Source organism: Zosterops lateralis (genome assembly GCF_965231275.1).
Source record: "Zosterops lateralis genome assembly, chromosome: 3".
Classification (NCBI taxonomy): Eukaryota; Metazoa; Chordata; class Aves; order Passeriformes; family Zosteropidae; genus Zosterops; species Zosterops lateralis.
This window is the reverse complement of record NC_139764.1, coordinates 18,953,129-19,241,486: the sequence shown is the minus strand read 5'-3', so window position 1 is coordinate 19,241,486 and position 288,358 is coordinate 18,953,129. Positions and strand designations below refer to the sequence as shown.

General features: G+C 36.5%; 2 protein-coding genes across 2 annotated transcripts; one reads left to right on the top strand and one right to left on the bottom strand.

The window, feature by feature from the left end:
* Nucleotides 1–72,642: 72,642 nt before the first annotated feature.
* SPATA17 (spermatogenesis associated 17) lies at nt 72,643–158,744 on the bottom strand (the record flags this gene model as incomplete). The annotated part of the gene is given in 11 exon segments (XM_083858256.1): nt 72,643–73,047; nt 92,641–92,779; nt 101,112–101,263; nt 107,013–107,216; nt 124,238–124,361; nt 141,337–141,440; nt 146,846–146,896; nt 152,730–152,811; nt 154,863–154,952; nt 158,638–158,726; nt 158,730–158,744. Coding segments are annotated over 11 exon segments (1,131 nt in total). The 3' UTR covers nt 72,643–72,966.
* Nucleotides 158,745–159,094: 350 nt separating this feature from the next.
* Nucleotides 159,095–278,322, top strand: GPATCH2 (G-patch domain containing 2). Its single transcript, XM_083857928.1, has 10 exons — nt 159,095–159,197; nt 168,316–169,029; nt 174,301–174,362; nt 182,208–182,390; nt 183,509–183,588; nt 243,381–243,445; nt 245,177–245,216; nt 248,055–248,125; nt 261,755–261,837; nt 273,755–278,322. Exons 1-10 carry the CDS (start codon nt 159,142–159,144, stop codon nt 273,922–273,924), a joined length of 1,524 nt encoding a protein of 507 aa, XP_083714054.1. The 5' UTR covers nt 159,095–159,141; the 3' UTR covers nt 273,925–278,322.
* Nucleotides 278,323–288,358: the final 10,036 nt, after the last annotated feature.

Genomic DNA, 288,358 nt, shown 5'->3' with positions numbered 1-288,358 from the left:
TTACTGCAATGCAGGGTACCTTTCAGAGAGTTCTTATGCAAACGGGATTAATAAATGGAATACCAAAACAATAGACATATTTTACCACATCACATAGATGCATAATGCAGGGTATTTTTTCATATATATTTTTTTTTCCTAATGACTTGACCACTTTGCTGAAGATTATAGGAAACAGCATAAAAAAATGTGAGGACTCCTAATTGCTCTACATTTTCAAGTTGCAGTGATAGAAGTAAATAACATTAAATACATAGGTAGGAAATCCCACCACTGCACATGGGCAGGAAGTGGAGGCTGATTTTTCTATGTAGAAATCACATCTAGGAGTACAAATTTCAGGCAAAAGTTAGTAATAACTTGTTAGTGAAATAGCAAGTGAGCAGTGAAAATCTTTGGACATAAATGGAGCTCCAAAGTGAGTCTCAGCCTTCAGTAGCCAAAAATAAACCAGTTCTTGGCTGAAAGACATAAGTGTTATTGTGAAATTGATATCCCTCCTTGGCTTATTCCCAGACAATATGTTGCCTTTCTGGGGGCTGATCAATGTGATTGATGTGATGTGTGAAATCCAGGAGGGAGCTCCCCTTTAATCAAACCCACTGTCCTCCACTGATAGGCAGCTGTGGACTAACATGTTCTTCTGCCTTGCTCTCTCTGGCTCCCCTCAGAAATTACCACAGGCACATCAAAAGGACAAGAGGGGAGAGACAAACGAACTGCAGCACAGGACGTGAGAGGGCAGCAATCGAGCAGTGGATTTAGTTCTTAAAAAACTGAAAGCCTGTGACTCTGCCAGGCAGCCCCTGGGACAGAGAGGACGGGTTTGCTGCCAGGACAGACCATGCCCCGGTGCTGGGTTACCCCCACATCCCTCCCCTGGCTTCCCCTCTCTGCTGGCATCGATCTGAGCGAGCTCTTTGTACTGCTTTGGGCTAGCACAAAGGTAAAATAATCAGGGTTAAAAATACCTTAAAAGGTTTTTGGGCATTGCTTTACTCATTTAGACATGATGTAAGTAGCTGTGCAAAGAATTTTAAATACTGACCCATTGTATTTTGCACATCACTGGCTTATAGCCCTCCACTTTTCTCCCTGTACAGTGAAAAATGTGTGTGTCCAAAGGTTTGCTGGTTTTGGACTCTTTTTAGCTAAACAGCAATTAAATTGTTAATACTTCCCTAGCATGTGGAATATATTAAATTGGTCTATCTTAAAAGGTTAATGTTACAGCATGATTTTTTACAATATGTTTTTAGAGACTTCTTTTCATAATTCTAAAGATTTCAGAGGTACAAATTTCATTTGGTTAACTTTTTTAAAATATTCTATATTATTGTAGTACTTGCATATCCACTCTTGATGCCAAACTGTCAAATAATTATGTCGTGGGCCACCAGCTAGGAAAGTCCATCCAGGTCTTCAATGGAAAATTTATATGGTTTTAAAGTTGAACCAATACAAAAGAACTTTTTTTCTTTCAGAAATGGAGTAAGTAAGGGAGTTTTGCAACTCAAACATGTTCTTGAATCCAAAGATGGAGTAGCCAGAGTTAATATATTTTGAATACCTGTAATAGGTGTGTAAATAAAAGTTGATCTAGCAAAGGATAGAAGTGCACATTAACTTTAAGTATTTGAACAACCTTGCAGAGTCTATGCCACCAGTCATAGACCGTGTGTTTAAATGTCTTACAAAAATGAATTTACAGAGAAAGACTGTTTTTTCCACTGAATTTGAGCACAGCACTCTGACACTGAAAGTGCAAAGGCTTTGTATGGTCCATACATCCCATAGCCAAAAGTTCTACCTGACTGTCAAGTTTTATAAGTTTGCCACTGCAGCTGGGAGTTGAAAGCCTGAATAAGCAATGCCAAACCCAGAGCATTAATCTGCTTTTTGTTTTTCCTGTCCCTTTGTGAGTAGCACCACATTGCTATTGGGGGGGACCCATGAACATGCAGACAGGCATCCCTGAAAGATCTACCTTGCTCCTGTACTCTTCTGAGTACCAAAAATATATTTTTATTTGCATCACCATAGACCTTTCCCTGTTAGAGTGCAGACAACAATCATTTACGTACAAATGCATCATAAGAGAATTGAAAACTTTATTTTCCTTTCCTTATTTCGAGTTGCACAAGTAAACCCATTTCTTTCAGATTCAGGCAAAGCTGCACAGCAGCCTTGCATTGAACAGGAATGAAAAAAACCCTCAACTAATGCTATGGGATAAATGTAAATATCGAGAAGGCAAATTTTTCCAAGTTACAGTCTTTTAAGCTGAAATATTTTAAATAGTACAATCATAAATGCGTTATCATCACAGACACACACTTAGAAAATTGCATATAGTGAATATGAAGAATACCTAGTTAGATCTTATTGATTCTAGTGCTGTGAAAATGTACAAATTTTCCAGATTTAGGCGCACAGTATTTGTATAAAATTCAAAGGTCATAGTTACACCAGTATTTTTCCAAATCCAAAGTATTTCAGGGTTTTTCTCAGGCCCAGAAAATAAATAACTATTTCATTGATTTTAAAAAATTAATTAATATTTTTATTTGAAATTATTTTCAGATCTTCTTTTGCACAGGGAAGACAAGACAGTATTCTTGGAGTTCTATTTCATGCAGTGAAAATTAAAGAATTGTCTGACTACCGAAATGCATCTGACAAAGCTTAGATCCTCATCTTGATTACTAAAAGTGTCCTTTTCATAGGCCAGACTCAATGAAACACTAAGAGGGATTAATGAGTGTAGCACTGCTTTACTGGATTCTCAGTCCTGCTCTAGCTCGCCATGTTGGTCCTTGCTTTGGAGTCTCTGTGTCAAGGGCCAGTTGTTATGGTGATGGGCATTGATTATCTTAGAGAAGGATAAGAAGCTGAAGGTGTCAAATGAGTCCTCAGTCACACCAGAGACAACTATCTGTAGGATGTCGTGTGAAAAATATTTACCTTGCAGCCAGCAGTTCCCATGGAAATTAACCCAGACTGGAATACTTCTGGTCTAAACCTCAAAAATTTTTTAAAGAAAACCAGAAGACAGAAAGACACATTTTTGTCTTCATTCCAAGTAAAAGCCAGTATTTGGAAGTGATAATTTCTATCAAAGATGCCTGAATATTGCCTCCAAATCATAATATTTTCTGTTCAAGAAAATTTATTTTGACATCAGTGAACTACACTGTGTTTAATACTTTACTTTTAATAGCACGCAACAAAGTAATAAGAGAAAGACATGCCACAGGTAGTAAATATTTCAAATGTGCATCAGCTCACTAAAGCCAGTATTTGTTGAATGCACGTTAGTAGCAATGCTCAAAGGCAGGCAAACACATTCTTTGGCTGTGTCTCCATAATGAGTATCCCTCCAAGTACATTTTCAGGGGAGTCACACTGCAAGATTGCAAGCACTGATCTCAGCTGGACCACTGCAGTGAGTCCTGCAGATAATGTCTAATGCACAAAGACCAAACAATGGGTAGACTGCCAAATTCTTATTTGTCCTTCACATGGAGACCATATTGACTGTTTCAAAAACTCTTTGTATGAGCCATTATTTTCAAATTGTTTCCCAACTTATACTGCAATTGAAAATTGGACAGCTCTTCAATTGCTCCAACATTTCAATTGATTACCAATACAGGTTTTCAGAATTAAGAATATTGCTCTATTCTTTTCCACAGCATCATGTTGACTTTGTGTTGTGGTCATTTAAATATTGCTGCACAGTTTGTGCCGGACTCTGGTGTTTAGATAACAGAAGGGAGAATCAATTAGATTTATTATCTCTAAGCTGTACAGTAAGTGACAAGACAACCCCTACACATAATGTAGCACCCATTTTCAAGGACTTGTGTTGTTGTAGTTTAGTAGTTTAGGTAACAGAGCAATTTACAGTGGCATATACAATGATGGAAAAGACTACTTAAATAGAATCAAAATTATCCCCAAGCAGGAAAATGAAGAAAGTAACTGAAAGCCCTCATTCATGAAGAAACTGACTATGACTGATTACCAAAGCTAAGGTTACAGCTCCAAGCCAAAAGCTAAACTAGAGAAGTCTTATTGGCTTTCTTGGCTTCTTTTTGTCCAGAAGTCCATTATTATTGTTTGTCCCTAGGTCAGGTTTAAAACTCTCCTTAAGCTTCATTTGCTCTTACTGTTTTTAGTAGGAGCTTTGGAGTAAAATTGACCAAAAGATGCTGTAAAAATGCATTTAAATGCTTTAGCTTTGCATCCTTTAACAAATGGTCTCCTGATTTTTTTTCCAAATTCAAGTGAAGACAAATTAAGTAATTTTCTGATATAATATATCAGAAAATATAAAATATAAAATTTATAAAATATATAAAATAAACTTTAATTCATAATCTGTGTGATTGTATTTATGGGCAAACAAATGTGATGTGAAAAATTTTTTGCTTCTCTGCTGAAAAGCAAAAACAGCACTTGTTTTTTCTCTACTCAACACTAGGGATTTCCCCTCGTTTGTTCCCAATGAGATATTCAAATTGATGGGATAGCATTAAGGAAAAGGTCACATACACAAAGGCTAAAGGGCTTGATCCATCCTCCAAAATCAATGAAAAGTTTCCTGTTGGTTTCAATGAGCGCAAGATTGGGCCCATAGTCCTTTGTTCATACTTCTTCAGAGTGAAGTGTTTTGCCTTCAATGACTTTGAAAAAAAAGGAAGTCCATCCCTCTGAATAAATTATTCAAAATCAACCTTGGAAATACCTCCCTGTATAAAATGCACTCGGTGTTCTTCTGTCTCAAGATAAGGAATAAGTTTCACATGAGCAATTTCCATGTCTACCAGCTTCCCCACTATGTTCCTCCATTAATTTTTCCACCATGATAAAACCTCACTTATTACTGGTTCAAGGTTTTCATGACTTTTGTGACACATGCAGTTCATTCAGAAGCCTATTGACTCATATTCTATTTGAACTGAATTTGTCAAATTGCCTTATACCTGGTACATATGAAGAGCCTGTAAGTATCCAGTTTGCCAAAGAAAGTTAAGGTTCCCTCTGGATATAACAGACCTATAGTTTCCTGAGTATTAAGTTCCCCAGTGAGTGTTCATCTGCTGTCCATTCATGGTACGTGTTGTCTAAATAACATGTAAGATTTATTCTACCCCTACAGATATGAGCAATGCAAACTGAGGAAACATGCCAGTTTTCTGAAGCTATAGCATCTCTGGATATTTTATTTGATTATATTTGGCAAGTTATGAATCTGAGAAGTTTAACACTTAGACGAGACACCTCTGCAAGAGTCCTAGGCTGACTCAGAAAATGGTCCCAGAAATTCAGATGCTGCTGCATATCCTCCATAGCTGTTACAATGATTAAAGGGAATGACACTGCAGCTGAGGACACCAGTTTTTCCTTTGGTGTTCATCAACCAAAGTCCTGATCTGCTTTAGCCCTTGAAGGCTCCAGAATGCTCTACAAGTGTTGGCCTTACCTGAATAGCTGCAGAGGTCTTCTTAAAGTCTGTTTATTATGTTCTTATAAATATTCTTATTATTCCTCCATTATAATCAGATTGTAGTATTTTTAATTTTCACTGCCTCTTCTGTTTTTCTCTGTTCTAAATGGGGACTTTAATTGATAGTTCACTAATACAGAAATTTCTGATCATATACCATTCCACAGAGCACCCCTTAATATCCCCAGAATCTATAGACATGCCTATTGCAATACAAACAGAAAGTGAAACTTTACTAAAATCTTACATTCTGATCAATTTTCCTATTTATGTCAAAAGGAAGTACTCTCCATTTTCCATATGTGGGTGATCAGGTCCTACAGGCACAGTCCCTTAACCACCATCTAGTTAGATATACATTTACCAGGGTTCAGGATTTTCACCACTCTTACTAAATTACAGGCTTAAAGGTGCTACATCCACTGTTTCTGCAATAGAGGGTAATCCATTATAAAATGTTGTGATGACGATGCTTATTAAAAATATTTTCAGTTGAAAAGAGATAAGAAAAGTTAGAATTATGGAGGTAGATTATCCAGTGTGGTTTATATCACAGCAAAATCTAGTATCAACATAGAGCTAAAAAACCCTCCCTCTTTAAAATATTTAGGCATATCATAGAAATGCTATATTTAAAAAAAAGTGTTGTTTGCACAAAAAATAAAAATGGAAAAGAAGTAAAATTCATGAGTTCATTTAGAAGTCTTATTCTATTCTGGGAAATGTCAGAAGTATATTAATATTGAATATTTCCATTGATAATTATTGAATTTTACAATATTTATATAGTCTTAGGATATGACAAGCCACCATACTTTCAGAACAGTCTGTGCTCAGAAAAGTAATTTGCTGTTCTGTGTGTTCATTCACAAATCAGGCTCCAACTTTAGAAGACAGAAAAGCTGTGCTGCCTGGCAACCCCATCTTTTCCTCCAGGGAGATGGCACCATCATCTTGCACACACAGGGAGGAACTGTCCCTGAAAGTAAGGCAGGCATGAGAAAGCAGGCAAGGGGTAGGGGTGGATGTGGAGGCAAAGAGCAGAAAATAACATTAGCTAAAGTAGCTGCCAGTGAGCTACTGCAAGATCTGCCAGAGCTGTAGCAAAAAATCTCTCTTTTAGCAGCTGAGATCACATCCACTTTCACCTAGTCCTGGGACTCCAAGGGGGTGTGTGAGTGGAGGCACAACTACTGCAAGTGAAAAGACAGCTTAACATTTAACAGGAACATCAAACCCAAGAACCTCTAGGACCTCAGTATCTACACAGATATTTTTGAAAAGTCAGTTTCAGATTTAGGTGCATAACACAGCAATGAAGTGGCAGACCAGAGTGATATCATTTTCCAATTTAACACTGGCAATCCTGTTGGCTGTAATGAGTCAGACAGTGAGATTATGCTGAATTCTTGGAGGTTAGTTCTGATGAGAAAGTATGACCAATAGTAGTGATATTTAACATCACAAACTAAGTTAATTTGGAACTCTTCAAGCACTGTGCTTTAAAAATATGTTTTTCAAAAGATTTTCAAACACTTTTTTGGAAATGTTGTACAATGACATTTTGCATTGTTGCTCTTATCCCTCTAGATTTAAATAGGCTAAACAGTAAACTGCATTTGCAATAGTTGAAAGTCAGTTGGATCAAGTCAGTTCTCAAGTGAATCGATGTATCCTGATTTATACCACAGTTGATCTGATTAGTCTCATAAGAGAGGCAGAAGCTCTAATAAAAGCCTCACTGGAAAAAGTAGTGTACCTACTCATTGCTAACTTTAATATTTTGTGAAAACTAGAAAGACTTGAAGGTAAGCAGCTTTAACGAGCCATTGGTTTTTCTTTTTTTTTTTTAATGTTAATGAACTGGCTAAAATAAGTGATTTCTTTAAAAAAAAAATACCAGATTTAAACAACATGCATGATGTTTTCTACATGATCCCAAGTGTTTATATATTAAAAACCAAATTAAAACTGATTAGTTGATAATGACTGCAGATGCTGACCTTTGGAAAGATTTATTAGTCCTGCAAACTGTGAACTGGGCTACCTGCTCATTCTGACCTTGATACAAGAACAGAAACAGCAAATGGTAGATTTAACCCTTGCTGATTCTAAAATAAATTCCTGATAAAAGAAACATCAGTTGTGGTTAAACAGCAGAACTTCAGCCTGTGAATAACAATGCTAGTCCTTCTTTTTATTTTTTTCTAATGATGCTATTAAGGGGAAATTAATTAATATCCTCTATCTCCCTGGTTGTTTACTAATAAGTATCTTTTTAGGCCATACAGAGGATTTAATGGAACATTTTATTATATAATCTGTACAGTCACACTTACTTTCCATTCAGCAGCAAAGCAGGTTGAATGTGTATCATACAAAAAGATTGTTATTGCCTCCTTTTGGTCTCATGATTGGTCTCATTCAATGTCCACTGCAGATAGCACAAATATTCCCCTTAACTTCAGTTTGTTCAAGTACAGACACAGATATGGAGAAAACTGTAACTTAAAGCAGGCATTTATCAAGGTAAAACATCAATAAGTCTTGTAAATATCTGAGAAAATTATTTAATTACAATTTGGGTTTAATGATGACGATAACTGGAAGTGCTTTAGCTTACTTTTTATTTATTAATTGTAACTTCTTTTCAGGAGCCTGTTGATGACTCTTTTAAGTTCACAATAAATGTCTATTGATTTTAATACAACCCATTGCAATACTGAGAGATCCTGCCTTCAGCAGCTGCTTTATATGTAACTAAATTAACAGCTAAACACCAGTTACTACTCCGCGCTTTTAAAAAGAAGCTGTGTCTGGACAGTCTGGTAAATGGATTGTGATCAGGGAAAACTAGTTACGTGGGTTAATACTAAAAAAATGGGGTGAGGGATAGGCAAAGGGGTAGAGGAGAAGGGGATTTTGGGTTGGGGTTTTGTGGGCTTTTTCTTTTCTTTTCTTTTTTTCCTTTTCTTTCTTTTTTTTTTTAGCCACCCCGTGATCCACACTGCAATCTGTTTTGTCCGTTGCTTCTGACAGTATCACAGGGAACCTCGCTTGGTGAGATTGATTGGTACCTCCAACTTAGCCATTTCCTTGCAGAATGGCTGCCTTTTTTTGCCTAATGATGTTACATTTGTCCTGCAGATGATGTAGAGCATGCTGCAGAGGATGAACAGCTCTGCTCTGATCACTCCTTACTTGGCAAGTACTCACGCTTCACACCAACACTCCTCAGCACCATTAATATTATATATAGATACCCTTGTCACAGATTTACATTCGGTGATCCGAAATCGGGACAGGAAGGGTGAAGTGTGCGGGGGGTGTGTGGGTGAGGAGGTGATCTGATTTATTGTGAGGAATGTTGGTGAATAAAAAGGAAGTGATCAAATTTATATTAATGTCTTGACCTATATTCTCAGCGCTGCTTTTTTCACTGCTCAACCCCGAAGCGTCTTTCCTTCTGCAACAGATTTCAAAAAGTCTTTAAAAACATGACGGTTCAGTGTCTCGATACGCATTTACTCGCAATAAATTCTTTGAAATCACAATGTTGTGCACTGGTGACAGCCCCTGGGGAGATTAATTAGTCATGAAGTAGAGGCCAGGTTCCCAGTCTCTAAAATGGTTCATGCATGATCTGCACGTCCACAACTGGATGCGCACAGGAAACCCAAGCTCTGAACACAGTAAAACACAGAGAATGTTACAGAGTTACACTGAATTTACATATTCACCTGCAGAGCCTATGTGTAAGACTTGCTTGGAAGTTCATTAGAGAAAAAGCAGACCTTTAATGTACGCCTTACACAGGAATTGCAATACCAAGCCATACAGAAATGTTGCACCAAGCTGGTGAATCAAAGAACTCAGAAAAACAGAAATAAGATTTCTTGCAACCTAACTTCAGCATCTTTTATTTAGGTCTTCTATTAATAAATTCTTTAGTGCAATAAAGTTTTCATCCAATTCCTTTCATGGGGAACCTGCTCTGAGGATGAATCAGAGTCACTAAGAAAAACTTTTCCTGTAAGAATGCCAGCTTTGTTTTTCATAAGAGATAGACCACAGAAGGTTTCCTGAGGTTTCTTGTGTGGAATTTGCTATGTTGCCTACATTTATATTCTGATTTTCAAGTAACTCCATTGAGGTTTGGAGGTCAGGGTGTTAAAGAGTGAAAAACCACATTTTTTGAATGCCTGTGCCTCTCCTCTGCTGAGCGAAGTGGAGATAATAAAGCCACCTTAGGAGTAATGTGACCTATATTGGAAGCACTATTGGTTTCTACATCTCTTAATATGACAGTTAGAACTGTGTAAATATCATTTTGTGTCATTTGCATAAATTATTTCTCAAAAATAATAACTGTGAATCAAAAAGTGGGAAATTGCCAACTTGTGATTAATAGGCCACATTATTTCTGACTGTTTTATTTTTTTTTTTTCAAAGAAAGTTCAAGTTTGTTCCTATATGAAACATTGCTTCAAACTGAACAGCTTCATACAGAAAGCATTGAAATAAAATTATGTGCTTTGAAACATCTGTTTCTGATATTGGACTACTTTGACTCTTCATTTTAAAGAGAGGTTTTTTATTAGTCCTTAGTTTTTAGCAGTAGCAACGGTCAGAAATTGGTAAAAATTGACTAAATGTTCCTGGCACCAAGAAGAGATGTTTTTCAGTATAGCAGATGTTCTGACTGTTGCTCTGCTCTACCTGAGCTTCCTTGGACCATGACAATCCTTGAGGAAAGGGTATATCCACAGAAGCAAATCAAGGGGTTCTTCTTGTTCTACAGCAGAAAAGACATGACTCAAGCACTATAATGGAACATGAAGCTGCAGTCAATGCAATATTGCAATGAAGCACTAAGGCAAAAAACACCATTATGAGAACTGCCCAGTGACCCAGCAAGTCAAGATCTCTCTCCTACTCAGCTCAGGTGGCTGGTCAGCAGTAAGTTAATGATATCTTTATACTTTTGAAAAGTATATGCAAATAGGTCATTTACAGTCCATTAAATACGTGCTCTTGGTGCTCGAAATGCACAGCTTTGTAATGACTTGAGATATACAATCTAAAATGTGTACAAAACTTTGTTCCACTTTCCTGCTTCTGCCAGATTGTCACTCCTCTGAAAGGATTTGGCAGGAACATCACCATGTTTTCTCAGTTTCAGTTAGTGAAGCCACAGTACTTAGCTATTGACCTTGATTAATTTGCTGCTGGCCTCTTTTGCCCGATTGCTAGCTCAGAAGGCCTATCAGTATTTGCAGAATTTAATTTTTCAGATTTTTAGTACATAGGAAAAAATATTTATGCCTTGAATATTATTTTTGTGTGCATTCGTTCACATTTAGATTTATTGGTGATATTCAGCCAACACATTAAGCATAAACTAATACCACAGCTGATTACCATCAATGCAACAAGGCATGAACTAATGCACCATAATGCCTCATTGCAGTTATAAAGTTTTCTTATAAAATGCTTTAAAATTACTTATGTTAATTTTGTTACAAGGCTAACATGTACTGAGCAGGAAATTATGTTGTATTAATTTCAGCGTTCACCTTTCTTATTAGCCAATCATATCACTCTTCTTCTTTCCATTTTATAATTATCATTAATTACCAGTTTATAATAAGTTTATTCAGTTAATTCAGTGCTGTTCATGCCCTGAAGCATAAACCAATACTGATATCATTTGAACTTGCAACTAATTAGAAAATTGTAGTACTATTAGGTAACTTGTTCTGTAAATTATTTCATCCTTTCAGGTAACCTAAGCCTTTTTTTTTTTTTTTTTTTTTTTTTTTTTTTTTAATTATGAACAGAAAAGACAGACATTCATGATTAATTCCTTTGAAGTTTGACACGTCAAGGTTTCTCATGGGCTTGTTTTGTTTTCACCAGCAATAAGAGAATAGATTCAGCTAAAATCATTGAATCATAGAATTGGTCAGGTTGGAAAAGACCTTTAAGATCATCAAGTGCAACCATTAACCTAACACTATCAAGTCTTCCATAAACCCTGTCTCCAAATTTCCCTTCAAGATGTCTTTTAAATGCCTCTAAATGATGGTGACTCTGCCTGACTCTGGGCAGCCTGTTCAAATGCATGACACCCTCTTGGTGAAGAACTCTTTCTCAACATCCAATCTAAACCCACCACACCTGAGGCGTTTTCTTCTTGTCTTTTCTTACTACTTGGAAGAAGAGATTGATCCCTCACTTGCCTGAAACCTCCTTTCAGGTAGCTGTAAAGAGCAATAACGTCCCCCCGACCCTCCTTTCTTCCAGGCTGAATTATTCCAACTTCCCCAAGACACTTTCCAAAAGACTTGTGCTCCAGGCCCTTCACCATTTCCACTGCTCTTCTCTGGACATGCTCCAGAGCCTTAATCTAAAATAACTGAAAGTAGAAAGTAAGACCCAAGTGTGTTACCTACAAATTTATAGTGTCTTATTCCATAGCAGAAAAAACCCAAAGACACAGAGATATCAGGTAAAATTTGGGAGTAGAGCTTTCAGGCAACTAAACAGAATGTTTTATTGAATAATCTTTTCTTGTACACTTTTAAATGGGACTAGACAATGTCATTGATCAAGTTCCATACAGGGTCATCTTGTACTGTACAGAAAAGATAGACTCTCTTCTGCCTGCAATTTCTTTATGGAATTTTTTTAAGAGATTCTTTAAGAATGATTTCTTACAGTAATTCTGCAATTTGAGCTGGAATTTTGATTATGATTTAACAGCTCAACCTTATAAAAGAATATTAACACAGTAATGCTACTAAATAATATCCTTTCTGCAGGAACAGTGGTTTAATTCCAGTGCACTTTAAATACAGTTGCAGGTTTTCATATAGATTAATTATACAGTACCTAACTAAAGAAGTAAGACCTGCAGTAGCAGTACTTATACATTTTTCAGGTGATGGAATGAAATACATTTTCCCTTTTATAAGGAATACTTGAGATCTATTACTCTCACCTTAGTTAATTCCACAACCATTCCTCACCAGGTTCACCTAAACATTGTGCCTTTAATACTCCAGATGCAAAGAGACCTTTTTCCAATGCTTTAATCCAAGACAGCAGGTTTTTGCACTGACTATCCCCAGTCTCAAAGCATCCTTGTAGCACCAAGTCTTAACGAGGAGACAGCTGGTCATTCTGTGATTTTCCCTGTGACACTCACAAGTGGTGCGCAGGGATTTAGATAGCCCAGATAGTCCCTTTTCTGTATTTTCTGCTCCTTTAAAAGAAGCAGAGGTCAAAACTCAGCTGCAGCTTTTGGCTCCCATAACCTTAGTTTAGGCACTCCTGTGGGGTTATGTCAGTCTACAGGGTTGCCCCACCAAATCTGCCATGTGACTCTTGATAATGGTGTCACAAATGTAGTTAGTGGGGCTTCCAAAAGAGTTGTTGCTGCTTTGCAAGTGGACATGGCACAGGTAGGAGCACTGAGAGCAACAAGGTGAGGTGTTCCTTCCTTCCTTCTCATCTTGATGATATTCTTCTAGCCAGTAGCTGTCAAACACTACCCACAGCACAAACCTGAAGTCACTAAGCCAGCCTTGCAGGACCTGTGGTTTAAGTCTGGGCCAAATCATTTGCCATTTCTTATGAAGCCAGCTTGTGCCAGCTCTGCTGCTGGTTAATCAAACTGCTGCTGGGGAAATTCCCTGGCAGAAGAACTATGTAAGGGGTGACAAACATCATCTTGGGCCTCATCAACTTTAGGTGGTATGCCACTATGTTCATACCATGGACAAAATGCATATGCAGAAGTGTATTTTAATCACAGCTTGAGTAACTGCAAATGGATTTTGCATGTGAAAGACCATGAGGCCAGAGCCTTGAACTGCATCAGAGAGTGACTGGTTCACAGCATACCTGTGATCTCTGAGATCTAACCCGATCCTCTCAGCTTTTCTGTTGTGTCTGATTCCTCCTTTCAGAGCTCTAGTCATGACAGGATGATCATTCTCTGTGTGCTCTTGACATCATAAAAAGAGCCACACTGATTGGGACCAGTAGTAATTCTAAGTCAATTTTCTCTGTTGCTAAGAAAAGACTTCAAAGAGAGTAGCAAAAAGGCTTCAGGTGTGCAATTATGGAATAACTGATACTTCACAGTGATTCTAGCTCTGAATGAGATTTAGATTTTATTTGCTAAATATTTCTTATGAAGTTGATTTTTCAATCTTGTTCTTCATATTGCTACAACCTGCGCAGAGTTATTAAAAATTCTGATCTCACATGGATGGTTACAAAGCCCAGTTTTGATTAACCAGAAAATTGTTTTAATCATTTGTTGCTTGGAATCATAAATTAATGCAGATGAAGTCCATACTGCTGTCTGTTGAAGTGTGAGTCTGATATCACAGACATTCCTAAAAAAATCAGAGGAACTACTTATCTAAGTAAGAAGATTCAGCTGTATGCTTGGTCTTGAAGTCCTTGCTGTTCTGTTTAGAGTATTTGAGATGGTTTTCAGTTGTATCTAACATTTAATTTCTTTTCATATTCATAAGCAAATATTAGGAATTAATGTGGCGAGCCATATTAATATTATTAGCTGGCATTTTGAATAATGGAGTCATGACAAAATTCTGCAGTGGAGAGGGACTCTGGACAAAGATAATCAATCGTCTACAAACTTTATTCCAATATATTGCAACTTTCTTAAATAATAACTCTGAAATAATTTTATAATTATTTGAGAATAATATGTTGGATGTCATCATGGCTAAGTTAGGCTGTGCTACTTCAAATACAAATATCAACAGAAAGCAGGATTTCACTGACATTGCACTTTTTTAGAAGAATCATTATGCACTAAATATTACTCATATGCTTACAAGACCATAAAACACGGAACCTTTATTTACTGCATACCTAATAAGGCAGAAGATAGGCTGAATACACAGAGAATACTCTTATCATGAGGGAAGGCTTTCAGGGGTGAAGAGGGTTTTGCAGTCAGCAGTAATGGTGGTGCTTGGTAAGTTTTGAGGTCTTAATTTGGTGTGATTTGAAGAGTGTCCAATTAATAATTTGATTTTGTCTGTGTTAAACATTTATTTTCTACAAATAGGAGAGCTAGGAAGTGAAGTTGTAGTAGTGACAGATCGTGACTTGCACTGAAAATTCTCTTAGGGTCACTTTACTTTTCAGATCAAACTGATTACTGACATATTACACCTATAACCTTTAGTCAGGTGAGCAGACCCTCCTCACACCAGTAGTCCTGTAGCTTCATGTGAATGCAAATGGCAAGCTTAGACCTACTCTTTAAATGTGTGTGGACTGTCATTTCTAATTAATGAGCCATTATTTCAATAATGCCAGTACCAATGGGTTCCTTCTTATTTAAAACCAATAGGTTTACATATGCACACACGCACACATAAATACACAAGCTCCCTTTCAAATAGAAAACAGATTTCTCAGTTACTCTCAGCACAGCTCTCTGCAGATGGACTTCAGTTCTTTGGAAAATGTGGTATATTGAAAAAAGGAAACATGTAACACATAGAGCTCTTATCTAGAAAAAGTCAACTGTCAATATATGAGTACAGGTCTCAGAAAACTAATACCAACTGTAGTCATATGTCATGTACCTTTATTCAGAGTTCTGCACTTCCTGTGATGGGTCAGCTCTGTAGAAAAAAATAGTCAGAAAATCAATAAGTAGAGTAAGAAATGAAATAAAAAGTAGACCTTTTTTAGGCAGGGTGTTTTCTGTCTTTGTCACTGACACATGTAAGCATTTTGTGACTTATACCTTTCTGTCTGCTGCTGAATATGTTTTCTGCATGTAGTGTGAAGATAACTGATCCAAGAAGAGGAAGCAGAGTACAGATTTAACTGCAAGGTTATTCTGATCCAATAATACTTCATAGAGGTTTTGTGTGCTTTTACATGTAAGATCTATCAGAACATGAGAATGATCTGCATAAAACTTGCACTTCCACATTACAGAGACTTGAGGGGTAGAGTGGCTCATGAATCTTCTATTAGCTTGTGACACAAACACTCTCTTTTTAACCATGTTCTGTAAAGCAATGCTCAGCTGAAATCCCCCCAAAGCAGAGAGGGGAAATCCACTGTCACGATTATTTCTGAAACTGTTACATGAATTCCACCCCTCTATTAGTTATGTCTTAGATGTTCTGCATCCCAGATGTCCTAATACAAGTGATGATAACCAGGGTGTGAAGCAGCACTCCAGCTACTTGGAGTGACTAGTCCAGCACAGCAGTTCACCAGTCCAGCTGGTGAACTCTGCTGAAGAGTCTCTCCCATACAAACGTGGAGCTTCAACCCACAGGATTATCTGCAGCCCTCCACTTTCAGTCTGTGCCTTTCTGTGGGCCCTCCTACCTAAGAGATCTCTGCGTGTGGAGGGATTTTTGGGGAGTAGTCTAAGGACCACACAGGATTTAAACTTCCATCTAACACTGAAGAAGAGATACCCTCTGGAAATAAAACTCCCTCAACAGCATTAGTATCTTTTCAAGTTCCAACACAAGCCCATTCATGCCTGAAAAATGTGCATGTAAACAAATGGTACTTTATCAGGAGAGTATAGATACAATTTATTGTGTGATTTGATTATTCTGAATTGATTGATAAACAGTTTAGATTTTTATGGGGAATTTTGTTGCAACTTCTCAAAGTCCTTTGCAAATAGCAGTGAGATGCTATTTGCGTCAGAAAAATGTTATTGTAAAGAAAAATTTTTAAAAGGGTGAAAGTAGGCTAAATTAGTAGGCTAAATAGGCTAAATTACTTAATAAAACAGAAATTCACAGCAGAATCAAGGCTTGATGCTACATCACTACACCTCTTTTCTGACGATAATGCTCCTTGATTTCACTTGAACATTTATTCTGTTCTGGCAAATTTCTGTCAGTTTAATTTCTCTCCATTGCTGGAATCTGAGATTCTTTCTGCACCTGAAGTTTGTCAGTGTGGCTGAGAAATTCAGGCATCTTGATGTATTCAGCAGTAGTTCGTGGGTCTCATAAACTTTTCCAGTTTTCCAAATTGTGGAAAAAGTGGTGCTAAAAACCATATTAATGTATGAGGCCAAAAGGAAGGGATTTTACTATTCCTATAATTTTTATTTTGTATCTGCCAATGTTAGTGTGATGAACTCTTATGTTGTGGATTAAAATAAAAAAAAATGTAGCTAAACCACAGATTTTGGTTCTGGGCCCAATATTTTACAAAGTATGTCAAATGTCAGAGAGATGTGTTTCATCACATCCATTTGAAAACCAGTACTATAAATTTTTTAAGACACAAAAATAATTAATTTCAGATTGTGGAAAATGGAGAAACATTAAGTGGCTTAGAATAAGCAGCAGGACAGTGATATCAATTTACTTTTTGTGGATCAAAAGAGAGAGGTGACCTCAATCCTAAGCAATGTATCAAGAACTGAGACACTGGAGATAATTTATGAGAGTACAATCAACCAAAAATAGCTAAATATTTTGATCTTTGATATCCTTCTATTAAAGTATGTTCATTTCCATGCACTATTTAGTTTACAAGTATTGATGGACTGAATGAGTTTTAAGAAACAGCAGGGGATTTATGGCCTTCTGATTTGTTATCTGGGTCATGAATATAAGAATTTCATTCTAATGTCCTGGAGCCATATCATGCCATTGATTTTTTTTTAAGCAGATTTTGCCATTGATTTAAATGGGGAGTTCTGCCTAAAAATCAATGGCACAATATGGCCCTGAGACATTAACACATTCAGAATATTGACGGAAAAGAAAAATAAAACCTTTTGTCAAAAGCTCTTTCTCTCAAAATATTATCCTTTCCCTAGAAGGTTTAGGCATTCTACTGGATATTATAAAATTAAGCATAAATGCTGTTGAATGCAAGTTAACAATTACAATTTTTTTTCCTAAAAAAAACATATGACTGGGATCCAATCTTTTAATCAAATAATTGACTAATCACTCACTATGGTATAGCTTCACAATCAACTCTTCCAACTAAACCCATCTCCCCTGACCCACTCCTCACCACTTTCCTCTGCACTTCACTTCAGAAAATGTTCAGTACAGCCCATTAAGGAACACTTTAATTCAAGAGGGTCTGGCTGATCAAGAAAAATTAAGCTCCTAATAACAGCAAAATCGAAAGAAATTTGGACAAAATGACTCTCCGCATCACAGATTTTGTTTACTAGTGGGTAATTAATTCTCCACATATGTTGGGAACATCTGTCGCAGTGACCTGCCATCGTATCTGTGAAATGACTGCTGTGCAGCTCCTCTGCAGATCATTAGCAACGCTCTGAAAGGAATCTTCCTCTCTCTGCCCCAAACGGGCATTGCTCTCTGGGGTGTCCACATCCCAGGAGCAGCCCAGGTCTCTGTGACCCTGCTCCTCCCCTGCTTCCAGCACCTATGGCTCCTTCTGAATGGTGCAATGCTCAGAGAAAGGCCTAGTGCCTGGTAGAAGGATGTGCAAGAGAGACATTACAAGAAAAATCAGATGGATTTTGTCATCTGCTGCATGGCTTGAATTTTGTCACAGTTGCATGAGTTAGCTGCCTTCTTAGCTAAGGAATCATCTTAATTCAGTGTTCTAGCAGCAAAACTGCCTATTCTGTTTCTACTTGGCCAAAGGGCTTTGATGAATAGAGAAGAGGAAGGGAGCTTTTTTCTCCTTCTGTGCAAAATTTCCTTTTCTGTCTGCATAGGGACATCAAGACAGAATGAGGATGTGCCAAAGGAAGTAAAACAGAGGCCAAGTTTTCAAGCTTCATCTTCAGTGTCTGTATTAAATTACTCTCTAGTATCTAAAGGATGAGCTGGCATAGGAAGTCTCCCTGATTAGAGAAGGGAGATATCAGTGAATACTGACACGTGTGCAAATCCCTATTTTACCATAAATAAAGCAAAAAGCATAACAAATAAACACAAACACTAAAGGAAAAGCCCAGTGCCTGCACTTGAAAACCACATTTAGGTCATATATTGGCCAAGTACTGCTCACATGCCAAGGCATAATCACATGCTTCAGAGCTTTACACATTATTTTCAAGGTCATGCAGAAAATATTTTTCTGGTGAGGCAAGTTCCCCTCCCGCCCTCCCCCATACCCATAGGGACTAGAATAAGCTGAGGAGGGTGAACACCTGCAGCTCTCCCAAGACACCTGTGTTTACAGTGAATGCCACAAACCCAACAAATCTTCTTTCACATGAGACAAAAAAGATGCAGACATCAAATAAAATTAATTTGAGATATCATTATACACAAAACAAAGCACCTACCGTAAGAATCATGTATCTCTCTCTCTCATATTTTATTATATATGGGATTTCAAATCCTGTCATTATCAGATTTCCTTTAATTTTTAAATACCTTTTCTAACCTTCCCTAAATGTGCATTGTATCCCAAATCTAGGATTAACCAATGCCTTTAGGTAATTTTCTAATTTTATTTTTCACAAGAGACACTACTACATTAGAATTCTGGATAGATCTAAACCAACGGTGTAGCTCCGCTAGTATATGAGCATCAATGTTTATTTACACCCACTGAGATTGGCTGAACCTCTCTGTTTATTAAAAAACAACAGCAAAGTCTTCTCACTCTATCAGATTAAAACGGTAAGGAGAAATCCATGTCTAAAAATTTCTGCTGAAATTTAGAAGCAATTTCTATCTTCAGCATAAAGGTTGATCATGTGTAGGCTGAAATAAAGTATGAAGAAGTCAGTCTGTAAATCATAAGACATATATATAAATATAACTGTCTTGCTATTGAACACAATTGGTTGTATTCATTTTTCAAGATGCACAGCTTGTTCTGTGAATGTACAGTTTGTTGGAGTGTACAAATCACTCCAAAGAAATTGTAGCTAGAGCACAGGACTGGGAATTGGGAGATGAGAACTGCTCCTGACTCGGCTGAAAACTACCTGTGTGACCTTGGCAAACATCTTAGGACTCATAGGACTGATGGCTGCTTAATGAGATAATCTGCTATGAAAAATGGGGGTAGGGGTATCAGGTAAGAACATATGTGTGCTCATGAGAAGAAGAGGAGGCTTCTGAGGCATATAATTTTTTAACTAGGCCAGTGTTTTCAAAGGTTTTGAGACATCTTACATACAAAGTCTGAAATTATCAAGATTGCAGGAACAAGAGCAAATGGAAGAAGTGCGTCACTAGACCTGCCTTATGGAAAGTGACAGGGTCAGGAGGCAGTTTGGAATGAAACCACATTTAATGCTGGGCTTGGTCTTGCACACATGAAGAGAAAAGGCTACCTGGACAGTATTGAAGTAGCTTTGACAGCAGGGGAGAAACTGAAGTTCAGTCATTGATCCTTTACAATATCAGAAACATTGAAACAATTTCATGAAGAGATGCAAACTTGTCGCTTTGGTTTTACCATGGGGATTGATTAAAGAGGAAATTTACTTTTGTTGCATTTCTAGCAAGAGTAAGATAATGTGCCTGGGTTCACCACAGGCCGCTGGGGCTCAAGGAGAGAAGGTGGAGAAACACTGAGGAACACAAAATCTATTAGCAATCTAAGAAATTGCAAGGCCTCCAAGAGACAGCATGTACATGTATATTCAAATGCATTCAGTTATCTCATGTGGTATTAGTGAGGGTTATACCAGACATGTTATCACAACATGGCAAGGTACAGAGTCCTATAAAGGCCTTCCTGCACTTCATGTCCAGAATATTTCCAGTAAGGTCTGTTCAGCAAATGCTTCAAAGCAGATCTTCTCCTTGTGGATCACAAAAATAACAATGAGAGGAAATTGCCTACCAGGATCAGCATGAGCAATTTTTAACCATTAAGTAATAGAGGTGAGTATCATCCCCATCTCCTTCCTTCAGTCTAGTTCCATAAATTCCAGAGGATCAGGGCAGAAGGGAGAGAGTATAATCTCCATCCTTATCTTTGAAGTTCACAACAATTCTACACACAAGCACTGCACCCTGTACTATCTTTAGTCTTCCTGTAATCCCTGACAGTGTAGCTTCTTCTGCATACTTTCAACCTAGAGAAAATTTAGAGAAAGTTGTCTGTGAAAAGTCAGAACAGCTTTGGAAATCAACAGTGCTCCAAAGATGCAGGGGTGTCAAAATGGCTGTGGCCACCCATAGACAACGTCTCCAGACAGCTTTTCAAATGTATTCCAAAACACTGATCAATTCTGCAAGAAGTCTCAGAAGTCAGATTTTCGTGAAGAGACCTTCTTCATCCCTGTATTGGCCTCCTTTCCACTCCTTACCATGCACACTTCCCCCTTCCTTCAAGCTGCAAGAAGTTGGAAGGAATTCTTCCACAGGATATTTTAAAGGGTTTATTTCTCACAAATTCCTCACATGTAGCATTCCCCCACCCACTTCATCCATGGCAGACTCTGCTCTGACCCAATATGATTCACTGTTCCTTCTGCAGGCTGTACTCTCCAGAGGAGATTCCCAGGGGAGCAAAACCAGCAGCCAAATATCAAATGACAGCTTTGCATGTGTAAATCCATAGCAACTCCATTGAAATCACTGGAATTAGTTTGGCTTGACACCAGTAAGAAGAAGAGCTGGATTTGACTCATTAGCACAATAAGGGAGAAATTAGTTAGATTACACTAAGGATTTCTTTGATAAAAAACATTTAGTTTTCATTTAACCAGTGCAAAGGTAACAGCATAATTCCCTTAAGGAATGTTCAGAAATAGTGGCCTATATACAAAGAAGGAAAACCCTTAAAGAGGAGTATGCTGTCAGGGAGAGTGATACTGATGCCCAGGAGAGCTGTATATAATTAGCTGTCATCATTTACATGGTTAGTTTCTTCACCACATACAAAATATACATAATTACAGTTCACTTACAAAGGATTCATTTGCTGTTTTCCATATCTTATGAATTTTTATGGCACGTAAGTCAGTTACCATTAAGTTAAAATCTAGGCCAAAATTTCTAGAAAACTTCCAAGCAACAATCTCTTGTAGATTGCAGGAGAATCAGCTATGACTGCTTGGTATTACAATTGCTAATCCTTCCAAAACATGGTGTTTAGTTATTTATAATCACATCAAATATTGAGATTGTTGCTCATTTGAGTTAGTTACAACTAAAATTTGACACTTTAATACATGCTTAAAGCTCAAAAAAAGCTTCAGAAAACCTTAGTCAAAATAATTCAGCTATTTCAATTCACACTAATAGGGAAAAATATCTTTTATATCTTGGAAATTATTTAAAACCATGTTACTGAGAAACTGTACTGAACTGGAATTTTTAAGGCCAGTCTTCTTGTCAGGAATGGGAACACACCCACCTTTAAGAGAGCTATGCACTTCAGCCAAATTTGGGTTTTTCTGTAATCTGCAGAGACTCTAGCAGGTGAATTGTCTGAGGACCAGAACACAATAAAAAACCTTCTCAGGAATCAGATATGGGGAAAAAAAGGTAAGAAAATATTCCCAGGTGTTACAACAGACCCAAATATTTCTGAGTCTGACCGTGCCTTTGTTGCTAACAAATTATTGTGATGTTCACTGGCCATTTGGAATTTTCATTTCCCCTCTTTTTATGGATTTGGAGTTGCTAGCAACTTATTATGTGCATGAGGCAATTTCATTTTTTTAAAAATAAAGCAGCGAACAAAGGAGCTGAACTAATTTCTATCTGTAACCTCCATGAGGAAGGGGAAGTACAATATTTTGATAAATAATGTTAGTCAAGGGCCTTGACTGTAGGGAGAAAACACCTTGTTAGCCTGTGTATCTCTACACTAATGAACATGAATTTCTAAAAAAAATCTGTAGGATAAGACTGACTCTAGAGTGATGGGCTACAAATCAAAACCTCATTGTTAGCATGGCATAAAGTTCTGGCTTAGTAGAAGTATTCCCTGTTGGCTCAAATTCATTTTTACAGCACTTCTGAGGGCTACTGTTGTCTTATCAAAAGCTATAGTGACTGTATGTATTCTGTTATCTCACTACCAGCACAAAAATAATTGTGCTTTATGAGTAATAATGTTCTCTCTTCCCATGTTTTTCAAATTCTTGATCTACAAGACTCTCTCCTTCCTCAAAACTTGGGTTATTGGAGAAGTTGATCTTACATGAAGGTTGAGAAAGGGCCCAATACTATAGTATCTCTCTGAAGAGAGGAAAAGGTGAAACCTAGGCAAAAGGTCCAAGAAAATAGAAGTAGGAGGAGCGTATCTAGAGTAAACAATTTTTACCATGTCTAGAGTAAACAATTCAAATTTATGAAATATATACACATGCATATATTTATGGACAAAGTATTTTCTGGGGCTTGATTTGAAGTCCATTTAAAAAGGCAGCTTAGAACAGCAGTCAAGAAACCAGGAACACTGAACGTGGATCTTTCTGAAAAAAATGTTTCCCAGCAATTTTCAGACAAAGGGAGAGGAAATAGTGCAAAACACACCAACCATCTCTGGAAATAATATTTAGGCTCAGCTTATAGTGGGTAAATGCCTCCAGGAAATGATTGAAGCTTCTAATATGTGTATGATGTAAAGGAAATGATCTAGAATATGCAATTGGAGCTTCTTTTAAAGGAATTAACAAATACAAAACCCTCTGTGTACTCATGCAGAAGAATAAGACTGCAGACTGCTTGTTTGCCCCAGAATTTGACACTGGCCTGAGGGCAATATTCAAATTCCACCCACTGTCATTTCTATGCTCAATGTCCTTCAAATTTCTCAAATCTCTTTCAACTTTGCCCTACACAGTAACTACACGGTGCCATTTCTGTAGATGTTTATATGTGAACTACAATATTACTGTTATTAGGAAGTAAGTATCACTAATTAATATAGATAAATGATTTTTTAAATTCTGTTAGTATCTGCATTGGATTGGCATTAGGATGCTGGTAACTATGGTCTACTGAGAGTAATTGAGAAACATTGCTTTAACTAGCTGCCTTTCTGCACCTTGGTTTGCTAAGCACCCTTGGCACATGTGGAGGCAGATCTCTGCCTTGGGAAAGACAGGAAAATAGAGGAACTGGAACTGTGAGTTAAGTATTTTAAAATCTTTAAATATTAGATTATTTTCTGAGGCTTGTAACATGTTTGGAAGGTTTATTCACAGGTTGCTACTACATTTCCCTGTGTGGTCAAACACTGAAGCTTTAGCAGAGCTCCAACTTCTTCAAGCAAATGTTGTGAGAAACTAACATCTGCTCAAAAAACGTGACTCACATGGCACTTTAATAATGCATTGAAATTGCTGAGGGACATGGTTGTGAAGACTTGCATGTACCACACCTTCCCACACACCGTGTGCAAGACTGCATTTAAAAATTTGCGAAGTCTAAGCAGATGCTGTTACCATGACAAATGACTTTTTAATCAGTCATAATTTTGCACTAAGTGCTGTATAAGTGCCCTTTGTTTCACTACTTAAACTGTCAATGGCTAACAATGGAAGTCACAGACTAGTGGCTGTCATTAAAAGCAATGGAAAAAAATCAATACAATTTTTAATTAAAGCTGCCCAATGACTTGAGCTTTTAAGAAAGAATTCTCCTTATCGATACATCTTGCCTTCAAGCCCTTTCTGGCACTTCAGAAGTTAACACACAGGAAAATTGTGGTATTTCCAACATGCTCCTGGAAACAAGGAGAGAAGAGAGTATGAGAGAAATTCAGGGAAAATACTTTTGATTTGATTGGTATTGGTAGGATAGGGATAAAGTACATGATGCCTGTGGAAACCCTAAAGCATGCTTTTTATTAGACCTTTGAAAAGATGGAATAATATATAAAGAGATACCCCTGACAGTAAAAGTTGCAATATAGATTTTTCTGTATAGGCTTGTGAAAAAGCAGCTTGAAAAATTTCCTATTGCTGTCATTATTATTGCAGTATTTGTGTTATTGACTGCCTTAAGCAACTTGTCTTTGTTTAGTCTTTTCTTACCCCTGAGTGCTCAGGTTTTTTCTTGTTGCATTTTTTCTGAGACCTTCTGTTTCTCTGTCATCTGCAAATGTGTTTCTGAAGAAGCAGATGTATTTTCCCTCATGGTAATAAAATCTTTATTAGTGTACTTTTAATGGCAACAACACAACTGTAGAATGGAACTCAATTTCTTAATTGAAGAGGAATTTGAAAGGAATAAATGAAAGAGCTAGGGCAAACCGATGATTTTGGGGTACTTGCTGGATTGATAAACTTCTAAATGAGAATACTTATTTTGAAATTAGGGAGAAATTTTTGTATTAGGTAAAATTTTATTGAAAGGCATAGAATACTATGGCAAGAGGCAAGAGGCACTTGATTACTATAGTATGTGTTCACTTATGTTACTAAATTATCAAGCATCAAGTAAAATTTTGCAGCATATGTGAACTTGGCATGACCTGTGAAAACTTGTCTTCCTTTTGCATTCTAGAGAAAGTTATCGTCTCAGTAAACAGAAATGATAAAGAGCATGACCTCCTTATTCATGTAAACAGCACTTTTAGATTTTTATAGATTTAGATTGTGATCCTTTTGTTCACAAACTGAAGACTGCTAGATTATGAACCATAAAATGGAGTATTAAAAATTCTCTATTTCTAGGACAAGTGGCTAGATGTTTTTGAATTTGACATTTGATTAAATATTGAAGAAATAAGAACAGAATCCAAGACTTCTGAAACACTTTCACCAAGTGTACAGCAGTATGAGTAAGCTGATCCTGTGAGCATTATTTGGTTGATAGTGCTTTTACTTCCTTACAAGGTGTTTTCATAAGCAACACCTAGTTTCTAACATAAGTTGTATTTCCACTTTATATTTCTGATTTAATCACCTGTGTCTCAATTTTGCTTTCCCCTTTTATTTCCCTTTCTGTGATATGTAGAGGGTAGACTTTTTGTCATAGGAGTAGCATTCAGCATGTAGCATTTCTTTTTCTTGCTTAAATTACAGAACTTCCATAAGGAGTAATGAAGAAGAAAATGGCAGTGAAAGAAAAAAACCCCACCAACTGTGCAGAAGATATATGCACAGTGCTAGAAAATGAAAAAGAATAAAAGTAATGCTTTGGGTTTTAACAGCCCATCCAACATCCTTGGATACAATCAGCATGGCCTACCTGCCCTGACTGAGATCCAGGGACTTCTTACTCTGCTTTCATCCAAGTCAGTCTTTCAAATTTGCTCTCTGATCAAAATTCAGATGTCTGGACTTCTTTAAAGAGAAGATAGAGATGTGTAGTAGAAGCTGCTGAACATCATCTTCCCTGTTCTCTGCTGACAACAGCAACAATCCACAGCAACTGTTCCCTCAGTGCAAATCAGGAGCATTTTAAAGTGTCTTGCTGAGGACATGGTACTTCTTGTGCCAAGGGGTTCTATTCAGCCTAATTTCCACTGCCATGCAAAGTGTGTTATGAGATGGGAGTCTGGGCTTCAATTTCATGACTGAAGGTACTACCTTTGGACCTTGATTATGTGGACTGTGTGGAAGTTACTGAGGGCAGCCAGTTAAGCTTCCTCTGTGGTCACTGTGTCCCGTCAGAACTGGTAAAGGAAGAGTGCTCCTGGAGGGTGTTGAACTGGACTAGGCTCTTACTGTTTTATGAGGCAAGTGGCACACGCTCCCTTGTGTTCCTCTCTCAAGTTATCCCTGATGAAGCAGAGAAATCAATCAAGCTGTTGATTCCTTCCAAGCTGAAAGGATGTCCAGAAAAAAAAGTGCCTATGGAAAAGATAATGATGACTGAAGCACTAGAGCACTGCAGGTAGAACCTTTCTGGCACTTAGAGTATCATCTCCCTCATGGCTCTTTGGGTGTCCACTTGCTTACACTTGAATAAGTCGCTTAGTTTCCATCATGTCTGTGTGCATTGGAATCTAGACTGGCCTTGCAAGCACTAAAAGTTCAAAGAAAAAAATTACTGCCCTTCCAAAATGTGTCTGGTATCTACCATGGGTCTGTGTCCTCCAACAGTGCACTTTTCCCATTCCTGTCTCAGACAATGAGCAGCAGCATTTCTGGGGAGTTTTTGCCTTTTGATCTCCTCTCTGATCTAATGCAATTGTCCACTGGCAGAAGCGCTGTGAGGTGCAGAATAAAGTAATGAAGCTAATCTGATTTCCAACCCCCAACCCCAGTATCTACATGCCCTTATTATATTAGATTCCTAATGAGATTCTCTGTCTGCACTCCAGAAACCAGGCTGGAAATGTATGTATATGTGGGAGGGGGGGGATGTTGTGGAAGGTTGCCTCCATTTACATCCCATCTTTAATGGATAAAATCTGCCTGTCCTTGAGTTGCAAGGAACCTGCCTCCAAGATTTCTTGAGGGAGAAGCTTCTGAAATTGCCAAGAAAAAAAAATATATATTTACCACGGATATGTCTTTGATATGGCAACAGATGTAAGCACAGGAGAAATGCAGGGAGGAATCTTCTTGTGAAGGTCTTGTGCACCTCCCTGATAAAGCTGGAAGATATCCTGAAGTGAGAGGAGAGTGAGTTGGAGGGATACACCCGAGCTGAAATTGCCAGGAAGAACCTAATAAAGTCTGTAAAGAACTCTGAAAAAACTAATTTTGTGTTGTTGAGCAGCAAACGTAAATTATTCCTTGTGAGTAACGAGCCTGTACACTTTTAAAGGTCCCATGGAGTGTGGTCATGCCAGTCATGCAATCCATAGTTAATCCATAGTTAAAAAATACAGTCTTTATCTTTCTCAGCTGCACAGAGGCATTTCCAAGCTTTTTTTAATAAAGAAGGAGAGACCTGCCAAATGCTACAGAGGTGGTCAGTAACAGGGCTGTCCCAGGCTAAAATTCACATACCAGAACCATATTTCTCCAGTTTGGTCGTAAATAAGCCCCTCCTGCTACATTGAATTCAATGCATCTTAGAAAACTTAGAAATCTTAGAGTATTGCTTAGAGAGTGTATGGTTATCATAGAAATTTTACTTTCCTTAAGCTTCAGTTATGTCACTGAAATGTACTTGCTGTAATGCAGTACACAGAATAACCATCACCTAACAGGAAAAAACCTCTGGCCTCCCCTCAGTGCAGTGAAAAGCACTGCTTCATGCTTGATGGGCCCGAACTTGGTCACTTTAAAATGGCGTTTGCCATTTTGTCCTGAGGCAGAATATTTTGTTAAAAAGGGCCCTCATGACTGCTGGGTGTTTATGGATAAAATGCCCTTAAAAGCAGTTTAACAGCCTTGTCTGGTTCTTTCATGGACAAAGGTCCATATCACAGAAGCACTATACATAATTCACCACAAGAGAGCCCCAGAACTAAGCAAGAAAGCTAAATTACCTGTCACTTCCAGAAGAAGTGTTCCCTTTGGGTCAAGGTTGAAATCATTGGTAAACCGATGTGAAGAAGATCACATTGGTCTCCGTATGGATTCCTTCCCTGTGTCAGGACTGCAGAGAAATAAGGCAGGCAGAATGAACGCCAGCTAAAACATCCAAGTTATTCTTAATTCTTATTCACAAACCAGCAAGCCTGTCCCTGATCAAAGTTTGAGAGATGAAGCAGCATTGATTCTTCCTCTAAAGCAAAACAAGGCCTGTGGCAGAGCAGGTATTCTGCTCACAGGGGTGTCCTGTCAGAGGTGTGGGGCACCACGGCTGTGTCTGAATACAAAAAATATCTCATTATTACCCAGGATGGGAAATGCTGCTAGTTACAGGAAACGAGTATGACTTCAGGAGTGCAGTTCATGAGAAGTAGATGCCATCTGGCTGTCATTAAGTGGCTGATTGTGGCTTTCTGTGATTGACTGGTGATTGATTGACAGGTGGTAGAGAGGAAAGGGATATAGCATGTCAGCCAGACCTGCCAGCCTTTTGTTTCACTCCTCTAATTTTTGTGGTGTGTGTAGCTATCAGGGGGGCAATTTTTCCTTCAGTCTTACTCGCATTGCAGCCTCCATGTCAAGTAGACTTGAAGTCTACAGAGAAGAACAGGAGACTGGGGAGAGTATTCCACCACTTAGACCCCTGCAAACCTTCACAGTTTCATTCTATGAAAACAGTGTGATTTAAAGAAGATATTTGGTTCTATCTTCCTTTTCCCACATGCTCACATTTCTAAACCCTGTAAGGAATAAATTTATGCTGTGTCAGATTAAGTTTATAACAACTTTAAACATTTTAACAGTTTAATGACACCTTTTCTATATATTAATTTGAAAAACCAAAGCTTAACTGATAGAACACAGAAAAATATAGGCAAATTAACTTTGCACTGGTCCACAGCAAAATATTTGGGACTGAAGTATTCGTTTCTCCCTGAAAATTAAAGTGACTTAGAACTATGTTGTTCTGAGCAATGTTTGCTTGTTTTAAATATGCATCGAGTAACTGGTTTCTGGGAGTGCAGGCAAAAGGCAAAGGGCTTATTCAGAGCTGGGTCATGAACAGTCTATGTGCAGTCTCTATGAGGAGTGTGTGCCACGGGAGTGGGTGGGAGCTGCTCTGCCTCTCTATAGCACTTGGGTGGACTATCACGGCAAAGCTCCAAATTGCTCAGGTTTATGGGATCTCTGCAAGAGACTGAGCTTGCAGTCTAGGCAGTGCCATCCTAAGGCTGGAAAGCATCCCAGGGGAGCTGGTGGTTCCAGTGGGGGCTGCTTTAAGCTGGGAGGGTGGAGCATTTTCTGAGGAAGACTGTCAATGAGTGAGTAGAGTAAGAAATCGGAATGCAGCTCAAGATGGTAAGCAGTATCTAGCTGACTGTTCCTCAATTTTCAGATATTAGCAATGTGTCTTTTCCTCTGCAGGGGGCTAAATTTAGCCTCAGTGAAGGTTTTGGGGATGGGGCAGTCCATGCTTGCAAAGGGACTTGCCCATGCCCAAGTTAGGCCTTATCACATCTGCTTCATTACCGTTTAAACATTAGTCTGATGTGTTTCCTGGGACAAAATCTTCTTTGCTTTCTGCACTAGGACTGTTGCTTCCAAATAAAGAATGAAAATAACTTATAAAACATCAACAAAGATATTGGAAATCAGAAAAACTGATTGATATTAATGTTGATATTAACGGGAATTTCTACTTAAAACGTGGAGTTGCACTTCCTCATTTATATACAGAGGTTTTACAGAGGTTTTAAGAGGATTCTTATATAGCTGAAAGAACTTTCAGATGAGACATCATTTTTAAAGCAAGTTTTAAAATATGCTTAGTAATTTTGAGAGAAAGTGAGTAAAAGAACTTCCTCTGTTCTGATTATCTGGAGTAGAAAATAATGTATGATCATTTAGGCTGGAATAGATTTTCATCTAAAGCTCATTTCTTGTAGAAATATATGAAACAAAATAATAATTAAAAATACAATGCTTTTCAGGTGCAAAAACATCTATAACACAATGTATAACATCTTTATATATTTAATAAGCAATTGACTACATACATGGGACATAACCAAATCCACACAAACAAGTTTTAATGGTTCCCATGGTAACTATATAGCATATAAGAATCACCTAAATAGATTAAAAAATGAATTCATATTTAGAAGCCTTGATTCCTAAAGACCTGTTACTTTACTAATACAACTAAATAGGATGAAAATTTTCACAGGAAAGAAAAGCATAAGATCTTTATTAGATTAAGGCTGAGTGAAAACATTTTGTGGGATTTTTTTTGCACTTGTTACACTTGTGTACTGCTTGAGCAGCTCTAGAACACAGTGCAATCCTTTCTACCAAAAAACCAAGCTTGCATTCCAGCACATATCAGCAAAGAGTGTGTTCTTACAAGAAGGAAAAATGAACTAGACAGGATTTTGCAAGTTCACGCACGCAAGTCAGTATTTTATTCTGGGAGTCAACAAGACTACTGCTGCTTTAAGAAAAGATGGTCTCCAAACGGTTTATGAAGTGATAGATCATATATAAATAGGTTGTTTGCTCTCAGTACAGATGCCATCATTACTAACTACTTTCAGGCTCTTTGAGAGCTAAATAATTTCGTAATGCATCATTGAACATTTAGTTGCTTCGATAGCAGATGGTTTCAGGGGTCCATCTGCTCACAGCAATGTTTTCAACAAGCCCCCTTCACCTTCACCAAAAGGTTCAGAAACATTAGAATATTCATTCCTCACCACAGGTGCCTTTCCCAGAGCCTCCCCATACACAGGCATAGTGGGTCGCTCGCTTGGAAAGACAGAGGTGGTTACTGAAATATGTGACTTAATCTATTGTGTGTAGATTACTTCTGTCAGCAAATGGAGACAGCAACAATATTGGGAAATACGAAGCATCAGGTTACCTGGAACACAGCTTTCGTTTGTCAGGAGTAGGTTTTTAATAGACTTGCATCTAAATATAAGGAGTTGAATAAATTTTAATAGTATTAATAATTTTAACTGTGCACACACAGTTAACTGTAACTGTCGCAGCATGTTCACAGAGTTATGAATGCTATTAAAATATATTCAACTCTTTACATTTAGATGCACTCACAGTTAAAAAAATCAGTGCACAGTATAAATATCCAGATACCAGCTGCTGAAGAGAGAAATCTGATGTAGTGCAATACAAATATGTCAAGTGTGTATTGCCTTGTAGTGCTTACAAGTGTCATAGCATGAGAATAAGTTACAGTAATCTTTTTTTGTAAATTGCCTGTCTTGTATTAACTCGTATACAAGAAATGCAATGAAGAAACTCAAGATCGATCTTTTAGCTCTTTGTTGCAAACAAAGAAAAAAATTACAGAGCTCACAGATTTATTTTGGAAGAGGAAATAAACAGATTTGATCTGTTGATTAATAGGAGATGCATTTCTCTATTATCTGTTTTCATAGTGGTTTTCTCAAGCCAGACAAGAGGCCTCTCCAAGAAGGAGAGCACTTCATACAGGCTGATCCATTGAACACCATTGGGACACAGGAATTAGAAGGGTCTTTGTATCTGAATTACTGCCTCTGTAATTTCCAGGAGAGCTATCTAGTGTTGCTTGATTTTATCCTCTCCAAAAGCATACATTCCTACATAGATTTCCAATCTCATAATGTGTTTAGAAATAGAAATAAATACTGAATTACCTGAAAATAGCTTTGAGCATTGAGCATCCTCCTAAGAGGAGCAAAAGGTGGGGTTTATGCAAGTGACAGAGTTTATTAATGGTCTGTAAGGAAGAAATAACCCTTCAGAGCTACATGGTGTACACTGGGATAGGGAATGGTTCAAATTCTGCACTTATATCAGGTTGCTAATATTCTTTTTGCATATAAATTGGGATACAAATATACAGTAGCCACTCAGATGTTTCCTGCCTCAAAAACATGTAGCGTGTTAGGTATACAAAGAACCCATCTCAGCAGTGTGCTCCACTTCAGCAGTAGCTTGAACCTGTTTTGATATCTCTCAGCTCCTTTACCTGCATAATCCTAAAAAAAATTCTCATTTTAAAGGAATATGGTAGGTTTGACGTACCAAAGCAGATAGTAAGGGTTAAATTACTGTTGGTGTGTCTGCCCCCTGCAGTTCCAAAGCTTCTGAAAATGTACATTGCTAGGTTAGTTCTGACCACTGAAGAGCTGTTTCATTATTTTATTCTGGCCCATGGCATAGACTCCTAATCCTGAATATGTATGTTGGTGGCAGTGGCTACACCAAAGCACCTGAGCTGAAAACTTCAATTGTCATTTATCCTCACTAATGTCACTCTGTGATGGAGAGCTGAACAGATACTCCCATCAGTATTTAAGACACCCACTGCCTTAAGAGCATTAGCAGCAGACCACCCCTAGAAAAACCTAAACAAAGGCAAGTCAGCTGTGTCTCCTTCATTGAACACAGACCCAGAGTTCACTCCCCTGAAAGATTAACTCTGAATTTTGCAAGTAGCAGGATCGTCTTGATGGCCTCATACAGGGGGCCCAGAAAGGTCTTTCCTCCACTTTTAAGTCAGTGAACCAATATAACAGGACTTTTTAACTTTATAGTCAGTGGGTTCCAGATAAATCTAGGACGAGTTCCTGTTTCTTTCTCACCAAAACCTGCTTATTTACACAGAAAACTTTCATATTTACCAGACAGGAACCACAAGGGCTCAGTCTGGGGTCAGAGTTCTGTCAGAGGGATGGGCTTCTGCAGCAATCTGGGGAAGAGAAGTGACTTGTGGTTTCCTTCTAATCATATGACCAGTGAGCCATACACCCATCACTACCTTTCCACATTTCTCAGTGGCCCATGTGGCTCTTTTATTTATCTAAACTCCTTCCATCCCTGCTGCTAAAACTCTACTGAGAGAACTGTTCCAACAGGTATTTATTTTGCCTATCCAGAGTTAGGATACAGAGTTGGATAAAATTAGATTTGAGGGGAATTGCTTATTTTTGGTTAGCTGGACAGTCAAGCTTTGGTCTCCCCATAACCAGCTTTCTGATAAAAGGACCCATATTACATGCGTTGAAATACCAGTTGAATCCCAACTGCATTTTGAGATATAAATGCTATTTTTCTGCATAAATATGCTGTTGCCTTTTTGAAAATATTTTTAGCATGTACAATAAATTACAGCTGTATACAGCACTTTTAATAAAATATTTGTCATGTAAAATTATTTTATGGAAGGAAAGGTTTTATTGCTCTGTGGTTAGGACTTAACATGTCAATAAAAAAAATTCTTTTCTTTAACTATAGCTAATAGACCAAATGTGCCAGAGTAGGTGTCACACCCCAAAAACTGGAATTTGTGGACAGATATTGGTAAAACTAAAAGTTCCAAACACTGAAAAAGCATTCAAGTTGAAAAATTAATACCTTAAAAATATAAAAGATCCTTCTGTAGAGCGGACTAGCAAAGATGCCATAGACAGTACATGCATATACATCCACAAAATAATAAAAGCAAACATTAATGTGTTCAAAAAGAAGATCAATGAGAAAGTCAGTTTTATTCTCAGAAGTAAGAGATTACATTTATACTGTGGCTGTCATTCCCATCTATACTGTCTACTTTGTTTTGTTATAGCATCACATTATTGCTTTAGATGGCTGTGTAAGTTTGTGATGCTGCAATCTTTCTCCAGTGAGTAGCATCACTGACATTTTATGGGACTGCTCATTTCATGAGACTGCTCTTTTTTGCAGCTGCAGAACCTCAGGCTTGATCGCAGATGATTATTTTTTGTCAGTTATCACATGCTCATCACAACAGGATTTCATGCTACGGTGGGCAAAAATCTGACAGTTACCAAATAATTAGCTCTAACTTCTCTATGCCCATTAAAAGTAAGAGGGTCAGGAGACCATGATCTAATCAAATATTTGCCCTTTACACCCTTAAAAGATCATGTCAAAAATCTGTTTCAAAAGTGCTCATTGTGCTTTTCCAAAACCATGGGGAGTTGTCAGCTCTCTCAAGTGTTTGTTCTGGTGCACAGTCCAAGCAAACTCAAAAGTCCCTGAGAAAAGCAAAGCCTACAGACAGGCTGTTACACTTTCTTTTATCTGTCACTGCATCTTACTCACCAACTACTTTAAATTCAAATTTAATTCTCTGTTCTGGAGTCCTTGAGGTGCCTTACATATATGTTATCTAAATTGTGTGGTTCTCACAAACAAACAGCCTAACTCGTGTGGATTTTTTGACACTGCAAGCCCAGAGGAACCTCTCTCTTTCCTCCTCTGTGATCTCTTCCAGGATTAAGCCACTCTCAGACCCTGACTCATCAATGCAAAACATTACTAGTATCATCTTACTGATACCTTTCTAGCAGTAGCCATGAGCACCAACCAAAGCAGGAGAAAAAAGGATTAAAGCCCCATAGTATAATAAAGTTGGTCTAAATATCACAGGGAGCAATTAAGAGGCATAAAGTTTAGTCTAAATATGCAAAATTGAAGTGGTGGAAATAATATATTAGGTCTTTTAAAACCATTTGGAGAAAGTGTTTTTAAGTTTGGTATTGTGATGGCAAAAGGATGGATTTCATAGATTTTTTTACTGCTCTTGAGTATCTCTTCACTTCTGTTTATTGAACTTACTGATTTATAATTCCACCACACTTGATTGAGATGCTGTTGGTCACCAGATGCAACTTGCTTTAGGAAGGAGTTTAGAACCTTGCAGTGGGAGTATGGAAGGGCTCTGAGAGAAAAGGTATTGATGTTTGAACCTGGAATTTCCCTAGAATTAGGAATTATTCACATTGAGGATCAGGTCAGATCATATTGGTTAGTATTGGCTTTATGAAAAATTTTCATGCAACATAGGATGAAGTATACCCACATTACTGTATTTACTGAGATTTACCAGTAATTTTCCTCTGGGCTGGAATTTTATAGCACCACTGAAACAATCTGGCTTCTTTTAGATCAGGAGAGAATAAATTGGGTTTTTTTCCTCTCTCTCAAAGGAATGATGGCCAAAGCATTGATGTGATTCCCGATCCTGTTCTGCAAGCCCAACTGCACTGAGTACTCCTAAACTTTTATTTTATCTTGCAGTGCAGAATGCTGGGCTAAGAGGGACATGGAAACCACAGTTAAAAATAAAATCAACTAAGATTTTTCAATTTTGACTCAAAACTGATTTGGCCTGTAGCTTGGATGATAACAAAACTCCTCATCACCCCCATGTTAATATGGTGTCAGGTTTATATGGTTATATGAGGACAGCTAGTGAACCTTAATTCCCATTCAAAACATGGGATAGTAAGTGGTATATTTCTCATTCTCTTTTAATTGCATCTCTCATTTTAAGGCTGGAACAAACCATTTGCAATTTAAAATACAGACATCAAAGGAAAATTTTTCTGGTGTTTTATAAAGACATTGCAGCTACTGAACAGCTGACACATGTTTTTAAAGTGTATAAATCATAATGTTTAAATCTAAGACAATTTAAGCATTTCTTTAAACATGAAGGTCCATTCTGGTATCCATGTGTATTTTCTATCCACAGCTTTCTTGCTTTCCTACTAGCAGTCATAGTAGTCATAATTTCCCTAGTTTAGACTTTCATAAAGATTTTTTTAGTGAACACTAAAATATCTCACATTACTAAATTACATTGATAAGTGTATATTTTCTTATATGAGATCTGTTAGATATATTGCTAAAATTTATACCAGAAATATAATTGGGTAAGGGTATGATATAAAAAAATAGTATAAAGTAACTGAAATCATCAAATCTGAGCAGGTAAAAGAGAAAGAGTGCCAGAGAATAGAAGGGAAATACAGTTATTTATACAAATAGTGATTTATATGCACATGCAACTCCATATATTCATACATATATATCCATACTTTTTTGAATTATTAGGCACCAAATTGATACATCTTCATTATAGAAACCTTACCATGAGGCTCTCCCCTGTGCTTCAGATACAGAGCAGTCTGTGTCATCTCTGCTCGAATTTTACACCTGCTGTACTTGTTTCCTGTTACTGGGTGTCCAATAAGCCTTGACCGATAGCTTTTCCCTTCTGTTGCCTTTGTAACACCTCTAACATTCTTTCACAAGGAATTTGAGCCATCTCCTTTCCTCACTGCTATGCCTCTCTTGCTATCCCTGCTTGTGCATCTAACAGAGCACAGGATTCTTCCTCTCTTTCTGGCCCCTGGGCTTTTCTTTAAAAGAAAAAGCTAACAAACATGCCAAGTTGGATAAAAAAGTGGAATGTCAGTGCTCTGGTGAAATAATGACATTCCATGACTGCAACCCCAATTTTTGAGGCAGTGTACAAGTTGGAAAACCACCAGTGGCAAGAGCAGTTGCCATTTTGAATTTCACTCTGACTCTCCCAGTAACGCTGTAGAAGAAACTATCAAGCTTTTAATTTCTGTTTACAAATGCAGGTAGACATGTGGTCTGTGTTGGAATGATACAAAATATGCCAAATCAATTACTATGTTAAGTTTGAGGCTGCACATCTTTTATCTATATAATGAAGGCTATAAGTCTACCAGATATCTTTAAAATGCTGTGAATAAAACCAGAAAAGATAGCAAATGACTGCAGAAAATATTTTGCCTTTTGTCAGTTTGTAAAGTTTTGAATTACAGGTGTTTAATTAAAAGTTTACATCAAGCATGTGTTTTGTGAAATAGATTCTTGATGATGCAGTATTTAAATTCACTCTTCAGTTTATCAATGTGCAGCTGCTTTTTTACTAAGGAACAGTAAATAATAAGAAGAAAATAATAGAAAACTAAGCTTCTCCATTACTTGAAGTACAAAGATTTTTCTTATACTGTTGTGTGGATGAACACTTCCCATAACTTCAGATTAGTAGATATTTAGTTTGTTTCATAAGACTGGGAATGATAATATCATATTTTAAGCTAATTAATCTTTATGCTTTTATTCATGTGCAGGGCAAACCAGTTGTACATATTTATCTAGTTAAAGTGCAAGTCCATTGTGGCACATTAATCTGCTCTGGCACATAAATATCTTCAGTCTCTGTTCCTGAATTTTAAAATTAAAATACTTAATCTAAAGTGACTTCTAAATGTAGTTACAAATCTGTATACAATTCTAAAAATAGAATATTAATGTTAAAATGAAGGTACATTTATGGGTCCGTAGGTACAGAATTAGAGGGTAATACCATTATTTCATTAGTAGGTCACTTATGGTTAAAAGATACCGAAACAGTCCATAAAAATAATTCATACAAATAGAGTAAGTTTTATTATTCTTACAGGAAATTTGTGGTGGCAGTAACTTCCAATGATGTTCCTTCTGGTTTGTTCAGGTGCTGAAATTCTGTTCTCGTTGACCATGGAGTTTTATTTATGTGGTGGAATGTATATCAACATTTAAAACCAAGCAAGCAAGCAAAACCTAAAGCCAACAATAGGTAATTATCTTAACTTGATTAATTTTTTAATTTCAACTTATAATTAGATTATGGCAGATTTATTTATTCAGGTCACCCCTGCAATAAGTGAATCTATATAATTGTTTTCATCTGAAGATTTGGCCATGTTATGCAAAGTTTATGTTCTGGGTAAAACTGAGATTCTTTGCATAGAATTAGGCACAAAGGGTGGGGTTTGGTTTGTTTTTTTCTTTTTTTTTTTTTTTTTTTTTTTTTTTCTTTTTTTTTTTTTTTAATGTCAGCAGGCTTTTCTGAATAATCATCAAGAAAATGTTTGATTTCTAAAATGCAAGATTACAGTGCAGTATATGAGAGTATTTACTCTTCCTGTTGTTATGAAAGCCGATATTCTGGGAAATAGTTTCCCTCCCTCTGATGTCCTTAAAACTTCTGTGCACATTAAATGGCTCTGGAGAGGAAAATATTATAATGTGCAAAAAATGCACCTTGCAGAACAGTGTAGTATACTTAAATCCCAGATGAAGATTTTGGACTGACCAGTGATTTAGCCCATATCCAGTTAATTATTTATAAGGACTATTATTTATGAAATCCTAAATGTGTCTTCCAGAGGTGTACACATTAATTTGATTTTTCATCTTTTCAATATAAACTTGCCTGCAGACTTTTTAGTTTACAGACAGCATTTATGTCCTGTTCAGAACACAGATTGTAATGTTTACAGTTTTCCAGAAGAAATGGAGACTTTTTTTGTTTCCTTCTTACCTGGGAAAGCCATCTTTGAGAAAGATCACAGTAGGCTGGAAGTGTCACAGCAACCCTGTAAACTCCATCTTTAATTGATGCAGTTTTCCTTGTTTGCATGTCTGATTATTTTCATCCTTTGGAGTTAAAAGGATTCCTAGTGTTAGCCATGTGAGAGCAAGCTTGGTGCTATATTTTAAGGAAAGCTGCTCAATTTCACCTAAAAACCCCTAAAATAACATCACATTATTCTAAGGGAGAGGAAGATGGAAGAAGGTGGCTGTTCAACAATTTAAACAAGTGCCCTGTGCTCATTTTGGAAAAAAACAGGGGCTCCATGCACCCATTTCTGCTCCAATTTAATGAAGTTGTTAAAGTAGCAAGACTGACAGGTTAATTATCCTTTATAAAAGGGGGACAAATTGAACTGTGTCTTTCCATCATTTTTTGATATATCAAGAAGCTCCTGAGGTGCTCAGGTGCCACTCTGGTGAATAGAACAACTAATCCACTCTGCTATTCTTTGCTGACCCTGGTCCCCCCATCGGGGCCTTGCAGTATATTGCAGTTGCTTTTTGTTTCACATTCAACAGATTCCACTTTATTATAAATTCAGAAGGATTTTTTTCCTCCATATGTTGGCTGACAGCTCCCCTGAAATAACTGATGGCTAAATTTAAACTCTGATGAAAATTAACCCGAGTGTTAAATGCAAACAGGAGCTGCTTGGAAAGAAAAGAGTTATCATGGTAAATGCCAAACAGTGGAAAATGTGTGTAAATTAATGGAGTCTCACTGGTGACAAGCTGTCAGGCATTTTGATGGCTCTCGCTAGTGCTTCAATCCCACTGAAGTTGGCCAGAGGGCAACATGGACAAGTCCTGCTTTTCAAAAAGACCGCGGGATGCTTGACAGTAACGCTAACTAGATCATCTAAAGTTCATGGTCAAATAAGATATTTTTTTTTTCCTTTTTGCAAAGCTTTGCACTAAACAGAGTTCTTGCACAGCTGGGCTATGAATGAGATATCAAATCACGGTTTCTGTGCAGTGGTCAAAACAGAATGAAGATTTTTAGAGATCAGAGCTGTGGTGAAAGAAATTCAGAGAAATTTAATTTCAAATAGATATCCATATTGTTTTGTTGCTGTATCTGCTGAATGCAGAGCAATGCTCGAGGGGGTTCTGGATGAAATCTTGTATTTCTAGATGTATTTAAATGGTTTTAAAAATTGATATTAATTTTAGTCTTTTATTGAATCCTTCAACTGGATCATCCTTGATCTCTAAAGAAAATTTGATACATATGGTAAGATATACCTTATCTCCAATTATTTATTCTTCTCTGTTATTTTTTTTTCAGCATTTCTATGCTGTACATTTGGGAAATTAATTAGTGGTCTGCTGCTTTCAGAAGAAGAATGGTCTTGTTATTTACTTGTATGGAAGTAATGTCTAATCCTTACAGCATCTAAATAGCCTCTTATAGTATGTTCTGGCAAAATTTTAACATGAGATAAAGTAATTTAGTGGAAATTAAACTGAAACCACTGTAATGTATCTGAACATTTACTAAGCTCTACAGACATAAAGGAGTCTGTTTCTGGCTGTGTTTTTGTCAAAAATGAGAAAGCACAATCTTGCTTAAAGGAGCAGTTTTAATATTCTGAAATTAATATTTTGAAGATACAGTCTTAGTCCGGTTAGAAAAACCATTACCTAAATCATCTGTATATTTGGCATAAAGTGTAAAATACAATAAAAAGTCACTCTAGTGGATAATTCATAATTGCCGCTATTTACATGAGATTAAAATAACAATATGCCCTATGGAAATACCTGTCCATACTGGTCAGGGGAATTTCTCCTAGGCTCATGCTCAAAAACACCACTCTTGAAATCTTAGCAAATGCCACACAATGTACAGAGGAATTATATTTGAATAAGACCTTGGAGAGAACAAAGGACAAAGTGCAGATCTACTCTCCATGATCCATCTAACTCAAGTGACCTCACCATTTCACCTCCTGTGACTGATGTCACCCCTCCATTCTCTCTTTTTCAGCATTTCAATGCCGTTATCGGTTCAAACAGCACCAGGTCCTCAAAGTTCTTTCCCCTGTGCAGACCATAGGCTTCCCTGTGAAAATAATCTCTGATGGGGGAGACAAAATTATGTCCAGAGTCAGTAACCTCTTTCCTCTGTAGGAAGGCATCTCTGTCTTGACTCTTGATGTACTATGACTCTGACAGGTGGATGAATTCAGTGTGTATGCCTTGATACACAAAGTTTGCATCTAACACTGGGAATTCTTAGTTGGGTTAGGTGACAACTAACTAATTTAACTTGTAAATTAAGATGCTTGTTTTTAATTATATTTTCCTTTCCTTGAGCCCCATGTATAAGGAAGGGTGATAACTGATCTCTCATTAAAACCAGGTATTAAAACACGGCATAGAACTGGTTTAATCAAATTCTGTGGGGTTTTTCATATAGCTGAAGTTAGTTCACTCTTTGCTAGATGGTACGTGCATTGCAGTGCACAGTTAGAGAAGAAGGAAACTTCAAATGGTCTGAATTCTCTGCTGCCTTCACTGGTTACTTGTACAGGTAGATGAGGAGTACACAGGAGTCTTGTGTAGGTAAGCCAATGCCACACTGCATAAGCCATTGCTCTGCATCACACCCTCCTTACAAAGCGGTTCAAAAGAAAAAAATTAAAATAGAAATTAATATGCAGTCTCTGCCTTAAATAAAAATATAAATGTCATGAAACTCAGAAGCAACCTAGCATTGGTTACTTTTTAAATTTCTCTCATGTGCCTGCACTCTTGGCTAAATGGGGAAGATTTTCTTCTCTTTAGCTGGAAGCAATACCAGAACCTATTCTTCTAGCTGCTACTTAATAACTAAGTATTTAAAGACCTTATTCTCTGTTTTTCATAAATATCCTGTGACAGATAACACTGTGTGGTGCTGCTTTACACTTTCATCATTCAGTTTCAAAATTTAAATTATTATATAGAACGTAACACTCTGGTCATTTTCATAACTGTGAGCACTTTAACTAGAAATCTTTTTTTCTGTGACCTATACAATTTAATCTGTGGACTTAATTTCAAGAAGTCTTTTGACTGCACACTACTATATCAGAGCCTGGAGTAATACTGATTTTATTTAAGAGAATGGGCTTTTTATTTCTACTTCACTGACTAGGAGATTTCATCTGCAAAGTTTCCCAGTGTATAAAGGTGTTGTGGTTTGAAAGCAAAACGAGTGAGAGGCTCCAAGTCAGAGATATAATTTAATGAGAAGAAAGGTAAAAAGGTAAAAATAAAATAAAATAAATGCAATAACACAAAGAATCACTGACAGGGTCAGAATACAACCTGAGCAGGATGGTGGAAGCAGTCCAGGTGAGGTGCTCTTCCTGAAGCAGTGATCCTGTAGAAAGGTCTGGGAGCTCTGGTCCTCTGGGAATCCAGTGGGTAAGTGCCACGTGCACTGTCCCAAATCCCAGCTTATATCCAGGTGAGAATGCCTGGCTCCTCCCCCTGGGTGGAGCATCTCACAATAGCATGAGAAGTGTGAAAATGGGTCCTTGATGGCCCATTAACAGAGCTAACCCCTGGAGGGAGTTACCTGTGACTTGTGGGCCATTAGCAGGAGACACCCCAGAAGTCATTAGCAGAAAACACCCCAAAGGTGTTAATGGGCCATTAGCAGAAAAGGCAGGGGGCTTGGGAAAACACTAGCCCACCTGGTTTCAACAGTTCATGAAGATGGTGATAGAATAAATACTTTGTGTACATCCTACACTGCAACCCAGGACAAAAGGCCAGAACTTTGAGCTAGACCTCACAGTGTATGTGTGGCTACAATAACACAGTGTTTTTTCTCCTGGTGTGCTTTCACCACTCTTCATATACCACTGGGCAGGCTGAGAACAAGCACCCTTACTCACCTCTGAATACCCCACAGTCTAACAAAGAAGGGAGTCATACGTGATGCAATAAATCCATTTCCTCCAGTTTCTGTCCAAGGGGCTGTGGCCATGGATGCATGGTGTATTTCCTTTCTTGTGCATCCCAAAGTGCAGACATAAATAAACACTGCCATTTGTGCATTTCTGCTGCACATAGGGTTTGCAGACTCTTCTCTGAAGGTGGGGCTTATTGACAAAATAAATCATGTTTAGAAATTGTTATGCTATCCTGATCTTTGAAGGTTCAGGTGATATTCAAGTCCATGAATTTGCTAACAAGAATTCTTGCCAACTGGAGTTGAGCCCAGGCTCAAGCAGGAGTGGCTGCTGCTGCTAACACCAGCAGATACACAATCAGCCTGTTCCCTTTTCCTATTTTATTGCATGTGCTCCTGCTCCAAAACAGCAAGGTTGCTGAACTTCTACCTCTGGGGCTTTGGCTACACACAGTGTCAAAGAAACCGAACCTTGGATTAGCTTGAAGGAGGAGAACTACCTTTCCAGAGCCTGTAGTTTCTACTGAAGCTCTGAGGAGAGGGAACAGGAGCTGATCTGTGTGTCAGTTCCTCTTTTTCTCTATCTCTTCAAGTCAAAATCTCTTTGTATGGTAAACAGCCTTTGTCATTGGTTGTAGATTGCTTAGAGCAGACATGGAGGGGAGAGACTGCAAGAAACCTGATTTGAAATCAATTGTCAACAGCTCTGTGATTCAAGAGAAGGGCCCTTTTCTATTTCACAGATGGCACCCTTTGTCAAAGACTCTGCCAGGATAGTTTGTTTCCTGACATAAAAACAGGTCTGTGAAATCAGAAGGCAAAATGAGAGTGGTGAAATCAGAAAGTAAAATGAGCAGCGCTGGAGTAACTGGAGGAGCCAGCTCAGGGCTGGGTGAAGATTTCAAGCGAGCCAAACACGCTACTGTGTAGCCAGTGTGGGATTCAAGTGAGTCAGGGCTTAGGCAGAAAGGATTCCCCTAGAAGGGACTAAAGCATGAAGTCCAGCAGCAGTAATGTGAAGCTGCTGCCCCTGCAGGTGTGCCTCTTCAGGGTGTTAAACTGGCAGCAGGTGAATATAAATAAGGTGCACAGACGGTGTGTGGAGGAAAAGGGGAAATTAATGAACAGTCTAACTGCTGAGCTCGGGAACACAGAATGAAAACATGTTGAACTTGACATGTCTGCACTGCTGTTTTTGTAAATGCTGATGGCTAAACAGAGTGTCTCTGTGACTAAAAAAAAAAAAAAAAAAAAAAAAGAAAAAAAAAAAAAGCCTCTATGTATCTTAGGAATGTTAACAGATAATATTTTTGTTCAATCAATAAAATCCTGGTTGATTATCAAGTGTGACTTTGAACCTATTCCTGAACAAGGACATTTAAAGAGAAAAATATTTTGTAGCTATGGATTCTTCTGTTGGAAAAAAAATAAAAATTCACAACTCCTTAGGGAGCTGTAATCTTCAGTGTCCAATATTATGCTACATCTTGCAATGCAGGGCTGTGCAGAGTCACAGCGAGTCTGTTAAGCTATCTCCAGAACAAGAAGCAGTGGAAATCTGTCAGCATGGTCCTGTGTGAGTGTTATTTGCACAGCTGGAAGTGTAGAGCAGATCAGATTAAAAAACTTTTAGTGCTCAGCTAATGTCTCTCGCACAGGGCTTCGCTGTGCTTTGCCCCAGCCTCAATGGGAGCTGGCAGAGAGATTGCTAATGCAGCTCCTTTCTGCTTGGAACTGACATGCCCCTGTGTCTACAAGTGGAGTTCCTGCAGTATTTATCACTCTGTTGATGCTCCTGCCCAAAACTGCTTCCAGTTTGGCAAGATTTAAACACGTCAGTAATTATGAATTAACTAAATCTTGCCAGATGTATTCCTTAGACTGTTCACTGGTCAGTCTTCCTGGTTTTTTAGTGAATGTGGAATTGAAATTCATAATTGCTCCTGGAAAATGGACTGAAAGATGGCCCTTATCTTTGAGATGGAAAGTCCCACTCCTTTTTCAGGCAGACTTTTAATTGTTTCCTGTTAAGGACTTGTCAGTAGGATGGTGGAGGGTGACCCACCCAAAAGACAAGGCTGATTCTAACATTTTACACAGTTTCCTTTGATCAACAATCATCAGCAAAATTGCTTATTTCTCTGAGTTCACCTTTTGGTGATTTTTACATTAGCATAGCTCATATGAGATCCTTTTACTTAGGAGCTGAGAATCTATTAATCCATGAAAGCACAGATTAAAACAGTCTTCTCCCAGTTTTTGCATCTCAGTCGCAACATAGGAAGCAGAGACAAAATGTGGATACAGACAAAACAAAATGGAAATACAGCTTGAGAAACAAAGCACTTTTAACCTATAGGAGACCTTATGGTGTACATACATCCAAAATCTATTGTGTTTCTGTTCTTGCTGCAAATGAGAAGTATATAGACAGTGAAATATGAGTGTGTAAGGAAAGATAGGAGTTCAGTCTGATCAGATGTGGAAATCAGCCTTCCACTTACCAGGAGATGATGGATAATTTGTGGAGAAATTCTGGAAGTGAGCATAAGTGATAAATCTGACACAATAGAGAAAATAATGTTGCAATAATCAGTATCTGAAGTGAGCAGATACCATCCAAGATGGTATCTTTATGTTTATATAGATTGATATGAAAATCTATACCATGGAGATGTTATGCAATAAATATCTCCAAGGCTTGGACACAGTCTTCCATCTATGCTGTGTAGAAGATAAAGCCAAAGCTATGCACTACAGCAACTGATAATAGCAGGTGGGAGACAGCAAGGAAGGCTGAGTAGGAAGTTATATGCCAGAAAACATAACAAAGTTTGTTTTATTCTGTCGTACTGGGCTATGGGCCCGTGCAACAAACCACTAGCAAATAGGGAAAGCATACGGAAAATTTATGTGGTGACTGAGAATCAGCCTAAATTTCTGCAAAAGTTAGGCAAGGATAAAGAGAACTCCCAAGCTCTACAGTAGTGGAGGTGAGAGGAGAATACACGTGCAAATGGGAGATGCTAAGACACAGCTGCTGTTCAGCTGACCCTCATCATGGATGCTGCAGTGTGAGAAGAAGAAAGATGGCAGAAGAGAGAAGGGTCTATCAGTCAGAATCAGAGGGAACTAAGGAGAGAAACTGAATGGAACATGCTGACAACAGACTTGGGAACTAAGAAGGTTTACTGCAGCCTTTTATGGAAAAAGAAAGGACACGGTGGAAAAGCTGGAGAGGAATAGCAAAAGCCTTTTACATTCATGGGACACAGCATCTAAGAGGAAAACAGTGTAGGCAGGGTCCTGGGGAGGAGCCCTTGTGTTTGTCAGCATTGTGGGCCAAAAGGTAAGAAAGCTGGAAAGGTATTGGATAACCTTGTAGAAAGAGACAAAAGAAGAAACTTGGAGGAGTGGAGGAGACGCATAGCCCTCAAGAATATTCACATGGGACAGATGGACAAGTAATACAAATTAGGTGTATGGAAATCTGGCTGGCTTTGTATGGATATCAGTGAGGGGTTGGGAACAGGGGGATGCTCCACAGCAACAGCCCTCAAGAGTCCTTTCCACCCTGTACAGAATGGGATTTAAAATTTGTGTTTACTTGGATATCTCTGAACTGATGGCTACAAGATTTACAGTAGCAGTTTAACTTCAGATCTGTATCTTAAAAGCACTGGGAACCAAGTCTCTTGAATCCTGTGTTATTAGTTGTGTTGGCAGACACCAGTTATTAGGTCTGTGAGGAGAAGATCAGTCATCTTCTCTGAAGTCTGTGAATCTGCTTCAGTGATAATACTGACCCTCTGCTTATTCACCTAATGAATCAGTGACTTGCTTTTATAATCAATCGGTATTTTATTACGATTTCTAGCCAGACCTGAGTAATTATTAAACAGAGAAATCTGAGAGAACTCTGTTACAGATGTAAAGGGGGTTTGTAGCTGGGGAGGTTTATGATAAAGGATACATGTGAAATCTTGGGAATTAATTTGTAAAAATGTTTCAGAGGAAAGATGTTTATATTTATGTTTATGTTTAAGAAATTAGTTTTCTTGCCTTTTCTAGCTCATTCAAAATGGTTGAAAATGCTGCTCATCAACTTAACCTCTTCAAATCTATTTATTCTTTTATTCTTTCATTGAAAAGATCGACCTATACCACCCAGAGAGAGAAAGAGAGAGGGAGAAATCTGCTCCCTGGAAAGCACTCACCTCTCCAATTCATGTATTAAAAAAGTCTACACTTGCTATTTGCCTGCAGGTATGTCAAATGAAAGCAGACTTCAGACCTCTCCAGAAACAACTTCACTAATAATAATAATAATAATAATATAAAATAGCAATATAAAAACTCCTACCAGCTAAGATGCCCCTGGTTACCTTTTTTAGGTGTCAGGGAACATTTCTGTGGAATGTGTTGGTACAAGCTGGGCTGAATTGCTGAGAAATGCTGGGCATTCTGTGCTGAGCTGCATTACTCTTGCAGACCTCTTGTATAGGTGCTTTATCAGACAATGTTCTGACAGATTTTTTTTATAGACATGATTTTGTTTTCCGTTCTTTCTTCCATGAATAATTGGAGGAATTGATTTAAAATATCTCCTTCTTGTGTATTGGGGAATATATTTTTTTCTCTAAGTCTTTGCCTACTCTTGAAAAGGGATTTAAAAAACAACCTCTGAACCTGCTGGATTTAGAGTTACAGCAATTTTGGAGGAGTTAGCAGTCCATCGGCCAGGGTTAGGGGCAGGCTGAGGTTCTTGCTGGTTTAAAGCAGACCCTAAAACATCCTGAATCTGAGGCTGCTGTGCAACCCCTGACCGATGACCACCTTTCCCATCCCCACCGAATTACAAACAGCTCGGCGGGGCGGGGGAGGCTGCGAGATGCCCAACTGTCCTGCGAGGCTGCCCCAGCCCACAGGTAGCTGACACTGCCTCTTCCTCCGCACGGCTCTGGCCCCTCTCGCTTCTCCATCTTCCCACCTTCCCTGCCATCTGTTCCCGCTGCTCCCGCAGCCTCCCCGCTCTCCTCCCGCCAGGGCCTGTCTGAGCAGACGGGTACAGAGCCTCTGATGAGGTAGGCCTCGGGCCCCTCCATCACTCCTCGCCACGAGGAGAGCACCAGCTGTCTGGCTTCATTTGCATTTTCTCTCCAAAATAATGAAATTAGCCATGAGTATCCTGAGGTGATGCGAGACGCGAATTTAGGCTGGATGTGTCAGCGTGCGCTGGGAAGGCAGAGGGAAGGTCACGGAGGATGCTGGCAGCATTGAAATGGAGGGCAAGGCATCTCCTGCCGCCTGCCAGGGCCCCTGACCCACAGCCCACACCAGCACCTCCTCACGGGGCCGAGACGTGCTGCCCGTGTCCCTGCAGACACCCAGGGAGGACACGAGTGTGGCTCAGCTCCCCAGGGCCAGCAGCCAGCTCAGGGTGCAGCCAGGAATGCTGCAGCGGACAGGAGCCGTGCCGTGGCCACCTCCAGCCTGGCCGCCCACAGCGCCTTGGCCGCGGCACATGGTTATTTTGGTGTTTGCCACAGTTCCTGGTTATTTCGGTGTTTGCTCAGCCAGGGCTGGCAGCAGGTGCTGCTCAGCAATCCCCATCTCTGCTCCGCGTTCCTGACCGCGTTTCAGAGCATTTGCTGAAGTGTTTCCCACAATACAGAGAACATCTGAACAGCCGGAGCTCTGGCCTCGCAAACTCTTGTTCTTCTCTTCTTCTTCTGTTTTTACTGTTCCTCATTCAGGTAAACAATTATTTGCTGCAAAATGTTTATATAGAATACAATTATTTCTAAAGCATACACAGAAGCTGGCTTTTCACACTCTACTGTTTCTTTGTCCTAATTATTCTCCAGCGATAAAGGGTCTTCTAGACACCTCTTTAAGACAACTCTAGAATAGCACTACCTAGATGAAGAGTTTAAATATTTAGGAAAAAAAAGGCATTTTGAAAAATAAAATTGAAAGAGATTTACTTTATTCATGCATATATTTTCTAAGTTAAGATTATGAATGACCTTGTGTATGTAATACACAATTTGTGTATTTGTACGTACACAAATTATGAAGCTGTAAACTACTTCTTTTGAGAGAATATTGTGGAATATTCTTGGAAAGTAGAATTTTTTTCCTAAAAATTTAGTGTTTTCATAACTGGACTCTATAACAGCCTTACACCAAAAATAATCAATGCACTCTGTTTTTGCTATCAAACGCTCACTTTAAACTCTTCACAAAGGATACGCTATGCAAAAAAAAAAGAAAAAAAAAAAAAAAAAAAAAAAAAAAAAAAAAAAAAAAAAAAAGTCCCAGCTGCCAAGACAGATTTGGTCACTCTTGATGTCTTCAGGGTAGGTGGTTGGTGAGCAGCCTGTGGAACTGCACTTCCTCTTGACCATATGGAAAGATCAAAAGTTTCCTCACAGGTTTTTTTGTCTTCTGTTTCATATACATAGCAACAGTCTAGGTTTTCTACAAAAGATTGGTTTACAGGTCATGGGGTCTTGAGCTGAGAGCCACCACGACAAGACAGAGTGTTCTCCACATGCTCTAACACATGCTGAGGTGTACCCATCAGGTAATAATTTCACAAGGAGCTGCCTGTGCTTTGTCAAGATACAGTTGCAACCTACAGACACATATAAGACCACAGATTTTATGGCAGCCCCATGTTATGTCCTATCAGGTTGCATGCTCATATTGTCCAAGAGGCAGTGGGAAGGTCTGGTCATACAATGGACCAGCTTGAAAAAGGGGGCATTTTTCTAGGTTCTAGGTTCTTGAGGATGATGGTCCTTTTTTCACTTCGTTCATATGTAAATCTTACTCGTACTCTGTAGGCAATGGAGATATGTGTTAGAGTGGGGAAAAGATACTCAATTACAGTTGATCAGATTAGGATTTTCTCTCATATGTTTAGAATTTAAACACAAAAATGTATTATGTGATTTGAGAATAGTTTCACTTGCTTTGTACTAAAACTCAGGTTTTGGTGATATCTTTGGCTTTAACTAAATCCTCACTTTCATCTTCAAGCATCTTGTATTGTGTTATCTGTTCTGTCCTATCACTTTCTCCACCTTTTGTTTACTCTTCAAGAGTAAACAAAAGCAGAACGAGCCAAGATGATCTTGTCTAGATTTTGTTGTCTTCCTTTTACTCTGATGTCAAAACCAATGCCATAAGACTGGGACAAGATATTTTCAAGTTTGTGGGAGTTTCCAGTGGTTAGAGCAAAGCAGGTTTTGCTTTTGAGGTACACCATAACTCTTGCCAAGAGTTCATCTACAGTGGTTCTCAGATATACCCAAGACATAATTTTTTTATTCATTCATCAGACAGAATGTTTTATGGGGCTGGTAAACAGACAGTGGGAAGTCTCTATTATGTCAGTCTTGTCCGAATCCAAGCAAAATTACCTTCCTTGATTTCTTTCTTTATTGCAGTCTGGTTCTCACCTCTTCTTTCTATCATAAGTTATTTTACCAAACACAGCAGTGGCTCAGATCTCTTCAGTGCTTACTCACCAGTTAGAATGATGCACTTTGCCTGACAGCTCTTCATGTCAGTCAAAAGTCTGGGTCAGTCACTTATCAATTGACCCTGTGTTAAAGGCAGGCCCTCATTTCAGCACTCGTCAATAGCAGCTTTTGATGCATTTTCAGCCGAGGCTGTTTCGGTGGAGCTATTTGTAAGTTAGCACATGTATGGACTTTAAAGAAAGGGAAACACTGATAAAACTCTGAAAGCAGTTTGGTGTCAGATTTGTTGGTATTTAATGCATGGATCTTCTTTTTGTCTTTGTCTGGAGGACAATTTTCATCACACCAATATCACTTGGAGATGTGCTGATAGCGAGAAATGCAGCAAGTCCTACCAATGTACACAGCTAAAGCCCTTGCTAATCTCACATCCCCTTTCTAATACAAATGAACACAAATAAAAGGCTGGTCTCTTGTACTTTGCTAATGTGGAAGGAGAACCTTTTGATTATTAGCTGCAGTTACCATGAGCTCCCAACCTGGGATGGTGTCTACGCTTCTCCTTCTGAGGTGTTAATCACAAATCTGCCAATCCTGTCCCACTTACAAGACAAGGAAAGAAATGTGAACATGTAAAAATTCACAGAGGGGCCCAGGAAAATTTCCCTGACACACTCCTGCTGTGACACCACAGCAATTGAAGAAGGCCTGTCATTTGGTTGTCAACCTTTGACCTCAGCCAGACATATTTTGAAATGATGTGAAAAGAATTGCTGTGCTGTACGGCTGGCTCCTTACAGCTTTGCATGTCTGTCCTTGATGTCAGTCAAAAGTAGTTAACTGGCACCCATGGAGTCTAAAAAAAAAAAGCTCCTTTAAAATATCAGTAATGACTTCTGTTAGCAAGACTAGCTCTTGTCAAGTAATGACTTTATGACATAAGGTATTGTTTATCTAGGCATCGTTCTCTTACTTGCATTTTAATGAGCCTAATTAATAATAAGTTAGAAGTCCTCAGCTATTTCTTCACAGCTGGACCATATGCACTAATTACACTGAGTGTGCAAACTTAGGCTAATCCCTTCGTCAAAAGAAATATTTTAATTTAAAAAACCTCAATGTACTTTTTTTTTCACCTGATTGCTATAGATGTAATCTTTTCATTCTGGCAAATTTGCACAGAATCAAAGTAAACTTGGGAGTGGGAGAATTCTATAATTTATAATTTTTCTAGTGGTAGACTTCATTCTTAAAATAATTGAGAAAGATCACTCAAGAGCAGAGAGGTGTCGGGTTCATTTCGGATGTGCGTTAGGTTCCATAAAAGTAAGGGATAATAATTTTTAAGTTGAAGGATAATCACCAGTCTCTATGAGGAGATCCTTCCTGAACAGCAGTATAAAGGATAAATATACTTTGGTGCAAACAATTTGGGAGTGTTTCTATTCTCAAAGTGCAGCAGAATACGTAATACCAGTCATTACAATTCCCCAAAAGTGATGAGACAGTTCCAGTCTAATAATAATAATGTAGTCAGTATTAGCTCAAGTGTTACTATTTGAAAATAGGCAAGGTAGATTTGCCATAAATGTGTACATTTGCAAACCAATTAAATACTTTTTTAAAAATAATAATTACTAGTTTTTTCTTATATGGCAACTTGCTTGACTGATATATTGGTGTTTGATTCTTTTTTCAACCAAAGAAAGACCATACAATACTTTTACAAACCTTGCATAAGAAATATATCTATATAGCTTTCCACAGATCATCAGGGTACATAAGGAGCTAGAATCAGAAAATATAGTTAACTTCAGACTGATTCAATCACTATGTGAGATCATAAAGTACCCTGATATCAAAATAGTAGTGATATTAGGGATCCAGTTATTAAGAAAGGGGTATTAAATAAAAATTTAGCATGAAAATCCTGTTGGCAGATATGAAAATGGCCAGTCATCAGATGTTTATGTCTTCCAGCTCCATACCAGTTCATAGTCATATTTGTCATCTTCACAGGGAAGCAGAAATCAAAGATCCACCTTGGATGGCAGCACTGTTACTCCCTTTTGACCTCTTTTTATGGTTTTTTTTCCAGTTCCAGGCTGTTGTTCAAATGGGGTTGGCCTGCTGACTGAAGAAAAATGCTGGTGGCTCTTCTGCCTCTTCTGCATTTTGTCCGTAAGGCTTCTCCTTGAATTGGGCAGTGACAAGTTTTCCTCAGCAGCTTCCATAGCTGTGTGTGTAGATATGTGAGCATTGGGAACACCTTGGGAACACGTCCTTAGTGTTAAATTCTGCTGATGGATCCAACAATTCTTAACCCCAGGAAAGTATTTCCCTATTTGCCAAAGGAATAAAACATTCCTCCACATGATCACAAATGAAGCAACCATAGAGCTGAAAAATCATCTCTTATGGTAGTATCCCTCCTCCTTCATGTCTTCAGCTCTTACCACCAGGCCAGGCCCAAAACAGTTTCCTTCATTTCTTTCAATCAGCTCCCCAATAACTGCAACCTCAGAATCCAGCTGAGTTCTTCCTTAGCAGTTACTCTGTGTGCCTGAGCCCAAATGTCTGTTCTTAAAAGGTTACACTGCTGTGCATGGCTAGCAGAACTATTAGCTGAGGTATCCACAGGTATCCTATTTATTGGCATATGGTTTTCAGTGCCAGAACTCAAATGAGTAAATTAGAATGAGCAAATGTTGCAGCAGAAGGCAAAAATGTTTGGTCATAAAGTACACTTACTATGTGTAGACATTGAAAAGGTCTTTTCTAAAGTTTGGTTATAAAGGAGTCCTACATTGACAAGACTTTTTTCTCACCAAATATGACATGAGGCAGTTACCTCAGCCTGGGTGCACATAAAGAATATGAGGCCTTTCAGGAAAGGAAAAATTGACCTGATGTCATGAAATTTGGTTTACCAGACAGAGACCCAATTTCAGACTGGAAACTCACTGATGTGGAACTAAAAGCAGTTCCACATTCCAGTTATTTGTGGAATTTCTGTCCCCATGGGCTGGTCAGGGCTGGGAACATTTGCATAATTCACATATTGTTCAGAGGTCTATGAAGGCATTTCAATTTTGGGGTTTTTTTCTGATGTGTAGACAGGCACAAAAACAATATAAATTTGGATTTTTTTTTTTTTTTTTCTTTTATCTTCTTGTTCTGTTCCTTCCACTTACATTTTGGGGCTTTCACTGCAGTGCATTGAAGTGATGTAAGCAGGTGACAGTAGGTTGACACCGTTTCCTCGGCACCAATCCTGACATTGCTCTTGCCACCATGGTCTATTCTATTGTGTGAAGGTTCATTTTAGCTATTTCAGAGAATTTCAGCAATTTCAGCATATCTCTTGGGAGGCTGTTTCACCATGTAACAGATTTTTCCAATAAGAATTTTTTCCTGATGTGCCCAGTCTAATTTTTTAATTTCTTATTTTCATTCCAGTAGTCCTTGCTGCACTTTACCGTACTTTTATATAAATCTTTATTCTTTCTGGTTTATCTGCCCTACAGACTATTGCAAACTGTTAACTCATCCTGCCTTACTTGCTGCTTAGCCAAGTTTTCATTTCGTATCTTCAGACCTTTCAACCTTCGTTTCAGTGAAGTGCTGATAACTTTTCAAATATTGACTTTGAAAATACAATAGTTCTTTCATAATGAGTTACTCCACGCATAGCAGTTTGCATGAAAATTTACTAATGGTGTTTTATCTTCTATTTAGAAAAGCAGTCACAGTCAAAGAATATTTTTTACCAAACTATAGCAAGCTATTTTATAATTTGGAATGGAGCAAAACTTTCCAGGAATACAATTAAATGAGTTTGAGGGTTTTATTCTATGTTGTTCCCTTGGAAATCTGAATGCTATTGATTACTTGTCTAATTTGTAGTATTTCTTGGTTCTTATCAGACAAACAGGGTTAGTACTCCAGACAGTTTTCCCTCTTAGAGTTCAGCACTTACAGTCTAATCCTCTGAGTCTGTCTCTCCATGCACAGAAAGCCTCTGCCTGCTGTAGGCAGCACCTTCCTCTATGAACAGACCTCACTGCCCTAACAGGCAACGTGCTGCTGGTATAGACATTTTTCAGAAAAGTTCTTCCTTCCTGTTTGGTATTGGCCTGTGTTCACCTTCTCTCTTGTGTAGATGCACATTTTTAAAGTTCCTACATCTAAGAGAAGTTCTTGGTGTCAGGGTGAGCTCTGGAGCCAGATGCTGTCAGCTCCACTGAACTCAATGAAACCTAGTGCTGAGCAGAGAGAAGTCAGAAATTACTCTGAGCTGGAGCTGAAGCTGAACTCAGGTGAAGTTCCTTTCTAAAGAACCTACAGTGTTCAGGGCCTGACCCAAAGCTTCTGGAAATCAGCCTGCTTTCCTTTTTGATGCTGTTATTATCTGTGGCAGCACGGGAACTCCAGTCCTGAACCAAGGCACAGGCAGAAAGAGACTAACTGAACCTAAATTACCTTCTCTGTACTTAATTTATGCTAATGCTAAAGTTTGTTCTCTCAGGACCGTCCAAATATAGACACAAACCTCTGTTTCCATTGAAAAGCTGAGAATGTCTCCCCTCCAGAAGGTTAGTGCTTGGGTTTATAACCTTGATATATTGTCTGATCCTAACCTTGTTATTTAATTAAGTCTGGGCTCTGGAGCGGTGCAATTCCGAGGTGCTAATACCGTGTTCAGTGAGGATGAGGACACTGCTCTGCTTTTTTCAAGGGAAAGGAGCAGCCTAAGGATGAGTGTTTGAACACAATGCTAATTATCAGCCACAGGAATTACTTTTAGTGTTATAAAGCCTTTTATTCTTCTTTGCTTCCTATTAAAAAAAAAAGATTCAGCTAATTTAGGTACCTACACAATTATTTTTAGCAGTGATTAATGGATTAATCTAACCATATAGAATTAGCGTATTAGTCTCAATATTGCATCAGATGTCAGATTATTTTTCTGGTTTAGGGCTTGGAGAGTTCACAGAACAGTTCTGGTGAGTAGGGAAGGGTTTTTTTCCCTTTTTTTTCCTCCTGTTTTTGTTGTCATTATTTTTGGTTTATGCTTTGGATTTTCTGTTTTAGTATAGAGTACTATTTTAGGTACACTAAAATACATGCTGCAAGCCTTACCTTTCCTCTCAGTCCCATCATACAGATTTTTCCAGGGACAATAAGACCCCTGTTAAGAGCTATGGGAAGGCCTTTTCATGTATTTTTCCACTGTTTTTTGCCATTTATGGCCCTTTAAAATGACATGAAATAGGTTAGCTGAAGGTTGCTGACATATCCAGCATTTACTATGGTTAGATAAACCTGCTTTATGTATAGCAGCAAGTTGTTTTGTGGGGTTTTTTTAAGGGAGTCATTTGATGTTGATCAGATCTTTTAAATGATAGAAGTGGTCCCGGTGGAGATGGATTAGCAAGCAGAGAGTAGATGAGGCAGTCAAAAGCACAAACTGCAATTTACCACATGGTCTGTGTAATTTATCACACAAACGTCTCTGACACATACATGGTGCGTGTGTATCCTACCAGTTTGATTGCATTGTGCTTATCTACTTACTTAAGATGTTAGCCAGCCTTCTCCCAGTCCTGGAAAAAAGACTAAGTTGCACTGGAAGTTTGCTACTATTTGGTCTTAAAAGCATTCTGTAATAATGAAAATATTTAAAGCAGAAATTCTTTGTGCTGAGGATCACCATGAAATTTAAATTAAGACAGATGCTGAAAATGAGCCTTACCCTCAGGTTAGATACGAATGCACAAGAAAGAAAAATATAACCTTAAGAACCTGACACAGGTTAATTTAATCAGAAAATACTCTCTGTATGTCTACACAATCTAAAGGCAGTACTGCACAGAGGTATCTGTGCTAGCTAATGCATAGAGATGTATTTTTCCTGGTCTGCAGATAACTGCATGGATACTAATGAGAGTCAGTCATTTGTGCTAGAGGCAACATTTCTCCTAGATCATTTTATTTGTTCCATATTGTTATCTAGTGCTGCATCAAAAGGGTTTAGTTTGCTGGAGTTTCCTCAAAAATTACATTGTGGAAACAGTGCAGGCATCATGCTGTGTGCACCTGATAATGTTCTGCACCATCAGTAATTCCTACAACACTTTGTCCTATTATGAAAACACTGAACCAGAATCAATTCTTCCATAGAAAGAGACAGTTGTTTTAAAAAATCACATATATATGGCTGTTTTTCTACTGGGACTATAGATCCTATATAGCTCCTTTGACAATGAGAATATTACCAGCAAATTGTGAATAGTGACTTTTTCTTGCTTATATTTTTTAAATGAAAATAAATTCCATACGCATTAAGACAACAGTGTTCACATGAAGAAAAACATGAGAATAAGATACACGTTTAAATATAGATTTTTAGTGATGACATAACTTAGAAAAGGATTAATAATATTTTGCTATTTGTTAACATTACTCAGTTATTGATTATAAATGTTTTTATGTGCAGCAAGGAGGAAATCCAAGTTCCAGGATGAAAAATATAAAAGATTTTTATTGTCTGAGGTTTGACTAAAGGGATAATACCCAAGACAGATCAAAATGAAATAACTTGGGAAATGCATGAATTATTACAATTCTTTAAATACTTAAAAGTACAGTAGCCAAACATGAGTATGACTCCCAAAACCTCGATGGAGGTAGACAACAGGATTTGTTACTCTTACCTTTGTGTATGTGAGCAATAAGTTATTTAGCATCCCAATTAAATTGCTGGGAAAAATCAATTAAACACTGCACCTTGTTCTATTTTGAATGAAGTATATTTCACATAATATTCATATCAGTGTCACAAACCATGGGAAAGCTGGATTTTAAGACAAATTTCAGAATTCAGATTAGTCTTGCTTTGTGGAATGTTACAAAAACGATGTATGCCAGTCACCATAACCAAACTCAACTTGAGGTTTCTGCATAAGCTAAAAGATACATTCCTTTATGAAAGTACTTTTTATTAATGGTAGTGCAGCTTGAGCTGGGTGCTTCTCCGGAGAGATCCCCAGAAAATAAAACCCTGGGAAATTCCACCTTTACAATCCAAGTTCCTTGCCTCCCATGCAATAATTTGGATGAATGGTAATATTAAAGGTCTGGTTGTATATTTATTTCCTGTTTCTTTACTAAGCCATTCTGGCTGGTTCTGTAGTCAGTTACCTATTCAGCTGCAGTGTGGTTGCTGATGAACTGGTACTTAAGAAACCTACTAGAGTTGCCAGAGGAAGCTTGTGACATGCTGTAAGTTTAATTATGTTCAATTCATTAACACAATTAGAGCTGTGAACAAATCTATCGACACAGCCAGAATCACTTAGAAACAGGTAGTAAGTCATAGATTACAGGGACTTGTTCTCCATCTCTGTATGTTGAGCATGATTCCCCGGCAAAATATATCAGTCAGTCATTTGGGAACATAGATTTGATGCCAGGGGTTTCCTCTTTTCCCTGGATTAGATTAGTCATGTTTCAGCAGAAAGGCCTAATAATGAAAAACTAACTCAAAGCAAAGTCCTTAATGTGCACTGACATCATGGAGTTGTGAGTGATTCCTTTGCTGGATTTACCTAATGATCTTCTTGTTGATAAGGGGGAGATGCATTTCCTGTACAGAACTTGACCAAAATCAGGATTCATGCATCTTTTGGAGCAGCCCCTCAGAGAGCTTTAGTTTTCTTCTGAGCATGTACTTGTTACAAAGTCAGTGAAGGGACTGACAGGGGATTCAAAGAGAAATGTATAGGAGAGATCTAAGGAGAAAAAAAAAACTTCCTGAAATTTCTGTTCTGTACATTTGCCACAGTACCAATCCACTCCCAAAACTCCCAAAACTTTTTGCAAGGTCAAAATACTCTTTGTGAAAGTCTTTTGATGCCATTGAAAACTTCAGCTACTTCCCAGCAATCTGACTGCACTTGGGCAGGATTGCTTATAAATCCCCTGGTCCTTTTCCCAGGCCCACTGTGATAAGTGAATCAAGCAGATGGAAGGAACTTACACAAAGTATTTTTGAACTGTCTTCCCCAGTCTGTAACTTCATTTCTCTGCTTTTCCTGCACCCCACAAGTTAGGAAATTTAAGGAAGTGAGCAAAGGTGGAAAGTGTATTTTCACTTTTGACTGTGAGAAGCTTGTATGAAAGGTCCCTTCCAATCTCATGTTTGGGAAATACATTCAGGTCAAGTCTGTGTAGTGACAAGTTATTCCTAAAGATTGTTGAATGGTCCCAGTTTTGTTACTTACAGATGAGGAAAGAATCGTGTTCTTATTGGTCTTTTATTTTCTTTAATATAGTTTTAAAAGCTCTTTCACTTGAGCTTCAGGACCTGAAATAGTCCAAGATAAAATAGTAAGTTTCACACAGGTTTGCTTTTATCAGGCAGCTAGGAACAGCCTAAAATTCATTGCCACTGGGAAATCTACTTACAGAGGTGTGTAGTGAGGCATTGCAGGTGTAAAAGTCATATAAACCTTTTGTAGGCACTTACAATACGCTAATTGCAGAGATATATATAATAATATAGTAGATCTGTCTGATCTACCTTAATTGCACTATTAAAAAACATATATACTGTACATACACTATTTCACCAGCAATCCACAGAGCATCTGAGGGCTTTTAATAGCTATCATAAAAATAATAATAAAATATGTAAAGGATAAGCTACCATGAAAATTGCAGAGGAAAATGATGACCTGTGTATTTTGAGATGAAGTATCCTACATGTATGTTATGGTGTTACTTACATTCACTGAACAGGATGCATTTGAGGGTTAGGTAACCTAGTGGGTTAATGCACAGGTTTTCACAAGACTAAAGCCAAATTTGATTTTGGCTATAAGTGATTTGGGTTTTGGTATGTTCCACTTCTTAATGAATCTTTAAAGCAGAAAAACTGAGCTGGAGTTTGGTATAATTCATCAGAATTAATCTTTCCTGCACAGGAGGAATCCAGGGTAAGTAGATCTGAGGCCATGAAAGAGGTGGCAATGGAAAAGCTGAACTGCAATCTGACCAATTATGCCTTTGATGTTATTAAACAAATAAAAAATAATTCACTGAATTGCTGCTATGAGCATTATTTCAGAGCTAGTAAAGTCCTGGTGATAACAGGCAGCCCTTTTTTAGCATTAACTGAGAGACTGGAGAATGTGATTATCTGTAATTACACACACATCTCACTGTGCAGTTCCAGGAAGAGGTCCCAAGCCAACCCCAGGCTAGTTACACCCAGCACCTTTAGGTACATATACTCTAGTGTAGGTTCATGTGTCCCATCTGGGAAGCAAAGCCATACTTTGTCCACGCCATCTCTGTTTGCCACTGCACTGCCCTGTGCTTTGTTGGACACACAAGCCTGGTTTGTTCATCTTCAAGAATTTCCTCTACAGTGTTGAAATGCATCAGCATAAATCAGTAGTGACTCCATAAACTGATTTACCCTGTTTCTTTAAAGACAAGAAAGCTAAAAATGCTTCACATTTTTAAACAAACCAAACTTTCAACTGTAATTATGCTTTTCACTGTCTTATCTCTAATATTTTTCTTCCCATTAGCTTTGTGCTTCAATCTGTCAGTGCACAGCAGCATAAAGTCACTGTGGATCTCCCATTGCCTTAGCTGTGGTATGAACCTTCCCTTTCATGATCAGGGATACAGTTCTGCCCCTGGATGCCCAAAGTCAGGCTAACCAGTCTCTTGCCTACAGCACAAGAACTGTGTCTGCTTGGAGTTTGCATCAGCAGCATGGCTGAGACCAACTCACATGCGCAGAAGCTGATTGATGAAGCATGATGCATCCCTTAATTAAGCAGAAGCTACTAATAAAAATGAACTTACTGGATGATTTGTGTGATTCTTGCAAGGCAGCCATATGTGCTGCACACTGGTAGTGGGAAAGGGTGGTATGCAGCTGATGCTGGGAAACTACAAAAGAGGAAACTTGTTAAGGAAGGCAGTTTGGGTGCTGTCACTATTCAGAGCAGTCCATAATTAATGCCCTCCTCGCTTATCCTTGTTCTTGTGATACGTTGTCCTTTCCTCTCTCTCTGCACCCTCTCAGCATTAGTCCTTGCCTTCGCTGCTGCTCCCACAACTGCATCTATTTTTACTTCTTCTTTAGCTGTGACTGCAGCATTTGGGGGGGATAAAATTCCTTGAATCTTCACATCTGTTCCCCTTTCTGTGAGCCATAAGCATGTGTGTGTTTGTCTCAGCAAACCTTCACAACAGTCAGGGTCCAGATGCCTCTACCTGTTTTTCTCTAAAATACTTCCCTACAGCATTTTCCAAGGGGGCTGGAATGGGAGCACACTTGATGTGGGGCATCAGGAGGAGGTTTCTGGAAGTCCTTTCTCTGTGCCATTGGCCACCTGCAGTTGCTTTTCCTAAGCATGGTGTTCACCTCTAAGATCCAAAGTGGTTTCAGTAAGATGGTACAACCTTGTAGGGTTGTACTGCCAACTAATCAACTAAGTAACAGCCTAGAGGTCAGGATGTTGTAAAAACATGGCAACACTTTCTTGGTTACTGTCCATGATCCGCAAGAATTCCTGCTGCACACCAGAGATACGAGCACAGAATTTAAAGGGAGAAGTGATGTGTGACGCTCATATCCTCAAGCTCCCCACTCCATATGTCTGAGAATTAAAATATTCCTTCCAGATGTGCGTTCCTATAACAGGCTGAAGAAAACTGACTCTTTCACCTCATTTGCTTGGGGGACATGATAACATCTTCATGTGAATAAATACTCTTTTTCTGCAATTGTCTGCAGTAAAAGACAGCAAAGATCTCTTCTTCAATATAGTCAATCAACTTTTATTAAGAGCAAGTTAGAAATTAGTGGTAAGAGCTGTGTAGGAAAAGAATGTGAATTTAGCACAAAACAAGAAATGCTGTCCTTAACATATGTGATAACAGGCCTTTCATTCTGCAGGGCACAGCTAAGAGTGCAGATGCAATGTTCAGTTTCCAATGCCATGTTTGAGAGAGATGTGGTCCTAACAAAGAGAAGCCAAATGGTCAGAAGTCAAAATGGCAGCAAAATGAAAAAACTGGAGTTTTTTTGTCTAAAAAAGAAAAAAGAAAAATAGTAGGGAAACAAAGGAGTCATCTTTCCATTTGTAAAAGACACCTGATTAAAAAAAGTAAAAATGAATAAACTTTACTCCATGTCCTTGGTCTATAGAACAAAAAAATAGCAAGATTAGACTGGAGCAGTGTTGATTCAGAGTTAAGCATTAGGAAAAACTTTCAAACAACAAGGATAGTTAAACACCAGAATAGATTGCCTAGGGATGTTTTGGAATCTCTGTGATTGGAGCTTTATAAGAACAGGTTAGACAAACATCTGTCAGGAATGATTTAGGTATAGTCGAACTTGCCTTGGGGTAGGGGGATGAACTAGATGACCTCTAAAGGTTCCTTTCAGCCCTCTTATGATTCTATAAAAAATACAGGAAATGATTGCATGTAGAATTGAATTTGGCACCTTTTAGTAAATCTCATTGTTTCTGCTTTTCTGTTGTTCGCTTTGCAGCTCAGCCTTGCTGAGGACTCCAGGTTCCAACAAGAATCTTAAAAGGCTGTTTGATGCCAAATACTGCTCTGGTTCTTTTACACTGTTACAATTAATTAGGGTTTCTAATTAATCTTCTCTGTGTATTACACTATATCCAGCCATCAATGTTAATAAAATCTTTGCTTAGTTTAAAGATTCTCTGAAAGTTTTCATTTGGAAAGTGAGACCATCTGGTCTCTCTACCTCACTAGGATTAGATTCTGGGTAAGGCGTGCTCCATCTGTTTCTGAGATTCATGTACATATTACACAGGAATGGGTGTTGGGGCGAGGCTAAGGAGGGATTTCATTGCAAAGATAACTAAGATACAGTCAGATCTGTCTAGAGAATCTCTTTGATATTCTTGATGCAAAAAATAAGCAAACTTCCTTTTCAAAATGTTCTCAACATCTCTTCAGAGAAGGGTTATTTATTGCTCCCCATTGTGTGAGGTGAAGTCCTCCACTGAGGATATACTTCAATCCTGAACATATGTAGCACAAAATATTGTAATGGTAAAGCCTGTTTGGTAATCACTGAGAGTCCCAGGAAAGATTCCTCAGCCTACCCTGGTGTCACTGAGGAGTCCCTGACATACTGGGAACTCTGGAACTGGCCAACAGTACAGCAGTGCAGAACAAGCCCATATATTTAAATAGAGTTTTTTGATCTAGGATGAGCCTGACCCCACCTCCTCCTTCACTCCTTCAGATCTTCTTAGCACCCACATATAGTGTCTGGCATTTTTAAATAGTCAAATCAAATGCCTTGGTTTACTAAACTAATCCTATATCTGATTTGGTATTGAACCACAGACTATACTTTGATATATAACAGGAATATCACTTTCTCAGGTCTTTTTTATTCAAATTGATTTGCCATATTCTATAGGCTATTTCTATTGTCAGAAAAAAGCCACATCCTGTTGGATTATCAACCTTCTTGACTGAAACCCACTGCGAGAGAAGCTTTTCAAAATAAAACCACTTCATTAAAAATTGCTCTGAGTATCTGGAATTTCTTCCTCTTTTTTTAGCGTGTCCTGGTTTTCTTCATGTTCAGTTTTCTGAAAAACACAGCCAAACAAGCAAACAAAAACTAAACAAGAAGCTGTAGAGTTGTGAAAGGGGAAAGTTACAACAATTTAGCTCCTGGATGCAAAGAACCATTAGCTGTAGCTTAGCTTCCTTAGCACAGCCATTTAGAACCTCAGCAGATAACAGTGACTTTCATTGATACTGGCAGATTTATGGGGCCATCATTAAAAAAGAGCAAAGTGGCCTTGATCAATGTTTTCAATGGATGAGGTACATACTTGCTTTCCATCAATATCAGACATGCATCACTACTTCTCCTTCCTGGGCTTTTTTTTGAGAAAAGATATAAATTGTGGCCAAGGGAAGACTAGATCTTTTCTTGAGGCTCCCTGCTGTAGTTTTTCAATGGAACAGAGAGAGATCCACACAAAAATTTGCTCTGCTCTGCATGTAACTCTTTTCTGATTGGTTCCACTTCTGGTCCCCAAGTAGAGATTTGGATTATTTGGGCATCAATAGTGGTATTTTATATTTTAGAAAAAAACCAGCATGATTATTATCTTTGATGCATAAAAACAGAGAATTATCTGTCTTAGAATCCATCACTGACTAACAAATACAAGCAAGCTTCATTATCAGAAGGGGGATCACTGGGATCTCAAGGATGAATAAAGTATTTTCAACTTCTGATTACAGTTGACATAACTGTAATAACTTTTCACTTTTTATAATATTGGGGTTTAGGTGTGCTTTTTTTAAAGTCAGTTCTGTCAAAAATTGCAAAGTGTTAAGAATATCCAATTTTGCAAACACTTTCAGCAACCCATGAAGGAGACCCATAAAACACACACCTGCTCCTCTGAGGTCTGAGGAGTGGTTCACAGCAAGGGGTGGCAAACAGTGTCTAGATAGCCCAGCAAACCAAGGCAACCACTGGATTGAGCCCACAGACAGGACCCTGACCAGGATTAGCCCCATCACTCTGACATCCCTTCTCAATTGGATTTTAAGTCTCTCTTGTAAAGCCATTTTTTTTCTACTTATAAAATTTTGAATATAATAAAAATAATTTTTGACCAAAATCTTTTTGCCATCTTTAACTACTTTCTCTTATTAGTGGATATTACTCCGTTGTTTCTAAGAATATTCATTTAAAAATTCTGCATAACAAGTGCCAAGACTGATCCCTCTAGTGCTTGCTTGTAACTCCTAGATAGCAATAAAATACTTAATATTTGAATTGATTTGCTAATTCTATGTGACAATCTGAGTAACAGATGTATCAGCTAAATGTGTTCTTGCTGTGAAGAGACAGTTTATCAACATATTTTGAGAAAACAGCATGGCCAGACTCCTTTTATCAGTGTAAAAACTGGGGCAGCCTACTAGTTCTCAAGCTCAGCAGAAGGTTAGTAGTGACTTGTTCAAGGTGAATCTTCTCTCCATCTATCTTTATGTACACATAATGAGGATAAAATCTGAATCTTCCAAATTTCAGCTGTTTATATGAGCTCTTCATATTTATAATAGAATCTGAGATTCCCCAGAAGAAAGAACTCTCAAGAATCATTGGCACAGACATTATTTTCTTCCCAAGTGGACATAAACCTACAATTATATTTAAAAAGTAAATTATTATTTCTGCCTAGCTGCTGGACTTTGAGAAAAATTTGTGAATAACAAAACTATATCAAACATTCACAAGACTGAAGCACAAGTTTCACTTTGTCCTAATTCCTTAAATCAGCACAACAATTCTTTTCACCCATTAATACAATTAGCTTTGTAAATAAATACTTGAACTTTCTTTGCTAATTCTGTATCTGCTCTCAAGAAAACCCTACAATGTAAGAACACATTTTTCCAGCTTGAATGCCCTCAACAACACTGGCTGTGAAATCTTTTGCATCTGACAACCTTTACAAGTTTGTCTATATCAGTCAGATTTCTGCAGAGCACAAGCAAAGATGAGTGAGAGGCAAGCAGGTACTGTCAAAATCTTTTGATATTTGGAGCTATCATTATTGAGGAAGAACTAAACAAGTGAAAGAAAAGTATAGGGGCCAGAAATAAAGATACTCAAAAGAGTCAGATTTTATATTTGTATTTGTGGGGATCCCGAGATGGTATCATGGGAGAGATTTTTAAAAATTGTAATACTGTCTGAATTCAAGGAAATTGTTAATATTCAAAACATATACCTGCCCTTACTCAGAGCTTCTAAAACCTCCCACAAAAGGGCTATGCTTGCACAATGTACTTCTTTGCATTTTTAGATAGTAAATAGGTAGATAAGTAAACCTGCCAGAAACATTTTCAGTCAGTGAGGACACTCTCCCAGTCCAGATGTGGTCAACTACCAGGCTGTTACTGAACATCTAATGAACTTCCACATGCTATTCCTAACAAAGCCATGAATTTTTAACTCCATGCATGTGGATCTATCGCAGCACTGCTAGTTCCCAGTTGGCCACAGATTTATAACTTTTTCTTTGCTATCATGATAGAGATGGAAATAAGTTGAATTTTGATGCAGCAAAAGCACCTTGTCCCTTTTGGTACAATTATACTGGAGAAGGAAGCATGCAGTTTCCACTGTAAAAATAAAATGTTGAACAAGAATACGCACAATTGGAAATCTTTCAAACATTTCAAAGATAATTATTAGACTGATTATTATTAGGGGATTTCACTTAAACACATAGGAGCTGTGAGAAATTAAATGAGCATATTGATAGTTTTTATGAGAAATTAAGTACACCATCACTGCTTTAACATTTCTAGAATGTGCTGGTGGTTAAACAGAAATAAAACTTCAGAGCAACAGGAGCAAGTATTCTTATTTTTTAACAAGAACCATAACTTGTTATTGTAAATGATCACATCTCACCGTTTGATGATGCATTTGTATAGAGTCATCAAAAACCTTTCCCGATTCTTGGTGTTCAGCAACAGCTGTGAGATATATGACCATGAATAGAAATGAATGAGAGCTAAATCATGTGTTAATCATTGCCAGAAGTAGGTCAGACATAAGCTCTCTCTCGATGCTAACAGACACAGCTGTCTGTCACGGTCATCCTCCTCAGCTGTCATTAGACTGCAAGTGACGAACTAACAAGTTGCAGGAGCTGTGGTACCAGGCAATGGAAAGTGGTCTCAGTCAGAATTCCTGCCTTCCCATGGGCAGCATGACTCTACAGTGAATTCCCTACCACAAAGATCTGGCTTTGAGTCGCTTGTGTATAGATTAAGAACTACTGCCATTACTGCCTTGCACCAAGCCCTCAGACTCATACCATTGCCCAGAACAGTCCTTTCTCTTCCGTTTTCCTGTTTAAAGCCGGGATTAAGAGTTCCCAATATTTCCAATAAACGTCGCCAGCTGGTCTACATGAGCAAGGTAGTTTCTACAGCTCTTCCAGTCACTACTTTCTCCTATGCAACAGCTCTCAAATTTCTACTCTCTTCCCTTTGAATTACTTTCCTTTTTCTTTTAATATCAGAAACAGGAGCAGCAAACAAAAGGCTCTACTCTGAATAAGACACATGAACGTTTGTGAAACTGTAGCAATGTCTATCCCTATAACAGACCCCTGCAAAAAATGTAATGGGCAGAGAGCTGGAAAAGAGTGTATGGATATAAATATATAAACACACATATGTAACACTGAGCCAAACCATAACCCTAGCCCTAACACCCAGTATATCCCAAGTGCTCTCAGCATGCTCATTCCCAGTTATTCCAGTTGTCCCAGCACAGTTCCTATTGCCCCCAGTATGATCTCTTTCACTCCCAGTATATCCCAATTGCCTCCAGCACACACCTGCCATTCCCAGTTGCTCCCAGTAGCCCCCAGTATGGCTCCAGTGATACAAAGGAGTGTTTGAGTTCACTTAAAGAATCAACAGTGAGGGGATCAGTAGAAACCTGATATAATATTAAGTGACAGCACGACAGAGTTCCTTGGCAAAGGTTCGCTCTGCTACTTATGAGATGGTTTGGGCACTCAGAGGGAAAAAAAGCAACAAAGAAAATCCAGCCAATCAAAACAGAAATAAACTGAGAACTGTGTGTGTGGGGGGGGGGGGGTGGTGTTTAGGTACGTGTAACGAAAGGATAGAAAGGGCAAGGACAAAAAGGAATACGGTCTAAAGGCTTAAACTCATTCAAAAGTAGTTAAACTTGACTTACAATTTAAATTTAACAGTTTAGCAAAGGAACAACACTTAAGAGCATTTAACTTAAATTAAAACTTTAACTTATTTACAGGCCTAACTTAATTAGATAACTAAGGTACTTGAAAAATGAAACTAATCATCTGGACTAAGTAGGATTTAGGATTATTTTAAACTTTAGAAAATATAACATACGCTGATATATTCTGAGTGGGATTAAGACATAAACTTAGTCAGACTAAGAGTTCCATAATGATTATGTTTATGGTACTGTCAAAGGTTTTTCAGGAGACAAGGAGAAGTCAGAAAGCCCCTTCTGTTTCAAAAAAATGTCCGGTTTTGTTTAAGAGCCACACAGACTGTTTCAGAATACTCCATTTGCTCTGCTGTCTAGAGCAAAAGATTGATGGCAAACCAATTCTCCTCTCATCTGCAGATGGCAACACTTGGTGGTGGAGGAGATACAGGATCTTAAGAGGGAGAGAAATATTGCGAACACAAATACTTTAAAGATTTGAGCTTTTTACTCACAATTGATCTTTAATTAATTTCAATAGAACATTTTTATGCCATTATTACCATATAGTAGAAGTAGCCTATGATACAAAGGAAATGGATCCAGTGTGAGGATAAAAGGAAAGCTCAAACAAAGAAAGAAAGCCACGGGGGTGAATGATTCCTAGCAGGTACACAGGAACCTCACCTATCTGACATGGATTTGAAAAAAAGGAAAAATTAAGCCAGCAAATGCCTTCTGAACAAAAGAAAGACCCGTGTTGGCAACGGTTTGGTCAGTGCCAAAACACAAGTGACTACTAGGCATGAGTGAGATTATTATTGCTGCAAAAACATAAAGTAAAAGAAGCTAATTTAATTTTTTTTACATGCTATGCCTATTTCCTCTTCTTACCAGTGATTCACTGGCCCAGATTTTGGTAAAATACCAATGAGAAAAACCAAGGACAATCCTTTTTAAGCAAGGGAAACTACATTAAGGGCACATTCAAAGGAAATTTAGCACCTGTTTTGCTTATGTATGAGTGATCACAATTCTTTCTTTCTTTCTTTCTTTCTTTCTTTCTTTCTTTCTTTCTTTCTTTCTTTCTTTCTTTCTTTCTTTCTTTCTTTCTTTCTTTCTTTCTCTCTTTCTCTCTCTCTCTCTCTCTCTTTTCTTACCACTGAGTAGCTCAGATTTTATAAGTCTGAAGAAAAGTTGATAAAAGTTGACAGTAGAAATTATCTGATGGAATCAAGTGAAGCATGAGGAATGAAGGATGAGGAATCACCACTATACCATGCTACTAACTTCGAATAAGTGAGAAGGTGACTAAACTTGGCCTTATCTTCTTCTCACAATAGTACACAAGTATCTCTCTCAAATTTAAAAGCACTGTCCCTTCCTAAAAACTAAGTCATTGTGAGCATGTCCAGACTGCCAGTGCCCCTTGTTTGTACCATGACCTGCAACATGTAAACGATTGGGGTTTTGAGATTGTTGAGTATCTCCAGCCAAAACAAGAACAACCTTAACTTTCATTATACAGCAAATATAAATTAGGAGTAAGAAAGAGGGTTCAGTTTGGGTTAATTCTTTTCTAGTTTGTACATGTTATTAGCTGTTAAAGTAATCTAAACTTGTGTTTGAGGATGTGACCATGTCACATGTACAATAGCACTAGTAAATGGGGGTTTTTAAACTAAATGTTATATACATAAAATCTCAACATTTTTCTTGAAGTGGCTGAGTGATTTATCTCAATGGTTTTCTGTACTTGGGATTTTCTTTACTCAAAGATGCTCAAAGGAAGCAGTTTAATGCAAACTCTCAATATGTCACATTTTGGCAGTGATTGCTTAATGCAGCAGTGCACAAATGAATTGCTCCACTGCATCCTCTGATCATGAATATGAATCGGAGTACTATAAACTGAACTCAATGTACTGATAAGTGACTGCATCTGATTGTGCCAGCAGCCAGATGATTTTCTCATTAATGAGCTGAACTATTAAAAGATGGAAGAATATGAAGTCAAGCCAGCATTGCCTGAGCCTTTTTGCTGACAATTTTCCAGGCCTACTAGAAAGCTTTGTCAACCAGTGAAAGAAAATTCATCCCAAAAAATCTTTTATGAATGAAGACAAATAAAAGCTTCAAGGCTCAAACTCTGTTTCATATTACATTGATGTGACTCCCTTGTAGTTGTAGTGTTTCTGTTTTAGTATGGGATAACTCAGCTTTTGATATTAAGGAATTATGCTCCTCCTTTGCTTTTCAGTCTCTGCTGTTCTGTGTATAGGAGAGCATGGCTGCCAGGAAAAGACAGAGAACCTCATTCAACTAAGCAGAACTTCTAAATTCATTAAACTGAGAGCCATGGATTTATGGAAGGCATGTGGGGAACACATCCTGTGCAATAACAATAAGCTGTTAGAAATATTTTGAATTTGGATATTTTCAGAGTATTATTCAATGCCAAGTGCTGGTGTGTAAAAATTCATTATTGTTTGTAAGCATCAGCATGTTGATTTGCAGTCTAAATATGGCCCCATCTCAGTAGGAAGCACCTACAGTACAAGTCCAGAATGAGGCATGTGGATCAGTTGCAGAGCCCATAATGGTTCTAGATCTCTGCTCCTATAGAAATGTGACATGTGGCTAAATTTACAAACAAACAAACAAACAAAAAATTATAATAATAAAAGAAGAAGAAAAACCCTCCAAACCTGTTTTTTGAAAGCTCCAGTACGAGACCAGAAAAGTGAAGAGCATATCTGCAGGCACCACCACTACTATGGAAAATCTGCCTCTAGAGGGCATTGCAAGCTAAATGTTTTCCCTGACAAGTGTTGGGAACATCTTGGATCAGCCCAAAAGTCAGTTCTTAACTTACCTAAATTAAGAGATTTTGCAATATTTACAACACCAGCTATGTAGTAGTCAAAAAAACTATTGGGCAGCAATACCGAAGGATCCTTACTCTGCTGAGCAACATCAGATAGTTTTGGTAAGAATAGATGTTAGCAGACATTTTCTAATATACCTGAAACCTCTCAGGATGAGACAGGTTGTGAGCCAATTTTTCCACATAGTTGTTCCCTTTTAATGACTTTGCCTGCATCTTTCTACGAGTGCTACCATCCCCACAGGTGGTTGAATCCAAGGATCATTGGTCATTAGCAAGGAGGTGCAAAGAGGCTTTGAATGCTTAGCACCTGGCAGATAGGCCAGTGCATCTGATACAAACCAAATAACATTTTTATTTGACTCTCCCAAGGTCTATGATCTATAAAAACTGCTCAGATATAAGTGCCATCAAAGTATTATGTTCCAGGCTTTTTTTAATGTAAGACAAAAATATCTAGGTGACACATCATGAGGTGCTCTGGTGAGCTGGTAGGACAGGCTCTTCCCAGTATGGGCTGGTTTCTAAAGGTCTTTTTAAGCCTCTGTAGACATGCGGTAGGAAAAATCCAAACAGTATTTTTTTTCTCCTCTGTGCACATGAACTAAATCAGTTCAAATTACAAAAACTACTTTTCTGCTGCTGAAAAGCAAGGAGCATTCTTGGGTTGCTATATGCTGAAGGCCACATTTTCTTACTGCGGAGAACAGCAGTCAAGTCCTTTGCTAGAGTTTGGCTATGGATGTTTTACTATTCACATTTGTTCAACTACAATTAACTGAAATATATTCAGTACATTCTTCTCTTTCTGAAGACTGATATTTCCCTATTTCCCTACCATCACAGTGATTCTTTTTGATTTTCAGGTACTGCTGTGAGAGTTCTGCTAAATGTCATAGCCAACTCCATTTCTAAGAGGCTACAAGTCTTGCAGACTCTTCAAGCTCCAGGACTCCCTTACAAAATTTCAGAGTGCTCAGGTAATTTCTTGGTGCCATCCTGTGTGTTAAGATTTTTGTACTGTGAGAATAGATTTTAATATCTCCTATAAGACAGAAATGTCTTTTCTGAAGTATACAGCACAGTATAAAGCAACAATTTTATTAATAAGAAAAACCCAGAGTATATAAAATGTTAAAAATACGATAGTCAAATATACTAGAAAAAGAAATTTAATAATTAAAACAGAAGTGTAAACTGTATCAGAAAGAAAGTATATATATATATGCAGAAGTATATATATATATAATACAGAAGCAAAGTAAAACCACTTACACAATCGGTATTTATACTGACAGTTGGTTACATAATGATATCATCAAAATTGTTCCTGTCTTGTTCATTATATTATGGCAGTGAATAGAAATATCAAAATTTCAGCCTTAACTGGCTTTAGTTAAAACTGTAAGTTTGCCACATATGCAAACATTTTGATTTAAGCAAGAGAGCAAAACAAAATTGTCCCTCTAGAATAATTATCAAATGGTTTGTGTTAATGTAAATGAGTAAGTGGTGAATGTATTTAATGGGAAATAAAAGGATTCTGGGATTATACTGTGGCCACACAAAATAGTTTGGGTGCTATATGCCCATGAATGACATAAATTATTTGAACTCCAGGTAAAGAAAATTGGCTTCCCTATGAAATATAATTTACAAAAGATGTCCAAAATCCAACCCCACAGGTAATATGTTTGCTACTTTATTATTTTGTGGATCTTTATTATCTAATATACTAAATAGACCTGGTTTTTGGGTAAGAATATTTCTGGTTATCTGCTTAGAAACAAAAAAGTTTTGGAGGTTGTTGGTAAGAGGAGGACAGGTGTGTGTGTATATCTAACAATTCCAACTGGAAGTGTTGGGTTTAAGCTCCCTCTGTGCTCAGGCCCCTCAGCCATGAGCATTCCCACCCTGCAGTACAGGCTGCAGGGGAGGCTTTGCTTTGTCCTGGGGTCAGAGATACTGAAAGGAAAAAAGAGAAAGAAAGATTAATCTGATAAAGGCATTGCCATTTCTAATCGGACTGATGGGAAACTGTGGTACGAAGTTAAAGAGGCAACACAGGGTGAATTACTGTGATGAACTACCTGAAAGCTGAAGCAATCAAATAGATAGCTCTCACATATAAAAATTACTGTCCCATCTTTATTCATCAACAGTTTTGCACAAGTGTCTCATGTTCAATCCCTTCCAGGAACACCAAAAGCACTCTGATACATTGGATCAGATTAAATCTTATCTGGGAAACTCAGCCACTGTGGTGGCTGCTTCCCGCTTGCCAGACTTAATTTCTCATAACAGAAATAAACTTTTTTAAGCTTGAAAATAACAAACTTCAAAAATTAATACCAGTACAGCCCAGGGCCTGCTCTTGTAGCTTGCTGGAATGGAACTGGAAGGGCTTTTACTCTGGTGTGCAGTAGCAGTAAAACTTTTCACATAGCCTGTGAGGTGAAAACCTATAGAAGAGAAATTTGTGACTCCCAGTTTACAGAATCAGAGAATGGTTAGGGTTGCAAGGCACCTTAAAGATCATCCAGTTCCAACATCCATGCCATGAGCGGGCACAGTTTCCACTAGACCAGGTTCAGAAAGTATTCCTACAAACTGAGATCAAGGTTTTCTTCACATTTATACGAGCCAGAAGAACCACATTAGAAAGCTACTAATAAAAAAGTCCACCACTGAGTAACAGATAAACAGATATATTTGATTCAAATATAGTCAAGTGATAAGAAAAGCAAATATGGTATCATAGAAAATGCAGCATAAAATTCCTGTAAAGATTCTCTACATGATTTTAAGAACGAGCTTATAATTTGATTTTTAGATGTGCTGAGGTCTTCCCATGATGCTCAATTCTTTGAGACTTTTGAAGTGGATGGGCTCTGGGGATACTCAGTATTTTGCAGGACTGGTTGCTAATGAACAGAGGAAACAGGCATCAGTTTTGTGTCATCAAATGTGTTCTTCCAACCAAGCATCATATGATTTTGTACTCACAGCATACGGAATAGGAGTAAATGCACAGGTAATGATAAAGAAAATTAAATGGAAATAGAAACAATAACCTAATAATAAGGTAAATACGTTTTCAGAATTTTTTTTTTTCAAAACTGAAGTTCTTTCACCCACAGAAATGCTAACAGGATTTTAAATAGTATCTTATCTTCCAGGTAAATGCCTATCCTACACTTCTGAAGTCACAGATTAGTCAAGGATACCTAACACTAAAGACGATGAACAGTGATGAACCAGATACATTTATAGTTGTGAAGAAGAAAAAGAAATATAAATTTTACACTTTTTTTCCTTTTTTAGTGTAACCTCACTTACAAATGTGTAATAAATAAATGTGATTCCGAGTATTTTACTTGATGACTCCAGTTTTGTATCCTAAATTATTTATACTAAATAAAATAGAGCATTTTCAGAAATAACTTCCTTAAGATAATACTTCAAAAATTTTTAATTTTTGATAAATCTTGTAAGCCATATTGCCTAAAGTTCAAGCAAAATCAATTAAAATTACTTCAGACAGAGTATACATCAAAAAAAAAAAAGAGTGCATTCAGTCAACATGCTGCTGTGTATTTTCTGAAATATATTTATTGACTACTTTTTATATGTCTTATGGTTTGTAGTTTCCAGAACAATTACACTACTTGCCCAGTGCTGGAGTAAGTTTTTCCAAACTTTTCGAAGAGAGCAATCGATGAAAACATTGTTTCAAAGTCCTAAAGAAAAGAGAGACAAAAAATTATTTTAAGCTTAAATGTTTTGGGGTTTTTTTATGGTATTTTAGAGTTCTAAATATTGTCTTCTAGTTACATTTCATTATATAAGATAGAATGCAAATTATGCAAAATAGTGAATATTAAATATACATTTTTATATTATATGAATGTTACCTTGAAGAGGAGCAAAAGAATGGATTTAATTGAAAGCAAATATGTACTTCAAACTCAGCAACTATAAGAACTGCAAAAATTTTCTGCTCTAGAAAAACTACATTTTATAGTCTTTAGCAAATCATGATATACAGAAGTTTATTCTCCTCCCTGGCAACCAGGCAGATTAAAGAAATCACAATAGCCTTGCTATATTTTAACTTTTTTACCTTGGTTAACATTGAAATATAGATATTAAAACAGCTCCATAAAAATGGTTTAAAAAATTAATATATATTAAATAAGTGCTAATGGCAACAAAGTGATTAGGAGAAGAAGGGTGATTCCTGAATACATTTTTTGTCAATTCAGCCAACAAACAAGAAAGTAAAACAAATGAAGTGTTCTAAACCATATTTTGAGTTGTCTACTTATTAATAAATACTCATGGCAAATGATTAGCAAGTCCATGGTATTTAAGATCAAGGTTTTAAAGCCTTCTTAATAAAACTGTTTTCTTTTGAACCTGAAGTACTGAGGATAGTATAACAATGGAAAATACTTGTTTTGTATTAAAATGGTTTTTACTTTTAGAGAGTAACATGCCACAGAAGAACTCTCAGCTCTCTAGAATCTGATGATTCATTTTTAAGAAGTTGGTCTGAATACTTTGTACTGCTTTCTATTGCCAACAAGTAGCTCTGTGAAAGTAGATGAAATTGAAACATCTTCATGGAATGTCTGAGGCTATGAGTGAAGGAAAGTGAAAAGTTTTATCTTTTCAACACATTTCCCAATTTGAAAGGTTTCATTTTTTCTTTAAAAGAGAATAAAAACTTTTTTTTTTTTTTTAATGACATGAAACAGAATTATCATTCCCTAGACAATTTGGATTTAGCTACTTCACAGACCACAGTTCAGCTGTATCTTTATCAACAGAGCACCTCTGACTTCTAGTAAGCTTCATGCCAACACTGGCTGGGCCCACCTGCATTTCATCTGCATTGCAGGTTGCCAAACTGAGGCCATATAATTTCTTACATCTCATATTTAAAATTGTTTACTATGATTCCTCCAAAATTATGGTGCATAAATCTTAAAATTGCAAGATAGGAATACATTCAAAATTAAATAATCCATGTGTGGTGGGAAAGTGAGTACTACCACATACGTAAAGGATTCACAAGATTTACTTTATAATGTTTTGCTATTTCTCTATTCTGGCCAATTTCTTATTCAACATAAACAGCCTACTTGCATATTTTCATATTAAACTTTTAGAATGGCACGATATTCTAATTTTCAGTGTCTGTTACCATCTTGTTACCATAGGAAAAGTTGTCCACATAATTATTATAATAAATATTATGGTATCTCCAACAACACAATTGCAAATGGTTTTCTCTCTGAAGTGAAGCTAGTTATATTTAATTCAGTAAATTAACCAGACTAATTCTGTTCATGGGATGGAAAAATCAACAAACCAGCTCTAGCTGCTGAGAAAGCAAGCAGATAATCCAGAAATAATTTAGGATTATGCAATAATTCAGAGCAGAACATGGTAAGCATTAGTTTCAAACAGAAAATATCTTATTAATGAACATGCAGGACAGTTACGTACAGCTTAACAAATTGTGACCAGTTTAATAAGTGGTGAACTTTAGGTGAGACAGGGAAACCAGTGAAACCTGTGTACCCCCCTGTCAGGATAAAATCAGGAATGGGAAGGCTGAGCATTGCAGAGATCTCCATTTGCTGGAGCAGACGGCTTTTGCTATTAGGATTCCTGGCCAAACAAAAACAATTGGCTGCCAAAATTAGCTCCTTGGGACGATTTAGGAGCCTTTGATGTGAACAGTGTTTTTGAGCTGGAACTAAGCCCAGGTCCAGCTTCAAACTCAAATCAAAATGACAAAGAGGAATTTTTTTGTGCCACACGCCCCCTCAGTGTAAGATTACTTTGGTTTGGCAGCTGTACTGTTTATCTTGTTATTTAAAACTATTCCACTAGATATTCACAACCGAGCACTTAAACAACTGGCTCTGATTATGACGACAGCAGTTATGTTTGACCACATTTAGGAAACATTACAGAGTCTGATGCATAAATAAAAACATGCTGGCTTTAGAGTTACATTAATTTAAAAAGTTTAGAATGCATATTAGGTAAAGCTTGCATAACATGCACATAAAATATAAATATCTTTTTGGGAAACAGATCTTTTTCTATTTTTTCTGCATTTGAAGATAAAGATTTCAATCAGATTTCAACGGAGAGATAAAGTAAGGCCTGAAAACACCACCTGGCCTTGAAAGATCTACCTCAGAGCATAAAGGGAAAGGATTTGGAAGCCAGGTTCTCACATCCATCTAATGTGATGGAGAAATGACCACTCAAAAGATGCAGGGAAGCACAGTGATGTACTTTGCTCATTGATTCTGATGGAAATTGAATTTAAGTGGCTTGCTGCATAGCATAGAAGTTATGAAATACATAAATAATCCTTTTGAAGAACATGGGTTGTGGGTAGGGAAAAGCAGGCTTCTTCAAAATTATTTTCATCATCAGTTCCTCTCTGTTGGTAGCTAGAATGAATAGACTTACAAATATGAATTCACACACATTGGTGAGCTTGACTCTATAGTTTTGCACTCTCAGGACCACAGGAGCATGGACCTGAGTTTTATGGAATTTTTCCACAAAGCATTCTTAAATCATGCCTTATAATTCTCAGCATCAGAGACCTGTAATTCTCAGCACTGAGACATACTTTGAAACTCCCAAACAAAGTTAATATAACACTTCCTTTTAAAACTTGTCCAGCTTTGACTCCTTTCACTCTAGTAAATTGTGACTCAAGTTCAACTGACAGAGCTTAAGAAGACCTATGGACCCTTTCAATATATTTGGCTACTTGAGCTTGTGAGCTCATCAGTTCAAAACAATGGAGTCAAAAAAGGTGGCATAAAGCCACCAAAGATTTGTCTCAATCAGCACTCTGATGTCATAGATTGGACTTGCCAAATGGTTACATAGTCTATATTTGGAATGTTATTAAAGCAAATTCCAAAGACATTTTTCATCTGACTATGCAGACTTACATAAATACAGATCACGTACAAACGCTGGCAAATGAACAAGACCTTGTAGACCTTCATATTGGTTTGGAGGCCTTTGAAAATGACTTCTGTGATATTCTAGAAACAAATTTGTACTAACAATGTTTCTTTCCAAGCAATTTTGAGAGTACTGTACAATATCCCATAATATAAAAATGCAGTTCGAAATGAGATAGGAATTACAATTGAGTATCTTGGAAATTTAATGAAGTAGAAAGTCAGCTGCCTCAGACCAAAGCAAGAACAGACAAACAGCAGTAGCATATCTACTCCCAGATTTTAAGGCCAGAGAGAACTATTATTACCATTTATTCTCAGCTCCTGCATACACATTTCAGAGTAATTTCATGTATCAAATGTCTCAAGTCTTTATTATGAACAGTTTCACAATAATTATGAAACTGTTAAGCATGCGATAAACTTGGAACAAAAAGCATACAATAAACTCATATTATCTGATTTACAGGATAGAATAGTCTTTCCTTTTTCTGTAATGACAAAACTTGAGTTTGCTGAATAAGTAGAGATTTGGTTGCATGAACTGAGAACAAATTCGTGTCAGATTGTACCAATACAAATTTCCTTCATGGGTTAGTAAAAGCAACATGTGCAGACGTTTCAAATGTAAATTGTATAATGAAAAGTATTCTCTGAAATGTAAGGCATTACATCAATAGCAAATATTCAGAGCAGTGAGTCCTCTTCTGAGTCAACCAAAAAATACTAAAGACAGTGCATAAATACATTACGTCAACCATGGTACCATGTGCTGTGTAAAAGGCAAACCAATCCATGAAAAGTTTGCATCTCAAAAAGACTCTTTTGTAGTGCTGGAATTGTATCTGTTTCTCCTATTAGGCCTCTTCTGTTCTTCTCTTTATAGAACACCTATTCTGAATATAAATTCTGTTAGGAATAGCTGCTTGGATCATAATTCTATCTTCATGCTACTGAGTAGTAAAATTAGGAAATAATACTTTGAAACCAATATCCACAGATACACACCAAGACCTTAGAAGATGCAGTGGGAAATTCTGCACAAATGTCCCTGCAGTAGGTATGTTCCTAGTGTAGGGTAAGCCACTGAGCAATTTTGCTTTCCCACAAAACCAGGAGACATCCCATTTGCACAGCTCCTTTGGAAACCAGGCAGTATTGCCAAGTGTCACTGTACAGCTCTAGTCCACAACTCCACCTGTTTAACACTACGTGATCATATTTAAGTGTTTCCTAAGATCCTAATGCTTGTAATAATAAAATTAAAGTTTTAAATTGAGCTGTCATAGTAAGGCTCCTGACCTGTTAATAGCCACAGAGGTCACTAACAAGGAAGCAAACCAGAAACCAGCAAGCTGTTAAACAAGTAAAATGTTGTTCCAGCTAACTTTTATTCTCAGCAAATTTATCAATACTGGTTAACAATACTTCCAACTAGTACAGGGCCTTCTGACATGACAAAATGAGTGTAACAACCCATTCTGTCAATACAACACAAATGTCATTTCAAGTGCTCAAAACCCACTAAGCTACCCTAAAAAAGATTGATTTATCTGCTCCAGTGTTTCTTTGGGGCAAACTTTTCTCACAACTGAAACCAATTAGTGGGCCTGGCACTTGTAGTGCAAAATGTAGGTCAGCATCAAGTAATAAAAAAGTATTGACTTTTCTCTGTCTGTAAGCAGCATGAAAGGGGTGCCATGGCCTTGTCGTATATGAAAAGAGCTCCATTAATTTCACTTATTTCAACCAGAGCTGTCAAATACTAATGCTTCTATTGCACTTTTCACACAAAGTACATTGACACCAATCCTGGCCCCAGTGTAACAAGTTTACAATATTTCAGTCAGTGAAAGGGGTACTATAATTTTTAATTCCCTGTTGTACATTTAGTCTCTTTAAGCAGCACTGCTCATAAGACTTACTAAGAGATATGAGCTGGGACATTAATAACGGCTTCACACTTCTTCCCATGGGCAAGAGAAGCTATTTCTTGGGCACAGCTTCAACAGCTAATTAGCCATAAAGTTCAGGACACAGTTGTTTGGCATAACTCTGTTTTTGTGGCTGGTGGGCACACACTGCCAATTTTACTTTCTGCCGTGGAGAAAAAACCCCAAAATCTAGGAAGAGGTTTTCCATGACTTAAGGCTATAAAATTGAAAAGCTAATGTGTTAACCAATTGGGTCAACCAGCCCCTTCACATAAGAGATAATAACAAAAGCTTGGATCGTGCCTTAGGGAATGGATCTTATTGTGTCAGCACAGAGGTATCGACTCCCAGGGAAAAGCATGCCTAATCAGAGTTCCCTGCCCCACAGCTGCCAAGTGACCACTGCTGTGATGAATGGGATAGAATTGCACCTTCCCCTATTCAGCTTACCAGCACCATACAGAGGAGGAGAAGAAGGAGCCAACATCTACCTCCTCCTTCCACTGTCTACTACTGCTACCAGTTTGAAAGCCTCTACATTTTGTTCTTTCTGGTAGAAGCGATAAAGTTTTCATGGAAGCACAGGATATTTTATGAGTTTCTCCATACTGTGGATAAACACAGCAGAGGTCAATTTGACTCAAAATGTTATGATCCTGTTTCCCTCTGTTCTCTGCAACTTGCCTTCTAAACTGACTTTTCTTTTTCCAAGTGAAGTTTATGGTTCTTGTTGACAAGCTTGAGGGCTCTGAGTGTGATGTCTAACTCATTCCCTAATTACCTCCTGCAAATGCAAACATCACCACCAACAATAAAACTCTTTGATTTAAAAAGACTGGGTGACTATGGTAGAAGGCAATTTTCTACTTGCTTTAATGACTTTGTAAGTCTTACCCTTTGAATCAACTTGCTATTAGATCTTAAAATAAAATGATATTGTATAGCCACCATAAAAAGCAACTTTATAACCTTCTGTGTTATGCTTACATCAGGCAAGTTTTTTTTCTATTTGTTAGTTTTAGTCTTTTATTGAATTATGATAATGTGTTGTAAAAAAGAATCAGGAAATTATGTTCACAGTAGGAAATTTAACAACATTATTTTAATATTCTATCTTCCAAACAGAAAGAGAAAAACATTAATTGCTACTTAATTTATGTAACAAATATTTCATTAATTTACACTTAATTTTTCATGGATATTTATAACCATCACTGACTCTTGCATGTTTTATCTTTTATGAATTAAAAATGAGGAAGCCAAACTCAAACAGTGCTTGCTAGAAATTATGAAAGATTCCTAATGATGGCTCATGAGTTTGAAAAACCACTGACTTGATAATCACATAGGTTTAGATACCTTCCCTGTGACATGTCAAATATGAGCAGCACAGCCATGTGTGCTCCCCTGGGACAGCCTAACATGGAAATTATAACTCCATTCTTCCCTTTCTAGAATATTTGGAGAAGGAAATGTTCTGCTACTCATCTGTGCTTACTGAAGTTTCCTTTCATAGCTCAGCATCTAAATTGTGCTAATTTGTGCTTTGGAGATATTTGGAGCAAACTGATAAAAATCAAGCTCTAAAACTTCTTGTCCTCATCTGTGCAAGGTAGGAGAGGCTGTGTTCTAGTCTTGAAAAGAGCCTATTTTATCTCCTGCATGGTTAGAAGCAGTTTGGACAAAGAACAAAAGTGTATCCTCTTTCATAGCTGCACAAATTAAGCTATGACATGACAGAAAATAATGGTGCCCTTGAGAATGCAATAGTTTCAGCCACTGTACAAGGAAAGCACAACTATTCCTAAACGACTAAGATATTCTGGGATAGCCATGTTCATTAAGGATTACAAATTTATTAACTCTTACTGTCCTTTCTCACAAGCAAAGGCTTTGATGAAAGTTTTCTGCAAGGAACAACAAAAGAAAAAAGGAGAAGGATTTGGTCCAGTAAATTATTTTTTCCTGTAACTATTGCCTCTGCAAAATTAACCTGGGATCTGAAACTAGGCTGTCCATTGTGTCATGTGTAATATAACCACCAATGAAGATTTGTGGTCCAAATTGGCATTTGTTACATTTACTTAGTACCCTACAGTTATTCCCAAGGGGAAGGAAGGGTGGAATTCCCAGCTTTACCCTCTACGTTCATTTGCTCCATTTATTAATGATCTGCAAGCCAAGGCACTGTCTGGTCCTTCCTCTCAAACATGGACTAACTTTACAATGCTTTAGAAAGAAATACCTTCTCCCTTATAAATAACTACTAGTTAACTAATTTCTTTATGTGTATAAAGCTAATCTACGGAAGAAGAAGAAGTCACCTTGATGAAGACACTTTTCAGGTACTTTTAGACCTGTGCAGAGTCAGTATCAATATTACAAGTATAGTCTGCTACACAAAGTTAGAATGCATGCTGTACCATATTTTAGGCAATGTTATGAAACAGCATCACCCAAATTCTTTTCTGAATGTCTGTGTATGAACCAAAATTGCCAAAGATAATACTTTATTTTTTCAACTACGTAGCCTTTTTTTACAAGTAAATTAAATTAAGAAACCAATGTGAATTTCCCTGCAAGCTATTTCATACTTGGATACCCTTGAACTTTACTGAATCTGGGCTAAAAAACAAATGTGTAGTTGAAATAGTTCAGTAAGTATTCAGAATCCCAAGAGGTGTTTATTTGCTATTGTCATGCAAGTATCTACCTCTTACAGTGTGTTTTAACAACATATTTTTGAAGATAGGAGTACAGGTTCATCTTAATCTATTTAAGATATATAAATAATATTGTCAAGAATGAAAACACTCTAATGAGAAATATATAACCCTTTAAAGATGTTATTAAATTTGAGGTGGAGCCTAACACTATACTCCTGTGTAAAAAAAATCACAGACTTAAAAAGCATCTGATGAAAAAAATAAAGGACATATTTTTATGACAGTACTTGTGTTTTTAAACCAGCTTCTTGTCCTGTCCATCACACACACTATGCTAGCAACTACTGCATGAGAAACTACTGCACTTAGGAATAAACATCTTGACTTAGCCATTTGTAAGCTGCTCCCTTCATTGTCTAATCAGTTCAACTACCACATTCTCTTTCCAGCTGAAAATAAGCCAGCGCCAAGTGCTCACTGCCAAGACAAACTCAGAACCACTTTTAACCTGCTAGACTAAAGACAGAAAATGTTTAACCTGCCAAGATCAAGTTGCAACTCTCTAACTTGCGAAAATCATCCCACTAGGAGTTAAGGAGGAAAAATTCTGAGGTGAAATCCTCAAGTGATTTTTTTAATTTTAATTTTATATTTTATTTTTAATTTTTAATTTTATTTTTTTTTTGGCTTCTGATATGCAGCAAAACCAGTACTCTAGTTAGAGTTCATCTGGTTTCACATGTTTCTGGATGACACTTTCTAACTTGATTGTTTTCTGTGATGAAATTACTAGATATGCAGATCAAAGGAGAACAGTGGATGATGCTGTCTTACTGAGCTTTAACAAGGCTTTCAACACAATCTCCCAGAGAATTCTTTTAACCAAGCTGGTAAATTATAGTCTAGATGTGCAGACTAGTAGATGTAATAGCTGCCTGGAGTCTGATGTTCAAAGGGTAGTAATGAATGGCTTTCTCCTAAACTGGAACCTGGGTACTAATGTATTTCCTCAGGTGCTGTCTTGGGGCCTGTCTTAATATCTTCCTCAGTAACCTGGAGGTGGAATGCATTCTCCTCAGGTTCCTGGATTACACCAATGTGTACCATGGAGACACTTGAGGGCTGTCACTCACAGTGATGCAGACAGGCTAAAGAAATGGCCTGACAGAACCTTACAAAACAAAGGATGGACAAATGCACCTGGCACAGGCTCACCCCAGAGCAAAGGCAGGTTGGAGGCTGACAGGCTGGGCAGCAGCTCTGCAGAAGACGACCTGGTGATCCTCGTGGGCCACTGGCTAAACATGAGTCAGCAATGTGTCCTAGCACTGATGAAAGCTAAAGAGAAAACCAACTTTCCTCTTCCAGAAATACTAGCTGCCTTCAGAAGAGATAGAAATGATAAAACATCGTCTCATTTTGCAGGCAGCTTACTTTGCAGATTGGCAAACACTGGAGAAACTACTCATCTCCCATCCAGTGTTCACAAATGCTCTCATTGATCAATAAAATGGGAACAAAAGCTTTTAGAGTATTACCTATTGTTATTTTTCTCTCTACTCATATATGATAACATATCTTCTTTATGTGTCATGTTTTAGTGTCATTTTTTCTTCTGTGTAAATCCACCAGTTCTTTGATACAGTTTGGGAATAGTATCAGCTACAGTGATTACTCACTCAGGTGCCACAGATTTGTTTGGCATAAAGTTATTTCTGACAAACCTGCTGATTAGAAGCTTTGGGAAGAAGAACAGCTGAGATTTATAGCCAAACATTGTTACAGATTCAACACTGTTCAGGAAAATGACATGGATTACACTTATTAGCACAAATTTTAAAAATAGATTGCTGAGCAATTCAAAAACAAAAACCATGCTGCATTGGTTCTGATATGAATATATGTTATGTATATATTAAATGCAACAACTTGTGCAGTGATATTCTACATTAGTGCATAAACAAAAGTTTATTCCATTTTCAGCTGGATAACTTCTGAACTAAATTCAACATTCCACTGGCCATGTTGAGGAAAGAATTTCCTCATGTCTGAGACTTTAACATCTATGCCTATAATGTCTATACAGAACTTTCAATGTATAGCTGAGTATGATTATATCTTATAAATGAAGAGGAACTGGGATTTTTTACAATGTTTTATATGCTAATTTATTCATTGACAGTGTTGTAGCTATATAAGTTATACTGTAAAGTTTCCCATACTTCTCTGAGGACTTCAAATTTGAACTAAAGTGTAGAAATTCTTTAAATAGCAACACATTTTGGTCCTCCTTTTGCCAAAGGCTTGTTCACCTGCAAAAACTACAAATCATGCCAAACTCTTTGAGTGATATATGGAGGACCACAATCCACTAGGAAATAAGCTAAGACGAAGTCATTCATTTCATTTAGGTCTTTCAGTGGGATTTGAACCATCCAGCCCACAAACCATGTCTCATGAGATTGCACTGTACATCCAGCCCACAGTAATAATGATTCATATACATATATGTGTATATGCTTTATTGCTACCTTTAGCTGGATTAAAAGCAATATATCAAATTTTATATTTCTGCTTCTTTTATTAGCTTTCTAGCACTTGATCAGCTGATAGAGGCAATAATGAAATGTTTTTTTATAAACTGGAGTTTTTAAGTCCTGTCCTGAGAATGTAATATTTCAAAAAATAGCCTAAGCTTTGGGGAAAAAACCAATTACAGAAACAGCATTAAAAATGCCAAGCACTGGGCAGAAGCAATTCTGGATCAGTTTAAAAAAGTGATTGATGAAACTCTAATCTGAGCTGAAGGAACAGTTTCACGACAAGCTGTGACCATTCCACACACTTCATTAGCTGCCATAATTAGCCTGGTGTTTCAATTTGTTAGAACTGGTGGGGACAATTTTACTCAGAATGCAAACATCAAAAAACAGGGTGCCTCAGACTTCAGAAGAGGCTGATGAGAAGCTTTTCTAGTCTCTGTTAACTAAAAGATTAATTACAGCTGATGGGAGGCTGTACTCTGATTGTCACTCTGTCTATGTGCATTACTTTTAGCATTAGAAGAAAGACATGGTTGACACTACACTGCTCAATCAAGCAGCTTTGCATTAGTGCACAAAGTCTGTTAATATGCAATGTTTTTATTGTTTCTCTTTTTTCCTTTCCACCCCCTACCCCAGGTTTGAGGCTCTCATACCTAACAAGTTACTCTTTAAAAGAGCAGGGTGTTTGGTTGGTAATGATAAGCACTTATCATACATGTTACCATTCCTTCACATGACTACAGGTGAGAAATCCTGACATGTCTCAAAACTACAAGCTGGGCATATTATTAGTTCCTATTATCCCAGTTAAAATGTATATTCCTTCTCATAGTCTCATTATGAGAAACAAAACCAATACAGTTGTAACACTAGTACTGTGTGCTTCAGTCTTTGTACCCTGCTCCTCTATGTCAGGTGTGATAATGCCTGTTTGGTGAGTTAGTGCTCTATACATTAACTCACCAAAGCTTGTAAGGTTATTTATATGGAAGTGAAGTTTGAATGTGAAGTGCAAAGGTTAGTCCTGAATAGTTCCATAACTTTCATTCCAGAACACTGACACATGGCAAATCACCTAGTCATAAAAACACTCCTTTTGTGGACATGCCTTTCCCTTTTCCTACAACTATTATGCTGAAATCAACAAAAGTTGTAAGAGAAGAAATAATATAGCTTATCATGGTGGAACACCCTTTTAACCCGAGTTTGTAAAGGGCGTGTTGAAACCAGCTCTTCACTGCACTAAATGAGTAAACACTCAAGTGTATTCCAAAGTGAATATCATACCTTGATTGAAATGGGGCAAATGAGTCCAGAATTTATTAATAATATAAATTTTGAAGAAAGAAGCAGTAGAAACTCACATCAAACAATTAAGACAACAAGCAGTCCGTACTACTGTCCATGTCTCATTCATTCCAACATAACTGCACAAAGTTTTTACCATGGTTTTTCTTATTCAAGGAATGTAGGTTACTCTAAAACCCATTTTTCTGCACTGAAGTCCTTCTGCTCCAGATTAATGTACTTTTTCTTTCTGGAGAGAGCATCAAAACAAACAAAATCCTGTAAACTCACAGCCTTTCTTTCAACTGGGGCTCATACCTGGCATAGTATCTTAGAAAAGCTACAGGCGTTATTAGTATTTAAATTATAAAACTATAAAATCATTATGAGTCAGTGTAGCAAAATCTCTAATTCAGACACTTTTTCAAGATGCCACAGTCTGTAGTCCTAAGTGAACCTGTTGCAAGAGAGTCATCAAAATATGTATCTCTCATCTTAGACCTCAATATTGCAAACTCACCAGGAATGTAGATTTAAAGATGAGATTTAAAAAGTCTGTTTTTCTGAGAAAATAGTTAATACCATTTTTCCTAGGACATTCTGTCTGCATGGCATGTATTTGCCTATTGATTATATTCATTATGAGCCAGATCCTTACCTGATGCCAATTAGCCCAGCTCCATGCATATATCTCAATTATGCTAGGGCTGAGGACCAGCTCTCAAACCAGCATTTTTCAACAGTTGTATGCCCATATAATTCTCAGAAGATGGTGAAAAGCTTTTGGTTACTTTAATTTCAACTCTATTTAACAAGCACAAACAAGGTCTCCGTGAGTATTATCAAATAATAAGTAGCTTGCTTTTGCCGATAAGTTCCATAAAGAATTTTAAGTGATTTCAATATATAGCCTTTTTAATTCAATATTGCAGCAAATTGAATTGAGTTGAAAATTATGTTTTGACATACATATGAAAAAATCTACTTAATTCCAAGAATACTGAACAGTCTATCCAAAACTGCTTTGAAAAGGCAAGGCCATGGATTTCCCAGTTTAGTGTATGGATTTTGAATTCCAACAAACAAAATCATATTCAAACAGTCAAAGTCTAAAACCAAGGTAAACAAATTAGGTGTAACTGCAGTATCTACTATTTCTAGATTAACTCTCTTTTTTTGCAATTTAAAGCTGTGCCACAAGTTACTGTAATGTACACTAAGCACGTATTGAAGGAATTGGGCAAGACACTCTATTTCTAAAGTGTTTCTGATTAAATAAGAGGCTTTAAAATGTTTAAGCTATGTGTATAAAGGGAATTATTTAGAAAGCTTAAACATACATACATCTCATGCACAGAAATACTGGTTAAAGTTATCTCTTACTAAAAAAAACGAGGTTTTCTTTTCTACCACTAAGATGCAAGTTACAATATTAAATGAGGAAGGTAGGCAAAGCAAGACATTTATCATCCAACAGACAAATGACAGAGGACTGCTAGTTAGACAGTATAATAAGTGCCATCTAATTTTCTCTTTCGAATCAATTTATTCTTCAAAGCCTTGGATCATCATCAAGGGACTGCATTTTCCCGCTGAGAAATTACAGAACTGAAAATCAGGTTTTATAAAATATTCAACTAGTTGCTCACAAACCCTTACAAATAACCACTAGAACGGATTCGATTAGACTAGTGGTGACAGTATCTCTTCTTATGCAAATAATTGAATGGTTTGACTCTTCTCAGACACTACTTTGTAGCATTACTCCAAAATCAGACCCTGTGACTCATCAGTAACCACTAACAAGTTTTTCAGCCTTCCAGTTAGCCACAGATTCTTTTCTGCATTTAGCTGAACATTAGACAAGGGTACACTTTGCATGTTTTAATTTTCTTCACAGTGTTTACCATCTTTCTATTGACCAAGAAAATTATTTGAAAGCTCAGTGATGGTTAATAATAATTAATAATTGTATATCAAGTGTAGCATTTTTTAAAAGCATCCCAACAGTGGTGACCTTAAGATTTTTCTCAAAGGAAGCAATCTACAGCTCAAGAACCTTTTCAGTGGGAGCATTGAAAGTGATCTTCATAACAAAATATAATTCTGTAAACAAGACACAGTCATAAGGAACTTGGAAAGATCATTATGTAAATTGTCAGAACTTGGAATTGTCATTTGCTGTCCCAGAAAATTAAATGGGTGCATCTTATTATAAGAGATATTTCATTCTAGTCCTGTGAATGAGAGGTAATGTCTGGTGTTCCCATGTTTTGACATGGCACACTCCTGCTTTCCTTAATACCTTTCCTCCTCAACATTACATTATGACACCAAAAAAAAAAAGAAAAAAAAAAAAAGAAAGAGATCAGAAGTAAAAGTTGCAAATGTGACTTTAAGACACGTTTTGTTACCCATTTTCAGAGGCTACCTACTTATTAAGTTGTTCTGTGCTATTAAATGGGGCAACACTGCTCTTTTTCTCTAGTATCTAATCAGGTAGCCAAACACCTGAGCTCTAAAGAGCTCACAGCTCTGCAGAGTAATGCTGTTGAGGGAATCAACATATGTGGAGGCAGGGAATCATCCAGGTTGATTTCATGTGAAGATACATCAGCATTCAGACTCCAAGTGGTTCTTCTGGGAGTAGAAAATATATGTTACAGTGTAGAACAGACAGAGTTTTCATTAATAGTACAGCATATATTGTTGTTGGACCAGATCCTTGGATTTAAATTACTTGGTTTGGTGCAGGACTCAGGATAGCAAAAAAAGTGAGAAAGCAGTGTTTTTTTAGAAGCAGATAGTTGATAACTCAAACTAAAGGTCCACTTGGAGCATCTGAATAGATACATCAAGTCATGCCAGCAGTAATAACCATACAGGAGCCATGTTGTGGGCCAGGGATAGCTGGAGCGCATCCCACTTTGGCAACAACCTTTATTATCCCTGACATGGCTCATGAGCAAACCAGGATTGGAACAAGCAAACTCTTACAGCCCATCTAATAATTCCCTTCTGGCTGCTATATTATGTAAGATCTGTATTGTCTAGGAAAACACACTGAGGTGGGATTGGGGAACTAGGAATCTGATATTCCAAATATGTGCCAGCACCACTCCTCAGGTACATTAGTAACTTCTGCCTGAAAGTAGGTATTACCAGGTTGCACACTGGTAAATATGGCCTTTGAAGTTTTAAAAGGTAATAAAGCTGACAGTTCAGATGCACATTCATTAGCCAGTATCACACCATACTAGAAAATGTTCTCTAGATAATATTTTTTCCTAATTAAAAGGAAAACAAGCAAATTCCTTTGATAAATATGAAGTCACAGTCTGAGCAAGAAAGAATTTAAAGCTTCACACAGGTCATATCTATGATCTGAAGTCAAATCACTGGAAGGTTAGAAAAATGGAGTTAAGGTAGAATTTAAGTAAATTTCAGTATAGTCAGATATGGGAAAGCACAAATAGTGTATCAAAAATTCTGCTTCATAACGACATCATCTTCTAGACATGACTGTTTTATGCGTTAGCCCTATAAGAGATAAAACTAATTTTCAAGCAGAAAAAAATCTCTTTCCCCCTCTACAAGATTTTTTTTCTGTTTTCTCTATTAACCCAGATTGAAAATCTGTCATTTCTTGGACAAAGAGCCAAATTTATGCCTAGTGCAAAGCAATGTAACTATACTTTTCATTATACTTATGTTGTAACATTCTTTATATAAATTCTGGCATGGAATATATACTCATACTCATTTTTATCTGTTATATATGTCATGATTTAATTAAATACTTCTGCAACTTCATGCAATCACAGTTGAAGGCAATCACTGTTCAACAAAATTGACTGAAGCTGTTGATTGCGCCTTTATCTACACGGGCTGAATCTGAGCCTGTAATTCTCTGCCTCTGGTGACAAAGATGGAAGTGATATAATTTATATATGGAACAACTATTGCCTGCTCTAATGGCTACACAGTACAGTGTGAAAATGCCAGTAGTATTGACCAAAGCCCTGCGTCCACTGCTCCACCAAAAGTAGAATTGTGTTGGTTGTGAATTACAAGGGCTATTTTTCCTAGCCCAGGCAAGGCCATCATAATCAGAATTATCTGAAGTTGATATTTGATTAAAGCTGGCATTACTCTGTAAGTGATTTCCACTAGACAACATCTAATTATTTAATTATTTCCATTATTAATGGAATGAAACAATTCAAAACAAACAGCTAGAATGTTTTTCAGGAAGCTCATAAACATCAATTCACACATGTAGAAATCTCACCAAAATTATATCAAGCTGGCCTGTTGAACTCGAAAGGCATATTTTATCCCAATCAATGCATAAAAGTAAAATTATCTATAACTAAGGCATGTTTCTCTGCTGTACAGTTCAGCTGTAATGATCCCCACACACTGCACTCACACATCAATTATGATAATCGTAATCACGGTCGTTAAGCTGCATGTTCATTATTATCAGGATGCTGGTGACAGCAGATTCAATCATCGGGTGCAATGGGCAGGCAGTCACAGTCCCACCCAAGTTTCTGCAGACAGCGTTGTGCCACATTAAATCTACGATGTGTTCCACATCCCACTCCATTCCAAAAGCTGTAGACGGTAAAGGTCAACTTTATGTTCTGTGCAATATGCTTAGGTTCTCTAAATTAATTCTTTGCAGTACTGGGTATTTTTATGCTTTGAAGATAATAAAATCCTGTTTAGGGCCAAAATGCCTGTGCAAATAATGAAACTGTGATTCAGTTGTACTGTAATTCACCTATAATAAGGCATCAGAGGGAAGAATCTATCAGAATGGAACATCTTAAACTATCACTTCCTGAATTTTACAAATAAGAAAACATTAAATACTGTCATTAAAGTCAGTTTTCTAAAATGCATATGCAAACTAATTCCAATACCGATTAAAGACTGTAAGCTATCATTTCTGCCTCAGCAAATAGGAACATATGTGAGTGTTTTGACAGCTGAAATACTATAGTTAGTGTATTTGATCCCTTGACTGTCCATCTACACTGGAACCTATCATTGTAGATTAAATTCCTAGTGACTAGTAAATTTTTATGTTGAAATTTCTAACATTAATTCTATCAAAGGTATTCCAATGTATTTAGATAATGTAATATTTAAAATATGTAAGCATTTTTATATTTTATACTGATACACTGAGTAAACTAACCAGATTCAGTTCTACTAAAGGTATAGTATTTCCATTCCTTGTTTATTTATCATGAAGAATTAGAAGAGAATGCTTTTTCCCTTAACTCAAACTTCTTTGAAATGTAAATGGAGTGAGATAAAAAATTTCAGATTATAACTAGATGAAAAAAAAGAACTACTAACTTTTCCTCACATAGATATGGTAATTATTATGTTTAGAGGAAGTCTATGCTAATACCCTTTCATTTTCCAGAAGAAATGTAACAAGGTAATATTTTTCATTGTTGTTCATTTTGCTTCGAAAGTAATTATATAATTTACATACTAATCTTTTTGTGACTTGAATTAAATTGCATAGTAATAAACACATGAAAACCTCAGGAAAATACAACTACGACATGCTCATGCACATGCACACCCAAGGAAACTTTTTGTATTTAATATTAAAAAAAGCCAGCTAGTATCAGCTAACATCAAATAATACCTCAGGAGCTCAGATGGGTCACTGATCCATTGACCACTGTCTTGACTCCTTGGAAGAACATACACACTTACCAGCAACAATACAAGAAACTTGTTTAGCATAAGACTGTCAAAAATGGAGTAGAGATCATGGCAGTGTCATCAGCTATTCAGGTTGTAATAGAGGTTGCAGCCACAAAAATATAACCTTGTGGTAAACTCAAAGGATGGTTGTGTTCAGCAGATAAACTATTAAGCAAAAATCCATTTTGTTTCTAGTATTTTTTAACATGCCCTTTGGTCTTGTGATTCATTAGAACAGATAATTTTGTTCATAGCATTGATATATTCAAAGTTTTCATAGAGTTTAGAAATAAGAAAGTGACACAGAGTTCTATCAAATTTAACAGTCAGGAAAGTATGACCTCACACCTGCCCATAGGCCTTTTTCCATTAAATTGCCATGAGGAGCTTGAGGTTTTGTGGGTCTTATTGGTTTTTTTCTGATAATAATGACCCATTAAAGCAGTAGGTATGTCATAAATAGCCCTTTTCTCCTCTTATCTCTCTGCTGGGGTAAGCGGCTCCTAATGGAAGCTTCATATTGATTTAGAATTGGGGTTGGAAGGCTCTGTGTCATGTTGGGTTAATGTATACAGCTATTCACCTCCAGAGATTTAGGCTGATATCTCTCCAAGATCAGAAGTAAAGTGAGTTTTGTTAGCTAAGCCCATAGTTTATATATGTGTGATATGATATACAGTATAAATATCTTTAAATTTTTGATATCATCATCTCAGCCTGAGCAAGAACAGATAACAACTGGAAAACCAAGTCTTTATGGGACAAGACAAGTATCAGAAAATAAGACATTTAGGTCCTTTTTATATATCATACTTGTGCTGTGAGACTTCAGCCAGTCATATCTTCCACTTCTTGCTTTCAAAAGAAAAATTCAGATCTTTTTGTTTGATTTTTGATACTTTATTTGCAAGGAGATATAATTAATGCATGTTGAAACACCAAAATTTTACTCTGAGCTCATTTTTAAACCTTAAAGTTTTGAGGAAAAATACTTAAGAAACGTTCCTTCTCAAACTAAGTTTCCTCAGAATTTGCTGTATATTTACAAAGGTTAAAGCACTTTCAAGGAAATAACTTATCATATCTTACAAAATCCCAGAATTGTTTAGGTAGGAAGAGACCTCTTGAGGTTACCCTCTACACCCCCCCTACTCAGCTAGAGCAGGTTGCCTAGACCATGAATATATCCAAGCATAAAGATTCTACAACCTCTTTGGACAACCTGTGCCAGTGCTCTGCCACCTCCACAGAAAAAAAAAAAAAAAAAAAAAAGGCATTTTCTTGTGTTCAGATGGAGATTCATACACTTCACTTGTGTTCATTGACTCTTGTCTTGTCATCGATCACTATGGAGCCTGAGAGAAGTTTGGGGTCCTGTTCTTCCTTTGCTCTTATCAGGTGCTCATGCACTTTATTAAGTTCTCCCTTGTGCCTTCTCTCTCCAGACTCAAGTGTTCCAGCTGTCTCAGCCTCTCCTCCTACAAAAGATGCTCCAGTCCCCTAACCACATTGGTAGAGTGCAGCACAGAGCCAAAGCCAATTGTCCTTTTTGTACTCAGAAATTTTAAATTGATTAAGGTACCTAGTACAAATAGAAGTATATGCAAACACTACACAAACTCATGTTCTGAGAAAAATACCTCTTGCAGCACTACAAAACCAGACATATAGGAGATGCTCCTGACAAAGCAGTGAGGTCTTCTTAAAATAAGAAAAGCAGCTATTCACTAGTTCTAAGATTTTTCTACAGAATGTAAGCAGTAAAATATTGTGTTGTTTTAATCAGGTTTTGCTATAATTTCCTGAAGGTTTATCTTAATGTGTAAGAGTAAATATACAACCTCTTTTAAATCAGAAAAGGCAATACAAAGAAAATAAAACTTAGCAAAATGCATATAACTGAAGCTTTACTTAATCAGGGCCTTAATCCTGATCTTGTAGGACCAACAGGTGCTGAATTTCCTGAAAACTGAATTTACCAAAGAGTCAAGGAAATCTCACATCTCATCACAGCTCCAACGATATGATTTTATAACATGCTAGAAAGAATCCCATTGGATTGCATGATCGCTGGATCATACTGAAATTCACTTAGTTCTAATAAAATAGCAATCAAAAAAAGTAAATAAATCCTTGATTTTCACAGTGACTTACCTTGTCTGCTATCCACTTCTCAGGATATACTTCTCTGAAATATTTAGTTCCATAAGCTTCTTGGCCATATTTGCCTGACTTACAAAGTGATGGCACATACTTCTCATAATTTTTATGATATGAAGAAAATGGCAGAAATCTGAAATTCAAGAATATTTTAAAATCAGTTATGCTCTCCTCTAGATGCCACAGGATTGATGTAAATCAATGCTGCAGGAGACGACATGGACAATTGTTCCTGACATTTTTCACCACCTTCTTAATGTTCCCCCTCAGTATTGTGAGAGGATTACTGCAATTTCTCCTGCAGTTTCTTTCAGGAAAGAGCAAAGAGATATTGAGTTTCAACAGGATAAAATGAAGACTTTGTGCACAAGGATCTAACTTGGATCACTTTCATTAGTAGATTATCACTTTGTTGGTATCTGCACTAACAACTGATGGGATATGCAGGATGATCAGGGCTCCCTTTGCCTGAAGGTCCCAGCTGGCAGTGCAGCCTGTGCCAGGTGCCAATGGCAGACACTCCCCATGCATGAGAACAGGGATCACCTCTGGAGATATGCATCCTTTGGTATGCCATATCCAAAGATAAAGAAACCATATTCTCATTTAACAGAAAAGAAACTTGTGCATATTGGTAAACCACAAAACAGAGAAATTGTTTCTTTAGAATTCACTAATGGACTATGGACTTTACTCTTAAGTTATAATTATGTCCTAATTAGCAATCTTTTTGAGCCAGGTTCTTTCATTTTCAGTCATGATGATGATGGACTTGCTGCTTACACAGTGCCAGGGAGCAGCGAAGCTCCAGCTACCTGCTGGAAAGGGCTTTCATATGGATGCCCCTAACTGTCCTGGACACCCACGGATTTTTTGGGTAGGTTCCATAGCAAACTGTGTGAAGGAACATGACAAACATCTTGTATATAGAAAATCTGCAGGACACCCTACAAACACATCTTAGGTCCATCGATTTCAGTTTGCAGGAGTCATGATGGCAAACAAGTACATTTTACTATAAAGTAAAACACTGGGAATTAAGTTTATCATTGCTGGTATTCTGAAAAAATCAACATGTGTTCTTAATTGTAGAAGTGCAGGAAAAAATATTACTCAATAAAATTAGAACAATGTGCTTCAGAAGTCTAAAACATCACTTTTAAATGCCATGACAAGAAGTGTAGTTAATTAGAGCCCTTCCTTAGCTGAAAGCTTTTCAGAGTAGAGTCCCTATAAGAGTTAGGCAAAAAAAAAAAATTATAAAAATGAGGACTAAAACACCCTTGTTTGTCTCTCAGCTGATACAGATGCAGAAAATTATTTATTTTTATTAACTGATTTATCAACAATTATTTAAGTGGGTTTTTTTTAATTATTCTTCTTTCTTTCCACCACAGAAAAATAAATGGGTTTATAATCTTTCCAGCTATATCAACTTCTTCTATCAGGTGCCACAAACAAATGTCATGCAAAGTTAGTAAAAGGAAAACCCTGAGTTAGCAGACTTTTAAATAATAAAAAGCTATAGTAGCATGTGTATACCCATGGGAAAGGACACCCTCACACAAGACAGATTAGGGTACTTGTAATGCTAATTTGCACATGGGATGGACATCACACACACACAAAAATTAATGTGGCCCCAGTGTCCCAGAGAATACATTGAAGGTGCTGTGAGCCGGCTGCTCCACTTGCAGTTTTTATCACTTCTGAATTGCATTTTAATAGTACATTTTTCTTTTGTTCAGACATGAAAGAAAATTGGCTTTCTCAGGGGATTGGATAGCTGGGAAGACAAGGCTTGCAGTTTTGGGATTTGTCCATATATGCGCAGAATTCAGTTGAGCCATAGCATTCATAATTTAATATGAATACCATATCTGTAAAGTTTATACACAAAATTATTTTAAAAATCTTGAGGAAAGTAGAAGTAAATTATTATAGTTTTCCTTAAAAAAAATTCTACGTAGATATTTTGATTTTACTGTGGATCAGTTAATCTTTGTCTTTTTGGCAAACAAATTCTCAGAGTAATTTAGGTTCTACTATGACTCCAAAAAAAACCCCAAATCAATACTTTGAGACACAACTAGCTGTATGTTCCTTTAAATGAAAAAAACCCCAAAAATATAATTGGGTATAAAGGTATCAAGTAGAAGCTTTTTCTTCTATTTACAATTCTGCTCTCAGAGTCAGGGGGTAGATCCTTAAAGTGGTGACACTCTTCCTACAAGAAACAATCACATGCTTATAAATTCAGTGTCTGCTCAAAGGAAGTGAGAATTTTCATTATGTGAATAAGGAATTAAAAGAATTACAACAATTTTTCATGTTAAGTAGGGTAAGCAAATTCATGGGATTAATACAAAAGTCATTATACCCCACCCAACCAATAATAATAACAAGAAGTAATAGCACTGCAAAACACTTCAGTTATGATATTATGTTCTGTAGCTCTTTGTATACACCTGACACAACTTTTCCCAAAATTAGTAACAGTATGTGCTCTGACAGGGACAGAAGAAAAAGTTAAATACAGACAATGGTAGGACACCAGTATCAACTCTACAAGTTTAGATTTCAAAACATTCACTCATTATTCCTACATCTAGCTTTCAGTTTTTCCTTGTGATTTAAGTGTAAATTCAGAAATTCTTAAAGGTTTTCAGTAAACATGACAGAGACAGAAGTTCCAATCAAAAAAGAATTAATTTTTGTATTGATGCTTTATTGTGCTATAAGACAGTCAGTATAAGCTGAGACTTCCCAAAAGATGATTTAATGGAAGGTGAACTTTCCCTAAATATATATATTAAAAAATGAAAAATTATTTAATATCAGCCTGAATGAGAGATATGCCAAAGAATACATTCAAAATGGGGTAAGGGTTGGAATCAAAAATGGGAAACTACAAATGGCAGTATTATTAATACATAACCTGAGAAGGACCAGGACCAAGGCTGGCTGTTACTGTCACTGGTGATGAAGGCCAGATGCACTGCTGCCAGGACCCTGCTGTATTAAACCTCATTAGCCTAAAAAGACCTAGAAGCCTTCACTTAGCAGCCAAACCAGGACCTGACAGCTGCTAGAGGTATTTAAACTTCAGACACCATAGATATTCGTTGCTAACAAAACTAAAAATTGTTTTATCCTGTTCTGGACCTTTGCTCTACTATTAATTTCATCTTTCTAATCCTTTTTTGCCTCACACGTTTACACTCCCCCTCCATGATTTTTGTTCCTGCATTCCTCACCTACCATCTCTTCCCTTTAGTCTGTCTCTTTTACTTCAATCTCTCTCAGTATTTTGATAGGAGATGGAAGAGGCCTTTTAGATGCTGAAGGTTTTCCAGTTGGGTTGACAGAGATGACAGAAGCATCAGCAGGAACTGGTTCCTGGTGTCTGTGGCAGTGTGAGAGGAGCACAGCAACAGAAGCAGGAAGGAGAATTTCCCAGGTCCATCACTGACTGCTGGGCAGCAGTGTCCCAATGCTATATGGGATAGGACGCAGGACAGAGGCAGTGACTTTTTATTGAAATTTAAATGACAACAAAAAACCAGACTGGTCCTTCAGCGTGTTCTCTGAACCTGCCCAAGAAGCAAAATCTCAGCAGTCAAGTGGAGCAAGTGGGTATAACTGATCCCAGAAATGCTTCAAAACATACCCAGGCTCCTGAGAAAAGACTGCCAGATCTACTACTGAACTGCCACATGCTGCACTGCCAGGGCACAGTAAGGAATATAAAACCCCAAGTACCGCTTACGTAGTTTTTCAAAATTTCATATTTGTATGTACTGTTCATTTTTGTAATTTAGGGAAAATGCCAGCAAAATATTAACTCTATGACATTGGTAAATTTTTATAAGTGTCTTTATAGAATATCAATTCAATTCATTGTTGTCTTGATTTAATTCCAATAAGACAATTTTATCTCACTTTGAAGAACTCCATGAACAATTAACTCAAAAAAGCCATGCTTCTCTATCAGGAATCTGTGAATATTTTATCTTCTTTTTTTTCTTTAATAAAACATGACATTAATTTTAAGCTTTCAAATTTGGATTATACCTGAAGTAATTTTTCATCAAATCCAATCTTTTCACTTGAGGAACAAAGAAGGAAGGATAATGGTTTTCCATAGCAAAACAACTGCAGCAGGGCAGGCATTAGTTTATAATGCATGTATATTAAAATCAAAGTGTTAGATACAAGAATAAAGATGGAATATTTTATTTAACATATCTAGTTACATTATCTTTAGTGCACTGTTTTTGCCATGAAAAGCCTAATTGGGGGCATCAGTACAAATATTGTTTCTGGTAATATACTAAATACACAATTTATTGAAAAAGTATCAATCACTTTGTAACATCAGAAAATCTAAAAATCCTCTGGCCATTTTTATTTAACCCCTGTCTGCGATAGTGTAAAGTGGCAAATAAAAGCACAGCCTAGTTCCTGTAGGAAGTAAAAGAGATCTCTTCTGCAGCAAATTCCGGAACTTCTTAATTATACACAGACTTATTATCTGCATCCCCAGTGTTATAAAGTACCAGAACTTCATTAGAAAAATTAAGATGGAAAAATGAAGGCACTACTTTGTAAATTTCCAGTGGAAATTAGCTGGAAGAAGCAGAGGAATACTGGATCAAAAGAGGGTAATCATGCTTAACTGTGCCCTAGAGCACCCGCATGTATAATACGATTTGCACAGTAACTACCTCTCCTATTACTGCTTGTTTGGAGTATTTTGTGTTAATGGGGTTAGCTAATTTAGTATTTTAACTTAAAAAGACTCAGCTGATTAATAAATGTTGCACACTGTGCTAGTAATTAAAATAAATGGAAGAGTTACAAATAGAAGTTGAATTGTTAAGAAAACATTATCTGAAAATATATGATAATCCCTGTTTATCATAATACAATAACAGTCCGGAAAATATGCAAATTGCTGAAGTTGCAAAGCATATGACAAACTAAGTATAATTTGAAAAAACTTTTCAGATGTGTTGTGTTTGTGTGACATAAAATGTACTAGCCATTTTCACTGCAGCTAAGCCAGAAATACAGTAAAAGATTTCATAACTCCAGAAATAAAAAGATTTTCTTAAAATTCTAAATCTTAAAGTGACTTGCATTTTAAGTTTTCTTACCATTAATACCAGGCAGCTCATAACATCGATACTCTCCAAGTACAGAGATTATTTAGGTCACTAATTTCTCTGCAAGTGGATGTGTCCTGCCCAGCACTGGGCAACACAGCAGCACCTCAGCTCTTCTAAAGAAAAGTGGAATCTTGCTGAAAATAAGCCCATGGGGAGCTGGACACTGCTGGATTCACACAAGATGTGCAAACACGGCTGCTCACGAGTGAACCAGTGTGGCCAGGACCAGGCTGGCATCTCCAGCACAGTACTGGCACAGACACAGCCAGAAGCTGAGATGATGTTTCTGATGTCACACCAGAAGACTACAATAAACTGGGAAATCTAATCCTTACACTATCACTATCACCACACTGCATCTCGTTCTGATGTTTGTTGACTTCATAAAGATGTTTAATAGCATACTTTGAAGTATGAGGCATATTATATGAGACAGATTTCATCAAAGTTAATGAAAATAATTTACATTTTTGTTCTCTGGAAAATCAGGCCAACATGCAGCTGCATGCAACTGAGGAAAGAACTTCTTATGCTTCATCTAAATCTGCTGGATACAGTATTTGGTGTCTCAAAGTAGACACTATATTAAGTGGCCATCCCAAAGGAATGAAATTGTCATTCCTATCCAAGTGGAGGGGGAAATCACTTCATTTGTATGAAAAATAGCACAATAAGGTAGTAACAGCTTCAATTACATGAGAAAAAGGAATTGTTCTTATTAGGCTGGATTACCCAGTTTCTTTTCCATTACAGAAGAGGAAATTCCAGCAATTGCTTTAAGTAAGCACAGTATATTCTCCTTTGGTTTGATTTGTTCTGCTTCTGCCTGCCTCAAACTCTCCTGCAGCTTTTCCAAATTTTTTCTGTATTTTATCAAATGCAAGAACTTTCTCTGAGCTTGCAACCCTCATCCTATCATCCTGTAAACAACTACTTTAAAGAACCCTGATAATTAGAGGTGTGTGAGAGCTATTAATTTTGCTGAAAATTTCAGGTACACGCCAACAATCTTTCTGTCTTAAGAGACTCCACACAATACTCACTTTGGAAATATACATATCAAGGATTCAGTCTGTTGTTTCATGCAAACACAAGCTTTCTCAACAAATGCCACATACTTCTGCTGCTCATTCTCTCCTTATTTTCTAACACAGAAGAATAATCAGCATAGGAAGCACTACCAGGAAGAAATAAAGTCCCAAAGTACACAATTACGTAGCAAGAAACAGAAATTTATCAATTCATAATAGACACTGCTGAGAAAAAAAACTACTCTGGATTCTGAGTAACCCTTTGCTGGCTCCTCCCTGGAGACCAACATCCCACACAGCAGCTGCAGCATTACTAGTGAGCATTAGTCCTGGTGATGACCTGCAGCTCTGTCATCACCTTTTCAAGGTTACAGATGTGACCCTTGCATGGTTGGTTGAATTAGAAGCACAAATGGAATGATCACAGCCTGAAAATGTATAATACACTTTGCATTTAGTGTGCACGAAGCTGAGAATCATTGATTGTTGGGACATTGCTTCTGTGCATTAAGGATGGTATTAAATGCTTCCTTACCCACAAGGTAAATAAAAACCCCACATCAAATAATATCTACCAAAGTTGGAGGCTCCAAATTTAAACTGTTCAAGACCAAATCTTCATAATTTCCTCACTGAAGAGTCAGTGAAACATTTATTGCAAGGTCTGACCTTCTGAAAGTGTTGACACAGTAATATCTGGGGTAAACTTCATCAAATAAAGACTGGGCAATGTAGTCATGCCTATAAATGAAGAACATCATCTATCCTCAGTTGGAATGCATCAATCACAACTAATTCAGTGAAGAAAACACTTTAAATGAAAGGTAGAATATTAATTACTACCTAGTGCTAGGGTTTCTTTTAAATTTCACCAGCAGAAATTAAGATATAAAAATTAAAAGAAAAAAAGCACAAATTTAAGCTGAGATGTGAAAATTAAGCTGTTTCCTCCTCACACCAATACATGAAAGGACACAGAGAAAAATAGAAAAAGGGAGTGTATTTGCACTTGTAACTGAACTCAGTTATGATTTTGGTATGAAATTAATAAAAGATGGTCTCTCACTAAAAAAAAAAAAAAAAAAAAAAAAAAAAAAAAAAGGACAAGAAAACTGTTGTCCAAAAGTGAAGAAGTAGTCTAAATAAAATATTTTTTAATTTCAAAACTGTTTTTGAATGCCATTTTCATTCAACGATACTATTAATATTAAATTATTAAATTGGGAGAAATGGCCCAACAATAAAAACATAGAAGCTAAACCATGTAAACACAATTGATTTTGGCACTCTTAGGTCCCAGTCCTGAAGCTGCCACATAGCAATATGGAGCTGATAAAAAAACATGAAACAGATCAAAGATAGCAAAACATCATGTGCCAGTGATCATAGGCTGCTCATGGGTAAAAGTGACTCACTTCTGTCCTGAATTCTGGTATTGAAGGGCCAAAGGATTGCCAAGAGCAGTGAATGCAAGGAAAAGGTTGGCAGAACATAATTCTTTTTCTAGTTAACTACAAAGCCAGAGAAGGTGACTTAGCAGGCTTTTATTATGATTGGACAAAACAGTGTTTAACAGTCCGTTGTGCTAAAAAAAAAAAAAATTAAAAAGGAAATATTTTGGCAATAGCCTTAAATCTTTTGGGACAGAAGCTTTAATCTTTTGGGATGGATTATGCCTGTATTTGAGATTTTATGGAAAAGAACTAGCCTGTCTGACACTACTACAGCTGCTATGGTTTAGGAAATCAAACTGCTTCAAAGATGATTCCAGTTTTTGTATCATGCTCTAATGTGCAACATATGCTCCCTTCCCTTCCAAGTGAGCTGTGGTACTCTTTTGGGAGAGAAAACAAGTCTCATTGGCACACAACACCATTTTTTCCTCCCATAACCAGTAAGCTCCTAGAATATGAAGACTGAAACTATTTTTTTCCCTTGGCAAGGTGCATGTGGCAAGACAGAATTTGCATTTGTTTTCTTATTTCCCATTAAAGCCATCTGTTGCATCAGATATTATTATTATTACAAGTATTTCTACAGATTCATAGATATAGATGGCACATGTCACACAATTACAAGATAGGGTCTCTGCCCTGAGCATTTTATAATCTAAGGACACAGAATTTAGAAGTATATACATAAAAATGTTTTCTAGTAAGCTGTCAGGTTTGACATTTCATTTTTTCAGGCATGAAAGGTTTCTGAAAGCAATGGAATAAAGAAAACATTCTCACAACAATATAAAAAAAACCAAAGAACTCACTCATTGTCATGTATGGAACTTCTCCATTCCTCCCTTTGTGTGGCCTCTCTGGCCTTGGCTGGTGCTGAGTACATTGATTCTCTCACTCGCAGAGTTGGCTCCAAAGGCTTATACCGCTGCCGCAACACTTCAGCGGGATCCCGGAACGGCCCCTGAAAGGTGCAAGATAATTGAAGTATTTTATTTTGGGGTGTCCTGGGTTGCAGTGTAGGATGTGCACAAAGTATTTATTCTATCACCATCTTCATGAACTGTTGAAACCAGGTGGGCTAGTGTTTTCCCAAGCCCCTGCCTCTTCTGCTAATGGCCTTTGGGGTGTCTTCTGCTAATGGCCCACTAATGCCTGGCCCATGACTCACAGGTAACTCCCTCCAGGGGTTATCTCTGTTTAATGGGCCATCAAGGACCCACTTCACACTCATCATCCCATTGTGAGATGCTCCACCCAGGGGGAGGAGCCAAGCATTCTCACCTGGATATAAGCTGGTATGTGGGACAGTGCAAGTGGCACTTACCCACTGGATTCCCAGAGGACCAGAGCTACCAGACCTTTTTACAGGATCACTGCTTCAGGAAGAGCACTTCACCTGGACTGCTTCCACCATCCTGCTCAGGTTGTATTCTGACTCTGTTAGTGATCCTTTGTGTTATTGCATTTATTTTATTTTATTTTTACCTTTTTACCTTTTTTCTTATTAGATTATATTTCTGACTTGGAGCCTCTCACTCATTTTGCTTTCAAACCACAACATGGGGTTACAGTTCTTTCCTTCCCCTCTGTTATTCATGGCTTATCGCTGGTGAAACACGACACATAATGTTTGGGAAGTGAAGCAAGACTTTCCTTCCAAAATAATTAAAGCCGTTCATTTTGGTAGAGACTTACATAAAAGTTGATAACATACTCCAAAGCTTCACAGAGAGTGAGAAATGTGCACTCTAAATTTATTTAACTACTAATAAATACTTGGTAGCTAAATAAATAAACAAATATATTGTTAGAACTGATTAGAAAAACTTTGTTTTTACATAGAAAAAAATACTGGTGAAATAAAAAACAAGCATTAACTATATCTAAATTCTGCTTAAGCAGAAAATGGAAGTATTTTACTTTGCATACAGCAAACTTTAAAGAACATGCTCTTTTCAATAAACCTACCTGGAAGGGAACTTAATGCATGGCTTAAGATAGAATTCTTCTAATAGAATTCAAATGCATGACTTCAGTACTATAGGCATATAGTCCATTTCTGAAAAGTCTAATTTTACATTGACTTTCTAATTCTTAAAAAACACGTGCTTTTTTCCAGAGTATATTGGTTAATAACTGATTGTATCAGTATCTACCATTTAACAGCATGGATAAATAGCAGCAGGAAGTCTTCTCCCATGCTGCTGAAGTGACATATCTTATATGTCTCACTTCTAGTATTAACCCTTAAGAACTTACCTGGATTATAATTAGTGCCCTGTGGCACTCAGGACAGTTTAATGGCAACCCTGGACCTAGAAGTATTACCAATTAATTTTTATTTTCATCATTGTTGATCTTGCAATGAACTAGTGAAACCTTTTGAAACTATGAACAGACAAAGAATCCTAATCACAGCCTTTATTCTTAAAGATATCCTTCTTTAAATAGGTTATCACTAACAAGTCACAGCTGGAGTTACTGCAAGCACTGAGTGAAGACTGTGGGGCTAATAAAAAGAAATGATTCACGCCTCATTTATGTTCACTTATGTTTTACATTAATAGAAACCAATAATAGGAACCAGTTACCATAAAAGTCATGGACCGTAAATAACACAAATGGCAAATAAGTATCATCTAGTACTTTTCACAGCTGGACAGGAGGATTGCTATATTTGAAAGTAGTTAATGGATTTTTATTGGAACTTTACTTTTTAAAGGCGCAGCACCAAGATTTGGAGATCTTAGTAAAGGTCCCAGTAAGAAAATTAGCATAGTATTTATACCTCTTGCAGGTATTTTCTTGTTTCTGTTTTCTAAGTCTGATTGAAAAATATGTCCATTTAAAATAAACACAAAAGTCTTTAAAAAACAGAGTGAAAAATGAGAGAATAATCAATATTAGAACAGGTCATTAAAACTAGTCAACAATGTTCTAGTGATACATAACCTGATGATCAAGTTATTAAAAAGTTGAAATTTATAATAAAAAATGAATCTTCTGTTACAAAATGTTTGCATTAAGTGGATATACGGAGGAAGGAAGAAAGAAAGGTGCTATTACCAAATAATACCAAGATAAATATGTTTGCTCTCAAAAGTAGTCTTTCAGAATATTATATTATTTCTTCACTGAAAAATATTGACTGAAATTCCTCCAGAATAAAGGCCAAGTCAGGTATCCAAGCAAGGGGTTTTCTCTGCCTTTAATTTCTGAGACCTAACTAGGAGTTAGATACATAAAAAGCCCCCAGTCTATAGTTTAAATAAAATTAAACAAAATTCTAATAGAAGGAGAGGGGACAATGATGTAAGTAAGCAAAGGACCCTCAAAACAAGTCTGTGTCATCAGTAATGAAAGCAGGGTATATATAATAATAATAAAAAATAATAAATAAAAACAATCCTAAATATTCCCTGAAGATTTTTCCGTTCCTCTGAATAATGTATTTGAAGAAATTTACTTAGTAACAGGGACCTCAGGAATGTATCTTAAACTAAGACGTCTAAAAAATCCATGTGTCTATTTCTGTTTCACAAGACTAAGATTTGTGGAAACTGTGGTAGAATGGTGCCTAAAAATGTTTTCAAATAGACAATGCTTGCAAGAATTTCAGGCATCCTGCTTCAAAATGGAAATCTTCCTGGGGAGTTCAGGCTGGGAAAGGAAGGAAGGAAGGGAAACAATTTTTACTCTGAAGGAAACTCACACAGCTCCAGCTCTTTGTTTGGAATTTGTACTGAGTTGCATAAATCTTGATACCAACTTTATTTGGTTTAGCCAAATAAAGGTTAGCAGATCAGCATTCTTGCTACTTCATCATACCATCAGAAACTCATGATAAAAAATACGATCTGCATGAAATTATGCATTCTTCACTGTCCCCATTCCACAACAGATAACAGCATGCAAAAAATCTAAATGGTAATGCGTATTCTGTTATTAATGCCTTTTAATGAACAAATTACTAATTTTAGCATTATCTGTGTTTCTATCAAACTATAATTCTAGTTAACTCAGTAATAAAAATGATAGATCTAATTGATGTAAAAGCATCATTAAAACCTTTCTTTTTAAATATTCTATCTTACACACACAGAGCTTACCTATTAAATGCTAAAAACCCATTTCCCTAAGAGAAAACTGAAAAATAGTTGGTTTTAATTCTTTTAAACATATATAATTGACATCCTGATATAAAATATCCAAACCTACGGGCAAATAAAACCTGAAAGAAGGTAACAAGTGGCTCACAGTGAACCAGACATATTGGAAAAAGACGCTTGGTTGCAAAAAAGTTTTACCACAAAGAACTAGGACACAAGTATATCTAGTAATTAAATTTCTTATTGTCACACCAGACAACTTTCAGGATGATGTGTTCTGATGGGTTTTCATTTCCAGCTGTTTCATCAGCTCAAACCAGTGTCCTTTTCTTAGACATACAACCCTAAATTGTCAAAGTGTTGTGCAGGGATTTAGCCGTGTGACTCCCATTAACATCAATAAGAGTTGGGCAGCTAAATCCACGCGCTGTGCTTTGAAAATTTACCCCACAGTGTAGATCCCAGGGTGCTGAAAGGATTAAAGTATTATATAGTAAATTCCCTCTTTGAGGTGCAGAAAATAAACAGAACTCTTCTGGTTTGTTCTAAAAGGCTATTTGTGCATGACTGCTGTGCGTGTGTCTGAACTGAGAAAGGTCTATAAAATATTCCAAAACCAAGAGAAGCTTGTAAGATACTTTGTGTACAGTAAAGCAGTTTTGCAAGAGCAGCTTAACAATGAAAGAACTGTGAGTTGCCTATTTATTTAAAAGCCTGAGTCCTGTACCATGTCCACAAGGCAAAATCTTTCCTCTTTCCTAAGAGACAATGCAACCAGTCACATCCTGCTCAAGGACTGTCATAGCCCCCTTGGTCCCAGAAGGTAAAGCTGTAATGTCGTGTTTATGTTAACTACAAACTCCCTGATCACCCAAACTGTTTGTTGGCTCACACTTTGTCTCAATTCTACTGTGAGTCAATGAGGTCATTCTATGAGGAAGATCAAGCAGTCAAGGTAGGGAGAACAGGAGGGAAGGAAGGACAAAAGGTGGAGAACAGTCCTGAAGTTGATTGTTACTGTTATAAGCAGTGGGCTCACCTCTGCTTCTCCAGAGGTATTCTCACAGGCCTGCACCTTACAATCATAGAATCATAAACGTTGGAAAAGACCTCCAAGATCACTGAGTCCAATCTTTGACCAAACACCACCTTGTCAACTAAACCATAGCACTGAGTGCCATGTGCACTCGTTTTTTGAACATTTCTGGGGATGGTGACTCCACTAGCCTTGGTCAGCCTGTTCTAATGCCTGACCACCCTTTCAGTGAAAAAATTCATCCTGATGTCCAGCCTGAACCTTCCCTGGCACAGTTTGATGTTACATCCTCTTGTCCTGTGACTGGTTGCCTGGGAAAAGAGACCAACCCCTACCCCTACCTGGCTTACAGCCTCCTTTCAGAGTTGTAGAGAACAATATTGATTCAGAGGAGTAAAACACCATTAAAAAGATATATATATATATATACATTGCTTATTGCTCAAGTTGTTACATTTCTGCAAATACGTGATAGTTTCACTGAAAGTTGCTAAGAAGGACTCATTTGAAAGCATTTTCTTTCTAAGCAAGATACAGATAAGGGAATTGAAATATAGAATGGAGTACAAAAAGGAAAAGTGCCAGATGTTCTGAAGATGTTATGTCACTCAAACTGAAACCAGCATGGAAAGTGTATGTGTGAACTAAACAGAAGATTCAGTACATTGGGCAAACTGAAAAATCCTTCAGAATAGAGGGAAAGACAGAATATTTCTGTCCCAAAAGTAATTGTATAAGGCACCTACTGACAAAAGCTACATGTCATCATATTGTCATTAGGTAGGAAAACAAAGGTCTCAAAAGTTTTTCTGCTGTATATATTGGCCACATTCCCAGCAGGTTTTGATAATAAGGTGACAAAAGCTGTTTTGCCATCCTGTGAGACATTCACTTTGATGTGTTATCTCACAGATGATCATTACTTCACAGAAAAGAAAAAAATCTACCTGCAAGATATGTGAGACATCGACTGAAGTTAAAATTGAGACCATGACAGTTAAGAATGGGAAACTTGGCTGTGATGGAGCACAATATGTAGAAATCTTTATTATTAAAGCTAACACACACCTAGTGGACACAAGAGAACAGGAACTATTCTGAACTGAGAGGATGCCTTAGTCTTCATATGGCAAACAATTGCAGACTGAGGACAAAGTCATCACAACTGCTTAAGTTTTCCTATCACCTTTCATTTCTCCTTTTTTTTTTTTTTTAATGATTTAAGACTGGAAATTAAGAAGTCTAGCTCTAATGAATTGTAATATTGATATTCAATTATATCAGGTCATACCTTTGAAATGTCATAAATTACACTTTTCTTCCCAAAGGATAAAAACAACATATAAAGAATATTTCCCTGTTCTTATGTTCTTAGATTTCTTTTTCTTTAAGTCAAATCTGTGTGAAAGATTTTATATCTTCAATACAAGCACTAGATTTATACTCTGAAAAAAAAATTCACAAAGAGGATTTTCAGACCTGGTGATAGAACTCAAGATATTGTGTGACAATCTATGATAAAATATGTGAGCAAAAGCTGCCTCAGAGTCACTGGAAGATGTTACCTGAGGTTTCTGTCTGTCAGCAGGTAGCACAGGCAGTGCTGTGACGAAAGCTGGAGGCTTTTTACAAGTTGGCCAGTCATAGAGCTCATCAGCAAGGGGACTCTTCACTTGCTGCTTTTTGTGGGTCAGTGGCTTTGACTTCCGTAGCAGCAGCTCCATTGGATCTGGGGATTTTCTGAATGGTGAATTGTAGATGCCTGGAATCTGAGCAGAAAATGGGATTATCTTTGACTTCAACTCATTTAAATTTCTACATACACTAGGAACAAAATCTGACAGTGGCACCTGCTGCACTTTAAAAAAGTAAAACAGTCATTGGTTTAGGAGAAATGGAAGAGAATTTATGGAATACCAAAACCCAATAATAGCTTTTTTCCCAACAAAATGGCCTCAATAAATTCCTGAATACTATTACAATGTATTCAATCTTAATAGCATAAAACATGTGAAAAACAAAAATTTAGCACAATGATTTTTAAATTGTGACTAAAACAAAAAGGTTCCTTCATCACTGAATTTGGTATTTCTTTTTTTTCTACATAACTAATTGTATGACTGGTGTGATATAACAATTACAATATAAAACACACATTTTAAATTCTGTTTTAGTAATCTACATCATTAACAATCTGAGAATATCTGGCAAGTCAAAATTATGTGACAGACTGTTCTCAAATTATACCTATGTATGTAGGAATTTTTTCAGTTGTATGTAAACAATTCCCAAATAGACATATGTGAGTTTACTGAATTAATTGCAAACTGTTAAATATGAGAATTCCTTTTCCATATTGCACAAAGCCATTAAGTTTACTATAATATAGATAACATGATCAAAATACATAAAAATAAATTTAAAGGTACCGAGTTGCTTTAGTTACTAAAACTTTTAAAGCAGACTTGCTCAGTTAAAATATATTGTTCTTTGCTTTTATCATAATTCTAATTACTAATAAGCCTTGAATAAGTAGTAGGAAAAGAAATTGGTTTCAAGATGCAAAGAAAGTTAAGGAAAAGTGTAAATGTTTAAAATTTTGTATTTCTGCTTTGGAACACTATTGAGGACCCAGGAGAAAACTGTAAGGCATCAGCTTCTTAATAAAGTATTAAACTCTCAGAGCTGAGAGGACAGAACTCTCCCAAATGAGCTCTAATGCACTTTTCATTAACATTTCCTACTGGGAAGTTCCAGTTTCTTGTGTCAAAACAATTAAATAAGGCACATATAAAACATAGTGTCTAATAGACAAAATTATTCAGAGAGGCTAGCTTATTCAAAATAGTATTGGGCTATTCAAAATTTTAAAGGCTACATTCTTCATCTCTAAGTTATTTGGGTCTAATGACAATTTATTTTAGTCCTCTTTTATTTCTTCCCCTCTTAGTGCAAAACCTACAAACTATTTCACAAATGGGCAAAATGTACAGTGGGAAAGAGGACATGAATAGAGATAAGTGGCAGAAACATATGTATGCCAAACAACCACTGATTGTTCCTTCAGCTCTTCAGGATGCCAAATTAGAATGGCAGGGATCCATGCTTCAAACAGCAGGCAAGCAGAATCACTGGAGTGAATGTGAAATTCCAGGTCCATCTCTATGATCTGTAAAGTCCAGCAGCAACTTAATCTTTTGTTCTGCAGGTCTGGCATATAAATATCAAGTTACAGATTCTCCTCATGCTGTTATTATTTTCTTAGTACTTCATCATTGTTATATTGTAATTTTCTTAACAGCCCAGTAGAGTTTTGCCTGTGAACGCTTGGTGACCTGTAAGTGCTACATAAAGACAAATTCCATGTGTTATCTTGGAATTTATTGCACTCTCCCACAATTACTGAATGCAGTTACACCAGATACCTTTTACACAAGTTCTCTGAAATATAAAATGCCACAGTCAATACAAATTCCATACAAATGGAATGCATTAGATTAATGCAAATTAGATCTCTTGCTGGAGATACACAAATCATCTCCATGCCATGGTCATTATAACTTTTCACTCATTAGTCCTACCACAGGCTTTGGATCTGCTTACATTAAGACCAATTCATTTTTTGCCTTCACTATGTTGATGACAGTCAATAGAAAAGTAATAGCCTGCAACTACCTTTTTTTACATATTTCACTGAACTGCTCATTGTGTTGTTGCTTCATTTTTGCACCCCTTCCTAGACCATCCATACTCAGCTGTGGAGATTGTGTTCTAGACATGCCACAAGCCTGCAGAGGTTCCCAGCTAGGGGGAGAGATACTGCCCTCATGGTATAACTGTGAAACACATATTTCATAGAAAGTGACAATGGCACCGAAAACTTAAATATTATCCAGAAGAGAAACATCTCCATGCTCATCACTGATAATCAGGGTGATCTGGAAGGAAACATTACAGCATAATAACAACTCTCTAAAGTTGGCAGGCATGGATTTGTTGATCAGAAGAAAACCCTGATAAGTAAGAAAATCTTGATAAAATTTACACCCCTTTTTAAGGCTTTTCTTTAAAAAAAATTTAAAAATTTTAAAAATGCTGAAAAGCAAATTGAGGAGGAATTTTTTTTTTTTTTTTTTTTTTTTTTTTTTTTTTTTTTTAATATTGAAAAAAAAAACCTTTAAAGTATTAGATTATTTCAATCTGCATGGCACAGGTTTGGGGTTTGGGTTTTGTTGCTCCAAAGTGTAAAAATACAATATCTGAAATAATTTAAATGTTCTTCTTCTGAAGAATTAAATGCAAGAATAACTTTAAATCAATGTTCTGTCTAGGCACTTCTTTTAGTCTCACTGAGAAATATTGTAAGTGTCTCCAGGAGTAAAATGGCTTTCTGAAACTGCATTTTGCAATCTCTGTTAAAATACCGTGTATATTCTATTTTGTGCTTCTTTGATTAAATGTTTGGCAGTAATAAAAAACTATAGTTCATAAAGGGTTCAAACACTGTGAAACACTACTGAATATCTCCAGGAGCACTAATAAAATTGGCTTTTAGCACTTTTAATGAAACTAAAATTAGTCATAATAAATGTGGAAATCCATTGATTCAGTGTCTTTGGAATTATTATTGCTGAAAAGGTGTCTTAACAAAGAGTCATCTTTTGTTGCTCTTTTTTTATATACTCTCAGGTTAAATGCATACAGATATTATATCAACTATGAAAATGGATTTGTAGTTTAGAGAGGCCAGCTGGTGTCTTTAGAAGTTTTTGCTTCTTCCACACATGAACCTCTTTGTATGATCTGGGTCAAAATTGATTACAAAGTACATATTTAAATAATGATTTTTCAAGCAATCCTTGTTAATTACTTTACATTTTAATTATATATGTTCAAGTACTCAACAAGACACATAACAGAGCAACAACAGAATTAGTATCTAGACAGATAAAATTAATACTAATTTACTCTAAATTCCCCAATGAATTTAATAACGTTAGGCCTAGATTTAAAATTGGTAAAGTTTGGTAGGAGGGACAAGAGGATGAATTTGATTCTACTTTCTAGTTTAGATCAAACACTGGAAAAATTGCTTCCATTACTTTGTAAAAATATCTCTGCAAGTTTTAGTCTTATTTTTGGAATTTCTTGCACTGTGAAACGTGGTGATGAATACCCATCCACTCTGTCCTCTGCAGAGAGCTGACAGTCTACAGAAATCTAAGAATTTAGGGGATCAAAGCCTTTGGTACTTAATACATTTGTATATCTTCTTGAGGCAAATACAATGTACTAAATTGATTATTTCAAATTTTTCTGTACTTTAATAAAATATTCTCTCAACTACAAAACCATTATACTTAATACTCTTTCTTCAGTGGTAGAAAAGTATGTGTCTTAGATATTACCCTATACAATGATTTCAATATTTTCCCCACCTTTAGTCCATAAGAAAATATGTAATGCTACAAAATATTACCATAGATTACAAAAATGTACCTCTGGTCTGTAGGGAGAATGACACATTTTTCTGTGCCCGTGCTCTTCAACACTAAGAAGGGACTCTGTCAAAGCCAGCTTTCAGGACCTCATTTGCAGGAACAATTTTCTAAAGTGACAAACACTATGGGGAAATCTGTGCTAACTGTTAAAAAACTTACAACTGAGTTATTTGCAGTACTGTCATGCTAACTTCCACCTCAATAAGACCAAAGAAATCTCAGGAGGGGACTCTGCTAATAGCTTCTTACTGACCTCCTTACATCAGGCCCTTCTGGTGAACAGTGGCCCAGTGGTGAATATGGCAAATGAGGTGTGAAAGCAGAGATATATTTTTTTAAGACTATGGTTCTGACTCTTCGGGGAAAAGAAAAAAGAAAAAAAAGAAAAAAAGTGAGAGAGAGAAATGAGTTATACAATAGATATATTTTCCTCTAGAATTCTCTGCCTCAGACCTTCCATCATGGAAACCCAAGCATGACCTGGAATATTAATTGTGTCAGGTCAAGCATACTAGCAAATGTACCATTTGTTACCCAGTCATCCTTAGCAATACATTAATATTTTGAATCATTTTGCATTTCTAGCACTCGATCATTTAGTTTCCTCCCAATCATTTTCTTATCTTTATAATTAATGGTCAAATATAAAGGAAGAAAAAATCATAAGGAAACAAATATTAATTTAGTAGGCATTAGTAAGGAAAATATTTGGGGATTTTATAGTCTGAATTCCTTCCACCACTAATGCTGTATTTACGCAATGCTAAAACATATCCATTTTTGTCTTTTCCTGTTTATTATTTCAATGCAGAGAGAATGAGTTACTTTCTTTCTGTCTAAAATGATTTTTTTTCCAGAATAAAGAAGAAAATTATTAAGGATTTGCCTTGAAAGCTAAGCTGTGAAGTAAGGTAGCAGCAAAAGAAATAGAAAGGAAGGAAGAAAGGAAGGAAAAAGGTGCTGGTAGAAAGGGAAAGACAAGGCTGGGCTGACTAAAATGGAGAGTTCCTCGGAAAAGATAGGTGATCCCAAGTGGTATAATAAATCGTGAGCAGTTAAGATTCTGCAATTTTTATTTACTAATTAATTATTTCTTAGTCTTCTTTCCTACTTCTTGGCTGAGTTTTTAAAGCCTATGTAAAAAATTGCAAACTAAATATGTTCTAAGATACAGCAAAGCTATTGTGCTGCAAATAATAACAGACATGGAAAATTAAAAATTGAAAAAGTTGAGCTGAAGATAAATTGCAAGCATTAAACCAATACAAAGTGTATTCTGATATATTTACATATTTTTATTGTAACTTAACTAAGCAATAATAAAGATATGTTCTATTTTAATTACTTTTTCTTGTGAACTCTGAAAGACTAAAATAATCAACATATATCATGAATATAAATGTTTTATTTAACAGTCATTTAATCTTGATAGAAACAGCTCTGAAGGAGGAAGCTTGTGCAAGTGGTTGTCATAGTAAGAACCTAAATATAGTGCTACTTTCTCACTCTGGTCTTTTAATGAGGAGTTAAATGAGAAAGAAAATACTTCAACAAAATAGAGACTTAACTTGAAAATCCTTTCCTGCTCCATTGTAATTTGTAAAAAAAACCTAAGCAAGCTGAGAGGAGAGGTAAGAGATCTTTAAAAGCTATAAAAGTAAAAGCATGAAGGAGAGCTGTGAATGAAATATTTGCTAGAGATGGGATTGCTGAATCAACACTGACCAGTGCACTTCATCATAATTATCAGGACATACTACTGCCAGGGGATTTATAAAAATCCCACTCAGCAAATAATTGCCCTGCTGTTAGGAGATAGTCGGAGTGTTAACACACTGTCACAGTCCAGCGTTTAGTAAGATATTCAACATTCAATTACTCTTGCTGAGAACTAAAAGGAAACATGATCATTTCTCAGCTACTGCAGTTATGCTTCCACATGAATTCCAGTGAACAATCCTGTTAATCCCCAGATATAGTTTCTCTACGAGGGAAAAGAAACACCTTTAAAACATTAATGATTCACAAGGAAATAAGTGTTTATATAATACTGCAAACATGTCTGTAAAAGAGAAGGAACTTTAAACTTCTAAATAACTAGCTTTTTACAGACCTTCAGAATGCTTTGTGTTTAGTGAAAATAAAAGGACAAGATTTAATATGCCATTTATTTTAGAAAGAACATGTATTAAAAAATCTGTAAATATTGTTCTAGCAACAAGTATGACTATGTCCATGAACTCAAATTCCAAACATCAAAATATTTAAGCTATAATAGAATGTATTGTACTAGTAACAATCCGCAATTTTTTTAATAATGTGAACAGAGTTTTGTGTTAACAATTAAGAAATGCATTGTAAATTTTATGCAGATGTTGAAAAAAAAAAATAGCATGGTTTAACATTCTGGTTTGAGATAAAACATTTACCATGCCTGACAATAGGAAAAACATCATCCTGCTTTATAAACGTAGGTTTAGTTCTCATTGAGCTGATGCTATTCCTCAGGCCTGATCCTCTAATCCCTGAAAAATATACTCTCAGGAATTTCATCTAAATAAGAACCAGAGGATCTAATCTGTTATTGCACCTAAGATATTTTACCTTTCTTTTCTACCTTATCCATAAAAGAGATACCGCTTTTATGGAGAGACTGAAGGACTCATTTATGAGTGATGAGTAGTGTATTTTCTTTCAACTGGGATTAATTACCTGTCTTCTGCTTAATATATATTCTGTTTAAACAGAGTAATAGAAACATTAATTATTGTTATTCTGCCTTCAGACTGCAAAGCTTGGTTCAGTCCTTTTCATCTGTGAAATGTTTGCTTGATATCAAAATAATAGTGCAATCACAGTTTAAATGCACTTGTATAAGTAAACCAAGCAGCAATTTTATGGACTATACAATGAGGTGTTAAGGAAATATTCAAGTCCAGTATCCTGGCCACAGACCATAAAACTAACCTCTAAATAGGCAAAGCACTAAGTTCAATAGTAAGAAACAACACTGTAATCGAGTGGCCAAAAAGGTACCATCTTCTTGGGCATTTAGGCACCAAGACAAAAGAGAAACATAATATTAGTTTACTGTATGAAACATTGTGGCACAATATCCAAAACACAGCAGCCCAGCAGATGCAGAGGCATTCCAAAAAATGCATCCACCTTTCATTGATTGTCTCTCTGACTGAGGCTTACTCTGTCAAATCTAATTCTAACACAGGCTCTTGATGACTTGACTAGATCAGGGATAATAACTTGAATGAGTGAGTGATGGCATGGGAAACAATACTCTTATGATGAAGACACAACATAGGGACAGCATATTCAAAGTTCTCTTAGTGTCTTCTCATTTGACTTCTGATTTCAAAACAAGAAGAAAAATACAACTTAATTGCTGAATGAGTTTATTTTAAAACTAGGAACAGCAAATTTCATTACTGCTATCATTTTCTCTTTAATAAGTGCTAGGCTGAATATGGGATAATATACAAATTATAAGAATCTCTGAAAAGAAGACTGCTTCTATAATCACCTTGAGTAAGTGGGAATTAAAGACCTTAGTCTGAAATTAATCTCTGAAGGTGAATTTATTCTTCTCTGTTTCAATAACTGCCTGTAAATACACAGACAGTATTTCCTTCCTTTATAGAGCTATTTTGAGGCTAAAACTTCTTATCTTGTGAGAAGTTTCCAGAGCATTAAAACACATACCTACATATGTGATATTACTTATATCTTTAAAATTAAAATTCCATCCATTGTCATTGTCATAATGGAAAACAATACTTTTGTACAAGAAATCTACTTGAGATTCACTTATTTTCTAACTGGATTGAGAAAAGTCCTTATAGTTATACCACTTAGAATCTTTGAATTTGTAACATCAGAAGTTATCTGCAACAACATATCAGAAGAGAGGAGAAGCTCTTTTTAACAGGTAGAGATGGAAATCAAAGTTTGGAGATTTCCTTTGTCAAGGATATAATTGCTACATAGAGAATTGTTTTACTCCTAAAAATTGCATAGGTGCAACCAAAACAATGTAACATTTCATTGCTTTTCCTTGTGCCTTATGTCTGTTGTTTTGTGCTTACACGTGAGTATTCCTTTACAGACATATGCTGACAGATTTATTAAACAATTGTAGTAAACCTATAGGATTAGATAATGAGTAAAAACTCAGAATGTGGCAGAATGCTTAACAAAGCAGTCTGCAATCAGACTAATAAACAATGAGGGGAAGGTTTAACGAACAGTCATAGTATTGTACAGGGAAAGAATAATGAGGGAACAGAACCATGCTAAGTCAGATTAGTATAGGTAGTCAGAAATTAGTAGAAAAGAGTGAGATAATCAGAAAAAAAAATCCCAAAGATGAAGATTTTACTAAAAGATTGTTGAAGTAGAAAAGCTGAAAGCAAAGCAAAAATAGATAGAGGGAGATGTAGAGTGTACAACATGTCCCTTGCAAGACAGACACAATTCCCAAATTAACAGTACATATTAGATACTGAACAAAAACATTGAATATTGAAAAAACCATGCAAGTTAATGGAAGAGCTTTACCATTATACTATTCTGTTGCCTAAGAGCTGAAAAACAACAGAACTGGTGTGTGCATCACTCATCTTGAAGTCTCATTAAAGCAAGGATACCATCAGTGCCACTTCTTAATCAACAGGAAGGTTTGCTGTTGAGACATGCATGGTATTTTATCTTCATGACTTCTCCCATGCCATTCCCAACCTCTCTCTTATGCAATTATCTCTTACTTAGCATGTACTTCTCCTAACATAACAGGAGAAAAAAAATTACCTGTGCAAGGCCATAGCTCACCAACTTGGTTAAATACCAGATGGACTACTATGCATCAACCAAATTTATAGCAGTAACTATTTCAAGAATGTCAGTAGAGTTCCACTGTTTCTGAATGTGGCTTTGTGAACTATTTAGCTCATGTTATGCTACATTGTGAGTTCCTTGCAGTATAGATTCTTTCTTAAATATTTTTACCATATCATACACACAGCCAGCATTCAATTTTTAACTCATTCTTACTGGTTTTCTGACCCTGCAGAAATCCAACCCATTTGCCACCCCAACTGACAGTAATACACAAAATGTGGTCATGTTTTTCTAAGATCTCAGCATGCACACCTTTTGATAGATCACACAGCTTGTCCTTTAAACTCTGCCATTAATCCTACCCACAGGAATTGAGCATGAAGTTTGTTGCCTAGAAAAAATCCACACAAATAGGGATTATGCAATTCAGATGGTGAAAAGGACAGTTTAAGTGCAGGGTCCTTCTAGCTAGTGGATTTTTAAATGACTAAGGCTGAAATGCTCAATGCTATAATACATGGTAGATACAGAGATGTCGCTATGCTATAATATCAAGCTTTGTGTGATATGGCTAGTAACAAGCTATTTAAAAGAAAGTCAGAGATATTGCCATGTCTACAAGGATATACCTTTAAAAACTAAGCTAGCATAAGATCAATCAGAAAATAGCACTCAGACATTACATTTTATTGTGTGTTAAGCTCTTTATAATGAGAGATGATTTTTTTCTGTAAACTCTGCTTTCTTTGAACAGTTAACCAGTTATCGAAAAACCTTGAAATTATTTTATAGCTGACAGCCTTTAGGAAAAATAGAGTTTACAATACTGTCACAGATAATGCTTAAAAGTTCATTCACTGACATTTAAGGAATAGGAAGTGAGTATCTTGTTTCCTAACAAGTGGGACAAAAGGAGAACTTACTGATTTCTGTTGGAAATACTTTCACTTACCATTTGTGCCAGGCTGAGACTCAAGAGAAGAGTGAATGGGAGGGAAGTACTGTTCCCTGGCACTGGGAAGAAATACACCTGAAATAGTTCACATCCATGCATTTTGCATAGGAAATAGGTTATGGTATCAGCAGATAGCACTTCCTCCATCCTCTAACCACAGTTACCCATTTCTGGGCATGAAGATCACTGTGCTCACAATCTTAGTTTTGGCTTTGACTGTACTTGTCCTCCCTAGGGAGATAACTACTATTTCCTAGAGAATAAAAATGTCTGATTGAAAAGAATATAAGCAAAACTGGAAAATCTATGTATATTTTGTTACTAAATTATTTTGGCAGTATGTGCACCAGATGGATTCTGGAGATATATTTTGGCTTTCAGTTCTTTCCCTCTTTTTTACATCACTATGATATTGTGTTGAGTAGCAGAATTATAGTTCTGTGTCCTAAAGGTTAGTTACCCCAAAAGGCAAGAGCTGGACTCAGATTCTAAGAAAACTAGAGATTTTTGATTGTGTGTGCAAATCACTTAAAGGTCATTTTTGGAATTTAGAGCTGGCATTCAGGTACAATGTCTTTTAGAATCACAAATAGCTCAGTTATGGGCTTCTTTCAGTTTACCTTACTTTGTCCTTCTTTCTGACAGGAACATTAAGCAACATGAACTGAAATTCCTTCCAAGTGAACTGAGATGGTGTGGACAGTGCCCCATGAGGCACAAGATTGGAATGATTTTCCTAGAGTGAATACCTGTGAATAGACATACATCTGTCTTCCAATGGGAAGTGAATACACGAGGAAAGCTTGCTGATCAAATATGCCTGTCACAAGTACGGTCAGAAGGCTGTAATGTAAATTGTGAACCCTTTCAAAATAATATTTTCTAATGTAAATTGTGAACCCTTTGGAAATAATATTTTCTAAAAACAGAACGCTGCAGCACGAAGCTTCACATAGAAGTGCAATTTAAATGTAGCTGCAGCCTGACTGAGAACTAAGAAAGCTCACTCTGTCCTCTTTAATTTAAATAGGATTTTTTACAGTACAAGCTTTGGAAAGTACTCAGAAACATCTGACTACTTGGCAGAGAAATGATGAGTGGACATTAAACACCCATGGATAGGTGGGGATGTTCGTTGATTGGGGCACCTAGAATATAAAAAAATTTGACTATTTTAGTTCATCTTCAGGAAGTATTAGTACTTACAATGAATGATAATTTCATTCCCTGAATGTTTTAGAGACAGGATAATAAAATTACTACAGTAAAGAGGGAGGAAATAAAATGTAAAAGGTAAGAGCTAATTCATTCTTCATGCTAGCTCAGTCCTTGGCCTTTCCTGAACAGACACTGCCAATAGCAACAAATTATGTATAATCATTTTGTGATGTGGACTGTTCACTCGGGACTAAGCTCAAATGACCAAACTTGCAGCCTTGTCTCTTAAACTGTGGATCTGAAGATCAAAGGCTAGGGCTTTATCCACTGAGTCTTCACCTTTATAAGAATAAAACTGCCAGCTGTCCAGAGACAGAGTGGATGTCAAACAGTGTCATTTTAGACCAATTGTTTTTCAAGTTCTTACAGGACAGCACATTAGGTTAGAAGCATATTAATCAGTTGTGTCTCCTGAATATTCATTAACCTACTCCAGGAAGGATTTTGTGGCCTTTTTTCTTTCTCACTTAGAACATTAGACATTTAGACCCGAATAAGTGCACTAACTTCAACAGAATTAACTCTTGATTTCCAGTAATGTAAAAAGGGGACAAAGGCAGTCAGTGTAATGTTTATAAATTGCCATCTCTGCTCTGTGGACAGGAAAAATTCAATTAAAGAATACTTTAGCATAGAATATAATTTGAATTTAAAATATTTTACTCTAGGTACTGACAAATACAAAATAAATATGGAAAAATGCTAAATAAATATGGAAACAATTTATAGAAGTGATATTTTGAGATCTACAATAAATACAGAAAATCAAAATGAAATTGTTCTTAGAAACAAAAGTGATTTTTACTTCCTTTATATTCAAAAGCCCTAATGTAGAATCCAGAGAAATTTGCTAAATGGTTCCTATTAACCTAAAATGGAATTGCTTATGGAGATACACAGAGATTAGAAATGGAAAAACTTTGTTCTTGTTGCTGCCAGAACTTTTCATTGTTACTCACTTGAGAGTAACTCATAGCAAATATATCCTTCCTCCTTACAGAGCATTATTCTTAAGGTGGGGGTTTTGGCCTTTTTAAAAATGTTTTCTATAGGGGTAATCTATTGAACGGTTACTTTCTCACATGTTTATGTCTCTCTGGAAAGGATTATCTCAGTCAAGACTACTTCCATTCAAAGTACTTTCTTATTTTATAGCTCCAGCTATAACATGTGGGCCAGTATCAGCCACATACCTAAGTGCATTAGCCTTGACTCAACAGAGATGGTGACACACTCAAGCAGGCACTGAAAACTTACCTGCTGTGATCCAAGAGAACTTGTGTCCTGCTACTAAAAGGAATATTATAGTTTCTAAAACTTCTACAATGGAAAGGGCCTATTACTACACATGGACTTTGTTCTTCCCTTGCAGTTCTAAATTACCAGGATCTTATGAGAAGTATCTGTTCACAAACTGTCCAAGGACATTAGGAAAAACTGTCCCTTGCAAAAGAGGGCTGAAAAGTGATGGGCTTCAGTGTTGCTTGGAGTGGCAGAGGCAATCCCCAGAACCAGATGAAATTGTGGAGAAAGAATAAGGCACTTTGCAGTTGCATCCTGTGACAGAATATCACAGACTGCAAAGCCATGAAATGAGCATGCATGAGCAAAACAACACTGCAAGGAGAATGAGTGAACCTGGTCTTGCAAGGGAGCACAAATTGAGAGCTAGTGTTAGTGCCAGATCTCTTAACTCACCCTTGTCCAGGTTATTCCTTCTCTGGGTATTAAGAAAGGTGGGAATTGAAGGAATATGTAGTCAAAAAATTAACATCTAAACATTACAAAAATAGAAAGTTGTACATCTAAGGACTACAAGTCCTTCAAGTTTGCTGGAAACTGAGAGAGTATTCTTGACAGTTATTACATTGCCCCATCGCTCCGTTTTATTCCTCTACCCTAGGCCATGCTGCTGGCCACTGTCAAATGCTTGGCAGAGGAGACTTCAGTCTGCCTCAGTCAGGTCTTCTAATTAGTCAGGGGCTAAGATGCCATAAGAAAGTCAAGAGTAGACATACACACATAACAGCATGATTAATTTTTCTAAGGTGTCAATAAATAAAGCATTCAGAGAGAACACAAGCTCCCATAGAACAGAGGAACAGTATTAGCTCATCTACTCTCACCATGATTTATCACAGAGCAGGAGGTCCAGGTTTAGAAATGAGGCTGTGACTCAGTCCACCAGCCACAGCAATGATAAGCTTAAGTGATGCATGTACAATATCCCACTAGTAACAATGTACAAGTATGTTCTGCAGTTGTGTGACAAAGCTCTCAAGACTTTGCAGATCAAAAGAAATTTGGCTTCCTGGACTAGTTGTACGTTTATTTTTTTCTGACAAAAATTATTGTGTTTATCAGTTTAGAAACACAAGAAATAGAGAAAAGAGAATTAAAATTCTCTTTTATCTCAGCCAGTACTGTTTGCTATACACTATAAAGGGGAAAAATCTGTTGCTCTGTTGATTCTCCAATCCTCTCCTCAGTGACAGGAGAAAGTGTAATAGCAGAAGGCCTTTTCAGCTGTGACACTTGGAACACTGTTTCCATAGGGCTCTTCTTCTGAACTCAGTATTTTACAGGACACCACTTCTCCTCTGTATTTCACCACTGGCTTCTTCTCCCCGTCTCACTGTGGACTTGCAGGTGCTGATGCACCTGCTCCTCCTCACAGAATCACCTCAGCATTGCTGCTTGCTTAGTCAGCAGATACTTAAAACAACACAGGTCTGCATTCTAGCTCAATACTGGATTTAGACTGTCATACTCCTGACTCTCATCACCATTGTACGACAAGACCAACTAAAAAATTTCTTGAAAGGCTGGAAATACCAATGACAGGAATCATGCAACCACATATTTCAACACAAGTGGGCTCTTCAGACATTGCATGGCCATTTCTGCAAAGTGCCATGAATGTATTCAGTGCTCTTCTCCGTCGTTGACTTTAAAGGTCATTTGTCAGCACTTGGCAAGGAATGACCCTTACTACAAATGTTGGCCTTGAAAATATGACAAGAGCAGAAGTAAGAACCTATTCAATTATAACGAAGGTTGTTAATACAGAAAGAGGAACTACAGGGATATAGAATAATAATCTGCATAGGTAAACATGTTTATAATGTAAAAAATATGGAAAACCACATTTAATAATTAGATTATTTGTTAATGACAATTTGGGGAAAAAAAATTATTACCACTGTAGTGGAAATAGTATACTGTGATCCTGGAGTAAGGAGAAAAGCTTAATTATTGTAAATTTCATGTCTCAATAAGAAATCACAATTCAGTTCATGATAAAACAGGTCAAATGGTGAAAACAAATAGTGTTACCAATAGGAAATTATAAGAAATATTCTTAACAAATAAAAAGACTTGTTAAACATATATTTTTTTTAATGTTCATCATAAAGTCAAAATTTATCAGCCTGATAAGGTAAAAAACACATAAGAAAGGATTGTGTTATATAAAAAATTTAAAACCTGAAATACAGACAATCCTATTTTTAAAATTGAATTTGGTTTGGAAGTCCCAAAGTTGCCACCTCATAGATTTATTTCTTGTTGCATTTTACATTGGAATCTCTTGCATGAAGAAACCAGAAAGTGGTCTTTTTTTATAAAGTAACAGTTCATGAAATAAATAAATGTTTGAATAGCAAGTTAATTCATGAAAAGGACAAAACACTAAATGAATCATAGGTCATGCTATTACATCCATACCAGACAACCCCGCACATTCCTGGTACTCACATTTTTCAGCTATACTTCTTGAAAGTAAAACAATGTTAGAATTAGGAATCAGCACACCTTGTATATAGATAAAGATATAGACATAGATAAAGACACAGATATAGATATAATGATATATAGACATACTTCTGAGATGTTGTTGTGGGCTTCAGCTCAGAAGAGAAAACGAAAATTGAAATGCCTTTCTTAACAAAAATTGAGGAGCAGCAACTCGTTAATTCTTTACTGTCAATAAGTCAACACCCTTTTCTCACCCTTTTTGCCTGTATTAAAACAAAAATATTTCGAACTATAGGATATATTTGAAACTATTATTGCAAATACAGATTTTTTTCAATGCTGTCCATATAATCTGTCTGAACACCTGCAGCCTTAATGCCGCCATAGCTGAACCTCACTGGATATGGCAGAAAGAGGAGGAGAACCAAACTTTGGCAGGTCATCTCTACAACTTACTGGGCCTTAGGTAATGCATGACTCTACAATAAATCCAGCTCATCAATGTCCTCTTTTCATTTGCTATGTGCCCTGCTTACAAATGATATGTTTTCTTAACTCACTCAAAAGTGTTGACTTTTGCTGCCTGTTTCTACTGAAAGATAAATGATCCTTGTTCAGTAATCCAATTAACTGTTCTTTGAAAACAGCAAGATGTAGCTGTAGTCAGATCAGAAGACCAGACATTTAGAGAGTAAAATGTCACACACAGAGCATCAAACCAGTAAATTCTTCATGGACATAATTTGTCCTGTATCTTAGCAAGATAGCAAATCCTATGACTGTGTCGAGTTGTGGAATACAGACTTTGCAGTAAGTAGTTAACTTCAAATATATCTTTGCTGGTTTTCAAGCTGTCTGTAGGGTTTGCATGGATTTACATTTATTTATGTTTTGAAATACTACCTGCAAGAGAAGACAGCTCTTGGAGCTCAGAAAAACTTTTGTGGGCTCAGTATTTGCCAACCATCTCAGCAGGCAAAACTAAGCTCTTTTTTTTTTTTTTTTTTTTTTTTTTCTGCTAGCTAAATTGTAGTTGTGTAAAATTAGTAACCCAAATTCAGCAGAACATAACAGTTACTGCTGCCCTCTACCAGCAGTCCTCCATGGCTGAAATGAGGAACTACTTGCCATTCCTTAAAAAGTGTTACAGCCTGCTAAGCCTGTATCATCAGAGGTGAACTGAGCTTACTAAAATCTTACTAGACCACAAGACACTCAATGTCTCCAACTGGACAATTTTTGTACTCCAGGTACGTATATTAATGTTTATGCATGTGTTTATATAAAATGCACTGTTCAAAAGGATTCCTAATTTTCTACAGTTTAAGAGAATATAAAATACCGTGCAGATTATTCTTAATATCCTAGATCTACACATGTAAAAATAAATTATAGTGAGCTAATTTCAGTCATTAACTAGCTTCCTTGTCAAATCGTTACTGAGAAAACTTTTTATGCCATTTTACTTACATTATACTATGTTTTAAAATAATTGCTTAAACATAATTAACACATCAAGTTTTCATAACTGATATCCAGTTAATCAATCTACATTTCTATCTACAGGATATATCACAAATAATTGCCAAACAGAAGGGAAGATTAAATATTTTGTGATTATGTGTAATGGTATTTTTCCTGCATTCTTTAGGATTAGCAGTTCTTAAACACAGATTATAATTGACAACTTACAAAAAGCAAGCATTTAGTTCATACTAATATTTCACAATAATTCCATATCTGTATAAAGAACAATCAGACACCAAACACTTATGGAGGCAAAATCCTCTTATTTTTTTATGAAAGTTTACGAGAGGGGACTAAAAAAAAAGCAAACCTATAAGCTTTACCAATCATATCAAATTCCTATAAGATATATCCACAGGCATATTTACCTGTCTTTTTAAAGCAGCTTGCATAAGAAGCTTGGAATATTATACAAGTAATATTGATACAAAACAAATTAATAATAAATATTTTAAATTTATGAGGCATTTTTTAGTGAAAACAATCATGCTAAATAAGCTGATTCAGGAAGTTCTAAGAAAAGCTTTAGCTGAAAACCCACATTTACAATCTGTCCTAAAAACAAGCAGAACACTGCACCAACCCAAGCATTAGCTCAATTAAAAAGGGGGGAAAAAAATGAAATCCCTTCTCAGCTTAATAACTTGTTAGTTCTTGACAAGTGCAGCAACACAACAATAAGCCAGTCAAAATGAGTTTTTAAAGCGAGGTTATGCCCTTCATGTTGTGTTATCACAGTGGCAGATCAAACTGCTGACTTGGACTCTTTCTGCCAGCAGTGCTGATGCTGCCTCTATGAGCTACTGTCACAGAATAGTCATGGTACCTGCTCTTGCCTATAGAAAAGCACTAAATTGAACTCGAAGTAGTGTCTTTGTGATATCTTTTCAACAAGTCATGTCCCATTCAGCCTGCTAGTTTATCTCTGTCAGGCTGGGGGCCCAAGTGGTTTGCATGAGCTGTCAGGGACAGGTCTACCAACCTGCTCAGTGCTAAGGAGGTAATGCATCTTTCGGGCTTCGTATCTCTTTTTCTTTTCTTTCTTTTCTAGGTCTTTCATTTTCTCTTCATTTTCCCTCATTTCTGCATACTCTTGAAGTTCACACCTGTAATAAAATAAGGCTGCTAACTATATTATAACAAAAAAAAAAGTGCTAGTGTTCTATTTTACTTTAACCCTTTCACAGCTTCCCAGTGTTTTGTTCTTGTATATTAGCAGTATACTGACAGCACTGGAATGTAACATTACTGTTCTTTCCGCTCCACAGCTGCAGGTTACTATATGGATATAACTATGAAGAAACAGGACTAAAGTGATAAAAAGTAGGACCAGTATATAGGTTCATATTGCTAACAGCTTGACATAATACTATTCATGTAAGTCCTTTTATTTGCCTTTAAGTGTCATTTTCTTTTGAATTTCTCTAACTGGAAGCTTTTACAATATAAATAAAGGTTGTTCACTTATGTTTCAGCTACTACCTTGTAACACCTCCTGACCTGCAGACAGAGGAGATTTTATGGAATGAGAGAGGATAACAGACATGGGATAAGAGATGATGTTCACTCCTGGATCTTTGAGTCCTTTGTAGGGTTGAGAAAGTAGGCACAGAGGAAAACTGGATGGGAATCTTTCATGCACATATTGTCCTTAGGAGGAGCATCTGTGGCATTGGACTTCTTGCACAGGTCATTTCTGCTCTGGTTTGATGAGAGCTGTAGAGGCCACCACAAGGACCACGAATTGAACTGCTTCATGAAGCACTGCACTGCACAATAGAGGTGTGCAAACACACAGAGAGTCATCTAAATGTGTGAGTCTGTGCAGAAAACCTTTTCATCATAAAAGAAATATGGAACAATATCTAATACCAGATTTCAAAGAATGGAAAAAACCTCATTATTTCAACTGAATGTTTAGAGGAAAATATGAACAGAAAATGGGCATAGATTTCCTCCTCAATTTTTTTTTTTCACAGAGCCAGGCTTCCCATAAATTATGCGAACAGTAGAGTGAATTAATGTTCTATAAGAAACAAAATTCTGTGCTATTGTGCACAGTGCACGTGTATAGAATTTTTAGACCCAGGTAAAAAAGGTTAGTTTGATTAACATTTGTTATTTTTGTTATTACAAAATGGCTAGTTCAAATTAACCTGTGTGCCAAAGACACCAAGCATATTCAGTCAAGCATTGAGATTGTTAAAAAGTTAATTAGGTGAGTAAATTCTAGTCTTTATGGTTTTTATTATGTGTATATATGATAAAATAAAAAGAAAAAATATCATTCCCATATCTGGATGATTCAAATATTCCTGCAAAACAGATTATTTAGAGAGGTCCACATTATAGTCTCAGTTGTTTCAATGAGTACCAAATAAGACACTGTGAGGACATGGGTCAAATTGTGTCAAGATATGCACATGGGTAAGTTTGCTGATATGAATAATCCCATGGAAAAGTCATATTGCTCCCAACAGTGTTTTTTAAGACTGTGACTCAGACTTACTCTTAATATTTTAATTATCATTAAATTAGTTCATCAAAACATATGAAAGAGCAATAATTGCTTTATAAATATGAACATTATGATATCACATTCTTAAATACAAGTTGCAGTGTAGAACTTTTATTTGATTCATGCTATCTTTCAAGATTTTATCAATAAAAATAAGTAAAGTATTAAGTAATTAAACATTTTATTTTAACTGTAAAAGAAAAATAGAATTAAAAAGAAACACAGATCAGAAAAAATGCATAGGTATTTTTGAACCTCAGAAAATAGTTTTCATTGCAGTTTACTGTTAAAGGCTGCTAATACAATATTTCATACAAGGTTACTTATGAAGCACACTGACGTTTAAAAATCACCATGCTATGCTTTTGCAGCAGTGTAATTTTTTTCCAACATAAGATTAAATTGCAAAATAAATGAATTACTTAGAGTGGCATGGCCCCCATTTTGCCACCCTTCTCTTGAAAATTGCTTATTAATATGAAAAAAGAAGTTGGAAAATAGCCTGTTTTACTTTATGCATAGCATTCTGGGGCCTCAAAGCCTGCAGAGCCGGAGCAGCGGCACATTTTAGATTGTGTTGGCAAGCGGGGACGATGACCTTTCTGACCTGCATCTCAAGGCTATTATTAATCGCTAAGTAACCTGGTAAAGCCAAACAAATTTGTTTCCATTGAAAGGATCTCTATCTGTGTCTGAGAATTTGTGCTGTACCAAACAAACCTCATTAACTGTGTCCATTTTTGACAAAGAACTAGGAGTTGGAGAGATTGGTGACCTTTCTTTGTCCTCAAGGTACAGATTTCAGAGTCACTACATGTAGGTACATAAGCATTTTTTAGTAGGAAATTCTTTGTTCTCTACCCATCAATCACAAATGAATAAATAGACAATACATATAGTATCAACTTTGTTATTTTATTTTATGCCTCTTTACCTTCAATATCAGAGTGTATGATCTGTGATTTACATATTTAATACTATTCCTTTTTGATTACAGAGCACTCTATTCAGCTTTAGGATCCCTATCTACAACTGAGGAAATAATAATCAACTTATTACTACAGTCTATTCATGTTCTTATATACTGAGGTACTTCTTCCCAACAGTGAATCTGGAAGCTTTTTGATTTAGAAAACAAATGGTGATAAAAATCCACAAATAATGTCAAAAACATAGACTTGTATTCCAGAAATAATTACAATGGGATGCAAAACGTTTCCCATTGTCATCAATGGGAATTTATCAGATTGCTTTGAATGAATGATTAATATCATTATCCCCTGAAATTAAATGAAGTCTAAAATACTTTTTGAAGTTCAATGTAATTCATTATCTTTTTAGACCATGCTATCATCATGATCATTCCTGATTATCACATACCCTCAGTAATATTCGTACCATAATCCATGTAAAAGTTTGAGATTTTTTAAGCAGTTACACATAATGCTCAGCATAGTTTTGCAGCCAACACATTTTGTCAGTTGTTGTAAAATATCTCTATCAGACATTATATTGCCCTATAGTGTTGTACAGAACATGCAGACAATTCTGTCACAGGGATAATAGCTCCCAGGATGATTATCTCTTGAGAGGCAGCACAAAATTAGTGGTATGTAGCAAGTCCAAACATTGCTTGACTGGAAACATAGATGTTTTAGCATAAATATAGATTTATTTTAAAAGTATTTGAACCTGAAGCTTTCATCTCCTGTACCATACTTCTAAGCATTTGAAAAGGAGCAACAAAAGCAGAGAATGTAAAGTAGTTAGATATGAATATACTATTTCACACATTAGCAGATTAATACAAACATGTCATGCACTGTGCAGGGCTTTCACTGTTACCATACAGAATAATGTAGAAGGATAAGTGATACTAACAACATAAACTTAACCTTCCAAATGCAGCTAGAGTTCCACATAGCTTACATGAAAATGTGTTCACTGGGAAGTTTCATACTTGGGACCTTCTACATGTATGCCTTCCCAGAGAAAATAAATCCAAATTCCATTAAAGTCAACAGAAAATCAGCTGAAATTAAATGATTTTTGGATTAAATCAGTACACCTCCTGCCAGTCTTCTCTTTGTTCACAAATATGATGGGTTCATTGAGCAATCTTTTCTTAGGATATATGGGTATCATCTCTGTGACATTATGAATACTAGCTGGGATACATGATGCTCTGTGGATTCTGGACCAATTTTGCTTCAGGACGAACTTTTCCTGGTTCAGTGTGAAGTGAGAGAAGGCAAATTGCCCTGCTGTTTTAAAGCTTCAATAAATTTTGCAGGGGAAAAAGAGTTCTGTAAATGAAAAACATGTTGTAAGTTATTTGATAATCTCATTCTATTTTTGTAAGTGATCTGTCTGTTGCATGGTTCATAGCTGGAAAAGTACTGCTTATTAAAATGTTATAACTCAAAAATTGGGTAATTATTTTAGCACATAATCTTTTCTTTATCTTAAAGCCTATCTCAATATATTAACAGCATCTATTGCATCTTCCTAAAAACCTGGCTTCCCATATAAATTTAATCCAATCAGACTTTCTCCCTCACACATTTTTATGAAACAGCTTTGTAGGGGAATTCTTTGGATATTTTATCAAATGTAATGTCTTATAGTGATCTGAAAATTATCAAACAAATTAGAAGAATATCAGTGTTAACTACGGCAAGTTTAGGATGCATTTTTTTTTACTAAAAACATGAATATACTGGCTAACACAAAGTCTGTCGTCCTTGTCATAGGGAATGTTTCATGCATTTGAAAATAGGCATAGAATTATCAACATATGCGCTCAAACCTCACAATTAAAAATGATCTCGTGTAACAAATCTGTTAAGTAGCTACTGAATTGTTAATGATAAAATTAGTTGCTCTATATAGTTCGAAAATAAAAAAAAATTCATCTGACAAGGTAACTTATTGTTATTCTGATTCTTCATTATGCAGTAGGCAATGGTGTTGGTTCCTGCTATGAGATGCAAATTCAGTTGACAGTGCTCCTGCTGTCTGTATAAAGGTTAAAAATACACATATAATATTGTTCCTGGCACTTTTGGAAAGGTCTGCAAGTGATCATTTCAGTAATATACAGATTTTAATAATTCTGCATAGAACTTCATCATTTTACAAATTCACACTGACCTATGTTTATTAAGTTTATCAAACTATTGCATTCTGTTTGCATTTCCACTGGCATTCTGTGGTCCTTTGGCCAAATAATATTGCAAAATTATTACATTAACAAAGGAAACGGCATCCAATAAAAACCAATAATTAGTATAGTTGCCTAGAGTATCCAGAAAAAGTATTAAGTTATTGTGATTTTGAACAGTTCAGACACCAAATCATAAAATTCCTGCAACAGAAGCAGTAGGCAACCTTAGCATACAAGGAGATAACCTAAATCTATTTAATCTTCCTGACTATATATCATTCTTCCTGCTCAAATACAGAATATGGAAGGTAAAATAAAATTAGTGAGACAATAATTTTTCATATACCACGGCATGCCACTTGATTTTACATCACATTGGTGTAGGTGAGAATGGAATATAACCTGCCATGATAATAATGTTTGACTCAATCGATTAAATTTGGGAAAACAATGAAATATATCTATAGACCAGCCTAGGATGTAAAAATAGTTTAGAGAACTCTGTACTTTGAAGGCAAAGTTTTAACAGAACACACATACTACATAATCAAGTTAGCTATGTGCCATCAGACAGCTTGCTCATCCTCAAAAATTTTCTCATTTTTTTGAATGAACCTCTTAAGATTTAGTACACAATACAGGGCAGCTATGTAACTCTCTTTTCCTCTCTACCATGATGTATAGTCTTGTATGTATCCTGACAGAATTCCTTGACCAAAATATTTGATCTTACTGTCTGTGAGTTCAACCACAAATAGATTTCCAAAATTCTTACTAATTTTAAATGTCAACGTTTACATGAATCCATTAAATAAATTAATCATAATTCTCTTCAAGATGTGGAGGAATATTACTGCTCTGGATATCACTGTAGGGCAGTGAAGAGGAAATATGAAAATTTTGTGGTTTTCATATCATTAATGTGAAAAAATTAAAATAAACAAAGACAATGTGTAGGCATATGAAAACACCCTGTATCTTTTATTATTATTAAGTTTACAGAACAAAATTCATAACACCTTAAAATTCCATTATAATTTGTGCATAATAGCACATAGTCTGTCCATCTCCCCTTAATCACATAGTGTGCCGTGCCAATGGAATTAAGTGACACACCAGTTCCACTGTCAAGGGCCACAGTGTGATCAATACACGAGTTGGAAACGTGATGAACATGGTGGTGAAGGGCACACAGTGAATGAATACCACTTGCAGATCAGGAGATCAGGGCACAGCATGTACCAGATGATAGGGAAGAACAGACGGATGCATCCTTCTTATCCTTTCAATTTCCACTGCTGCACATTTAATCAAGAGAGTGCAACAGCCTTTCAAGCTACTGATTTCAGAGGTAGCTTGGAAATAAAACCAGAGTATTTTCCTAATCCATTATGCAGAATCTTCCAATTAAGGTTTCAGTAACAACTAATACAGAATTTTTCCTCACATATACTAAAAACCTAAATTTCTTCATATATAGTCTCTTAAGATTATTCTATTTTCTCAAAACATGCAAACTTCTTGGTCCAAATGTTTTTCCCTTGTGTGTATATATCCTTAAGGCAAATATACTTTATCCTCATTGGCAGCAGAAAATGCTGTGAAGTTTAAAACAATTTTTGTAAAAGGTCCAATCTAAACAATGATTTTCCAGCTTAATTATTTTGATTTAATTTAACTGCAAACCCCACCTATTAAGGTTATGGCATAAGAGCAATGCAACACCGAAGCTTCTGTTGGCAGAGGAACCAGATCCAAGTATACTGGTCCAGCTTTAGTTATGCCCAGGTCTATACTGAAAAACCTAACCATGGGAAAAATGTTTTCACTCAATGTCTGTTTGCTATTGACCCCTTCATGAAAAATCAGCCTGATTGATTGGCTTTAATAGTGAAATTAGTATTTGGTGATTAGCTTAAACAGTGAAATTAGTATTTGAGGGTAACAAAGGCAATCTGGCCCAGAATGGATAACAGAGCCCCAACACAATTTACTCTGACAGCAGTTTAGCAGCAGTGGTCATTTTTAGCACAGTGTCAGTGCTAAGCTGCTAAGAGAGCAGTCATGTTCCTAATTTTTTCTGCAACATATAGAAGAGCATGTCTAACCACAGCCAAATACCATTGGAAGTTTTCTAGTGAATGTCATGTGAAAGTATCTGTTATCTTTTGGCACTGCAATTCCCAGAAGACTATATGTGCTACCATCTGCACAGTAATAACTAGAGGAAAGCTCACTGCTATGTTTTGCTACAGTTAAGCTGTTCCCAGGACTAGAATGAACTCATTTAAGCTAACTGTTATCTCTCTGCTGCAGTGCAGTACAATGTAGACATATCTGTACTTCTTTTACTTTAATATATGGTACTTGGCAACATTTACAATATTCAACATTATGTGATTTAGAAAGCAAACATGACGTTAGAGCTTCTAAAGGTCATCAGCTAAGTTGATTTTCCTTCTCAGAGTATTATGAAACAATTTGACTGAGGCCTACTCACTAACTCACATCCTTCACTTACTTTCACATAAAAGTCTGCATACATTGATAAATAAAATGGCACACTTTGTCTACATTAAACAGGTTTTACAACAGCAAGGCAGGGAGAGCTTTTATGTAATGACCTATTATGTATAGCAGAGCAGCAATGCCAAGACTCACAACTTTATAGTGATTTTTGTGGTACTCATGGTTTTCTCAATTTCATACTCATGGAATGGTGTAACTACTTGAGCATCTATGATGTCATTTTTATTGAAGCATAAAACATTATGAAAGACACAGTAAATGAATGTTTTTATTACATAGCAATTGTAATTATTTTGGGAGAGATCTGACACTTTTTTTTTCATGCAGCAGTGTAGCAGTAGTTTGTAAGTAGCACTGATTTCACAGCAGTGGCTCATAGCCAAACTGAAAATATCAACTAGATCCCAATTTTCAGAAGTGTTAGGAAATCTTATCTCTTACTGCCTTGAAAACTTTGAAGCAATCAACACCAGGAAAGAAAAAAAAAAAAAAGGCATTTTCAGTATGCCATGTAAAAACTTACACTCAGAATTAAAGTCTATTCTCTGAAATTTTGGGTTTACCTAATAAATGAGATTACACTTAATCATAGATTTCAATTCCACGTGTCTAAAGAGTACATCCAATATATTCTATTGTCTGTACCCAAGAACATAAACTTCTGGTCAGAGTACTAAATCCTTCCTGATGGGCCAAACACAATGCTGTAGATGGTTGTGAGGCCTCTCAACACCAAGTACAAGTAGGCAAATGAGTGCTGCATCATTTTGGGTGCCATGCAAGCTGAAAGAACAATTCAGTTTGCTACATGAGGCTGTAAACATTTAGAGAACTGTTAGTTAATTGAAAAAAAAAGAAAAGAATCCCCTACTTGGAGAAGAGCGGTGGAAAATGTTGCTTTCTTGAAACACTGTTTTGTGATTTTGTTTGAAGTTAGCAGGAATTGTGAAATTCAAGGTAAAACATTGGGATTTAGCTCCACTGACAAGGAAAAAACAGTTAATGGACTCCTGCAATTATCCCTACAAGGTGAAGAGTCTGAGGAATTTGAAATGGGTATAATTATAAGTAAAATTTTCTCACAGTTTAAGGAAAGCCACGCTCACAATATGAAGAATTATGCCCTTTAAAGGAGGTATCCCAAGCAGGAATCATCGATATGAAGATCTTTCATGTGATAGAAAACATTCATACAAATGAATACATAAACTGACAGAAGAAAAATTATTTTTTAAAACTTCCTAGGCATCATAACTGCTGAGTTCTAATGCTGATAGTATTTTAAAGGACATTTGAAGGTCTGTCTAAAATGGCAAGAAAATAATTTTAAGCAGAGACAATATGATCTCGTTGTTCATGTCCAGCACAGTTTTCAGTCTAGTAGAGCTGAATATAACGAGAAGTAATGGTTCAAGATAAAATGAAACTGTTTCAGTGGGGAACTATGGGACATACTTTGAACACCAAAGGTAAATAACCCCTGGATTAGAATAAAAAGGGTATTTACTGTATTTTGATGTTATTAAATCAAAACTAGATTGTTCAGTCAAAGCTTAATGGCCTTCTTATAGATACTGCTATAAATTGGGTATTGATAAACATCATATTGGTGATAGACCTGAAGTCAGACAAGGTCATCTGATTGCAAATAACATCATTTTTATTATTACTAGAACAAAAAAAAACCACTTTTTTGTAAATACGCACTACTGTTCTAGATTGTAAAAATAGAAGACAAATAGTCGTTCTGTTTTCTTCTCTGAGTGACCATTTCAGAGACTTAACTCTCCTTAGATAACAGAAAAGTCTATTTATAATGATCTAGAGAATCAAAAAACAATTAACTAAGACAATTTTTTGATCCCCTTTTTTCTCCATTTTGGACAATTTTTCCTTTAAAAGAAAACAAAAATATGCTTATGAGACTCTGTATACTTCTTTTCATCTCATGCAATTCTATGATATCTCATGGGACATTATAGGATACACCAATATAAAGCAAAGGACTGTAATTTTCCATGGTAAAAAAATCTGAAATGCCAAAAAAAGAACAATAAGCCTTCATGTCCCCAGCCAAAAAATAATTATGAACTTGGAAAAAAGCAGTGCATAGTCACCACACTCCCAATAACAAAAACAACTGTGTTGTGGCTCATTTTAAAGGTCTTCACTGCTGTAGTTTCTATATCTCTGACATAAATGAGAAATTATAAAGGGAGTCTAATCTCAAAAGCTTTTCACTGGGTAGAGCCAAAGAACACTTTATTCTGTTTGGCCTTCCTTAACATTCTGCTATCTCTGAGCATTTTGCTGAATTGTGAGGAATGCTACTTTTTTGATAAAGAGTTATGAAGTATGGGAACAGTAACTGGCAACTTTCTAGCAGCACTCAGACACAGTATCTTACATTGTGAATAAAACAAAATAGTGATGTTAGATCAAATAGGCTGTTGTGTGACAGCTAAGAAAAATAACATTCACGCCTTTTACTTTTTTGTTGTTGTTTGTTTGTTTGTTTGTTTGTTTGTTTGTAGCTCTCAAAAATAAGCTTCATTGTAGCATGTTCTGGAAAATCCATATGTGTAAATTAAGCACTCACTAATATACCTGCAGATACACTCACATATGAGCTGGAATACTTGGAGCACACATAGAGCAAACTTAGTTATATAATCGTATTTAAGATGCTCCTAAAAATAAAAGACATATCCAATTTTCTTCTGTAACACATAAATGAGTGTATTTAAATTTTATGCTTCATAATTAAACTGAAAATAGCACAACAAAAAGGAACCATCACCTTATTATAATAACAATAGAACTGCTTTAAGTGAGTTGAGTAAATGGCACATAATATTTGTCATACTTCTAATGACCTAAACAGCTGAAGCGACTATGACACATGAAAAATATTTATATACTTCTTCAGGAGTCTTTAGTGTTCAAGTGGTAGAGCCCTTGCCTGATAACCTCGTATAGCCTGTATATAGATGGCCTGTCATGTCCCTACAATTAGATAAACCAGAACTGCTATAATGTAATCAGTTACAACCTGAAAATTATATTTTGAAAATCAAGTTTATTAATATGTAATCTTTAGGTAATCATATTTATCCTCCTAATTTACACAATATTTATGATAGTCTACATGTCCTTGAAATAGGGAACAGGGACACTACACTATGAAAAAGTGGTCTAGCTGCTGGAGTTCATAAATTTTGTTCAGCTTTGGATGAGTTCAAAGAATTGCCATGTAAGAAAAGCCTTACAGAGGGAATTTATCTGATTATGGCAGTAATAATTACCCAGCTGTTTATTGCAGATAGAGAAATAATTCATGTAGGCAATAGGCCGTGGTGGCAATGACACTCCGCATTTAGTAAATATGCAAACTGTTCATTTCTAATTAACCAAGCTAGAGGATGCCCTTATTAAATGTATAAACTAAAAGTGCCTTCCTGACAAGTGATGAATTGTTACATTGCACAAACTCTTGCCACAGAATTACTGGAGTGAACTTGGGGCTTAACTTCATTAAGAGATCTTGTGGGATAGTTAAATGAGGATGGACAGCATAACAAGACCTACCTGACAGTCAATGATATGTTAGAGCTTAATGAAACTGTACCTCTTCCCCTTTTCTACTTATTTTACAGTGAAGATCCTGCTTCAGACAAAATAGAAGACTGTGAAGTCTGTCTCTATGAGACAGTTTAAAAGACCAAGATTAGTCAGTCTTTGTCCACAGAAAATGTTTTATGAGCTGTCAGTAATTCTAACAAACCTCTTACAAAATAAAAAAAAATCTATCCAGACACTACAGCACCTTCAAAGCTCACAGGCATAGAACTATTGTTATCCTACAACACTGTGTTGTCACACCTGTTTTATTCTACCTTCATCAAAACTAATCATCTGCACCAGAGACTATTTGGTCCAATGAGTGTACACAGGGATCTCAGATTTCTTTCTAAGCATTCAGATGATTTTTTTTTTGATACAAGTGAAATAAAGCTTCATGTTTAATCTGTTGATCTTAATGGTGTGTTTAGTGCTATATAAAAATACATGAGAAAATATTGCCTTCATGTCAATGAAGACTTCAGTCTAAGCAGCTACTTACGTTACTTACAGCGTTCATGTTTATTGCAAAACTTCAACTATTTACACAGAACTAGCTAAAAACATGGTAAAGACTGCTTCCATTCCTTGCTCAAGAGAGACATGGACAGAATAAAGCTCATGAATCATGTGAGCTGAATCTGTGCTGGAAGTTCAGCTTACTGTGTAAATATAACAGTTCCTACCTTAACCTCACTGTATTCAGGAAGTGCTTTCCCATGCAGTTAAAACAGGCCATTGACTGCTCTATAACTTTAGACACTTCATTTCAATTTCATGATCAACCCCGAAAGTTCATTTTTTATTTCTTACCTATTCTAACAGCATCAGGTTTGTGGCCACAGAAGTACTCTGGGATTCTCAGTAAATTACAGTTTCAAGATTCCTAGAAATCCAGCAGATACACCTAAAATCCTCAGGAAAAGGCATAGATGTCTTAAATTACGTGACCTACTACTCCAAATTAATATTTAAATATAAGAAAGCATACTTGGCACTTGTCTCTATTTCTGAGGCTCACAGAGAAAGCTGACAGGGTAAGTTTACTTCTAGAAAATTCAAATTACAGGTAAGTTAAAAAGCATAATGTATTTCCTCTCCATATCTTTGAAGACAAGTAAAAAAAGATGGGTTGAAGATAAAGTAGTTAATTAAACATCAAGTGAAAGACAACATTGCAAAAATGAGGGGTTTATTGTGGCAAGAATTCTAAGGAGCTGTCTGAAAGGCTTTGGCACTAATTGAAAATAGACTAGAGAATCAATTGCTTCTGCAGTCAATGATGAGGAACATTTTAATTGAATTATAAGACAATATATACATTCTTCAAAACACTCTGACACTTGAGAAAATGGCCAGCACATGGACTTTATAAAAAAGGAGCAGACAGGTGGAGGCTGAGCAAGTTCTCCTCATATTATTATGACAAAAAATTATTTATTTCAAGTCCACACCATGGAAAATAGCCATACCTCAAAACTTTTAAGAAGTCAAGTACTTGCCATGTTAAAAGAAAATATACTTCAGAAATAGTATAGTAATCTAGAATAAGATAATCTTACCTTTTTCCATACTGCATTCTCAGGCATATTTACAGAATAGCTAAACATTGGATTAGATCAACAGCAACATGTAGGTACTCTTTCATTTCACTCTTCATTAGGGTTATGAAAAAATCAAGCTGCACAAATGATTTGTGAATATACATATCGCCAGGGAAGTGATTTTTATCGCTGTGTATTATCTATTTCCCTGACATGTCTTGAAGACCTGGAAGTTTTAATGATGACTGTGAAACTAAATCTGCTGATAGAACAGCTAGTCAAACTTGGATCAAGTTTGCTTGATGCTCTCCAGGAAGAATTTGGTGTTGATCCTGCAAGTGTGTGAAATTTCTGATTTATAAACTCAACAATGCTTACATAAACTATGACGATTATTAAAAGTAGATTCAGGCCTTAGTTTGCTACCTTTAAGTCAGTGTTTGAACTACCTGCCTTGGTTACATAAGAACTCCAATGCTACTACTTTGCCACTGCTTTGTTAGTTTTCTGATACTGCTATCTTTACCCAGTTCTGTACCTACGGAAAAATTTAAATGGTGCCATTCATCAGTAAATGGAGCAATACATCCCAAAATCTTATCTCTACTTGCACACCTGACATATAGCAAAGTTCCTTTACTATAGTTTAAAGGCCAGTGTGTAGATAACCTTAGGCAAAGAAGTGCAAGTTAATCACACAGTTGGGCAACTGACATCATCCATAAATTCTTCAGATGTAGTGGCACCAGCATGCTAATTTATGTGAAGTGATGTCCATTTGCTTATCATGGACTGGAAACTGTTTCACATAAAAAAATTCTAATGCATCATATGGAGTTATAGCCTATGCTAATTGCTTTTGGCATATTTCCCCTTGTAACCATTTAGCCACTCTTGGAGATGGTAAATGCAGCTTTAAGAATGTTTCAAAAGAAAGTATTTTCCCTTAAAATTAAATACACTAACTGCACTGAGAAGTAATGAAATTTACTTTCATGCATCTATTTATAAATGAAACCATCCAACTAATCCATATTGAGATAGAATACAGTATATATTGGTACTTAAATAAAAATGGATGCTACAGATGAAGATTTATTACTAAAATGTAAATAACAAAATGTAGTAAAATACACATTTAAGAACAAGTTTCTTACTTGTTTCATTAAGAACTTCCTATATCTTTTAGGCAAAAGATAACTCAGAATTAATGAACCCATTAAGCTAAACTGTACAAACGTTAAGAAAAAACTGAGTATTTCCTTATGTAGACAGAGTTTAGGGTTCAAATTTGTTCTTCTTCATCTCTGAAGGGATTCTTTCAAGAATCAATGTAACTCCTAGGGACTCTACTGGGGACACCAGCAGCCATCAGACCTAATGGTTCTATAGCAATGGGAAGTAATAGGAATGCTGGAGGAATTTAGCCAGTCTGGGAGCTAAAGCTGAGCATTATCTTCAGTTTGTACAAAGGCAGCGCCTTAAGTCTGTTAAGTCTAAGAGTGCCATAAGCAGTCTGTTAAGAGAGTGGAAACTCACACATAATATGACTATTATTATTTAATTATATTTTAGGTCAATTTCTGTTAAATCAATTTCTGTTAAACTTAATTACATTCCTCTATGGCTTTAAACTGGGGCAGCTTCTATTAAGTTTACTTTATCCTGGGGTTTTCACACTAAAGACAAACGATAAAGGTCTGGCTACTAAATGAGGGCAGCTATTAAATAAGGACGGTTTGTATTAAAGCTGAATGGTAAAGATGTGGCTACTGGTTGAAAAAAACACTTAGTAAAACAAGTGTCCTTTATTCAACAAAACTAGGGTAAAGGAGGAATGAGAAGGAAACAAACTTTGGTCAAAAACTCTTTAAAGATATTCTTATAAGAAACTTAACAGAATATGCAAAGTTTCATGCGAATTTCCTCTTAAGTTTCTCTTACAAATGAGTGAGGGATGATTTGATGTAGGCTCCTCCTTAATGAGACAGAAAACTTGGCACAAATCCTGGCTCTGGTGTCAAAAAGATAAAAGGACTTGCAATGTCATTTTAGATAGGTGTTGACAAATAAAAATTCTGCCAGTATTACTTTAGAATAGAAAAGATAGAGAATGTACAGTGTAGTTCAATCAGAATTACATCATAATTTTAGAAAAAACAAATCTTAAACAAATTTTTGAAATTAAAAATATCTTTTGATTTTTTTGTAGGGGAGGCAGGGACCAGTTTCATGTATTCACGTGCATTATTTCATGTTCCACGTTGTGTTGCTTTATGGTGTTCTAGAGATGTGAAACACTCAAAGGCAGCCTAATCTGAGTGCACAGTGCATCACTCTCTCTGTCCATCAACAAATAAATTCCCATAACGTTGATATCTTAATAAAACACAGCCATTTTATAAATGCATTCCTTCTATTTCTGACAATTCCTTGTGTTTTTACAGTGGACACTTGCAATAATTTTTATAAGCAAAAAAATGTTTATGAACTGTGAGGTTATACTTGTCCAGAGCCAATGAGATGGCTAATGAAAATATGAGGAGAGTCTTTCCTCCACCTGGCTCAATATTCCACATAAGAAACATAGTGGGCCACCTTGGGGCCAAAGTAGTTGGCAGCAACTTAGCCCAATGACAGGAAAAATCTGTTTGGCTGAGGGCCTACACCTAATCCTCACTAAACATCTGTTAGATTTCATAAGAAGAATGTTGAAGGTGATATACATATTAGTTTTCAAATGTACCCCGGTAAAGGGATTACTGCAGTGATTCTTGATTGCGCTTGGGAATGCATGCATTTTAAAAACTGAAACAATAAAAATAAAAACTGAAACATTTGTCTAAATTAGCCCAAAAATTAATTTTAACTTTTTTTAACTGAAAAGATGGGGGTTTTTTTCACCTGAAAGATATGCATTTCTGTGAACTCTGGAATGCAGAACTCAAATTAGCAAAACATCAATACATCAGTTGCCAGGTAAGAGCTCACACAGACCAACTTTGACACCTTTTGTAGTACCTGAAGTCATACTTCTCATCTTACCTGTTAAAGAGCACAGAAGTGTTTCTTGGTTCAAATATGTATACAATGCATAGGCTTTATTGTTTTTAACTACCTAAACTAAATACTAGGAATTCTATCAACGTCAGAATACTGAAAACCTAATATTTTTGTAGTCTTCCAAAGTTAGGTATACCCAGTAGCAATCTATTGTCGGTGTGGGGAAATAAAATACAAAGCTCCAAACAATCCATGTTCACAGTGCAGGAGTGCCACTTGCTATCTTGTTTTGTCAGCACACATCAAAGGTCAATCCAAGCAACAAGTTAGGAGCCATGGTATAGGTTTAGGCAGGGAATGGAGAAGAATGATAGCATGATTATGAATAGAGAAGCAGGTTATGTTTTTGCAGTTCGTCCAGTGATACGGATTTTAAGCCAGAGAAGTAATGGCTTCACTTATTTTCCAAGATTTGGTCTAGTCTTCCTAGGATTCTACCTTTTCAAGAAGAGAGAATATTTCAAGGATTTCTGATCAAGAAAATACCATTGAAGTTATAACAGAATGTTTAAGTGTGGTTTTGCTGAGCTGTGACCCAACTTTCTGCACGGAATACACTAAATGAATAATAATGAGAGATCTGAGGTAGGTAACTATCAGTATGGTTCATTATAGGTAACAATGTAATGCACAACAAATAATGTTGTGATAAACGCAGCACCAGCTGTACTGTGGAAGAATAATATCATTACAACCAGCATACAAAGAAGTTGGATAATTCTGGCTTTTTTCATATATAACTCATGTTGCTTTACGTAAGTCTGCCATGTGATTTAGACAATATTTCTAGAAATCCTGGTTTACTAGAATCCCGTATCTTTCTGTGCTTGAGAAAGCAAAGATTTGTCTCAAACATTCTGAATGGCAAACACTGCATGGATTTTGTCCAACAGCTTTCATTTACACTGAGAGTAATGGTCATGGTCACCCAGCATTTTGTCTGTTTCCACTGTTATCTGAGTAATGGTCATGGATCAGGACATCAAATCCACTAGAGGGAAATAATTACCTCTATTTCAGAGAGGTTTCAGCTTAAATACAGGGAAAGACAATGGATGAATGAGAGAAATAGAGTAAGAACATAGAGCAACAACAGTTCTAGAAAGAAATCTGACAGGCTTCTGTAACTATGAAAAGAATCAGCTTCACTGTATCCACACCAGTAACTTTCCCAATTAATATTTATATTATGGCTCATGAAGGAAACTTAAATCCAAATCTGCCCTTGCATTCATTGTCAATAATCCATATTCAAAACAAATTATAAAAAGAAATTTTTGGTTAGCTTGTGTATACTGAGGAAAAAATCTAGTTCAACAAACCATTTAGGGCATAATAACCTATAAGTTCTGAGCATAGGTGAAGAGCCAAATCCATTTTTATTAAACTAGTACAAACCCAGAGCACACCTAAGTAATTCAAATAAATTTTTCTGAATTCATAACAATGTAAGTGAGAATAGAATGTGGTGCAACATGAATAGGCATAGGATAAAGAGAATGATGACTGATAAATATATATATATATTTGATAATGGAGGGCAACCTACACTCAAAGAAATAGTTTAATTAGTGTCACAAACTTTCTAGAAATAAAAAAGAGCAAATGAATGCTTTACCACATGGAGCTTTTATCTTTACCTGACATACTCGTTATTCACAGAAACAGCTTTCAGGTATTTCTTCAGTGCATAAAAACTATGGGTATACTTCCGAACGTAATAGCCGCGCCATGTTTTCTGGATCTGGAGGAAATAAATATTTGCTTAGTATATTTCAAATCAAAAGTTTGCATGGATATCAAATATATGTATTATATCCCAAGTACCTCTTTCATTAAAAGTGATACCAAGTAGAAGCACCTGTAAGTTTCAATGAGGAAAATTAGTGTAGTTGTAACATATTGTAGCACTGAGTTACCACCTCACCTACATCTCCTGCAACACTTTCACCTCTGTGCTCTGCAAAGGTGTAATCTGAATAAAAGTTCCTTCCCAGGAACTCAACGAATCAGACTTTCTGGAAAGTTCATTTATAAATTGCAGGTCTTTCATCTCCAATGTAAAATGATACATGCCTATTTGTTCTACATTAGTTTTGTTCTTCTCAAGAAATAATATTCTCTTGCATAACATAGAAAGCCTAACCTGGAGAAGAAAAGCTCAAATTCTAATCATGATGTTTCTGTAATCATTCCCTGTTTTATACCAGCTATCTGCTTTTTGGCACGGCAAAGTAACCATTAAGAATGGACAATTAAGCATTGGAATGGCTGTCCATGGAGGTGGTGGAGTCACAATCCCTGAAAGAGTTTGAGAAACAAATAAACATGGCAGGTAGTGCCATGGTCTAGTTGATGAGGTGGTGATCAGTCGAAGTTTGGACTCAATCAATTTAGAGACCTTTCACAACCTAAATGATTCTGTGATTCTGTAATTAGGTAAAAAGCTAGCAGGACTGCCATTTGGTGAGTTATATTTATCCCTATGACACAACATGTAGAGGTGAAAGATGTAACTTGTTCTATTGAGTCATGCTGAGGGCTGCTCTTGCTCCTGATTTTCTTTGCCATAAGAGGTAGAGTGTATTCTGGATCTCTGCCTCTGAAAAGCAGAGTAACCATCTTTTCCTCTCTTCTCAGCGTCTAGTTCCTCCATTTAAAATTCCTCCATCCTTGAATTTATTATTAATTTTCCTGCAAAATATTCTTTATTTTCTTCATTGCATTTTGTCTCCTTTTTTCAACTCAATATTTTTCTACTTTAGTCTCCCAATTTCTATCTTCCAGTCTACAGTAGATTAGTTTGCTCCAACATCTACCTCTTTGACCTTTATAGCTTTGAAATTTTGAAACACATAACAGCTGAAATGCAGAATCTACATTTAAAAAGCAAGAAGATGGAGGTTTTACTATCCAGAAGCTACTTCACTTCTCTAAATGCATAGAAGAGTAAAATGTTGCAACATACTCAGAACCCTCCTTTTCCTGTTGGCACGCAGCTACCAGACTTTGCAAGAATTTAAACAGTTCAGTGTGTCTATAAGGAACTTTTTTTTTCTTTACATCAACCTCTCCCTTTCCAGAAGCAAGGGATGACTTTTTAAGTGGAGTGAAATCCATATGGTTATGCTATTGGACTTTTTTTTCTTGGCCTACCTCTTTCTAAATAAGTACCTTTTTTATTAAAAAAAAAAAAAAAAAAAAAAAAAAAAAAGGTGCGGGTGGGGGAGAATGTCATTGGGTTTGTGTTTTATTCAGGAAGACCACAAATTAAAAAAAGCTACAAATTGCCCACATTATCAGTAACCATTGCACTCAGTAATTTCAGAATCTTTATCATCAAGTCTTGGGAGTGCTCTTCAGTTAGAGGCAAAATTCTCTCTACTCCTATCGGTTCCAGTGCAGTCCAATTCTGTACCACTGTAACAAGTGACAAAAGTTTTTGCAATTTTTCCACCTCCAGAGTTTTACTGGAGCCATCTAAAAGGAGACCAACTAAAGCAGGGCTGAATATTTCATACTTTGGCACCATTTTGCATTCACAAACCCCCAAACACTACTCTTCAAAGTAAAAACCAATATTTGGCCTCAATCGACGGCACCTTGCTGTACAGCTATGATTGTCTTTTATGTGAAATTTAACAAGAGAATAAGAATCACAGAAAGGCTTTCAGTAACTCTTTGAGGTATGTGTTAGCTATTAAGAATAAAAGGAAATTAACTTCCAGTGCTAGATATTCTTCTATTTCCCCTTTGTGCATCAGCATGGATTTTCCTCCCTTCCCAAAAAAAACTTGAAAACAAATTTCAAAAGTTGTATATTTTTTTTAATCTACATGTTGTTATTTGTTTGTGATTTTTTGGGGTTTTTTTTGTGGGATGGGAGGGGGGGTTGGTTCAGTTTTGTTGTTATTGGGGTTTTTTTTATTCTGTTTTGGGAGTTTTTTTGTTTGTTTGGGGTTTTTGTTGCTGTTGTTGTTGTTGTTGTTTTAATGAAAGGCATTTGGACCTCTAGATATTGCTTTAACCTGAACAAATAAGAATTCTGGGAACAAGACAGGTTCTAGACATGCTGCTTTCCACTAGGTGATAGTAAATTTCCTATTCTTTGCAACACTACTTTCTCATACACAAGCTTATTGGGTTAAAAAGGAATAGAGAAAGAGCAGAGAATGAGTATGCCTTCAGAGATCTGGGATTAAGCAAAATCCTTTGCATGTGAATAAGGATCTTAGCTTTGTTTTTCTGTTTGGCTTCAAAATTTCTCAACAAGAGCAACTTGGCTCCCATATAGCCATGTGCTCATTAATGCAGGATTATGGTCCCTTTGAAACTCTTTCTGACAGTCTTCACCTCACAGTTATAAATGCGGAACTGGATATTTCTGGGTTAAAGGATCAAAACTCAAACTGAAAGACAAAGGGCTCAAATTGTATAAAGCTATAATTACCTCCAATGGGCTCAGTGTACCAATTAAATGCTGCACTCTACCTTTATTTACACCACTTTCTGTTCAGAATGAACTCACTGATTTCAACTGAATGAAGCATAAGTAAGAAAAACTGCATTGTGCCTCAAATTATTTTATGCCTGAATTCTGTTTCCCTAATGCTGTATGTCAGAGATTCCAAAACTGAAGATTAAGCTTTTTAGGAAAGACCATTTTATAAAAGCTTCTGATGATGCTCATATTTTCAATGTGAAAGTTTGAAATGCTGCTTTTATAAAGAAGTATAATGTTACAACTGCATTTCTTTTTATTTCCAAGGTGAATGTTTAAAAAATTCTTGAAAAAGAGGAGACAAGTGTGTGCATGCCCTTCAAAGTAATTAGCAAGTTTCAACAGTGATTGGTACAAAACAATTATTGTCATTGATCAGCACTGAACAGATAATTTTAAACAAAGTCATTGTGTGCTCAGCAGATTACAGCTTGTTAACGGGCAAGTTCTAAATGACCTCTTAAGCTAGTCAAATCAATGATGCATATTCCTCATTAAGTAACATCAAAATGTAAGTGGTCTTATAAATAATGTTTATTTTAAGCACTAAAACAAATGGTAAAACCTTGATATATCAAAAGCCATCTGCTCGTGGATTTTTTTTTGCCATAGGATTACTTTTGTTGCTGAAAATTTACAGCAACCTTAAATCTTTTAAGAGAGAGAATCATATTTTGCCTCGAAATGGAAACTGATTTAAATAAGATCTCTGATTTCATTTTAAAAGGTAAAACTGATAGCTCTGATTACAACCAAGTGCAATCCAGAAGGACAAAATACGTCGACTGGCTTCAAATCTATGAGCATGTGTATGCCCTCAATGATACTTCAAATGCCAAAACTGAAACTGCCTTTCTAAAGAGTGACTATAAACTGAAATAAATAGTTAATAAAAGCATGAGACAAAACTAAGTGGTTAAATAGAAAAACATACACAGTTATTGTTATATTTTTAGAACACTGAGTTATATTAATCATGAATCAAGCTCATGATGTGTGAATATAAGGAACTGTTGGCTTAGGAAGCCTAAAGTTTGAACGCACATCATCTATGCAGAAACTCAACAGGCCTGGTTTGCTATTGGACCTTGGTTAGTTCTTCAAGGAACACATGACAGAAAAAATCCCAAAGCGTTCAGTGTTTAAGATTGGTAGCATTTTAAGTCTGCTCTGCAGATATGGCTGCAGAGAATCGGATTCTGACATTTGCAACTAAATAAAGATCTGTTCTATTGTTTTCTACTGATTTAAATTTCCATTAAAGAAAAGGACATGACTGAAAAAATGCTACTTTGAAGATTTATATCACCTAATGATTCAACATTATATTTCCATTACAAATGAATGGGAACACATTCAATTTCTTTTAAAAATGAAAGACCAAATGCAAAACTCCATTTGACTAGAATACATAATTACCTCTGAAATTTGGTCTTCAAATGCCTTCTGGAAGTACAGAGGCAACTTTTAAGAGCTGGCTTACATCTTATGCTTTCTCACTGATCTCAGCTGCATGAGTAAACAGCATTTATCCATTGCAAAATACTTTCAAAATAGCTAAGTAAGGAATGAACTAAAACAACAACAAAATGGTGCATTTGTGAGCCATTAAACTGCTGTTAAACACCTTCAGTTTTTTAACATGCTCCAAATATAAGGCTACTTTGTGCCTTTGAGAGAACCAGCACTAAGCAAAACACCTGATGAGCACAGATCTCTTGACTGAGTTATTCTGGACTCAGAGAGGCCACAAAATTAAAATCCACTCTGAGAATCCTCTTACTCTACATGAGTTTCCCTGGGTTAATCCCTGGCTTAATCTCCATTCCATATTCTTACATTTAGTGGAATTCAAAAGGTAAGGTGCCTGGCCTAAAAAGATACAGGCCTGTAAAGTAAAGCAGTTTTCTATCACAACATGAAAGAAATAAGCAACATAAAAAGACTTAATCCCAAAAATTATTTTTATGTTTTTCCCATATTTGTTTTACATATTTGTTTAAGTGCAGTTTCAAAGTTCATTAAAAAAAAAGCGAGTTTCTGGTTAAATATGATTTGCAGTTTCACCCACAACAAACTTCATTTGCTGTAGATTCATTGAAGTTCAAGGTCTGTTTATACTCTTCTTCATCTAGCAAAATTCACTCCTAATATCATCAATGACATAATTTCATTTCCACTTCTTTGTTTAAGCAATGGAATTGTCCTGTGCTCCTTAACTCTTGAGATCCAAAACATCAAATATCATGTACTAACAAGAGAAAAAGCACAGCCACATCAACAAGCTTAAAAGCCCTGTAGTTTGTCAAAATTGAAAATACATGTCTACATTTGTAGAACAAATGTTCTTACATTTGTAAGAAGACTGCAGATAGAATGTTTGGGTGTTTTATCAGTATCATACATGATAAGGTCCAATGGACATTTAAATGGGGCAAGACACATTCGGGTATCGCAAATTCAGCTACAGTTTTCAAATACAACCCTGACTACTCAGTGTAACTTTAATTTTTAACTATGTAGTATTTCCTGCTGTTGCCATCAGCATATCAATCAAATCTATATTATTCTGCTTTGCTCATTTTATTAAAAGCAAATTCGGAGCACAATTGACTTTTCATTTGTTTAACAAGTGAAGAAATATTTACCCTGACAGCCATTTCATTGTAGAATTTCAGCTTCTTAATAAAATATGCTCTCTGTGAATCAAGAAAAAAAAAAAAAAGGATGGCATATATTTCAGTTACACAAAGACAGTCTTGCTATTTTTACATATAAAAGATAAGAATCTTTATACATAATACATAATAAGAGTTCTAGGCTTAGAGAGAATAAAATCAAACTTTGTATTGAAGAGATAGGCTTCCTAATACATAATGCAGGCTTAACCAGAAAAATCTATGGTAGTCAAACTAGGAGCTAATGGAGATATATGATCATAAAATGCTCTCCGCTGAGTTTGATAATCAATGGTGCTCTACTGAGAGTAGAATAACAAAGCAGAAATATTCACAAGTGCTGGTGACATGTAGTATTGCATGATTTATTCACTGGGGTTCTTTTAGCCAAAACTCACAGAAACATAAAAGGAATTCATATTTCAAGATGTCTGGTTTAATGAAAAATTCAGAGAAATGCTGTCTTCAGTCGAAATCGTTCAAGGATACGGATGCAGTGATGGAGCAAAATTGTGCCTTCCAACCATCTGTACTAAATGTTATGTACTTAGCTGCCTCCTGAGTAATCGTTGGGAATTTTGTTTCATTTAATATTCATTTTAACATCATAAAATCATAAATACAATGATACCATGTTACAGTGAATCCCCTGATATAGAAAACATTTCCTGAAGTCCTGGTTTCCTTCCAATAAAGTAGAATTCCTCTCATAGCGAACGAATCCCCTATTATACTAAGCAATCACTTGGCAGCATAGGTTATTTTAATGGATACATCACTTTAAACTAAGCTTTCACATCTGTTCCGCCCTCTAATTACAAATGCAAAATGAACATAATTCACAATTGTATCATAAAAAGTAAAATATAAGTACTTTGAATGCAAGAGTATGTCCTTTATTTAGCACAACATGCAGCTTTTATGTGTTTCTCATGTTTTAGACACAAATCAAAGGCAAAAGTGCTTTCCCCTGATATAGTGATTTTCTCCCCCATGGCAAACAGGAATTCACTATAAAAGGGTTTCACTGTAATTAGTGTTATTTGAATTGCCTAGTCTGATCCAAAGCAAATTGTCTGTGGAGAGCAGCAGGACTGGATTATTTATCAACAGTCTGGGCAATTAAGAAACAGTTGGCTGCAATATGTTATTTACAAATGAACACAATGATGCTACTTCATTTTAAATTCTCTTTCTTCATTACATTAAGCAAGGCATAATTCCTGCAGTTTAATTAAGGTGCATTTTAAATGCTCACTTTAATATCATACCAATCTACTAATAATGGAAACAGTACAAAAGATATTTCTTACATGAAAGAAAATTGCAGAATTGTTAAAGTTCAAAGAAGTTTCATGTGTACGTGCGGATGTGTATGTATACACACAGATATACACATATATATATTCAAGGGAAAATCTACCCCAAATTTACAAATTAGAATAAATAATAGACAGTCTCTCTCTCCTTTATTCTCCATAAGTATTTGCTGAGTGATACTAACTGTAGATAGCTAATAATGGATTAATGGTTGCCTGACTTAAGCATATCCACAAACTACTGAATCAAATTGATAAAATTTTGGGTTGCAGCTCATCTTTTCTTTCTTTGGAAGGGAGCATAAGAGTTGCCACACCACCGAACAGATAAAATACATTTTAATGGAAGCTGAAAATGTTCCTAAGCTTAAAAATATTAATCAGATTTCTGTCCATCAGTGATTAAACAAAACAATTTTACACCTTTTTGTTTATGAAGGCTGTGAGCACTTAAGTCTGAAAGCATCCCATTTCATTGAAGAAAAAAATTGCAGACCTAACATCATTAATAGTCTTTATACCATCCTGTCATACCAAGAGAAAACGTGGGACCATTTTGACTCTGAGCTTGGTCAAGTACTGAAGAACTCTGTCTACTATTTACAGAGACAGTCAATGGCAACTAAGGGCTGATCTTGCACACCCCACTAAGGTGTGAGGAATCCAGGCCTGAACCTACCACCACTTAAGAGGGTCATTCAAAACAAGAAGGAAGTTACATGTTCCTGCTTTTATTCAACTCTTGCTCTAAGTCACAAGTCTCCCAAATACAGAATTGCTCGTGCAACTGTCTTACAACTTCATTCTTGTACCAAAAGCCAAAGGCTGTGTCACCATCTACATTCTTTTGCAAATGTATTTGCTCTCTGTTTTCTGATACGAACTAGAAAGTTCTGCTATTACAAGTGATGGAGAAGGTGTTCATTGCTATTCACAAAAGCACAGTCAATTTAGTGCTTCAACCCAAGTATACATTTATGTGCTCACCTAATAAATAAAAGATTTTTTCCTGAACTGGGCCCTGCTTGTCCAGAAGACTCTTTTCTTATGCTTAAATGGAATTTCATGCAGTTCAGCCCATTGGATTGCCCTCATTTTTTCACTAAGTGCTGATTCAAAGGTGACACTGCCAGGTTGATTCTCTGGAAAGAATCACTTTCCCATCTCATCCATGTGCCACCTCTACTTTTGAGCCAAGATGTCTTTGTCATGAAGTCTAATGTTAATATACAGGCCTTCATACCAGCTTATCTTAAATTTAGGTTTTCAAAACATATTTGAAGCCTTATATATATAAAGCCACATGCATATATGTTTTGTATCTAAAACCATGCTTGGGGATCATCTACAAATATGCTCTGATTGGTGTCTTCTTTTGCTTTATAGAGTTAATGCAAAATGACAAATTCAAAGAGAACCAGGAATCTGATTGGGTTTGAGGGTGAGATCAAGTTTGAGAGAAGGAAGCAACACATGATCTAAATTGCTAGTGGGATCATGGTGTATTTGGAGGGCTTTTGTAAAGAAAATAGGCATTTGCCTAATTCCTGTGGGACTGGAACTATTTAAAACTGGTTGTTGACTTGAAGGTAAATCACTCAGGGTGGTGTCAAACTATATAACACAAAATATTCACTTTTCTCGACTGCATCCCCTTCCAAAGTAAACTGAAAATATGGCCATCATGCATACCAGCTTCATATAATAATAAAATGTTACAATTCCCCTTGTTTCAGCAAATGATTCCTTGGCTTTGAGAAAATAGTAATAAAAAAACAATTATGCAAAGTTTGTTTCATGTTCTGGTATTTGTCTGGTTCTAAAATTCATACCTTCCTTTCAGAATCCAACACAATGTAACCAAGTTATTAATAAAACTGTAGGAGACCATTTAGTAATTTTAGCTTGAGATTAATTAGGAAACAAAGCTTTATATCAAATCCCCTATATTTTGAATAGAAAGGCACATAACTTTAATCACATAAATGGCATCAATTGTTGTTAGGGCTTTTAGGGTTTTTTTACCAAATATATGTCTTAACAATCAAAGGAAGAGGCATTTGAGGAGAAGCAAATGAAATACTAGTGGTGAGGCACATATGGACAGCCAATCTGATGAGCCTCAGCCTTTGTTATTTTCCGCATCAGTATCATTCACATTTCACAATTTTGAATATAATCATTAAAATGATTTATTATCAAGCAATCATGGGTATTTTGTGCATATGCTTTGCCTTGTTTGCTGGCAGCAGATACCAATTCAATCATTATCAGCAGACAAATTTTAAAGTGACCAGTGTATTTAAGGAACTATAATGCCAAATGTATCATTGTGTTTCATAGCCAGGAGTCATTACAACAGTTACTAGCAACAGTTTATTGCAAACATTGCCTGATCCTTTAACTTAAAAGTTATGTTAAGGTGCTGAGATTTTGCTTTTTACATATTCCAAATTCAGCCATTAATTGAGTAAAGATAGTAAAACAACAACTATAAGTTATTAACTCACACTTTCTATTTAAGTCCACCCCCAAAACACACTGAATACCACAGTCCAAAGGGAGTAGAATGTGCCTTTTTATCTGATACTTGTGTGGTACTCAGGTTGGCTTCCAATCAAGCTGTTCTATTTAGTATTCTCCAATCAAAGAGATGGCAAGAACAAAATGTACTGTTTGAAGGAAAAAGATCATTTCCTGTGCTGACTGCTGTAAAATTTGTAAGCTTTCTAATGAGATTCTCTTCCTTTAGAGCCCTGGCTAGCACTGGATAAGTACTGCAATCCAGAAATTGGATGAATTCATGATCTGATTTAGAATGTATGTATTAACTTGCAAAATTTTTTGTCCTACATTGTTCCACAGACTTCAGATTTGGCAAGTTTTTTCAGTTATGTCTACTTGAAGAATTAAATATGCACAATGTTTTGTTGATTAAAGACTTTTTTACTTTACTTTTCAGAATCATATTCAAGAACAGAAATCCGAGGGGAGTTTATGATGTTAGCTCTCCCAGGTTTGTGATTACAGGAAATCTGTTTGATCACATCGATTTCTCCCTTCCCTTGTACCAGTGACTGCACAGATCCTTTCTTTTTATTAACAAATTTTAAGATAGATTATCATGTCTCTCTACTGAAGCTTTCCTAGAATAAACAAACCTTCCTTAAACTCAGGAACAAAATTCATCCAAAGACTCAGTTTATACAAAACAGAACCCAATGCAACCACACAGCTATCTGCTCTGTATTCAAGAATTACTATTACAAGATGAGTGAAAACCACAGACTGAAAGGATGGCTCATCGTTTATTAGTTAAGCCAGTTGGTAAGTTGGAAAAGAGAAAATCTTTACATAGATTACTGATAGACTGTGGGTGCTGACACCCTGGTCAGGGAGAAAATCCCAGGCATCAGGCAGCAGAGCCTGAGGGAACTTAGTGCTTTCCCACACTGGCCTGTGATTGTGAGGAGGAATCAAAAGCAATCCTTGGAAGGTGAAAGACCGTTAGCAGGTGCTGTTTTTTCTAACTTGTTTTTTACTTGTGAGAAATAGTCAAGAGGTGTTGTTCCAAATGACCAATAATATTCATTGTACCAAAACAGGTGTATAAAAGGATGTGCCTCTCAATAAACTTTCACTATAATGCCCTCTGAAGAAACCAGAGTTTTTATGTATCGTTATTTGAGCCATCCTGAATCATAACAGTAATAGTCTTGGGGAAAAATAAATGATTTTTCAGGTACACAAGTCGTGCTACTTGAAAATATAGTTTAGTAGGGAATATGAACTTTGGTCTGTAATATATGGTTTATTATAGCTGGTTTTTTACTTCTTGAATTGTCTGTTTTGACTTAAAAGCAGTAATTTAACAAAATTAATCAAGAATAAATGACAACAAGTTTAACACTATTGTAAAACAGTAACATAAATCAATAAATTCGTGAAGAAAACCACATATTTTTACGTAAAATTATTTTCTTCTTAGTCCCCTAAACCTGTTATCAGAGGTTTTAGCTTGTGTGCTATCACAGACTTTTGCTCTCTTCAGGTCCATCATAGGAATTAGTCTGACTGTGATCTGCTGTGTGCCTTAAGGCAAAACCTCAAATACTTCAAGGTTCATTAAGTAAGAAATTTAAACCACTAAAACATAAAATAGCAATGTGTAGACACATTGGCTTATTTTATTTTCAAAATTAAAAGTTCTGCCAGGAAAAAAAAAGAAAAAGCATCTTGTAAAGCTCCAATTCTGCAATTAGCATCATGTGGGCAGACTTCTGCATGAGCAGATCTCATTGCTGGTTTGGGGACCAATACTCCAGAGCTGCAAGCACTTAAACACTGACTTAACTTGACTGTTATGAGTAGGCTTGCTGAAATTAATGGTGCTTTTCATTACAGTAAAGTTAAGAGTGTGTCTGTGTGTATAAAGGATCGAGTTTCGGCATTTTAACTTCATGATGAGTGAATGAATTATTTATATGTATTCTACGTATAACAACCAAACAAAATTTTTGAAAGTCCTTTTCTACCTCCACTGTTTCTCTCAAATTTTTTCTTCTTAGATAACCTCTCCACCACTTCTGTATCAAAGTCGCCATCTGGCTCAGATGTCTAAAATGAAACATATTAACAAAATAATTAGTTTTACAGACTTCAGACCTAACTTTTCCTTTTATAATAATACAAATAACACACAGTGTATTATGCATCATACAAATGATGTAGTCATATAAAGTATGACTACAGGCAAACTTTATACATATAAAGATATATATGTATACACATATATACATATGCACACACACAGATCATTTATTTAGTTGTATTTAAATATATTTATTTATACACACATATATTTATACAGACATATATTTATTCATACACACATACTTTTGTTTTTGGAAAGCATGGGTTACTGAAAACTTACCGGTATACAATTAGAACACTTTAATGAAAAAGCCTTACAAATTTAATTTGCATAATAAACTTTCATGGTTTTAACCAACAAATTGGATCAGTTCAGAATTTTTTCTGCCACATACAACATTTCTCACTGCTGTACCATTTTTAACTATTTGACAAAACCTACTGATACTTCAATTTTATAAGTGTTGCATTCCACTCAATGAAGGCAGTCTTTGGGTAATTCAGAACACTGAGAATTGGCTACATTGGGCCTGTGGTCCTAAGCAAGCCAGAGACAATCACAGAATTATAGATTCAATCAAGGCTGAAAGAAACCTTCAAGGTGATCTAGTTCAACTGTACACACAGCAGCACCACAATCACCCCTAAATCCTATTCCCAAGTGCCACATCCAGACACAACTTGAACTCCAGGAGATGGTGACTCCACCATCTTCCCAGGCAACTCATTCCAATGCCTAATTACTCTTTCATTGAATTTTTTTTTCCTAATATCTCATCTGAACCTCCTGTGGTACAGCTTAAGTACATTTCTTCTAAGTGCACATAATGACTGCAGCCTATCTTACTACGAGGGAAATATTGGCCATTAAGTAGTAAATGCTATTTAAGCTAATAACTCTTCAGGTTTCATACAGTAGATCTGGATGATGTACAATTACTTGCAACAGGCAAGAGGTCAAACTAGAAGATGTAACAATCCTTCTTCCTCAATTGCCCTCTTTTATGAAGATACAGAAGTTTGAGCAGATGAGTTTGGCCAATTTGGCTTATGACACAAAAAAATGAAAGAGGGCTTTCTGGGAGAATGGACCAACCACAGTTTCCAGGAAATTTGTAGCAATGTTTTAAATCATAGAATCACTAAGGTTGGAAACTGCCTTCAGGATCAAGTCCAGTGTTGATACAGCATTTTCCAGAGCTGGTGGAAGGTGTTGAGGGGAAGCCACAGGAGGAGTGGCTGAGGTCACTTGGTCTGCTCAGCCTGAAGGAGACCGAGGACAGACTTCAGGCCGGTCTACACCTTCCTCACAAGGGGAAGCAGAGAGGCAGAAACTGATCTCTTCTCTCTGGTGACCAGTGACAGAACCCAAGGGAGTGGCCTGAAGCTGTGTTGGGAAGACTTACGCTGGGTATCAGAAAAAGTTTTTCACTCAGAGGGTGGCTGGGCACTGGAACAGGCTCCCCAGGGAAGTGGTCACAGCCCAAGCCTGCCAGAGTTCAAGAAGCATTTGGACACTGCTCTCACACACATGGTGTGACTCATGGGATTGTCCTGTACAGGGCCAGGAGTTGGACTTTGAAGATACTTGTGGGCCCTTCCAACTCAGGCTATTCTATGATTCTATATGAAGAGTCTGAAACAGTATATCCAAGAGACAGCTAGTTTTTTCTTTTATTTCCAGTAATAACAAGATCTCTTAAACAATACTGTGTGTCTATTCTGAAGATAATGTTTTCTAGCATCATGCCTTTTAAATTGTATACAGTTCTGAAAGTCAAAAATTATTATTTCTTACAATGTCACAGCATATATTTAATCGTGTTGAAAAACTGGATAACAGTTACTGCCTTTTTTTATTTTTTTTCAAAATGGTCCAATTTTATTAAAAATCAAGTAATACCATGAGAAATTTTGAGGAAAAAATTAAAAATTCAACACTGAAACTAAGTGGCTTAAGTTTAAATGGACTTAGATAGACTCTTAAATGGACTAAGATAGGCTTAATATATTACCTCAGATAGGCTCTGACTCTGCATGCTCGAAACCAGCGCTGGATCTTGACAGCAGCTTTGTACTTTGTTTTTCTGTCTTCATCTATAGCGCTGAAAATATAAAAATAGTAATACTTCTTAGCATGGTAATGTGGAACCAAAGCAAAAATATTATTCTAAAATATGTTTTATTGTTGTAGCTTGGGATCCTTTTCACCAGGCTTTTCACTTTTAATTCTACATAATTCAGTGGTACTGCATAAAAATATAATTTACATTAGTTTCATAGTATGAAGGTAACAAAGAATATTGCAGCTAATAGAGGATGTAAGTTTTGAGAGTGGATGTTTCTTATTCCCATACAATACTTAGATACAAATCAGCATTTCACATGGACTTTTTCCTTTGCAGATGAAATATGTGGATAATGCTTAAATGATAATTAGGCCTGAGTTACAACAAAAATCACATAACCGTATAAAATCGTGAATCTACACTGTTTCTAACATAGCTAACAGTCATGTAAGGAAATACATGAATCTAAAAGAGATAAAAGAAATATATTGTTAGTCTGGAAGAGACTTTTCAGAGAGTTCAGGAAGAAATCACTACCATTATGACTTTCAGTGCTGAGGGGTAGAACTCAGCTATGAGATCACCTCTAGCTTTTATTCTTCTTCTGTTTGTCTCAAAACATCAGTAACTCTCAAGTCTTTGAACTTAAATTTAAATTTTAATTTCCATAGAATTTTATTCTTTCCCATTTTTATTAGAAACCTAGTCAGCAAATTCTTTAATTTGTTACATCTGACAAAAAAATAACAATTAGGTTACTATTAGTTCATTTTCTTAATTAGCTCTCCTAACAAAGTTTCATGTCAACATTAATTGCCTCAGTAAATACCAACAAGATTACTGTTTATCTGATAAATTAGGATTATCCTCGTTATATTTCTGAAAATGAAATGAATGGCAGATTTACTACCAGAGATCAAGAAACATTAGTTCCACTCATATCATCTGGTGCATCATGTGCTCTCAAATCACATTAAATAGGCACAAAATTTCACTGTCTGATGTGCAACAAACATTCTCAGTGCCTGAAAACTCTGGGAAACAGGCTTTTTTACCTAAAACCACAAAATAAATAATTTTCCAAGCTGGCTAGAGAGTTTTCTTTTTCCTTTCCTGTGCAGGTTCCTAGTCTTTGCAAGAAGCAGACACCTCCAGAATACTTTTACCTAGAAGAAAACGGTTTTGATCCAAAGGGTACGAGTGATCTGGCCCTGGACAGGCAGCCACAATTACAGCCTGGAAATGAAGGGGATGTGGGGCTGGCCATGTCAGAGGTGCCAGCTCCAAACCCAGTCCTACTCACTTGGCAATGACAAGTCTTCTGGAAGAGCAGAAGCCTTCTCCTCTCTTACTCCCTGACAGTTTTTTCCTAGTTGGCATTCAGTCTTGCCTGGCCAGGATGGGGTAGGAATCCTTGTAAAGGTTATTGAAGCGAACCAACACACTTGTTTTTCTCACAGGATAGTTCAACAAACACTTCTAGCTGCCCTTTGCCAGCAGAAGTGTTTTGAGGTGTAAATTTCTCAAGCAGGTATCTGCCCTTTTGATTAGATTACACAGTTGTCATAGTGCTTGAATTAAGCTCTTGAGAGTCACAGATAGTTCTCAAAGGCTGTACTGAAAGTTCAAAAGGCCTACTCAAGCACCTGACATACAGATACTACAGTAAATTAAAGTAGGTTCTTGAATGAGTAGAGTGATAAAATTGTGTAACACTTAAGAAAATGAATTAATGTATCTTGTATATTCTAATCCTCATGCTGAGGGTGCTTTTCAATGCTTGTGGTATTGCATTGTGGCATCACAGGGCAAATTCTTCCCTAGAAAGGTGTTTTCCCTAAAAAGCCAGTTTAGGACACCTCATACCTCTCACATAAATAGAGTTCTGCATAAAGTACAATAGGAATGCTATTAAGATCAGAAAAACATTATTAAAACTTTTTGCTGCACTGAACTCTTTGAATCCTCTCATTTGCATTCTCAGCTGCAAATCTGAATTTTCTGACAGACAGATCACAGTTCTTAAAAGGGAAACAATTCATTTTTGGAGAGCTCTGCCAAAAAACAAATCCCCAAACATCAAGCATGCTGCCCTCCAATGGATTTCCAAGTCGGGCTCAGACTGCTCTTTCTAACCTGAAATATGTGAAATACAAGCATAGCCTCCTGTAACTGATGTTTGTTTAGTGAACTGCTGTGTCTACAGCCACAAGAGTATGAGCAAAAGTTCAGGCAAAGAACAGAAAAACACAACACTTTACATGCAGGCAGGACTTGATCTCTGTAACTTTTAGTGATGTTCCAGAGCTTTGTTGTTCATGCAAATGATGCTGTAATTAGATTCAAAAATAAATGATTCATTAATTAGTGAAGAAAAAAAATCACAACTGTGCTAAACATGTTTGGTGGTTTTTTATGCTGGAGCTTTTGCATTACACAAACAGCAGCAGTGCAGCTGGATAAAAGCATTTATAGGACAAACCTCAGCAATATTTAAGTAAGCCTTGCAACTTTTAATTTCCTAAACTCTGGTCTGGGAAAAGAGTTCTGGGAGTCAGAAAACTCGGCACAAACCACCCCAGTTGGTGAGGACAAAGGTAACAGATCGGATCTGATATCTTTCAATTAACTTTTAAAAAATTATATATATATATATATATATATATATAAAAGAAAAAAAAAAAGAAAAAAAAAAAAAAAAAAAAGAAAAAAAAAAAAGAGTAGTGTCCTTATAAGAGGACAAACACCCAGGCAGTGTCACAGCTGTGAGCCACGCCAGCAGGGCCTGACGTGCCGCAGTTTGAGGGATGCTCAAGGAACAACTTAGCCTCCGGGGCGGGGCAGAGGCTCCAGAGGCGGGACCGGGGAAAGGAGGTCGGTCCCCAGGCGGGAGAGGGCGGACCTTGCGAGGCTCAAGAGCGTTTCAGGAGTTTCCAGAGGATCCTTTCCTCTCAAACTTAGCAGAGGGGGGCGAGGGAAGGGGACACTCAATGTTTTCAGTGTCTGAACGGGCCCCTTAAAGACGCTGCGCTGCGGCCGCCAGGTCTGGGATCGCTGTGGAACAAACAAGGGCTGGTGCTCTCGGGAGGGATTTTAGAGCCAAACAATTTCACAGAATCGTATAATCAGAGAGCCCGTCAGGTTGCGAGGGACCACAGTGGGTCAGTCTGGTCCAGCCCCCCTGCTCAAGCAGGCTCATCCCAGAGCACAGGGCACAGGATTGTGTCCAGATGGGTCTTTAACATTTTCCAGTGAGGAAGACTCCACATGCTCTCTGGACAATCTGTTCAGTGTTCGGTCACTGCACGGTAAAGCTCTTACTCATATGACTGAACTTGCAGTGCATCCAGTTTCTCTCTACCCACTGACATTTATCTTATCGCTCGGCATCACCGAGAGGAGCCTGGTCCGTGCTCGTCACTCCCTCCCTTCACATCCGCAGGGACACGGAGGAGTTTCACTCGTCTCTTTTCGAGGCTGAACAGGCCCAGCTCCCTTAGTCTTTCCTCGTAAGAGGGATGCTCCAGCTCCTTAATCACCTTCATATGGACCTTCTCCAGGAGCTCTGTGTCTCCCTTGTACCGAGGAGCCCAGGACAGGACCCTTTCCAGGGAATCTGCCTCCAGCTCGTTGCCGGCGGAGAGCGGGGCCCGCCCGCCCGTCCGCTCCGGCCCAGCACAAGGCGGTGCATCCCGCCCCACCGCCGGCACGGCCCCAGTACCTGTTCGCAAGGAAATACTCCTCCCGGAGCACCTCCAGCCTCTCCTGGAGCCGAGCAAGGGCGGCCATGCTCCCTCCCTCCTCCCGCCCTCAGGACGCCGCCGCCATGGCAACGGGGCCGTCCCATTGCGCTGGGCCGCGGGGGTGTCGCTGCTGCCGGCGGCCCCACGGCCCGGCACGGGCAGCGCCCTGGGCACGGCGGGAGGCCCAAGAAGCTCTCCCGAACCCGCGGAGGGGGTGCCGGCGGGGACACCACGTTCCTGGGCAGCGGCGGGGCCGGGGAAGGGAAGAGGCGAAGTGGTCGCGTCCGGCTTCCTCCGGCGCGGCGGCGCTTCCGGGTCTCATCATGGGGGACTGAGGAGCAGCGCCGGCCGCCCGCGCCCTCCCCGCCCGGCCCGGCCCGGCCCGAGCCCTCCCGCCCTGGCCCCCGCCCGCCTCCCCGAGCCCAGTCTCTGCAGAGCGGCGCCAGCCTCCTCGGGGAGCGGCCGGGGGAGGCGCCGGGTTCATGTTCCGGGTGGCTGGACCTACCCCGACCCGAGCTCCGGCGGCGAGGAAGAGCTGGTAAGCGCGGGGGGCACCGTGTCCCGCCCGGCCCTGCCCTGCCCGGCCCGGCCCCGGGGGGCTCCGGACACCGCTCCGCACCCCGGGCGGGACCTGGGGGCCAGTGGTGGCCCCGCTCCGGCCCGGCCTCCCCGCTGCTGCCCCTTTCCCTGGGGGAAGGTGATGGAGCCCGCCCCAGGCCCCGGGAACGAGGGGCTGGAGGTCCGGAAAGTGCCACCGTCGTGTCCCGGCGGCCGGACGCGTTTAGGAGCGAGCAGCGGGCTGGAGGAAGAAACTTCCACGCCTTGGTGAAAAAAGGACACCGGGCGAAGGAGAGATCAAAACTTTTGTCCCAAGCTTGGTTAGGTTTTCCTGTGTTTGTGTTTCTCCGATAGTGATGGGCTCTGTAAGGCCCAAAGCCCTTGCAGCGTGTGCTGCTGAGCCTCCAGTGCCGTGTGTGTTCCCTGCTCTAAAGCTGTCCTGCTGCAAACCGAGAATCAACAAGTGCTGCTGTAGCCACCGAGCAGGGAAAGCACGGGTAGCTCTCCTGCAAAAAAAAAGTTCACCGCTTTGCTATTTTATTTAATTCCTTATGCTAGCACAGTGACCTCAAAGGCCGTATTATTTGTATTATGGCACTGTAAGGAGGAGAGGCTGAGTAACAGAATAGAAAAGGCCAGTTCTGTTAGTAACTGTAAGTAGTTCTGTTAGTAGGCCGTGGAGATATTAAAACTGGTGGTGGAGAGAGTTGATGGAAGCAAGATGTTCCATGCAACCAGCTGGGAAGGCTTTCATTTTCTTCCTGAAATGTTGGGTATCTTGTGATATGTTTGGTATCAACTGGTGTGTGCAGCTTCTTATGTTTCACTCATCAATGGAAGCAAGGAAGATTGTGATGGGCTTTTGTTTTTGAGTATTTTTTCAGAGGTTGGTAAACATTCTCTAGAGAGTATGTTTCATATACACGTAACCTGCTGGTACATTTCCCAGCTGAAATAGGTTTGAAATAGATCTGAAATAGATTTCCTTTCATCTTTGTTTCTTTTCTGGAGATGGAGAGGAAGAGAAGTGGAAAGGTTTAGTGCTTTGTTTCTCCTCCACTTTTGCTGATACCACCATTTTTTTCCCTATGGGTATTTTTTCTCTACATTTTTCTAAAGGAGAAAACTTTCAAAGAGAGATTTTATTTGCCCAGCTGATAATTATTTGCTATATAACAAGTTTTCTGGTGTTGCTAGGCATCCAAATTTGCCTGGTGTAAATATAGCTTCTTTCTGTAGTTCAAAATGTTTCAGAGAATGAGGTATATTCCAGTGGCACAAGTATTTTTATTTGAGTATTAATGCTGCATACAGTAGAAACATTGCCCAAGAATTCCAAACGTGTATCTGTGTTCTGTCAAAGTCTTCACTATTTGACCTGTCATTTGTCATGAAATTTTACTATTTTGTGTCTACATAAAGTAATTTAGTTCTAGAAGCTTCTAGAGTAGCCCTCAGCAACATGAGTTGTAGGCAAATTTTTCTATAATTGTCATCAGACAGTAATGATTTTGCTTATGCTGGTACACTGCTCAGAGGAATTCAATACAGAGGAAAATATTGAAATGCTGTTCATTAAGAATCTGACCACTCCTTGGAGCTGCTCTCTTATTCTTCTACACAAGTTGTTTCAGAAGCTGTCTGTTAAAGGAGACCTGTTTGAGTGGGATGCAGGAAAATACTTTTTCAATGTCTAATACTTGATGTAGAAAACTAGGAACTTGTGCTTTTCTAAAAACATTAAGATCTTAAAGGGGTGAGTAGGTTCAGAACAGCTACAGAGTAAAATTTTTCGCTTTGGGTGGTAAAGCTTCTCCAAAGCAGAATGTTTTTCATTCAAAGTGTGAATTCATGTAGCAGTTTAAGAATAGTGTGGCGTTTGGATACTTGCTGGGCACTCTGATTCTTTTGATAAGGACTGTGGTTCTTTAGGGTATTACCATGATTTGACAGGTCGTGTGATTCTGCACCTTGACAATTAATTAATGAAGTCATACTTCTGAAAAGGGCAGGCATATCAGTAAATGGCAGCAATGGGATTGCAAGAATTGCTCCCTCTCATGATAAATTGTTCCAAATCTCATTTCTGGCTGACCAATTCATTTGTGTTAGAGCCTTGTTAAATGTAGTTCATGTCAGCATCTTTCTGACTGTATGCCATTGCTCTCTACTGAACACTTTTTCACTGTTAAATATGAGTAGAATGATAGTATTTGTTGTTGTGCCTTCTTAGATAAGCAGCAGTTTTAGAAAAGTCAGATGTTCATACTGCAAGTTAGGCTGGCCCTAATTTTTAGGGGGATTAGCAGTATAATAGGCGATAAAATTACATCATTCCTGAAATACTTTTTATTGTAAAGGATGGAATTAGAGAAATGGTCAGGTAGGAAGGGGTCACAGTGAGTCATCTGGTCCAACCTCCCTCCTCAGGCAGGCTCATCCCAGAGCACAGGATTATGTCCAGATGGTTCTTCAATATCTTCAATATTCCCAGTGAGGGAGACTCTGCACTTTCTCTGGTCAACCTGTTCCAGTGCTTGGACCAGGTTCCAACTTGGTCCTGTGCTTGCTGCACAGGAGGTTCTTCCTCATGTCAGGAAAATCCACGAATGCCAGAAGTTTATATCCAAAAAGGAGACAGAGGAGTCCTACAACTTTATTTGAATAAAGGGAGAGAGTTCACCAGGACACACACCTGTGGGGTTTTCTCTCTCGAGGTTTCAGAGGGTGCAGCCTCCTTTTATCCTCCACTCCCAGCCTCACCTTGCCCTCTTCCTTTCCCCACTGGCCGAGGTACTAGGAAGGTTCAGCCTTCCCTAAATGCCTACCATATATTCCCCCCTTGAACCTACTATTTTACCCCAAAGCTCAGAAACTCAGGCTTGTGCTGAGCCTCGTCTGTTATAGGAGCTGAGCTGTCTGGGCTCTGCAGCAAACCTGCTGCCCAGAGTTAGTAGAGACATTAAACCCCATTTCAAAGATGGCAACACCCACGCCTTCACCCATCAAATTGTTTGTAAAGACATCAGTTTTCCTCACAATCCCTCCTCTTCTTATTTTTCAATTTGTCTTTACAAACCCTAGTTATTATTAACTTAACCCTTTCTAACAACCATGGAACATTTGAAACACACCCTCTCAATTTTTCCATGTCTAGTCCTTGCACCAGGTGTGACAAGTAAATACAGAGAATAGAGCAGACAATGACGTTTCATATTAGTCCATTAATCATTAGAGGTCCTTGTCGATGGCTGCTGATATCCAAGGTCTCCCATCCTTTTCCACCAGCTGAGAAGTCCAAACCTCTAGGACATTAGAGACCTTGGCCTGAGTATGATGGGTCCACCCGTATTCAGCTGTCCTGGCTGCTGTCTCTGTCATCCTGGTTGGAGGTTATGAACAACAAAGTCCAAAGGCAGCATCTGTGCTAACTGGGGCTTCCTTTTCAAGGAGCCCCAAATGACCTCAAGTAACCCCTCCCAGGGACTCCAGTGACCTCAAGTAATTTCAAGTTACAGTTTCATCCATTTCTGCCCATTGCCTCTTGTCCTGTTGCTTGGAGCCATCGACAAGAGCCTGGCTCCGTCCTCTTAGCACCCTCCCTTCAGATACTGACAGACACTGACGAGGTCCCCTCTCAGTCCTCTCTTCTCAGGGCTGAACAGGCCCAGCTCCCCCAGCCTTTCCCAGAAGGGAGAAGCTCCAGTCCCTTGATCATTCTGAAAGCCCTCCACTGAGTCTGCTCCATGTCTTATGGTGAGGAGCCCAGAGCTGAACACAGCTTTCCAGGCCTCATCAGGGCTGAGCAGAGGGGCAGGATCACCTCCCTTGACCTGCTGGTGATGCTCTTCCTGATGCACCCCAGGATGCCTTTGGACTTCTTAGTCAAAAGGTTCAGGGACAGTTTGGTGTCCACTAGGACCCCCAGGTCCCTCTCTGCAGAGCTGTTTTTGAGCATGTCAGACAACCTGTGCTGGTGTACAAGGGTAAGGAAACTCCAGAAGGTTCTGAAGAAGTTTCTCAAATAGAGAGCTGGTACCAAGAATTAATGTCTAGTATGTGACTGTAGGAGTAAAATGTTGATAGTGAATCTATGCATTGAAATGTATGGGAGCTGCATATTTGATATAGAAGTTTGTAGACATTTCCAGCAAGTCTGGTAACTTACACTCTGCAGTGTTTGTTGATATGGGATGGAAGGGATGGCTTGCGGTGCACCTTTGCATACCTGGTGGTCCAGCAGATAGTGCCAAAGGACATAACTAGGTGTGGATGTGGAACTGGATGCTTTGTCCACCTCTTAGGGATGGCTTTTTAAAGACGGAATTTAAATAGTCTTGGCACAACTTCAGTTTCTGCTCATAGGATCATTAAGCTTGGAAAGACCTCTGAGGCAGAGTCTGTCTGTTACCCCAGCACTGCCATGTTCACCACTAAACCATGTCCCCAGGTGCCACATCCACATGTTTTTTTAAACTTTCACCAGTGCTTCCACCACTTCTCTGAGCAGTTCGGTTCAATACCTGACCATTCTTTCCTAATTTTTTTCTTCCTAATGAAGAAATTTTTCCTAATATAATTTTTTTAAACCTCCCCTGGTGCAGTTTGGGGCCATTTCCTCATCTTGTTACCTGGGAAGAAGGGAAACATATGCTTCTATGTAACAGAGATTTATCAGTGATTTCCTAATCTACCATAGTCTCTTGCCCACTTTTTAATAATTTTTTACTTAATTGTGTTGCTTTGTTTTGCTTCCCCCTTTGTGTGTCCCAAGAACCATAATAGTTCTTTTTGAATCTGTAAATTCTTCAAGTAAGGCAGTGAGATCTATCATGTGCTGCTCTCTGCAAATACTTGTGCCTCTTCAATCCAAGTTTCAGTCGCACTCATTAATAAAGCAGAGATCTCAAAACAAGTGCTTCTAAGGCTTTGTGAAAATAACTTCTGAGCTGCAGAAATGGGATTCAAATTAGTACCTATCTGAAGATAAAGGTACTGTGTGGGTACAGCAGCGTTATGAGACATCAGAGAATCCATATGGGAAAAGATTATAGGAAGTCAGGTTTTATAATCCCAACGTTGAAGGAACTATTTGATTTTTCTTGTGCTTTTAGCTTGTGATCAAGGTGGTTTGTGAAGGAAGCAAAACTCATGGTTCTTTTTGGAGTTGATGAAACACAGATGCAGTATAAATTTAGCTGCAAGAAGCCCCAGTCCTGTTTAACAGGAAAAGGTATAGAACTAGAAAATAAATGTAAACCAGCTGTTGGTTTGGCAAGAGATAATGCCTCTCCTTAAGAGTTGTTCAACTAAATAAGCATTTCCATCACTGTGTGTTTGTTAAATATTTTGTGAGCAGTCAGAGTTCTACATTGTTGTGTGCTTTAGGTGAGAGGTGAACACAGATGATGCTTAATTTTCACTGTAGAAGTGAGTGCCCATTATTTCTATTAGAATTTTCAGTTTGAATATTAATACTGAACAGAAGCTGTGTGATCTGTTTTGGAATAGGTGAAAGCAGGTGTGGTGTTTCCTGCAAAAAGGACTTACATGCTCTGTTCTGGTAAGGGTTAGAAAGGAAATGGGTCAGCCTTTGGTGAACTACATTAAAATTGCTTCAGATAAATGTAAAGGTCAGTGCAGGCAAACTAGATTTTTCTTGTAGTAAAGTAGGATCCTCTCCTAGTGAGGACATTACAGTTTATTGCTAGCTGTGGGCTGTTGCTGTAACAGCATTTTTATAGCCTTATGTGAGTCGTGCTAAACTGTGGCTCATCTTAATATTTTATGTACCTCAATATGTTGTTCTACATTCATTGTTACAACCTTTGAAATTTCTTTTCTTACTGAACACTGCTGATACTCACTGGTAATGTTCTTAATACTTCTTGTAGTTATTTTTCAACTTGTTTCAAATGCAAATATTTTTGTTACAGTTCCATCTGCAGCAATGATTAAAATTGCTTTGTAGGATTGGAATACAGGCTTGACAGCTGGTTGCAAACAATAAAGAAAGTTTCAAAACCAAGTTTATCTGATAAATAATGCCATAATAGAAATATGCTCCTCAATTTTGGGGATAGAACTGTTCATATGAAATCTGTCTGGCTGTTGCTACCTTTGAGGTTTTTTTTTTCTTCAGTTATAGCAGGAGAAATGAGAGCACCTATAAAATTAAGCAAAAGAGATTTTTGGGGTTTTCAGGAGAAGGAGTTTAGGTGTGGACCACTGGCATGTTGAAAGCAAAAAGTGAATAGAAAGCTGAAGTGGTTTGTGTTTGCATTCTCAATCTATTGCAAAAGAGCTTGCACTGTCCCAAACTGATTGAGTAATTCATGTAATCATCCTAAGGAAGCATGTTGAAATAATTAAAATAGTAATTTGTCTGATCTACAAAGGAGGTGATGCAGTTATGATACAGTTATATTATACATTGGACCATGGCTGCAATTTTTGGGGCATATAAGGTCACTGTCCTGTTCAAATCTTAATTCAGTAGTTGCAATTAAGAGACTTGATATTCAGTAGAAAAGATTAATTGCAGGAGTGCATAATATTCAAAGTCACAGTCTGCTGGAAATAAAATCTCTTTACTGCTCAGAGTCATTTAAGAATCTTGCTATCCCTTTACTTCAAAAACACTTGAGGATGTTCACTTTTCTTGAGTAACATCTTTTGATCTGGCACCATCTGTATTGCAGTATTTTGGGAGGAATTCAGGCCAAGTTTCATTCAGGTATAAAAATCAGAGCTGGATATATTGTGTTTGATCTTGAAGTATTTTGGAACTAAGGCAATTTTACCACCATACTCATGCCATTATGTGGAGTAAATTGGTGTGACCACTCCAGGGGCTACATTGATTTTAATGATATAGTTACCCATACAGATTAGGGATACTGAATTGAGGGAATTAATCATAAACTATGGTGCAAGGCATTAGTGTCCCTGTCTCCTCTTTCCCTTTTGCTTTGTGCTGCAGGATCACTAAGAGGATGGGCTGCAAGAGATTTATATAAGCTAGTTCATATTCTGGCAGGTTAGTAGAAGTCTGTTCATTTGGAGAGGTAAATCTGGGTTTAAGCCTACAAGTTCTCATTTTGTTGCACCTCTACGTCTGTCAGTTTCCCATAGATGCAAAAGTGTGTGGCAGGAAAGGCTGTGCAGGTGTTTGAGGGAATTGGTGTCTCAAATTAACCCAAATGTGCTGCAGTTTGTCTGTTGAAGTGTTATGGCTTCTGTTAAATGAGTGCAGAAGAGCCTCTTACATCTCAGGGGCATCTCATTTCTGGTACATGCACCTCGGGGGATGCCTGTTCTCATGGGGGTTTCACAGGAAGGCTGAAGGGCTGAGTGCCCTCCCACTGCAGCTGTAGCCAAGGAGAAACATGGGCTAATGCATCTGTTTAAGCATCTTGTGAACCAGATGGATTAAGGAGAAAGTGTAGCACTTTTCCAGAGCTGTCTCACCATTTACAAGACAATATAATTCTGCTGTACTAAAAGTCAAAGAAAACATTAAGAGGGAGTAATATGACTAGAGGTTACATCAGGACAGAAAGAAATAAATGCAAGTGACACAGCAGTTTCAAGAATTCAAAATAAGTTTATTTCTACCACTTTCTGTGCTTTTATTGTTCTTGCAATTGAAATGTTTAAAGTAAGTATTTCTGAAAATGGTTTAAAAGGAGAATATATAACTTGTTTAGGTAAGATATTTCATGAGCTTTTGGATTTCTTTTTAAACATGTTCTTCAATTCCTCTATTAATATTTTAGACTGCCCATTCAGCCATCACTCTTTGCTACCTTTGATGTTGGAGTTTGTGCTGTGGCAGAGGGAAGCTGTCTGTGATCTGTCTTGGTTTTCTCCACATCTACAGCACCACTGAGTATGTGTAGAAAACTTGTTAATAGAGGTTCTACCAGCCATTGTAAAAAACAAAAAAGTGAAGACTCTTGCTTTTAAATGTCCTCTGCACAATTTACTGAATGTACAACATCTTCCATATGTATCAGTTTGTCCAATGTGGTAGCGAGCATGATAATTAGTCTTTGCTTTACCTCAAGGAAAGGGGTCTTCTGATGTTTTGATATGAGAATCTGATTGCTGTGTTTATGGAGAAGGTTCACAGCCTTCAGAGAAGGATTAGAGTTCAGCAGCAATCATTTAATGTTTTTGTAATTACATTCATGTAATGCATGGGTGAACTTACTGAAGCATACCGAGTTAAAGATGTGCTAAATGCTAGTGAAATCTGAAGAGGAAGAAACAAAGCATCTAAAAGGGTAAGGCCTTAATTTGACACTGTGTGTTTAGGGATTTTTTTTTTTATTATGCAAGCATGGAATTCTATGGATGCAAGTGCCTACATGTGGTAGGAAACTTTTCATTTAATTCTCTAGAATTATCTGTAGTTGGGTATTCTCACAACCTAATATAGCTTCATTGAATGGGTATTTTTTAAAAATCGAACAGATATCAGCCATTTGGAAAGACAGAATTAGCTGCTATTAGGAAAAAAGTCATATTATCCAAGAATTGCTGTCTTAACTTCATTTTGGCATTTAGGTAGCATTAAGAGATAATCATCCTTAAAAATATTTCATCATAATGAAAGTCTTAAGCAGAACACATTAATGTACATCAAGGAGAATATTGTATATTCCGTTCCATTCCTAAATTTAAAATGTGCTCCTTACCTGCAGTTAGAGTGAATGCTCTTTGTTGATGCTCTTGCTATGTGGAATCCCTGACAGTCATATAAATGTGATGAGATTCATTAAAACCAAACAATAACAGTGAGGCCAGAAACAAATGGGGGAACCCACTGGCTGCCTCTTCTTTCCAAGACAGAATGTTTGGAAGATACCTTTTAAAGGGAACTTACGCTGGCGTGCTGCAAATGTTGTAGGACTGGATGGCAACGTTTTGTCTTTTGGCAGAAAGAGTCAATGGCCATCCTGTAAAGATTACTCTACCTTGTGTGAAGTGACTAAAATGATTTTGCCAAATGAAATTGTTGTAGTTTATGCTTAGCACTTTTAATTAATTTGTTGTTTTCTTGTATGTTTTTTTTTTTCCTTTAAAATCTATAGGCATTTCAGTAGGACTATGGAGGAGCTGGTTCATGATCTGGTCTCAGCACTGGAAGAAAGTTCAGAGCAAGCCAGAGGAGGTTTTGCTGACACTGGAGATCATTCTCGAAGCGTGTCTTGTCTTCTAAAGAGACAGGCAAGGAAAAGGAGGGGACGGAAAAGACGTTCATTTACCACCCATCATCCCTGGGAGGCTGGCCACTGCCTAAGTGAAGGCTCCGATTCCAGTTTAGAGGAATCAAACAAAGACTACAGGGAGAATCATGCTACCAAGAAAGACCACAGTGATTCTGATGACCAGCTGTTGGTTGCTAAACGCAGGCCTTCCTCAAACTTAAATAACATTAGAGGCAAAAGACCTCTGTGGCACGAGCCGGATTTGGCTGTGGACAGTTTGGGGAACAGAACTTTGCGCAGGAGGAGAAAGGTAAAACGCATGGCAATAGATCTGCCATCAGAAGTCTCTAATGCACTGGCAATAACTCAACAGCAGGATAACAGCAGAGATCAAGAAATGGACAATAACAATAAATCATACCAGCACCAAGAGTTTTCCAAGAGCAAAGTGAAAAAAAGAAAAGTATCTGCAGCTCGACAAGGTCCAGAAATCTTGGATGAAGGAGTAGTTATAGAAAATGAAGAAGTGAATCAAGCAAATAAGGACAAAATGGAATATGAAGAGCAAAAAGGCTCAGATGAGAACATGAGTGACAGGTTATTCTTTCTTTTTCTTTTTACGGAAACTTTGGATAATATTTGTTTGCTTTTATTACTGTTGCTTGTATTGGGAATCTTCAGATTTTTTGTTGATTCCAGAGTTAAAATTCTAGAGTCAATAGTATCTGTTTTAAAAAGCTACTCTTAATTTTCCTACATCTACTGTTTTTTATGTATTAGTTGCTCAGGTTAAGGAATTCAGCATAAAATAGAGTGATGTAGCAGAGGAATAACCAAGAAAACAGTTTGTGAACTAATACGTTCTAATTGTTTCAAGATGAAGAATGACAAAATACACATACAAATAACACGGGGTTTTCTGGGTATTTCAACTGGTAACAGTTGTCAGATAAGAATTTAGTGTTTTTCCGATTTCTAGACATTGGTGCTTTGATTGTTATCTCTATTTGTCAGAAAGGTTGTCAGTGTTTAGAGTCACCATTTAGACAGTATGTTCTGGTGTGTCATGGACATAAAAAGTCTGCAGGTTGCCAAGGATATACATCATTTACGAAATGCAAAAACCAATTTACAGTTCAGAAACACCTGAGCTTACCATTAGAAAAATGGAGGAATGATGACCCTTTGGCAGTACACCTCATCCATCCATTCCAGACAGCAGTCATACTACGGTGGTAATTGTTTCCAAAGTACTATTTTGACAACACAGTAAGGTAAAAGTCATTTTTCCACCATACACAGGGGATGTTAACTGCAGGGCCTGGTAAGCCTGGTTTTGTTTATTCCACATGCCAGGTTCTGAATGCAGAAGCATCAGGAAGACAGACGCATCTCGAAAGATATAATTTTGGTCAGTTCCTTGATGGCACTTGTGTCCCTGGTTTTTTTGTAGGCATTTTGTCTATAAACCGTTAAGCCTTTTTCTTACTGAACAGGTAGAATTGAGATGCAGAGGGTGGTTTTAACCAGAGCAGTCAGATGGGTTACTGTAATAACAGAAGCCTTGCTGAGTGACTAACTCCAGTGATAGTCAGAAAAATCTGAAGTCTTTTGTTACATACTAGCTCTGTCCTTCACCTGAGAACAAGAAGAGAAGCTGGAAGAGCTGAATAAATCCCAAGCCTTAAACATTTTTCCTTACATGTAACTTACTAGAGCAGAACTCATCCTTCAGGGCAGGCAGTGTAGCTTCGGACATCTCCCTTTGACATGCAAGTTAGGAAGGAGTCTGTGCTGTCAGGAAGCCTTTAGAAAACTTCTCTATTCTTTGACAATACTTGGAGTCTACTCCTCCAAATCTGGGACCTAAAGACAGATGTTTAAAAATTTCCTTCAAACTAGGAACCATTGCATAGTTTTTCATATCTCCATAGTCTTGTTGCATTTTTTATTTATAAAAGACTTTCTGTTATGCTACAAAGGTAACTGTTCTTCAACTCAAAAGTTCTATAGCTAATTTTTGGGTGGAGAGAAGAGAGATCAATAAGAATATTCTCTTGTAGACTCCCACAACTGAGCTGTATCAGGTCAATGTGAATCTTCTTTCTCAAGTTGATCTTCCTCTTCAAAATGCTCGATGTTTTGTTACCTCAAATGTTGCTTTTGCTCAAGTCGTACTCCAAATACTTGTCTATGGCCCCAGTAAATAGTCTTTAACACCATTTTCATCTTCATAGGGTTTTCTGCTCATGCACATGGTAGAGTGATGGTCTGTCATTCTACTGAATTGCTTTCAATGGTCAGCTGTACCAGAAAGCTTTGAAATCACTGAATTAGAAAACTTGCATTTCATAGTGTGATTAGAACTCTGCCATATCTAGGCCTCTCAGGTGATACTCAGATGATCAGAATATTTTGTATGTGCATAATTTTAACTTGTTTTAATCTAACTTTACTTAGATGCAATAGTGCCTTTATTAGAGATTGTTTAGCTAGAAGTATTTGAAAGCACCAGCAAACTCTTAAGAAGAGTTTGTTCTGAAAGTGAAAGCTGAGATTTTTAAAAGGGAAGATGGGATTGTACAAGATACAAAGAGCTAACAAAGCATCTTGGATGACACTTGCACTTCAGCAATAAAAAGTATACAAAGTTGCTTTTGTTTTGTATGCAATGTGTGCTGTAGTATTCAGTGCAATCATTCAGTAATTCTTAAAAAAAGGACTAATTTTTTTAGAAGTTTGTTTTTTAGAAACAAAACAAAGTTGATAATTTTTAATGGGAGTTAAATTGCTTGGCTCTAAAACCAGTCAGAAGTTTGCAGTGTATACATGACATTATTTGAAAATAATGTGTTTTCGAAGTGCACGTTAAAAATGTTAAGTGGCACTTCTTTTGCAGTGTTTATCTCTGTTATGTGAGTGTTCAAACACCAAACAGCAATAACCAGGTTTTAAGTGCATGATTCAGAAGTTGGAGAAGGAGTCTTCAAACTCATGAAATATCAGCATCTAAATGATCCCAAAGATGACTTCCTGGGAGGATTGTTTTAAGCACTGGAAATAAGATTTTAGTGATCAGAGCTTATCCATCCTTATCCTCAATGCACAGCTTTTGGTCAGTTTCAGCCAAATTCAGCAGTGTGTCAAGTTCTGGGTGCTGTTTAATTCCCACAGGCTTTGGCACTTGTTTGTGTTTGAAGTGACAAAAGAGAGGTGAAATCTCAATTGCCTGTTTTGAAAGAGAAGCAGCAGTGAAGCTCAGAGGCACCACCCACTGAGGCCAGGAGGGAAAATAGGGGCTGGTCAGGTCCTGGGGACAGCGCAAAGCTCCCGTGTCTCCTGTGAAACCAAGACACCAGACAGCTCGTCAGTCATGGGAACTGCGAGTGACAACTATTTCTTCTTTGTTTCCATAAGTGTAGAAATAAGAATGTGAAACGTTTTTGGATAGCTCAACTCTTCCTTCCAAATTTTTGCTTTCCCACATTGTTTTATAGGACTAAAAGGAGTCTGTGGGTTTTTCCTTTTTCATGGAAGTCTTGCTGGGAGCGGAATTCTCATTACAAAGCAAAGGAATTAGCAGTATACACTGCAAAATTATATTGAAACTGCAAATATATTCCATCATAGCAGGTTTCATGTACTTAGATATTAATGTATTAATTCCAGTGGTTTTGAATTTATTCAGTGAATTGACTGCCATGTAGCAATTATCTCAACTGTAATCCCTGCCCAATGTGACTGTGGCCTGAGGACAATGAATCCTGTGGCTGTAATAATTTAAATTTTCTAATTTTTTAAAAAAAAAATTTCAAAAATTTTAAGTGGTTATGTTTTTATGTGCTTACTAGTCCTTCAGTGAGAATTATTTCACAATTGATATAGCTTATTTTAAAAAGAGAAGGAGACTGTTCTCAAAATTGGAAATTTTGGTAGGGAAAATGGCTAAAATATCAGGGTTGAAGGATTCCCTGATTTTTATTTTAAAACATGCAATTAAACAATAAATAGACAAGAAGAATCTATGAAGAAGGGATTTTTTTCCTTTGAAATGGATGATGTAAAATTGTGCTTAATGAAATCTACAGACAGTAAAGCCTTAGTTACAATAGTCTGTTTTAATTAAAGTGAGGATGGGATGCTTGCTAAAAGGGAATTACTAGAACGTACAATATTAGAAATTTCAAGTCTTGGTCTCCATCACGAAAGATGCTTCTGTTCTCATTGCATGCACATCACCTTTCTTCTGCGTGGAGCAATTGTGCAAGTGTTTAAGTCTGTTCTGATTATATTATGTATATTATATTATGTATAGGATATAGTGTAAGTGTTGCTTATGCATCAAGCATTTGGATAAGTGTAAGATGCAGAAAAGATTAAGGCAACCTAATCTTCAAACAGATCTATGTCCGTACATATCTATATATGGATATATAGGTATGTTTTAAAAAACCCACTCACTGCTTTGTGTCACCTGCTACCATATTGTGTTTCAAATCCTGTTGGGATGCCTACCAATGGAGGATACTAAAAAACATATATATGTGCTTATAATTAAATAAAAATTAGATGAATTTTATATAACTAATATATTCATATGAATAATTTATATATTCATATAATAAAAACCCCAAGACTTGCTTTTGTGAGAAATTAGAATTTAAAAGAAAATAATTTTCCCAAGTGTACTAGTTATTTGATAGAAAAATAAAAATAATTTATTATTAAAAAATAGAAATAATTGAAAACAGTTGGTTTCAAGTATAGGACAGCATGAAAATTGTAATATGAATAAGTGTACAAAGGTAAACAGACATAAAGTTCTTGTGAGTGGCTTGTATGGGCACATCAAGAGTAGCCATCACATTTATAAAATGTACTTGAATTTGTCTGCTGAACTGAAGTGTTTGGGGTTTTTTTCAAATTGTTCTACATGTCAAAGTAAGTAAAATGTGATAAAATTTTGGTGAGAATATTACTTCTTTAACATAGCAACTCTCTTGATAAAAAGTGGAATAAAGGGTTTAGGGAAAAGTCCTTTTACATGAAACTCAACAAAGTGCGATCTGTTATTAAAAGACCAGTCTGATTTACTATTTAGAGACAGGTGGATTATTGTATGTAACAATGTGCACACAGCAAAGAACTAAATACCCACTCATGGCTTTGAATTTAGAGGCATGTGTGCGTGTTGTATACACACATTATAATTTTAAGGCTGTGCTGGAAGTCGTAGAGAAGTAAACTGTACCTTGCTTTTTTGTTGTTGTTGATGTTATGATCATGAATCATACTTATTTTCTTCAGGGTGACCTTTATTTTGATTTAATTGGCTACCTTTGTTATAAACATTTTTTGTTCTCTCTGAGTAGTATGTCATGAAACCTAAAGCAGTATCTTTTCCAGAATTTTTGCAAATGATGTTTAGAAAGGTAATTCGATTTTCAGTCTTTTATATTTCATGTGCTGAAGGAAGGCTTAGGCTGCTTTTGATTGAGACTTTTCCTATTTTATTGAGCAGTGGTGTTCCAGGATCAAGCTGAATTGCACAGCATAAGAAGGGAGCAGTGAGCATTTGATGGGAGCAGATAATAAAATGCATCAATTGTGTCAGCACCTCGTTGCAGTCACATCTGGCTTACTGTCAGGGTACCATTAGATTCCTATGGTTTTATGGTGCCAAAAATAATACGCTTTGTAGTTAATGGAACTGGGATATTTGCAGTTTGATTAAAAAAAATCATCCTATTTTCTCTCCGATCTCCGTTGGGCTTAAGATCAATCTGAGCACAGCCTTGTCTCCTTAAAATTTTACGACTGAAAGATCAATTGTTCTTTTGATCTGTTTCTTTCTTTCTCTTATTACAGTGAATCCAGCAGTCTGAGCAGCAGTGATGCTGGTTTGTTTACCAATGATGAGGGAAGACAAGGTATTGAAACAATCTTTCCCTTCTCCACCCCTCAAACCACATCAGTTGAAATTCTGTAAGCGTTACAAGTTATTTCATAGGTTAATTATTGTATTTCAGTCCCTATTACTGTTTTACTGAGTGGAAGTATAGCTTGCTTTCTGTTGTTTGGGTTTTTTTTAATGTTATCAGAGAGTGTCTTGAATACATGACTTAAGTCAAAAGCTGTATTGAGAAACAGTCTCTGTAATATGATAAAGTTACTTAAAACTTGAGCATCTCCTAAAAATCATCTGTAATAATTGCTCAGTTCCTCCAATTTTATGACAAGACACTGATTGTAATACTTCTTATGCTATTCTTGAGGTGGCTTTTTTCTTTCTTTTTCTCCAAACTGATAGGGCAGGATTTCATAGTCCGTTTTCATTCACTAGTTTGTTTGAAAAAATAATTTCAAACAAACTACTTTTTCTGCAGTCTAAGTCTGTTTAACATCTCTCTTCTGGAAAAAAAAACTTCTTTAATCTGAAATGCAGTGAAGATTGAAACTTTTTCTTTAGTATGCATAATGTTCTCACGTGTTTTTCTGTGATAAAACTATTTGGGATGGAAGTAAGAGGTTGGTGTTTTTATCTGCTTTAGTCTTTGTTGCAGCACATTTACCTATATTATGCTATGATAGAATAGGAACTCGCTGTCTTTGACAGGATACAAAAATAAGACAAAAATAGTCTCTCAAGTATTTAAGACTTGCTTTTCTGTTGGAAATTTTAAGTCAATGGTAACAGAAAGTATTTTCTTACACAGTTTGCCAAAGACTATTTGAATGTGTGCAAGAAAACAAATCCTGACCCATTCCACAAAATGAGGTTAAAGGAATGTTCGGGGTTGTTTCTTTTTTTTTAATTTCTATTTCCATCTGGTTCTGTAGGGGTTGGGGTTATCTTCAGTAGGGAGAGGATTTTTCCTACTTAAAACAGAAGTGTTACTTTCCTTGTTCAATGGTAACTTGTGCTACGCAAACTGTACCTCCCATCCTGAGTACCTGTTTTCAGTTGTGCTTACTCTTGTTTCTAAAGAGTTTAGGTTCTCTTTGAAAATTTAGATTGATTTAGATTGATTTAAGTTCAGTGCTACAATGCATTAAGTCTTTAAGTATAAGGTGAGTCAAAAAGATTTGCTTTTACTTCCCTATTTGAATTTCTCTTCTGACTTGGAATTTTTAAAGCATTTGTTCTCTACATATGTGTGTAAGATGACCTGTCACACTTCCTAACTGCATATGTTTTTCCAGTACCCTTCTGATATATTTCTATCCTTAAATCCTCAACTGTATTATTTAAAATCTTTGAATAATATGACTGAAAACATCTTAGTTGCTTTTTGGTCATCTTATAGATTATGTGGGAAAAGAAGACAGGAAGGATCAGTGACTGATTGCATTTTTTAAGTGCTGTGGTGTAACCTTTTTTAGTGTTGGCTCTTTACAGTAAAGTAGTTCTTAGTTTTGTCTGATATTTGAATCTTGTTTCAGTTTTCAATTTTCAAGCATTAGACCTGAAATAGTATTCTGAAGCACAAAAAACCCAACAATAATTAAACCTGAAAAGAATATTGTCATGACAAAACATTATTTTTTCAGTCTCTCCTTTGAACTAATAATTTTGTGGGTATGATCAAAAGACTGTTAGCTTCACATTGGAACTTGAGATGCTTATAAATCTGCATTGTAGCTTTGGTTTTGTGAAACTTTTCTATGAAAGTCCTATCAGAGATCCTACTTCAAAACCAAAATTGTTGATTTTCTAATAATGCCTATTCCCTCCTGCTAGTAATACTAGTGATTTGGGCTCCCTTTAAGTAAGGTGAGGTTATTTTATCTCTGAGTTAATTTGTAGCTGAACTGAGACACATACAAAATTGGCTAGAGTGAAGGAAGGAGAAAGTCAGTCTGATAGAAGCAAAGGAAAAGCCTAGATGTGATACACAAAGCTGGAAGAGGACAGAATGAAAATGTATTAAGGGAAGAAATGACTGGTTTTGTTTTGTACTTTCAGAGCTAGTTTCTTACCAGTGTCCCTCCTCGAGGTTATCTATCTATATCTTTATCATCTATATATATCTGTGTCTATGTTCAGAGCATCGGTGTCTTGATCTCATTTGTAGTTCAAATTTTCTGCACTTCTGACTTCAGATTTCTGCTAAGTCAAGTGGAGAACCAGAGATTGATTAATGTTGCCTGGTGAAATACTTGGTTTAAATGATGTGCCTGCCATCACTTAAAAGTTTGGGTAGCAGAGGATGAGAGGTTCCTGTTCTGGGAAACATTTGTTCATTTTGTATTTCTGAGATCAAGCACCACATCTCATTAATTGCAGACAAATAGTATTTATAAAACTTTAATTAATTCCCAAAGCATAGTCATCCTTTGAGACACACATTCTAGACAGGAAAATTACTAAAACAGCAATTTCTTGGAGCATTTGGCCAGTTAATTAAATAGTTGACTATTTAGTTATGAACTTTCTAGTGCCTGGTCTTGTAACCTTTAATATTTTCCAAATTTTCTCAGGAAGGATATGGAAATAAATTCTGTTACAGTTCCTACTCTTCTGTGGACAGAATCTCAGAAGAGTTTCAATTTTTATAATTTGATTAAAGAAAACCAGGTGTAGCTTTAATTGGGATAGTTCTAGATACATTTTAATTCTCATCAATTGCTATGATAAGAGAAAATTATTGAGACTTGAAAATCCTCTGTTCAACTTCTAATAGTTGCTGTACCATGTAACATTTTTTAAAACTTCTATACTCTCTTCCTTTCTCTGTTCCAGTCTTACAGCTTTGTTTGATTTGTTTGGTTCCCATGAAGTCCTCATCTGAGTCCAGCCTTGTTTGCCCTTCTTTTCCAAGTTATCCAAGTGCTTACATTAGGTCATGTGAGAGGACACAAGCAGCTCTCTTGCTGTCCTCTGTCCCACTATAGTAATTCCTTCTGGCAGAAGTAATTGGTGCTTGATTTTGGCAGGCCCAATGTGGCAAATGTTTTTATTCTGTGAAACACTGCAAACCCTGAAGATTTAATCAGCAAAAGCTTAAAGACCATGGAAAATGTTTAGTTGACAGTACAGTCAGGGAAGAAGGTATTGCTGAACTATTAACAGAACTCAAGTGACTTTTTGTGGGTTGTATTTTCTTCAGAGGTTTTCAAATTGGGCAGTTTGAGGGTAAGATTTAATAGTTAGGAAAAAACCCAAAATATCGTGATTCTATCAAGCTCTTATGTATGGAGGTGGGAGAGACTGCCAACAAAGTAATTGAAAGACCTGAATAGCAGCTGAAGTTTATTATGAGAAATCCTCATGACTTCCCTTTTTTTTCCTCTTTTTTCCTTTTGTTCCAAGTAGTATTTTCTTGGCTGTTTTGCAGTTATTAAAAACTTTAATGATAAGCAGTGTTATGCCTGGTGTAACCAAATTTTACAAGAATTTTGAACCAAAATGTCTAGTTTTGCATTGCAGCATAAAATAACAACTCTGTGATAGACCTGACTAGTAGGATTTCATGCAGTTTCAAGGCACTTCACAGGTAAAAGGCACTTTTACAAGTTAAGCTTTCAACACAATGTTAACAAAACTATTTTAGTCACACACTAGTGGATGATACCCTGTTTTGGGGGAAGAAATAGTTAAATTGCAACAATGCTCTTTAATGAGCTTTATAGCTTGGGTGTAGCAAATAAAACGTACTGTGTGTTCCTGGTTCATCTATACTTGTACACTTGGGGAAATTAAAAGTTGACTTAAGACTTCTTAAATCATGGCATGCAGCACTTGAAATGTCCTTTAAGATCTAAGCAAGTAGGAAGGAATATTATGTTAATAAAGTGTTAAACAGTTAAAATTGGAGAAGGTCAGGGAATGTCAGTTCCACTGTGGATGTGGCTGAGCGTTTAAAGATAGCTGTTCATTATTTTATGATTAAACATATATTCATTACTGTGTCCTTTATGAAGATGACCCAGTCCTGATTCAGTAGAAGAATTCTAGTGAGGAACTAATTTGGACCTTGCACAGCATGTCAGTAGCTGCGGGTGACAGGGTGTGTTTCTCCATAAAGAAAAGAAATGGAGTGTGCAATGCAAAGTGAAATCACACCAGGTTTGAACTGTTGTGGCAAGTAAGTTTATAGTCTTTGCAAATGAAAAAGAAATAATATAAAGTTGTTGCATATGACCTAAGTAGTTGAAATGATAAATATTTATATAGCATGTCTTTTATATAGTATATCTTTTATATGTGTATCTTTTGTCAAGTTAGCTGTAAAGCACAAAGAGCAAGATACAGTGTTCTTCTGTGAATGGGTAACTTCAGCTTCTGCTTTCCTGAAACTCCTGGGATGTGTTACAGTGAAAATCCTGATATCTCCGAAATAACTATTACAGATGTTAGCAGTGGGGCATTTTTTACCTAGAAAGAAGTAGACTGGTCCTGGAAATGAGACTAAATCCTGGGGTATTCACAGACTCCATGCTCTTGCTCTCCCTTTGCAGGTTGGTGGATAACAGAGCAGCACAGTATCACATGGTGTTTGTAGGATACTGATGCCAAACTTTTCACAGTAACCTCTCCAAGTATGTTATAGTTGTTACAGGCAAAGCACACCTACTGGCTGCTGTTGAGCCTGATCTGGCCATTTTGTAATGAAAATAATAAAAAGAGCACAACTCTCTTAGTGTAGTGGAAAGTTTATTGTAAAACTGCACTGCTTTAGCTGAAGTAAGATTCAGGTGAAGTTTTTCTGAATGTGATACTGATGGTGATGCAGAAGGTGTCTATGTCCATACAGAAACCACCAGAAGTTCAAATAAATAATTTTCTAAACTTCTTAAAGAAGGCAAGGAATTTAGCATGTATCAGTAGTTAGATAAATATGTAGACATAAATATATAGAGTGAAATTTAGGGAAACAGTAATTGGAGGGAGGGGTTAAACTAAAAATAACTTAAAAAAAAAAAAAAAAAATTAAGCTAGAAACTGGCCAGTAATTTTTAGGATTGAGGATGACATTCCTGAGCCTTAAATTGACTCTATTGTACTGATCGGTGCAGTTATAATTCAATGTAAATTACTTTGAAGTAGTTCCTTGAAGCATTAACCTTACACATAAACAAGTTTGATATATTTTAAAAATGTATTTAGGAGGATGCATGGGCTCTATTTTTGGAGATCTGGAGATTTTTCTACCTCTCCTGTACCTTGGAAAAATATAATAATTTGCTGTAGTGCTGTGCTGAATCAGAATCCTATGAGGAAAGGACAGTGTAGTGAATCTTTGGAAGTCAAAAATGTTGCTTCGAGCTTTTAGTATTCCTGAGATCGCTTTTGCTATGAATACTGTGCAGCCTTTTGAGAGCTGCAAATTAAGTAGGATAAAATCCAAGTGCTTGGTTACCAAATTCTTGAGTGGGGAGGCCTCTGTGTTTTATTGCCTATATGTATGAGGTAGGGAATGAATTAAATGCAGTGGTCTTCCCTGGCTCTGAAAGTGGCATCCCTTCAGGATGGAGCAACTGGTAAGCAAAATGCCTGTGAGTGCTCCCCTGGATCAGAATATTAGTAATAGGCTTAGGCTTGCCTCAAGGTGATAATATGATTTAATATATTTAGAGGATTCAGAGTTGTTTAATTTCACAGACAAGGAAGCTAAAAACCAAGCATATCTGGATCCTGCTGTCATGTGGAAAAAAGACTAAGAGGTTCAGATCTGAAGTCTGCCTTTGGCTGTAAGCAACATAAATGCTTAGGGAAATGTATAATAGCATAAAAATTAAGGTATCTTAACAGATAATTGCTTAACATACCTGTTCCATAAAAAGGAATAGTAATCTTATGTGGTTTTTTTTCCTCAAAGAATTGCTATTGGGTATATAGCAAAGATAAGTTTCCTTCCATAGCTTTTTTCTTTGCCTTAATGAGCATTCCACCAACCCAGTCTCAAACTGCAGCTTTCTTCCAAGGCTGCACTCACTGCCTGCCTCTTACAGCTTCTGTCCCTGAACTCATCATGGAACCCCATTTCAGAATTCTGTGCTTACCTCCATGGATGAATTATGTGTAAGAAGACTACTTTTGAGCTCCTGATAGTATTTCTTGTTAGTGAAGGTGTCTGGAGCTCTCATGACAAAATATAGAGACAAAGTTTAACAAGCATAAAATTTTGGAAAGTGTTTCCTAACGTAAAAATTTGGAAAATCAAAACAGAGGATTTCAAGCTTAACTCTGAACCACAGACCAATCTAATTAAAAGGTGTGATTCTCCTTCCACCACCACCAGTGTCCCTATTAAGTATTCTTAGAGTTCCTCAAAAAAGCCCATGCCTGGCTGTAACAAAGAGAGGATAGAATTAATGGTGAATGCCTTTGTGAAATGTCATAGCTGTAAATGAGGATTAGAGTGAATAGGGAGAACAGGCTGAAATGCTTCAGGAATGCAAAGAAATTTCAATCTTATTTTGACCTATGTATTGCTTTTCACCTTTTTTTTTCCCTTTCTCCATCTAAATGTTCCTGTTCTGTAGCCTCTGCTAATTTTGCTTTTAGTAGTGATCATTAAAAGTGTAAGGTCCCCATTTCAGCTACAAGTGACCAGTGAAGGGCTTTAATTATTCTATATTTTCTAGAAGTACTTGTTCTGATTGAATGTTTACAGACGTTTTCACTTGTGCTTGATCTCAAATATTCTTTACATTGCAACAGTTTACGTAGAGAAAGTGTGCTGGATTTCATTTTTCATGAAATTTTGGCTTTGGTTTTTTTATAATTTCTGTTTCCCCACTATGGCATTGGGTGACAATGAAATTTTGCACAAATGCTTTTTTATTCTTGAAATCTGTGTCTCACAAATCTTATATTTGTATCTTGCTTAATTTATTTCCAAATAAAAATGGAAAGGTCAAATAATTTATGTGTAGAAATAATGAAACATGGTTTGGATAGTTTGTAGTAGAATAAAATGTATATCACATACTTAATCTAAGTTTTGGGTAGAAAACAGGAAATTTCCCATGTCTTTTGAAGATATTTTCTGTTCTTCTGAGACTAGATGGTGTGTATGAAAGAACATGTTTTAAAACAAGCATAGAAATTTATTTTTAGTTGCCAGTGTGTTTAAGGTAATTTTAAGATCAGATTTTCTGTCTTGTATTTTCAGTCTTTTCTTATTTCTGAATTTAAATCCAAGTATTTAAATTCTACATAGATGAATATTGTCAGTAAAAATGACCAACTTTGTGTTATAATGCAGTATAATCCTCAATCATGTGATACTGTCAGTTTTCATTTAAAATCAACTTTTTCAAAACTTATTTCTAAATGAACTTAATCAGATTAACTTCATTTACTCACATCTGTTCATGATTGTTTTCCCCTTTTACTAGCCATACAAATCATGAAATTAAGCTAATTATATACCATTATCAGCTGCAAAGAATCAGTTTCAGTTTTATACCTTTTAATTCCCTGCAGGAGATTAAGGCTTGTTTTTTTGTTAATATGTAAAGTGCAGTAACTTAAATGGATTTCCCCACAGTTATTGCCAGAAGGATTAACTAGTTTATTATTGTTTTCACTATTGTAAATTGGTTTTAAAACATTACATTTTATGATGTTTCATTGATGGCAATGCTTGTCACGCAATTGAGAAACATTTTCCAAATAAAACTGCTATATAGGAGTAATTGTTATACAGCTATAAAGCAAAAGAAAAATAATTCTGTCAGAGTATGTGTTGGTGGTAATATCTGATTTTTATCTTCTCTGCTCCTCCCTGTTTTTGGGGGGATTTGGGCACCCTGTCCTCACACAGGTGATGATGAGCAGAGCGATTGGTTTCATGAAAACGAATCAGGTGGAGCATGTGGAATTACGGGGGTCATTCCATGGTGGGAACAAGAAGACTCCACAGAACTAGAGAGAGAATTGCCTGACCCAGTCTTTGAAAGTATCTTAACTGGGACTTTCCCTCTTATGTCCCGCTCAGGGAGGAGAGGTAAGTAGCAGTCAAGCAAATGCAAGCTGTAGAATCATTTGGGTACAGTAGAAAGATATCTGTGAATTACATGAAATATGTAAGATGTGGGCAAGATCTTGGACTTACCTGTTTGTTTCCTTGAACTGTTTAATTTTTAAGATATCATTAGAGAGAAATAACTCAAAGTCAATTATTAGAAGAATCAGAAAGTGGAAAACAGCTCATTTTGGTAGCCTGCTCTTTTATTTGTCTCAGTGTTTACATTGGGAATTTTTCAATATTATTTAAAATGAACCTTGATGTTCCATTTTGTTCCTGGCTTCTGCTGTAATGTATAGAAGTCTATAAAAGTTCATTAATGTAAAGACTGGAAAGACTAATGTGACCATATGCTTTGCTTTATGGTCAGGCCAGGTTGTTGGTATATAAGAGAAAATTATTCCTTTAGAACATGGATTGAGATTGTAATATAGAAAGTACTCTTTTTATTTCTAAAATACTTTCAGCTACTGTGAATCCAGTGTAATCAGTGGTAAGCTCTACCAGTGTTGGATTGCATATACAGCTAGGAACCCACTCTTGTCCCAAGATTGAAGTTGTCAGACCTCAGCTTGCTACCAAAGAAATTTGTTGTACCTTCCTCTGCCACAAGGATCTCCTTTCCTATTCAAATCCAAATCTTCTATGTGAGCAGTGGTGAAATCGCTTTTAAACTACTCTGCATGCTGAATGTATTGAATCCTTTCATGAGGCTTATTCTCTAGATGCTTGGAATTGCTTTGAAGGGCTTGGTCTCTGCAGATTAGCCAGATTCAATGTTTCCTAGCGATAAGGAAGTTGTAGATGATGCAAAAATCACTTTCATACTGTAGCTCAGTATGTTCTGCTTGTGCTGCCAAGTGTGCTTAGATCATGGATGGCAGTAAGAATAGCTGCTGAAATGTTAATTTTCATGACAATTGATTTTTTCTCCCACTTTTCCCATTCTGTGCTCTGTTTCCACCAGTAAAATGTTTGCCAATAAGACATTTTTTTTTAAACAAAGTTCATATTGATAGATCGGTATGTAATGGTAAATTTTATTGGTTCTGTGGTAGGAAAAATATTCTTAAATCAATTTGTACTTTTTTGTGTAGGTTTCCAGAGTAGATGTAGTCATCTTCATGGAATGCCAGCAAGAAACATAAAAAAGGCTTCAGGAAACCAGAATGCACTGGTAGGTGTCTTCATTTTTGTAAGCTCATGTGCACTGTTCTGAGAGCTTTTTAAAAAAGTATATTCCTCTCTTGCTTGTTTCCTGATGTTGTAGATGGGTAAGGGAGCTGTAAGACTCAGTGCCATTGCCTGAGTGTGTGTTTGCTCTTTTAAATACTTGGCCTCATCCATCTGCAAAAGAAAGAGCCTGATACTGTTTCTCAGCACTTGTTTTGAAGTGATGGAAAGAAAAGTTTTTCAGTGCAGGTGTGTGTGTATAAGTTACCATTTTCAGTATATATTTTATGTCTATATGAAAATATGTTTCACTTGTAAGATAAAAATCAAACCAAATTGTTTTCTGATAATAAAAGAATTCCAGGATGCATTGTGGTACAATTTGAGTCATTTTTTATCCCAAAAATTTGCTTTGAAAAATATGTCCTTGTTCTCTTTTGTTTGGTTTATGCCTGTCTGGTCAGGTGAAAAGGGTATATACAAAAAAAAATAGGCAGGTTATCCATGCACGTGCTATAGACTGAGCCTGTTCTAAGGCTGGAACTATGAATGGGATGTTTGGGGTTTTTTGGTACCCACAGCCCTAGGAGCAATGTTTATAAGCAGAGGGAAGATTCACCTGTCTTTGCATTTCTGTGCAATCTAATACTTGGATTTTCCCACAGTTTTTGTCTAAAGTAATTTTGGAGGGAATTTTTCTTTGGACAAGGGCATGATGAGAAGAGAAATTTGACTTTTTAAATGTAAATGCTAAAATGTATTAATTATAGCCCAGTCCATTCCTTTCTTATAAGAAAAATGTTTGGAAGAGGAAGAGATTGTGGGAGATGCTTTATCAGGTGTTATAAACATAGGCCAGGACAATAAATACTACAAAATGGACGTTCTTTATTATTTGAAAACACTAAATATTTTCAAATTTAAGTTGCCTAAACAACATCAGTTGCTTCTGAGAAATGCAGGAGTTATTATATGTGGAGAGAATAGAAAGCAACTGCTAGAAATTTAACTGGTTTTGAAGAGGCAAGGATTTTGTAATTGAAAATCCTGTCCAATAATTGCCATTTGGAGCTGAATAAGATGCTTTAAAACCTTGGCCTGTGATCTCTGCTTTTGTGGTCATGAATTAGATGAATGCTGTCTAGTTCTTGGTTTCCTATCTACCTATTTTTATTTTTGGTTCAGTGCTTGCTTGAGCATATCTGGGATTTGTAGCCCATTTTCTAGGCTTATTGCAATTTCACTCTGGTATTTTATAGGAGCTATTATAACTGATAGGTTAGCTTCATGGTACTGATGATACATGGCTTAACTACCCTAAAACCTGCCTTTTTCTCTAAATTGTAAAAAGGTGATTAAATTTCAATTGATGAAGATATACTGTGAATGTATATATATAATAAAAAATCCTAATGTTTATTTTCTGCTATGCTTTCTGGATTGTCCTTAGGAGCCCATTTTGTCTTCCAGTCATGATATCCCATACATAATGATGGTATTGTAGTTCCCTTTATAACAAAAATCCAGGCCAATCTACTTAAGACTGATAATTCATTTACCTCCAGTTATTAAAGACATTGTTTTGCATAACGTGGAAGAAGGTTGGCACGTGAATGTAACTTCGGCATCACTATGTTTAGGCAGGAGTCACAAATAGAAGGGATGTGCTGTTAGCTCTGCAGATGCAGTTTTCTGACCTCCTTAATGACTATTTATGTTTGTGGGCACATCTGCTGCATCTGTCTTTGCAAACATGGCTGTATAAACCAGGGCTCATGTGCTTCCTTTTGTCAGCGACTGCTTCTTAAAGAAAATCTTCTTTAGATACTTCAATCCAATGACACAAAAAGTCATTTAATACCTGTGACATCTGATAACACAGAACAAGAAGTAATTACTGCTATTATTAGATGGTAACAGTGAAGAAGAGCAAGAATGCTTTTAGAAAGATTAATATCCTGAGAAAAGAACACTGCGCGCTCAAGTTATTGAACAGAATTGTGGTGTGAATGAATTCTTTTTTAACAGCAAGGAGTCTGATGTCTGTATCACTGCTTTTACATAGACCTGAAAGGGAGACAACTTTAATTTAAAAAAAAGGGATACACTACCTAAAAGCCACACATTGTATTTTGTGTTCGGTCTAAGGATGTGTCATCTATGTCTAAGGAATGTGAGCTGGCCTTTTGGGTACAGTCAAGGCTGAAAGTTTTTTGAAAAGCTTGTTTGAAGGTTCACAATTGCAGCAGTCAGCAAAGCCTGGGTGAGATCACGGGTTTGGGGAAGGCAGAATGAAGAGCTATGATAATGCCTTGATATACTCACCTCCTCTCTCAGAAAGTGTTTAATGCCCAACTGTTTGGGTGTTTTCTTGTAAGAAAAATAACAGGCCAAGAGTGTGACTGTTTCTTGCTGTGGACCAAGGAAACTGCCTGCTCATGTCATGTTCACAGCACAGTGAGAGCTGAAGATCAGAGGAAGAATGCTGCTCTTTATGGACCACGTAATGAATTTGAGGTAGCCACAGCTGGCACTTAGATTATCTCCAGAAGTTCTTGCTGTGTTACATGGATGAGTTGCTTAATTTGAGCAAACTCATGGGTCTTTTACCAGGTGTACTGCCTTTGAGTCAAAACACTTTTTTAATAATCACACAACACTGGACAAGAAAAAGTGAAGTAAAAACCTGGCATGCACATACTTCGAAAATCCTTACCTAATCCAATGTACAGGTTGAATGAGTTATCATACAGCAGATGACAACTGAAAAGGCTGAGCAGGAAAATGAAAAAAAAAAAGAAAAGAAAATATCCAATACAACTGGTTTATAGCCTTTCAGTTGTCCAGTTCGTTTAAGATAGGCATGTTTTTAATGGAATCTGTAATTAAGTATTATTTTGGGCTGCAACTATAATGGTGGCTTTTCATGTCTTCATTGCTCTGTTTTGTGACAGCACCAACCATAACTATATTTGAAAAGAAATAGAAAAGTATGTGGTTTCTCTCATACCATGCCAAGTTGATAGTAGCAGTTTAGTAGTTAAAATGAGGAAAATCATACATTTGCTTTCATGTTTAATATACTTTTTAACAAGGTGTATACTGCATGAAGTCTTACTGTGGTTGTGTTGATTGAATTCTGAAGTTATGTATGACCTGATCAAGTAGTCCCAAGCCTCACGTTGCTTTATATTAGGCAAAGGCAAAAGTCCTACAATTTAGAGGTAGTGTTCTATGCATGAAACACTGATTTCTTAGAAGGAATGCTTTTTTTTCTGGTCTTCATGTGTGTTTATATACTTGGCACTTATCTAGTAACATATAGTTTATATACATGTCACTTTTCTAGTACAGTATCTGTGTTCTTTCTAGCGAATTGCAAGTGAAGCTTTGGTATTTCATAGAATAAAATCTGAAATACAGTGTTTTAGATGTGTTGGAACTGTAAAGGTTTATTTTTATGATGTAGAATACTAAATTATCTCTTTAACTAAAATGATTAAGATTGTCATTTTTTTTTCTCAGATGGATTCCTGGGGAGAGCATAAAACCCCTATTAAAGAAAATAAGAGTTAATTGTAGCTAGTGAAAACGTAACATGACTGTTTTCTCATTTTCTTCAAAATGTTTTGCTCAACGTAGTAATCGACTGAAAATTTTGACTTTCATTCACAACTCCTCCCTACAAATAAGTTTAAATAGTTTAAATAAGTTTTAAAAATGAGTGCTGCTGTTTTAGCTATTCCTTGTGTGGTTCTAGGCCCTGTTTCTTCTCTGGAACAGAGAGAAATGTGGCAGGGTTTTGTTTGAGAACTCTTCTGTGTCGTCTCTTCCTGCCAGTATTCCCTGTCTGGGCTGGAAGATTTCACTGAGTTGAAGTGCAAAAAACATGACCAATAAAAAAAGATGCTTTCTTTTGACTCTTTGTGTCATGGGGTTTGGTTTAATTATATTAAAGACAGCTTGTATTAAGTCTTGCACTCCTACATTGACTTATTTTTTTGTACAGCTGTACTACTGAGCTTGAATATACAAAGTTATGATTATTCAAAATGTGCTTCAAGGATGAAAGCTACATTTCCAGGACCTATTATTTGAAGGGTATTTCTGTCAAATCCTGTGAGTTTTTTTCAAAAGTTCAAAAAAATTGTTGACAGATTACAGTCTGTTGCCATTAGGAGAAAAGATGCATTGAGCACTCGTGCTCTTTTAAACAGCTTTCAAAATGTAAAGTCAGTTCAGACGTTTCTGCTTCTAAGTTCTCTCTAACTGAAGAAACAGCCAGGTGTTTCCAGGAGCTTTTTTCTTGTCAAAATATTTTGGAAATAAGGTGAAATGTTACTGGGTGAGAAACCTTGCTATAGATTCAAGGGATATTTCCTTAAAGAATAATTTGGGCACTGTTTTTACAATGTTGGCCAGAAGCCTCTTTGCAGATACTCTGCAACTTTTGGAAGAACACTGCTTCTCAAGTTAAAGTGTATTTGGTGGTGTGGAGAATTTGTTTACTTCGGATGAGTGGCATACAGTCAGATAAGACAATACAGTATCAGTAGAAGGGTGCATGAAAAAAAATTTTTGTGGTGTATTAATTATTTTCTTCAGTTAACGATTTTCTGTCTTTTGGAGTGATAGCCTGTATGTCAAATTCTGTGGAAATGTGATGGTATTAGATTATAACAAAACTAAACTCTTGTTGGATTTTACGCTTTGATTCATTCATGATGAAGAGGAATATTAACCTAAGGGTAACATTTTGAAACCTTATGTTGCTAAAACTGCAAATGAATTTATCTTTAAACGAGTAGAAGGGTAGTGTTTTTTTGGTTTTGTAATGGTTTGTTAAGATTTGTTAATGGTTTGTTAAGATTTCCTGTCATCAGAAATACTCAGCTACTGAAAGCATTTCTCAGTATGCTTTTTCTTTTTTTTTTTTTTTGTTTGTAATTACCTTAAATAGATATCTACTTATGTAAAATGTAGTGAATGTAGTGCTCTTTTAATCCTTTCTTTACTTCAATACCTTAGTTTTACAACATGAAGGGATAAAAATTCCTTAAGGAGTGGGTGGTTTCCTGCACCTGTGTGCCTCTTGCAAATGTCTTTTTCAGGCAGAAAAGTTCAAGTTGTTAGGAGAGGAGATGCTGCTGTGATGTCAGTGTAAGCCTCACCTTTGATTCTTCTAGTGTTCAGTAACTACTGGCAAATTTCAAAACTTCATTATAAACAATGTAGGTTTCAAAATGAAATATAAATCTTGTGGATGATGTTGAAGTATTTGTGATGTTTAACTTCACATATGTATACATTGTTGTAGAAACTACTCACTGTTCTTACACCTTTTAATGCTCACTATGTATTCCACATAGCAAGGGCTTCTTTTTTCCCCAAATTAATTTTCCAGTGCATTTTTGCTAAAGCTTTCACTTACACCAGTGCAAGCCTAATGTAACTTCCATCTGCCATGGGAAGCACCTGATGGAGGACTAAAGCTGCTTAGTGACTTTCATAATAGCTTAGCATACTTCCTCATTGAAAGGATCCTAATTACTCCTGTATCATTTTTCATGGTAGGTCAGTTCTCAAAGTGGTTCTCATCACTAATAGCTCCAGCAGTGGTATCCATATGTAAGGCACAGTTTGTATTTTGATTGTTCAAGGCAGAGCACTGCAATTAATAGGTCAGGTTTGATGTCATTGTTATGTAGGGTTGTGATTTCTACCTATCACTTACGAGATTTATAGTTAAATGAACTCTGCCTCACAAACTGTTTGCTTCAAGTGACAGTGATTTTTGTGTCACCTGAAATTGTCTAATGACAATCTTCAATTATCATGGTGTCATCAAATCAGTAAAGAGGCAGAAATATTACCACAGCATTTGTCTCACTTGAAGCTGCAATTCATTAGCCAGAAAAGAGTTACCGGTGAAGGTGAGCCACATGTGGGTTTTGCTCTTCTGTACCACTTACCTTGTAAATTAGAGTGTGGAGTCTTGAATTGTGTCCTGTGTTGATTCTTACAAAATCCATTACTATCAAGGAAAAAAAAATAGCTTAGATGCAGCCAATTAATAGTTTGTGGAGATAACAATTGTACTTTATCAACAAAATATAAGATATCTTTTAGGTGTAACCACTAAAAGAGATATTCTGTGTCACAGAGCTCACAATGGTTTTTTCTTGGTGTCACTGACCTGCAGTGACAATCAAAGCATACCCTTAAACTATCAAAGATTAACTTCTGTCTTATTGAAGTGAATGTGGTGACTTAGTCTCTTCTTGGTCTCTCAAGTTTAGTGTCAAAAACAGCATGCCACTTCAGCAAAATAGTTGCCCTCCAGCATTAGTCTCAGAAATGCCAAATATGTTGCTTAGTTTTTCAGATGCGTTTTGTGGTTTATTCGTGGTGACAAGTGCTATGAACTGTTAGGCTAAGCAGTATTTCTTGTAATTCACCTCAATCCAACCCCTCCAATGATTGCCATCTACAATTTCACGAAAGTTTATTTTTAAAGAGGACATGTAGCATTATGATATCCCTTTCGTTCTTGAGTTAGTGTCTGCCTTGAAAACACATTTAATACAGTTTTACAGCAGTCTTTACAGATAATAATGATTTTTAAAACCTCTGACCTCAAAATATGCAACATGATTATTCCTCTTGTTTTCTGCAACCTTAAAAGAAATCCCACTTTCTGGTGTGTGGCTGCATGAAATGCTTCTTCTGTAGACATTTGGAATTTGCATGTTTTGACTTCCCAGGTGCCTATGGGGTTTTTGATGTTTTGTGTTTTAGTGCAACTCTAATGGAAAAAATAAATCCTTTAGATGTAATTGTACTTAGTATCTTCTCTGCAAGAGTTTCACTCAGTTGTATCTTTTTTAGAAATTTCTTAATGCCACAGGAGCAGCATTTTAACAATTAGTGGTAGAACAGCATCTTCTATCCAGACTCAAGTTAGGAGTTGGATTTCCTTGTATTGAGCTTGATGGGGCAGTTGACTCTTTAATGCTGGGAACAGATAGAAAAACACGTGTAACAGGCAAGGAACACTTGCACAAATACTATGGTTTACCTGATAAGCATCATCTAATTTATGCTGTAATACCCTAATAACATCATAAACATTAAGTAAATCATGCCAGTGATTTCAGCTGACACATTGTTTAACGTTTTTGAACCGAAAGCAAGTACAAGGTCAACTACAGCTCCTGAACACTCGGAAGTTTCTTGCTAATTCAACCCATAGTAACTCATTCACATGAATAGGTTTTTCCATCAGGGCTGCCGATAGGTGGAACAACTTGGAAATAGTCCCGTATCTTTTTTATGTGGCTTTTCATATGGTGGTCATCTGTAATGAATACAGCCATTTTAGATGTCTAGAGATAAGCAGAGTATTTCCATTAGATATCTAGATTAAGCCTATTAAGTGACCTTCTAGATTTGTTCTAAGATAAGCAGTTTATATTCAGGTGCATTCATTTGTTCTGAGGTAAGCAGTTTATATTCAGGTGTACTCATTTGTTTTGTTCACTGATTCTGTTAGAATTAGTTTATGTAATGCATATTCCAAAAATCTTGTGTGAAGTGATGGATAGCATTAGCAGCTTATCTTTCCAATAATTACTATAAGGCAATGATGAGGAATTAGACTATTTTAATCTTGTTTGATTTTTAACAAAAGAAAAAGTACAAACCCCAATTTAAAGAGGGGGTGGGGGATGGTGGAGGCGGTGGTAATATGTTCAGTTTGAGTTTGTGTGGCTTGTACCCAGAGTAAGAAGTACTGCAAAAACAGTGAATTAAACTGGATCTGTAGTATTCTCTCTGAGAATTCATCATGGCAGTGCATGTTTTAAATTACTTCAAAATGCAGAACAGAAAATAAAGTAGGAAACACACATAATGTATTATGTTAAAGTTGAGTTGACTAAGAAAATTACTCTGCTTCTTTTCTGATGTGAGAGATTATAGAGGAATGGGGAGGTCCTCCTCTGCTATTCTCTTTGATTGCTCTGACTTCAGTTAGGTGTAAAGACTGTGTACTGTAACCTGTTAAACACAACCAGAAAGGAGCGGAGCAAACCACAGTTGTTATACCTACCTTACTTCTGACTCTGCTGGAAAACTGACACACTTGCTACTGTTTGGTCTCCTGAAATAAGAAAATCAAACAAGCATATTGAGGGCATAGTTTTGAGAAGGTAAAAATTGCTCAAATCTTCTCAGGGATTGCATCTTCCAACAGTTACCACGTGATATTTACAGCAAGTAAGCACCTAACTGAATGCAGAACCTTTTCTTTACAGAGGTGTAGGCTTTGTTTATCTTTCTGCAACATGTCCAATTTGAAGATCTGTTGGAAGTGAGCACTTCATAAAACATGTTTATCCAGCATCAGAGAGAGCAGTACTAACTTTAAACAAAATGGTGGTAAGCAAGCCTAGAATGGAAAGGTCATTCCCCAAAGACAATCAGTACTCTAAAAGAGCTGTTGAGTTATGAGGTGAGTCACAGAAAAACTCAAAGCTCCTCAGTTTTGTGGGCTCTTGGTGTTGCAGGAAAGCCCTACATAAAACATGGGTATGATGTTTTCAAAAGCATAATTATTGGCTTTTGTGCACTTAAACCATTTGTCCAGTTGCTGATAAACATAGATTATCTGGGGATAAAGAGGACAAGAAGAAAAGATTTATTAACATTAGCACTTGAAGCTGGAGTGGTTCAAGAATGTATTAGTCCTTGCTTGTTAATTAATGTCCCTTCAGATGCAACATAGCAGGTGTTTTTTTAGCTTCTTTTTGAAGTGAAGTGTAAATGCTTGTAACTGATCAAGTGGACCCATTCAGGCTAACAGTTTTGATAACAGCTCAAAATCTGTTCTGTTCAGCCCCTTGCAATTAGGCTCAACAGACTCTTCTGCTTGCTCCTGATCTGATTTTTGCTGTGGATAGTTTTTCCTTTTCTGACTACTAACTTTGGGTGGGTGGTTTGACAGGTGGTTTTAAACACCTGCATTCACAAGTAGGAGACTAACTTTCTCATTCTGTTATTTCTCAGCTTTGACTTAGCATTCCTGCAGACTGTGGTTTTAAAGGTCAAGAAACAAACTTTTCAGTTCAGAGAACTGCTTTAGGGAGTCATCTTTCCTTACTATTAGCTGATGGGCAAGCTCCATTCCAACTGTCTTGCTTTAGATGTGTATTTCTTTAAACACTCATGTAGTTCACTTTAAAGACCTTTTTAAAGAAAATGTTTCCTATTTTCCCTTTACCGTGACCTGTTTGCTCTGGACAAGGCTTCTAAAAGCCTTATTTTACAAAGACCTAAACCAATACATACAGTATGTTCAGAGTAGGTTGCATTTTTATTCCCTGTAGAATATGGTCGAACTGGAGAAAACCCTTTTTCCTCTTTTCTGTCACACTGTTATGCTGTGGAAAAGAAAGCATTGTATGTGTAGCAATTGAGATTTTGTTGCCTTACTGCAACCCTTGTTTGTGTTTTTTAAACATCTACAATCTACATGTTGGTGTAGGTCTAAGGCAATTTAAGACTATTTCCAGTACCTAAAAGAACTCTAAGACCATTGCCTCTTCAAAGTTATTCTGAGCTCACTTTTCCATGCAGCAAAATATAGCATTTAAGCAAAACATAGGCAATGACTGCATAAAAAAGAGGAGAAGGGTTTGCATAAATAGAAGCTACCATTTCAGTGTTAAGTTGTGCATAAACATTATAAAATACATTGTTATGCCATGTTCAGGAGAACATTTAACTGTATTTTTTCTTATTGAGAGTAAGTATTAGATATTATGTGACTATCAAGTTTAAAAACTCTGAAGGTTTTATTAAAGTTTTCTTTGTACACAAAGCAGTATCATTATAAAATTAATTCTCCTAAAAGAGTGATGCAGATGCGTGTTTTCTTTAATATTTAATGTGGGGTATTTTTTGTTTCAGGAAAAAAATAACTTCATTTATGTAGGATATTTTACTGAATCCAATATTAGATATTACTAGAATGTGGAAAATATTTTTAAAATATTTGGGAGTTGATGGATTGGTACTCTTCAAAGGGAAACAAAACACTAAATATTTCTAATCCTGCATTATTTACCGCATGGGTGGTTAAATGCTACTTTAAGCCCCATAAAATTAAAAGGGAGAAATCTGCCAACTGTAGCAGGAATTGGATTTAGGAAGAGTGGTACAGAGCCAAAATATTGCTACAGAATTAAATGTCAAAAATCTTCTTTAATAGTAGATATATAGTTCACAGTGTCTGGTTATGATTAATACATTTAATCTAAATCACTGAAAGTTGCTCTCTCCTTTTCCATAAAATACAATAGGACACAAATCAGTTTTACTGTAGGTGGATAACAATTGGAAAATAATGCATCTTCCCGCCCAATAAATTGTCAGTTATACCTTTTAACTAAAATCGATTCATCTTTCCAAAATTTATTACAATTTCTAATAATAAATCTTTTCAAATGTTTATTCATTTGCTTTTTGATACATTTGTGCCACTTTTGCTATGGTCTAATGTTTTTTCTTTTGATTCATTGTAAATTAGAAAATCTATTTTGAGTCAATTTTCTAGTTAAGAAGTTAAAATCTATAACCCAGACATTTTTTCATAGTCTCCTTTGCACATTTTAATACCCTTGAACTTAGATCCAATCCAGTAAATTCTGATCAGAAGGTGATTAAAAGACTTTTCACTGCAACTTCTTGACTGAGGGCCAGATTGGTAAAACAAGTACTTATGAGATTGTTAGCTGGGTTTTTCCTGCACATCTCTGTGACTCAAAGAGGAGGATTGAAACAATTATAGCAGATGAACAGATACATAGGTTTTGATTAAAGATTGTTAATATGGGCAATCAGAATTGCCCTTGTGAGTGAGAACCCAAAGATGGTGTGGTAGAAGCCTCCTTTTGTTGTCCCTTTATCGCAGTGATACATTGGCAGCAGTGCTGGTTGCTGAAGCATACTCTGTGCCCCATTATTTTGGGTGTCTGTAATTATCCAGTGCTAACCTCTTCAAGTGTGGTCACCTGCCACGTGTTGTTCTTAGAAGTAACACTTTTTTTTAAGAAGAAAGTATTTTAGAAGAAATTTCTCTAATGATTGATATTCTAATCTGCGTTGTGAAATTGTGTTCACTGTTCAGCAGTTTCCTGCTCTGTATATGATAAAATGTGTCAGAGGGGGATAGTCTTATTTTTTTTAAATCTCCCAATAAGCATATTTCCTGTTATGATCCAGTTAAAAATGTGATCTTAATCAGATTTCCAACAAGAATTACATATGAGAAGGTTAATCTAGTATCTAGCCATCTCAAATTTCTTAAAGGCACAGATATGTTTTGTTTATAATAAAAGTGTGAACATTGGCAGAATAGAGGAAGAAGGCTGGAAATTGTTTGAAACATAATTATAAGAAAATTACAGTCTTAATTTGAACTTGATCTACAGTATCACTTTTTGGCAAATTTCTGTAGCTGAAAGCATCTTGGGTTTTAAAGTGATTGATTTCAAAGTTAAAAAAATCATTTGTGTGGATGGATTGGAATTCATTAATTTTACTAATTACACAGTGAAGTAAACAGATGTTTTCTTAGTCAAAGATCAGCTTTTAATTACAGGTCTTACCTGCTTATCTAAAAATAGTGTGTATGTGCAGGTCTCTCTCTCAAAGTTAATTTCTTGGCTTTATATGGAAGTATGATTTTTTTTTTGCACATTTTTAGCCTTACTGTATTTATGTACAAACACAAATCTAACACTCAGAGTACTTATTGAGAGATGCATATGTCATGATCACGTATTAACATTCTTCAAGAGTAGGTTGGGTGAAAAATTCCTCTTTAAATTGTCAAAATCAGAATCACTCAGTGCTACTCTAATTCTAATTGTAATAATGTGTTACAAAAGGAGTCAAAAACATTTGCAACAAAGCTGAGTTTCCAGCAGTGATATAAATCTGTGTGACCTCCCCTCAGGACTTCTTATTCTGAGATATGTAGTGGGTAGGACTACAGCTTACAAGGGAAAGGCAAAGAAAGCTGCCATAGAATTAGAGAACCAACAGAGGGTTTGTGTATGCTTGTTCTGTGCTTTAGCCAAACACTATAAGTGTTGTCTGTTTTAATTGCTTTAAATATGTGTTTGCCACTGCCTTGGGGAAGTAGGAATTACTTAACTAGTTTTAATAATTGGCAAGATCCAGAAAGACATGGTCTTTGAAAGGAACATTTACAACTGAAGATGCATGATCTATTACAAGAATAATTCTTTTTTTGCCACATTTTTTCTGCGGTTGGAAGAAGCACATGAGTGAGCAAACAAGCATCAGTAAGTGTAACTGGTATAATGAATAATTAATGGTGTAAACTGATTCAAGGCAGTAAATCAACTCTGATAGGTAACAATTGTCAAAATAGAATCATGTGATCATTTTAACTTAGTGTAAACTCTTTCAAACTTCAAAACATAATTTTCTCAGAACTGCAGTCACACTGACATTTCTTAGGGTTTATAGTTGCCAGGATGCTTTAATTGTTTCAGAAACTGTATATGTTGCATGGAAGAGAATTCTCATGTCTTTTCAGAAGAAAAGTGTTTTCTTCCAAATCAGTGCAGTGAGCACAACTTCTAAAAAAATAATATTGACATGTGTGTACTATAAAGCAACACAAAATAACAAAACATAGGCAGAGTCAATAATAACCCACAAGCAGCAAACTCCAGTGGTTGTCCAGATGTTCCATGACAATCTTCTCTTTCTTTTAAATGTTATGGGATGAGGAAAGGTATTTTCTAAAGAGCAGTCTGCTTGGGTGTTCTTTCAAGGTTTTGGTCAGGATGATTTTTTGGGGTTTTTTAAATTCTTTTTCTGTGGAGGGAGGTTTGTATCTCATTTGCTTATTTCAGAGGAGTTACTACTGCAGGTGGTATCATCAGAGCTCTTCAACAGTCTTAGAGGGCAGCAGGCACAACATCTGTCATGAGCATGGAAAACTTCATTATGACTATCTGAGTCTAGTTGTGGTGATGTATTCAGTGGTTGTGGGACCTTGGAGATGTAGGTCCCTAATTATTTAGTGATCTTTTAATTCTAGGTTAATAGATGTGAAACTGCTGTATTTTGGGGAATTGCATCCATCGTATCTATAGTCTGCTAGTTTATCATGTAGTGATGAGGGAGTAGAAAATATTTTCCAAGAGAGCTTTCAGTAAAATTATCCAATATTGTAGCTGACAATTGATACACTCCTTGTTGCTGGTTCTTTGAGAGAAATTGGTGACCTTTCAGTTAGTGTTATTCTGTGTTTTTTCTGTTCAAAAACGTCAGATTTCTATTGGATGTGTTTCTTCTACAGTTTTTCCATTAAATTAGTAAAGCAAAGAAACTTAATCACAAAATAATTGAAATGGGAACATAGCAATGTGGAGAACATGCTTGAATGAATAGCCACAAATAGTATTTGTTGTAGCGGACTGTTTTGATGGGATGCTGAACGTTGTTACACCAATCGCTTTTAAGTTTTGCCTTTGTTGCCATGGAGATCAACTGTACAAGTATTATTCTTGAAAGGAGATTAATTCTTGCCTCCTGTGCATAGATGTGTTTAGAGAGCAGGTGAATGTTTAGACACTCTTGCTTTGGAAGGTAAATAATATCCTTGAGGTATTGTACACCATGGCTTTCAAAGTGTGTTACCAAGCGCAACTGTTTCTTTCACCTTCAGAAGAAAATAAACAGGCTCTTGTGTCTACCTTAACCTAAAGGGAGACAGAAAAGTGCCTGGAGACTCAGGTACATCTGGTGTCCCCTTTATTCTTGCTGTCTTGCTGGAGGAGCTGGAAGTGGCCAGCCATGCTGTCAGCCTCCACATAGCCCAGAGGTCTCAAATGGCCTTGACTTGCGCAAAATAGATTATTCCAGTAGGGTGACAGAGCTGGTCGGCCGTTAAGAGAGCTAATCAAAGCAGACACAAACCCAAGTATAATACTGGTTATTAGAAACTCTGCTGGCATCACACTAATTAAATGTAAACACCTAAAGCATTCATTTATTTCATTATCAAAATTATCAAACTGGTGAAGTGCCCACAGCTGGGGAGAGGTGGGACTTTTTGACCTCACTTAACCTCTCTAGTATAACTAAGAGGATTTGTCTTGGCAGCCCCCTCTCCAAGGGGAGATCATCAAAACCATTAATGATCTATCCTTTGGCAAAATGCCTGGCACAAATTCTCTCAGAACAGACTTTTTAAAGCTTTGTGTGCTTTCCTTAGCATACATCTTCTAACTGAGGATTCTGAGGAAGCTGGTGGTACTTGTCCACATTTGTGCATCAATCTTATTAAAATTTTTATCGTTGCATACTTTATAGAGATCATTTTTCTTCATCCATGTGTCCAGTGTTGTTTAATATGGTCTTCATGTTATGTGGCCTGCGAAACTGTGTTGCTTGTTGTTTGAGCAGTGGCACCTCTGCACTTCAGAGCTTGTCTGATGAGCAATTTGGAGAAGGCTGGCTAACCCCAGGCACTTCAAGTTTTCTCTCACACAAGTGATAAGCCAAACCAGCAATCCTCATCAATTCTCTCAGTTCCAAGTATTCCTGATCAAGGGTGTCCTGATGTTTGGCAGGATCTCACCTCCTGAGCAGTAACAGCTAATCTGAAAGATGTCAAACAAAAGAGGTGAAATAAGGAGGTGTTTTTGGTAGGCATTGCCATGATTTTTTGTCATGTGCAGCAGGATGGTAGGTTGTGAAAGGTTGAGACTGGGGAGAACCCCTCTGAGATTTTCCCGTGTCTTGACATATAATTTGTTTATCCTCTTTCAAGTGGAGCAAGTTGACCTAAGAACTATGGATTATACCGGTCCTTGGCTTGTGTTTGTGTTTCATCTTCCAAAAGATGTTCTGGCCAGGTATTGGTAATTTGTGTGCTCTCCTGGCTGTGAATGTCTCTGAATTCCATATGTATTTTTGTTTCTATCAGGAAGCACTGGCTTCCCGATAGAAACAAAACAATGGGTTTTGTGAATTGGAGTGTTTACTATGTTAATTTTCACATGGCAGACTTTGAATATATATTTTCAGTAAGTTGAAGGTTGAATTGAATGCCATGTTTTCTTGTTGGCAATATACAAAATGCAGTTAGCAAATACAACTGTTCTTGGCCTTTTCAAAGAAATTTAGTTTCTTAAGGATTTTCTTCTGCTGCCTTTTGACAAAATTTTTTAGCTACAGGAACTTTTACTCCCCCTTCCCTTTTTACTTGACTCAGTCTTTTTTCTGTTCCCAATAATACCCACAGTTGCCTTTTCATAGCTATTTAAACCTGCATACATGCATACAACATCATAACTGAACTGCCTGTTATGGGGAAGTGTATGACGTGAATTGTTCTACGCTCCACGTGTGAGTTGGCTGAGCTGTGCCAAAACACAGCTTCAAGTGCCTGATTTCTGTGTGGATGTGGAGAGAGTGAAGTCCCTCCCACTATAAGCAAAAAGTAGATTCAGGATTGTTTGATGAAACTGAACAGCCACAAGTCTATGCGACCCAATGACAGGCGTCCCAGGGATGGGGGAAGTGACTAATATTGTTGCCAAGCCACTCTGCATCATATTTGAAAAGTCATGGCTATCAGGTGAAATCCCCAGTGACTGGGAAAAAGGAAAAATCACTCACATTTTTAAAAAGGGGAGAAAGGAGGATCTGGGGAACTACAAACCAGTGGGTCTCACTCTTTCATCTCCCCTGTTTAGCATTTGCCCCCTTCTGGCATCTCCTTTCTGCATCCTCTTGTGTGTATCTTCTTTTGGCTTTTGCCTCCCATTCCCAAATGCTCTTTTGACAGAAGCAGCAGGGACTCCTAGTTCCATTTTGGAGTTGATTTTTGGTATCAAATGTGACTAGCACAGGCCAGTCCTTGACCACCACCTACCCTCTATTGAGAATGTTAACCAGATTCATAGAGGCTAAATTTAATTTTTTTCATCTAGTCAAAGCCTAGTATTGTCTAATAGTTAGGTATCTCTGAATAATTAAAGCTAATAAAGTCTAAGGAACAGAGACTTGGGTGAGTTTACACTCCATAAATCTGGATTTATCTCTATGTGGGTTTTTCATGTATCTGTCATAATAGCTAGTAACACCCTCCTTTCTGTCTGATAGGAATGCAAGAAGAAAATACATAGCAAGTTGAATGTGTATTAGGGTATGGATTATAAACATGAAATCATGTAACTTCTTTTATTAATTTTAACTATTTTTATTAGTTTCTATTAATATACTATAGTACCAACTTCTCAGTGTTGTTTGCATGGATAGCAACAAGCTCTACTGAAGTTCTTGATGAAATGTATATGTTTTTTAGCTTTGATTTGTGGTAGTTTGTGGATTTACTAAAAAGGATTCAAGTAGTATCTTGGAAAAAAAAAGTCTGATACTGGAATACTGTCAGAAGAACCTTGAAATTGAATTACAGCTTTAATATTCAAACTGGGGCATGTATTGTTATTTGTAGTATATGTAAAATGACTTTTATAGATGAAATTTAAAATCGGTGGCGCAGAATAGGGTTTATAGTGCATGGTCTTTAAGAAGAACAAGGAAGGATCTTTGATGTAAAGCATGTAGCAGAAAGATGCATATTTATTAAATAAAGGAATTTTTAAATGGGAGTATGGTAAAAGAAAAGGTTGTTCTTGCTGATGTGTTAGTAAGATTAGAATATTGCCAAAAATAAATACAAAGTGTTTCTCTGTGCTTAAGAATTTATTAATTAGGTATTAAGTACATTTGCTAAAAAAATTAAAATTGTAAAATATTTATTTTGTAAAACAGTGAGAAAGAGCCTTTTCAAATCTTTACACCTGAGACTCTCATTTCTAGGAGTCTGGTTCTTTGTGCTGCATCGGCAGTATCACCTGCATTTTTAGCAAGGTGCTGTGCTTTCTTACCATCCTTGGCATTCTGTCTGAATTGCCAAACTTGGCCAGTTAGGCCTCTCTCTATCTGACCTAGATGTATGAATTCCAGATACCACAGGAAATCTGTGTAGTATTCCTTAGGACTCAAGACACAGGCAAGAGTAGAAGCAAGTGTTGGGAGAGGCACTGCATGGAGTGGCAGCTTGCTGTGGCTCTATCATGCTCTGTCTGGTTCCTATCCTGTGACCCACTGCATGCATTGATCACACCAGACCATTAAGCTTCATGTATTTAATTAGAATGTTAAGAATTCTGTGTTGTCCAAATATTAGCTAAAAATGTCTTGTCTTGTAATTGTGTTATTTAAGGCCAAAAATAAACCACAACCTCTCTGGTCTCTTGCATCAGTCCTGCCCTAGACTGCCACTTACGTGTTGTTGCAAGGACAGGTCTGGAAGAGGGTACAGGGAAAACCACCTGCTGTATTGTCAGATATATTGTTTCCTGGACTCTCATTTCCCAGGAATGCTTCATGGCATTTTCTCTTTGTGTTTTTTCCTTTGGCATTTTCATGGCATTTTCTCTTTGGGTCTTTTTGACAGTATTACTTATTCATAATTTCCTTCCTTACCACACTGTTTGTACTGGTTTTGGTACTCATTTTAAATAAATTTATTTGTCACAGTAAGCCTAATGCTTACTTCTGTGTTGCCATTGAAGAGTGATGACAGCAGAGACTGAAAAGCAGTAACAGGCCTTGCTTGGTAGTGCATAAATGCTGAAAACAACACCACAGCTGCTTAGGAGCATTATGAACTCTGGCCTTGCAGAGACTGAGTCAAGGCAGTCATCCCAGCAGAAGGAATTTACTTGGATTGCAAGGGATAGAGTATTTTAACCAGCAACCCTCTTTAATTCAAAGGGGAAAATTCTTAAAACTTCTATAAAAATTCTTGGCAGTTTACCAGAAAAAGTCAGATTATTTTTCCCACTACTCAAATTACTTCCAAAACTTTGTTATGGGATGGATATGTAGGCTGAGAGAGGAATGTGGTTTTGAAGATAGAACCCAAATAATCGGGAAAACATGCAGTTGTTTTCAATATCCTTTTGATATTTTTCATTTTTCACTTCAAGTGGTAAGAATAAGATAAATGTTCTTTCTGAATTATTTAATCCTCTATTCAACCTAAAATGTCATGAGAAACCTTTTTAAAGAACAATCATGATATATTAAATACACTTCTCACTGTCTTGCTCAGGAATATCAAACTGGCTTGCTGGGGAGTTATAACAATCTGAAATTCTATTACTTAACAAGTATATTTGGGGGTTTTCATATCCCAGTGCAATTAAGAGGTATTCTGAAAACACCTTTTCATTTTGTTATCCACAACCATTTTCCAGAAGCCATTTATGAATTTAGATTTTACCTTTAGATAGGGGTTAGCTTTTAGACATGAATATATTGCTGGTTGGTGTTTATAGGAAATGGGTAGGAAGAGAAATGAGAAATATTTTCTCTTTTTTTTTTCAAGATCCTAATTGTTGAAATCCACTTTGAATTATTTGTGCTGGCCGTTGCTTGTAATGTTCTCTGACTGTAGTTGCAAATAAAATAATAATCAGTCTTTTACCATTCATCACAAATCTAGCATAGCACCATGGTGAATGAACAGTTGGCCTTATTAGCACTAATTTGTTATGATCAAAGTTGTAGTCCAATTTCAAATTACTATAAACTTGATGAATTCATTTGCAGAAACAGCTGAAACTTTGATTATATTCTAGGCTATAGCAAGTAGGGCAAACACAAAGAAGAGCAGTAGCACTGCCAAGAAAATTTTTGGTCTATCCAAGTGTGTGCAGTGAAGGTGACATCATTGTTTCTAACATATGCAATTATAACTTGATAAATTTAAGGCTATTCTGAAATAATCTCATGGGTTTTTTTCCTTTTTAAAGACTGGTTTGTCTGCCCTTATCAATACTACCTTTCCATTGTGATGAACATAAAATGAGAATCATAAATAACTATTATGGAAGATTTTAATTAATTCTTCTTTAACTTGAGAAACTTGAGACTGTCCCAGCTTTCCTGCTCCTTCTCAAGTAATTACTCTGTCAATACATAGTTAATAGAATCCTATCTCATCCCTTTTTAGTAAGGATTTCCTACCAAAATTTTATTCTGAAATTTGCTAAAAATATATTTTGCAGACTTTAAAAGAAACTTCTCTTTTAGTGTAGTATTTTTTTTAATAATAATAATAATACCTGGGATTTTTTTCACATTATGGCATACTTAGATCCATGTTAAAATGTGAAATTGGGTAATGGGTTTTAGATTTGTATATTTTTATTGAAAGTTTCTTGAACTTAGTACATCTAAGAGACAATGATTAGGAAAGGTGGTGACGCAGTTTTGAAGTAGCATGGGGAGAATGTGTGGGGGCAGTATTATACCACAGGAAAGAAATAAGGAGTCTTTATTTACACTTGAGACTTTTAGATTCATTTTTTTTATAACTTTTTTCTCATTCTGAGATTCATTTTGCGGAGAGCTGCCTGAGTCTGAACTTTATGACAGTAACAAGTACTTGGAATATATTGCAAAACAGAAAACAGAATTTTTCCATGGTGTCTTTTCTTTGACTTCATTAGGTAAATTCAAGCCAATGGTAATAGAGTTCATTTCAACATATTCCTACTTATAGCTAGTATATTTTTCAAAATGTTTGTGATGTTACTTGCATCTGGCCTTTGCATACCGTCTTGTCTTATCTTGTCAAAAGTACCCAACAAGCAAACCCCTCTGATTTGTATGTGCTAAGTGCATAGATTTACTGCTGCAGTTTGAACATTTTTAAATTAAAATATATTGCTTGTTCCAAATGTATTGATTTACACATCTCTTTGTCAATATTAAGTAGAGCAACTTTTCCAATAAGTTAAAAAAGATCTGGCAAGACAGGTTACATTTAGTGGATTGGTTGAAGTTTATATTTCTGCATTTTACTTGTTTGTGTGTTCTTGCTCTTTTGCCCTTTATTCTCAATCACCATTACAAGTATTTGTAATGTCCCTTAACTGAGAAGGGACGTTGCCAGATGCACTCTGAATTCATACAAAGTTTCAGTCATTTAAATGTGACCGTGCTTAAGCTTTCAGCTCCTAACAAGTGCTTAAATGCAAAGGTTCTACCCGAGGTTGGGTTTTTTTTAATACCTAAAACATCCTAACATGGGATCAAAGCTCTTAAGCTTAATAGTGGTGTAATAGTAGTGAATTGTCAGAATGACTGTTTTTACTGTAAGTGCTCTTCAGCACAATGTTTCAGTTGTATAGTTTTTAAGAAGGCTGTGTAATCACCCTTTTTGTCCACTTCTATTCATCAGCCAGCTGCTTGTGCAATAGTAATTTGTATTTAGAATATGTGTACGAGTTACCAATGCAAACAATCTTGCTGCTGCTCTCTCATCTCAGTTCTCTTGCACCTGAATATGAAACTACTCATTTGTCCTAAGTAAGCAAATCAACAACTGTGTAGTAGTGATAGGCTATAGGAGCATCCTCTGACTTACTTTGTTAAAACTTGTCCATTTCTGTGTCTGCTCAGCCTATTCTGCTGATTGCTGATCTGAAAAGCAGCTGAGATGTAAAGCTGGACAATAATATCTAGTGGGCATGAGCTTGCTAGTGGAACATCAGTCTGGTGCAGACCGAGGAATCATTATAAATTTGAGTGGTTCTTTCTCTGTAGATTGAGGTCACCCTTAAGTTCATAAAAGTCTTTCCTAATGCCAGGTAGATCCACCTGGGGTCTGACCAGTTCCCTAAAAACTGTTGTGATGTTTTTTGGTTTTAAGTACTGTAATTCCAGTTGTTTGACCTCTAGAAAGTCACTAAGAGATTCTTTTTGGGAATGATGGGTGCTGAAAAAGAAATCAGAAGTAATTTTCTTCTCACTTTTAAAAGGTCAAAATTCTCTCTCGGTGTGGTGTGGTCTGGCTAGTGTGTATCTGTCGGTATTAAACATGTATGTAATTGAGAAAGTAAATATCTATTTAAATACAGTACTGATTTTTAATCTGAATACTTGTGGCAAGTTGAAAGAATGGATTATGATAGCAGATGGTTTGTTTAAGTGGAAAGAATAGATTAAGGAAGAAAAGGAAAATTGTAGAAACATTTTCATGTACTGTTAAGAAAATCTTCATTTGAGTGACATTGGGCAGCCACGTTGTGTAGACACTTAGGAAAATTTGATACACAGTTTTTGTGTTTAGGGATAAGTCAAAAGTGATTGCCAGAGCCTCCTGGCAGTGGAACATGTGAGGTCCATGCTCTGAGGACTGTGGTGTTTGTTCTGTACACAGGTTAAAAAAAACAAAGTTTGTCCAGAGCTACTGTATATCAGTACAGTTAATAAAACTTAGAAAAAAACCCCAGCTTTGTCTCTCTAAATGACATTACTTTGAACTTCTAGGCATCTTATCCTAGATTTTCTATAATAATTGAAATGTACATCTAGATTTGGATAACCTCTGTTGTTGATGATACATTCTGTGGAGTTGGTACCTCTATTTTTTCCAGTGTAATAAATCTATTTTGTCAAGAAGAGGGAGAGAGGTGTGTTATCCATTGTCATTCTCTAGTAGAAAGCAAATTTTTTATTGCCTTTTTTTACCTGGGTTTTCTATGGAAGTGATGTGAGCTGTCATCATGTTTCTTTCTTCTTTCTTGCTGCATTCCAATACCTTCAGGAAATTCCAAATTAATTTAACAATCCAGTTAAATGTGACAGTTGTTCAGATGTAAATGATTATTAAATACCTCAAGTTTTGTGAAAAGATGTAGCCAGCTTAAATGACAAACCTAAATTTATTAACTCCCTTGAGGAAAAGCTTTTGGCATAAGCTTAGTTATTAGCATGAGAGAAACCCATGTGGGAGTAACCTTATAAATGCTTCAGCATTTGATCAGTGTTTGTGCCTTTGTTAGCCCTCAAAGTCACTTAAATGTCAGGTGTAAAGCTATAAGAAACCAAGTAGAGTTGCTTGATTTTCTTTTTTTTTTTTTTTTTCAGTTTGCTTTATCTCCCTTCAGAATGCATCATGAACAGGTAGAGACAGTTAGAATAGAAACTTAAAAGCACTGATTTTATTGATTTGTTGGCCAGGTCATTTATGTTTAGTAATTAGTATCCTCTGTTATCCTTAATTATTTTAGACAATGTTATTTATATTTCAGTTAATTATACTCAAAGCTTTTTTCCCCAACAGAAACCATGCTGATGTTTTTTTTTTTAAATGTCTAGATGTATGGCTGTACTGACCTCTAAGACTTACTTTAACTTTTGTCTGAATATTCTAAAAATGTTGTGTTTTCCTGTTTTAATAGTGTCTAAGGTTAAATTTCCCTGAGGTACTGATAAAAGATAATGCCGAGAAAATTCTTGGCAAATTTTCAAGAAGGGCAGGTCCCTTGAGTTCCAAGAATGATGGGTCAAGGTGGAAGCAGACGTTTGCTTTCTGGTAGCCCAGAATAAGAATTGGGTCTCTGCTAGCTTTAGTCAAGTGAAGCACGAACAGGAATGACAGCAGACTTTGAATTTGAACTGCATATTTATACCCAAGAGCACTAATAACTAATAAAATAAATAACTACTGTGTGTGTATCTCCATGCTACCTATTTTTACGTGTCACTTGGAATTTTTATCTCCAGAAGTTTGGTGATTTCATTCCTTCCTTTATTTCCTCTTCTCTATGTCAGCTGCTAATCTTGATGTTTATTTGGACCAAATAAGCAAACTGATTATTACAGTGCTAAAAAGTTGCTTGAATATGGTAAGTTTCTTCCTTTGGTTTACGTAGAGATGGAGTTCATGGTTCAGTACTTCTGACTGTGGAGGAAAACTGTGTTATAGCAGTGCAATTCTGCAGGAATTTAATACTTTTGCTGGAAATAAATGCTTTTCATTATTTAAAAATAATGACATTCAGAGATAATAAGGGGTTTACTCAAAAGAAAAATTGATGCAATCTCTCTGAGGGTTTTTTTCCTCTATATTTTTCAGTGTTATTAGTGTCCTCAGTAAGAGTTGCAAACAATTAAAATTTATATTACTTTCATACAGATTCAGTGTCATTCATTCACACTGATTGGCTTATGACCTTTATATTATACTAAAGAAGTTGAGTGTTAGGGCAATCTAGACCACAGGAGGAAATAGTTTGCTAAGTTTTTGAGTAATATTTGTTCCATGTAGTAATACACTCTTTACATATGTTCCTGTCTGTGTTTAAAAATAAATTAATGGGGATTGTAGCCAATGCTAAAGCCAAATTGCAGCCTGATGGGTGTATCAGCCAAAATAAATAATCACTAAGAATTTCAGGTCTGCCCTTTCTCCCTTTACTTGGAGTATTTAACAAGATTTACAAAATAGCTGTGAAGTTAGCTTGTTAAATGTCAGAAGTCCACTGACTTCACGAAGACTGCTTCATTTAACTGAGAAATTTTTATGGTTTCATTTATTACACTGAAACAGTTCTTAAGAACTAAGAAAAATACCTCTAACATAATTTAATTGCATTACTTTGTGGCATTCAGATAATTGAGGTTGAAGGGAGTTGTCAAGTTAATGTCATGTCAAACTCCTGCCTTAGTGGACTCAAATACTGAATTTGGGGGTTGGCCTGATTTTGTGATTGGCTGGAAGGCTAATGTATATAACTGCTACTTCAGGACATGATCAGAGTTACAACACTGGTTTCTGTGTAGTATATTCCTTTCCCATCTGAGGGTTTTTTAAGGCTTTCTGTAGGGGAAAAAAAAAAAAAAAAAAAAAAAAAAAAAGGAAAAACAAACCAGAACAGCAATGCTAGCTGTATGCTCTGTCATCTGCTTAATCCTTATCCCCTTCACATTGTCAATACTCATCTAATTCCACTTTAACAACAGTAATTGGCTGATGGAGTAGCAGATATAGATTTATTTTCCTGATGACTCCTTGACTTTTTTCCTCTGGTAATACTAATAGAATTCCAAATCCTTACTGGTGTGATCATGTCATGAGTAGGTCAACAGTCATGTCAAGGTCCTATTGGAAACTTCATAGCCAACATCTTAATTTAGACTTAGCTATCTTTTTCTCTTGTATGTGCAATTGTAAGCAATTCTTTCAAGTATCACACTCATTCCATTAAAACACAATTCATTTGATGCAAAGGGAGGCAGTTCTGCATGTGAATTGTTTACTGAATCATAGTGGGTCACACAAGCTCAGTAAGCCTCTTCCAGGTGTGATGTATCATCTGAATTATGTGGGAAGCTTGAAGGAAACAAAATATTGCTTGTTTGTTTTCAGAGTTATTTCAGTCTTTCAGTTAATGAGAATTGAAATGGATATTGTGGCTTCCTAATATTTAAGGAAAACACGTCTGAAAATTTGAAATGTCAGGACACTGGGGTAGCTGAGTTGATCCAGTGGTTTCCTGCCACTGGAAGGCAAAGACTTGTTTCATTTCTTGCTTTCTTTAGTTCTATCCTAACTCTTAACCTGCCGGCTCTAGGCCACATGGTTCCTGTCCAACATTTTACCAGAGCTCTGAATTATAACTGACTTCTGAGTTGCCTCAATCCACTATAGCAAACAGTAAAAAAACCCAGAGACTTTTCTTTTGAGGTTAATTTTGTCATCATCTTAGTGAGCTGGAAGTGATCTGGAGAAGGGGAGGAACATCACCTTTGATACATGAATGTGGAAGAGGGTATGCAGAACGGTCCGTTTTAGCAGTACTGAGTTATTTAGGACAAACTGTTGCCTAGTGGGATTTTATCTTGAGTTTTTGATTAAGTTACAGTTGAGAAATAAGACCATCAAGTTGTTTGAAAACCTGCCTTGGTTTGATGGAGACCATCTTTCACATCACCATCCAACTTTACTTTGTCTTTCCTATTTATCTGAACCTTCATATATATTTTTGGCACCAGTGTGTATCCAGTCTGGAAATGGGAAGTGTGCTGTGTTGCCTTTCTTGGACTTTAAGTAATATTGTAAAAGTTTTGGGGATTGACTTGAGTAAGAACATAGTAGAGTGCATATACTCAAGCTGTCAGAAAAATCTGTAACAACTGATTAAATACCTTTTGTCTCTTAAAGCATGTCAGACTTAATTGAGTGGTTAAGAACCAGGTTTGGCAGAGACTTAATCTCACTTAGTCTTTTGGCTAACTGAATAGTACTCAATATTGAAAGGGTGCTTGCAGTCTCTTGATAGAGATTTATGCACTTGACCAAGTGCTTAAATTTTACAGGGAAACATTTAAATTCAAGTGCTTTGGTAGTCCTACATCAGAAGCAATGCCTATCTTGGGAATTACCACTATTAAATCAGCAAGGAATATTAACCACAGTCTACAGTCTGGCTTGACTGCCTTATCAAAGCAGCTCTTTTTATCTTCTATCCAAAACCTTTATTCTGTGAATCTGTTGACCAGTTATAGGGAAGTCATCCATTAACAGTGTCTCTGTCTAGTGTATTAGTGTGGCCTCTGAATGTTTCTGTATGAGTGATAGGCAGAAAGCAGAAAGGAGCAGAGATGAGAAGAAAAACCCTCAAACAAAGTATTTCCTGTTTAGCAGGGAAGTTATCTTCAGTATAAGGCTTCTTGTTCCCACGCCATGCAGGTGTTTGACTTCCACTTTAAAATAAGAAAAGGTCCCAAAATGATAACACTTTCTAAGAACCTGGTCTAATATATGAAATGCACTTATTGAAATATTCCTTTAGTCTAAATAAACAAGAGACTGCTTTACCGTAGATAAAAATGTGTATTATTTTTTGAATTCTTGATTATATAAATTTCTGTTTCTGGAAAAGAAGCTCATAAAGCATAAAAGTAGTAATCTACACTTAACTACATGGGGGTTTTTAAGTTTTCCCTGATCTGTAACTGAACCAAACCCCAGTAGTTTAGGATGTTAATCTGTAGTTTTAGAAACATGAACTGCATCAATAGCTAAACTCATAGTAACAGTGGTATTGTGTTATGCTAAATTCTTGTGCTGAAACACTTTCATTTCATAATGTCATATGTATAATAATATATATTCTTAATGTATGACCAAATGGAACTTCAAATTTTTTGGAAGTTTCACAGCGAGTGCCACATCTTTGCTCTGTTGTCTTTTTAATTAGATTCAACTCCCTTGTTAAATGAATTTCATCCAGCCAGTTGTCAGATGGACAAGAGAATATAACTAGGGCTTCAGTAAAGTGACCAAACATATCTTCAATGCATATCATCTATTTGTATTTCCTCATAGCAAGTGAGTCAAAAATTAATATTTTTTAAAGCTTAATTTTGTTTTCCCTTAAAATTACCATCTTTCTGTCAGTATAGTCTATAAAACTACTTAATATGCATGAGGATCTTTAAAAAATTATTTTAAAGTATAATTTCAGTTAATAATGCTAATAGTGTAAAAGAATTGAAAACTTTCACTATAATAATTCATCGAAACTGATTTATAATGTCATTCTTAAGGGAAATCTTTTCTTGGATTCTTTTCCCTAATATGTATTAGGTTTTCTTGTGGTTAAGCTTGTTGGCTTTTAGATTTTATTTCCAACTTTTTTGTTCAAGGTAGAATAGGTTAAGTTAGCAGCCTAGGATTTGTTTCATTAAAGAACTTGAAACATTCTTCTGTTGTAATCTCCCCTACCAGCATTCTGAAGGTTAACAATTAATTCAGTATCCTAAGTTAAATTGAACAGCCAAACTGCCTTAAAACAGTTTGCAGCCCCTAAAGGAAGGGGAGGGTAAGAGGATGCACATCCTTGGTTCTTCCTGCTCTTTCCTATCTGATGAAGTAGTTGAGCATTTCACGGAAATTCCTCAACTTGAATTTGTCCACTTGCTTGCACCATCCCATCCCGCTTGTCAGCATTTGGGTGGGTTGAATCATCTCACTAAAGAAAAGAATTGAAAATTACAAAGCAAAGCTAGGCCTAGGACAGTCTGTAAAGGATAGCAAAGACATTATAAGATTTAATTTTAACTGTTTTAATTGGAATTTGTAAGTCATTATAAACAACTTGGGATTTTTGTTCCTTGTGAACTTAAGTCTCACATACTTATACTTGTTTTCTGTTATTCTCACAAAGTAATACGTACTTTTCAAATGTAAAAAGAACACTGTTGCTGCCACAAGGAGATAAAAGCATACATGCAAAGGAGATTGAGGAAAATAGTATGGCAGGATATGTGACTGTTGGCTGGTAAATAAGAATAAGCTGTTCTGTTGAGGTTTTTAATTAACTTGTCAGTATAAATCAGCTGGATTTCCCATGGGCAGCATGGCAGATGAGGGTCTTCCAAAGGGAATTAACTGGAGGAAGGGTGAAAGCTGTACAGATGAGTTTGTGAAAAATGTTCTGTGCACAAGAGACAGGAAGAAGTCAGAGAACTGCTAATGCTAGAAGCATTTAAAAAAATAGTAAAAAAAAAAATTGTGGAATCTAGTTTCTCTAACAAGGGAGGAGGAGATGGCGTGAAATAAAATGGATGAAAATGTCTGAGGGTCGTGAAAAATGATGGAAGGCTTGAATTAGATTTCGTGATACTGATGGTAGAATTCAACCAATACTGCAGTCTTCAAATCTGAAACCTGAACTGTTGTCTATGATGAGAATAGCAGGCAAGCAAGGAAGACAAGGCCATCGGTATCGCTGCTACTTGCAGTTCTGTAGGGTTTAAAACAGGAACAAGAAATAGGTGATTTGGGGTTTGGTTTGTTCTTTTAGAGCTGTATTAAACTGACACTGAAACATCAGCGTGAGGTTTCAGGAAAGGAGTTGGAATCCATGTTAGATGAAAGCTGACAGCTGGAAGATGAGCACACTTGAGAACCATCAGCCTGGATGCTCTATGCTGCAGAACTTCAGCTTCCTCTGGTTTTGCGGTTGCAGAGCTGAACATCCTCCAGCATGCAGGCCTAGCTTGATGTCAACCCAGCAGATACTTAGAGTATTTCTCCATTTTATTACACTACAACAGAAAGTAGCTGAAGTGCTGTTCAGAGAGAATTTTGAGTGTGTCATTGAAATTGCCTCCCATTTCAATCAGGTAGAGCACAGGAATAGTCATGGGAAGATAGTGTTTCTCCAAGGCTTTCTGCCTTCAAGGAGGTTCAAGGACAATGGGTATTTAGAGCTCTCTGTCTAAGAGAGGTCCAGATTGTTGTATGCTGTCTACAGTTATGCTTTATTAACTGCATTGGAGATGGTGTCCAACAGTAGTTGGGGAGCAGGTTCTGGGGAAGTTGTTTCATAGGATTTAACTCTTAAGAATTCAACTCTGGAACCTCAACCCTTAAGCACTTTGTAGGCAGTGGCATTCTAAGAGTGACCTACAGCATGGTATGTTTCGGCAATTTTCTTTCTCTGTCACCATTCTTGTCACCCCAAACAAACTTGCTTCTGTTGATAGGGACTCTACATTCTCTATACAAGTAGACAGTAATGATATAAAATACAACCCTTAAGATACCAGCATAGCCAGTTTCACTTTGCATGTATTTTTCAGTTATTCTATTAAAAGCAACTGAAGTTTCTGTGAAGCTGACTCTTACAATCAAGTGAGTTTAGGAGCTCACTTATTTACTTGCTTGAGCCTGAATTTGGTATTTCCTTCAGAAATCTCTTTGTGGGCCCTCATACTGTCACAACGTTATTCTGATTTCAAGCCTGATTTTTATGGTGGTATAATTAACAGACAGAGTATGTTGATACAAAAAAAGACATCTACTGGTTTTGACACTGAGAATTAATTATGAAATAAAAGACAGATTTGTGCTCAGGCTAGCATTAGCCTAGCAGTTCAAAATATAAGCAGTCACCTTGGAATCATGTAACAAAAAGTGACACCCTTTCTTTTACTATAGGCTAAATATATCTTGTGAACTTTAGTTAGATAAATCATCTGTGTGTCAGTTCTATTTGTTATTCTATTTAATTAATTTGGAAAATAGTTGTTGCTTTCCTTTGACAAGCAGAGACTTCATGTTTGTTAAATACTTTAAAAAATGGGTATGCTTTTTGTAGTGGTTTAGATTATTATCAGAGAGATTGTTCATTCTTACTGGAAAAAGGTGACATTCAGCATATCATTGGTAGCTAATTTTAAATGAAGTTTCAAAAGACTACCTATAATACTGTTTTTCAACCCCTTTAATTAGTTTTTGCATGGAATACGTTGCACAAAGTGCTGGCATCGTCTTTTACTCTTGTTCCCTGCATGTGAATACAATTTGGATGCCTTTAATGCAACTTCCCTTATTTTATGGCAACAAAGACTCCTCCAAATATTTCATGCTGGTTAATACAGAAAAAACATTGTGTTAGTGTGTTAATCTTGAGCTCACAAAGAACCACTGGAGGATAAGATGAGGGCATCTGTTGGATAAGCTTTCAATATGATGGGAATGATAACAGACATACAACTGGTGCAAAAACCAGCTAATCTTTTATAGTATGTGATTAACACCAGTGCATATCTCCTCAAAATTTGTTTATTGATGCAGAGGAGAATAGTAGAGAAAGAAGGACCTTACTTTTGAGAAACCTGGCCATTCTAAGCTGCCACAATTTGTACTGGCTGCAGTGACCATTTCAAGTTTTTAGGCCTATATGTTCTGGGTGGGTTATTTTTGTGATGGATTGTCACTGTGATGGACGATCCTCTACTACCTCCTCTATGTATTTGTCAGTACCATTGTAGTCGGAGTAGGTTTTGGGCTTTTATAGTGAAAATTCTTGGGAAGATTGAGAAGTTATAAATCATCTTAGAGTTTTGCATAACTAATTAAAAAGCTGCTTTTATTACAATAGAAGTGTGGTTATGAGGAGGAAAATGAAGATGCTGAAAAATAAGCTTTGGAGCTCTGTAATTAATTTCTTCATTTCCTTCTGAATAACAGGACAGACAGCCCTTTGTGCATTTTCTAGTTCCAGTGTAATTGACATTCTGATGCAGATTGGACCTTTCTTTAAAAAGATTTAGAAAATATTTCAAACTTCTTGTGTTGCTTTTAGAAAGGGTATAGCAATTGTGTCCCTTATAAAGATGATTAGCAATTGCAGTATTTACAAAATGATATGTAATAGTATGTAAACACCTTCCTAGGCCACAAAGCACAGCAATTTCCAGATGTTTATGCTACCTTCTGCTTAGTTGGCAGTGAAGCCACCAGCAAGTGGTTGTTGATTATTCTCCAGACTTACAGAAAACCACACGTAGAGCTAACTGATTGCTGCCAGGAAGGGTGTTCCTAGGTTTTGTACGTGAGTGTTTAGCACATGCCCTAAGGAGCTCTTCAGAGCTTTATTCAAATGCTATCTCTTCCTATACTTAGACAATAATTAAGGTAAGTCTAATAATTAAGTTAGTGCACATCCAAGTTTGTGGGAAGTTGGTTCTGACTCCCACAGTCCCTTCTTTAATGTCATTTAAGAAATTGTATGCATTAAAAAAATTCCTGTATATACATGATTTCTGAATAGTAACCAAAGAGAGACATGACAACGTGGGTCGAAGCGTTTGGATCTCAGTTCTGTGCACAAACTTGTGATATTTAGTAACACTTCCATTTAGCAATGTGTAACATTTTAGCTACCGGTGCTGCTGAAGTTTCACTTGAACTTAACAGATACATGTGAATGAATATCTTTTTCATAAAACAAAGGAAATTGGTGCTTCTGGTGTCAACCACAGTAATTAAATGAGCACGTAAAGGAATCAGGTCCTTACTCATTAAATTCAAAAGCACCTGCTATATTATTATTTGGCTGTAAACCAAAAAAAGAATGGTTTAGTTAAAGCAGAGGGGAGGGGGAAATCACTTAATCAAATTTATACAGCTTTCAGAAAGTTACTGGAACTAAAGTAGTTGGTGATGTAATGTATGAAGTCAAAGAGTGTTTTGCTATGCTGGAGAAAACTAATGGAAACATTCACTTGGGGTAAGACAAATGGTATTAAATGAGAAAACACACCATGAATTGCAAATGGAGCTGAGTTAATTTGTTGCTACAGTAGTGTTGCCCTACTGTTAAATGAAGGCTGTGTAATTATCTTGCTGGCAGAGATAATGTCAAAACCTCATTTCTCCTTACATGCCTCATTTTTACATGAGGGCTAATTGAGCTGCAAGGTGACAACTGATTATATATAGCTATCATCAGGTCCTCTTGCTCAATTTGCAAATAATGTTATCTTTTTTAAGTGATGATTTTTATCACATGTCAAATTAAGGCATTTAAAAAACTTTTTAAAGCTATTTTAGTAATTTGTAGCATTGCATTTCTGTCACCATTTTGTTTATATTTTTCAGTATTAATTAATTCTTCTTCCAAGATTCTTGACATCTATTTACTTACTATCCATTTATTTGATGCAGAGAGACATGTGCTTGTCACTTTTTCATGCCTCATGATCATCATAAATGAGAAGGCACCTCAGAATCCCAAATAGATTAGGTTTTCTTAAACTTTTTGGTTGTGTTTTCTAGTTTATTGGAAATGCTGCTGAATAATTTTTGTTAATGAATTTTAGACTTAACAAATGTCTTTTCCTTATGCCCAAAGAAGCCCAACGATAGATACTGTGTCAAACAGCAGCACCATTACCTGCCTTGACACAAAATCACAGTGTGTGTCAGGTTGGAAGGGACCACAGTGGGTCATCTAGTTCAACCTTCCTGCTTAAGCGGGATCATCCTGGAGCATTGCACAGGATTGTGTCCAGCTGGTTCTTGAATATCTCCAGTGGGAGACTCTACACATCCTCTCTGGACAATCTGTTCCAGTGCTCAGTCACCCACAGTAAAGAAGTTCTTCATATTCAGGTGGAACTTCCTGTGCATCAGTTTCTACCCATTGCCTCTTGTCCTATTGCTTGGCACCATCGACAAGAGCCTGACTCCTCCTTGATACTCTCCCTTCAGATACTGACAGGCACTGATGATACCCCCTCTTGGTCATCTCTTCCTAAGCCTGAACAAGGCCAGCTCCCTCAGCCTTTCCTTGTAAGAGAGTGCTCCAGTCCCTTAATCATCTTTGTAGCCCTCCACTGGACTCATTCCATATTTGTCCTGCCAAGGAGCCCAGAACTGGACACAGCATTCCATGCCTCATCAGGGCTGAGTAGAGGGGCAGGATCACCTCCCTTGACCTCCTGGCAATGCTCTTCCTGATGCCCCCCAGGACAGCACTGGCCATCTTGGAGACAGGCACTGCTGGCTCAGGGACAGCTTTTCCACCAGAACCCCAAGCTCCCTCTTTGCAGAGCTGCTTTCCAGCAGATCTGCCCCCAGCCTGTGCTGGTGACTGGGGTTATTCCTCCCCAGGTACAGGACTCTAAGGATGATACGAGAGACACTGTCAAAAGCCTTGAGGTCAAGGCAGACAACATCCATTGCTCTCCCCTCATCCATTCCAGGTAGTTTTCATTGTAGAAGGCAATCAGGGTTGGTCAAGCTTCATGATGATCAAGGGGCCTCTTCACTTTGTCAGTGCAGAATTAAAGCCTTGTTTTTCTTGGTCTGTTTAGTCTCTGCTTTACCTGTAGGTGCAGTGCAATATCTTTCCAAGATCTTAAAGTTTTCTGGCTCTAGCTACATTCACAAGAGCTACAATAGAAAGAGTTAATTTTGCATTCCACAAATATCAAAGAGCCAATCTGGCTTTCTGTGCTCTTGCCTGACAGTGCTGAGCTACAGAAGCAATATGTGAAACCAGCCTTAAGACCATGTTTGGAAAAAGAGAACTTCCAAAATCTGTTACTAATGCTGAAAAATAAACAATTTTGAAGTCCTTCATACACTTCTTGCATTTTTTGGAAATACTGTTCATAAAGTATTTACAACATATCTGAAAAACAGTGAGACTGAAATCATATTATTATATTTGCTCACTTTCTCCTTGCACATACAACTTGTATTGAAGTGGGACCTGGAAAGTTTGATATGCTTGTAATGACTGTCTTGTGTTTCAGAGTCGTCACACTCCTACCCAGGGGTTGATTGTAGTCTAAATAGTATTTAAGAACAAATTTAAAACAGGAAAATATTTTCATTTGCAAAATACAAAAATAGGTTCAGTTTGTGTCGCATTAAATACATCTCAAAAATAGGGCATCATAACTTCTAGCTGGTTGAAGCTTAATAATGTGGGACTCTCTTATTTGCTAAGGCCCTGTACTTCCTCAGTATTCTCAGATCTTTTGTTAAACTTAAATATGTGGGTTTATATTTTAAGTAGATATACTTCTTCCTTGGACATGAAGTTCAGCCATGACTTGGCTTTTAAAGAAATTACATAATTAAGCAAAACTATCTAAATATAGAGTCTTTTATTTTACTGTATACTAGCCAGTAAGAGAATGAAACTTAGCTTTGAGGTGAAAAAAAAATATTTTCTTATACTTTTCCAGATTATTTGTATCTTGTAGGGTAGGAAAGATACCCTTCTTTATTGGAAACCTCATTACTTAGACCTTAAATCATTTCACTTTATTAGCTCATTCTGCATTTGGAAATTAAATGATGCCTCTTAAAAGAAGAAATTACTTGAAGACAATTCAGTCTCTTGCTTCTTCTGTCTAATATCAGGAGAAGGGAGGAAAAAGAAATCAGAGAGCTTCTCCTGGATGAAAGGAGTTACTTGAAAGTGAAATGTGCAAATCCATCAGTGATATTTTAATAATACTGGGTCATGTTGAGTTCTGAATAATTTAATCATTTGGTGTATGTTTGCACTTCTGTATGAGACTTTATCAGAAAATACCTTTTTAATGACTGACTTGAATCCTGAACTATTTTTTTAATAACCTCAGTGTTCATGTGATAGTTCTATAAATCTGAGTGTATAGTAAATTTATACTTATTAAATTCTTCATAAATATAGCACAGTTCTCCCTCATGCAGTATAGCTGTCATAGGAGCTGAAGGATACTAATGGTCTAACAATATCAGAAAAGTTACGCTTTTATTGGGTGTAGGCAACATATGTAAACATTTACCAAATCAGAATTACTTTTTTATTTCTCTTTTTTTTTTTTTTTTTTTTTTTTTTTTTTTTTTTTTTTTTTTTTTTTTAATGACTTCTAGGTAGAAACATTTCTGCTGTGTTTGTATAGTACTTACTGTGACGTTATAGTTAACTCTCTTTACTGGTGACCTTCAGCCCAGTTTAAGCCTGAAAAGAATTTTTGGTTTTTTCCTTCATCAAGCTACTTGACTAAAAGCTTGAATTTTTCCCTCCTACTTTTAATGACTGCCTGTAATGAACAGCCAAAGCATTACTCTTGGTTTCCATATATTGAATTCTAGGGGGTTTAAAATGCTGTGGGCATCAGACAAATTGTCAGATTTTCTTAATTATATATTCATGATTGCTAATAGAAAACACATCCATGCTTCACAAGATTTTCACTTTAGATAAAGGTAATTGTTTTAAAAATGGAAAAGGAGTATTGAGAGTATTATAGTAAAATCAGGGAGTATTTTAGACAGCATTTTTCTACTTGAATGTTTACCACTACCGAAGAAAACATTGGCAGTGAGTAACCAATTTTCCCCTTTTAAAATATTTATGTAATAAGGAACTTGTGGTAAAAGTACATGATTCTTTGAATGGCTTTATTTTCTTAAGCCACTTCTTTTTTATTTGCTTAACATCAGCACGTTGCTCATCATGTTCTTTTGTAGCCTGTCTGAATGGCACACTCCCACTGTGCTTATGATCAAATTATTTCTTTAAGGATACATAGAGTAAATATTAGTTTACAAATGCAGAAGAGTTCCAGCTCTGACTCACTGGATTCTGAAGCACAGGTGTAAGGTTTTGTTATGCTGTTAAAGAACTCGAACTTCAAGGATGCTCTGAGGCTCATGTATTCCATAACCACAAACTAAATCTGCAATTCCAAAGCATCCAAGATAGCTCCTAATATACCAGGAGTAACATTGGTGGTATTCTCTGCAGGTGCTCGTGGGGACTTGCAGAGCTCCGTGGATGTGAGGCTGCCCTCACTGATGACCTCATAATTTCCAGAAGCAGGTGGAGGTGGCAATTATAGCTATGGCCACTATCTTGAACCTTCTGTAGTAGGTGATGAATTGTAAATGGCTAGACCCAGTGCACAACAATAAACTCAAATAAATCTTCAATGTGTAATAATGACAAGACTGAAAGACTGGCAGTTATAACAAGGCTGCTGTTGTCACCCACTTTACTGTAGCCTTGATATCCATCATTATCAGCTGGAGCTAGCTCAAGAGTCGGACAAGAAGGTCCGAAGAAGGATGAGTTGTTTGCGCTGAAGCGTCCAGTAGGTCCCATCTGGCAGAGAGTAAATGGGATTTTTTTGCCTGTTCACTGGGCCAGAGCTGTCCATCATTTTGGGCAGATATCTGATCACTTCATGCTGTGGGACAATATGGCTTTGTGCTGTTTGGTACAGCAGTGGCAATTAAAATAACTAAATTTTTCATTCATTTCCAGCTTTTGTTTTATGTTAGCTGAAGGTGATCCTAGGAAGAAATCTTTACATTAGAAGGGTTTTTATGTCTTTGATTCAGGAAGTCAAGTGAGACCAGTCAGTACCAAGTTACTGAAAGCTTTAAGGTGGTAATGCAGAAAGATTTATAAATACATGCACAATGGACCTTTTTGTCTGTGTTTTCCCAGTCACATGCTTAAGAGTACCTGAAAATATCAAAATATAACACAGAGACTGTCAGAAATGCAAAATCATCTTAAATGCATGTTCAGAAGTAGCAGGGTTGCTTAGCCCCTGGCAAGTTTCTTGTAATTACTATAAATCCTAATTGTCTTAATGCATCTTAACTTGATGCTTTTCTCTGCTAAGTACAACTCTGCTGGGTTTACATCACATGAGTAGCTTTCAAATGAATTTATCGGACAAGCATGAAGGATTATTCCCAAAAATGTTGTAGACAAAAAATAAAATGCGAAAACTGAATACTGCTTAGTTTAACATGGCAGCTTATCTAATATTCGTTTGATCTTTAGACTTTTCAATCAGATCATAGGATTAATCAACATAACATGTTAATCAGCAAATCCCAGATTGATTCGCCCTGCCTTAGAGGTATAACACGTCTTCAACAGAAGACAATTTAGTTTATTGAATATTAATTTATGAAGTCAATATAATTGCACTTTGTAAATTTGTTTTGTACTTTTGTTTTAAGATACTTAGTTGCAAGAAAAAAAAATCAGATGTCATAATTTTCAAATGAAGGTGATTTTACTAGAGGTTAGAATTTTATAGTATCTAGATTGCAAGCTGCTTAACAGCAGTTTGTTCTGTAAAGCTGTCTTATTTTGCATTCAGGGTAGTTCTTACAAAGCTTAATCCTGGCTTTAAAAGATTCAGAGTTGTGAAGTGATGCATTATAGATATGTAGATCAGGTGTTCTTTTAATTTTAAAAGTATTAAGCGTGATGGGAAAATGTTTTTCAAGCTTTATGTTTTTTGTTTATATTTCATAAGTGTTAAATTTTATACAGCAGCAGCTGCATAATAGTGGTTATTTTACAAACATTTTAATGTCTGCAATGATTAAAAGTCTATAATGCAGGTTCAGTAACTGATGTCCAGGCCGATTGACATACCATCATTCATTTTTTCTTTATTTCATAATAAATCTTGAAGCCTGAAGGCATTAGACCCATGCAGATTTTTCTGCATTTTAGTGTCTTGACAGAATAACAACTTCCAAATTTGAAGTAGCAGCATATTGTATTCCATCTCTATAGACTTAGCTCAAAACAGCGGTAGCCACATGAAAATATATGTCAAGAACACTGTTTTCTCATATTGGAATTTAGGCAATTTGTTTTCAGTCAGAGAGCTGTTTCTAACCTATTTTTGGAGCTCCTCTGTGGCCTGACCATACGTTCTAACATAATTTATGGTGGCACTGTAACATATGGACTTTTCATCATTGTCCAGCTGAAATCCTCTGTTGGACATGGATGCAACCCCATACACAGGCTCTCAAGACAGGTATTTTAGAGTACTATTTAGTTTTGTGTAAGCTGAATTCATCAGTGTGTCTAGCATGCTGTCAGGGTTGTTTTGTGCTCTTTCTTTTTAACAGTAGTAACAATATTTCTTGTGTGTATTTTATCTACAAATTGTCAATTAAATTTGGAATTTTTAGCAAATAAGGTAATTCCTGATGAGCATAAGCATCATGATACCCCATAGCTTCTGATTCTTATTGGGCTGGGTAATACAGAAATAGAAAGCAAAAACAGTCCTAGACCCAGGGAGCTTTGCAGTTTTAAATACCCAGAACAGTAGAAGAAGGAAGCAAAAATGTTGATATTTATACTCCGAATACTGATACCTTGTGATTGAAAGAATATTGTGCTTGTAATGGGTGTGGGGTTTTTCTATTGCTTTTTGGATGAGAGAGCATAAATTAAAGGAGGAAAGACAGTAATGGACTGGTGTGGGAAAAACAAAGAAAGGACCGTAAAATAGAATGGCAGGAATTTGGAGACAGATCACAGAATATAAATAAATTGAAAGACAAGAAGGGAAGGTCATAAGTGCTTTTGTTATTCTTGCATGTAGCAACTAATACAGCTGATACTAAGACTTGACAGTAACTGGGAACTATGAAGTGATGTAAATACTAATGATAAAGTAATACTTACCATTGTTGTCTAATAGCTGTCTTTTTAAAATCTATCTCCATATACCTGTGCTTCTTAAAGTCTGTGTCCAACCAAACAGAAGAACTGAGATTAAAAATAACTCAGTTAGGTAGTTCTCTTAATTCCATTTTTTTGTTGTTTTTAGTGTCTTCTTTGTTTCCATATCTAATAAATCTTAATTGTGCTAATTGGAAGATGAAGTATGGGGAGTTTTTTTCAGCAGTGTATCTCAAAAAGATGAGTTTATTTTTCTTTTAAGTATAGACAGACACATTTACCAAGAGGATATCAAGCCAAAGATGTCAATAGCTACGAACTACACTTAAGTAAAAACTTAGCTAGCTTCTACTTCCTACAGGAAAACTGATATTTTTTTTCTTTTTAATTATCTGTTCTGTAGTGTCATATTCAGTGCATGTATGTGATCATTGGGCATTTCAATGCCAGGTCAAAAAGAAATCACAGAGCAATGTACAGAATTAGCCAATGTACAGGTATGACTGAAACCCATTTTTTTGTACTGGGCTTAGACATTTGAGTCAGGATTGTAGGCAAGTTCTCTCTCTTGCTGTTGATGTGTCACTGAGCAGAATGGAAAGTAGGACCTGCAGGCAAGAACCACAGCAAGAAAGGATGTAAGCTTTAAACTCTTAGATTTCCTTTCTTGATGTAATTCAGGTTCTATTTCCAATCACTCTCTGTTGTGATGTTCACCAACTGTTTTTACAATTATATACATAATTTTGTACTGAATTCATCCTTTGGTTAAAGATATATTTTTTTATAAACATTGCAGTTTTGCACACTAATTCAAGAGTTGCAAAGGGTCTGTGTAGCTGCAGAAGATCTGGCTTATGATCATGGAGGTTTGAAAATTTGTTATAGGAGGAAGTTCCCAAGTTCTTTTCCAACTAAACTTTGAGCACACTTCATATCAAATTTGAGAAATAAAAGTAGTCTGGATTAATATCCTTAAAGGAGTTTCAAGCTTTCCTATAGCTAGTGCTCTGATAACCCTGCACCTTTTTCTTATCTGGCTAGGTTTTCTCTTTTAAAAGAATGAAACAAAAAAACTCAAAAGCCTACAAACAGAGAAAGCACCTCTAAAACACTGTAATTAATTTGTCATCAGGGCACTGAACTGTAGTACTGTTTATTAGTTGAATCAGTGAGTGTATTTAGTTTGTAGTGAAATTGTCTTAACACAGTGGAGTTGAGATACTGCAGGGATGCATTTGAAAACCTGTGTGTAAAGTGTCATTTTTCTCAGGATCAGCCCAATACTGGTGGTTATAGTAATGTGTTTATCACCTGTTGTATTGGAATCATGTTTTTCTCTCTTCTGCAGCTGCCATTGCCTGGCTTTTACACAGCAGATATTTTATTGTGTAAAGAATGAGTACAAGGAAACCTTATGAATTCATAATTTTGGTCATAGAAACCTACTGTGTAACAAAAGTTGCAGTGGAAGCAAAAAGTCTTTTTATTCTGTTGTTGGTGGTACAAAATACACACTTAAACACTTAAATACTGTCAAGGTATAGCAATTGCCTCATTTTTTTTCAGCTGTTCCTTGCTTGATTGTCATACTGTAAAAAAAAAATTACTCATGTTTTTGAAATGTGGTAACCATCATACCAATCCAAGAATCTTTAAACAGATGTACTCTTGCTTTGTTTGTTTACTTTGTTCCAGTAGTGTTTGTCTTTAGAAAGCTAATAATTCTAACTAAAGAATATATAGAGAGAGGTACTATGATAGTACCTTGTTTGGCCCAATTTGTACAGATGTATTGCAGCTCACCTTAGTTTTTCTTTAATATGGTAGAACAATATCTCTACACTGGGAACTGTCTTGAAAATCTGAGCTAGTTTTGTTATAAAGCTCAGACTCTTTACTCACATATCATTGCTGATATTTTTAATTTCATAATTGCTCTGCCATTTCAGCTGTTTACATTTGCAAACTTTATTCTAAAGAAAAAAAAATCATCATTTAAATCTGTGATATGAGCTGATTATTTGGATGTAATCCACAAGATAAATTCTGAAAGACTCTGGAATCTCTTAAAATGGTCATTCATCATTTTGAGGAAAATTTTTAGAAAGCCTGTGTAATTACAGGATAATTGTATAATTGCACATCTTAATTATTATATTTCTTACTTCACAAGTTACATATATTTGCACTAATTATGCTACCAAAATGTTTAATTACTAAATTATAATTGGGGGATACTCTAATATGCCGGCTGCAAACAAGTTTGTAGCTTGTATTCTGCAAGCAAAGTTTTGTTAAAAATAAATATATCTTACAAAAAGAAAGACTGTATTAGTATTATGTATTATGGTGTTCTGAGTTGAACAGGAATAACAAATGGTTGTCTGAGAGAAGTATTCATAATGCTATAGCTGAAGACAGAACAGGGATATACTGTATGCTGAATTGGTGTTTAATTATTATAGCAAAGAACAAACATAACCAGTTTTCACAACAAGACATTGTCTATAACTGCTGTCAATACCCACATCACACAGTCCTTCACTCTCACCTGTAGTATTTCAGTATCCCATCTGGACTGTCATTATTTTATTTTTTTTTTTTTTAATATATATGGCATTGGCTTATTTAATCACTGTGGAGAATGCTCCCAGCCTTTGTCATATCAGTCAATAGTGAGTGTCAGCTTTGACTTAGCTTTCTTTCTAAATTGTGTTATTTGGCTGTCTTGCTAAAGAAACAACCTTTCTTTTTCTGTCTTTCTACACAATTTTAATCTTTTGCTCAGACTCCATTCTTTCTGTATTTTCTGTTACAGTTTCTTGTCTAGCCTTAACAAAATCATTTTTGCCTTTTTATATCCATTTAGAATGTGGTGACAAAGATGGTTTTCTTAGCTGAGTATCTTTTCACGTTATCCTTCCACTGCCTCCCCTTTCCCAATTTTTCTTCCAAATTTAAGGTGCTTTTCTTTTTCATAAGATCCTTTCAGGTTTGCTTATTGCAGGCAACACTCCAGTACATAAAGGTTTCTGAGTGTAAAATGTAGTTTAAGATTCATACCTTGCTTTTAGGGCTTTTGTATGGGGTTTGTTTCTTTTGCTGTTCTTTTATCAATTGTGCAGTGTAGCTCAATTTACAAGGTATTAAGATTATAATTCCATTTTCCTCCCTTTTTTTTTTTATCAGTTACCCCTAATAATGAATGTAGTCAAACTGACACCTTAAAGCAAAAGCAAAACCAGTTCCTCCAATATGATGATACATCAGTCATACTTCCTTGTATTGTCACTTTATCTTCAGTTTCAAAACTAAAGTTAGTTCTTGGGTATTTTTCTAGAAAGCTGAAAAACCTCCATCATTACAGTCTCCCTGTGCATTTTGCCACATGGTCCATGATCTTATCTTGGGAAAGTTATCTTTCATGTATCTAAATCTACCTTCTTTCAATCCTGAATTTATTGCATTAAGGGTCAGAGATTAAAAATTTCATGGTTTCTTACTGTTTTTGAAGGCCTGCATGTTTTTCTTTCTCTCTGTTTCTTCACACTGAGCCACCAAAATGGTGTGTGAGGAAGTCGTGGTATGAGGAACCAAAGTCCTTTCACCACTGTTCAGTCAGGTTGGAAGAGACCTCAGTGGGTCATCTAGTCCAACCTCCCTGTTCAAGGAGGGTCATTCTAGAATGATGTCCTCTTCTTGAATTTATCAGTTCTTTGATAGCACACAGCTTCCACTGCTTATTATAAGAAACAACTGTGAAAGGCTGGAGAAAGCCCTCAAGGGGGAAGTTTTACAAATGTCAGTCCATACCCTTGAACAGGGCTTTGATAAACCAGTATTCTCTCAGGAGGGGAGATGGGAGTTCAACAAAATAATTCAGTTGCCAAAACCCAGCAGCCTCTTTCAAAAGGACAGCTTTAGAGACGTGAAAGCTTGATTTGTCTATACTTGCCACAGTTAGATTGCCTGTGTACTAGTTGCTTTAACTTACTGGGGCTTTTTCAAAGCCTTGCATTCTTAGCTTTTTGCTGTTCAGCATCTTAATCAGGCTCTTTGTGGAGTTCTGCTAGGAATATGTCTATTGGAAAAAGATTCCCTATCTGTAATTATTTCTGAAGATGATCAGCTGTGATTTTAATCCATTATATATACTATGTGGTGTATTGATTTTCGACTAATGATAACTTTTAATAGACCTGTCATGGAGTATCAAGTCAGATTCTTTAGAGAATTCTTTAGGCTTAGCTGTACTTCATAACCTCTATATGATGCAGCAAGTGTAGTCACCTTAAAACAGTTGTGTTATCTCAGTTGATGAGACTTAAGACATTCTTCCAAGCATGTCAGGAGGATCAGTGTCACAGCTCTGTTTGTTACCTAAGAGATGGTGTCTTGCCCCAAAACCAAACAATAAGCCTCTCTTTTTTTTCCCCACAAACACCATTTAGTATCAGCAATGCTTTTTTGATGGTGTGTTTGCTTAATTTAACTAACACTTAAGAGAATTTGGATTCGGATAAAGAAGAGTTTTATTTTTTCCAGAGTTGTGTATGTGTTCTGTAAGAATAGGAGACTTCTGAGTAGGGGAAGTAAACAAATGATCAGTTTTATTTATCTCTCAGCTTCACCGAATGGATGTGGACAAGTGATATGTCCTGATAGTGAGATCCTCAGTCACAGTTTCCATGGATGAATTCTTGGTCCTTCCTGTACAGTCATTGCTGAGAGCTGCTTAGTCTTAGTTTCTCTGAAAAGGTGTTTTCCTTCAGTTCCTAAACTAAAGCCTATTTTCACTTTGCTACATAATTGTATGTTTATGGGAGGTGTTCTCTGACACCAGTTCTTAAATGTCTCAGTTTGTGAATACTGTAAGGGAAGATGTTTTTACAGCTTTGAGTGGTTAGGTAGTTATCTGATTATTATCAAGAAAACATTAAGAGATTTGAAAAAAAAGATACCCTTTTGTTCTTAAGCATTTCCTCTTATGACTGCTGACATTCTAGTCTGTTTCTATGATTGCATGTTCCAGTTTTCAACTGAAATATTTTTTTCTAAAAATGTTCCTTTGTTCGTAAGAAATATGACGTACTTTACATCTAAATACATACTTTCAGAAAAAGCAATCTTCCTTTTTAAAGAAAAGATACAGACATACACACTTTGTGCACAAACATTTTAATTTTTTTTACAGTTAACTGAGGTAACATCCTAGTATATGAAACAATAAAAATCTCAATATGTGAGATTGTTGTTAAATTCACAAGTTTTTATCAAGGCCATATTTCGTGGAGGATACAAATCTGAAATAGAATGTTAGAAAAACATTGGGAGACTCTTCAGATATATTGTGCTTTAATTTATAATGTATAATCTATACATACTGTATAAACTATATAAAGAATCAAGCAATCATGTCTTTCAGTGTTATCTATTGCCATCATTCCCCATGCATTGAGGCTCTCACTATAGCTATTACTATAAAACGTTCCCTAAGTACATAAAGGCTCTAATCGTTAAGATTTTTATTACCAGCCACACATACAGAGCTGCAAATTGCCTTGTTTCAGATTTATTATGTATTACTCTAGAAATTCTATAAAGATCAAAAGAACTGATTACAATGTTGACCTTTGCATTAACTCATCTGAATTTAAATTCAAGTGTTTGATTTGGGAAAATAAGTCCATTTATCATAGGTCTGCTACTGAGGGGATTGTGCAGCCCTGATTGGGAGTGCTGAGACCAAATTTATTTATTGAGCATGGGCTTGAAAATTGTTTGTAGGACAAGAGGAACGAAAGTTTGACCTGCCATTGTGTTGCACCCAGGGAACAATGTGGCAGCTGCCCTTTTCAAATATCTACCAGATTGTTTTTGCTGAAGAGCAAACAGATATTTATAGTTTGAATACATTTAACTACTTAAAAAAAGGAAGCCAATAAGCCTTTTCACCTCATGAAATAATTAACTGTTAAATACAAATATTACAATCTAGCAATGTGGAAGGGGGTGTGGCATACTAGATCTTGGCATTTCCTTTTTCAAGTCCTTTTGAAGTTTGCTGTCCTGGAAATAAAAATATTTATGAGTGTCCATTTTAGAACTGACTCCTCAGCTAGTAGAAGGGATGGTAGCTTTATCAACTAATTAATTGTAGCTCATTTAATGTGCATATCTATATCAGCTGAAAGGCCAATCCTTTCTGAAAAGTAAATAAGTGAAAGAAATTGGAACTAACAAAGCTGGAAATCATGTATCCATGCTACTCTCTGTAGTAATGTTCACTTTCTGAAGTGAACTGCTGAATGTGGGGATTTTGTCAAAAAACCTGCAACTTGCACATTAAAATGTTGGAGTTGGCAGTTTTGTGGGCTTAGTTTGAGGTATTCATGTGTGAGAAACACAATTTACTACTTCAAGGTATCTCCCCTCTGGTTTGGAATAACCTTTTTTTATTTAATGTAAACTTAAAGTGATTAAATTCTGATAAAATGCAAGTCTTTATTTGTTCTTCAGGTAGTGACAGCAGGTGTACAAACAGGGTGCCATGATGCACAAGGTTGTTTGTAAAACAAGATGTATTGTTTGCATGCTTGCATTTTTACTTTAAATACACTCGTGACACAGTGATAATGCCAGTATATTTATTACTGTTTTACTTGGGTTGTTTGTTTTTTTTTTTAGTTTAATCTTAAGGAAAATATGGATTAAAATCAATTATTTAATCTGAAAATGGTTTAGTTGAAACTTCGGTATGTCAAGAATGTTTTGATGTCCCAACTCTCTCCTCAAACAATTCAGTTAAAAGAAGAGACAAGTGGAGATGAAATACCATTTCTGGTATGAAAAGAGGCTTGTCTTGACATGTGAGTTGCAACCCTTTAGACTAAAGTCACTCCAGCCAGCAGGAAGGGTACATTTGAAAAAATAAAGTTTCTCTCCACTCCTAAAATGATATGTCCAGATCTGTTTAAACTGCCTAATAAAGTCTGCTTTAGGAAATTACTGTTCAATGGAGGCATTTTTATTTATGGATCTGAGTCATATGGCTGAGAAATTCAACACTCTTAGTGGAATTGCAATTTAGGAATTGCAATATTAGGAACAATCCAGCTTTTAAGATACGAACATCATACGTTAACTAAAAGTGACGCTGCTGCTTAGGGTTCCTTGGGCTTTCCATTTTCAAGTACTTTAAAGATTACCCACCCAATTATTCTGTTGCTGCATGGCATCTTTAAAACTTCATGTTTTGCACTTCAGGTTTTCACTTCTAAGAGCCAAATTTGAGTGATGACCCAATAATAGATGAGGACTGCTTTAATCCATGCAAAGGGTTGTAACTACATCCTGTCCCAACCAACCTCAAGTTTTATGGGTTCTGAAGTCAGCAAACTTTAAAAACAATTGTGAGCGATATTGTCTCATCTCCAGTGTTTATTTTCTTTTAGACACCTAGTGAAAACCTAGGTGCTCTATTAAAATAAATGGCTGGCTCCTTGGGGAAATTAGTGGGGTTTTTGTTTGGGATTTGCTAGGTCTTTTTAGTCTACTGCATGTTATCCGCACCATTGTCTGTAAGTTTGTTTTTGCTGTGTGAGGAAATGTATTCCAAAGTTAGAAGGAGCTCCGTTGTATTAGGGATAAGATTTTGTTCTGCTCAAAAGTTGTTAGACATTTATTTAATGAGGGTTCCTGAGGAACTGTACAAACTTGAACTTTTAGGAACTTCTTTTCCAGAATTTTTAAACTGGGAGGCAATGGGAATCTAACAATTATCCCAAGTGTCCACTTTCTTTACTGAGGTCACATATTTCCTCAGCAGATATCTTGTAACTCTTCCATAGATCTCTCACAATATTTTACATTATTTGAAAAAAAAAAAAAAAAAAAAAAAAAAAAAAAATTTTTTTTTTTTAATAGAAACCAAAGCCTTTTGAGAGGATGAAAAAAGGGTGTTTATTCCTGTGTTGATCTTTCTGGGAGAAAATATTGTTCACAAAAGAAGAGTATTATTTTGGCATGAAGGCATTTATTGCTTGACTCTGTCAGATGAAAGAGAACACTAAAATGTTTGGGTTTTAGAAGTGGCTCCTTCATTTAAACTGCAGTAGTTTCCAACCATAGTTTGAGAAACTGTGTTACTATGCATATACCTAGACAGTTAAAACAGAATCCCTTGGTCCTCCTAACCCTTTCTCCCAACCCTTGGTCTTTTAAATTGTAAAATGGTGACCCTGTTGGCATGATAAAGAAAACATACTCCAACTGCCAGAGGATCTTCTGGATGTCATGTCTCAGTCTTCATGTAATCAAGGGGTTTTTCCCCTGCTACTCTCTGTTTCTGTGTTTACTATTTGACTTCAAACTCTAAACCTTGAAAACAGAATTCTTCCTAAACATTTCTAAATGGCAGAAATAGCACAAATATTCAGGTTTAACAAACCACAATGTTGCAGAATTCCTGAATCAATCCTGAGCACTGCATTGTGTTGTTTATTTATTATGTCTTTCAGTAGATATGTTTTTCACTTAGTAAACAATGATCTTACCTAAAGACTAATAAAGCCTATTCAAAAGAATTCTAGGGGTATGGAAGAGTTCCACAATAAAAAAGAGGAATTTTTCATCACAGTAAAATGGTGCTAAAATGGTGGATCATACAAAATTACAGGAAAAAAAAAAACTTCAGAGATTTTAAGGTAAGATAGAAATGGAAAATGTACACTTGCCAATTTAGCCACAAAATATCTCTTGAATAGTTCTATATGAAAGCTTCTGTAGCTGATAGGCTTTTACTTTGAATCAATGAAAACAGTAGTAAAATCCCCATATCCTATGATAGAAGTAAGTAGATATTTGGTTAGAGCAGAAGTTCCAGAGGTGATCTCTCATATCTCCAAGTAAAAGCAGGAAATAACTCTAAATTCCAGTAGTAGACTGAAGACAAATACATTTCTGGAAAGGTTTCATGGGAATAGTAATTTACTCTGTACCAGAGATGAACTATTTGTTTGTGTTAAGGAGATGAGGCAAATATTTTTGTGTCTTTAAAAAGAAAACTGAGGATTTCTTTGTGTATCAAGTTACATGAATATGAAATTTTCAAAGTTCAGGACATTTCATCATGTCTGAACCTCGTTTAGTTGATGTTATGGATGATAAGCTAGGCAAAAGATGTATGTCTGCATCCCTCAATTTCAGAATTGGAAAGATTTTTTAATTTATTTTTTTTCCCCTAAAGATTATTGTGTGTGAATGTTGCTTTTCCAGGAAGGTGCCTTGAACCATGTAAGTAGTGCCATATTTTCCCCCACCCCACGGAACAGGCACCCCCTGAGTAATGCACCATTTTGATGGGCAAATGACCTCTAATTTAGTAGTAAGATGTTTCGTTTCATTTTTTATGAATGTGAATGGCTTTGATAACTTTCCAGAATTTACTGTAAGTTTTCTTTTTTGCATTCAATATTTTCCTCAGTACATGGCTACATGCCGGAAGAACTTGAAAATGTTCCCAAATATTTCATGGTACTTATGGCACCTTTTCAGTGAACATTTATTTCTTGCCAACAGCATTCTGCTTAATTAATATATCACTGTATTTTTAAGTTTTTTAAAATAGTTTATAAAATGTCAAAGTTTATTTTGTTTTGTGCTACTTAAATATTTGTGGGTCATAATGCCAAACTCAAATGAGTTGTTTCCCTAAATTTTTCCTCTTGGCAGCCTACACAATCTAATGCTATCAGGCATATGATTCATACAACAGAATTTTTTGCCAATATATACAATGTATTGAATGCTGCCATTAAATGTAATTTCATAAGAAATTCAGCCAAAGTTGTGGATGTGCCTGGCTTTTTTTTCCATAAATTGAGCTGTTTATAAATTCTTCTTAAACTCAGAGTTCTTCTAACTCTTTTTAAGTGTTACAGTTTCCAGTTAACTTTGTGGAATGCAGTATTTATGCTGTTGGTGTCCAGTTAGTAAGTGAACAGATGAGCTTTACCTCTACCAGCATTTTTTTTTTTTTTTTTTGAGAAATCTGAGTATTGTATCAATAGTTTGGAGTATACCATTTTTTTCTAGCATTAAGCCTGCCTGCAAACTAAACAGGCTTAATAATGTGCCAAGTTACCACAATCCAGCCTCTATTCTGCTGTTTAAGCTTTTAGGTGTTTGGTAGGAATAGTCTATCAACATAGTGTTGCTTCAGTAGCTAAATTAAAGGTACTGATGCTGGAAGTGCATTTAGTAAGCAAACATCACAGGTGTGCTTTGGCAGCAAATGAAATGAAAACTTAATAACTCATTTCAAAAACTTTGTACCTTAACCGACTTGAATGGCAGGCAGTGGGTTCAGCAAGGCTTTGTGTTTGTGGTATTTACTCAGCCATTTTGGAGATGGTAGAAAGCATGAATCTAGTTATATTGACCTGATGTCTTTGATCCTTGAACAAAGCAGAGAGATTCAAAGAATTCCTCAAGAACCACTAATGAAGAGATTATTATTGTTATCTTTCAACGGTCTATTAGTTTTTATTTTACCAAAGATTTCTGTGAAAGTATTCTTTTCCAAATACTGCCATTTTTGTAATAATATTTGCACACGAATTTCTTTCTGGCTAATTTATCTATTCCTTCCCTCCCAAACTAAATTCAAATACGTATTCCAACACCCCATAGGCAAATGTTTAGTTTTTTGTACTGATAGTAAAAACACATCTCTTGACTGAAAGTGAAGTTTGCATCATGGAGATCTTCAGATTATACCATGAATAGTCTATGAATGCCTGTGGACATGTGTAAATTTTAAGCAGCAGGACTGTCACTCATAAATAGCTGCTGAACACAATATACTTCCATTTCCCTGTCTTGGATGTTGCTTTGGTGAGTCGTGTCATACTGTTATAGAAGCTGTAAGTTTTAAGAACAACTTGTCTTTATTAGGGGCTAAGTTAGCTCAAGATGTTTCTGTAATACCATGCCCATAAAAATGTAAAATGTTGGGGTTTGGTTCAAGATCTCTGCGTCAAAGACTTCTCTGATATTTTTAATCCCTTAATAATAGAGGAAATAATCTTCTAACTCCTCATGAGAAGTTTAGGTTTACCTTGAAGTTTTGCAAGCAGTTGCTGATAACCAAAGGCCTGAATTCTGTGATGTATGATGTCTGCCCTGAGGTGGGTAGAAAGTCAGTCCTCTCCAGGACCTGGCAAAATGTGCTTTACAGCTTTGTGTCTGAAAAATAGTGCTGTTCTCTGTGCCCTGCAACACATGAAACACTTGCAACAGAGAGAAAAATGTTCTTTACTTGATTCTCTATATGATCAGGACCCAACAAACCAGGTACTCCTTTTGTTCTTGTTTCTACAGTGATGCTTTGTAAGTAGAAGATATGGTTTTGGTAGGAAAACATTTCCTGAACATGTTTTTATCAGGAATTTCAGAAGCCTAAGGCAACTAATGTGTTGTAGAGTCACCAAAACCTATTTTCATGGGTCTGGCTAGAAAAGTGAAATTGATGCTGCTAGAGTCATTGGGGAGAGAGAGTTATTGTCTTACCCCCATGTAATTTCCAGGAACAGAAGAGCCTGTAAATGAGAACAATGCCCTGATTTCTGTCCTGCAACAGAGGCAGCCACTATCCTCACTCGCACAGACACACATCTTGGGAGTACTTAAACTCTGTTTTCTGTACATTGTTTTAAATTTTCTGAGAGCGAAAGTTTTTCACATACTGAACACAACTTTCTGACAGAAACACTGTAAAACTTCATTTACTTGACAGCACAAAACCAGCAATGCTACTTCATCTTGCTGGAGGAGAGGATAGCAAATAAAAGCAGCATTCTGCTCCTGTAACACAGGCTTCCCTTGCTTTGGGATGTTTTGGGATAGTTATCACTATAATGCCTTACAAGTTTAAATTAATGTAAGGAGCTCTAGGCTCTCTTAAGAACATACTGTGATGTTTTCCATCGTATAGGGCTTGATACCATACAAAGGGAACTTCAGACCACTCTTACTGATAAGGAGGGATTCGAGAATAAGAGAATACAATTTAGTCTTCAAATCAAAGTTGATGATGTCTTTGCACAGTCCATTCATAAGCTTAGCCATCAATATGATACATGTTTGAGATCTGCATTATGTTAAGAAATTAAGAAATGCAGTGCAACCTTATTCAAGTGTTGATATCCCAGTGTGGCACTGCTATTAAACCTAAAAAGCTTGAGAGTTTATTGTAAAATGTATGAGTGGAATTCCCACTTTTGATTTTTTTTTTTTTCCGATTAGAACCTCCTTGTTTCCATTTCTTCTATGGTAGAGGTTATGAATTATTTATATTTGAAGACAGGGTGATGGAAAATCTAGAGAATGTCTTGCTAAGAAGAATTGTATTTATTGTAACATGCTTTAAAATATGTTTTATTTCTATGTCACTTTGCATGGGGAGAAAATTAGAAAATGTATCTTAAGCCTGAATTTGGCTTGACCTTAAAAATGCCCAGTGAAAAGTTGATTTCTGAGCTTCTGCATGCTTCTGTTCATCTCTACTGGCGTTTACAATCTGAAACAATGGTTATAATTGTATATTAGACATTCAGATGGCATAAAAAGTGGCAGATACTGAAGGATTTCTAAAATCTGTTAGTTTTGTAAGCTTGTAGTGTGAAACATTTATGTACAGATCAGTTCAAAATAATTGGAAATGTCATCCACATACATACTGTGAACAGTGAAACTGTCCAAGTTTGTGACTGAGGCTCCCCTACAGCCTTCTTCCTGTTGTTTTACCACTGTTGTGAGTCCTTCTGCTGAGAATTTCACTTGAAATAAGGAAAAATTGTTTTGTGGGCACCAATTATTTAAATGTCACCTAACCTAAAGGGCAAAAGGTCATGTTTTTATTTTAGCAGTTCAAATGTGTGAATTTCACAACATCTGTTATTGATCAAACTGTATGGATTTTGAGAAGTGTTTTATTCCAAATCTTAGCAAAATGTAACCTTTTAATCCATAATCTTCTGATAACTGTTTTCTTCACATGGGAAATTTTTGGGTACACTGGTGTCAGCATTCTCATGTGCTCAGTCTTCTTATCATCTCCTTCTCCTGATATTAGTTCAGGCCTGGTTTTTGTTGTCCAGGCCATAATACAGCTCATTGGGTGCCCCTTGGAAAAACCAAAAGGTATTAAGTTTTTCATGCAAATGAAACTTTAACCACTCAAGACTTTAAACCCATGCAGGACTGTAGGTGTTATGGTAGGAAACCATTTGGTGGCTGAGGACAAGAGCAGAATTATCCTGACAGGTCTGTCAGAGGTTACTAATCCTCACCTGTCCCCAGTCACTGGAAGTATAGTGCTATGGAAAAGATGGAATCTCACTGTTCTTCTGTTTGCTCTAAGTCCTTTTTCTGAGAGACTGTGGACTTCAGTGCAAAACAGGCTGTGGGGCATTCAGTTTAATTACCGTGGTTGGCCATTTGATTCTCATTTCATTCATAAACTAAAATCCTTTGCCTTTTTTGTAAATAAAAAAGCATTACTTGCAAGCTGCATTCTTTTCAGTATTTTTCATCTGTTTTCTGATGATAGAGTCTGACATTAATGTGTCTATGTCTAAATATGTTCATGAGTGTATAGATTAATGGAACTCATGTCAGCACGTTTAAAGTGAGTTTTAATGTGTAAGTAAAATGGAAAGACTTGAAAGACTTTAAAGCAAATTATTTGGCTCAAAGCTCCATTTATATGGTGTATGTTTCAAGCTAATAATCAGGGCTTACTGTGGGTCAGCATGTCATATCCCAGTGGTGTCTGGTGAGATGGAGGGTTATCTTCTATGTCAGCTAGATAACCCTGTGAACAATTTGGAGCAGTGGAGATAATGGGACTGAATTCTGAAATGAGGTGGAACTCTGAGATGGGGCAGAATTCAGAACAGGAGCTGGAAATATATCAGGAAATACAGGGCTGTGTGTGAGCACCATGCAGCTGCTCGTGAAGGCAATCAACTTTTGGCATCAGTAGTCACTTGTGTTTGACAATAATCCTTCTTGATAAGCTGCAATTAAAAAGTGAGGGAATGGCAAATCAGGTACATATTCCTAGAAAAAAGTTAAGTTAAAAAAAAAAAAAAAAAAAAAAAAACACTTCCTTGCGACTGACTCTATTTTTATTTATCTAATTTTTCTTTTTTAATTTTGATACAGACATTGCACAATCATCGAATAAATATTTGTGCCATATTTTGGACAGCTTTTCTTCAAGCTGTGTTGTTCACAATTATTTTGATTTTAAAATATATATATATAGTTTATTCTCCTTTTTTCTTCACTAAGTATAATTTTTATGTACTTGGAGGAAATTGTAGGTCATCTTTATAGCAATGGACACACTTTCGTCCTTCAGGTTTTTAATTTTTTTTATTACTCTATATTTTACTGATTTTTATATATAAGAAAAAGGCAAATCTGTTTCACATTTATGAAGAGAATAGTTATGTGGTCTCTGGTTTCATACATCTCAGATGATACACAAAGCTTTCTGTTAGTGCATCTAAATCAGACTCGTGATACTGCAACTGAATTCACTCTTCATACAAAATATGTAACTTACATGAACAGATTATACACTACTTGAGTTTCAGGTTTGTGTCCACCTTTAGAGCTAGCACAGAACATCCTGCTAAATTCCACTGTCATTTTGGAAACTGGACTACTCCATGTATGTTTGTAGCATGCATTTGGACAAATCTCAGGAGCACTGGTGCTAAAGACATTTTTCCTACTGTCTGTTGTATCACTCATCTTGTGTTTGCCATTTTTTTTTTAGCCACAACCTAAATGAATAGTGTAGCACTGACGAGTGTATTCTTTCTGTTCCATTTCTTCCCATACTGGATAACCCCAGCTGTAACTCGGAGCAAAAGCTTGGTGACTCCTGTAGCCTTTGGTCAGCCAGTAGAGGCCACTCACAGCTTGCGGCTGAGGCTGGGCGGCGTCTTGGAACTGGGGGTTTTGTTCTGTGCCTGGGGTTTGAATCCACACCCAGCCAGCTCAGGCTGCCATGGACTGGCGTTGTACAACTGGCACCCGCAAAGGGCTCTGCTAGGAGGAGTTCTGCTCAGATACATAAATGCATTTAATATTGATGTTTTTCTCTTCCCTCTAATAAGTCCCATGGCAGCAGAAATAAAAATCACCTTCCGTACTTCAAGCAGACCAAAGCAAATGCTTTGATGACATCTTTTGTTGCTGGTACAATTTTGCTGACATTATATTATATTACTTTAAGAAAGTAAGGAAATACCATTACAGATTACTTTTGGGGTGGAGGGAAAGGAGGGTCCTGTTTAAGGTTTTTTTCCTGTTTTTCTGGATTGGAACCAGCATCTCCCAGATCAAGGCTCATACCCTAATTGCTGCTCTGATGCTTCCTCTTCCCTATATTACTGTGTGGGTGACTTACTGATGATAATTTTATAAGGTAAAACATTATTTCAGCATTTTACGTTATTCTTAACTAATAAGGGTACAGTCCCAACACTACTGAAATCAAAATGCCATTGATTTAGTGAAGATTTCACCTAAGAATAAGTTTTGTATCTATACAGACAGCTAGAATATCAACATAAAGATTATATATATAGATATTTATATATAAATTTATGCAGCATATTATTGCAGCATTTAATTAGTAGCTCCATTTCCCAAATAAGGGAAATCTAGTTTAATTAAAATTAAATTTGCTAAATACTAGCAATTTACATAGTACTGAAGTAACAAACTTTTGGCCTCTGTTTTGCTTTACAGCTTTTCCCCTTTCCTAATATAAAATATTGAAAGTGTGATGCTGTCTGGTGTGTTTTTGCAGTCAGGAGAATCTTACATTTGCTTTTTTATAAGGCATTGATTTAATTGAAATATAAAAACTAAGAATTTCTGGCTCATATTTACTTCTTGAGACTTTTAAGTCGGTCCATTACATGCAGTGTTGAGCTGTTATTGGAGGCATAATGCCACACAGTACTATTTCATATTAAATATTATGACTCTTAGAAGAAACTCTCCTACTGACTTACTTGCAGATGGGAGACTTACAATTCTCAGTTTACCTGATGCTTTTCCAACAGACCAGGGTTTTTGTTATATTATATGTCAGTATTATTTCCTCTAATAGCTCCTTCAGTATTACTGTATTACACACCTAAAGACAACAGGAATGCACTAATATGTATTATTACAGTGCATCATTAAACTTACTCTGCCTATTCTATAGTATGTAAAAACTGATCCCTTTGACAAATATTTAAGGCAAAACATGGTGTGTGATACTTTCTGTTAACATTACAATTTAAAACAAACAGAAAATGTTACAGCCAGGCCAGTCTATTTTCAAAAGAGTACTTTTGTGTTTTAAACTTGTATTAATGTCAAATTCAGGCTTTGGCTTAAAAGTAGCAGAGGAAAACTGTGAAATAGCAAGAGTTTACAAAGAAATTCCATTCTTTATTTTTATACATGGGATTTAAATTTTCCATTTTTCTCTGAAGTAGGTAGGTAGTAGAGTTTTCTTCTTTTGGTCTCTGATATTCTCATGGTATTTCTTTTCCATCTGTTAATCATTCAGTTGAAAGCTGTATATCAAGAGATAGAGGCAGTTTGATCAGTTGTGTGAAAAGAAATGTAGAGAAAACTCTTTAACAGTGTGTGAAATCACTGGAGAGATTGGGGAGCTGGGACATATTCTGTCATGGCAAGAAACTTACTGATTCTTATTTTCTCTTTTTTTTTAAATACCTTAAGAGAAAACAGTAAAACATGTACAGGGAGGTGCCTCTTTGCTTTAGGATTAAAATCCATGTCTTTTGACCTATTTATTTGATAGTATTTTTTTCTTTCCCTATCACTTGCGTGTATTTTGCAAGCAGAATGGCAATGGTCCATTGATTTTTGCAACACTGTGTTAGTAAGAGGTTAATTTTAAAGAAATATGACTAGAGTAGCAAGAAGCTGGTATAGAACTATTCTGCCAGTGAGCCATGTCTTCATGGAGACTTTGTAGAGTTTGACTGAGCATCACTTAAAGGTAATCTGTGCATTAAAGAGATGCTTCTCTGGAATGGTCAGTTTGGGCCCTACAGCAAGAGTGTGCTTTCAGAGGGAATAAAAATGTAATGATAATGTCAAGCAAGGATTATGGCAATGTTCCAGTAATGTATACTGTGAAAACTATTTTTGTTTTTATAGTTTTCTGTATTGCTCCAAGTCAAATGGGCATCTATGTTTTTTTAAAGATGTATTTTAAATCCAGAGCTTTGTTTACTGCATGTACTTTCCAAGGTTCCTAGTGGAGAAGGGGTATAAAATGATTAGTATTAAATAGGTGCTGAAAATAATAAAGTATCACTTTTAATCAGTGCAATAAAATGTGGAGAACAGATTTTTCTCTATTTGTCCCCTTGATATAGTTTGATTTAATTTCCTATAAATTGACAATTGCAGATCTGTGAATTATAAATTTGACATTGTCATGCTGTAATTTCCTGCAAAATCCTGTTCTCTGGGATTTGATTTTAGTTGCATTTCATTTTGGAAAACAATTTCTTTGCAGAAAATCCTGCCTGAGAAAATTGGATTTGCTATGGAACTTTTTAAGCTGCAGTTGGTCATAGCAGTTAATTTATAGAGCAGAAAAAGGAACCTGTTCTTTCATTTAGAATAGCAGCTAGCTTATTTGTATAATTAGTGTCCAGCAAAAGTTTACTGAAATTTTTCTGGTTTTGCCTGCTATGATTGTGACATATTGTGATGACTAAGCTAAGCTTTCAAGTCCAATACTTTCATAATTATTTATGTGGCTTTTTAAAGCACATCATACACTCATTTAGATTAGAAAAGACCTGTAAGAAAGATCGAGTCCAGCCATAAACCCAGCACTGCCAAGTCCACCAAATCATAGCAAGGAAATAACATCCTGTACAAAATGAGCTCAGTAGTATCTTTTCATTGCACATGCTATGGAGTGCTTGGCATAAAATCTAATTCAAAAGGCAAAAATACCACTTTCAGTGTTTAAAAACTACTTAATCTGTAAGAAACCTTACTTTTTCAGTAATGAGAAATATATCTGAGTAACACTTATGAATAGGACATTGTCTGTGTTTTTTCAAAAATATTATGCCCCAAGATAAACATAAATTATGAACAGGGAATGTATTTGCTCGCTTGATTGTGTGATAACATGGGAAAAAATAAGGGACAAGAAGTATGGATGAGTATGCATATTAGGGTTGTTTATATTATTTAAAATATTAAGAAAATATTGAGTCTTGAACACATTCATTCTTAGGAGCTTTGTATCATAGGTGTCTTTAAAAACAATGATTTTTCAAGAATTATTCAGTAACTGAACATTAAAATATAATTCAAATGAGAAGTAAGCAGAATTGTCAAGTAACAGTGTAGCATGTTGTTGTTTTGCATTAATGTGTTGTGGGTTTTTCTTGGCACATGGTAGTAGCTTTTCTTTAAAGTACAGCACATGTGAACTAAAATAGCACTATCATATTTAATTAGACGATGTGTAGGTTGATCCACTAAATTTACTCTATTTCTCCCATCTTGGGCACCCCTTAGCCTGTCCATGTGAAGTGGTGATGTTCAAGCACCCTGTGGATGAGCTGTGAATGCTTTGCCCTGTCCCTCCACGGTGTGAGCCACTCAAAAGGGGTGATGATCTCTCAGTATCCGGTGCTCCCCTCCAGTGCTGTGTGCAGTTCTGGGCTCCACAGCTGAAGAAGGATGTGAAGGTCCTTGAACATTTCCAGAGGAGAGAACAAGGCTGTTGACAGCACTGGAGGGCATGTCCTGTGAGCTGTGGCTGAGGGCTCCAGGCTTGTCTGGTTTGGAGGAAAGGAGACTGAGGGGTGACCTCCTGAGGAGGGAAAATAGTGATGACCTGATCTCTTATCCCTGGGACCCAATGATACAACATGTGGGAATGGTGCAAAGCTGTGCCAGGGGGGTTCAGGCTGGACATCAGAAAGCTTTTCTTTACCAAGGGTGTGTTCAAACACTAAAGCAGCCTTCTGAGAGACATGGCTGATGCCCTAAACTGGTTGGTGGTTTTGGATAATGCCCTTAACAATGCACTCTGAATTGATCAGCCTTGAATTGGTCAGGTATTTGGTCAAGATAGTCACTGTAGGGTCCTTCCAGCCAAAATGCTCTATTCTCTATAATTGGCATTTTAAAATGACAGTTGAGATGCTCAGTATTATTTTTGCAGAGTGAAATCCTCTGACTTTCTTGTCCTTTTTCTGTGTAATCCCATCATCTTTCCTTATGTCCCTTCTCAAGTTTGTCACATGTAGCATCTTGCAGAGGGGGATCAGGTTGGATATTAGGAAAAATTCTTAACTGAGAGTCATTAAGAATTAGAACAGGCTGCCCAGGAAAAGGGTGGAATTACCATCCCAGGAGGTGTTCAAATGATGAATGAACAGGTGTGTCACTTTTTGATATGGATAAGTGCACATGGTGGTACTCAGTTGAAGGTTGATCTTGATGATTCTGGGAGTCTTTTCCAACTGTGATTTTGAGCAGCAGTATAAGGTGTTGTGTGTTCTGAGGCAAATCCCATTAGTGTTGAATACTTTCCCATTTTTCTGTGTCCATTACTTTAGGTCATAATTTCTCAGGCAAAGCAATGTTTGCAAATCAGGAGTACCTTGTCTCTGAGTTGGAGTACCTGTGTCTCAGAGACTCTATGAACAGGATGCAGCTGTCACCTTGTCGTCTTATTCATGCAATGCTGAAAGGACTTGTAGCCAGAAGAGACTAAAAGTTCCAAAAATTACCCTAAACTTTATTAATATTGGAGATTTTTGTAACAGTGAGGTAGCAGATGAAGGTGGGCAGTGAGGTTTGGTTTAGCTTATTACACCCTAGGTAAATTTTGCAAACAAGAATTAATTTGCATTAACACATTGGGAATCTTACAGTAATCAGCAGTGGGTTTTATGCAAAGGTCTGTATGTGTGAACCTTGTGAGTTTAGTTTCATAAACATTCTGTGGCTGTGTGGTAGCTGAAGCCATCTGGGGTGTGCAGGAGAAATCTGAACACTCTACTTTGTGATCAGTTGTAACTATTTCAAGCGAGTTAATATTCTCATATAAATTCGTGGAAAAACCTACTTCTGTGGTTTCTGTATTATTTTAAAACTGGCAATTTATCAAGTGAATTTTCTTGAAATTTCCATGCTTATTAAATTTCAGATTATGTATTTTGAGTAAGCTGGAAACTTAAACTTGTTTCCATAAGTATGGCTGCAGGTAAACAACCAATTTTAGTCCAGAAAATAGCTTTTGCTTCTGTCAACATGTTGTTTATTTTCTCCCTGAGATAAAAAGTTCGGTTTTCTGATATTTGTACCAAGATAAAGTCTGTAAACAAGATTAATATAGTGTGGAAAAGGTTGTCAGCAGCCCTGGCAAAGGAAATAAGTTGCCTGTACACAGAACATACTGTAAACTGAATAAAAGTGTCAGGTCCACCATGAGATAATGTGATCATGAACCTCTAACAAAGCATGACATAGGCACAGTCTGCTTTTCTTATAGCCACACTGTAGAAAATGGATTACTATATTCCAGGGATACCCACTGGAGTAGCATGAAAACCTCATTTTGAGATTAATGCAGGATATAACTCTCAAGAGCTGAGCTGCATGCTTACCTGTAGTTTTAAAGTAACAGTTTAGTTATTAATCTTAAAATTTGGAAATTACATATTAAAATACTGACTTCTATTTCCAGGTCTGTCTTTGTGAATGGCCATTTCTCAGTTTTATCATTAGATGAACTATGACATTGAAACAGTAGCATTTGGTCAATGTTTTATTGTCATCCTGTGGCTGTGTAAGGCCTTGATCAGTCTAGTAAAACAGTAAATTCCAACTGGGAATGAAGCAGTAGATGCTGTTCTCCCCTGTAGCTTCCGTGATTTCCTCTCCTGTGATTTGTGTTTTTGCATAGCTTTTCCAGAGGTAAGATATTACCAATTCTTTTTGATCTCCATCAGCCAGAAAAGTGACAGCACTTTATTGTTTCTCAGTTCAGCCCAGAGTGACATCATCCTTTAGGTCAAAGAAGCAGATTTTGGTCAAATACTTTAAGCATGTGGAGCTCTCCAATTATTCAGTGAGCATTCATTGAAAGTCTTCCAGACTTGGAGCTCTGACTGCCCTGCCTTTTCTTCATTACAACACCAGATTAATAGGGAGGTTTTACTTTAAGAGCTGAGCTCATTGCTCTTTTAATAATGAGAAGGCTACTTTTATCCATGAGTCTCCAGTTTATGTACTTCTGGCAAGCCTCAGGCTTATAAGTGTATTACCATAGAGTTTTTGTGGTCTCCTGTCAAAACTGGAGGAACATCTGGCTTCATTCCACCTCTGGTTATCTCCTGACTATAAAATTATCTCCAAGGAATGAAAAGTTTTTCCCGTCATTCTTTCTATCAGGAATAGCTTGCCTGCTGCTCTAGTTCCTTGAGCATGTGTGTCATGAGTTCTCTTATTCTTCTACTTTTACCTATCTACATATGCACGTGAATTAAGCATTTTGCCAAAATAAAAGCGAAGCTGGTGGAATCCATTCTTGAGCAATACCAGAATGCCATCATCTGCAAAAGTCTGCATGTGCTCTCGTGCATTCTGAAGATCAGTCTTCAATCAAGGATATCATGTACTTTAGGTTTCAGTATATATAAAGCACCTAGACTATGGTATAGTTTGGTAAAAATTATTTTACCTTTGCTTTCTATCCCATGTCAACTTGAATTTCAAAAGCTTTGTGTTGGGAGGCGTTTCTTTATTAAATATATTAATTGCCTTTTATTGCTAGTTGCCTTTACTGTACCTATTATACTGTCTCTATTTCATATTTAATTTTTGTGATGTATTTTCTTAATAAGCAATCATTTTGTGGTTTGCTGCCCCACTGTTCAAAGACTTCTTTTTTCCTTCATGTTTCCATTAGATAACTCCAGGACCAGGCGGTAGCAGGAAAACAGTTCACTTGTCCCAGGATTCTCTTCACCATGAGTGAGTATCAGTGATGAGAGTTACCATTTTTTTGTTACTGTTTGATTTACAATGGTACTTCCACCCGAAAGCCACATTTTACAACTGCACAAACACATGATCAGAGTCTCAGCTCAAGTACATGATGGTCTTCTTTTAGTAAGAATACTTGCAATCCTTTTTATTTCATTTTTTTGTTTCTTAAGGAAACATGAAATTCAGTGCTTTGTAAATGTGTTCTTATTACTTTCTAAGTATCCTTTCCTAAAGTACAAGCTTGTTTAAGGCTGGATAGCAAAAATGGGATGTATGAAAATACTTAAGCATCACATCTTCAAGTCTTTCGTGTAATGTATCGTGTGAGGAAGAAGTTTATCATAATTTTCACAAAAAGATATTGAATTCATTGTTTAGACACCTATAAATACGGAGCATAATTCACTTTTTTTAGCTACTCTAGTCTGTCATTATTTTAAACTTATTCTCGTCAGCTGACAACACTTAACGCCATTATTTATTGGTTACATCTTTTGATTGCTTAAAAGATTACATTTTCCTTTATTTTTCAAATCATAACTCTAAAACACAGACATACACGATGAGGAAATAGTATATTTGGAGATACATTTATGTCTGCTAACTGCTACTGGATGCATCATCCACAGTTTAAAGCAAAACTTGCCAAAACAGAGACAGTACAGACATCAGTTCCTCAGCACCTTCTTACACTACTTGCCCACTTCTGTTTCATCTCATAACTTGATAATGTGTGTGTAAATTCAAGAGATTTTGATTTCATAAGTTATTTCTACCATTAAGTAATTAATCTGTTATTTTATGGGCTTTACTTTTGCTTATTTTAAGAAACAAGCAAACAAATAATCCTGTAATTAAAGGAATGGACAAAAAGGTAAAAATCAGTGTGATGTATCACTTTCCTATTAAAAAAGGTCTTATTCTTTTTGAAGGGTTTTTAATATCTAAATATGAGAAGCATTCAAATTACTTTGATGTACTTTTCCACTAGAAATATGCTTTTTCTTTCTTCTTTTCCTTTTGCAAGTGTGCAGGTTTGTATGATCTTGCTACAGCTCCATTCAGATGATAATTCAATTCTTTGTGACCACAGTGTGTGTGTGAACCAGTATTATCATGCTTTTACTGCTGTTGAGGGAAAAGGCACATTGTGACATCCCCGTGTGTCAAAATCTTACTCCAGATTTCCATCTCTGTGAAATAAGGCTGCCAATAGCAATTTTGCAGTTGTATGGAAATACAAAGCCACTGGGTTTTCAGAGTTGGCATTTTACTTTAGATTCAAACTCAGACCTCAATTTGTGAAATAATACATTAACAGCTATCAGGTAGTCCAAACTACTTTAAAGTCTTTTCAGCTATAATCACTAATAAGTACCACTTCAGCACTAAATATGGAATTACTCTAATGTATGGCGTGTGCATTGTAGTATATTAAAATACCATCATTTATGTATTATTTTAGTGTGTTTGACAAAATATAATTACCTATAAAGCCAGCAGCTACTCAGAAGTGAAATCTGTGATACATTCTTTCAGAGCTGTTGCAAACTTAGAGAGTTCAATAAAAATACCCCATTAAAACAAACCCATGGCCAAAGGCTGTATTTTCCTGGCAGGCAATAAAATACCCAAAAGCACGCACAGACTGGTCATATGACAGCATGTGCTTTGTTAGTTATATTGTTAAACCTGTCTTTTCTTTTTCTCCCACAGTCACTGGTTTAGTCCTGGGGCTAGGAAGGAACATAGCCAGGTAAGAACTGCTTTGATCGAGAACAGTTTATTTGAGATGTATAAAAGAACTTTTAACTACCTCTGCTCCAGAGGTAGTGGGCTAATATTTTAAGAAATTGTAAACAAAACTGGTATAATTTCATATCTTCTTGTAAGCAAATATAGTAACAGCAGTGCATTTCCAAAATTCTCTTAATTAAAACTCTTTAATTAGTCACTTAATTTCACTTAGGTATTCTTGAGGTTTTAATGTTCAAATGAAAATTCTGAGTTTTCTCTCATTGTTTTGTCAAATGTGGTCTCTCCAAATGTTACCTTTCTCAAAATGCTGGAAATCAAAACATTTTGCTCCCAAAAATCAAGAAATACAGAACCAGTTACACAAGTGAGGAGGCTTCTACAGGAAGATCTTCAATTCCATTTTTCTGCCTTTAATTGGTTACAATGACTACAACAGTAAAGAAGGAGCTGTTAAAATCTCCATCATGGTGCAGATATTGGTGAAAATATCTTAATAGTTTGTCTGCTGAGGCCATGCAGTACAGTCCCTGGGAGATCCAAGCCTAGAGGTTGGATTCCTGTGTTTGGAGGAATATGAAGCCATATTTAATATATGATTAGTAGCATGGCACTTAGTTTTTAGCTTATCTTCAGACATGGAGGAATACCTATCTTTATGGATGGTAGTGTGGTGTAAACAGAATTACTGTCCAAGACTATAAAATGTGAAAATAAATCTGGTCTCATTTCATAAATGTATAGTTAACTTCAGCTAGTCAGTATCATCAGTGCTTTGAAATTTAACATAAACATTCCATTTCTTTAAGTTGGAAAAAATGGGTATAACAGTTGATTTCCTTCGATCTGTGCCACTTTTCTGGTACTTTTGCAAATGTAAATGGATTTCAAACTTCAAAAGGAAATAAAATCTGAAGAGGCTCTGGAAGGTTCATTTTAGGATGATCCATCATGAACAGTTGTAGCTCCAGTAAGTCATAGTTTAAATCTTTCCTGTTCCCTCCCCTTTCTTCTGAACCTCAGCGCAAGCCATACTGTTTACCCAAAACTGCCAGATAAAACATAGTAGTTTTTGCTGTAAATTGTGAGATTCCAGCATGTTACAAATAATCTGACACTTAACCCCTAAGTAGACAGCTTTATATAATTCATATTTAATGGTCATTATTTTGAAATAAATTTCCTAATGGAAAAAACACCTAAAAAAGAATCAGATTATTATGAGTTGGAGTAATTTTTTAAGATTTTTTTGAAAAAAATATTGATCATCTCATGTAACAGGGTTAATTGAAGTTGTACTAGTTACTTCCTTAAAAGATTCTAAGCCAGAAAATAAGGAAATTTTCACAATGAGAAGTACCTTAAGGTACATCATACATGCCAGCACTGGTTTTTGGCCTAGAAGATGAGAAATGTCTGCTTAGCTGGTATAGAATGAATTAATCAATTTTTCTCGGATAATAGTAAATTTGAGTTAATTTTGTATTTTACGTGGGTTTTTTTCATTTTTCCTAAGAGCTATGTTTTCAGAGCTTATTAGAATTTAACTGAATTTGTAACTTACAGATTACTAAGGAATTGTGAAGTAAAGCTAACGTCACGAATTATAGATTTTACTGGTGCATAAAGGGTTTGAGCTTTTTCTTAAGACAGAAGAAGAAACAAAATAAGTGTGATGGTGTAATGTAATTTTGACAACCAATGAAATTCTCACTAAATTTATTTATATAATAAACTATTTTACTGCATCTGAGATCTAGATAGTTTAAATGACAAGAAGTACAGGGAGAATGCTGTAGAGAGTGGGGGAAAAACGTTCAGTTTTTCAGACTGGTGGTATTTTTTGGAGTCTGTGCTCATTTACAGCTTGAAGCTGTGGTTGGCCAAGTCTTAAAGTTGATAATTTCCTAACTTCCACGGGATTTTTAAGTGTTTTTGCTGTGAATATTAGGTCCATTCACCTCTGTTTTGTTTCTAAGCAGTCTTTTATTCTAGCTTTTCCTTCCATATATGAAACAGGTCAAGCAACATTTGTGGGGGTTTAGTTTTAAATAATTTTAATTATTTTAAATAAATAATGTCCAATTTTAATTTTTTTAGTTAAGCATTCTGATGGTTATTTTTTACTTAGTGCACCTTGACTCATCTGACAAACATCATAATGCTGGAAATAGTCTTTTGAGTGTTGGAGATAATCTGAATGAAAAGTCTTACTTGTCTAAAAATAAAAATAAATGACAGCTTGTTTCAGAAGCTGAGGCACCATTTCAGTTAAACAAATCCTTCACTACTCGTACTTCCTCACTATTACAGGAAGCTTTAATATTGTGTTTTTGTTGATTCTGCAGCTTGCAAATTACTAAAGCTCCTGGGGCTTAGAAGACTTTATAACTGTTTCATAACTGCTTATACACAAGTGCTAACCTGAATAGTTTTTTGTAAATTACATGTCCTCCACAAACTTCAACTTCAAAAATCTAAATTGAATTTGTGAAAATTATAAAATTTTACACATATGTTAAGTGTGAAATCGTGAATTGCATAGCTTTCTGTTATGCTGTAAAAATGCTTTAATTCTTACATTTTCAATTATTTAGCCATTTTAAATTAGTAATATATATGTATATTTAGTAAAGTATATATTAGTAAAGTATATGTATATTTACATACTAACTACTGTTGTAAAATTCTGTTAATATTCATCTCAAAAGTCATGGTGAAAGCTATTGACAGATTACTCAAGAGAGGAAATAACTGTATTGTCCAGGCAGAAATTCTAAAAAGCAAATAAAGACATTGTTTGTGAGACTCTTCTGAACATGTTTTATTTTTTTAACAGCTTCAGCTCTTGCGAGACAACCGCTCAGAGAGGGGACACAAGAAGAACAGCTCTGTAAAAACAGCCAGCAGGTAAGTTAATGTGATATTTGCCTTCAGTACAGTTTATGAATTTGTTAATTCCTCAAATCCTTATATAAAAATCACACTATTCTTTTGGGGTACTTTCAAAGGTAGTCTGGGGTTTTTTGTGCCTTACTTTCAAGATTCTTTTTTTTTTGCATGGCATAATTTTTGCATTCTATATGAGTATTAAACCTTTTTTGGTGACCATGCAGCTGCACCTACCAAACTTAATCTCTTTAGAACATCAGAATTAAATGGATGCCAAAGCAAGGTTTGTGCTTCTGGCATGTAAGTTAAGCGCTGGAAACAGCTAAAATTATATTGTGCATATCTGAAATCAAGAAGATAACTCAAATACTATAACATTTAAATTGTTCTTATATTTTGACAATAAACATTTCATTGTGAAGACTTAATAAAAACAAATCTAATTCTATTCTCCATCTTCTTTCCTTCCCCTCAAAAGACAAAAAATTCAAGACTGAATCTACTGATCTAGGAGTCTGTTTCTAGAGGGGTTTTTTTGTGTACAAATCACCTGCTGAATCTATTCTACCAAATAATTATTTTAATTCTAGCTATTTTTCAAATGAGAAGCTACAGAAATGTTTCTCTTGCTATGCACAACACCTTACACAATTTTTATGTTGTCCTGCAAAGATGGCAATGTGCTATGAAATTACTTTCTTTAAAAAGTTGTAATGAATTTATATCAGTGTATAATTCTATGGTATCAGCTGAGACAATTTTCTGTCAAGCAGTTGACTTTTAGTATATATGTGGTCACCCAGACTGAAGTTTTTATATTTTTAGGTACTCTCTTTGCTGATTATCTGGAAAAGGAGACCAATATTTTTAAAATATATTTATTAAATAGGAATCCATTTCATTCTGTAGTAGGTCTGGTTACATGCTCTCAAAAATAAGTTATAGAAGTGTCAGTCATTCATCTATAGAAATTTTGATTATCTCTCTCTATGAAACCTTTTATATTAAAATTCTTTAAAAAATCTGCATAGATTTTCTGGCAAGTTTACTTGTTAAATGATATTTTCACTCTGAATTATAGAATGAGTTAACTTTAGATAGAATTTTCACTGTAAATGCATTCGTACTATCAGACTACTCACACCAAACTGAGAGTTTAAAGCGTGTAAAAAGTGAGCAGTAAGAAACAGATTATATTCAGAATAATTTTAGAATCTTTTTTATGCTGTAACAAAGTAAAACAGTGGAACAATTATGATTCAGAATCATAACTTATGTGTTTGTTATCCTGACCAGTGAAGTTCTTGGGAACTGATGTTTACCTGCACAAGCAGTTAGAATAGAGATTTGTAAAATGGCATTGGAAACCTAAAGTGATCTTCAACCCCTCTTCATATGCAGTCAACAGCACCTTAATAGACTCTTATCCCAATAAACATGTGGCAGGTTTGTGTAGAAGTAAAAGGTGGCAAATCCAAGACTGAAGATTAACATTTTCCAAAAAATACCTGTATTGTTCAAGTAGAACTTACGTAACCTAGTATAACAATATATTGCAATGTACATAATGCCACAGTCCAGATTCATCCAAATGAGTCAGTTATTTCAAAATAATTATTTGTGCTCTTTCACCATTCTCTCTGTCTACCATAGAAACTTGAAGTGACTAAAATATTTCAAACTACAACAAAAATCATATTTTTAATAGGCCATCTGCTGTCTTAGAATTGCAAAGCATGCAGTCTTGTTTACAAGACATATAATTAAAATCCATGGACAGTTCAAGCTAACTCAGATGAGTAATCCCCTTAAAATTGCATACAAAAAGTAGTGGCTGTGACCTTACATTGCCTTACTCTTTGTTGCTAAATGCAGTGAGAGAACAGCAGCAGTGGACAAGTTTTGGACATTCTATAAAATTACTGTACTTATCCAGCATACAGTCTAATCTGGATTTTTTGCAGTACTGAATTTTTCTGGGTCTATTCTGTATAGTTTTCGGGTATCTATATTGTTTGTTTGCCATTCTAGAAGAGCTTGTTTCTGGTTTTCGTATGTGTATTAAGATGTGTGCCAACACACATTTTTCTATGCTTGCCTTTACTTTTCTTACCCCTTTTGGATGACTGAACACAGTTCTTGTCTCTGCGTGTAGACAATATATGTAAATACCCTTATTACATTAGATCAGTGACTTGTGGAATAATTTATTCTGTAAATACATCAGAAAGGTGTGTGGCTCAAAGCATGGCAGTGGTCTGCAGCTCTTGTCATGGAATCACAGCTCTGTGGGATGAGCTTTACTGTACTGGGTTTAATGTCCTAGGTTCCTTCTGTCAAAATTAATGATAATTATCTAATCCTGTACAAGCTAATGTGAACTTTTGCTAGTGGCAAGATAATCAGATTGTAGAGAGCTGTTGATATGGCTGCTGATGGACCAGATGTTAAGGAGGGGCACAGTCCTGCACCATGAAACTTAGAACGAGGATAGATCATATTACACTGATACAGTTCAATATATCTATTTTTGCCACCTATACAGGTAAGATCTAATCTGCAAATACATAGTTTTCCCATCCATTATTTAAGTTGTTAACAGTACTAAAAAGTGTTTTTTTAAAAGCTGCATTTCATTCTCCTGTAGAGCCTTGAAAAAGTTCTGTTTACATTATCTCTCTGCATTAGGATGGGAACAGTCTCCTCCCCAAATCAGCTTCACTGCTTAAAGGTGATAGATAATTCTTCCATCTACTTGTTTTCACCCTGTATTTTTTTGCCAGTAAAGAAGGGTTTTTTTCTGAAAATTTTAATACGCTTTGGGCAAAACCAGCGTGGTTAGCTCAACTCACCTATTTAAATTAAATTGGCTGGTTTTGTACAAACCATATTAAGGCGTGCTCACATGATTTCTTCCTCCAGCAGAGCTGTGGAGATGATAATCTCCAGCAGATGTGTGATAACAAATAGCTTGGGATAGTAATGTCTTCATCTGGCACAGTTGTTAGCAGACCAAATGTCTGTCTGTAGCCCGAGGCTGTGGGCAAACAATTGCACATGATTGAGTTATGGGGAGTTAACAAGTTGCTGCTTGGCAGCTGAACTGCCAGAGCTGATCGTGGGCTCTTTGCCTGCTCCCCTCATGAGGTAAAATACGTATTCTTAAGTCACTTCCTTAAAATCTAACCAAAAAAAAAAATTACCTAAAGGAAATTCCCCATGGCTTAGGGATTCCTTTGATCAGCAATGGGGACAGGGTTGAAGGATATTTTGCTGAACTGCTGTAACATGATTGTGAACATGTGATTGCACTGTTAACTGTGGTGGGAGGGGGACCTCCATCACACAACTGTCTCCTTTCTGTAAATACATAGTGTAGTTATCCTCACCATACCCTTATGAAGAGAGGAGGTACTTTTGTCCTCATTTGACAGAATAACCTGAATACTTAAACGATTTAATATTTTGCCTTTGGCCATACAGTCGATGCCATAACTAGGTAATTCATGCCGTAATCTGGAAGCAAAAGAATTGCAGGTTGGGAAAACCATAGACTCTGAATAAGTTACTCTTGTGTAATTGTTTCCTTTACATAGAGGTCTTGTGTCATATTTCTTTTGTAGTATGCTTCTGTTAAGTACCATGAATTATTTCACCTACGTATTTGGTTTTTCTTACTGTATTGTAGCTATAATTTGATACATGCCTGAATTGAGAAACTGAAAAGAAAACAGCACCCAAATTTTTACCACTTAGTAATTTTTTGGGGTTGAATCTTGATCATTCTGTATTGGCTTTCCATGTGCCAGTGTTCCCCAGAGACCTTTAAAAGAGGGGAAAAAAATCTACTTTTAGCTCCTATGTAATTCAGTCCTGGTTTGAAAGAAGGCTAAGTCATACTCATAAGAGTGGTTTCAAGGTGGAGTAGAATTTTACATGTCAGGTTTCAGCTACCTAACTGAGACTGTATTAAGAATTTAATCAATGTGTGCCAGTCCTCCAGTGATCACCTGAGCTGGCCAGAAGTCTTTGAAGTCTTCTCCTGCCATGGTGAACAACAGAGACTGAAATTTCCCATGTTTTTTGCAACCCTTTCTTTCCCTAACTTTTCTCAGTCCAGTTTAAATTTATGCCTTGTGCTGATACAAGAGGATGACTCTCACGTTTTCACTTCGTATAACTGTGTTCTCTGTGAATTATTATTTAAAGAAAGCTTGTAAGAGAAAAAATGAAAGCAAACCAGAGGAAAGCTTTTCAAAAGTGTGTCATTGTTTTGGTTAAAATTGCAACTTTCTGTCTTTCCCGGTTTTAAAGGATAAACCCTATTTGTGCATTTGTACAGCACTAGTTCATCTCCATCTGATAATATGGAACATGATACTTTTTTACACAGATGTGGCAAATAACATTACAGCTGCTCTTTATTTGATCTTCTAAAGAGACAAAGATGTGCAAGGATTCTGCCTGCTCCCTCTTTCCCATCGTGTCATCTGTTGTTTGGGAAAGAGTCCTAATTTGCAACAGATACAAAACTATTTGTCGAGGTGCAGGTTTGCCAAAAATAAATGAAACCATTAATTACTACATTTTTTGAGCAGCTGTTAATGGATTGGGATAAGAAAACTGTACATTAGACTACTGGTTAATTACAAGAACTGTAATTGTTTAATGTGGCTTTTGCGGAATGAAATTACAATACCAGAGGAGGTAAATTCAGCCAGTTTTTGGAAATTATACACGAGCACATGCACGTACTTACACTGCAGAAAAGCAAAGGAATGCATGGCTGTTTTATTAGGTGATTTGCTTCTGCAATCACATGAACACATATTCTCAACAAAAATGCTTTAAAATAAAGTTATATTTAAACATGCCTTTTAATTCAAGTGTAAAATTATTAAAGGTAGTAAGTTAATGTCTTGTAACCCCAGAGCTAATAATGCAGGAGATTCAGATACAACATTAAAATCCAAATGTGTTTACATCATTAGAAATTAACAACTAAGCAGTTTTATCTCCTCTTTGGAGTGCCATGAAGCAGTAACTGTGCTGTTATGATTGCTGCTTAATAATATTTGCAGTTCCAGATTAAATTATGTGAATGTTTGAGGACACATTGCTTCCCTCCCTTGCTGTCATCCTCAGGGACAACATTATTCCATCAGTTTGGTATTTTTCTTCTCTGGAAAGGATAAAAGATGGTGCTGTTTTGGGAGAGGGCAATTCCTGATTGAGTTTTTCTACCGTGGCATTACTTTTAGGGTGCTGAAAAGATTTTCACTTGGGAGAGGAAGACAGGGCAATGAGAGTTTACTTGTTGTTTCAAAATGTAGCTAATGTGTGATGCTTTATTTTATGGAAATCTTCCACCCTCAGTAGTGGTTCATGGATAGATTTGAAGTATGTATTGAATAAATGCTGATTAGTCACCTAGTGCCTTGAAAGTATCACCTTTTAACTTGCATAATGAGAACTTTTGTAAAAATAGCAGAAATTTTGAACTGTGCTCTGTTTTGCAAATACATTTTTCTGTGTGATCTGAGCAGATTTTTTTTCCATCTTTAATGTAAAACTACAATCTGAATTTTGTTGTTCTTGCACTAAAATCTAATATACTTTATAATGTACATAAACAAGCTGCTAAATGGTACTGAAATTTTGTCATTTAAAATTGAATTCCAGGTACATGAAAGTATGTTAACGAACAGGAAGTTATGTTTTCCTGATTTAAAAAACATATAAAATAAAAAGAAAAATCAGATAACCTCTAGAAATTGTGTACCTCTGGATCCTCTTGATGTGCTGTCTGGATGGAATTTTTCATCTGAATGAACTGTTAGCAAATTTCCCACTTAGAAGTAACCAAATTTTAGCACATGGTGTGCTTGTTTCTCACGTTCAGCTGCATTAGATAACGGTGTCTTGCTCTCTCTTTACACAAGTTTGTGCTCCACAGGCCAAACTTTGTCTCATCTTACTAATACCATAAGGATAAAGTTAGTTTGGGCTTCAGAGGTCTGAAGACCCTTCCTGCTGTCTAAGGTCTGAGGAGGAGCTGTGCAAAGGGGCTTGCACTGTCATTCCACAAACTGTTAAAACAGCAGTGAAGGAGGTTGTTTTGCACTCTGTTTTTTCACCACTCATCTTTCCCATCATCTCCCCCACCATGAGAAATTTGGGGTTGTCTCTCTGTGTTTCTCCACAAAGGCACCTGGAAGCTGGATATTGTAAGGATGAAGATGAACAGCCATTCGTGAAGGAGGGCTTCCCTCTTTTTGATTTTATTGCACATTAAATTCTGCAATTTTCAGGTTCCTACTAATCTCAAAAGGATCCCTGAATATCATATGTGTATCATACACATAAGAATATCATACCCCTAGTGCACCTTAACTAAAATTCTGAGGCATAAGCACACTGACTTCTATTTAGACTGTGATTTTGTGTAGCGAGAGAAGGAGTTTAGAAAAAAAATTTGATAGTTTGCTTCAAACTACATAAAACTTTAATGTTTTGTCTTCCATTTTTGAGCTACTATATTACATACTTGGATTTTTAATGTTGCTTCTTATTTTAAAATATTTTGACCACAACGCTAATGCTTGCAATAATTTAACCTAACTCTGTATGACTGTAATCCAGAACTTTAAAATGCTTTTAAAATCTTTTTGAAAAAATACATTTCCTCTGTACTGAGCTTATTTAGTGAATATCCTTCTTGGTAAACAGATATGTATCCAGAAATACCTGGAAAAAATAGTGTAGCTGAGTGTATTAACAAGTCCTTCCATTAAAGTATCTGTTCAGATCCATGTTTACTGCTCAGGTCATAAAGACGTTTTCTAAATCACTTCAGAGCTGGATTGAGGCCCATATCTCTCAAATAGCAACAATGTTGTTGCAAGATGAAGAAGAAACCAAAGAATATTTGCTTTAGAATTTGTGAAACAATAATGTCCTGTAACAAGATGACATTCTATTTCTGCAACCTCTTTCCAAACCACGTTTCACCATTGCACGAATATGAGCATTATTGTTATTATGCATTTATTCACACAAAACAATAATGGAACTTGCCATCAAAAATATTTAGAAATATTCTAAATTAATATGAAATTCATATTCTGAGTTAGTATAAATATAAATTTCCTATATTGAAAATGTGAAATCATGTCATTTGTTGAAGAAAACTGAAAGTTTTTGCTATCTAATTCTTGATAGAAGTATATTTTTTGGGTTTATTCCCTCAGTGTTCCTTGGTGTCTTGTTTGTACACCAAGATATTGGTTTGGATTTGCCTTTGTGTAATTCATATACTTTTGATCAATTCCAACTCATGCCCAATTATATTACACTAAATTAACATAATTCAACAGATGTTGATATTTAAATGTTTTCTGGCATTCACATCTTGGACAGCTGTCTTAGAGCTTGGGGAAAAGGCAAACATTTAGAGTTAAATGCTGAACATATGCTTAAATTACTAATTAGAACCAAGAAAAAACAATGCATTATCCTTTCTGAGGGCAGTAGGCCTCTACTACAGAACTATTTTTTTAGGGTCTGTTTTTACAAATAAAGTGCATGAGTGACTTGAGTATGGGTGTCAAATCGTACATAGTGATGCAGGTTTTTAATTTCCATCATGTGCACTAAAATTATGCCAGTTGGAGTTGAATGGGTTGGTTTGTAGTATTCAGATAAATTTTGGACAACTACTGCGTCTGAATGACAGAAGTGCTGCTAAAGATAACACCAAGGAGTGTGTTAGGATATAAGTGATGAGGTAACCTCGTGGGCTAGGGAAAGATTGTATTCTAGTCATAGTAGGATTGCACCAGGACCTTCAATAATACAGGTATGTCACCCTTATGCTTGAAGTTATGTTGTGAACAGATTGGAATTGTATGAAAGGAGTTTGATAGAGTTGCATGGGTTTATCACATCTTTTTAAGATGTAATAAAAGGGAAATAAAATGCATAGCTCTTCTGGTTAATGTAATGGTTTTCACACTTGCGGAGGTAGGTAAAGCGATCTATTGTATAGATGATGTCATTCTTTAGAGAAATTTGAAGAAAAGCTTTGCTGTTTGAAAAGATGAGGAGGAATCAAGCATGCTACTGATTTCACCTGAATGTTGTCTGAGAAAAGTGACAAGAAAGCAAAAGGGCAAAAGAAGGCAGGTGGACAAGGAACCATCCCTCTCTACCTGTCCATGGGACATGCATTACTGCACATGCCACTCTTCTCTGGGTGTTCCAAGTAGACGCCAGAGGCTGCTTTCATGTTTTGACAAGCTGTGTACCACAAAGGAAAGTGGATATCTTTCTTTATGAATTTCCTTAGCCATTGTTTCAGAAACAAACGTGCCTTGCATATTTCAGTTTAATATTATGAAATCATCATGCATCTGTTCTGTGGTTATACTGATACCAATGCCAGAGGCAAAGATTAAGTATTCGTTATACCTAGATAATACAGAATAGTCTTCCCAAATTTACAGCCCCAGTTGCTTAGTACGTGCATTTGGAGTGATACATTTTAATTTAATCCATACTTCTGGAGATTCAATCAAATGGAAATGTAGAATTTTATGTTTGTCTTAATTTAATTAGCTATTAGTGTTATGAGATGCTTAGAAAGACATATATAATATGATTTTAATGGTGTTTGCCTCTAAACTTATCATAAACTGTTCGGTTGACTCCAATGCTCTTGAAGCCACTTGTGGTAATTTAGGAATGATCAGTAAGAGTTAAAGTTCCTCCAGACTCCCTTATTTAAGCAGCACTACAGGATGTGTTCCACTGGCCACCAGATACGGCAGTGTCTGCATTTTAAGCCATGTCAAAACAAGATAGGCTGTACCACAGGTCCATTCTGTGTAAGGAGAATCATTTATGTGATATTTTTGTGTAAAAGATACTTAAATAATGGGAGGTTTACTCAGAATATTCTTTGATTTTTATAAAATTGAGCTGTTGCACACATTCCAATTTTTAAATAATTTTATTAGCTTGATTCTCTGGATTCCACAATTGAGTTTTGTTTTCTCCATCCTTAACTGCTGCTGTGAACATTGCTTCATGCTCTTCCTGCTCCGTCTCAGTTTGTAAGAAATTGTCCGGTAATTTCAAGCTTAAAGTGAGTTAAGTCATCCCTACTGCATTCTCTCTACAATCATATCCATATGAATACTTATTTTTTATCCATATTTTAATAGAATTGACAGTTTCAGTTAGATTTCCCCTTCAAATTAATTCTCTAAAGTCCCTTCTGAAATACAAAACAGTTAACTTTTTCCTTTTTGTGATGTCTTGTGAAAGAAGTTTACTTAAAAACTTTAGTCAAGCCTCCCCATTAGCTGAAGCATTCAGTGGTGGTAAACTTGCAGAGTTCTACAGCCATCTGCAGGAATGCACTGATACTGTGGCAGAACGGGGTGTCACTGTTTACTGTGTGTTTCTTCCTCAGGTGAGAGATGTTAATAGCACTATAATGGATAGGCATGTATTGATCATTATAAATTCATCTAATTATGGAGTAGAAAGCAGTCTTCTTGAAAAACATTATTACATCATAATAATGTGCTGTAGTAGATTTTCCAAGTTAGTGTACAGAAATTTGATAAATACTGTTAAACAAAAAACGCTCCCCCACACTTGCCTTCATTAGTAAATTTTGATTTTTTTTTTTTTTTTTTTACTCCTGAGATGATAGTGAGTACAGAAGCAAGTAATAAACCACAGAACTAGAACACGTGTTCAGAAGTATGTGCTATTCTGCAGCCATTTTAGTGTGTTGCTCTTCTCAGTGACTGGTGAACTTTTAACTGTGATAGTGGCAAGGGTGAAAACTACCAGTGAAAGAGTGAAGAACCCCGTTGGGTCCCCAGTTGCTCAGTAAGTTTATTGCATTTAAAGCAGCTTAGCCGTAGGTTCCCCCACAGAACAAGATGTCTATTTGGAGAATGTAACCACATGGTCTATGGACTGCAGAGGTCAAGAGTAGATAAAAATCTGACATTGCCTGTTACAAATGTCTTCTAGAGGTGAATGTGTGTAACTGCTGAAAAGGTATTTGTCAAAAATATTTGCCTGTGGAGCTATGAAAATTATGGAAAAAGAGATTGTGTTGTGTAGGCACGGATATAAATGTTTGGGGAGCTTAAAGAGACTATTCTAGACATGTTACCACAGTAAGGGCAATTACCTTAACTACCTTGAGAAAAAGAAATTATTAAGAGACTGCCACTGTTTAAGGAGGAAATAGCAAAATTTCCATCAGAGGGAGCGTTTCACAAAAATACTTGTCATTGCTTCACATGTCATTGCTTCTATGAAAGTTTTTACTGTATCAGAATTTCTGGGGTTTATTTATGGGATTTGATAACTAAACTTTGCGAGGTTTACTTATTATTTCAATAGGTTTTTTCTGTTATTTTTTTATTGCTGCCTTCCCAGCCTGTCTTCATTTTTGAGACTCTTATTTACCATGTAGAAAGGGGAATCTAAACACTGTGTGCAAGATGAAAAAAGAATAAAAATTGACAGCAGCTTTTCCAGTGATTTGTTTAATATGTTGAGGCATGACACAACAACAACAACAAAAATTCTTGGCATGCTAGTGTAAGTTCACACCAGCCTGGCTTTTGCAGCCCTCTTATTTCCCTCTGCCACAACTTTGCCGCTGCTGTGACACTTGCAGGCCTGCTCGGCCGTGGTGCAGCTGATGCCCTGTCCATGCTCATATTTTTCTTATTGACAGTGAGTGTTCTTGCCAAACGCCAGGGACCATAGTCACATCTGTTTGTCTCCCAAGCTTGTCTGAGGCTGCTTGGGAACACTTTTTATCCAGAGGGCAGCTTTAACTAGGCCTAATACTCCGAAAAGCCTCTATTTGTAAATGCATACAATGAGGCGACAAGTTCCTGTTGTCTTTCCTTAAAAATTATTCCATTTGACACTGCTTGCTCCAGTCCCTGTCACCAGCATGTCAAAAGCCAGGTTTTCAGGCAAGGTGGTCTTAACAAGTTTTATTTTTTTCCCTAATAAAATGCCTAGCTTCCCTCCAGAGCACTATTTATAAATGATAGCTGGAAGCAAGCTAGGGGTAAGTAGAGAGAAGGCAGGCAAATAGCTTTCTTCCTTTCTGTAATCCACGCTCTTCTGATTTAATGCTAAGAAACATAATGCTGAACCTAGCCTGATTGAGGGTCAGAGTTCTCCCTACTTTATAATGCCCCCATTACAGGCATTTCAAAATGTACTGTGCAGCTTCACAACTCTGCTCCTTTTTGTTTAACCTGCCAGTTCCAGAGCAGTAATAGTTCTTGTCTGATCCTCTCTAAATAAATAAATAAATAAGAGCTTTTTGTTTTACTGTGATTTACACTGGCAGAGCATATCAAATGTTAAGCCCTGGTGCAGGCAAATGGAGCTTTACAATCACAAGTTGGCTGAACATTTGATGGTAGCAGCCATCAAACTGGATTTGACAAAACTTAATTGGTGCTCCAGCATATCGTTATGTATTTGCGGTGTAGGGAATTTTTGACGACAGCAAAGAAATGCCCACCCTCACCTTGGCTGGCAATAGGGTTGTTGTGATCGGCAAAGGCAAATGATTCATTTATGCTGAAGGAACAAGGCTGCCTTTCAGACGTTCATTGATTTTAAATTAAAAAGTAACTGCTGTGTTCTACATGAAGGGTGACAACAATAACAAAGTAGTCCTTACTTAGTGTTATTTGTTGCAACTCCATTCCCTGTGCCTAGAGGAAAAGTGGGGAGACCCCAGTACCATAATCTTACAGATCAATAATCTAGATATCTCAATGTAGTGTAACAGATAATCAATTCTGGTAAAATAACTCAAATACTGCTCACTGTTACTGTTGTGGCTCAGGTCTTCAGGTTCAATTGCCTGGCTTTATTAATTTTTATCTTTCATCCTACTTGTATTCCTGGAGACTTTCTTCCTTTTTCATTCAGAAAACAAGAATTTTACACTGTAGAACATATTATTTATCGCACGATTATTATGCATGTTTGATACCGATGTTAAATACTGATCCATTGGTGATCAAACATCTAAAATAGTTCTCTCTAATTACTGTTTCCCCATATTGTATTTAAATATTCATTTTCTTTATTGTACAAAGTTATGAAAGTGTTTCACTTCATGATTTCTTTCTAAATTCAGAACTGGCAGTCATCATCTTGTTAGTTTACTAGTTGAACTGTGTTGAGTTTCTGCGTATTAAAATAGGATGGAATTTCATGTTGAAATGGCAAGGAAAATGTGTCTTAGAACAAAGGGAAAAAAGTGTTGAAATAAAAGTTCACTAGGTGAAGGTAGAATGTACATCTCTGTGAAACATAAGTTTCTTGGAATATTTTATTATTTAAATACAAGCACTGTGGTACTTGTTAATCTACTGTATCTTTTTAGAAGAAATATACAGAGGATTGTCATCTTACTCATCAAGGCATTGTTGTCATTCTTTTACATTATTGAGCAGATCTGGGGTCTCTCAACAGTATATGACAATTTGTTATTCATTTAGAAGCAGCCCAGCTTTAAAAAGTTTATAAATGCCGTAAAGGATAAGTCATATATCCACACTGAAACCAGATCCCATGAGTGACAGTGTTACTGTGCTGCAGTGGATTGTCAGATGCAATTTTCAGCTTGTACCTTTACCTAAATTCACTACATTTATGTGGTAAGAAACACATTTCTCATTAGCATTTATAGATACATATTAAAATTGTGTACTTTAGAAATTACTGCATTTTCCTCCCCCTTCTGTTCTGGTTCTTTAAAAAAAAAAAAAAGTCAGGTACATATTTTCAATTCTACAGGCCTTGTATATTACTTAAGAAAAATAATAACTGTAATTGTCCTTTGAGATTCTGTTCCAAAAGTCAACACTTGAAAATTCCAAATTTGCCATTTTCTGTGGTACTGACTTCTAATAGCTGGGTTTAATACAATAATTTGCTTGTTTGCCATCCTCTGCATCTCCATCAATTTTCCAGTCTCCAAGTGCAAGCTCGTAATTGTTCAAGAAGCCTACCAGATACTATGATTCCATGGTGTTCTCACAACTTGCCAGTGAATTAGAAGAGGATAAATTGTTATGCTGCAAGTTTATTTCATGCACCTTTGAAGAGTTTACTGTTTCATGTTTTCTCATTCATTCTTCATCTTACTAAAAAAAAATTGCTAATATTTTCCATGTAATAAATGCTGCTCTGACAGTCAAGCATTACCAGCCAATTGATAACCTACAAACAGCATTGTGATCTCTTTAGATAATTAATCTTCGCTATTTTCCTGTCAGGAGCAACAGTGTTTTTGTTTTATGTTGAGCTAGAAAGATTGCCAGTTTTGAAAATTAAAAAGCATTCCCTTTATATTTATATTTATTCATTCCAGTAACAATTTATGATGCTGCATTTAGATACTGAGCACTTGTCAACAAACATAATTATGTTTCGATATAAACAAGATTGGTGGCTTGACTGCACAGCTTCATCTTGGTTGAGAATGTTTTGATATAGATTCAGATTATACAAGCTGTGTATTTATGTGGCAGTTTTCTTCCTTTGTTAATAGTTTTCTCCTATAATTACTTGCAGGCAAACCAGTGTACATTTAGGATCATTGTGCATGGGAGACATCAAGCGGAGAAGGAAAGCTGCTCCCCTGCCAGGACCCACAGGTAACCAATTTCCCTGGGACAGAGCACAAACCACAAGATGTTAAATCTCTAAATACAAAGCAGTAGGTCAGTGACCTGGGGAAAAGCTTGATAAATTCAGTAACTTCCCATATAACTTCAGATATGTTCTATCCTTATTTATTAATAAAGATTAAGAAATAAACAGGCTTCCTCCATTCTCCCACGATCGTTGCCAATTTCCAGTCCTTTGTAGCACACAGCACTTCTTTAAAGGCAATAAATCTTTTTTCTTATACTAAGACAGCAAAGATTATTGCTTATGTCTCTTCAAACATTACAAGGAAAGAGATCTGAGACGTCTTTGTTTTCTGCATATGAATGCTCTAAATATCCTGCACAATAAAATTAGGATCCTTGGTGAATTCTTGGGTAAACAATCAAAAATGTGGTGATAAAGCTGTGAAACACAGCTTTAAAATTAGTGCTGTAGATTAAACAGGACACACTTGCAAGCACATTTCTGAAAGATTTTTACAGATGCGAGGTCACAGCCATTGGTTGTGTTTTGCTGATGTCACAGCTGTGAAATGACTTTTTCAATACTTAGCAATGATTTATAGGACTCTCATCAGTTTGTTGTATTAATTATATATGTGCGTACTGGAAGGATTAAGTTGTATGTGTGCCCATGTGAGCCTTTATATATATTTCTAATTCAGAAATCTGGATTGCATATCCTAGTCATACATAAATTACTGCAGCAAAATTTGCAACAAATAGAATTTTCAAATATATTTCAAGTAGATGTCTTTAGAGAAGCCTAATACTTGTATTCTAACTGAATTCCCCCTCCTGAAACTTCTTTGTTTCAAACCTCAGTGGCAGAAACAGACCAGGAATACTATTAAAAATGTTATAAAAGCACCTTAGTGGCAGCAGTATGAAAAAAAGAGAATGTATGGGTCAGCTTCTAAGACTCTGAACATATGTGAACTGAGAAAGAAAAATACTTAATGGCTGAAGAGAGAATAATGTAATTATTTCTACAAGGTGATTTTCACTTCACAACTTTCAAGTACTAGAGGATGTCATTTTGTACTGAGAGGTTATCAAGTATCGTGAAATTAATTTTATTATTCATTTTACCTTGGACTTTCAGCATTCAGAATTTTATTTTACAAGCTGGCTCCTCTGCGTAACTTTGCAAAGCCAATATTTTGATACTAAGGCAAATATGTGGTCATTCAATGTTATGTGTCCATGAACTCACAGTTTTAGAAATTGTTTTGCCCCAAAGTTTGCCTTTATATGAAGAGCAACAGAGCATAATGGTGGATAAAGGTATCCACCATTAACTGATGTGCCTTCTTTTCTTTTCAAGTTCAAGGTGTTCTTATCAATTTTGTTGTGATCAGGAGGATTGAGAATTTGAGAAATTTTTTGTGGTCTTAAAAAGTTGTTTATCTACACTTCATCCTTGTGAATTTTTGAATTCACATTGAATAAGCTTGTACCTATGTACAGGTGATGTGTAGCGTTCTAGAGATTATTGTAGTTTTCTCAAAGGCTAACCTTCCTACAGCTAAATTATTGTTTGTCTGTCACAGGTCTTGTTTTTTGTCACTGTTCCATATGATTTTATGAAAGAATTACGGGGTTTTTTTAGAATAAATGTACATTTGCAAATTTGGATTAAAACAAGAGATAGCTTATTTGATTGTTCTTTTGGTAGTTTAATTAGCTAAGATATTGGACTAGATGGGTTTGATTTTATGTAGAAGAATTTGTGAACTTCTTTCTTGAAAGAAAAAAAGGACAGAAGTTGTTAACATGAACAGAAGCTGGAAATGAAAAAAGCATTCTCCTAATAATGTTCATATTTAATATCACAGTGAAACCTAAAAGGCTATCTGTAAATTACTCATTTACTGCAAGTGTTTTCTTTATATGGACTGCAAATTTGCAAAATTTTGTCTTAGTCAATGTGTTGGTAAGAGTCCTTTCTAAATTCTCACCTACATTTGAAAACAAAATACATTGGCAAATTAACTCTTGTAAATCTGCACAGTGCTGAAAATGGTCATTTATGCCTTTATGTTCAGTAGTCCTGATGGGAATGACTGGTGATCCTAACGAGGTATTGAAACGTGTTCTCTGGTTTTGAGTCTCACAAGGGTAGCACCTGCTACTTTCAGGCACCTTACAAAGCCACAGACTTCTGTAGCAAGCAGTGTGATTGGTTAAACATTTATTAATTGTGACAAGAACACCCAATTTATTTCAGTACTCCAGCTTATTTACTGCTCTTTCACCTTTGTATTTTGTATTGAAAAAGTAAAATGAATATTGATAGAGTTAGATATTGATTTCTAAATTTATAGCCCGTTCTCAGCCTGCAGTCAAAGTCACATACCAATAGGTTTGTGTATATTAGTAACAAAGGATGTAGCTTTACTTGTACAGCATTGAGAAACTATTGAAGCAAGAAAGTTTGAGCAGCACAGAGCATTTTATAGTTTCAAAAATGTCATTTGTAAAGGTGAAGAAAAGATGTGTTGAATAGCAGTGAAGAAAATGGGAGTTAATATAGGCATGGATGGTTAGGAACTGACATTGATACAATTGATACAACTGACATACTGATACAATAGTGTCATATTCTGTCTTTTTTCCTAGGATAAATTTTCTATTTTGTGGATATTTCATATATCCCATATGTGTATTGTTGAACCTAGGTAGTTAATTAATCAACAAAAAACTGATACTAGTAAAAATTGATTACTTCCCACATTTGAAGTATGAGGTGTTGTACATTTTAAATACTCTTTTGCATGACTTCTTCCATGAAACCAATATTATTCCAGTCATTCTGTTCGTATGTGAGAACAGGTCATTCTCAATGACCTTCTGCCCCCTCTGACTACCTGAGTGGTAGAGCTATTTCATGTGACACCCTGACATATTTCACTGCAGCAATGAAGTGCTCTCAAGTTGGTATAAGGACCTCTTAGAAAAACTAATCCATTGTCTTGGAAATAGCCCTACCAATACTAGGTCCAGTTTAATGAAAATAATAATAAAATAACAACAAGAATTTTGCTAGAGGAAGAACATTCTTTGCAAGGTAGTTGAAACACATGCACTGGGAATATTTGCAGTAATTTCTGTCTTAGATTATCTAGTTTAAGTCTCATATCAAACCAATAGGTGCTATAGAATTTTAGATACTTTACACTGAATATTCATTTATATTGCAAAACAATCTTTTTACTATGGTGTTGCATAGTATGGTTTACAGTTTGGAGCAGTGTTAAAAACCTGCAAAAACCAATTATAAGAAAAGAAAGCTATTTTGTATTTAAAATGTAGAAAATGTTTATATAAAACAGATAAATTACTATGCATGTAGTGAACACTTCAATATTTACCTTTTGCAAAAACAAATTTCAGATGTCATATTCTTTATCTAGTTGCATGTTGCATGCACATGCTGCACTTCAGGCTGGTCCTGATTGAAATGACCAAGTTAAAAGTCGCATTTTAAAGAATGTGTTTTAATGAAAAATATGACAGTTTCTTAATTACAGCAGAAATACTGAGCACTGCTGTAATGCCATCATGACTCACTTTAACAAGGTAATCAAAAGGGTACATGTTTTCATTCCTTTTTAAAAATTGCCAATGGAACAGCTAAGCAAACTATTTTGCTGATGCTTAATATGTCAGTGATTAAAAATCAGACCTGAATATCTGCAGAACCAAAATGATGATTTGAAAAAGATTGTGATTACAGTGTGATAACAGAGGTGGCTGAGGCTAAGTTTGTCGTGAAGGTCAACTTAGTGTGTTAGTTTCAGAGGAAAGGTAAACTTTTGGGTACTTGGATGAACTGACCATAAATTTCCAAAACTCTAGATGAACTCTTATAAGCCTATTTTCTTTTTAACTTGATTCACTGCATTTCTGTCTACCAAATGTACAACTCTGTAGGCAGAAACCCCTTGTCACAGGGCAATACAACATGGGCATGTTGTGAATCCTTTCCCTTCTTGCATTGCACCATTTTTTACCCTTAGTCTGCCAAAGTCCTTCCTGGTATACGCTCCATGCCTGCTGGGTTGTCCAGGCCATAGACACTCATTTTTCTTTGGTTGGTATCTGCAGCAAGTTAAATTTTAGGGACTTCCCTGTGTTTCTTTGTTTATTCTACCACATTGTCTCACTAAACTAGAAGTTAAAAGATTGCAGAGTGCCATCCAGTATTGAAAGCTGCTGTCCCTTGAGAGCAAAAGGCTTCCTGTGTTGAGCTTGAGGTGGCTGGTTCAGGCAAGGCATCTTACATATAAGCACCAGAGTTCAGAAAGTTCAGTAACAAACTTAAAAGACCTGCAATTCAACCAGAACAAGCTTAACGTGGAAAATTGCTGATGAGTTTCTTGTGATCTGGAGAGAAGACAATATTCTATAGAATATTCTATATTCTATATAGGCTGTACACACAGCCACTATAAGGTCAAGAAGAAACATTCAGATTGATAAAATATGACTCTACCTGTCTTTTCTAAGTGCTGTTTTCTTCTGAAATGTGGAAGCTTCAAAAATAATTCCCTGAATTACTCTGGGAGTCTTTCCTAAGAAAGCTGTTTCTGGTTATAGAAACCATTTAAATTGCCTCTACTGGCAGCTGAACTTTCATGGTCCTTATGGGTCTCTTCCAACTTGAGATATTCTATGATTCTATGGATTTTTTGGCTTCACTTTCAAAAACCATAAACCAGCTTACCAGAGAATATAAACAATGAGAACACCCTTAATATAGTGGAAATTTGGGGGGAAAATGGCTAAACCAGGCATTATTTTCAAGTTTCAAAGGTATGTTTCATTAAACAGTTGTACACTTGAGGACTAGCTTTGAGTGAAACAGAGATGTCAGTAGGGAGGCTCATCCTCAAGGGCAGTTATGTGCTCTGCAAGTTCTGCACATTCTCTGCCAGATATTATAATAAAGTGGCTCCCCACAGAGAGGAGCCACCTCCTTTTTATCTGCAGTTTGTTAGAACCATCACCTTCCTCAGATGGGCAAATGGATGTCCTGTAGTTTCCCTAGAACTCAGCAATAAAAGAAGTGCCTGATATTTCTGTCAGTCAGTTTTAGGCTGGTAATTCCCAAAGGGTTTTTCTTAAAACATAGATGGTTTGGCAGTTAAAATGTGTAGTTTTTCCTCAGTCAGCATAACTTCTTATCCCAGCTCTCCACAAAATAACCTCTCAGTTGCTGGTGACTAGTTTTTCTTTCTCCTGAGGGAATAGGGAGCACTGCTGCAAACAGTCCCTGGTAGAGATTATGCAAAAAACACTTTTCTTAAGGTTTCTCAGCATACGATTCACTTTTTGAATAAGGAGGGAGGTCTGTGCATAAACCTGATAGCTTTATGCAGAAGGTTTTGGCACTTCAGAGGAATAAAAATACCTGTTTACCATGTGAGAAAATAAAATTCATTCATCAGGTTTCCAGTGCAGGCACATTTTCTGTCTTTCTGTAAAAGCCTTGCAATTGGTGGTAAAATTCCTAACAAAATCTGTTTTACATACTCTGGATTTCACAAAGAAATTTTTTGCTTTAGATTTCCCCTGGGTTTCATTGTAAGACTGCAAGCCTTTCTGTAAAAGTGAGGGAATGCTTATCAGATGAAATTAATTTTTCTGAATTTTCGGGGGGTTTAAACAGAACTTTGGAATGTCCCCCAGTGAGAATGCTTTTTCCAAAGTGCCATCCAGTGACAGTGTTTCTGTCATCAAAGACAAGGTGTAAAACAAAGACCTTCTTTGGACTGAAGGGAAAAGACAGTCCTGGGTATTCAAGAGAGGGATACAGAGGGATGCAGATTTATCCCTTACAGAGGGACAAATGGCAATCTAAAAATACTATCTCTTCCAACAAGTTTTATAGCAATATACTGAATGGGCATGAAGTTAAACACAGTGTAATCCAATAAAACATGGAAGGAGAAGAGCACCTGCAAATCCAATTCCAAGTGGTGATCTGTATTTCTGCATAACCAGTTGTACCTAAAATTCAGTGTCACAATCTTAATTGGTATGTGAAATTATGTTTATGTATTCAGGAGAGTTGAAAATAGATTTAAATCTAGAGTCTATGCTTTAAGATAGGGTGTTGTTTACCCAGGCTACATTTAATACCCCTTGAGATGGGGTAGTAGGAATGAAACTATGGCAGTGCAGACATCAACAAAACTCTGCTGTGGATACAGGATAAATACAGAGGCTTCCAGCACCTGCTGGAGTCATAGCTATGTCCTCTCTGCTATTCTTATCTCTCTGTTAGCTACAATAAAATTCAATGCAAGCAGACTCACCTGAATATAATAGTTCTCAGGTTATTCTTTAGATAGTCTTAGATAGCTCGGTATGAGGGATGTGTAACAGGCTGGAGAAATAAGGCAGTCTCAAATACTAGCTAAATAATTTCTGTAGCATTCTCATAGCTGAGTTGTTTTAGTTTTGGTGTTTTGTGTTGTTTAGTAGATACACAGCCATATGTACTGAATTTTGAAAACCACTGCGGGTACTGAGTTATAAAATCACCATACAGCTGTTGGCTGTGCTTCTGAATCTGTGTGTGTGCAATTACCCAAAACAATTTTAAGAACATAAACATCTAGGCAGTCTGATTCCCCTCTTGCTAGTGCGAGAGAGCTGGCATAAAAAGATAGACTACAGCAATGTATTATTCTGATTACTTTCCTTGTGTGTCAGGATCAGTCCCTACTGGTCTGAGCTCATCTGTCTGGTGAGGAGTCAGAAAAGAAAAAGAATAGATGAAATATTAAATGCTTTCAGAAAATGAGGGGGAAAGTGCACCAGCTTTTAAAGAGAATCAGCATGTATCATTTCTGCTTCCATTGGCTGTTTATCCAACATCAATACAACACTTTAGGAGCCAAATTACTAAACAAGCTGCCAATTAGGCTTGCAGTCAGCTGGATAGATTAGTGGCTAAGAGAGGCAGATACAAGATTTTCATCTCTTGAGCCAATTACGCAAGTGAATTACCATCCACAATGCTCCTTGGAAGATTTGAGGTAGAAAGACTGACTCTGCTGTGATAGACATAAGTGAGATCCAGGGTAGGGGGTAAGGGTTAGCAGGCCATGTATTGCAAAAATTACCCAAGCAAAAAGAGATCCTTCTAGGAAAGGATTTAAAGGATTTAAGGCTGCTGGGAGTGATAGAAGAGGAAATAATAGTTGTGGTATGCTCTGCGAAGGCATTGCTGTTCTGCTCACAAGTCTTAATCATACAAAAGAAAGATGAAAGGGCAAGACTATATTTATGTACAGTGTCATTTTCTCAGAACTGTTTAAAACCCCATTTTTTTAACATCAGAAATAGTTTGGTGGCCAGAGATAAAATTACTTCACTATGCCTTCATTTGTTTCTTACAGCTTGAGGGGGTTGAGAGGGAAAAAAAGACACACAACAAAAAACCCACACATTTTCTTAAATAAGGGTTATCTGAGAGCTTGATCCTAGCTGTATTCTCGTTTTATTCAGCCCAATATAGGCCAAACATGCTTGATATTAGTCTTATCCAGCAATTGGACCATACAAGTAAATACGGTCACAATAGTGGTTTATGAGGTCACAACTCCTTTATTATTCTATAATAAATGATAACTTTAATGGTGAGCTTTGAATTTGTAGAAACATTTTGCAAATAAAATGGGTCTGTCAGATAAAACTGTTCATAGGCTCATTTGTTTCCTGCTGACAATGTTGTACACTGGTGTAACATTGTTTCTTAAATATGAAGCAAATTTAAAAGCTGAACTTTTGCAAGCTGCTGTATCCAAAAATGATTAAACAGATGTGGAGCCTGCAGCAGCATTAGACCTCTGATCTGATTTTAGCTTACAGATGGAATTAAATTAATTCATGGCAATCACTGTAAAATCAAGGGTATGGTACTGAATGCTAGTGTACTGTTTAACCAGGACATACCTGTCTCAACAGCTGTTAAGAAAAAATTACATACCTTTATTTTTCACTGAAACCTGCATTTATTGCCATCATAAGTATCATACCAAAATTAAAAAAATGTGATGAGATTTTTGCTTTCCACTTCCAAGTTTTGTCACTTACTACTCACAGATTTCATATTCTGTGTATGTAAGGTCATATGCATGTAGACCTTGAAGTGTGTCTGTTCATATACACAAAGATTTGAGGATTGGCCCTTTTTCTTTCAGCTGGCAGTTTTGCAGAGAGAAGGAACATAAGCTGAGTGTATTTTACAGTGCTGTCTTCAAACAAGTTACTCTACCTTAATGTTTGCTCCTCCCTCGTATAATGGCAGCCACTTCTACATGCAGGCTACTCATCTGCTGGATTAGGAATTGTTAGGGTTGCTAAAAATATTTTCAGTCTGTAGGAAAGAAAGGTGCACTGCAAAGGAGAGTCCTACAAATTATTAGTGTGGAGACATCCTTGTAACCCCTGGACACCTCATACAACAATAAAATTAGAAAAACATCCCCACTTTTTTTTTTTTTTTTTTCTTTTTTTCTTTTTTTTTCTTTTTTTTTTTTTTTTTTTTTTTTTTTGTAATCTGATTCTGCATAGTTATTTTTTTTGGGACAGCACGATGGGTTGGTTTTGCTCTTGCTCCTGGGTGGGTCAAGACTGAACACGTCCCAGAGGTAGCAGAGCCCTTTTCAAGGCCGTGTGCTCGGACCATTCTCTCTAACAGGCCCTACTGGCTAGTCCAAGAAGTGCCATAGGCATGAATTAAAAACTGAACTTGAAGATGAATATTGCAAGGACAATTACTGCTTTTAATTAGAAAATAAAAGCCCAAAGCACAGGAATGGGGGTCAGGGGAATAGCACACAGTGTAGCATGATTTTTAAGAGCTCTCTCCTGTCATGCAGTCTATCAGCAATGCAAATGTTGGGGGTTTTTTTTCAACCTGCTGATTGCACATGAAATGGAGGAAGAGGGAAATACCACTGTCTATATTCTTTGGATTCGAGTAAAATATGTTGCATTACAGATAATTTTTTCAAGTGATGGGTGAAAAACTGCAAATTGCTGTCTGTTAAAGGCAGACATAGATAATATTCATATAACAACTAACTATACTGCGATAGAATGGCCAGAGTATATTAAATATTTTTCACAATTCAAGTAAAAGCAATCTGTAGTCACCTCATTTATGAGAAGGAATAATTAAACAATTAGTAATATAGGCAAGATGGATGGGGTTTTGGTTTTGCTTTATTCTTGCTGCAATATAAAGCTTCTAAACACATTATCATTTGGACAGTGTAAGTAGTTTGATTGTTTACCCAAAAGTGGGTTGTGAAACCAACTTTATCGTGCCTTTGCTTTTTTTTCTTTTTCTCTTTTCTCCTTTTTTTTTTTTTTTTTTAAATCTGATGATATACAAGAGTAAAACAGGACTGTTAGGGAGAGCTCGTGTTTTAATAGGAGATAGAAGTATGTACAGTGGAGGGAAGAGTAGTTATCATATACACATTCTAGAAGTACTTATATGTCTTTAAAAATAAATTATTCCAATTATCCTGTCACAGGAAAACAACATTGAACTGCTTCAAAAGGTATCAAAAATAGAAGCACCAGTTTACTAAATAACATGTCAGGGTACAGAGTGTTCTTTCATATATCTTCTTTGTGAGATTCCTCTGGCTATCTCAAGAATTGAAATTCATATAGAAAGGTACATCTGTTACAGGAAGAGGTCTGTGGGTTTTTCCCCTGAACAGACTAAAACAAAAAAGCTGTTTACATTGTCTCAGGCTATGCCTTGCATACTGTTCCAGCAGCACTGCTGCATCTACCTAGGCAGCATTATGAATGGTTTCATGTTTCCAGTTTTTAGGTATCATAAAATACACTCTTGTGCTTGCTCTTTCCTGCTTGGCAGGTCTGTTGGATTTCTCTTCCCCTTGAAGTTTTCCCCTTAATTGTTCCACAAATCATTTACTGGAATGATTCTTCATTTCTTACCATCACTTCTTATAAAAAGTGGACCAAAACACACTTCCAGGCTTTTACCTGTGTACCTGTGAGGCTTACCAGAACTTTTGTTGAACAGTACCTTCTTTTCTTTCCAATTTTTTTTTTATTATTTTTTTAATTTTTTTTTTAGCTAGAAAGTATAACTGAGAAGGTTGCAAATGCTATGTTGTGTATGCCAGACTGTGCCAGGGACTCGTTTGTATGAGAATTGCCTCTGCCTGTGGAGGCCTGGAAAGAAAGGAAGTCATGGACGTTGAATTTTGTGCTGGTCAGTTCAAGGGGAACCCTCTCGGGGACTGGAGGCTGCTGATTTAAAAGCCTTTATTTTAAGCCTAGCATTAAGCATAGCTTCAAACCAGTATTAAAGGATGCCTTTCCTCAATGCACTCCCTTTTTCCTTTGACTCAGGAACTGAGATACTAGAAAGCAGTCTGCCTTTTATGTAGCCAGTGTTTTATTGAATATGAACAGATCTATAGTGGATAATGCTGGACTACTGTAAATTCATCATCGCAATCATCATGAGGTTTTTAATGTGCACCTCTTGTTTTGAATTTCTGTCTGTGTATGCAGTTTCCCCTGTGGGACCTTGCTTTTTGTGTATATGTGATAAACGAGGCTTTTTAGAAGCTCATGTTCAACTTTTCTGTGTTCTTGTTTAGTAAGTTAATGTAATGATAAGGCAGCTGCTTGTCTATGGTAAATTCTTGGCCGAGTATATTATAGTCTCCAAAAACTCAAAATCACAGTCTTCTTCTACAGTATTTTTCAAAAAGTAGCAGGGAGAATAAATAGGTAGAAAATTAAACAGATAGTTTTGAAGCTACCCGTTGGCACATTGAGGGTATTTTTATTCTGTTTTTGGAGCAGGGAGATGTTGAATAATGCTGAAAACAAAATCCAGCTGTCTATGTGCAACTGTTTTTGTTGAAAAACTTCAGCCCTTTTTAAAATTGATTGTATGGTGGAAGTTGATAAATTTTAACACAGATTCTTGAAATAAATATCCCTTGTGCAAGATACTTTTATTTAGAAGGCTTATTCATGCATTGTCTCCAAACTCTGGCTTGGGGAATTTGGTTGATGAAGGGGAAAAAACAGCTTTGTTATTTTGATGTCACTTTTTATATTTTTTTTAATGATTCATTAATGGGGAAAGAAACCCTTTCTTATATAAAAATTACTCTGTTGTGCTAACAAACATATACTAACACTTGCAATGTTGGTGCTCTTTTCTGTGGTATGTGTGCAGCTTTTCTCAAAGATCTCGATGCTAAGAAGAGTGTAAACAGCATTTAGTAAAACTGAAAACACCAAAAGTAACCTTGGACATACCAAACCTCACAATGTTCAATAACAGAGAAACTGAGTAAAGGTGGAACTGAATTTCAGTGGTTGACCACCTCTCTATACAGTTTCTGTAACAGCTATAATAGTTTAATCAGAACTTATTTATTGGGTTTTCTTGAAGGAGATCATTGATAAATATTACTAAGAACAGAGTGATGGTCATGTTACTATGATGTGTCTCTTCATAGTAACTGCATAAGACTAGAGATTCATGTGATCTTGACAATGTACTGGTAGACAGCTGCCAGTGATTTATATTCTTTGAGGCTGATGCGAAATCCACTGTACTGGAATATAATATGACAATATTTGTCATATGTAAAAACGGAATGAATCTTCAAAAGCATTAAAAATAAAAGCATAAGACTGTATTATTTAGAATCATATGCAGTCAAGAGGTCAACATGTGCAAAGACAGCCTGTTCTAGAAACCTGTTAGATGAATTAGGAGAATAAGAAGGTTTAAAGCTTTACAGGAGATTATCCTGCTCTTCTCCACATGGCAGGCAGTGCTGATTGATGCTGTGTATTTCTTTAATCTCAGGGTTTGTAGGTGAAAACACCCAACCAATCCCAGAAAACAACATTGGAAACAGAATGCTCCAGAGTATGGGGTGGACCCCAGGCACGGGCCTCGGACCAGACGGCAAAGGGATAGCAGAGCCCATACGAGCCATCCAGAGACCCAAAGGACTTGGACTTGGATTTAGCTGACAGAGATAAAATTGAAGCTCAAAATCATTAAAAAAAAAAGAAAAAAAAGAGAAAACAAAGAAAAAAAAAAAAAGAAAAAGGAAAAAATGGCAACCGTATTATTTGTTGTGATCGGCAAATCCAGTTTTCTTCTCTCAAAGATGGCTGAAGCTTCACACAAGCTCCACCAGCTACAAGGTACAGCCGCAGTGACGGAACCGGCATTTGAGTAACTTCACAATGGTGCTAAAATGTACAAAAACTTCTACTTTTTTATTTTTGGTGGTCTTAAGGTTTGTATTAAGCATAAAATTCAGTATACTCATTTTTTTTGTAAAAGCTTCTGACACAGCAGGTTTTAGTATCTAAGTAAATTTTGTTTTGTAAGTATAATTTCATCTCAAGAGCCTTGATAAGATTTGTTGAGGAAAATAGAACCTTTTACAGCTATTGTGGCTTTCCCCTTTTCAGGCAAAGTTTCCAAACCTGGTATTTATAGTATTCAACAATATTTGGGTATAACCTGTCATTATGGCCATAATACATACGAGTTTTTCACTGGAAGGTGATATGGTATGCAATTTTGTCTAAGAGCATAAAAAACAGCTTTTTTGTCATAGGAATGCCGTTCCAGCGCCATTTTCTGGCAATGTATTACTGTCTTCCACATTCAAGCTGATAAAGTAATGCTTTTATATTTGGTTTTACATTTACAAAATTATCTTTCCTGAGCAAATATTTTTCAAAGTTTAAGTTTAATCTGACTTTGACTTTCCCTTCGTATTAATAATCCTCAGTGTTGCCACATTTAAGAATAGTTTGAGCTTTGAAACAGGAAATTGTATTTTAGGGATGACTGTGTTTCAGTGTTTACTCTGGGGTTTGGCACATTTTAAACAATGCGGTGTTCAACAAGGTGTTAATGTTTGGTTTGTGACTGTGCTGTTGCCAGTGAGCCACAATCTTTAAGGATCATGGACAGAAAAAGGGCAAGGAGAAGCAGGATTAGAATGGAGGAAAGGAAGGAAAAAGATACTTTGATGGCATCTCACAAATCTAAGCTAGCAATTTAAAATCAAGAGGGATCATTAAGTGTTTTAATCAGTATCCTAATGTATCTAATGTCAGCAGAAGCAATTTCATTAAGCACCAACCAATCAAGCTCCTAGGGTACTTATTAGTCTGCAGGATAAAACAAATTTCACTTTAAAATTAAATGATATGGCTGAAGGAAACTGTTTTTCAGATGGACTAAGGAGAAAATCCTGCCCCTCTCACCACCCATGCCTGTAGTAGCTGGCAGTATTTACCCTCTCTGCAGAGGGAACAGGATTTGATGCTCCAGTCTTTTTTTCTTCAAGAGGAGGATCTCCCCTCTACAGCTCCCAAGCTGCAGAGAAAAATACTTAGTTCCAGATGCTTGCAAAAATATTTCTTTAGGATAAAAAGAGCACAGCTTTGTTCATGCGACTGTGAAATACAGTGATTAATTTTAAGATGTGTTTTTATTACTTTCCTTTTTTCTCTCAGCTTCACCCATTTTTCCAGGAAAATAGTAGCAGGAAGAGGAAAACCAGCAGCATTATAGCATTAAATTTGCTTAAAAGAAATATTCATACTTTCCAGTGTGATTACTGTCAGTTTGGGGTCGTTGTTTCACCATACCACATGTTCTCTGAGTTACAGGAAGACTATTTATTGTTAAAATACTTTATGTGATTGTGTGGTTTGACTTTTTAAAATTATAAGAAATTTTAAACAGAATTTGGATTTATACAGCAAAACATATACTTTTTATTGTAAGATTCTGGGGCATAACATAATGTGAGGTTGCCACTTCAAGTATCTCTTGCACAACTGAACTTGGTTAAATACATTCCGTATCCGAAGAATTTCCAGGCTGCATAGTTGCAAAGGGCCAAGAGCCTGGAATTCTGCAGCTGGCAGAGGTGCCCACTTGCATGTTACTCCAAATAATGCATTTCTGTGTCCTGCACCTGTTCTGTCAGTGCCATGTGCTCCTGAGAGCAAGTGAGCTCTGACAACCTCTTTGTTCTGTACACCGCAGTCAGAAATCCCTTTAAATCATTTTCAGCATGTGAATTGCAAAAGCGAATCTTTTAAGATCTGTTTGTTGTAGCTCTATCTGCAAAACTATGGAGGAATACTCAGTCTGTTAAAATTCCACTGTTCTGCTTTAGTTCCAACACCTGCATGTCTGGGACTGGAAGTATGGCTCCTATAACACTTCTTTGAAGTATTTCTGTGCAATTTACCGTAGCAGGAGTTTCTCAAAAAATAAATGTAGAGCTGCAAAAGTACTTGAAAGTGTTTCCTGTTTTTAAAAGGTAAGAGAGAAATAATGGATACATGTTGAGGGAAAAACATCTTTAGCTCATTCAACTCTTTTTTCATGCATTCCTACAGGTGCAGTGAAGCAGCCAGCCTAGTAGACAGTCATAATGGAACAGCTATGTAATCAGATTGAAAATCTTACAATTTTTTGTTTTAAATCAGCCTTTTAGTGAGAATCTATTAGACATTAAGATTAGTTAAAGTGGTTTTGATATAGAGATAGGTACACTTTGGTTTTGCCAGGTATTATTAATAGATGCCACAGCTGACAGTACACTTTATCTGTTAGAAGCTGTAGAACAAAGTGATTTTTTAGAATATTTTAATGTAGTGGTTTGAGATATTTTTTGTGCAGTAAACTTCCCATTCTGACTCACACTGTGATTTCACTTTCATTTTTCCACATCTCACAGGAGTGGTTTTAAAGATACTCCAGTAGTGTGATTTCACACAGTTAAATCTAGTGTTAAGAAACAAAACAAAAATTAATTACAGGGTTTTTTTCTTTTTTTTTAAGCCATTGCAATGTTATTTGGCTTTGAAACAGGTCAAAATACTTGGATTTACTGTTCATTTTTTCAGATCTTTCCTATGTCTAACCTGCAATCATACTATGATACCTGCATAAAGCTGGCACACGTTGTTTTAAAATACATATACCAGTTTTTTCAGATAATAGTTCTTTATGCCTGTGACACTGAAGTTTTTTGCCTACCTACATAAACAATTATGGGATCGTCTTGTATCTAAAAGTTGTCATCCATCACATCGTTTTTCGCCAGATTTGTTCCATTTAAGTATTTGAATCAGTAGCTCAGCTGTTACCATAATATTCTTCCTCTGAAGAATGTTTAGTGAAGAGAAGAGATGTTGCCTGTTATCAGCACTGCGTTTTGCTCGTGTTCCATGGTGTCTCAAAGTTCTGTGAATTGAGCCATTAACTGTTAATAAAAGAAACCCATGAGCAGTATCTTATTTCTTAATAAATATTTGTCGAAGTCAGAGAAGCATTATCGATACGCTTGTTTTAACAAGGTTGTCCCTGCATTTGTCTTTCTGCAATTAGGTCAATAATGGGTGTAGAACAGCAGTAAATAGCTAAATAATATGTATAGAACGCTTTGCTTTACCAGCACAAATGCAAGATGAAATAAAATAAATAGACTCAGTTCTTCATGGGCTTTGTATGTTCTTTTCTTTAAACTGCCCTTTTCAGTAGTGTTGTTATTGCACAGGTGAGTACAAAAATGTGCTGTTTCTGGAAATATAACTAAAGTGGCTAATACCATGTACGAAGCAAATGCATATTGTGTTAAGCTATTACACTGCCTTTTATGTACCTTCTATACTAGTACTTCTTTCCTAGGTTGTTGTTGTTATTATCCTGCTGAAGAGGTTACACCACAATGTCAGGAAATGCCTCATTTAAGATGTTTGCAGTACTTCTGTTATATTCTTCTAAGACTTCTAAATACAAGTTCCCTTCACTCCTTAGGTATGTGTATACTTTGATAACTGTGACAGGGCCTTGTGCTTTCTCTTCAAACAATTCTCCAGAATTGTTCCTCCAAGGAAAACTCACACACAACCTTTGTTTTATTTTCCCTCTCCCCATGATCCCAGGGCACGTTCAGTAAAGGCATATGAGAAATGGGAATCTCTCCCCTCTTACTCTTAATCAAGAAACTTTCTAATTAGACTTCAATCCCTAGCAGACTTTTCAGGAGGAGTGGGGTAGCTGCAAAAGGGTTAGCACATTTACTTGCAACTCAGCACACTAAGTTGTTTGGGCTTCTTACAATTCTCTTTTGTCCTACAACAAAACAGATATTGGAGTTATTTTGACCATGTTACTTGTATTTGAATATTCCATCATTAAGTAGAAGGCTGAAAATCACTGAGATTATGTAAGCTTGATCTCCCCCACCAATGAGAACTGTCTTTTAACAGCTATGAAAAGTGGTTTAAATTAATATAAAGTGTTCTATCTATAGAAAATTGTTATTTTGATATAGAAATAGATACACTTGTTTACCTGTTTATAACATTGCTATGATGAAGTATTGGGAAGTTTGACTTCTGAAACTGTGAATATAAGTCATTAGCCTCTGAGGGATGTATATGTTATTGTAATACATTACTGATTAAATACATGAGCTTATTGAAATATCATTCAGAATATTTCATCATATATATGCTCATTTCATTGTGCCTTGTCCATAGTGTTGTCTTTCTTCCTTAATGCTTGTCTGTTTTTCTGAAAAACTGCAGCCCTGTGTGTGTTTTAAAGTGATAATATCCAGTGTTTCCTCTCTTGAAGCACGATCTCTTGTATGTGCCAGGTGATGCCACTCAAGATTTTCTGTCATTTCTGCTACTCTACAGAAGTTGCTTTTCCAGACCCTTCCTAGGCCAGTTGCCTTCATCAGTTGTAAGAGATTTTGACACTGAGAACTTGAGATTTCTTTGTCCTTGGCCAGGCTGTTGTGCTGGTTCCTCTCCTTCCTGTGGCCCCAAGTCAGTGAGAGACTTGTAATACTTTGTGCATGTATTGGCTTCAAGATGTTAAGTACTACTTAAGTCTAAAAATAAGCAGCATGGGAGAATTTGCAGACTGAGGCTGTGACTTTCTTCCTTGTAAAAGATACAGGTCCTAAATTTTCCATGGCATTAGAGTTCCCTCAGATCCCAGCTGCCTGTTTGCAGGATTGTGCTGGCCCATCTTCAGCACTGAGCTCCTCTAGAGCTGCTGTAATGTAGAGGTTAGCTGGTGGTTGATGTCAGTCTGTCTGTCCTTGCAGTACCCACAGCAATACATCCCAGCAGTGTGGGGAGTCAGCCTGGAATATCCTGATTTTCCACAGTTCAAAATAAGGCACAGCAAACCACTCATATATGCTTTCGTATTTGGGAGGTGATTCTGTAGATGTGATGGGATCTTTTATGTCAATTCAGAAAGGATATAGCAGGAAAGTAAGAGTTGCAGATAATGGAGAGGAACAAAAATCACTTCTAAAGCTGTGATACAGTGAGAAATTTGGGGGCAGATGAGTAAGGGAAGTCATGCATCAGATACACACAGAAAGAAAATGTAAATGTTCCAAGTAGTATTTTCTTTATATTACAAATAAGATGTTGGTGTTTGGCAAAACAGGCTCAACATTTTGACCCACCACTGAAGGATGCTGGAGGTTTTAATGCCTGAGGTAAGTTAAACCTCTCATGCATCTACTACTTGGAATCCTACAGGTTTTCTCTGAGAGTCAGCTTATTCTACACCCGTCCACACTCAAACTTTCTCCATCTTCTTCTCAAGCTGCTTTATTGTTGGTGCTGAACCTCAGATTGCTCCCTGCATGGCCATTCCCATGAGTTTTGTGTTATTTTTAAATGAGGTGTAATTTTTTTAATCTGCTTCCTTGGAAGTTGCTTATAGTTTTGTTTCAACATACTGTGCTACAAAGTAGACTTGAGTAATTCAAGGAGATTCTTTGGAGAATCTGCACAAATGGGTTCTAGTTTTTCCTCCCATAAAATGTTTCTACATTCTTTTGATGTCTTTGAAGCCCTCTACTGCTGTTCACTATCACTTTCTCTCTTGTACAGACTTGTTGGTTTTCTTACAGAATACTGTGGTGAAAGGCACAAAAAACACAAAAATTTTTCTGATTGCATTTGCAAGTGTGCAGATTTCTACTTCTGTGCATTTGGTTTCAAGTCCTCAGAATTGAGTTTGAATTCCACATGCTGCCTATTTTTTTTTTTTCCCCAAAAAGTTCCAGTTTATCTAGATGTTCTGCCTACTGTGAAGAAAGTGGAATGTTTATCTAAAATTTTCTAGATGCCAGACTCTCAGTAAATGTGGTACTGGCCCTCACACATCCCCTAGCATCAAATATGGTTTGCAACACGAACCATACATATGTAAATACAAGATGCAAAAAACTGTTGAATGAGAATGCCAGTGATACTCAGTGTGTTAATTTGGATTAAACTCAAATAGTTCCACTGTCTGGAAGAACAGTTTACAGATTTCTTTTTTATATGCCCTGGTATCCCTTGGTACTGAAATAAGAGATTTTGAGAGTGAACCAGTAATGATTTTAAGGGTTTTCCTAATGTGATGTAAATAATAAGTAGCACAATTACCTAGTTGCCTTTATATTCATTGTAGTGTGTAAGCGGATGTATTTTTCATACTCTTTTGTCAGTGAGCATGTGAATTACAGTTCTTACTAACTGAATTTAGGCAATTTTTATCCGTTGTCCATGAAGATAGGGCAGCTGCTAAACAGTAGCTCTTGCCCAGGAATTTTATAGAAAAGAGATCTGGACAGGAACAGTGCCACTGGCAAAAGTGTTGGAATAGAGATCACCTTTTAACCTTTATGTTGTACCTATCTGCAGTTTTCCCAGTAAGTATTGGGTCTTCCTTAGTAAAGGCTCACAGAGAAATTGTGCAGGGAATCAGACCTGCAACCTGGAGTCCCAGGATTTGATACCTGCTTTACTATTACTGCTAACATGAGAAGTGTTCCTCCCACAGCTGGATTCCCTCATAAACATCCAGAGCTGTGAATGGACATCACTCCAGGAGAGCTGCTGGTAGAGTAATTTTGCACTGAGTAGGGTGCCTCAGGTGCTGACTTCCTCTCGGGCTTTCCTTTAATAAAATAAATAAAGACTTTGCACTATGGTCAGCCAAATCTGTGACTTCAGAGGAAAAAGATCTACTCCTTAGAATCAAGGTATTCTCATATGAGATCTACTGCTATATTCATCAAAAAATGTGTCAGATTACATTTATTCAGCAAAATCTAGTGGTTTGTGGAATTTTCTAATGAACTGCAGCCAAGACAAAGTATATTCCATGGCTTAGTCAGAAACTAAACTACCCCAGTGCTCAGATCTAGGTTACCAGTCCTTCTCCATAGGTTCAAGTACAGTCTCTCTTCTGGAAAATGAAAGAACCTGGAAGCCTTGACAGTTTGAGGCCACTGAAACCTGGCTTCAAGCCCTTTGGAAAGGTCTCCCAAAGTCTCTCCAAACTTGAATCCTCCCCACCACAGAACAAAGAACTGAAAAACCTGAAATCACCTGGTGGCTTTTGTAGTTCTAGTGTGGATCAATCATTGGAGGCTGCCCTTGCAGCAGTTTCCATGCTTCCAGCTCCAGGGGTGTGTTTTGGGAGGCTGGGGAGCTGCCAACTGGGCAGGTCTAGAGGCTTCAAGTACACAGCAAGGACTACCAGCTCAGTAAAGTGTGTTTTGGACAACACATTCTTGCTCCTCAGCTTCTTTTGGAATTGTTGGAATGTCCTGTGAAGAACAGCATCCAAACCAACTTCCACTTCAGATTTAAAGAAGGGTCAGCACATCTTGGTTTCTGAGAGCATTCTGAGTTATCAGTAATGCCCTGGTAAATAAGTGGTAAGTACAGGCTTTGACTTCCCACAGTGGTCAAATGTGATGATTGTGGAGTTTGTAGCCACTGAAGTGGGATTTTGTTCCAGGCACAGGCTGCCATTTCGTCAGCCATCTGAGAGGTTCATGCACTTCAATGCAGGATTGGTTATAGATGGAGATTTTTAAGCAGTGGTTTGAGAAAGAAATCACTACAAGACTTAATTGTATTGGACCGTGACAAAAATGTTACAATGTCATAGCAAGGGAAGTATTCTGTAAAGATTTTTGTCATCTTCCAGGATAGTGGATCTTTGAAATTTTTTGGCCGGAACCACATTTCTTTGGTCTCTTTGGACCTGGTGGATCAACAAAAGCAAACCTAAAAAAAAAGAACTAAAAAGAAAAAATGAGTTTACTATGTAGTTGAGAAAATTTTTTGCCTGCACATGTCTACCCAAACAAACACACGTGCATGCATTGTTCTCTGCAAAGAACAATGTCATACATAAAATAATGGGAATAATTAAATACTGGGCCATTTGGTATATGGCCACCCATATGAACCTCACAGAAGTGTGACAAAATCTCTGGTTCTGCTGAGCCTGCCTTACTTACAGGGGGTGTGTTGCTTCCATGAAAGTCGATAAATCTGCAATGTATTGTTTCATATTCTGTCTTTATGTAAACCTAGCCAGGTTTTTTAGTTGTCTTCTTCCTAATCAGTGGTAAAGTGTATTTAATAGCTCACTTAAGGTGTCATCCATTACTATGAGTTACTGTTAGAACTAATTAATAGAGCTGAAATTATTTTGTAATGAGAAATTGAAGTATTGCAGTGTTGAAAAAAAATTACCATTCATAGCTAATTAACGTTTAACAATGCAAATAAGCTGATAATTCTTTTTCAAGCCATAGAAAAATTCTGTGACATTTTATATACTACCTTTGTGATCTTAATTGTTTCTGAAAAATACCTTTAGAGATAAATAGTCTGAAGTAATTTCCCTGGATAAAAGACGTATTCTTAAGTGCACAATGAATGAAAGCTCTCCTTTTGTTCATGTGGGGCTGCATTCAGCAGCTATTTCTCCCTGTAAACACTGATGAAGTGAAGGAAAGATTAATGGTTCCAAAGTCAGGTGGAAGAAGAAATTTTGTGGGTCATGGGGAAAACTTCCTGGATGCTCCAAATCAGACTGTTCTGTTTGGCTGCTTTGGATAACATAAGCGTGGCCCTGGTGGGCTGAGATCTTTTGGATCCTTCACAAGAGAAGATGGTAAGAAATTAACACAAAATTCTCAACTATTTTTAAGTCATTTATGTGTCAAAGGAATGCAGAAACAAAAGAGAAATTATCACAGGTAAAAGAGAAAACTGAGTCTGACCTTGTGTGGCAGCATGTGGTATGTGAGATTCCAGTCCCCCAGAAATTGAGATGTTGATTCTTCCCAAATTTCATCACTTTGGATGCTACTTGAAGCAGATGTTTTCAAAGGAGACATTGAATTCTCAGTGTGCTTTTAGGTGCGCAGCCTGGTGCCAGGGCATCACCTGCTGATCAGGCTGGAGCCACTGCAGGCACAGATGAAGTTTTGTTCCGTTCTGTGGTATTTCTTCACCCATTTTTCACAGTCCAAGGCACCATTCAAATCTGTTCTGTGGTGGTGGCCCCTCTTGTCACTGTTAATCTTGGTACGTGAAATATACTCTTACTGTGCCCTGATTTTTATCCTAACTTTGTAAACTTTATTGTATTTTAGTGTGTCAGTTTAATGCAACAAAAACTTCATTTTTATCTCAAGTTTTCCTGAAGGTATTCAGGTTTTGGTGGTGGGTTTATTGTGTTTTGGTGTGTTTTTTTTGTTTGTTTTTTGGTTTTTTTTTGTTTTTTTTTTTTTGAGTCAGCTGGCAATAAATACTATTTTATTTAGCAGATAATACATAATCAGCTGGCAAGTGAATTACAGAGGCTCCTGATTGTGTCCTACTAGACACACATATGTTATACACCTGGTGTTTTTAAGTGTATCCCAGTTTCTCTTCAGCAAGACAGTGTCACCAGCTGCCAAGGGTGTGGTCTACTCTTGCCAATTTTTTACCTTTTTCTCCATATATTAGAGTCATCTTCTGCCTTCAAGTTGTCAAATAGCAAAAAATCATCCAGACACCACTCACACTGCCCCAGAAGAGCATTCCTTGACAGTTCTTAAATTTTCCAACAGAACACTGGATGGTTTTTGTCATCCTGCTCTCAGATGCTTGTTCTTCTCCCACTGTGAACCTTTTCTCCAGGACTGACCGCCACTGTTTTTTTAATGTTTAACCAGTATCAACCCATCTTCCTTAGAAATGGATTTCAGGTTTTGTGTTGGTTTAGACCTCAGATAAGGCCTTGTGGTCATGCTTTGTATAACCTGGAAATTTCCTGTAGTACCAGATGCATTGCTGAAAGCCACCACTTCTGTTTGTGTATCTGCAAATTTTTTTACCTGGAAAGCAACACCCAATTGTGTCTGGTGTTGCTGTACCAGAGGAAAGGGAGAAGAACAGTGAAGGTAATGTTTCATTTTATTAATTTGTTTATTTTAGATTGAAATTATTGATGAAAGACAAGTTCTGAGTCAAGACTTCCAAAAGTTTAGTGTTAACAGAATTGAGCCTGTGAACTAGGTTCATCCTTTGGTTGGGACATGAGTCATATAACCTCTTAAAATGGGGGAAATGCTTGTAGGCCAGCAGCAGGTTACTGTGCCAAGGTTTTCTTGCCATCAGAAATGTTTGGAACAGCACTTGATGATGTTCTCATCATTCTGTATGCTGATTTAATGATTAAAATACTAAACTCATTCCATAGGTAAGCCTGTCTTTGGTCAGTATTTTATACAAGTTCACATTAAAGGTTTAATAGCTGGTGTGGTTGAAGGGTGTGACTTTAAGGATTCTGTTGCCGACTTTGATTCATGTTATTACGAGGTCCTTCCTGGGTGGTTTCCATATCCATTGAGTCATCCCAAGTCCTGCTTTTTGTTCCCTCCAGGACCAAGCACAGGCTTGTTAGCCAACTCTGATAATCATTTTCTCTGCTTGGCTCAGAACATTTATTAATGATAGTTTGAACACCTCATGGTGTAAAATTTGTGGGTACTGCACAATTAAACATTTTTTCATATTTTACTGGATATTTGAGAAATGTAGCATGAGAAGTAATGTTTTCAGCAGTTTTATTCTCATTGGTCTCCTGTTGTATTTATCATCTTGCAACTGTGCAGTCTGAAAACCTTCCCCCATGTGTTACAGAGCAGTGAAGCAGTTTAGAGAGGAAGGCTTTCAGGGCAGTTTGCAGCTGAATTACACAAATCTCTGCAACTTGCACCTCTATTGCAGCCACAGGATATCAAATGTCTTAAGGCGTGGGCTTAATTGCCCACACTCAGAGTGCACACCACAGAGCATGGATGCTCTCAGAAGCTTTAATTTCTGAAGACCTGGATAAAAAAGGTGGGGGGAGGCTGAGAAGCTTTCCTGTAGCAGCTCTCAGGCTACTTGTGTTTCTCCATCACGCCCGTTAACAACTACACAAGAGAAACAAGCAGCAGATTTTTTTTTCCACTCCGCGAGTAATTGTCTGCACAGCAGTGACAGATGTGCAATATAGCAGCTTCTTCAGGAAAAAATTAACAGTTTGTCCAGCACGTCAGCTCGCTCTTTTTAGTGCTTCGGAGGTCTTGGCCCCATTATGGATGATTTAGAAATTGAGGCAAGCTAAGACCAGCTGCCTGGGTTGAAAGCCTTAGTTAGTAGCCCTCATCTGCATTCCAGTATTCACTTACATCTAGAAATTGGTAGGGCCCCTCTGGCCACAAGATGAGTATGGGCTGACAATGCCTTGATTTGTTGAGAGAGAGAATAAATGGGTTTTTCAGAAGATGAGGAAATATCACCATTACTGGCCAATTTACAGCGTTTTATCTGTTCTTCAAACATGTCACTTTTGTTATTGTTGCATGGTAATTACATAGTGAAACGGAAAGAAAACAAATTCTGGTTACATATTCAGATGGATTGCAAAATCATATAATCCTGATAAATGCCCATTTATGATACACACGGATGAAAGGTTCATTTTAATTTTGAATAGCTAGCACAGCCATAAATAGGATATAGGATTAGATCCCACAGAATCTGATTACCTAAAAGCAAATAGTATTTTTCTTCACTTTTTTCATAACCAGGAAATTCAGTGTGTGCAGGGTATTTAAATAAGCAGGTTTTCCACTGCAAATATATGGAGTATATAGTTCAATAATTTCTATATTTTAAATATAATAATTTAGGACTATTCAGCTAAGTCTTTTCTGAAGTACTTGTTTGTAAAAAGACATCAACCCACCAGTACTGCTGAGAAAGATATCTCACAGCTGTACCCTGTTGCAAGCTGTACATTTATGACAAATAGAAGCAGCTTTGCTTTTTGGCTATCTAGTGCAACAGATCAAAAGATGGTCAGTATTGGACATTTATAGGGAGTGGCAGCTGTTAGACCTTCATAATTGTTTTATACAAAGTTTCCAGGCATCGTGAATTTTAAAAAGCAAGTTTTGACAAAGCACCAAGCAGCTGCAATTTCGGCAGTAGTTTTTCCACTTGAAATAAAATACAGGAAGCTCCATTTTCCCCAATGGAAAGGCATAAGGAAAGGAATGGTGTGAAAATACGTAAAAAAGATTGGCAGAAATCTGTGCAATTGATTCCTGATCATTAAAGAAAAGAATCTGCTTTGTAAAGCTATCTGCTTCATAGAACATTGGTGTCCAAATTATCTTCATGAGACAAGACTTTGTTTTCCCAGCTTTAGGGAGGGTTTACTACTGCTTCAAGAGTAGTGATGGCAGGTAAGTTCTCATCAAACCCCCTGGCCATGAAAGACATCTCTGTCCCTGAAGGGAAGCCAAACTCAGAGCATGCTGACAGACATGCACAGGCTGCCTGAACCTCCTGAAGGGACATTTCTTGCAGGAATGGCTACTACAGCTTACAAGTGCTTCCAGGAGAAGAAAGATTTGAAAGCTTCGGGTTTGGACATGTCTATGTACAGTGCGATGTGGTGCCAGGCCAGTCTTCATGTTAGAGATTACGTTCTGCAGCAGAGAGTTAATGAAGATGGTTAATCAAAAGGAATATAATTAGGGCCCTACTAAATGTTTACATGTAGCAAAGTCTAGCCAGATTTTTTTCAGCTCTTTTTATTCAAATACATCAGAAGTGTAAGTAGGTACCAGCAGTCTGAGGACATAGATCTCTCAGTTGGATCTGGTCTCAAATGATTAAATTTTATCTCCTGAACATGTAATCATTTAAAGGTTTATAGTTTAGGATCAGTTGTTACAGTTCAGTTTATGACTGAAATAAGCCTGATGTTATCACAGGTAAATATTACTTAAATGACGGGTATTTTTGTCTTCCTCAACCTCACACTGTATTTGTAATAACTTATCTTTTCCTTTCTCTTGGCAAGTCTTTATATATAGCTATTGACAAGGCTGGTGCATATGGAAGATTTCAAAAGGCAACTTTACTGTGCATCAGGCTTTCTGATAGTGGGAGAGGGAATATATAAAAACCCTGAATATTGGTCATGACCTCTAAAAAGACCATAGTTTTTCCATAAGCAAAAATATGAAGAAATCCTTCTTTATTGTAATTATAATCTTGGATTTTGTAGTTTGCCTGAACCTTCCGTAGTATGCAGCCATCTGGAACAATTGCTTCCAAATACAGCCTTACATTTGATTGTAGTGTCTGGAACATCAGCCTGTAGGAATATGCTGCTAAAAGCATCTTCCCTTATTGTCTGATATGAAACAAATATAGGATGTTGCAGTTTATTCAAAAGCCGTGGGTTTTTTATAACTTAAGCATATTCGTAATAGGTGGGATTGTGCAGGCAATACCCCAAGAAGGCAAGGAGAAAGCCACACCACATTCCAGTAAAGCACTGCAAGGATGTGGATGTACTTCATATATAATTAAGATGAAGTGCAGTTATCTCAAGGGTACTTAAAACCACTTGTTGATTAAGAAAAAAGGTCTTTTACTGAGAACTGGTGTCAGGTCACTAAACTAAGGTTTAGCAGTAGTATTTTAAACTGTACCATCTTCATGTTAGTAATAGAATAGTCAGTAGTCAGTTTTCCAACCTCTGCCAGGTCCTGCAGAGAGAGGTCTGGAGCAGGCAGAAGGAAATACAAGGCTGGCACAGTCCCCAAAGCTAGGAAACATTGATTCTGCTGCTGCTCCTCAACCTCTGCAGCAGGAGAGGGATGCTGCTATGCCCTCCAGCCCTTCTCCTGCAGCAGCATACTTGGAACGGGTTGGGAATATGTCTGTATGTACAGGTAAAAGGCACTTGTCTACAGAATAGTTGAATAGTTTCTCTCTACTTTTCTTGAGGGACTCTTCTTGAGATTTAGTTAGAGATGACACCAGGCTTTCCCTGGCACCTTAGCAAAGGCTTTTAGTCTCAGATTATTCCTCTGTGTTATTTGTCTGTATATCCATTTGTGTCTCATTTTCTGTGACACCTTGAAGTTGTAATCTTCTTAATCCAGTCCAAATACAAGAGCAGTCCATGGGTTTAGGTCAATCATGATTTCCATTCACCCATTAATATTTTCCCTTATATCTGTTAATATTG

Excerpts from the sequence above, each read along its gene's own strand:
- GPATCH2 (XM_083857928.1), top strand. The coding sequence starts at position 159,142 with ATGTTCCGGGTGGCTGGACCTACCCCGACCCGAGCTCCGGCGGCGAGG. Across the intron at positions 182,391-183,508 it reads GTCCCGCTCAGGGAGGAGAG|GTTTCCAGAGTAGATGTAGT; the intron begins GTAAGTAGCAGT and ends TTTTTTGTGTAG. Across the intron at positions 261,838-273,754 it reads TCCCCTGCCAGGACCCACAG|GGTTTGTAGGTGAAAACACC; the intron begins GTAACCAATTTC and ends CTTTAATCTCAG.